The 288,358-nt window shown below is 45.2% G+C and overlaps 2 protein-coding genes across 3 annotated transcripts; both read left to right on the top strand.

Annotated features, from left to right (window-relative positions):
* Positions 1 to 42,980: 42,980 nt before the first annotated feature.
* FUNDC1 (FUN14 domain containing 1) lies at positions 42,981 to 55,882 on the top strand. The gene is made up of 5 exons (XM_075333541.1): positions 42,981 to 43,087; positions 48,174 to 48,330; positions 52,839 to 52,914; positions 53,985 to 54,113; positions 55,253 to 55,882. Exons 1-5 carry the CDS (start codon positions 43,072 to 43,074, stop codon positions 55,328 to 55,330), a joined length of 456 nt encoding a protein of 151 aa, XP_075189656.1. The 5' UTR covers positions 42,981 to 43,071; the 3' UTR covers positions 55,331 to 55,882.
* A 13,081-nt stretch (positions 55,883 to 68,963) lies between these two features.
* EFHC2 (EF-hand domain containing 2) lies at positions 68,964 to 191,239 on the top strand. 2 transcript variants are annotated; one of them, XM_075333539.1, is made up of 15 exons: positions 68,964 to 69,029; positions 93,494 to 93,682; positions 95,250 to 95,400; positions 97,719 to 97,942; positions 99,135 to 99,386; positions 99,592 to 99,699; positions 114,746 to 114,884; positions 121,110 to 121,275; positions 121,789 to 121,931; positions 126,728 to 126,924; positions 145,351 to 145,484; positions 177,261 to 177,458; positions 177,555 to 177,647; positions 178,852 to 178,951; positions 190,642 to 191,239. In XM_075333539.1, exons 1-15 carry the CDS (start codon positions 68,988 to 68,990, stop codon positions 190,735 to 190,737), a joined length of 2,232 nt encoding a protein of 743 aa, XP_075189654.1. In that variant the 5' UTR covers positions 68,964 to 68,987; the 3' UTR covers positions 190,738 to 191,239. The 2 variants fall into 2 exon arrangements, with proteins under 2 accessions (XP_075189654.1, XP_075189653.1); XM_075333538.1 differs by lacking the exon at positions 68,964 to 69,029 and adding an exon at positions 87,208 to 87,328 and having other exon boundaries at positions 190,642 to 191,238.
* The last annotated feature ends 97,119 nt before the right edge of the window (positions 191,240 to 288,358 follow it).

Genomic DNA, 288,358 nt, shown 5'->3' with positions numbered 1-288,358 from the left:
CTCTCTTGGCCCATTCATTAGCTACCAAAAGACCCCTTTCAACCTCCTTCCAGGGCTTAATCAAAAAGAAAAGGCAATGTCTCAGCAGAAAGAGGAACAGACCATTCAGCAATGGGTCATCAGACTTGAATCCCTAAACTGAACAATGACCTCTGAACATCCCAGCCCTGTCTCCAAACCTTCTCATGAGCTGCACAAATTCTCTCGAATGTACTACCCAGGAAAATTTGATTAATTCACAATACCCACAGTTTTAAACATGCCCTACAAATCCTTTTAGTTAAACTGGCCTACAGCCTCCCCTCACAGATCTAACTATTCCTGTTTTGCCCTTTCAAAATTTTCTTCCAAACCCTTGTATCATCTGTTCACACATCCTCCATGCACTTATAGTACTCTGTGTCTGTACTTGTACACATACAGTTAGGTCCAGAAATATTTGGACAGTGACACAATTTTCGCGAGTTGGGCTCTGCATGCCACCACATTGGATTTGAAATGAAACCTCTACAACAGAATTCAAGTGCAGATTGTAACGTTTAATTTGAAGGTTTGAACAAAAATATCTGATAGAAATTGTAGGAATTGTACACATTTCTTTACAAACACTCCACATTTTAGGAGGTCAAAAGTAATTGGACAAATAAACCAAACCCAAACAAAATATTTTTATTTTCAATATTTTGTTGCGAATCCTTTGGAGGCAATCACTGCCTTAAGTCTGGAACCCATGGACATCACCAAACGCTGGGTTTCCTCCTTCTTAATGCTTTGCCAGGCCTTTACAGCCGCAGCCTTCAGGTCTTGCTTGTTTGTGGGTCTTTCCGTCTTAAGTCTGGATTTGAGCAAGTGAAATGCATGCTCAATTGGGTTAAGATCTGGTGATTGACTTGGCCATTGCAGAATGTTCCACTTTTTTGCACTCATGAACTCCTGGGTAGCTTTGGCTGTATGCTTGGGGTCATTGTCCATCTGTACTATGAAGCGCCGTCCGATCAACTTTGCGGCATTTGGCTGAATCTGGGCTGAAAGTATATCCCGGTACACTTCAGAATTCATCCGGCTACTCTTGTCTGCTGTTATGTCATCAATAAACACAAGCGACCCAGTGCCATTGAAAGCCATGCATGCCCATGCCATCACGTTGCCTCCACCATGTTTTACAGAGGATGTGGTGTGCCTTGGATCATGTGCCGTTCCCTTTCTTCTCCAAACTTTTTTCTTCCCATCATTCTGGTACAGGTTGATCTTTGTCTCATCTGTCCATAGAGTACTTTTCCAGAACTGAGCTGGCTTCATGAGGTGTTTTTCAGCAAACTTAACTCTGGCCTGTCTATTTTTGGATTTGATGAATGGTTTGCATCTAGATGTGAACCCTTTGTATTTACTTTCATGGAGTCTTCTCTTTACTGTTGACTTAGAGACAGATACACCTACTTCACTGAGAGTGTTCTGGACTTCAGTTGATGTTGTGAACGGGTTCTTCTTCACCAAAGAAAGTATGCGGCGATCATCCACCACTGTTGTCATCCGTGGACGCCCAGGCCTTTTTGAGTTCCCAAGCTCACCAGTCAATTCCTTTTTTCTCAGAATGTACCCGACTGTTGATTTTGCTACTCCAAGCATGTCTGCTATCTCTCTGATGGATTTTTTCTTTTTTTTCAGCCTCAGGATGTTCTGCTTCACCTCAATTGAGAGTTCCTTAGACCGCATGTTGTCTGGTCACAGCAACAGCTTCCAAATGCAAAACCACACACCTGTAATCAACCCCAGACCTTTTAACTACTTCATTGATTACAGGTTAACGAGGGAGACGCCTTCAGAGTTAATTGCAGCCCTTAGAGTCCCTTGTCCAATTACTTTTGGTCCCTTGAAAAAGAGGAGGCTATGCATTACAGAGCTATGATTCCTAAACCCTTTCTCCGATTTGGATGTCAAAACTCTCATATTGCAGCTGGGAGTGTGCACTTTCAGCCCATATTATATATATAATTGTATTTCTGAACATGTTTTTGTAAACAGCTAAAATAACAAAACTTGTGTCACTGTCCAAATATTTCTGGACCTAACTGTACAGGCTTGTGAATGGTTTATGCAGCATTATATGAATCCTGTTTATTATTTTGATGGCTGGACCATGCATGACAAGCACTTTTACTATTTACTTTTTATGTGCCCCTATTTTCTCTCACAATGTAAGCTTATGAGCATGGCCGCCACTTCTCTTGGTATCTGTTGAATTGTGTTAGACTACTTTCACACATCAGTTTTTTGCCATCAGGCACAATCCGGTTTGGGCCTGATGCATCGGATCTGTCGCAGATTGTGTAAAAACTGATGCAAAGGATCCAGCAAAAAAAAGACATTTTTGTGTATTCACCGTAAAATGTCTTTCTTGGGGCCTTTCATTTGGGGACACAGACAGTGGGTAGTATGATGTCTCCAGGGGAGGCGTGACACTAGATTGAAAAAGTGTTAGCTCCTCCTCCCACAGCATATACCCTAGCTAGGCAGGAAACTAGCTCAGTTTGGTGTAAAAGCAGTAGGAGAAGAACAACGAAAACCAAGGGTGGGAGCTGTGTCCCCCAATGAAAGGCTCCAAGAAAGACATTTTACGGTGAGTACACAAAAATGTCATTTCCTTTCTCGCCTTTTCATTGGGGGACACAGACAGTGGGACGTCCCAAAGCAGTCCCTGGGTGGGAACTGAACTATTAACAGTGTATAACATCAGACTAAGAGCTGACTAACAACTGTAACTGCAGTGAACACATATCAACACTGTCAAGAAACCGAGCAGTGGCCACTTATAAAAGGGCCACTGCCGTCTGAAGGACTTGTCTTCCAAGAGCAGCATCCGCGGAGGCATGCGTATGCACTCTGTAGAATTTTGTAAACGTGTGCACACTGGACCAGGTAGCGGCCTTGCAAAGTTGGGCCACCGAAGCCTGATGGCGGATAACCCAAGAAGCACCCACTGCTCGCGTAGAGTGGGCCCGCACAGATTGAGGGGGAACTGAACCTCGTGCTTTGTATGCCTCACAGATGGCAGTCCTGATCCATCGAGAAATCATGGATTTAGAAGCCTGGTTGCCCTTTTTGTGTCCTTCTGAGAGGACGAAGAGGGCATCGGACTTGCGCAACGGCGCTGTTCTGGAGATGTAGATCCGCAGAGCCCTAACAAGATCTAGAGTGTGAAGGGCTTTTTCAAAGGAGTGGACCGGGGCTGGACAGAATAACGGCAACACAATGTCTTTGTACAAGTGGAAAGAAGATACGACCGTCGGAAGAAAGGCGGGGGAAGGCCGAAGGACCACCTTATTGTGATGGAATATCAGGTAAGGTGAGAGACAGGAAAGGGCCGCCAGTTCGGACACTCGTCTGATAGAGGTAATGGCGACTAAAAAGGCAACCTTCCAAGAGAGACGTTGAAGAGAGATTTCTCTTGAAGGTTCGAAAGTAGGAAGCTGAAGAGCTCCGAGAACCAGATTCAGATCCCAAGGATCTAAGGGGTGATGATAAGGAGGAACGAAATGCGCTACCGCTTGAAGAAAGGTACGGACCTGAGGGCGAGAAGCCAGATGCTTCTGGAAAAAAATTGACAAGGCAGAAACTTGACCTTTAAGGGTACTGAGGGCTAGTCCTGAGTCCAGACCATCTTGCAGAAAGGCAAGCACATCAGGGATTGAAAAAACAAGGGGCGACCGGTGATGACGGTCACACCAGGAAAGATAGGTCTTCCAGGTCCTGTGATAGATACTGGCGGAGGAGGGCTTCCGAGCATTAAGCATGGTATGAACTACCTTAGAAGAAAGACCTGACTTGGCTAGAATCAAGGATTCAAGCGCCACGCCATCAAATGCAGCTGTGCTGTATTCTGGTGGAATATTGGACCTTGCGACAGAAGATCCGGGCGGTCGGGGAGACGCTGGAGAAGCTCTGGGTACCAGGCTCTCCTGGGCCAGTCCGGGGCCACGAGGATCACGGGAATTCCCTCCGCCTTGATTTTCTTGATTACTCTCGGAATGAGGGGAAACGGAGGGAAGATGTAGGGCAGGCGAAACTGCGACCACGGGAAGACTAGAGCGTCGGAGCTGAGCGCTAGCGGGTCTCTCGACCAGGATATGAAGGGATGTACCTTGGCGTTCATCCGAGATGCCATGAGGTCCACATCTGGGAGTCCCCACCGAAGAGTGATCTGATGGAACACTTCGTCGTGGAGGGACCATTCCCCTGCCGCTAGACCCTGTCTGCTGAGAAAGTCTGCGGCCCAGTTGTCTACTCCCGGAATATGGACAGCTGAAATAATGAGAATGTGCATCTCTGCCCAAAGAAGAATCCTGGATACTTCTTTCATCGCTGCCCTGCTGCGAGTTCCTCCCTGACGGTTGATGTAAGCCACAGCCGTGGCAATGTCTGACTGGATCCGAACAGGGAGACCCAATAGCAAGGGCTGAAGTTCGGAAGGGCCAAAAATATGGCTCTGATTTCTAGAACGTTGATGTGAAGGGAGCGTTCAGAGGGAGACCAGCGTCCGTGAACAGTGTGGTGGAGAAACACCGCTCCCCAGCCTATGAGGCTGGCATCTGTCGTGACTACTTGCCAGTGGACAGGACGGAAGGACTTCCCTTTAGATAGGGTTGAGACTTGAGTCCACCAGACGAGGGAGTGGAGCGCAGTCCGAGATAAGCGGACTGACTGGTCTAGAGAAGCTGGATTCTTGCCCCAGAAGGATAAAAGATCCAGTTGTAGAGGGCGCAGATGGAATTGGGCAAAGGACACGGCTTCCATGACTGCCACCATCTTGCCTAACACTCTCATCCCATTCCGAAGGGATGTGTGACAGTGGGAGCGGAGGGATTGGGCGGCCCGGATGAGGGAAGACCTCTTGTCTTCTGGAAGAAAAACCCGGGACTGAGCCGTGTCTATCAGCATACCTAAAAAGGTGATGCGCTGATGAGGAATGAGGGATGACTTGTTGAAGTTGATAAGCCACCCTAGCCTTGACAGCGTGTCTAAGCATATCTGCACGCTTTCTGAGCAAACTTGAGGAGAGCTCCCCTTGACAAGCAGGTCGTCCAAATAGGGAACGACCAGAACGCCTCTGGGGTGCAAAATGGACATGACGGCCGCCAGTGGCCAGTCCAAAGGGGAGGGCCCTGAATTGGTAATGACGGTGTCCTACGGCAAAACGAAGGAACCGTTGATGGGATACACATATGGGAATGTGTAAATAAGCATCTTGAACATCTATGGAGGCTAGGAATTCTTCCGGTTCCATGGAGGCTAGTACTGCTCTCAATGACTCCATTCGGAAGGTCCGAATGCGTACGGATCTGTTCAGTCTTTTGAGATCCAGGATAGGGCGGACAGAGGAATCTTTTTTGGGAACAACAAAAAGGTTTGAATAGAGACCTTTGCCGCGCTGTTCCAGGGGCACTGGAATGATAACGTTTGCTTTTTGTAACAAGGCTATGGCCTGAAATAAGGCCTGGCTTTGCATTTCGGACTTTGGGAGACGAGAACGCAGAAACCTGCTGGCCGGCAGGGAATGGAAATTGATCTTGTAACCTGAGGTGATGATTTCTCGAACCCAAGCATCGTGAGTGTGGTCTAGCCAGATATCCCGAAAAAGCAGAAGCCGCCCTCCAACAGGAGTCGGATCTGAGGGATACCTGGCGTCATGCTGAGTGGGCCTGTGCAGGGCGAGGTCCCTTAGGATTAGGTTGTTTGGAGTGGGAACGCCAAGAAGAGCCCCTTGAGGGGCCGGATCCTCGATCTGAGCGTTGGGACGATCCTTGTACTGAAGGTTTTTGGGAGATGGGCCGAAAGGACTGCCTGCGCCAAGAAGATTTTTTAATATTCCTGGATACAGGCCTCTTTTGTGGAAGAATGGTACTTTTTCCACACGTTGTCTCAGATATGAGTTTGTCTAGAGATTCTCCAAACAGGCGAAGACCATGGAAGGGGAGTGTGGACAGGGATTTCTTGGAGGCACTGTCCGCGTTCCATATCTTTAGCCACAGGACTCTGCGGGCAAAAACAGCATTGGCTGCCGTTAGGGCTGACAAACTAGCTGCATCTAGGGAGCCGTGAAGAAAATAATTAGAGGCTAGGGAGATCAAATCAAGGATCTCAAAAGCCTCCGGAGGAATATTACAAGAGCGAAGCATCCTGCTTAGGTTCTTACTCCACACACCCATAGCTCTCGCGACCCATGTCAAGGCAAACAGGGAACGAAGAGAGGAGCCTGAAGCCTGGAAAATAGACTTGACCGCCGCATCAACTGCGCGGTCGGACGAGTCCTTGAGAGACGTGCTGTCTGAAACGGACATAACCATGTGTTTAGCCAGCCTGGATACTAGCGAGTCCACAACAGGGGGTACTGACCAGGTCTTAACCATTTCAGATGGAAAAGGATAAGCAAATGAAGTGAAAGGTTTTTTATTAAACCTTCTATCAGGGTGATCCCACCATTTAGACACGATTTGGCGAAAAAACGGATCCTAGGCAAAGGACTTAGGAGGCTTCTTGGCCTGCTTGATTGCCAACTGAGAAGTCGGGTCCGGAGGCTGATCAGAAATCGACAAAGAGTGATTGACAGCCGAAATTAGTGTGTCTTCTATATCCCTAGACTCGGAAGGGACATCTGAATCAGAGTCAGAGTCTTGGGAATCGTGACTACTAAAAGTCACAGAGCCCGGGTCAGACTGACCATCGTCCGAGTAGGAAGAGGCGTAGAGGTTGCAATGGTACCTCTTGGAAGCAGCCTTTTTACGTTCTGGGGAAGAAGGACCAGACGAAGCAGGCGGGCTCCTCTGAAAGAGCTGAGCCGGGGGAGGCTGCCTGAGGTTTGGGATATCTGAGTGACAAGATCATCTATCCTTTAGACATTAGAAGAGCCCATGCAGGAAGAACGTCATCAGACGGGGGTGCTGCCTGGCTGGTGGTCGGGGCAGAATCCAAAACCTGCGCGGCCTCCTGGTCTGGCAACTGGATCTGTTGTGACATGGTAGTAGGGGCATTGCAGCCCCGGCATAGTGGATAGCTTCGGCCATTAGAAAACAAGCGTCCACAGGTGGTACAAGCATAGTACAGGTCCGTAGAGGACGCCTGGGAAGCTTTATCACGCTTGTGGTTACGCATGTCAGCAACAGAGTCCTACAGCCCTATATAGGGATATGCCGCTGTTAGTATGAGTGAGGAGCCACTAGCAGTATTATAAAGTGACTGCTATGCAGAGCCGGTATATACCGATAGCAAAATGGCATATACTGTCAAACAGTCGGCATATACCTGCAGGCAGAGCCAGTATATACCACTAGTAGCTGATATACACCGCTAGCCAGCAGGCGCACACCGCTAGAGAGACAGCGATATACCGCTGAGCAGAGCGGTATATAGTGCTGCAGAAGTGCAGAGCCAAGGAGGCGATCTCACCCGTGTCTGCTCCCCACGTGGAAAATGGCGTCCAGTGTTCCTGGCAGCCTGGAGGAGAGAGACGGCCCCCGGAGACTGATTGGTCTCAGGGCTAGGACTAAGCGTGACGGCCAACCGGAAAGGAGCTGCTCCTGAGTGAGGGAGCGGCTTCCAGAGCAGTGAGAGGGGGCGTTGCTAGAATGCAGGCCGAAGCCGGGGGCTAAATTAATGATGCTCCCCGGGATCACAGCCTGCATCGCCCCACCGGCGCCTTTCCAGGCGGCGTTTGGTTGCAGGGGACAGATGACTCGTCGTCTCCCTACCTGCTCCTGGCTCCGTCTGAAGACGCGTCGGTGATGGATGCGGGGATTTCAGGGACGCATCTTCGGCTCAAGGCTGAAGCAGGTCCTCGGCTCTGCTTAGCTCCTCTGGAGCTACCTTGGTGTGAGGTTTTTCCAGGGAGCCTGGAAAGGTACGCAGACCCGACCACTTGGGCGCGAGGGAAGACTGACGGCTTGTGCATGCCAGGTTTCCTCTGCCCGTACGCGGGGGGGAACGAGGGTGGCAGGGCACCCTGGTATTGCCCCATATCAAAAATAGAATGCATAAGAAAAAACAAAATAAAAAATAAAAACAAAATAAGCTGGCCTGAGGCACTTGGTAGGGCAAGGCCAGACATGTCAGTCTCCCTGCTGACACTAGAAAAAACTGAGCTAGTTTCCTGCCTAGCTAGGGTATATGCTGTGGGAGGAGGAGCTAACACTTTTTCAATCTAGTGTCACGCCTCCCCTGGAGACACCATACTACCCACTGTCTGTGTCCCCCAATGAAAAGGCGAGAAAGGAAATGGATTCATTTTTTTTTCTTTTTCATGCCAAGAGAGAGAGAGAGACCCCCATCATCACCGCACACACCGGCACTAACGCCCCCATCATCACTGCACGCATTGGCACTACCACCCCCATCATCACCGCACACACTCAGGCACTACTGCACCCATCATCACTGCACACATGCAGGCACTACCGCACCCATCATCACCGCACACACGCAGGCACTACCGCACCCCCATCATCACCGCACACACTGGCACTACTGACCCCATCAAAACAGCAGACACTGGCAGTACAGCACTTATCATCACCGCACACACGCAGGCAGTACCGCTCCCATCATCACCGGCACTACCTGAGTGACGTCACTGCTGACAGCGCGACTCACTTTAGTTGCTCCGTGGAGCTCACAGAAGCGGCGGTGTTCTGCGGCCGCTCCTGTCAGCTTCCGATGTAGCAGAGCTGAAAGCGTTGTGGGACCTCGTCTGGATTACGCCGGACCTGGAGGCATATTTGGGGATTAATAAAGTGGTAAAAGAGGGTGTTTTTTTGTCTTTTATTTCAAATAAAGGATTTTTCGGTGTTTGTGTTTATTTACTTTCACTATAGATTAATCATGGGGGGTGTCTCATAGACGCCTGCCATGATTAACCTAGGACGTAGTGGTAGCTATGGGCTGCCATTAACTCCTTATTACCCCGATTGCCACCCCACCAGGGCAATTCGGGATGAGCCGGGTAGAGTCCCGGGACTGTCGCATCTGTCAGGACCGGGAGGACTGGTAGACCCAGGAGGTACTAATATCATAAAGAAGAGAAGTTTTGGCAGCACTCTACGGTGTCAAGAAATCTATTTTATTTTTCTTTTTTGCAAACAGGTGATACAAACATGAGGGAGCAGGGGGAGCAGAGCACAAGGACGACGGTACCGTTTCGCACCTCTAGGGGTGCTTTCACGGGTCCACACAGAGCAACGTGAGTGTTAACCACTTAAATAGGGTAATTTTTTAACTCAACGTGTTACTTGTTAAAAACAAATTAAAAACATTCACTGAATAACAAACACTCTTTAAGCTGATGTTAGGACATAATCACAGTATGACTCAAATAGATATTATTCAGTAAAGACATCGTATTAGGACTAATAATTCAATAGTCACTTCAAAAACATGATATATAATCATTGTCGTATCAGAAATCTCATTTCAAACACTAGTTTTATAAATATATTAATCTTGATTTTTAGTGACCAAAAAAGTATGTAGAACTATTATATCATATGACTACTGTATATATCTTATATACTTGATCAAGACAAAAAAATCTGAAAAGAGAGGACAGATGTATAATATAGGGAAAGGAAAAAAAAAAAATAAATAAATTCTCCTATAAAAAAATGGCTAAATCATTCTTATCATTGAACCCAATGGGTCCCATTGCCTTACTTTCTATAATCCATCGGGCCTCTCTTCTCAGCAAATATTTGTGCATATCCCCCCCTGCTGGGGAGGGTGTAATTTTTTCCAAACCTGCAAATTGTAAAAGTCTATGATTACCATTATGTGTGTTACGCATATGAGTGATGAGGCGTGTGGCTCCAATGCCAGTACTGATCGAGTGTGAATGTTCCCGGAATCTGATAAAAAGGGGTCTAATTGTCTTGCCTATGTAGAAAAACCCACATGGGCAAAAGATGACGTACACTACCCACTTAGTGCGACAAGTAACTAGTCCTTCTATTTTATACCATTTATCACCTACTTTGATGTTTTTCCCTGTGAGATGTTGATCACAAAAGGAGCAATTCCCGCATTTGAAATTCCCTATGGGGGCTGCCCTTTCTAGCCAGGTTTTTTGTTGGATAAATCGTCTCTTTATGAGTAAATCTCCTATATTTTTGGACCTACGATAAGTAATTTGCGGTTTTCTAGCTGCTATCTCCTGTAAATCTTTATCATTTTCAATAATGTGCCAGTGTTTATTAATCACTGATTTTATTCTCTGGTCCATGGAACTAAATTTGAAATTGAATCTAAACCGTTCATTTTTTTCTATGTCCGTTTTTTTAGGAGTATGAATATTTTTATTGTTTTTGTAAAGATTTTTCTAGGGCTTTAGAAATGTTTTTTTGCGGGTATCCCCTTTCTCTTAGTCTAGTGCTTAGCTCATTTGCTTGTTCCAAAAAACGTTCTTTGCTACTGTTCAGCCTTTTGACTCTTAAAAATTGGGAATATGGTATTGATCTTTTTATGTGATCGGGGTGGGCACTATCATGCCGCAAGAGAGTGTTCACTGCTATTGATTTTCTGTATAGCTCTGTCTCTAGGTTGTTATTTTGAACCGAGATTTTAATATCCAGGAATTCTAAGTTGGAACCCCCAAACACGCTGGTAAAATACATATTATATTTATTTGTTTCATTTAGGGACGTCACAAAATCCTCAAATTGTTTCTGTGTGCCATCCCAAATGATCAGGATGTCATCCACATAGCGAAAAAAATACTTGATGTGGCACAAAAAACTGTTGGCATCAGTATAGATCATGTCGTCCTCAAATCTGGCCAAAAATAAATTGGCTAATGTACATGCTATGGGGGTGCCCATAGCCACACCCCCATGTTGTAGATACCAGGTGTTGCCGAACTTGAACACATTATTTTTTAATACAATTGTTAAAGCCTCACTTACAAAATTCACAAAGTCGCCGGATTCGCCCATGTTAGTCATAAAGTATCTGACAGCCTCCACACCCTGATCTTGAGGGATCCGGGTGTAGAGGCTCTCGACGTCAATAGAAGCTAGGTTGTATCCCGGCTGCCACTGGACATCCTTCAGCACTTTCAGGCAGTCATCTGAGTCACGGATAAAGGAAGGTATCTCTCTCAGGAGTGGGTTCAGCAGCCAATGTAAGTATCTTGATAATGGCTCAGTTGCTGAACCCACTCCTGATACAATAGGACGTCCAGGAGGCCTTTCCGTCGACTTGTGAATTTTTGGTACGAAGTACCAATGAGGTCTATTCGGATGTAAGGGAAAAAGGCTTTCTGCTTTTTTGTTGGAAATCGTGCCCAGAGTTACCTGTCTATTGAGAAAGCTGCGTATTTTTTCTTGGATCTTAGGCATAGGATCTGTTTTTAATTTTGTGTATACATTAGCGTCAGCTAGTTGTCTATTAGCTTCTTGTAGATAATAATCTCTACTTAGCAGTACTGTTGCTCCCCCCTTATCTGCTTTTCGAATTATTATATCTTCCCATGAACTTAACTGTCTAATCGCTGCTGTTTCTGCGTCTGTCAGGTTAGGGGGCATTAGAGGATATTTCAGGCTTTCAATGTCTTGCAGCACTAACTTCTGGAATACATCAATACAGTTACCAGGAACCACTGGTGGAAAGAAATCTGATTTAATCCCTCCCTGAAAATATACAGCCTGTGTGGCTATTGGTGATCGCTGTAAGGACTCATCATTTTCTGTCAGACTCAATAGGGTCAGTGTATCTTCTCTCACTGAGTCAAGTGCAGTCCTTAAAACAAAAACCAACTGGACCTATTCTACAGGGTTGTTCTGCCACGGCCTTTTCTTTATTAGTAGTATTGGCACCAGCGAAGAATTTTTTTAGGTGGATTTTTCTGCAAGACTTGTAAAGATCAAGCTGGAAATCTGTGAAACAGAATTTCTCAGGCAAACAAAAATTAAGTCCCTTTTCTAGAGCTGTGGTCATGTCCTTGGTCAGGGTTCTTTGGGACAAGTTATAGATTTTATGCCCCTGATTATTCAATTTCTCCATGAAACTTGTTTTATTCTCCTGATGTCGGCGTCTTCTTTGCTTCCTTCCCCCTCTGCGTGTAGTCCTCCTAAAGGGGCTATTCCTGATGGACCTTGACTGTCCTCTCCGCCAGTCCTTTATTTGGGGGGTGGTGGTTCATCAGTCCCACTGGAGTCAGACTCTGTGGTCCACGCGCCTCTTTTAGTTTTTCCGAAGTTTATAGAAAATCTTTTACGAAATTTATTCTTCTTAGGTGGTGAGCCTGTAGTTGTTATTCTATTCTTCCACCTAAAAATCATATTCGTTTCATAATCAACTTTATCTCTTAAGAATTTTTCTTTCTTCCTTTCTTTGATTACGGTTTGGTATGGGATTAGTTTTTTATCAAGACTTTTCAAAAAATTCTGCCATTGATCTTGTGAAAAACGGGACTGCAATTCTCTTCTGAGTCTTATAAGCTCTTGGGTAACCAAATCGTGCTCTTCAATATTCTTTTCCAAAACAAGGGTTAGGAATTGCATAGAGCTTTCTTTTTGGACCTGTTCCCATTTATCTCTAAAATCAGAGTCGTGCTGGTAAAAAGAGATATTTTTCATGACTCGTAGTCCTCTAGGCACTCTATCAGAGGCTTTATACGATGTCAGAGACTGGATCGTCCAAAACAGACTTATTTCTTTTTCTGCCATAGTGGCAATCTTATATTCAAGACTTTTAGTACTAATAACGTCCGTGTCCAGCTTGGTATTGCATTCAGTGAAGAAAGTGCTTGCTCCCTCTCTCCCTGCTAGTAATCCTGCACCTGTGCCCTCCAGGCTGTCTGCTGTAGATACTTCCATCATTATTGCCGTAGTGCAGTATTCCTAAATATAATTTTCTTTGTGATCCTTTTTTATAAGAGAATTTTTTTTTTTCCTTTCCCTATATTATACATCCACTTGTCGCACTAAGTGGGTAGTGTACGTCATCTTTTGCCCATGTGGGTTTTTCTACATAGGCAAGACAATTAGACCCCTTTTTATCAGATTCCGGGAACATTCACACTCGATCAGTACTGGCATTGGAGCCACACGCCTCATCACTCATATGCGTAACACACATAATGGTAATCATAGACTTTTACAATTTGCAGGTTTGGAAAAAATTACACCCTCCCCAGCAGGGGGGGATATGCACAAATATTTGCTGAGAAGAGAGGCCCGATGGATTATAGAAAGTAAGGCAATGGGACCCATTGGGTTCAATGATAAGAATGATTTAGCCATTTTTTTATAGGAGAATTTATTTATTTTTTTTTTTCCTTTCCCTATATTATACATCTGTCCTCTCTTTTCAGATTTTTTTGTCTTGATCAAGTATATAAGATATATACAGTAGTCATATGATATAATAGTTCTACATACTTTTTTGGTCACTAAAAATCAAGATTAATATATTTATAAAACTAGTGTTTGAAATGAGATTTCTGATACGACAATGATTATATATCATGTTTTTGAAGTGACTATTGAATTATTAGTCCTAATACGATGTCTTTACTGAATAATATCTATTTGAGTCATACTGTGATTATGTCCTAACATCAGCTTAAAGAGTGTTTGTTATTCAGTGAATGTTTTTAATTTGTTTTTAACAAGTAACACGTTGAGTTAAAAAATTACCCTATTTAAGTGGTTAACACTCACGTTGCTCTGTGTGGACCCGTGAAAGCACCCCTAGAGGTGCGAAACGGTACCGTCGTCCTTGTGCTCTGCTCCCCCTGCTCCCTCATGTTTGTATCACCTGTTTGCAAAAAAGAAAAATAAAATAGATTTCTTGACACCGTAGAGTGCTGCCAAAACTTCTCTTCTTTATGATATTAGTACTTGCTCTGGCTTCTTGGCATATAGCACCACGGTAGTTCAGGACTTCCACTTGCCATCAGCTGTTTTTTTCAGCCAAAGTCCAATGTGAGAATACAGTAGCTGATCTGCACTTCAAGCACCCACAAGACAGGTTCTACATGGAATTGAGCCAAAGGACTTTCTTGCAGCTTTTTCCACAGAGTGGTAAGCAGTGCAGTGCACAACTTCTGTTTTTTTCTTCTATTTTTAGACCCAGGAGGTGGATCCTCTGGACCGAGCACCCCACCGGGGGGCAGGGTACACGGCAGCCGGAGCACTGGCGTGGCCGGGACGGGAGCCGCGTCCCACAGGGGACGGGAAGACCAAAGTCACTGGGGTCACAGAGTTCCTAAGACTGTACGGTATACTGGTACAGGTGCAGGGTAGGAAAGACGAACAGTAGTCCAGGACACGGCACAAGGGGACCTGAGCACCTAGCACACAAGACAAGGCTTCAAGACACGTTGATCAGGCCCCGCCCACATGGAAAGGCCAGTCTTATATACCCAGCACAGCCCTATGTCATATCCTGCTTCAGGTGTGCTGGGCCCATAAGACCAGGAGAGTGGGCGCGGCCCTGTCCTATACAGAAGCATGAGTCTAGGACTCAGAGTCAGACACATGAGACTGGAGACAGGACACAGGAGAGCACGAGCGGGAGCGGTAGTCTTGACCGGTGGACACGTGGACTGGATCAGTGGGCAAGGAGCGGTGGTGCACTGACGAGGCCGGATCAGTGGATACGGAGCGGTGGTGCGATGCAGGTGCGACTGGATCAGTGGGTACGGAGCGGTGGTACGATGCATGTGCGACTGGATCAGTGGGTACTGAGTGGTGGTGCGATGCATGTGCGACTGGATCAGTGGGTAAGGAGGGCTGCCGGGACACCGGGAGTGTGACAGTACCCCCTCCTTAAAGCCCCCCTCCCCGCGGCCGGGACATGTAGGCGCGCCGAAGAGGGGCAGCAATGTACTTCTGGGACAACCAGGACCGAGCCTCAGGACCGCAATCCACCCAATCGACCAGGAAGGATTGCTTACCCCGGACCATTTTCATGGCCACTATGTCCCGTATCGGAGAACCTAAGTCAGCGGCAATGGAGGAAACGGAAAGGGGAGGACAGTCAGAAGCAGGACTGGAGTCTTGGATCGGTCGTCTCGGACTGGGTACAGGACATTGTCTCATCATCAGTAGCCGGTGACATCGAAGTCTCAATAGCCAGGGACGGTGGAGCGACGCTAGACTGCGTAGTTTCTTCTTCAGGACCCGGTGGTACCAAGGACTCAGGCAACAGGAGTTGTGGTACGACGCTGGACTGCGTCGTGTCCTCTTCTTGTTCTGGTGGCACCACAGGTACAAGAGACAGGAGTTGTGGTACGGCGCTGGACTGCGTCGTCGCCTCTTCTTCCTGCGGCATAACAGGCTCAGGTGCCAGGGGCCGAGGAACGGGCTGTAGACAGTTATCATGGCACTAGGGACTCCAGCGAGCGTGACAGCATCTAATGGATGCGGCAATTCCGGGCGGCTACTGGCTGATAATTTTAGACTAGGGGGCTCCCTATAATGTGGGGCTCCCCATCCTGAGAATACCAGCCTTCAGCCCTGTGGCTTTACCTTGGCTATATCAAAATTGGGGGGGATCGAACGTCATTTTTTTAATTATTTATTTATTTTACTGCACTATATAGACCCGCCCACCGGTGGCTGTGATTGGTTGCAGTGAGACAGCTGTCACACACCGTGGGGTCTCGTCTGACTGCAACCAATCATAGGCGCCGGTGGGCGGGGGAAGCAGTGAATACTAGATGGAAAAATGAGTGGCCGGCATTTTCAAAAGAGGAAAAGCCACCAGAGCAGTGTGACAGCTGTGCAGTGCTGTGCCCATGATCAGTGAGTATAAAGGAGGGAGAGACCGAATGACAGAGAGAGACCGACCGACAGAGAGAGAGACAGACGGACCGACCGACACCTTGACAGAGAGAGAGTGAGAGAGACTATTTACACAACATCTGGGCATGTCCAGAAACAAAAAACGGATCCATCGGTGGTTTCCGGCATATGCCGGATGACGCAGAATCCGTCGGATTCAGCGTGGTCCGTTTTTTTCGCCACAGCCAAAAAACGCTGCATGCTGCGTCCTTTCCGGCCTCCGGACAACGATTTTTCATTGGATCCGGTGGACGCCGCATGCAACGCAAGAGCATCCAGCACAATCTGGCGCTAATACAAGTCTATGGGGAATAAAACAGATCCGGCGCCGGATCCGTTTTATCCGTTTTTTGCCGGGCTGTGCCTGATGCCAAAAAACTGATGCATGAAAGCAGCCTTACTCTGTAATCTCTAATATTATTTGTACATGTCTCCTCTGAATTGTAAAGCGCTGTGGAATATGTTGGCGCTACAGAAATAAAAATTATTATAATTATAAGATGTTTCCAATAAACTCCCTTCCTAAAAGTGATGACATATACTGGAAGTAGGTTATTATCCAGTATTTAGTTTTACTAATTACAAAAATTTATACCCACCTACACCACAATGCTTAGAGGTAAACTCCAGTTATGAGCTGAAACAGCAAGAATAAATAAAAGAAAAAAGTTTTAATAGGGATATAGCTTTAAAGTAAAGCTGCATGTGTACTGAAAGATAAACATGAACAAGTGTTTTAAGAAAGCTAGCTTCATGATAATCTTTCAGTGTAAACAGTGAAATGATCTTAGCACAAAAAATCATCGTTCTTGGCGGTGCATCATTCTGTGTAAAAAGGACTCACACTCGAGAAGCATGGTAGTCTATGTGTACTAAATAATCTATCATAGATCGCTCAGTATGCATCATTTATAGCAGTCTACCTGTGTAAGTGGGCTATGAAACGACCGCCAATCAGTAAGGCCATGTGCGCACGTTGCGTTCAGTGTGTTGCAGTTGTAAACGCATCCTCTGGCAGAATTTGGCAATGTCAAATTTGGTTTTCTCCACAAAAACGCTGGAAATACGCATGTGTTTTTCTAGCGTTTTTGCCGCCTTTTTACCGTGTTTTACATGCATTTTCTGTGCTTAAAGACAGATGAGTTTTCAATACAAATACACTACTAAATAAAGTTTAAACATTTAAACACTATGAAAAAAATGGAAAAAAAAGATAAGAAATATCATGCTTGAAATCATACACAAAATAGCTAATTTTAATAAAAAGATTAATGTGATCTAATATTTATGTATAAAATAACGTTAAATTATTGTTTTTCACTTTTTTTTTAGTCAGACTATATGTGTGTGAAAAAGGAGACGTCATGGCCTCACTATAATGTCAAAAACGCATGCTTTTATTTTGTCAAAAAAGCATGCGTTTTGAATAAAAAAAAGCATGTAAAATGCTTGGATTTTGATTTAGGATGCGTATTGAAAGTTCTCATTGACTTAATATTAGCAAAACGCTGCCAAAATGGCAAAAACAATTGACATGTTGCTTCTTTAAACGCAGAGATTTTGACAAATTTTCTGCAACTAAAACGCTGCGTTTTGAACAGCATTGTGCGCACAAGAAATCCCTATTTCCCATAGACTTTGCTTGGAAATCAAAATGCATGCATTTTTGCATTAAAACGCTGCAGTTCAAAACGCTGCTGAAAAGCAGGTAAAAACGCAAAGTGCGCACATAGCCTAAAGGTTTTCCTATCAGCAGTTATCTTTACCGCCAGCAGATGGACTTTATTAAAGCGAATTGGTCACCAGTTTTTTGCTATGTAAATTGAGGGCAGCATGAAGTTGGGGCTGAAAAAGACATTTCAGCGATATGTCACTTATTAGGCTGTGTGCTGTTTCAATACGAGTGCGTTATTAGCAGGAGATTATCCCTGCCTAGATTAGGTGTCCGTTTAAATGCAGGTCCCATCACGCTCCTAGTGTGTCGCCCTGGACAAGCCAGGGGCCACAGAGCACAACACCTACACACCCCACACTCACAGTCCTGGAGGAGGGAAAAGGAGCAGTTCAGTTTTGACAGTGAAAGTGGAAGGAGGAAAAGTGAGCAGTAGTGAAGTGGCAAGAGAGCAGACTGAAGTGAGTCCGGGTGTGTGGCCCGGACGGAGCAGCAAGGTTGGCAGACGGTGGTGACCATCTGCAGGAGTGGCCTATCGGAGTTTGCCGTAAGGACCGTGGACGGGCGGTGGCCCGGCGGTACCGGACCGGTACACAAGGAGAAGCCAGCACCATTGGCAGGGGATTTTCGGACCCCGGCAAGGCTAGGAGTCGCCGTGAAGTTGCCGAATCCATTAGTGAAGGGGACCTCCGGGTTTCCAAACAGTCAAGTCCCGACAGAAGGCAACCGTCCAACCGTGAAGGGGAGACACCGCCACCACCAAGGGCAACCGTTTCCCAGGGCCAGCGCCTGCGGGCAAAAGGGGCTCCTCCGGCCCACATCCAGGTCGGGGAGCGGGTTACCGGTAGGAACCCATCAGAATCAACATAGAACATAGGTGCAGGGAGAGACAGTCATCACTAACCTGCAGGGAACAACAACACCGCAGCCGTCCGAGGGACCCGTCCATCCAGCCGCTTGTTTTACCGTGAACTGTGTCATCATCATTGGGCTGAGTGAGTACCTCTGTGCCGTGCGGCACAGCGCTGCCCCTGCAACCCTGCACCTCACCAGGCTCCGCAACCCGCCTGCCATCCACTCCTACCCCATCACCGGGCCCCGGGACAACCAACCCCCTACCCACGGAGGGGAGAAATAACAACAAAGCTGCTCCCTGTCACCGCTCCCGGAATCCCCGTCCAGAGCAGCGGTGGTGTCCACACAATCACCACAACCGTGGGTGGCGTCACGGACAATATCCCCAACACCAAACCACCCCTTTTCACTCACGGGCGAGGAGCGCCGCTCGAGTCCCCGGGATCCGGCCCATCGCTGGAGCCACCGAGCAGCAGCAGCCGCAGAGCAGCGGCAGCCGGACCCGAGCAGTGGGAGAGCGCAGCGTCCCCTCCTCCGCCCGCGACACTAGCACTAATTAACAATGCCAATATACAATGTAAATAGAAAGCTGTGTAGTAAGTGGGGTTAGCTTTCTGAGCTCTGCTTCATGCTACATCTCAAAACTCTGATTATATCACAAGTGGGAAACATGCTGCAATTGCCATGCTATTCAACCCCTATCAGTATATTATGACAGACATTTTGATTAAACAAATCATGCAATGTTTTTTCGTCTTCCTTTTCCCAATAGGAGTTTTGTCTTTCTGTTTACTTTACAGAAAACAATTATATAAATGCTTGGCCAACTATTGGCTGGAAAAATCCAGTACAATAGTTCTAAATGTTGCCAGATTATCTGCCATTTCTATGGGACAACCTAATATTTTACCATGCATCATGTAAGTAATGCATAGAGCAATATTTAGCCTCAATAGGACAATTCATCATTGCTTTTGTGCCTGTTTTGAGTTTTTAGTGTTTTGCACCTTATTTTTTTGCTTGCGCTCTATTTTTCTTTCCAATTGCACCTTTTATAAAGCCACTTTCTATGTGTTTGTTTATTTTTTAATAGTTTGCCACTGTGCGTGGAGTTTACGTTTTCCATATTTCATCATTTTTTAGTTTTTGCAGCAATTTTCATTTATTCTAACGAATACAGTGTTTTTCCTGGTAAGAAACACTTTTTTTGGTGCAGAGAAGCAAACACAATTTGTGCATATACCCTTGTTTTCAAAAACATTTAATAAAAATATATTCATAAAACAAGAATTTCATTAATAAAATTTGGGAATAACTTGTCCCAAAAATGTTTTAACCAAAAAACTCATTTCGTTATAATAGGTGAAAAAAGTTTTAGCGATAGATGAGGACCCATGTCATCAAGATAAACAAGTGGTATCATGCCAATGGTGACAGGCCATGTGACTGCTATGGGGCATGTGAGAAGGGGGGCCCATGGACCCTAGTGCCTGCTTCAGTTAGATGTGCATCCGGGGGAGCGCATCCAGCTGAAATGAATTGCAGCACAGAGACCCGTCGCGTCCCTGTGCTGCAAATGTGCCTGCCAATTAAGGATATGAATATTTACTGCTCCACATGCCCATAATGCCACCCAAGTCTCTGCTCTGAAGCTGGTGCTGAGAAGTGCCAGTAATATGGGGGTGGGGAGCAGTAAATATTAATGTTCTTTAATAACAGTGCGCATGATTGCTCAGCAGCTGACATTCTGCAGTGGCTGGGTGATCACGTGTGCTGCTATTAAAGTTCAATATTCACTGTTCCCCATAATCCCGGGCATGGGGCGCAGTGAATATGCCAGCAGCTGGAAGCGATGTAAGTGGGTGCGCATTGCAGTGATGTCATGTGCTGCGCCGCTTACACGCTGAAGTCAGTTGCCAGCAGCAGAGGAGGACACCGGGGGAGTGGAGGGAAGGTGGGTATAATCATTTTACTGTGTGCGGTGTGATGGGGATCATATCTGCCAGGATGGGGCTATGATTTGAACATATACCAGGATAGGGCTATGATGTGGACATATACCAGGATGGGGCCATGAAGTGGACATATACCAGGATGAGGCCATGATGGGGACATATATACCAGGATGGGACCATGATGGGGAATATAAAGCAGAATGGGACCATGATGAGGACATACAGTATATACCAGGATGGGGCCATGAAATGAACATATACCAGGATGGGGAAATGAAGTGGACATATACCATGATGGAGCCATGAAGTAGCCATATACCAGGATGGGACCATGAAGTGGACATATACCAGGGTGGGGAAATAGTGACATATACCAGGATGGGGCCATGATTGGGTCATATACCAGGATGAGACCATGATGGGGACATATACCAGGATGCACCCAGGATTTAGACATATACTAGGATGGGCCCAAGATGGGGCACACGTATATAAGGATGGGGGACATATTTACCAGGAAATGCCCCAGGATGATGGAAATTTGTATAGGATAGGAGACATTACTACATAATGAAGGGGGAAGAGGTGGTAACTCGTATGTCTTTATAGGATTTAAAATGCTACAATGGCCCATACATCTGACCAACATGCGGGTGGGAAGGGGCAGGCTCAAACTTTGCCTCGGGGCCAATCACACTTTAGTTATGCCACTGAGTAACAGGTTCCCTTTAAAAATAAATCATAGTAATAATAATGGTCAGCCAACTATCTACTTTGTCTGGGGGGGTATGGCAAGCTGCACCATGTATTATGGCACATGAAAAACGGATTTTTGTGTACTCACCATAAAATCGTTTTCTCTTAGCCATCATTGGGGGACACAGGACCATGGGTGTTATGCTGCCTATCCATAGGAGGACACTAAGTAGATGCAAAAGCATAGCTCCTCCTCTGCAGTATACACCCCCTGGCCGGGCCAGGCAAGCTCAGTTTTAGTACACAAGCAGTAGGAGAAAAACCCAGTAAAAACTTACCTCAACAGAGGAACATGAGAAAAAAAAGAGTCATAACCAAATAAGGTACTGAGAGAATCAAGGCCCAACAGGGCAACAGGGTGGGTGCTGTGTCCCCCAATGATGGCTAAGAGAAAACGATTTTACGGTGAGTACACAAAAATCCATTTTTCTCTGACGCCTCATTGGGGGACACAGGACCATGGGACGTCCTAAAGCAGTCCATGGGTGGGAAACATAAAAGAAGACAACACAACCCAAGGACTAGGAAACAGTCCCAGACAGCCTGGAGCGCCTACTGAGAGAGGTGCTCTACTGCCGTTTGCAGAATTTTCCTACCCAGATTTGCCTCAGTTGAAACCTGGGTATGGACTCTGTAATGCTTTGAAAACGTATGTAGGCTAGACCAGGTCGCAGCCTTACACACCTGTTCCACTGAAGCCTGATGCCGAATGGCCCACGAAGCTCCAACTGCTCGCGTGGAATGAGCCCGCAGCCCACTAGGAATGGGCTTGAGTTGCAAGCGGTAGACTTCCTGGATCGCAGAGCGAATCCAGCGAGCCAGCGTCGCCTTTGAAGCTGGCTGTCCCTTCTTAGGCCCCTCAGGAATGACGAACAAAGAGTCCGTTTTCCTAAAGGGGGCTGTCCTGGATATGTAATATCTGAGAGCTCTGACGAGGTCTAACGAATGCAGAGACCTTTCCACCCTATGAACCGGGTGTGGACAAAAGGAAGGCAGGACAATGTCCTCGTTCAAATGAAACGGGGTAAGAACCTTTGGAAGGAAATCCGGAAGGGGACGCAGAACCACCTTGTCCTGGTGAAAGATCAGAAACGGCTCGCGGCAAGAGAGTGCTGCCAGCTCCAAAACCCGTCTGATGGACGTAATTGCCACTAAGAATGTTACCTTCTAGGACAGAAGAGCAAGGGAGAATTCCTTGAGGGGTTCAAAGGGAGACCTCTGGAGACCGTCCAGAACGAGGTTAAGGTCCCATGGTTCCAGCGGCCGTTTGTACGGGGAACTAGATGGGAAACGCCCTGGAGGAAGGTCTTGACTTGCGGTTTCTGAGCCAGGCGGCATTGGTAGAAGATTGAGAGCACTGAGACCTGCCCTTTAAGGGAACTGAGAGCCAACCCCGCTTGCAAGCCAGACTGTAGAAAGTCGAGAATTCTGGGGATGGCCAGAGGCATAGGCTGGACGTTAGTTTCCCTGCACCATGAAAGGAAGATTTTCCACGTACGGTGGTAAATGCGGGATAAAGGAGACTTTCAGGCGCTGATCATGGTGGCAATAACCGCGGGGGAGAATCCCACTCTTGTTAATACCCAGGTCTCAATGGCCATGCCGTCAGCTTCAGGGCTCTGGAGTTCTGATGGGAAATGGGCCCTTGGGTCAGCAAGTCTGGGATGTCTGGAAGACGCCACGGTGCGTCTGTGAGCATTTGTACTAATTCGGCGTACCAGGCGCGCCTGGGCCAGTCCGGTGCTATCAGTATCACCGGGACTCCCTCTGCCTTGATCTTCCTGATTACCCACGGCAGCAGGGGTAGAGGTGGAAATATGTAAGGCAGGCAGAAGTGGTGCCAGGAGCAGACTAGAGCATCCGCGCCGATGGACTGCGGGTCGTGTGACCTGGCTATGAACGCGGGTACCTTTGCATTCAACCTTGAGGCCATTAGGTCCACGTCTGGTGTGCCCCAGCGAGTGCAGATGTGTAGAAACACATCTGGGTGGAGAGACCATTCTCCGGCAGCCAGGCCTTGGCGACTCAGAAAGTCTGCTGCCCAGTTCTCTACCCCCGGTATGTGTACCGCTGATATCACTGATCCTGTAGATTCGGCCCAGCTGAGGATCTTGTGGGCCTCGAGATAAGCCGCTTTGCTGCGGGTGCCCCCCTGCCGATTGATATAGGCTACAGCTGTCGCATTGTCTGATTGGACTCGAATCTGACGACCTGCTAGCAGAGGGCAGAACGCTCTGAGCGCGAGGAAGATCGCGCAGAGTTCCAGGATGTTGATGGGAAGGAAAGACTCATGGGGCGTCCAACATCCTTGAGCAGTGTGGTGCCGGTACACTGCTCCCCAGCCTAGGAGGCTGGTGTCTGTGGTCAGGACCAGCCAGTTCACTGGGAGAAAAGATCTCCCCTTCGATAGAGATGAGGACCGAAGCCACCAGCGGAGTGCGTACCTGACTGAAGGCGTCAGGTGAAGATATCTGTCCAGGGAGAAGGGGCTCTTGTCCCAGGCCGCTAGAAGGGCTAGCTGCAGTGGGCGGAGGTGCAGTTGAGCAAAGGGTACTGCTTACATAGCCACCACCATCCTGCCGAGCACTTTCATGCTGAATCGAATGGAGCGAGACGGAGGACGTAGAAGGCAGCGTACCGCTCTTTTGAAGAGCGAACGCCTTGTCCTGAGGGAGAAGAACCAAGCCCCGACGAGTGTCCAGGGACATGCCCAGGAAGGTGATGGATCGTGATGGGATCGGGGATGATTTGTCCAGATTCACTAGCCACCCTAAGAGGGATAGGGTGTCCACAGTGATCTGTATGCTGGTTGAGCAGTCGCGGAAGGAGGGGGCCTTGATGAGGAGGTCGTCCAAGTAAGGGAGAACGACTACTCCCCTGGCGTGAAGGACGCTCATGGCGGCCGCCATGACTTTGGTGAAGACCCTTGGTGCGGTGGCAAGGCCGAAGGGTAGAGCTACGAATTGAAAGTGGGAGTCCTGAATTGCGAAGCGGAGGAACTTTTGGTGATCTGGGGCGATGGGTATGTGCAGGTACGCGTCCTTGATGTCTATGGAGGTGAGGAATTCCCCTTCGACCATGGATGCAATAATAGACCTTAGGGACTCCATTCTGAATCTCCGTACGTGCACGTTTGTTTAGGTGTTTGAGGTCCAGGATGGGTCGAACTGACCCATCCTTTTTGGGGACCACAAAGAGGTTGGAATAAAAACCCCCAAACTTCTCATCGTCTGGGACAGGTATTATCACTCCTGCTGTTTGGAGCGAGTGGATTGCTGAGAAAAAAGCTTTGCGTCGTTTTCGAGTCTTTGGGGGGTTTGAGAGAAAGAAGCGACTCGGGGGTCGGGTCCGAAATTCTATGTGGTAACCGGAAGACACAAGGTCTCGCACCCATTTGTCGTCTGAGGTGGCAGCCCAGATGTGTTGAAAGAGCCGCAGTCGACCTCCTACAATGAGTGTGTCTTCCGGGGCGCCGAAGGAGTCATGAGGGGGAAAACGTTGTGGCCGAGTCTCCCTAATCCTGGACTGTTTCGGTCTAGGCTGCCATGACGAAGTGGGTTTCGGGGAGAGCTGAGAAGGTCGGTCCCTGCGTAGTCCGCGGCTGGTGGTGGGGACAGCACGGGATGTCGACCAACCAAATGAGTTCCGAAAGGAGCGGAACGAGGACTGTGGACGTCTGGTGAAGGACGTCCTGGACTTCAGCTGGGGGAGGGAGGTACTCTTTCCTCCCGTGGCGTCAGAAATGAGCTTGTCCAGACGTTCGCCAAACAATCGGTCTGGAAAAAAGGGAAGGCCCGTGAGAGACTTCTTGGAGGCAGAGTCCGCTCGCCATTGTCGGAGCCAGAGAGCTCTATGGATGGCTATGGTATTTGAGGCGGCAAACGCTGCGCAGGTAGCAGCGTCCATGGAGGCCTGGATGAGGTACTCCGCCGCAGCGGCAATTTGAGCTGTCACCTCTGTGAAGGTATGAGTGAACTGGGATTCCTCAAGCGAAGTGTTACGGGATTCTGCCCAGACCGAGATCGCCTTTGCGACACACACAGAGGCAAAGGAGGGCGAGAGGGAGCAACCCGCAGCCTCAAAAGCAGAGCGGGCGAGGTGCTCCACCTGTCTGTCTGTCGGGTCCTTGATGGAAGAACCATCGGGTAAAGACAGGAGCGTCTTTGTGGTAAGGCGGGAGACCGGGGGGTCGACCGAGGGCGGATCGGACCAGCCCTTAGGGGCAGGTGAGGCAAAAGGGTACCGGGACTCCATGAGTTTTCGGTTACCAAAGAGCCTGTCAGGCTTCTCCCTTTGCTTTGTGAGGATATCCTGAAACTCTGGGTGATCAGCGAAAACCTTTTGGGGTTTCCTTGCCCTCTTAAAGGAGACCGCATGGTCAGTGGTAGTGGATGGGGGATCCTCCACATGCAGAGTTTGGTTGATTGCTGCTATAAGGGAGTCTATTGCAGTTTGATCATCTGGGGGTGATGAAGCCAAGGAATCCTCCTGGTACAAACAGTATTCGCCCTCCTTCAGCTCATCAGAAGCCGTGGAGCGTGTGGGAGAGCCTGCCCTGTGTGCTCCCGAGGGAGAGCCCGCTGGAGACACCCGGCCGTGTGCTCTTTTCCTGATCCCTGCAACCGGTGAAGCATGTGCCCGGATTACCTCAGAAGGATCCTCCATAGGGGTATTCTCAGGATGTGTTCCGTCCAGGGACCCAGAAGGGTGTGGAGGACGACATTGCATAGCCAGCACCAGGTTCTGTGACAGTTTTTCCATGGATTGGGACAAACTGTGCCCATTCCGGTGGGCTGGGGGCCCTAGGCTCTGGGCTGCCGGTTGCGGCGGTTGTGGCAGGGGGGTCTTGGAGGGCTATAGGGGCACAGGACTCACAGAGAGAAGAGGTGTGTTTACGTAGTAGCTCAACGTGGCAGGCAGTGCAGGCTGAATAATAGACTATGTGGGTCTTAGTACTCTTAGTGCCCTTAGATTTCTGCATGTTCCTAATAGGAGTATACCAGGAGGGGAGCAATGCTCAGCAGAGCTACAATTGAAGCAAGCACCTCACCAGAATCAGCCGATGGCCCTGTCCTCAGGAAGGATTAAGCTCTATGAAGATCTTCGCACGCTTTCCTGGGGGGCGGGGCTTATCGCGGGCGCGGGGGGCGGGGCTTAGCGCTAAAAGAGCGGGAAGATGAGTCAGTGTGCCCCCCCCTGCTGTGGGTAGTAAAAAAAAAAACGGCGGGAAGGGAGCTTCTGAGTTTTCCTCCCTCTCCCTACAGTCAGCACACAGCTTGTCACTGGTGGTTATCAGCCGGCTTTTCTGCTAGAGCAAATAAACAGATCAAATAAAACAGCTTGAGTCCCTGAGCCCTGGGCCCTCCCCCCTGCCACTGGGAAATTATCTGCAAGACATTCTGCAAACAGCAGAACTTCCCCCTCCTCCAGCCAGCAAGCTAGAGAAAGTTAACACTGCGTGTGCAGGATCCTTGCTCCTTGCACATAATAAATACTGTAAATGTCCTGGGGGTCTTCCCTGCAGCGTCTTTTCTCCCTTTGTCTGGGAAACCAGTCAGGGGGGATCTCACCTTAAAACACTGCTTTCCAGGCAGTGGAAATAGCAGAGTCAGCTTGCTGTGTCGGTGTCATATTCAACTCAGAGCCTGCAGAGAGGGGCTGAGGATCTGATGCAATCTTCAACTCAGAGCCTGCAGAGAGGGGCTGAGGAATTGGTGCCATCTTCAACTCAGAGCCTGCAGAGAGGGGCTGAGGAATTGGGCTATAGGGGCACAGGCCTCTACCCTGGGCTTTGGAAAATCGGTGTCTGTGGAACCCGTCGTCCAGCCCAGGATCCAGCGTCGCAGGAGGGGGTACGTGTAGGCAACACTTCACGTTCCCGCCCGTTGATGGTAGTGGGAGATCGGTCCCAAAAGGAAATCGTCGCCCTCAAAAAATAACAAACCTTGAAAGGAAGTGCCTCATACAGACACTAAGCTAAAACTGGGCTTGCCTGGCCCGGCCAGGGGGTGTATACTGCAGAGGAGGAGCTATGCTTTTGCATCTACTTAGTGTCCTCCTATAGATAGGCAGCATAACACCCATGGTCCTGTGTCCCCCAATGAGGTGTCAGAGAAACAATGTTTATAGCACAACGGATTATGGCATGATGTATAATGTCACCTGGTACAATGTATTATGCCACAATATTTTATGGCACATTGTTTTATGGTACCATGTATTGTGGCACATGACAACGTGTATTATGGCACATGGCACGATATATAATGGCACAATGTATTATGGCTTGATGTGTACTGGCACATGGCACAGTCAGTTATGGCACAATGTTTTATGGCATGATGTATCATGGCATTATGTATTATGGCACAATATTTTACGGCACAATGTATATATATATAATATATAATGGCACATGGCAAAGTGTATTATGGCACATGGAACCTTGTATTATGGCAAATGGCAAAATGTATTATGGCCCATGGACAATGTTTGTGTAGTTTTGTAGTTTGGCATTGGGACACAATGCAATCCTAACATGAATTTCACTTATAAGGCACTTTCAACTGTATAGTTCAAAATTACTTGCTATTGCTATACAGTACAACAGACTGTCCACGTAAAAATAAAGAATTTTATGTACATGAGTGTGGGACACAAATTATAGACAATTTGTACAGCTATAGAATATTGTTACTAGCACATCAAAAATAATGCAACAAAAATAGGTTAGGGGTGTAGGTTAAGAAGTATGTTAGTTGTAGGACATTCTTCTAGTATGATAGTTATAGTAATGTTTTGCTATTTACATATTAAGTGCATAAAATTGCGCCATAATTAAGGAATGGAGGCATTATTCCAAATTGTTCTACACGAATATCGTATGTATCATTTTAGAAGGTCCAGATTATATGCCACCTAGTGGTCAATCTGATAACAAGCGGAGAGAAGTTGCAAAACAGTATGAAATCAGAAAATAAAGTCAGATCTGGAAAGACCCAGATCTGGATTTCTCAGAATATTGTAGCCCTTAAAAAGGTATTCATAACCCATTAACTTTTCAAAAAAATTTCCATTTTACACCCACAAACTTAAATGTATTATATTAAGATTTTGTAATATACCAACACAAAGTAGCATTTGTGAAGTGTTATACATTGTTTTCTAAATATTTTAAAAATAGAAATCTGAAAATTGTGATGTGCATTTGTACTCAGTCCCCTGTAGGCTGATACTTTTAAATAAAGTTCTGAGTGACCAATTGCCTCCAGAAGTCACCAATTTAGTAAAGTAAGTCCACCTCTGTGTAATTTATTCTCAGTAGAACCACAGCTGTTCTCTGAAGGCCTCAGAGATTTGTTTGAGAACATGAGGGATCAAGTAGCATCACGAAAACCAAGGAGCACACCAGACAGGTCATAGATAAAGCTGTGTAGAGTAAAGCAGGGTTAGGTTAAAAAAAAACAAAACAGAAATTGATAGGGCCCAGCTCAACTGCTATCAAGTAGGTGCGTGGAGAAAATGTGTATATATATATATATACAGTTAGGTCCAGAAATATTTGGACAGTGACACAATTTTCGCGAGTTGGGCTCTGCATGCCACCACATTGGATTTGCAATGAAACCTCTACAACAGAATTCAAGTGCAGATTGTAACGTTTAATTTGAAGGTTTGAACAAAAATATCTGATAGAAATTAAAGGAATTGTACACATTTCTTTACAAACATTAAGGAATAACGTTTGGAACTCCATTCTATGTCTGAACTGGGTGCAAAAACCTAAAAAACATCACTATGGGGAGATAAGGTATGCACACTGCTGTGTGAATACTGACATGAAAAATTCAATAGCTATTTGGAAGAATGAAAGGTTCCATTTTTCACATTTCATTCTTACAAATAGCTATTGAATTTTTCATGTCAGTATTCACACAGCAGTTTCTGCTATTACATGTATTCCCCTTCCATAGTCACTGGTGTGCATACCTTATCTCCCCATAGTGATGTTTTTTAGGTTTTTGCACCCAGTTCAGACATAGAATGGAGTTCCAAACGTTATTCCTTAATGTTAGTAGTTTTTCGTTTGTGAACCCTCCCCACACACACCTATTGCCAATCCACATCGTATATATAGCCTGGGTCTCAGCCTCCCATACACGGTAAGTTTTTTAACTGCATGAGAGGACACACACAAGCTAGGGACCCCAACGTAGAGAAATACTTTGGCGTAGTGTTGGGGCTCTATTGCATTGATCAATTCAGTAGCTAAATTTCTCTTTATTCATATATTCATGGCAGTAATGCAGGTTCCATTTTTCACATTTCATTCTTACAAATAGCTATTGAATTTTTCATGTCAGTATTCACACAGCAGTTTCTGCTATTACATGTATTCCCCTTCCATAGTCACTGGTGTGCATACCTTATCTCCCCATACATTTCTTTACAAACACTCCACATTTTAGGAGGTCAAAAGTAATTGGACAAATAAACCAAACCCAAACAAAATATTTTTATTTTCAATATTTTGTTGCGAATCCTTTGGAGGCAATCACTGCCTTAAGTCTGGAACCCATGGACATCACCAAACGCTGGGTTTCCTACTTCTTAATGCTTTGCCAGGCCTTTACAGCCGCAGCCTTCAGGTCTTGCTTGTTTGTGGGTCTTTCCGTATTAAGTCTGGATTTGAGCAAGTGAAATGCATGCTCAATTGGGTTAAGATCTGGTGATTGACTTGGCCATTGCAGAATGTTCCACTTTTTTGCACTCATGAACTCCTGGGTAGCTTTGGCTGTATGCTTGGGGTCATTGTCCATCTGTACTATGAAGCGCCGTCCGATCAACTTTGCGGCATTTGGCTGAATCTGGGCTGAAAGTATATCCCGGTACACTTCAGAATTCATCCGGCTACTCTTGTCTGCTGTTATGTCATCAATAAACACAAGTGACCCAGTGCCATTGAAAGCCATGCATGCCCATGCCATCACGTTGCCTCCACCATGTTTTACAGAGGATGTGGTGTGCCTTGGATCATGTGCCGTTCCCTTTCTTCTCCAAACTTTTTTCTTCCCATCATTCTGGTACAGGTTGATCTTTGTCTCATCTGTCCATAGAATACTTTTCCAGAACTGAGCTGGCTTCATGAGGTGTTTTTCAGCAAATTTAACTCTGGCCTGTCTATTTTTGGAATTGATGAATGGTTTGCATCTAGATGTGAACCCTTTGTATTTACTTTCATGGAGTCTTCTCTTTACTGTTGACTTAGAGACAGATACACCTACTTCACTGAGAGTGTTCTGGACTTCAGTTGATGTTGTGAACGGGTTCTTCTTCACCAAAGAAAGTATGCGGCGATCATCCACCACTGTTGTCATCCGTGGACGCCCAGGCCTTTTTGAGTTCCCAAGCTCACCAGTCAATTCCTTTTTTCTCAGAACGTACCCCTGTTGATTTTGCTACTCCAAGCATGTCTGCTATCTCTCTGATGGATTTTTTCTTTTTTTTTCAGCCTCAGGATGTTCTGCTTCACCTCAATTGAGAGTTCCTTAGACCGCATGTTGTCTGGTCACAGCAACAGCTTCCAAATGCAAAACCACACACCTGTAATCAACCCCAGACCTTTTAACTACTTCATTGATTACAGGTTAACGAGGGAGACGCCTTCAGAGTTAATTGCAGCCCTTAGAGTCCCTTGTCCAATTACTTTTGGTCCCTTGAAAAAGAGGAGGCTATGCATTACAGAGCTATGATTCCTAAACCCTTTCTCCGATTTGGATGTGAAAACTCTCATATTGCAGCTGGGAGTGTGCACTTTCAGCCCATATTATATATATAATTGTATTTCTGAACATGTTTTTGTAAACAGCTAAAATAACAAAACTTGTGTCACTGTCCAAATATTTCTGGACCTAACTGTATATATATATATATATATATATATATATATATATACATACAACTACCTTCTCACCCCCTGTGGGTGGTTATTATTTGTCCTTCATCATTCTTGGGTGCTCTACCAGAGGCCTGGGAGTTTGAGGGTTCTGCGCAGGATCTTAGTTGTTCCCAGCACTGCGCTTTTCTGCCACATCTATTATCATTGCTGTTATATATATATATATATATATATATATATACAGTGCCTTGCGAAAGTATTCGGCCCCCTTGAATTTTTCAACCTTTTCCCAAATTTCAGGCTTCAAACATAAACATAAAAATTTTAATTTTATGGTGAAGAATCAATAACAAGTGGGACACAATTGTGAAGTTGAACATTTTAAACTTTTATAAAAAATAATAAACTGAAAATTGGGGCGTGCAATATTATTCGACCCCTTTAAGTTAATACTTTGTAGCGCCACCTTTTGCTGCGATTACAGCTGCAAGTCGCTTGGGGTATGTCTCTATCAGTTTTGCACATCGAGAGACTGAAATTCTTGCCTATTCTTTCTTTGCAAACAGCTGGAGCTGAGTGAAGGTGGATGGAGAGCGTTTGTGAACAGCAGTTTTCAGCTCTTTCCACAGATTCTCGATTGGATTCAGGTCTGGACTTTGACTTGGCCATTCTAACACCTGGATACGTTTATTTGTGAACCATTCCATTGTAGATTTTGCTCTATTTTTTGGATCATTGTCTTGTTGGAAGACAAATCTCTGTCTCAGTCTCAGATCTTTTGCAGACTCCAACAGGTTTTCTTCACGAATGGTCCTGTAATTGGCTCCATCCATCTTTCCATCAATTTTAAACATCTCCCCTATCCCTGCTGAAGAAAAGCAGGCCCAAATAATGATGCTGCCACACCATGTTTGACTGTGGGGATGGTGTGTTCAGGATAATGAGCTGTGTTGCTTTTATGACAAACATATCGTTTGGCATTGTGCTCAAAAAGTTCGATTTTGGTTTCATCTGACCAAAGAACCTTTTTCCACACATTTGGTGTGTCTCCCAGGTGGCTTGTGGCAAACACTTTTTATGGATATCTTTGAGAAATGGCTTTCTTCTTGCCACTCTTCCATAAAGGCCAGATTTGTGCAGTGTACGACTGATTGTTGTCATATGGACAGACTCTCCCACCTCAGCTGTGGATCTCTGCAGCTTATCTAGAGTGATCATGGCCTCTTGGCTGCATCTCTGATCAGTCTTCTCCTTATCTGAGATGAAATTTTTGAGGGACAGCCGGGTCGTGGTAGATTTGCAGTGGTATGATACGCCTTCCATTTTAATATGATCGCTTGCACAGTGCTTCTTGGGATGTTTCAAGTTTTGGAAATCTTTTTGTAACCAAATCTGGCTTTAAACTTCTCCACAACAGTATCACAGACCTGCCTGTTGTGTTCCTTGGTCTTCATGATGCAATCTGCGCTTTAAACAGAACACTGAGACTATCACAGAGCAGGTGCATTTATACGGAGACTTGATTACACACAGGTGGATTATATTTATCATCATCAGTCATTTAGGACAACATTGGATCATTCAGAGATCCTCAATAAACTTCTAGAGTGAATTTGCTGCACTGACAGTAAAGGGGCCGAATAATATTGCACGCCCCACTTTTCAGTTTATTATTTTTTAAAAAAGTATAAAATAAGCAATACATTTCGTTCAACTTCACAATTGTGTCCCATTTGTTGTTGATTCTTCACCTTAACATTAAAATTTTTATCTTTATGTTTGAAGCCTGAAATGTGGGAAAAGGTTGAAAAATTCATGGGGGCCGAATACTTTTGCAACGCACTGTATATATGAAAGAATAGCTCCCGCACTCAAAGGGAAATAGTATAACAAATTTATGCAAATGTGTTTTATTGATTTTCTGCAAAAAGACAATGCACCTCAATCAAAGCAAAGCCAATATTTCGGCTAATGAAAGCCTTTATCAAGGATTTGCATATCGTAAGGTTGAGGGGAATTGAACAGGTCTGTCGTCTTTAGACCGTATCTCAGGTAAGGTGACCATAGTTGCAGAAACTTTGCATGATGATGCTAATGAGGAAAGTGGAACAAAGGTGGATGAGGTAGGAAGAGCACCTTAGGTCAGCCACCATAGCTGCTGCCAACGCTGACTTCTGGGACGCTGTCCTTATCCCCTTTGGCTGACCTAAGGCGCTCTTCCTACCTCATCCACCTTTGTTCCACTTTCCTCATGAGTGGCGTATGCACTCATGAAAATAAAAATTCAATGTGCGCATGCGCCGCTGCCACTCATATTCATTTCATGAGTGTCTTTAACAAAATTGCGCCAGAGATCACTGTACGCACATGTTCTGATTCCGGCGCCATTTTATTGTAGACATTGTCACAATATCAATGTGCACACGTCGTCAACAACCATAATAGCAGCATGACATTTAAATAAAAAAAAGGAGGCAGGAGAAGGAATGATTACAGAGGACCCGACCCACAAAGTCCTGCCCCGATGCTCAAACCTGTGCACAATTATGTAATTTCTGAAGGTTTAAACAAAGATTATTCTGCAATCAAGCCTCGAATTTCTTATCTAAAGGTATAATTTTAATCAGCATCCTAGCGCCATTATGGCCCTGCCACTAGTTTATAGGGCAAAAATCTGGTGGTTGGTTCTTTTAAATTAAAAAGGTTTCCAGTTACTACAAGTCATTTCCTCTCCACATTATCATTGATCAGGACAATGGACTTTTACCATCTTTGGGATTGTGCGGAGGGCATGCATGTGGTCTGTCATTCCTTTCTATCGCTATTGGATTGCTGCAGACAGTCGAGCATTGTTCATGACTATTTTCTGCTTTCCTCTGTGTTATCATGGGAGTCTCAATGGTAGGACTTCATGATATCTACGGTAGTTGTTATTACTTGTCCTCTGGACAACTGACAAACTTGAAGTAACTGGACTACCAATTTAGCCAGTTGTAATCATAGTAGGTGCTTTTGTTACAGTCGCAACTGAGCCCTGGACCATAGGGAGGCAAAAATATCACTTTTGCGTATGCAAGATCAATACAATTGAAGTACCACTCCAGCAGTGGGGGGTGTTTCAGCACTGGAGAGGTGCTGTTAATCTAGGGTCCCTGCCCCTGCTCTTATACTTACCCTACCGCATCTTCATCTTTCACTGACACTACTTTGATCCCGCTGTGCCGTCTTGTGACTACAACTTCTCACTGGCCATAAGTTAGAAGTTACATCACAAACTCTCAATACAAGTCTATGAGAGCCAGAAAGAGGCCAGTACAAGGCTCTCATAGACTTGCAGTGAAGAGTAACCTTCAGCGTGCTCCATGAAACACTGGAACAGCCAGTAGGTCACAAACTGCTGAAGAAGTCAGAGGGTAAAGCCGGTGTCATACTTGCGATTGCCTCACGTGTATATTGCGCGAGTCTCGCGATGTTGTGCTAACAAATTAGTGGCCATCAGGAAGTCTGTCTTTAAGAAACCCTTTAAGATATTAGAATGGTTCATATTAGCTTGTTTCTCTGTAATTTTCCCAGACACCTGGAGTTATATTCTACTGAGAAAAACATGTCTTTTCTGTAGTTTTCCCACCCACCTGGAGTTATAGTTCTAGTGAGAATCACTCAGTCCCACATAGTTTTCTTATCAATATTTACTGCGAACGTGCGTGTTTATAGTATGGTAAAACGTGTGAAACCGGGAGCTTTTTGGCATGTCTCATCCGATGATGCATTTGTCCAGTGTATGTTGGCATCTGAAGAGTTGGCCACTCAGAAAAGGGATACTATATTGGACAAATTGAACCTATTAGAGCTTGTGTAACATTTGGTTGTGCAAGCAATTTGTTTTCAAGTAAGATATAGACTGGTGAAGATTTCAGCGAAGTCAGAAGCCTGTTTACCTGTGGAGGGGACGCCCGTGACACCACAGTGTGGATCTCTGGAGTTTCTCTGTCGTCGCTGTTTTGCTTCTCACAGCTGATGCTTTCCGGGCAGATAATGTAAGGCTCCTGGTGAAGTTTCTTTCTCTTATGTAGTGTGTAATATAAGTACTTTACCTTTGTGATCTATATTATGCAAAAGTGTACGCAATATCACACTATTTCCTATTTTCTGTAATCATTTAATCATTATAATAAAATTAATCACCTTCTTTAAAGCCATATCAGATCCCTTTAAATACTTGGCAAAACAATCACCCGTTACGGACTTACACTCTTCTCACAGGAGTGTCTCAGCTGCATAGAGATGCAAGCAACTGACCCGCTCCTGTGAGGAGAGTGTGTGGCTGTGCCGGGTGATGCACCGCGAGACTTGCGCGAGATTCACGCAAGGCAATCTCAAGTGTGACACCAGTTTAAGAATAAGACTAGGGTCAGGGAACTAAGATTAGAAGCACCACTCATCAGTCAAAAAGAAAAAAAAACACTGGAGTGGTGCTTTAAATATGAAATTAATGGTTATGGTGCAGCTTAATAAGGATGGATGAGAGGATAGCGGTGTGTGTGATATACACTCACCTATGTGAATGATGATGGCACTGAACCCTTCCTGGGGGACCTCTGAGTGGATTAGCGGTGAATAAAAAGCTGAGCACTGTACTCCGAGTAAAAGAAGTCTCGTAGGAGTCTTCATCAACAGAGTCACCTACCTGACGAAGGTTCCGGCATGTAGCCGAAAACTGGTTCATGTGCCTGAAGAATAAATATTTTACTTTTCTAATCCTATGAGACTTCTTTAAAGGGAACCAACCACCAGGATTTTCACATATAAAGTAAAGGTAGTGCCATACTGGCGCTAAGATGGTGAATACAATAATACCTTCACTTTCCAGATTGCATGTTTCATTGCAGTAAAATATTTTATCAAAGTTCCAGAAATCAGTGCACCAGCTGACTGGCGTGTACAGTCGGGATTATGTGTGTCTTCCTTTATTATTCCTCCCCGTGTGGTCTAACGGCCTCTATGTAAATAGATTCCTCCTGTCGCAACCATTATATAACTGAAGTATTTCAGTCCCTTCAATAAAATGGCGTCGAAATCGGCGCCTGTGCATACCGCTATCTCCAGTGCCATCTTATTGAAGATGCTATCATCCAGCTTGTGACACGTCGGATGCTCGTACAACGTCAAGACGTATCTCTTAATGTTGCGTCTCTATTTACACTAATGCATCTCTTTGGGTTAATAAAACTTCCAATTTATGGGAGGACAGGGACCTGCTAATCAGAAAACATGATCCCCTTATCTAAGAAAAAGACTGACGGCACTTCCTAACATGCAAGTGTGAACAGATGCTTACTGATCATGAGATACATTACAACAAATAAAGAGACAGCTGCACTCTGAAATACTAAGATATGTTAACAATACATATAGGAATAGGAATATGCATTACTGCTGAAACAATTCATATAAAAAGTGAGATACTTAGCAAATAAAAAATTCCAGTTTTATGTGAGCCGAAACAGCAAAGGTAATGCAGATAGTTGCGGGCTAATATTATCAGGCTGGGAAAGTCCATGATTATTGGGCGCTTCTCAGCCTAAAAATACCAGCCTCCAACTGCCTCAGAAGTGAAATGTAAACCTGAAAGTCATAAAAACAGAGAAAGAAAGACAGGATACTGTCAATCATTCACCAATTTATTATTAAAAGAATAATCCCTACAGCTCCAACGTAGTCCATGGCGTTTTCATGATGTTCACCGATTTTGTAGTACAACCTATGGAGCCTAGTATGAGAACAACGCTATATAAGTCACTCCTGGTCAGGCTGCGCTCTGCGATACCCAGCGACTGTTGAGTGGTGATGACCTCAGTAACGTTACCGCTCATCACCACTACCGGCGCATCATACAAAGGGCAGCATGAGACCCAGAATGTCTCACGAGCAGAGATATTACCAATGACTGACGTCACCGGTCCTGAGACATAAACCAACTGGGAGTGGCACACAGTGGGCTGGCTGGGGTTTCTGTGCAGTGGCACACAGTGGGCTGGCTGGGGTTTCTGTGCAGTGGCACACAGTGGGCTGGCTGGGGTTTCTGTGCAGTGGCACACAGTGGGCTGGCTGGGGTTTCTGTGCAGTGGCACACAGTGGGCAGGCTGGGGTTTCTGTGCAGTGGCACACAGTGGGCTGGCTGGGGTTTCTGTGCAGAGGCACACAGTGGGCTGGCTGGGGTTTCTGTGCAGTGGCACACAGTGGGCAGGCTGGGGTTTCTGTGCAGTGGCACACAGTGGGTTGACTGGGGTTTCTGTGCAGTGGCACACAGTGGGCTGGCTGGAGTTTCTGTGCAGTGGCACACAGTGGGCTGGCTGGGATTTCTGTGCAGTGGCACACAGTGGGCTGGCTGGGGTTTCTGTGCAGTGGCACACAGTGGGCAGGCTTGGGTTTCTGTGCAGTGGCACACAGTGGGCAGGCTGGGGCTTCTGTGCAGTGGCACACAGTGGGCTGGCTGGGGTTTCTGTGCAGTGGCACACAGTGGGCTGGCTGGGGTTTCTGTGCAGTGGCACACAGTGGGCTGGTTGGGGTTTCTGTGCAGTGGCACACAGTGGGCTGGCTGGGGGTTCTGTGCAGTGGCACACAGTGGGCAGGCTGGGGTTTCTGTGCAGTGGCACACAGTGGGCAGGCTGGGGTTTCTGTGCAGTGGCACACAGTGGGCTGGCTGGGGTTTCTGTGCAGTGGCACACAGTGGGCAGGCTGGGGTTTCTGTGCAGTGGCACACAGTGGGTTGACTGGGGTTTCTGTGCAGTGGCATACAGTGAGCTGGCTGGAGTTTCTGTGCAGTGGCACACAGTGGGCAGGCTGGGGATTCTGTGCAGTGGCACACAGTGGGCAGGCTGGGGTTTCTGTGCAGTGGCACACAGTGGGCTGGCTGGGGTTTCTGTGCAGTGGCACACAGTGGGCTGGCTGGGGTTTCTGTGCAGTGGCACACAGTGGGCTGGCTGGGGTTTCTGTGCAGTGGCACACAGTGGGCAGGCTGGGGTTTCTGTGCAGTGGCACACAGTGGGCAGGCTGGGGTTTCTGTGCAGTGGCACACAGTGGGCTGGCTGAGGTTTCTGTGCAGTGGCACTCAGTGGGCAGGCTGGGGTTTCTGTGCAGTGGCACACAGTGGGCTGGCTGGGGTTTCTGTGCAGTGGCACACAGTGGGCTGGCTGGGGTTTCTGTGCAGTGGCACACAGTGGGCAGGCTGGGGTTTCTGTGCAGTGGCACACAGTGGGCAGGCTGGGGTTTCTGTGCAGTGGCACACAGTGGGCTGGCTGGGGTTTCTGTGCAGTGGCACACAGTGGGCAGGCTGGGGTTTCTGTGCAGTGGCACACAGTGGGTTGACTGGGGTTTCTGTGCAGTGGCACACAGTGGGCTGGCTGGAGTTTCTGTGCAGTGGCACACAGTTGGCTGGATGGAGTTTCTGTGCAGTGGCACACAGTGGGCAGGCTGGGATTTCTGTGCAGTGGCACACAGTGGGCTGGCTGGGGTTTCTGTGCAGTGGCATACAGTGGGCTGGCTGGGGTTTCTGTGCAGTGGCACATAGTGGGCAGGCTGGGGTTTATGTGCAGTGGCACACAGTGGGCTGGCTGGGTTTTCTGTGCAGTGGCACACAGTGGGCAGGCTGGGGTTTCTGTGCAGTGGCACACAGTGGGCTGGCTGGGTTTTCTGTGCAGTGGCACACAGTGGGCTGGCTGGGGTTTCTGTGCAGTGGCACACAGTGGGCTGGCTGGGGTTTCTGTGCAGTGGCACACAGTGGGCTGGCTGGGGTTTCTGTGCAGTGGCACACAGTGGGCTGGCTGGGGTTTCTGTGCAGTGGCACACAGTGGGCAGGCTGGGGTTTCTGTGCAGTGGCACACAGTGGGCTGGCTGGGGTTTCTGTGCAGTGGCACATAGTGGGCAGGCTGGGGTTTATGTGCAGTGGCACACAGTGGGCAGGCTGGGGTTTCTGTGCAGTGGCACACAGTGGGCTGGCTGGGGTTTCTGTGCAGTGGCACACAGTGGGCTGGCTGGGGTTTCTGTGCAGTGGCACACAGTGGGCTGGCTGGGGTTTCTGTGCAGTGGCACACAGTGGGCAGGCTGGGGTTTCTGTGCAGTGGCACACAGTGGGCTGGCTGGGGTTTCTGTGCAGTGGCACACAGTGGGCAGGCTGGGGTTTCTGTGCAGTGGCACACAGTGGGTTGACTGGGTTTTCTGTGCAGTGGCATACAGTGGGCTGGCTGGAGTTTCTGTGCAGTGGCACACAGTGGGCAGGCTGGGGTTTCTGTGCAGTGGCACACAGTGGGCTGGCTGGGGTTTCTGTGCAGTGGCACACAGTGGGCTGGCTGGGGTTTCTGTGCAGTGGCACACAGTGGGCTGGCTGGGGTTTCTGTGCAGTGGCACACAGTGGGCTGGCTGGGGTTTCTGTGCAGTGGCACACAGTGGGCAGGCTGGGGTTTCTGTGCAGTGGCACACAGTGGGCTGGCTGGGGTTTCTGTGCAGAGGCACACAGTGGGACAGTGGGTTGACTGGGGTTTCTGTGCAGTGGCACACAGTGGGCTGGCTGGAGTTTCTGTGCAGTGGCACACAGTGGGCTGGCTGGGATTTCTGTGCAGTGGCACACAGTGGGCTGGCTGGGGTTTCTGTGCAGTGGCACACAGTGGGCAGGCTTGGGTTTCTGTGCAGTGGCACACAGTGGGCAGGCTGGGGCTTCTGTGCAGTGGCACACAGTGGGCTGGCTGGGGTTTCTGTGCAGTGGCACACAGTGGGCTGGCTGGGGTTTCTGTGCAGTGGCACACAGTGGGCTGGCTGGGGTTTCTGTGCAGTGGCACACAGTGGGCAGGCTGGGGTTTCTGTGCAGTGGCACACAGTGGGCAGGCTGGGGTTTCTGTGCAGTGGCACACAGTGGGCTGGCTGGGGTTTCTGTGCAGTGGCACACTGTGGGCAGGCTGGGGTTTCTGTGCAGTGGCACACAGTGGGTTGACTGGGGTTTCTGTGCAGTGGCATACAGTGAGCTGGCTGGAGTTTCTGTGCAGTGGCACACAGTGGGCAGGCTGGGGATTCTGTGCAGTGGCACACAGTGGGCAGGCTGGGGTTTCTGTGCAGTGGCACACAGTGGGCTGGCTGGGGTTTCTGTGCAGTGGCACACAGTGGGCAGGCTGGGGTTTCTGTGCAGTGGCACACAGTGGGCTGGCTGGGGTTTCTGTGCAGTGGCACACAGTGGGCTGGCTGAGGTTTCTGTGCAGTGGCACTCAGTGGGCAGGCTGGGGTTTCTGTGCAGTGGCACACAGTGGGCTGGCTGGGGTTTCTGTGCAGTGGCACACAGTGGGCTGGCTGGGGTTTCTGTGCAGTGGCACACAGTGGGCAGGCTGGGGTTTCTGTGCAGTGGCACACAGTGGGCAGGCTGGGGTTTCTGTGCAGTGGCACACAGTGGGCTGGCTGGGGTTTCTGTGCAGTGGCACACAGTGGGCAGGCTGGGGTTTCTGTGCAGTGGCACACAGTGGGTTGACTGGGGTTTCTGTGCAGTGGCACACAGTGGGCTGGCTGGAGTTTCTGTGCAGTGGCACACAGTTGGCTGGATGGAGTTTCTGTGCAGTGGCACACAGTGGGCAGGCTGGGATTTCTGTGCAGTGGCACACAGTGGGCTGGCTGGGGTTTCTGTGCAGTGGCATACAGTGGGATGGCTGGGGTTTCTGTGCAGTGGCACATAGTGGGCAGGCTGGGGTTTATGTGCAGTGGCACACAGTGGGCTGGCTGGGTTTTCTGTGCAGTGGCACACAGTGGGCAGGCTGGGGATTCTGTGCAGTGGCACACAGTGGGCAGGCTGGGGTTTCTGTGCAGTGGCACACAGTGGGCTGGCTGGGGTTTCTGTGCAGTGGCACACAGTGGGCTGGCTGGGGTTTCTGTGCAGTGGCACACAGTGGGCTGGCTGAGGTTTCTGTGCAGTGGCACTCAGTGGGCAGGCTGGGGTTTCTGTGCAGTGGCACACAGTGGGCTGGCTGGGGTTTCTGTGCAGTGGCACACAGTGGGCTGGCTGGGGTTTCTGTGCAGTGGCACACAGTGGGCAGGCTGGGGTTTCTGTGCAGTGGCACACAGTGGGCAGGCTGGGGTTTCTGTGCAGTGGCACACAGTGGGCTGGCTGGGGTTTCTGTGCAGTGGCACACAGTGGGCAGGCTGGGGTTTCTGTGCAGTGGCACACAGTGGGTTGACTGGGGTTTCTGTGCAGTGGCACACAGTGGGCTGGCTGGAGTTTCTGTGCAGTGGCACACAGTTGGCTGGATGGAGTTTCTGTGCAGTGGCACACAGTGGGCAGGCTGGGATTTCTGTGCAGTGGCACACAGTGGGCTGGCTGGGGTTTCTGTGCAGTGGCATACAGTGGGCTGGCTGGGGTTTCTGTGCAGTGGCACATAGTGGGCAGGCTGGGGTTTATGTGCAGTGGCACACAGTGGGCTGGCTGGGTTTTCTGTGCAGTGGCACACAGTGGGCAGGCTGGGGTTTCTGTGCAGTGGCACACAGTGGGCTGGCTGGGTTTTCTGTGCAGTGGCACACAGTGGGCTGGCTGGGGTTTCTGTGCAGTGGCACACAGTGGGCTGGCTGGGGTTTCTGTGCAGTGGCACACAGTGGGCTGGCTGGGGTTTCTGTGCAGTGGCACACAGTGGGCAGGCTGGGGTTTCTGTGCAGTGGCACACAGTGGGCTGGCTGGGGTTTCTGTGCAGAGGCACACAGTGGGCTGGCTGGGGTTTCTGTGCAGTGGCACACAGTGGGCAGGCTGGGGTTTCTGTGCAGTGGCACACAGTGGGCTGGCTGGGGTTTCCGTGCAGTGGCATACAGTGGGCAGGCTGGGGTTTCCGTGCAGTGGCACACAGTGGGCAGGCTGGGGTTTCCGTGCAATGGCACACAGTGGGCAGGCTGGGGTTTCCGTGCAGTGGCATACAGTGGGCAGGCTGGGGTTTCCGTGCAGTGGCATACAGTGGGCAGGCTGGGGTTTCCGTGCAGTGGCACACAGTGGGCAGGCTGGGGTTTCCGTGCAATGGCACACAGTGGGCAGGCTGGGGTTTCCGTGCAGTGGCACACAGTGGGCAGGCTGGGGTTTCCGTGCAGTGGCATACAGTGGGCAGGCTGGGGTTTCCGTGCAGTGGCACACAGTGGGCAGGCTGGGGTTTCCGTGCAGTGGCATACAGTGGGCAGGCTGGGGTTTCCGTGCAGTGGCACACAGTGGGCAGGCTGGGGTTTCCGTGCAGTGGCATACAGTGGGCAGGCTGGGGTTTCCGTGCAGTGGCACACAGTGGGCAGGCTGGGGTTTCCGTGCAGTGGGACACAGTGGGCAGGCTGGGGTTTCCGTGCAGTGGCACACAGTGGGCAGGCTGGGGTTTCCGTGCAGTGGCATACAGTGGGCAGGCTGGGGTTTCCGTGCAGTGGCATACAGTGGGCAGGCTGGGGTTTCCGTGCAGTGGCATACAGTGGGCAGGCTGGGGTTTCCGTGCAGTGGCATACAGTGGGCAGGCTGGGGTTTCCGTGCAGTGGCATACAGTGGGCAGGCTGGGGTTTCTGTGCAGTGGCATACAGTGGGCAGGCTGGGGTTTCCGTGCAGTGGCATACAGTGGGCAGGCTGGGGTTTCTGTGCAGTGGCATACAGTGGGCAGGCTGGGGTTTCTGTGCTTTTCATAATGATTACATATTATTTACGATATGAAGGAACCCTCTATGGACCCCATTATAATTATATGGGGTCCAAAAGACACTTAGCTGCGGCACCCGTGTGTGGGAACACAACCCAGCCACACTAGATGACGAACTATACAAACACTACACTTGTCCTACAACATGACGACACTGCTGATGTGTCCTGCCCCTTTATGGGTTTAACAGGAACCATGTGCACGTGACCTAACTCCGCCCCGGATACCAGTAACTGAAACAAAGGCACCAACGTCCTCCACGTCTCCATGAGTAGAATCTGAACTGCGTCATCCAGCGCTTCACCGCGCATGTCAGAGCTGAAACAGGATGGGTGGAGCTTATCGCGGAAGTGTGGAAGAGTGACGTTCTGAGCCCGGAAGTGTGCGTGACGTGATTACGTCATCTACCAAAATATCAAGAGCAATCATGGCTGCCAGGAGAGGTGGGAGACGAGCGGGTCATTAGTGTCGCGGGCGGCTTGTGGTGCCCATTTACTTTATGGGTTCCAGATAGTAACGTAGCTGTGTGACAGGAGGTTACGAGGCTATGGGGGTGCGGGCTGCCCTGCTGTGTACAGCGCACGTAGACGTGCCGGGGGCGAGCACAACCCGGTGATACCTATTAACCCCTTAATGTCCCTGCAATTTTCTATCTCTCTTTTTCCAGGGGCCGACACACAATTCTGCCTATTATTTTGTGTGTGCTGGGGGTGTTGTTTCTATTGTTATGTGATACAAATGACCCATTAACATGATACTACAGGGCAGTGCGACTGTGGAGGCACCAGACTTGGAGGGTTTCTTTTATTGTTAGAAAAAAAAAATATTTGTTAGAAATTTTAAAAATCAAACCTTTTTTTTTTTCTTTTTCTGCTGTGCACCATGTTAATATATCATGTGTATGTAGCTGATGATCCACTGTAAGCTTCCAGTATCCTGGCTGTGCTGTCCTGTTGTCTGCAGTGGCCTCTGCTCCCCTGATGTCCAGGGCAATCCTGGCTGCCGCTTGTAGTATGTGAGGTTAGGCTGCTTTCACACGTCCGGTTTCTAGCAGAGTCGGCGAATCCGGCTCTAAAACCTCTGCAACGGATGCGGTGACAAAAAACGGACGGAACGCAAACCCATGCGGCACAATACGGCACTAATGAAAGTATATGCAAAAAAACTGCAGCCGGCGGCAAAAAAAAAATGGTTGCAGTTTTTCTGCAAAGCGCCGGATTGTGCCACACAGGAAAAACCGGATGTGTGAAAGCAGTCTTAGGCTATGTGCCCACGCTGCGGAAAATGCGCTGATTTTGCCGCGGATTTCTCGCAGAAAAGCCGCGGATTTTCCAGAAATCTGCAGCACAGCTACTCCCCAGCCATTTCCATGGCATTTGGGAAATGCTGTGCCCACGCTGCGGATTTTTCCGCAGCGGAAATCGTGCGGATTTTCGTGCGGAAAAATCTGCAGCATGTCAATTATTGTTGCGGATTTCTCCGCAGGGTCCCATATACTTACCTGCCTTGATAGACACCTGAGTCGCTTTCTCCGTCCGGTGCAGCGGCAGCAGCGCGGTGGATCCAGCCAGGTACAGGAAGGAAGAGGTGGGCGGAGCCTGCACGAGCTCCGGTCATGTGACAGCCGGAGCTAGTTCAGGCCCGCCCACCTCCAGCACAGTGAACCAGACGCTGACAGTGACCCGGCCGCCGGAAAGCGAGGTGCTGCATGATGGAGATAAGTATGAACACCCCGATCACTGCAGCACTTGTTCTGCATTGAGGATGCAGTGCCGAAGCCATGTACTGTATCCTCAATGCAGAATGCCCGCAGCATATCCGCACGACATTCCGCTGTATATCCGCAACATTGAAACAGAGAAAGTTCTGTTGCGGATTTCTGGGAGCACCTGCGGAACGTCTTGCGGATATATCCGGAGGACAATGTCCCCGTGGGCACATAGCCTAAGGCTTCCATATGGAAACAGGTTTGGTCATGTTTTCATCACTGATTTATCTGCCAGTGATTCATCTCCTCCATCACGTGTGATTTCTGAGATTATTGCTGCGTGCACTTCTAGGGGAGCTATTCTTAAATAACACTTCAGTATAAGTTGTGTGTGTATGGGAGATGTACATATTTTTACTTGGGCTACTTTCACACTTGCGTTGGACGGCTTCCGTTGCATTGTGTTGTGTGACGGATGCAATGGATGCGTTGCATATAAAGGCACAACGGATGCTATGCATCGTACAAAACAGAAAGTTTTTTGTTTTTTTTTTATTTTCTGTACAGTTTTACCGGCAGCAGACTATTGTGAACGATCAGCTGATTGCTCTCAATAGCCGGCTGCCGGGCGCTCAGCTGAGCGCTCTCACATGCTGGTGGCTGGGCGCTCAGCTGACCGCTCTAACATGCTGGCGGGCGGGCGCTCAGCTGAACGTTCAGCCACCGAGAGACAAAATAAAGTGTTTGTTTTTTTTTCTTTAAAAAAAAAGCATGTGCAGTGAAATCCTACTGATTGCGCTGCTCAAAAAAAGTTACATGCTGCGTTTCTTCCGCCCGGCACAGCGTCAAAATAACGACGCTGCGTCAGCCGGCGGATGAAACGCTGACACTTGCGTTACGGTGCGTCGTCCATACAAGTCTATGCAGAATAGCGCAGTGCATTAACGGACTTTGCTAGTCTCCATAGTGACGGACTCCGCTGAATGCAAGTGTACCCTTACATCCTGCATTTTACACCAGTTTTCCCCTCCACAGGCTCTGTCCAAATTTGCCATTGACTCAGGGCTTCTGAATAGAGACTTAACCCCTTAGTAACCAATGTCTTTTTACCAACCTCTACTCTATAGTGGTCCCCCTGCTGCATAAGTCACGATCGGTGCTGGCACCATCCATGGCCATTTAACCCCTTAGATGCTGCTGTCAAGTGACTATGGTATCTAGATTAACAGCATGGTGGCTCCCTCTTAACCCATTGGTATCCTAAGATAGTGTCTTACTGATGGCAGTTTATGGACAGGCTCGACTCATGCACCAAGTATAATGGAAGTCAATGGGGAGCTCAAGCATTTTTCCGGAAGATCTTCACATGCTCGAGCGTGGTTATGCTTGCTCATCACTAAAAGTGACATGATATATTTGAAAAGTGTGGTCTGGTAACTCAATGGAAAATTATGTTGTGTCCCATATACTTTGCACAGAATCCTCATCCCTTGATTTTGGGTAGCACATCAAGTAGCACTAACACTTGTCTCTAGTAACACATGCATGCTCACAGTAAGAAAAGATCCGCCGCACACAGTTATATTCAGCGTTGCTCTCGCCTGAAGGTCAGTCAGTAAACAACTGTGATGCAACGCAGGGCCATCAGTCACAATCCGTCATCCATACAAGTCTATAAGGAAAAAACGGATTCCTGCAAAATATTTTGCAGGATACCGTAATTCCTCAAGGCGACGGATTGTGACTAATGCAAAACAACGTAAGTGTGAAAGCAGCCTTAGGCTATGTGCCCACGGGAGTTTGTACCTGCGAATATATCCGCAGGTACGGCCGCAGGTTTCCCGCAGCTGGTCGCTGGAATCCGTAGCTAGTTTTAGCTGCAGTAGTACAGCGAAATGGCTGCGGTTAACCTGCGGACATACCTGCGGATTACCTGCAGAAGTCCCGGCCTCTATCTCCATAGTGGAGGGTCGGGATTTCTGCAGGTATTTCCACAGAAAGAATTGATATGTAATTATGTGCGGCTGTGGGACATCCGCAGCATGTTCCGCAGTTGCACGTATCCGCAGCATGCACACAGCACTCCCCATGTCCCATAGGATAACATGGGGAGTGTTGAACATGCTGAAACCTGCTGATTTATTTGGAAAATCCGCAGATTTTCTGCAGATAAATCCGCAGGTTTAATCTCCCGTGGGCACATAGCCTTATGCCGGCGTCACACGGTACGATATATTGGGCAATATGTCGTCGGGGTTACGTCGTTAGTGACGTACATCCGGCATCGTCAGAGATATCGTACCATGTGACACCTCTGAACGACGGTGAACAAGCAAAAATACTCACCTTATCGTTGCTTGTTGACAAGTCGTTCATTTTCAAAATGTCGGTCCTCCTTCTGTGCTCCGGTTGTTCATCGTTCCCGAGGTAGCACACATTGCTCCGTGTGACACCCCGGGAACGACGAACACAGCTTACCTGCGTCCCACCGGCTATGCGGAAGGAAAGAGGTGGGCAGGATGTTACGTCCCGCTCATCTCCGCCCCTCCGCTTCTATTGGCCGGCTGCCGTGTGACGACGAATTTCCCTTCCCCTTCAGGAAGAGTATGTTTGCCGCCCACAGCGACGTCGCCCGGGAGGTAAGTGCATGTGACGGGGGTTAACGACTTTGTGCGCCACGGGCAACTAATTGCCCGTGATGCAGAAACGATGGGGGCGGGTACGATCGCTCGTGACGCCGGCATTAGACTTCAGTAGCTGTGTAGCCTGACTCCTCTCTGCTGGCAGTCAGTCTTGTCCGATTTATTGTTTTTGTTTTTTTTAAGTTTTTAATAAAGAGACAATAAAAAGGAAGGGGGGGGGAGAATAAATAATGAAGTGGGAGCTAATAAATATGGTAGAAGAGAAAAATTGAGTGGGGAAAACAAAAGGGAACTAACCAGCAGATTTTTGCCCTATAAACTTCAGGCAGTGCTATAATGGCGCAGGGACCAACCCACGGCGCTAGGATGCAGATTAAAATGATTCCTTTAGGCCCTGTGCGCACACTGCGTTTTTTGCTGCGGTTTTTGTTCATAACCTTTCTGCAGTCCTTCCCCAACAAAATCTATGGGAAATCCAAAATGCTGTGCACACACTGCTTTTACTTTTCCTATAGGTTTTGCTGCAGAATTTCTGTACCTTTTACTGCAGCAAAAAAGAAGTAGCATGTCACTTCTTTTCCGTACCTGCGCTTTTCCTATAGATAATGGTAAAAAAAAACCGCAGGGACCAACCCGCAGCAAACTGCATGCTGATTCCGGGTGCGTTTTTGCTGAGGGTGCGGAGTTCTGCCAGAGTGTACAGATTTTTCTTAAGAAAAGCAAATTTCCCAGTGCAAGAAAGAAATCCGAGGCTTTATTGCAGAGTAATCTTTGTCCATACTGTCCAAAATAATGCAGTTTGTGCACAGGCTTGGGACTTTTTGGGTTGGCCTTCTGTAAATATCCTCTCCTGGCTGCCTCCCCTTGATTTAAATTTCACCCTTCACCGTCAAAATTATTGCTGTGGCCGGCGCATGCGCAGGCATGAATTGAATTTCCATCTGGTCCATATTTATTTTTTTTTCTTTTTATAAGTATAATACCTCCCATCAACCTGAGCAATGCAGCCAATCCCTGGACTCTGTGTTATTAAAATGTTGTTACTCCTGGAAAAAAAATAAAAAAGTCAGGGAGCAGTATTGGGTTTTTTTTTTCCCCCTTGTTGCCACATTTTATCCTGATTCCCCCTGTTGACCCCTTTAAAATGAATACACTGTATGTTTTGTTTTCCTTCCAAAGATCCCAGCAGTGATGATGACTCCTATGAAGTATTGGACATTACAGAATATGCTAGACGTCACCATTGGTGGAGTCGAGTTTTTGGACGGAATTCTGGACCTTTGACAGAAAAGTATTCTGTAGCAACACAGATTGTCATGGGTGGAGTGACGGGCTGGTAAGATGTTTTTTCCTACAATCACAAGACTTAAGGCCGCTTTACACACACCGATATCTCTAGCGATGTGACATGCCCAGATCGTTGCTACGATTTGCCGAGATCGCACATAGGTCGTTTTGTAGCGGTCACATTTACCCATCTCACAATCGATGCTACATCATTCTGCGATATATTGTTTGACCAAGGTGGTCGTGTGGACACCGTCACACAGCATTCATCCCAACGATTCTGGCAATGACATAATATATATATAAAATTGTCCATAGCATACACCCTGGCGTGACACCAATCAGAGCGGAGGAGGCGTAGAGAATTGCTGGTAACGACACGTCCGCGTCGCTGGTTACGGACGCACTAACTATGTTCGTCGTTGGCAGGGTGTCAAATGTAGCAATATGTCTGCTGCGTTCGAAATGACGAACAATATTTTGAAATAGAACGACGTATCAATGATTTTTGCTATTTTTACGATCGTTCGGAGTCGCTCGTATGTGTCACACGCAACATCGCTAACAACGTCGCTAACGATGACGGAAGTGCATCACGAAAACCGCGACCCTGACGACATATCGTCAGATAAATCGTAGCATGTAAAGCGGCCTTTATTCCTAGGAATGGTTCATAAAACTGTCATGTGTTCCTCCATGTAAACTGACATTGTGAGACAAATGGTTCTTTGGTCCTAATGCTAAGCGTGTTCAGCTTAACCTCTCCAGAGATGTATGATGTCAGCAGTGGCAATGACTGTTATTAGGAATCCACGTCCCTTTCCCAGGATACATTGTTTGCTGATGTGAAAATGATGTATATTTCCTTTTGTTAAACTGGTAATAGAGGTCAGTGTTTTTAAAGCCATTGAGGCAAGATATGAAGATCAGTGATGTGTAAGATGACATAGGCTTAATCTGCAGGTTATTGATGTTCTAAAACTGCCCATCTACAATACTGAAAGCCAGCTGGCAGTAAGAAATGATCTTTATTCCTTCTGGTAACCTCAGACTTTCAGTCATGGAGGTGCGACCAGAGCAGTTTTGGTCACTGCTCTGTGCATAGTGAGCGGCAGCTGTAACCGCCCCCCTGGCATTGACTGACTTCTGGCTCTGTACTGATGCACTGCTGTGCCGGCTGCTGGTCCGTGCCATAGCATGGTTACAGCTGTCAATCAGTGTATACTGAAGCTGCTGCGGCCTCGCCTCTGACTGAAAGCCCCAGGCTGTCAGGAGAAATAAAAAACCTTTCCTACTTGCAGCCAGGCTTTCAGTGTTGCAGCCAGGCTTTCAGTGTTGCAGCCAGGCTTTCAGTGTTGCAGCCAGGCTTTCAGTGTTGCAGCCAGGCTTTCAGTGTTGCAGCCAGGCTTTCAGTGTTGCAGCCAGGCTTTCAGTGTTGCAGCCAGGCTTTCAGTGTTGCAGCCAGGCTTTCAGTGTTGCAGCCAGGCTTTCAGTGTTGCAGCCAGGCTTTCAGTGTTGCAGCCAGGCTTTCAGTGTTGCAGCCAGGCTTTCAGTGTTGCAGCCAGGCTTTCAGTGTTGCAGCCAGGCTTTCAGTGTTGCAGCCAGGCTGTTTTTTAACCTCTTCAAGACATGACGTACTGGGTACGTCATGGATGGTGTCACGTTAATGCCTGTCTGCTGCCGCCGGCAGCGATTGCTGCACATGTTAGCTGAAATGAACAGCTGACATGTGTGGCTATCAGGTACGAGTGGATTCGCTACCCACTCGTGCCTGTTGACCCCTTACAGCGCGCTGTGAAAATGTCAGTGTGATGTAACAACGGGCCACGATAAGCATTCACTTACCCGGCTCCATCGGAAGTCTCGTGATGTGATCACGTGGATCCGATGGTTGCCATGGTAGCACAGGGTCATGTGATGACTCCTGTAGCTATCATGAGTCAGTTCCCCTTACAGCCGGCAGAGGGCTGTGTGTGAGAGGAGAGCTGCTTTTGTGCAGATCAGAGCGATGCTACTCTGATTTACACAAAGGAATAAGCAATCAGACTGCTGATCGTTGTAGTCCCCTATGCAACCTAGTAAAATAAAAAAAGTTAAGTTTTAATAAAAAAAAAAATAAAAAAACTAAATGTTCAAATCACTTCCCATTTGAAAATTAAAGGGTTAAAAAAAAGAAAAAAAAATATACACATTTTGTATCGCTGCGTTCAGAAATGCCCGAGCTATCAAAATATATCAATTAATCTGATTGGAATTTTTTTGCTGCTACACCGTTTACCAAACGCCAAAATTACATTTTTTGTCTCTGCGAATTTAGCACAAACTGCGATAAGCCGATCAAAATGGTGCTTCTGCACAAAAATGGTACCGTTAAAAACGTCAGCTCAAGATGCAAAAAAATAAGCCACCACTGAGTCCACTTCGCCATGCTTTTGGGGACAAATGTCTGAATTTTTTTTTTTTAATCCCTTAGATAAAAGTAAAGCTATTCATGTTTGGTGTCTACAAACTCGCACTGACCTGAGGCATCACACCCGCACATCAGTTTTACCATATGGGGAACACAGGGAATAAAATATCTCAAACAATCGTGCAATCACACTTTTTTGGGGATTTTTTTTGTACTTGGAATTTTTTGTGCCATTGTCTAGTACACTAAATGGTAGAATTTATGGTTTAATTTAAAAGTAGAACTCGTCCCGCAAAAAATAAGCCCTTACATGGCAAAACCGACGGAAAAATAAAAAAGGTACAGCTCTCAGAAGGGGAGCACAAAACCCCCCCCGGAAAAACAGAAAATCGCTCAGGGGTGAAGGGGTTAGAGCGCTACTAAAATCATCACATTAACCTCATATCAGCAACTTAAAGGGAACCTGTCATCAGAAATTTAGCTATAAACCTAAAAGTTTCCCCCTCTGCAGCTCCTGGGCTGCATTCTAGCAAGGTTCCTCTAGTTTTTCTGGCCCCTTTTATACCAAAATAAACACTTTATAAAGTTGTACCTTTTCGTATGTAAATTTCGTAAATTATCCATGGGGTCGGGCTGCCTGGTGTCGGTTACTGTCCTCCTGCCGATTTACGCCGCCCCCGAACGCTGAATTTCATATCTCAAGACGCTGCCCATGGGCGCCCGAGGTCCTGCGTATGCGCTGTGCGACTGTAGCAGGACTGTGCACTGTGTGCACGTGTGACCGCTGGTGACGTTTTGCGCAGGCACGAGATTATGGGCGGTGCTGTGAGTGTCATCAGCAAGTGCCGCCCATAACCTCGTGACCGCACTTTCCCCTCTGCCTCCAGCGTTCTGCGCCGGCCGAATGACCAGACGTCACCTCCTTCCCATCGTACCCTGCAGCAGGAAATAGATGGGAGGAGCGGAGAGGATCTGAGCGACGTACAGAGGGGAGAGTGCGGCCACAAAAGTATGGGCGGGCAGTTGCGATGCAATCACAGCGCCGCCCATACTCTCGTGCCTGCGACCACGTCACCAGGTGTCCCGGCGTGCACGGGACCTTGGGCGCAGTGGGCGGCGTCCTGAGGGATGATTTTGAGCGTGAGGGGGACGGCGTAAGGGACAGCAACGGACGCCAGACGGCCCGCCCCCATGGAGAAATTACAAGATACCAAAAGGTATAACTTTATAAAGTATTTATTTTGGTTCAAAAGGGGGCACAAAAAGTATAGAAACCTTACTAGAATGCAGCCCAGGAGCTGCAGAGGGGGAAACATTTAGGTTGAAAGCAAATTTCTGCTGACAGGTTCCCTTTAATAGCATTCTTTTTTTATATGACAGGTTTAGGTTGCCCAGTTTCAGTACAGTGAATCTGGTTGAAAATAGCAAAAAATATGAGTCACCTCTTCAGCCCATCGCTTTATAAAGTTAGTAGCCACGTCATAGCAGAGGCCAGCGATCATAGTACAGCAGCTAGGAAATAATGACTGGAGAGGTAGCACTTCAGCATCTGTGGGGGATGCCAGAGGTTCAAAGGGGAGCTTTTCTTATCAAGAATACATATGCTATTGGGACATGTTTACAATCGGCAGAATTGTTGCAGAGATTTGGTTACTTAAAATAACCTTCATAAAATAAAACAAAAGAAAACCCCCTTCATTCATCTGTATGTGGTTGTGTCTGCAGGAAGCACGTGACTTCTAGTAACGCCATTCAGATGAATAGGGCAACTGCTGGCTTTCTGGTCTCCTATAGATTCTCCAGATTTTTTACATTGGCTGTTGATTCCCGGTTGGCTGTGTTGAGTCATGCATTGTGAATTGCACGAATCTGAAGGACAATAATAAATCTTTATTAATCTTTATTTCTATAGCGCCAACATATTCTGCAGCGCTTTACAATTCAGGAGGTTCATATACAAACAAATAGCAGTTATAGAAAATACAATAGAGTATGGAGAAAAAAAAGACAACCCTGCAATGTTCATGCTTACACATCAGAAGCATTATGATTTAGCATTGACCTTTTATGGATAATTTATTTTTTATTTTCTTTTTACACTTGATAAAATTTACATTGATTTTTAATTTATTTTTTTTTTCTTTCAGGTGTGCGGGGTTTTTGTTTCAGAAGGTTGGAAAACTCGCAGCTACTGCAGTCGGTGGTGGCTTCCTTCTGCTTCAGGTAATGCCTAGAAGATGCTTCTAATTCCTTCCCAGGAACATATACTTATTGACATCCTTATTGACTCTATTTACTCGTATCACAAGAAAATTAGAGGAGGTTTTTTGGAGGGTTAATTTACAGACAGCATATACCTAGGAAACCTACCTTCCCTTGCAGTCACCTCTGCCTTTGATGCAGCAAAGCTCATAATAATTATATCCAATCATTTATAGATCAGTGAGCCTACTAATGTACTTAGGGTGGACAAGAAAGGGTTCATTATATTTACATTTTGCAAAGATAACTACCATAGCTTAGATGACTTATTAAAACCAGTAAATGATGCTGTGGAGGAGAGCGCGCAATAGGGCCTTACCCGGTAGGGAAATGACACAAAAGGATCACGGTACTCCCCTTCTCAGGGTGTGAGAGTCACAACCCTATGTCACACACTCAGTAATAGTATCCGCTGCGGCCCCGAAATGTAGCGTAAGTAGTAAGATATAGATGGAAATCGGGTATATACCGCACTGATACTCAATGGTATATTAATATAATTCCTTTATTGTTCATACAGGTCTACGCGTTTTAGAGACATCCGTCTCCTTCCTCAGGACTTCAAAGGAACAATACCTATTTTATTATTTTATATAGGTATATACCCGATTTCCATCTATATCTTACTACTGAGATGACTTATTAAAGCATTTTAAAAAAGGGATAGAGTACTAATGCACCTAATTTTCAACAAGTCAGAGGCAATTAGGCGGCTATGTCCATGGTCCTTTGTAGAAAGGATTGTTAGTGTGGCCATGGTCAAATCTCAGCCAGTCCGCCTCCGAGTACCAATTGATGGTTTCTGTAGCATCAACTTAGAGTAACCTTTAGTTAAAGGGAGTCAGCACTAAATGACTGGTGTGGCCAGAGCATTTCAGTGCCCCTTCCCACTAACATGTTTGTCATGTATTCCTGCCTACCTCTCTTGACTGGCAGCTCTGGCATTACAGTAGATAGAAGAGTGGAGATGGATCACAACACTTGGTGGTAATTTATATGTTTTGACCAAATTTCATGTTTTCTGTTTGTAGATTGCAAGCCATGGCGGGTACATACAAATAGATTGGAAAAGAGTTGAAAAGGATGTAAACAAGGCAAAGAGAAAGATAAAGAAACAGGCTAATAAGTCTGTGCCAGAAATTAACAATTTAATTGAGGAGGTAAGGAAATGTTTTAATAATAATTTTATGTATTCATTTGACAACTGGATGTGAATTTTCCCACCATCTGCTGTCTGTTTTGTCAAAAACACATTTTTAACTTTCCCTTTACTGTTGAGTTATTCTTTGTGGAGGAGCGACGTCTAACGCTAAATGAGTAGAAAATGGCTTTTTTTCATTGTTTTACAAATTTCTTGATGCCGGGCAGCTCATAGCGACCTCTTATTAAATTGCCCGTTATGATATTGAATTTATTATGGCAGTTGTTGCCAAGCTTTACCAAACCACATATTTCCACGAGTGACAGCCGATCGTTGTGCACCTCTGATCTATCCATAGTGATATCATACAGTGATGATGGTGCCGCTATGGTCATTACATTCATATGGCAGCTGGAGAGCTGCAGAGAAGATATCTACAATATAAAAATATATTCTGTGTTTTTTGGATTATAAGACACACTTTTCCTCCCCAAAATTTGGGAGGAAAATGAGGGGTGCGTCTTGTATCCGACTGTACCTGACCGGGAGGTGGTGGAGAGGGGTAGCACGAGGTAGGGGCAATGGTGGGGCCTGCGGGGCGCTGTGCTACGAGCAGTGAGGCTGGGTCATCCTGAAGATATCGGCAGTGTTGGCTTCACATGCGCCCGGAGTCGACACATGCGTTGATGGAGCTCTCGGCTCAAGATCTCATCTGCGCACACGCCGCCTCCGGCCCATTGATCTCCCAGCGGTGGAATTAAGGAAAATGGCACCTGGGGGTGGCGCATGCACAGATGAGATCTTAGCTCCATTTCTTTGAAGCCCATACCACTGATAGTTTATGGAAGTTGCCTACCTCACAGCATCTGGGACACCCCCCAGCCACACCGACCGCTCCATTACCACGCCTGCCTCCTATGGATCCCCCCATCTTTTTTTTTTCCTCTAAATTTGGGGTGCGTTGTATAAACCAAAAAACATGGTACTTTCCGTAAACCAATGCAAAACATTTTCCAGGGTACTTCTGATTTAATAGTCCAAAATTTTCATAATGAAGGTCCCTACTATTTTTGGTAATTGTGAACGCTGGTGAAACAATTCTAAGCATTTTACTTGAATATGTTGTTTTTTAATGTTGCATTTTTTTTTCTCTTGCAGTCACAGGATTTTATTAAGCAGAACATTGTAGTGTCTGGGGGCTTTGTTGGAGGATTCTTACTGGGCCTGGCATCCTAAGAAGCAGTGAAGATGAGGGCAATGAGAATGTGTTATAAAACTGAAGCTATGGAGGATGCCTGTCTGCTGACAAAGAAGCCTTGATCTGGTTGTTTTCTGTAGGGAGGTCTTCTTGTACATGCTTACCTACGGACTGCTTGCAAAAAGACTCTGGCCTAGTCTGCACAAACATCTCCAGACTGAACTTTGTACATGTTACACGCGGACATTATTTCTCACATTACTACTCATCTTACTGACATTAGTCTGGTTCATGAGCAGTTGTTTCTTTTCTGAAGTTATCATTGATGTCATTATGATAGGTCTGAAAAGTTCATCTTAGCATCTATATATTTTTCTTTTATATTTATTTAACTGTGTGGTTTGTTTTTGTTTGTTTTTTTTTTTTTCTTTCTTGACTAGTGCCAAAACCATGTACTGTAATTGGCGATCAGAGCCGTATTGGTGAATGTTAGTCTTGAGGAGGAAAAAAAACAACAATACTGTGCAATAGATTATTACCAAGAATTAGACTAGAAGTCAAAGGAAATAAAATTGAAAGTCTATCATTTATCCTTGTGTAGATTTTTTTTTTTTTTTCTTACAAAATAGACAAATTATGATTAAGACTGTGAACAGCATACACAAGTAAGGCATTTCTTTTTTTGAGGTCCTGCGCAGGTGCACTTTTGATCTGCTCTAAGCAAGGCAGATCAAAGTATTGTAGTGCGCCTGTGCAGGACCTCAATGCCGGCGCGTGTGTATGACGTAGACGCGTCATACACCGCGGCTTCAGAATAAGGGAGAGCAAGATGGCCGAAAGGGGAAGCGCCGGTCCCGGAGAACGGCAACACCTATCTGACCGTTGTGCACCGGAGCGACCTTCTAGGTGAGTATTCTAAAGTGTTTTCTTTATCGTTCCTATGGGAGACCCAGACCATGGGTGTATAGCTTCTGCCTCCGGAGGACACACAAAGTACTACACTCAAAAGTGTAGCTCCTCCCTCTGAGCTTATACACCCCTGGAGAACCAGATCTAGCCAGTTTATCGCTTTGTGTCAGGAGGCATACATCCACACATGCATTCTCATCTGATTTCTTTGATTTTTGGAACGAGTTTGAAGAAAAGCGGGTCCATGTCTGGACTCCCGGCATGTCCCTTCTCACCCCACTGTGTCGGCGGTGCTGTTAAGGTTGATTACAAGGCTGGAGCCTTACATGCCGTGCTCCTTCACCATCCCTCCTGGGCTCTGGCTTTAAGTGGGAGCCAGCACGGTTCTCCATGCTTGGCAGGAGACCGGTCTCCATCCGCAGCCCTTCAGGATCCTGCTGGACGGAGCACTCATCCCCAGGGACTTGGAACCCGGCATCTCAGCAAGCTAAGTACCTGAGACGTTTATATATTGGGGGTCCCTGCACTTTATTGTTGCGGGAGAGTGTGCTGAGTGTATTTTGTGACATTTCCAGCGGGTTTTCTGACTGTCGCCGGAGAACCGCGCCGATGGTGCCTGCACGCCGGCCGCACCGCTCAAATTTAGGCCCCGGCTTCGCCGGAGGCCTAGTTTCGTTTTCACTGCCCTCGCATGTCATTCATGCAGAGGGACAGCGCGGCTCCGCCCTGCGGCCGTTCTGCATAGGGGAGAGACACTCCTCATTGAGTACATGTCTCCTCCCCTATAAGTCTCTATGGCCCTCCAGATACCGCTCTGAGTAAGACCCGCCCCCTCTCTTCGCTCCGGCGGCCATTTTCTCAGCGTTTTACCTGCGATCAGCACTGGTCTGCAGCATCCCTGCTGAGGTGCTTGGGGGTCCGGGCTTCGGGATCTGGAGGGCACACAAACCGCTCCAGCGGTCTGGTAAGCCACAACCTCTGGTTGTGGACCTCTGTATATATTCTCTGGGGGTCATTCTGGCAGAGCCCTCACTCCAGCAGCATGTCACACACGAGGAGCAAGGCTCCAAAGCTGTTTTCGGTATGCACTGCATGTAGGCTCCTTCTGCCGGAACCGAGCCCCTATCCACATTGTGATGCCTGCCCTAACCTGACGATGCCTCAGCCTGGAATCGCACCCCCAGGGGTCTCTCCGGCTGCTCCGGCTCCTGTGGCTGACCCCCCGGCATGGGTAGAATCCTTAACCAGGTCTATCTCCCAGTCTTTTGCTGACTCCATGGGACATCTGTCCAGGACTTTGCTAGGCATGCATCAGCCCCCTTCACAGGGTGCCTCTGCTGCTAGGTCTCTCTCAGGACCGGAGCTCACAGAGGATTCATCCTCTGGTCCCAGACCCCGTCCTTCTAAAAAGAGACGCAGGGCTCCCTCTCCTTCCTCGTCCCGCGGCTCGGTCTCAGAAGCTGACTCGCATGACGAGGAGGATGCCTTTACTGGGGGCTCGGAGACTACCTCCATGTGCCCCATTGGTCTGTCCGAAAGTGACTCAGATGTTAGTGATTTGATTGCGTCCATTAATTCTGTACTGGATCTCAATCCGCCAGTATCAGAGGAACAACCCTCTCTGGCAGAAAAGCACCAGTTTACCTCGCCTAAGAGGACAAAGAGTGTGTTCTTTAACCACTCCAGTTTTTAGGCCGCTGTGATCAAGCCCAGGGCCTGCCCTGACAAACGCTTCCCAAAGCGTGGTTCTGATGACCGTTTTCCCTTTCCACCTGAGGTGGTCAAGGAGTGGGCTCATTCACCAAAGGTAGACCCCCCGGTGTCTAGACTCTCAGCCCGGACCGTTGTATCAGTGGCTGATGGCACCTCGCTTAAGGATTCCACTGACCGCCAGGTTGACCTTCTGGCCAAATCTGTATATGAGGCGTCGGGGGCCTCGTTCTCCCCGACTTTTGCAGCAGTGTGGGCTCTCAAAGCCATCTCTGCTTCTCTGGAGGAGATGCATTCCCTCACTAAGGAATCTATGCCTGAGATGGTTACCTTAACTGCTCAGGCTTCAGCTTTCTCATCCTATGCCATGTCTGCCATGCTGGAGGCTTCTCACCGCACTGCAGTGGCTTCGGCTAATTCCCTCGCTATCCGCAGGATCTTGTGGCTTAGAGAGTGGAAGGCAGATGCTTCTTCAAAGAAGTACCTTGCTGGACTCCCCTTTGCTGGGTCCCGGCTGTTCGGTGAACAGCTGGATGAAATTATTAAGGAAGCTACTGGCGGGAAGAGTACTTCCATGCCACAAACCAAAACCAGGAAACCTGTCCAGGGTAGGAATCAGTCGAGGTTTCGTTCCTTTCGTTCCTCTAACTGGTCGTCCTCTAAGCCCTCGGCCTCGTCCGCTAACTCAGCTAAGGACCAAAAATCCAACTGGCGCACAAAAGCGCGTCCACAGAAGATCGCAGGAGCGGCTGCCACTAAGGCAGCCTCCTCTTGACTATCTGTCCGCGCCAGCAACGTCCTTAGTCGGTGGCAGGCTCTCCCACTTTGGCGACGCGTGGTTTCAACACGTCTCCGATCAGTGGGTGCGGGATATCATCTCCCACGGCTACTGGATAGAATTCTCTTCCAGCCCGCCAAACAGATTTTTTCTGTCAACTCCCCCCTGCTCCAAGGCCGCCGCCTTCTCTCAGGCCGTGGCATCCTTGCAGGCCAACGGAGTAATTGTACCGGTTCCCGCCCGGGAACGGTTCAGAGGTTTCTACTCAAATCTCTTCCTAGTCCCCAAAAAGGACGGGTCCTTCCGGCCCATCTTGGATCTCAAGCTTCTCAACAAGAATGTTCAGGTGTGGCATTTTCGCATGGAGTCTCTGCGGTCAGTCATTGCCTCAATGACCCAAGGGGATTTCCTGGCATCCATCGACATCAGAGATGCCTATCTGCATGTGCCAATTGCAGTTTCTCACCAGCGTTGGCTGCGTTTTGCAATCGGAGAGGAACATTTCCAATTCGTGGCTCTCTCCTTCGGGTTAGCCACGGCCCCTCGGATATTCACCAAGGTCATGGCAGCAGTGGTTGCGGTTCTGCACCTCCAGGGGTTGGCAGTGATTCCTTACCTGGACGACCTTCTTGTCAAGGCTTCATCCAGCGCAGTGTCTCGCTCACTCTCGCCACTCTAGCCCAATTCGGGTGGCTTGTCAATCTGCCAAAATCCACTCTGACTCCGACCCAGAGGCTCACGTACTTAGGGATGCAGTTCGAGACTCTGCCGGCTCTTGTGAAGTTGCCCTTAATCAAACAGTCCCTCCAACTGGCGGTGCGCTCTCTCCTGAGGCCCAGCCATTATTCCATCAGGCACCTGATGCAGGTGCTGGATCAGATGGTGGTTCTCCGCTGTTGGGATAAGCGGCCTTCCTCCTTGCACAGGTTAGTGGCTCTGTCGCCACAGACCAGGAGATCTCTTCAGTGGTGGCTTCGGCCCCTCTCTCTGTCTCAGGGGCGCTCCTTCCTGGTCCCGTCCTGAGTGATTCTCACCACGGATGCCAGTATCCGGCTGGGGAGCGGTATGTCTCCACCACCGAGCGCAGGGCAGCTGGACTCCATCCGAGTCAGCCCTCTCGATCAATGTGCTGGAAACCAGAGCCGTGCTTCTGGCTCTACTAGCTTTTCACCACTTATTAGCGGGCAAGCACATCCGAGTCCAGTCAGACAACGCGACAGCGGTTGCCTACATCAATCACCAAGGCGGGACACGCAGCCGCCTGGCAATGTTGGAGGTACAACGCATCCTTCAATGGGCGGAGGATTCCAAGTCCTCCATATCCGCAGTCCACATCCCAGGCATGGAAAACTGGGAGGCAGATTATCTCAGCCGTTAAACCGTGGACAGTGGCGAGTGGTCCCTGCACCTGGCAGTGTTTCAGTCAATCTGCTGCAAATGAGGCACTCCGGATGTGGATCTAATGGCATCCCGTCACATCAACAAAGTTCCGGTTTACGTGGCTCGCTCCCACGATCCTCAGGCATTCGCCGCGGACGCTCTGGTTCAAGACTGGTCCCAGTTTCGTCTGTCCTACGTGTTTCCCCCTCTAGCTTTCTTGCCCAGAGTCCTGCGCAAGATCAGAATGGAGGGCCGTCGAGTCATCCTCATTGGTCCGGACTGGCCCAGGCGAGCTTGGTACCCAGACCTACTCCATCTGTCCGTAGAGATGCCGTGGCATCTTCCAGACCGTCCAGACCTTCTCTCACAAGGTCCGTTTTTCCGCCCGAATTCTGCGGCTCTCAGATTGACGGCGTGGCTCTTGAGTCCTGGATCTTGACGGCTTCTGGTATCCCTCCTGAAGTCATCTCCACTATGACTCGGGCCCGTAAGTCTTCCTCCGCCAAGATCTATCACAGGACTTGGAAAATTTTCCTGTCCTGGTGTCGCTCTTCCGGCCATCCTCCTTGGCCATTTTCCTTGCCGACCCTTCTGTCCTTTCTACAGTCCGGTCTGCAGCTGGGACTGTCCCTCAACTCTCTTAAGGGACAAGTCTCAGCTCTGTCAGTGCTGTTCCAGCGGCGTCTCGCCCAGCTGGCTCAGGTCCGCACTTTCATGCAGGGGCGCCTCTCACATCATTCCGCCTTACCGGCGGCCCTTGGATCCCTGGGACCTTAACTTGGTCCTCACGGTTTTGCAGAAACACCCCTTTGAGCCTCTTAGGGAGGTTTCTTTGTTTCGTCTTTCACAGAAAGTGGTCTTTCTAGTGGCCATAACTTCCCTCAGGAGAGTCTCTGATTTGGCTGCGCTCTCTTCGGAGTCACCTTTTTTGGTTTTTCATCAAGACAAGGTGGTTCTCCGTCCGACTCCGGACTTTCTTCCTAAGGTGGTCTCTCCTTTCCACCTTAACCAGGACATTACCCTACCTTCCTTTTGTCCGGCCCCTGTTCATCGCTTTGAAAAAGCGTTGCATACCTTGGATCTGGTGCGTGCTCTCCGGATCTATGTGTCTCGCACCGCTGCTCTTAGGCGGTGCACCTCTCTTTTTGTGCTAACCACAGGTCAGCGCAAGGGCCTCTCTGCTTCTAAGCCGACCTTAGCCCGTTGGATTAGGTCGACCATTTCGGACGCCTACCAGTGTTCTCAGGTGCCTCCCCCGCCGGGGATCAAGGCACACTCGACCAGAGCTGTCGGTGCCTCTTGGGCTTTCAGGCACCAGGCTACGGCTCAACAAGTCTGTCAGGCTGCCACTTGGACTAGCCTGCATACCTTTTCGAAGCACTACCAAGTGCATGCTCATGCTTCGGCAGATGCGAGCTTGGGCAGACGCATCCTTCAGGCGGCTGTCGCCCACTTGTGAAGTTAGGTTCTGCCTACTTCTTAGTTTTTCTGTTTATTTCCCACCCATGGACTGCTTTGAGACGTCCCATGGTCTGGGTCTCCCATAGGAACGATAAAGAAAAAGAGAATTTTGTTTACTTACCGTAAATTCTTTTTCTTTATAGTTCCGTATTGGGAGACCCAGCACCCTCCCTGTTGCCTGTTGGCACTTTCTTGTTCCGCGTGTTATCACCGGCTGTTGTTGTTGACAGAGTCTCCGGTTGTTCCGGTGCTTGCTCTGTTTATACTTGTGGGTGGCTCTTCTCCTTCAGCTTTTGCACTAAACTGGCTAGATCTGGTTCTCCAGGGGGTGTATAAGCTCAGAGGGAGGAGCTACACTTTTGAGTGTAGTACTTTGTGTGTCCTCCGGAGGCAGAAGCTATACACCCATGGTCTGGGTCTCCCAATACGGAACTATAAGAAAAAGAATTTACGGTAAGTAAACAAAATTCTCTTTTTTTATGTTATAGCCAGAGGCCTGGGCTCTTATATACAGCATGTTAGAATGCTGTATATAAGAGCCCAGTGGTGGTGGCCGCAGCTTATAGGCCAAAAAACTGGTGACTGGTTCCCTTTAAGCCATCTGTCATTAGCAAATCACATCTGATGCTCTCGTATCAGATGCTCTCGTATCAGATGGTGTACACTAATATGATTGCACACAACCTGCAGATATGGCATTAATCTGCAGAGTAATAGAGTTCTAAAGCTGTGTGACTCATGCACAGAGTCTCTCTGCAGGGAGGAAATTAACTTTTTTCCTCCCAATATCCTCAGGCTTCAAGTTATAGGGCTAGGCCGGTCCTGTTCCGTCAACGCTCTGTGGATAGTAAGTGGCGGCTGTAACCGCGCCCCTGACAGTGACTGACAGGCGGCTCTAATGTTAACCTGTCTGTCAGTTCCCTGGAGCAGTTACAGCCGCTGCTCACTCTGCACAGAGCGGTGACTGAAGTAGTGTCTGCCCATTCTTATGATTGAAAGCCTGAGGCTGCTGGGAGGAATAAAGTTCATTTCCTCCCAGCAGAGCGGCTCCCAGTGCAGACTTTGGTCAACTTCCAAACGCTATTAGCCTGCAAATTAACGCCATATCTGCAGGTTAATAGTGTTTTTTTTTTTTTTTTTTTTGTTCTTTTTTTTTCTTACATGACAGGGTCCACATTAAGAATGTTCTTCTTTCTGGATCAATAATATTGGTGAAGTGCCCACTAGACACATTTTTTTTTTTTTCCTTTCCCAGTATAGTTGACAATAGCCTGCTTTTTTCCAGTTTTAATTCAAGCTTTATACTCTGCTTCTATATCCTTGGAGTATGGATTGTATCTGTGGAGGAGGGCACACTAGGAGTTTGCCCATTCAGAGGGAGGTTATAGGGTCACGTGGTCGCCCTGCTGGCTTGTGCTCTTTGTCCTGCCAGAGCCTGAACCTTCAACATGCATGGAGGAGACCTGGTAACCACACTAGCTCCCTCTGGAACGAGCAAGCTCCTAAGGTGCCCGTCCCCTCCACAGACACAACTCCAAGTATATTGAAACAGAGTACAGATCTTGGGGGGGGGAAAAACAAAAAGGCAGGCTCCTAAGGGAAAAGAGGGGTTTGGAGGGTTCTTTTGGTCTATTTTTGACCCAGAATTAATTCATATTGTTCACTAAAGTCATTTGGAAACTTTTTAAATTTTTCAATGTGGGTTATTGTGTGAGCTGTCATTCAATGGCAGCATTGTCAGCTTATAGAGTTGGTTGTGTATGTTATGGCTAATTATTGCCGACGCTAACATGGGGCGGTGCACTTCTTTATTGGCATTTTGACTGTGGCAGAACTTGAGGGGAATTGTGTCGCCTTATTCCACATTTATTAATGTGTTGCAGAATGATAGATTGGGCATAGAATAGATAAAGTGCTAGAAAACCAACACATACGCCTTAAGAAATAATCCCTTAGGCCATCTGCGCCCTAGAAAGTGCCTTTTTCTTAAGGAAAATCCGGACCCTCTTAAAGAATCCCGCACCCGTGGTAAAAAAAAAACGCACCAAAACCGCAATGAAATCCGCAAGCGGTTTTAACGCAGGTTGTTCCCTGCGGATTTTTACCATTATGGCAAAAACCGCAGGTACTTGCAGAAAAGGGACATGCTTATTAATTCTGCAGCAGAAAATCCGCGGGTATTAAAAAACGCAGCGTGCGCACAGCATTTTTAAAAACTCATAGGATTTTCTGGGGAATAACTGCAGCAATGTTAGACACATGTTCTGCAGCAAATCCGCGGCAAATCGGCCATGTGCGCACGCTACGGATTTACCTCAGATTTTGCCGCGGATTTGCTGCAGAAAATGTGTCTAGCATTGCTGCAGTCATTACCCAGCAAATCCTATGGGTTTTAAAAAAAAAAAATGCGCGCTGCGTTTTTTTTTTGTATACCCGCGGATTTATCCGCTGCGGAATTAATGAGCATGTCACTTCTTTTCTGCAGGTACCTGCGTTTTTTGCCACAGATAATGGTAAAAATCCGCAGGGACCAACCTGCGGAAAATCCGCGGTAAAACAGTCTGCGGGTTTTGTTGCGGTTATGGTGTGTTCGTTGTTTTACCGCATGTGCGGGATTCTTTACGAGGGTCCGGATTTTCCTTAAGGCTGGAAACACATCTATGCGAGTAAAATCGGTCCGAGTTGGCTGAAAAAAAAACTCTGCTGATTTTAGTTCGTTAGGTCAGAGTGCAATGCGATCCTGAGATTTTTCTCATGATTGCAGTGCGTGTGTGATCCATTTTTTTTTTTTCTCAGCAGCTGTCATCTGCCATTCAGCTCTGCTACATGGCCGCTGACAACAGACAGAGCCATGTAGCAGAGCTGAATGGCAGATGACAGCAGACACAGACAGAGCCGTACGATCAGAATGAACTCGGGTGAACTTCATTGTCATACCGCGGCTCTCTGTGTCACGTCCTGATTAGCGGTCACCCGTGAAGGACTCACCGGTGACCGCTAATCCCCTGAGTGACTGAATTGAGCAGCGCGATTTGTGCTGCTGTCACTCAGGTTACCCACGGCTAGCTGGATCCGCCCCCCCCCCCACGTGACCGCAACTCACCTGTGACTTCATTCCTGTCACTCGGGCGACTTGCTGTCACTGTTGGAGGATCCAGTGGTGGCCACGAGTTACCTGACTGACAGCTGATCGCACTTCTCACCTCAGTTGCTGCTTGGAGCTGACAGGAGCGGCGGTGTCTTCTGCAGCTCCTGTCACCTTCATGTAGCAGAGCTAGAGGCTGTATAAGGCACTCTGATGGTCTGGTGGCGACTGAGTTCTATCTGTCCATGAGCAATTGGGATAAATCCATTCAGGGTCTGGTCTTGGAGCTGTTGCGGTTCATATTGACACATAATTTCTTTTTATTTAAGGACCGGTACTTCCTCCAGGAACGGGGCACTGCGATGGGCGCGGCTTGTGCGCCGTCGTACGCAAACCTCTTTCTCGGCTATTGGGAGAGGGGGGTTTTCGGCGACGGCGTGCCGGCCGCAGCCCAGGCGCAGTGCTGGTATAGATATATAGATGACATCTTTATGATCTGGAGGGGTACCGATTCTGAGCTGCACAGCTTCATGGCGGACCTGAATGATAACCCATATAACATCAAACTGACTTATAGGACAGATAGGGACCTGGTCGATTTTCTGGACATCAGGGTGCTGAATACTGGTGGGGGGTTTATACAAACTGACCTCTACAGAAAAAAGACTGCAGTGAATGCCCTGCTTCACGCCTCATCCTCTCACGCAGACTCAACTATTAGAGCCATCCCAGCAGGTCAATTCTTAAGATTAAAGAGGATCTGCTCTACTGATGCTTTTTTTGAAAATCAGGCTGGTAGTCTGCGTGATAGATTTCTTGATAGGGGATACAGCCATAGGTGCATCAAGGCAGGGTACCAGAGAGCTAGGAATACCTCACGCGCAGAATTGCTACCTAGGGTACGGAGAGATGAATCGGGACTATCTCAAATACGGTTCATCTCGACATATAACAACCAGTGGGGTGCAATTAGACAAATTCTTAATAAGCACTGGCCGGTCTTACAAACCGACCAGTCTTTGAGAAATGCTTTGTCTGATCGACCTATGCTGACTGCCAGAAGAGGTAGGAATTTAAAAGACCACCTGGTAAAGAGCCATTATGTGCCAAGTATTCCTCCCCTCTTTGGCAGTGGTAATCCCAGGGTGGGATGTTTCCCATGCGGATCATGTTTAGCGTGCCGTAATTTGATACGTACAGGCGTGTTCTCTACTGCGGACGGTTCGAGGGAGTACAAAATCAGGAGTTTTATATCATGCAGTACGACACACGTCATTTACTATGCCGTGTGCGACTGCAATTTGGTATATATAGGGTTGACATCGCGAGAACTCCGCATGCGCACTAGGGAGCACGTCAGAAACATAATTGCGGCACGGGATGTGAAGGACCTAGAATCCCTCAGGACGATCCCGCGCCATTTCAAGCTGTGCCACAATTGTGATCCTACCAACCTCAAAATTAGAGGGATTGACCAGGTTCAATTGGGGTCAAGAGGAGGAAATAAAAAACGGATCTTGGCGCAGCTGGAATGTCGCTGGATCGTACGCCTGGGGACAATGTCCCCACATGGCCTGAACGAAAAATTATCTTTTTCTCCTTTTCTGTGATCTTGACAGATCCTCCGTAAAATCTGTCAATTGTTTTTTATTTGTGTGTTTTTGCTTTTAATTACTGTTTTTCTTATTCTTTTTCTTCCTTATCTCTAGGGTATTTTGTTGGATTGCCATCAGTGGTGCTCGCCTAATACTGTGTTGGGATCAGAGAATAAATATGTAGCTGATTACATCCTCTATTGATGTGGTATATTTATGGGATGATATTTTGAGGTGTATCTTGGGTACATGGGGACATAAATGTCCCTTATCTACCTTATGTGCTTCATGGGGGATCTTTGATCGATTTATTTGTATAGTAGTTATATATATCGTTATTCGATGTAGATCTTTATATATACTTAGTCCTTTTGTGACGCTGATCTGATCTGGTCCTACACTCTATCCTCTTTCCCATCTACGCTTGCCCTTCTATCTGCCCACAACCAACATGGTGCTTCTGAGCGCATGTGGTGGGCGGGTGCACGCTGACACCGCTCAAAGACGCTTCCGGATAGGGGAATCATGGGTAAATGACGTCAAGGAGATTTCCTCCCACCCATGCTTCCCCTGGAATGGCCGGAGAGCGGTTGTCATGTGTGCATAACACCGCCCCCCACATGCGCTTCCTGTATTAGCACCTACCCTATTTAAACACACTCTTTTCTATTCCCTTCATGGCCCCCGAAGAAGATTACCTTGAAACGTGCGTCGGGCTTGGGTTGGGACCTGACATCTGAGCCTCACAATCCACTAACATGGGTAAGCCTGGAGTCTGCTGCACTTAATCCATTGCTGTAACGAACGGGCACTTCTGATTGATTCCACTGCTTGAGCGCCATCTAGTGTCTGTTTGTGGAACAGCAGGGACTTTCTATTTAGATTTTCAAATATTGTGCATTTACTCCAGACACGCTATATTACGTGCATTTTTGCCCATAATTAAATTGGGTCAGGTGTAGGCTCTGATGTCTGTTTTCCTTCCCTCTTTGGGCTTTTTACTGGTGTCCCCACTTCTATCCTGTCTCTCTTTTTTGGAATTATGTGCTTGATATGGTTGGATTATTGTATAAACTGCATTTATATTCAATTTTAATATAATAAACTGTTTTTTATATTTTTTGTAGTAATAAAATTTAATTAAATATAAAACAGTTTCTGTATTTACTATAATATAATGGTGTTAATTATTTATGGGTCTTTAAACTCCCAGAAGGGTTGAGTTATGGTGACTTGCTGTCACTGTTGGAGGATCCAGTGGTGGCCACGAGTTACCTGACTGACATCAGCTGATCGCACTTCTCACCTCAGTTGCTGCTTGGAGCTGACAGGAGCGGCGGTGTCTTCTGCAGCTCCTGTCACCTTCATGTAGCAGAGCTAGAAGCGACGCGGGACCTCCGTGGATTACGTCGGACAAGGATGGGTTTTTTGCGTACTTAATAAAGTGGTGAACGAGGGTTTTTGTTATTGTTTATTATTTCAAATAAAGGATTTTTTCACTGTGTTTATTAACTTTAATTTACAGGTTAATCATTGGGGGTGTCTCATAGACGCCTGCAATGATTAATCTAGGATTTAGTGGCTACTATGGGCTGCCATTAACTCCTTATTACCCCGATTGCCAACGCACCAGGGCAAATCGGGAAGAGCCGGGTACAGTCCCAGAACTGTCGCATCTAATAGAAGCGGCCATTCTGGGCGACTGCTGGCTGATATTGTTAGGCTGGGGGACTCCCCATAACGTGGGGCTCCCCATCCTGAGAATACCAGCCTTCAGCCGTATGGCTTTATCTGGCTGGTATTAAAATGAAGGGGGGAGGACCGCAAGCCGTTTTTTTTTGTTTTTTATCTTTTCTTTATTTATTTTACTGCACAGCATAGACATGCAGTGAGACAGCTGTCACTCAGTGTGGGGGCGTGTCTGACTGCAACCAATCATAGGTGCCGGTGGGCAGGTAAAGCAGGGAATAAGAGATTAAATAATGAGTGGCCGGCTTTTTCAAAAGAGGAGAAGCCGCTGGAGCAGAGTGAACGCCGTGGAGCGCCGCGCTGGTGATCGGGGATCGGTGAGTATGAGGGGGGGGGGGGAGGGGGATAGACCGACATGGACAGAGAAGGTGGGACAGAGATAGTGACCGACAGAGAGAGAATAGAGACCGAGAGGGAGAGACCGACTGACGGAGAATAGTGATTGACAGACACTGTGACACATCACTCGTTTCCAGTGTGTTAGGAAACATGCGAGAAATGTATTTAGAAAATCGGATGTCACTAGGATGGTGAGTGCCGTCCCGTGACATCCGATTTTTTTTTTTTTTTTACACTCCCGTAGACTTGCATTGGAGAGACTCGCAGTAGAAACTCGCAAAAAAGCAGCATGCTGCGACTTTTTTTTCTCAGTCCGATTTGGACTGAGAAAAAAAATCGCAAATGCGAGCTGAATCATTCACTAACATGTGTCCGATTCCAATGCGAGATTTTCTCGCAAGTGAGAAGCAGCCCTAAGAAAGTCACTTTCGAGTACACACATGGCCTTATATAGTTTCATTGAAAAATATATCACATGTTCTAGATTTAACTAATACGATCTGCTCCCTGTCTCTGCAGGATGATTGTCAGCCTGTGTTATAGCTGAACCCCATTATCTAGTGAATAAAGTTGCATAGCAAAAAAAAACAAAATAACCCAACACCTGAATAGACAGTCACTAAGTAACCGACAGAGAAATAAAGCCGTCTCCATGGTGGCTGCAGATCAGTGTGAGCCGGCTGCTGATCATGGCGCTGCCACTCCTGCCAGGAAACTCCTTTAATCAGAATGTGAGTATACAGTGTTCTAATACGACATCACCAGGGACGGAGATCAATTGTCATAAAGTGGACGGAAAGTAGGACTGTAAGTTGTCAGGTTGGGGTTATAAGGATCCGTGGCATCAGGATCAGCTTGTTTGTTGGCAGAACAACATCGGACGTCATTCGGACTATTTCTTACTAGTTTTTACATTAAAAAAAGCTCTTGGAGTCTTCTTGAGTAGTTAATATCTATAGTATTAAGAGAGGGTTAATTTAGCTGAAAGTAGCCAGTATGTAAGTAGTGCTTGCCTGCAGAGAAGTTAAGTATACATTAACCCCTTAAACATTGGACAATTTTTTGGGTTCTTTTTAGCTTTGCTTTCATTCCGTTTCTTCCCAAATCCTCACCTTTTCTTTTATTTATTCTGAAGTCGACACACAAGTGTTGTGTTTTTTCTGGGATGAATTGTAGTTTTGAATGAAGCCGTGTATTTAACCATGTAATTCCAACACAGGGGTTTTGCGTTCATCCTTTGGTAAAAATGAACAGTATTCTCCAGGTCAGTATGATTATAGTGATGCCAAACTTAAATATTTTTTTTATTATTTATTTAAGTGGTAAAAATATTGAGACGTTTGTAAAAATGAAATTTTTGTTTTGTGTCACCATTTGCTGAGACCTGTAATGTGTTTATTCTTCCAGTGATTTAGCTCTGTGAGGGCTTATTTTTTGCATTGGGGCTTGGTACTTATTGATACTGATTTGGGGTACATACGACGTTTGTGACAAAAAAATGTAATTCTACTGTTTTCTGAATTTTATATTTTAATAGACCTGATTTTTTTTTTAGGGATGCGGGGATTTCAAATGTTTTATTTTTTTACATTTCTTAATTGTTATGGGTAACCAGGGTGATTTTAATTTTTATTTTTTGGTCCCATTAGGACCATAAGTAAAGTGAAAAATATTGATCTCCTGTGGAGATCAGCCTGGGTAGCAATAGGAGCCATAAGTAGGTCCTTGACAGCAATAGTAACCTATTGGTGCCCAATGATTGTACCATGGGGGCTGACGGGAGCCGATAAGCATTAGAACTGGAGAGAGTTATGTTCAAACAACGCTATTTGAAATTGACAGCTGCATTTAAATGGTTAACGGTAATGCTCAGAGCTCAGCTACAGCTACTTCAGTTAGACACAGAAGCCGACTGCGTAACACTGCCGTCATCTACTGCTTGTGGAGAGAACTAAGCTCCTTGTATGGTCACCCACTCAATTACATACCTATACTTCATTTTGCATTTAGGTTGGTTACATTCTTATGCCATCTGAATGACTGTTGATGTATTAAGGCTGCAATCCAAATGATTCCATTTCCATTGTAAATTTAGACTGCAGTTTATTTTACAGTCATGACTAAAAATGTTGGAGGACTCGGAAGGGAAGGAGCACCATTTCAATTTTTGAATACAAAATTAGCTGGAATCAGCGGACACCATGTTGCATTTGGCAAACCCCTGATGTGCCTAAACAGTGTAGCCTCCCCACAAGTGACCCAATTTTAGAAACTAGACCCTCAAGGAATTTATCTAGATGTTTGTTGAGCACCTTGAAAGCCCAGATGCTTCACAGAAGTTTATAACATTAAGCAATGAAGATAAAAAAATACATTTTTATCACAAAACTGTTATTTCAACCAGATAGCTTTTTTCACGAGGTTAACAGGATAGAATGCACCATAACCATAGGGGAAAAAAACCCTATAAAAATAGTGTTTTATTATGTCTTATTTAAAAATTACGTCCAATAAGTGTTCCCTATAGCCTTTAAAAAGGGGAGTATCTGTCACAGAGGGAACTAATTTGGGGTTTGTGTGAGGCAGGAGTGAAAAAGGCCAGAACTAAAGGTCTGGCTCTGGACAAATATGGGGACAATATATACTTGCCTTATACTTAATTCCTACCTACCAGCGGAGGTTGACACCCTAGTTTTTTGGTGCCCCCACTCCACAGAGGCTGTCTCTGTACTGAAACTCCACCAGTAAACACAAACACCCTAAAGTGCAATGTGCAAAGTGTGAGTCAGTCCTAGATTACACAGTTCATAGTCAAAAAATTAATGGCTCAGTGATTAGTACTTAATATATACAATTGTGTTTAGGTTTGGCAGCTACTATTAAGTAAATTAGTGGATTTTTTTGTGTGATTTTGGTATTTTGCGCCAGTGCAGGGAAATCCTGATTGGTGGATAGTATTTATCAGTTTGTCGCCAAATAAGGAATATCAGTCACTTTTAGCTGCAGGACAGCTTGAATTTCTTTGAAACTTGATTGGGCCTGCTTATCCTCTATTTGGACTGTCCTGCATTGCAACTTTTCATCAATTTTTCTGTGCCGTCCATATCCAGGGAGATTAGATACAGTGTGATTTAGTTGTAAGCGTCTCGATTATGTTGCATACTGTGAACAAAGGAATATCAAGATCTCTGGAGGTGGACTAGTAACCTTGAGATTATCGCTATTTTTAAACAATTTTGGTTCTCAAGTCCTCAGACATTTCTCTTCTCCTCTTTGTGTTCTCCATGGCACAAACAGACATAGAATAGAAAGATTGAGTCAACTTCTCTCCTTTTTATCTGGTTTCAGGTGTGATTTTCATATTGCCCACACCTGTTACTTGCCACAGGTGAGTGTGAATGAGCATCACATGCTTGAAACAAAAGTTGTTTACTCATAATTTTGGTAATATGACAACAATTTTGGCCTGCCCATTTTGTTTTTTTTTTGTATGAAATGATGTCCAATTTGCCTTTTCTCTTTTTTTGTTTTGTTCCAATACACACAAATGAAATAAATGTGTATATGAAAACATGTAATTGCAATAATTTTCTGGGAGAAATATTTTAATTTTTGGAACAATTTCAAGGGTGTCAAAACGTTCAGCCATGACTATTTTCAACTTTGTGGGCCCAGTCTAGCAATTCCAAAGGTTTTAACCTGAGTCATCAGTTTCAAGTTTTTAAAAGATGCATATTTTGTCGCAAGCACAATCCAGTCCCTCTCAGGCTTACTTTTGAGTATATAGCAAGGAGACAGGATGGGACTCAGCACCAATTCCAGGATAGCAAAAATATAAATCCAACGAAAAATGTATAAAAGTGTAGAAACTTTATTCAATGATTAAAAATCCAAGAAAAACATCATCGGTTCCATGAAAACATCATGGCTTGACGCGTTTCGGACAGTTGGAATATAGATAAGTCCTTAATCATAAGCATGCTTATGATGCTTATGATTAAGGACTTATCTATATTCCAACTGTCCGAAACGCATCAAGCCATGATGTTTTCATGGAACCGATGATGTTTTTCTTGGATTTTTAATCATTGAATAAAGTTTCTACACTTTTATATATTTTTCGTTGGATTTATATTTTTGCTATCCTGGAATTGGTGCCGAGTCCCATCCTGTCTCCTTGCTATTGCCTCTACAGACCTGCCTGTCCGGTGGACATCCTGCATCCCACCTGAACTGAGCGGATACATATACGGGTGAGCTGAATAATTTTTTTTCTTCGTTACTTTTGAGTATGCCAGAACTTTGGCACAATCCATTAAAAAAACAAATTGACAAATCGTGTGCACCATTTTAGTTAATATGGTGCCAAATCGGTAACTAATACCACAAGACGAAACAGGAAATTGAAATTCCCCCCCTTCGAATGTTGAATTGGAGTCTGTGTCTGCCGTGTGTGGCTTTGGCTGGGCATTGTAAGGAGACTGGTAATTGTACCAATAAACTTCAGTACAGTGTCATCGCAGTGTATTATTTAAGTGATCTGAAGTTCAGGTCTCTTAGGGGGCTCATAAACATGTAGAAAACATTAAAAGAAATATTTAAAATTTTAAATAACCCCCCTTTTTTTCCAAAACACAAATAACGAAATCTAAAATAATAATAATAATAATAATAATTAATAATAATAATTTAGTATTGCTATGTGCATAATTGTTTGAACTGATAAAAGCTAAAAATATCCCATTGAATGAACACAAAAACGGAATAAAATGATTGAAATGGCAGAATCGCAGGTTTTTTTGGTTAACATCACCTCTCAAAAAAATGGAATAAAAAGAAATCAAACCGGCATTTAAACCGCCAAAATGGTACAAAAAAATGTCTTTATTTTTATATAGCGCTAACATATTCCGCAGCGGTTTACATACATCAGGAACACTGTCCCCATTGGGTCACACAATCTAAATTCCCTATCAGTATGTCTTTGGAGTGTGGGAGGAAACTGGAGAACCCGGAGGAAACCCACGCAAACATGGGGAGAACATACAAACTCCTTGCAGATGGTGTCCTTGGTGGGATTCTAACCCAAGACCACAGCGCTGCAAGACTGCAGTGCTAACCACTGAGCCACCGTGCCGCCCATGGTACCAATAAAAATGACTGCTTGACACACAAAAAATAAGACCTCACAACTTTGTCAACTAAAACATAAAAATTTACAGCTTTTAGAATATGGAAAAAAAAACTACATTTTTTTATAAATTTCTTCGTAAAACAAAATCCCAACTTTGTCAATTTTTATTTTTTCATTGTATGCTTCTTGTAATTTTTTTAAACGTGTTATAACTTATAATACATTATATGGTAAAATTAATGGTAACTTTCACAATTACAACTCATCCTTCAAAAAAACAAGCCCTTAAAGGGAATCTGTCACAATGTTATTGGAACCTATTCTGAGAGCAGCATAATGTAGGGGCAGAGATCCTGATTCTAGCGATGTGTCACTTACTGAGCTGCTTAGTGTAGTTCTCATACAATCACTGTTTAAAGGGAACCTGTCACCAGATTTGGGGCCTATAAGCTCCGGCCACCACCAGGGTGCTCTTATCTACAGCATTCTAACATGCTAGAAAAAATACCAAGATATAAGGACCTCATAGTAAATGCCGTAGCTCATTAACTAGATCTAAACAATGAAAAAATGGGGTCTGATGGCATAAATGATGAAAGTAATAACACATAGCGTGCCATGTAGTCTTTTAAGCTGCTTTTATTATATTGTGCAAATAAGTACAACCAGACAAAGATGGCTAATGGATTAAAAATCCATAAAAATGAAAAGATAAACAAAAACCAGACTAGGAGGTTAGGGGGAAACAGAATCCCATACAAGAGAGGTATACTCACATGTACAGCATAAAGGGTCACATATACAAAGTAGTAAGGAACATAGTCCTAATAAATAGGAGACCCTTGTATATTGATAATGGTATCTAGTATAACATATAGGGTTATAAATACAAAATAGTGAGGATCACAGTCCAAGTAAAAAAAAACAAAACAAAAAACCCCTCATATATTAACAATAGTAGACAGAGGAGGTCACATCAGGCCATTCACTTACAAAGATTATCAGATACAAAAAGCATGTGTACAAAAACATTAATAGTGAATAGGCACCTGGAGACCATACCTACTGTCAAATACCAGGGGTACACCAATGCTGGAGCATGGGACAGGTCCTGACACGTTTTTCGCAGGGCTGCTTTTTTCATTGTTATATCTAACATGCTGTATATAAGAGCCCAGGCCACTGTGTAGAACGTAAAAAACACTTTATAATACTCACCTAGGGGGTTGCTCCGGTGCAGACTGGTCAAATAGGTGGCGCTGTTCTCCGGGACCGGCGCCTCCTGTTTCGGCCATCTTTTTTTCTCCTTCTGAAGCCGACGTGCATGACGCGTCCTACGTCATATACACTCACCGGCATTGAGGTCCTGCCCAGGTGCACTTTGATCGGCCCTGCTCAGGGCAGATCAAAATATTTTAATGCGCTTGCGCAGGACCTCAATACCGTCCTGTGTGCATGACGTAGGACGCTTCATTGCATGCCGGCTTCAGAAGAAGGAGGCCCAAGATGACCGAAAGAGGAAGCGCCGGTCCCGGAGAACAGCACCACCATTTGACCAGTCTGCACCGGAGCAACCCCCTAGGTGAGTATTATAAAGTGTTTTTTATGTTCTACACAGCGGCCTGAGCTCTTATATACAGCATTCTAACATGCTGTATATAAGAGCCAAGTGGTGGTGGCCGCAACTTATAGGTGAGGAGCCGCCTGACTGCAGCGGTCGCCTCAGGGACACCACTCCACCTCCAGGGACGCTGCAGGGTCTTCTCGTTGGGGTATTTCTGGCAACAGGTATGCTAGGTTATTTATATGGGAGTCGTGACGCCACTCACGGTTTACAGTCAGGGATATGGGTGACTGCCACTGCAGTTTTAACGAGCGTCTGGGGCTGATGGAGTCTGCAGTCGGATGGTGTGGCCTCCCGAGAGTGAGGCTGGCCCCAGGGGCTCGGCTGTGTAGAACAGATTCCAGAATAACTCAGTCTCAGTCCAGAATGTCTTACAACTGATTTTTACTCATTCTTTGATGTTTCAAGAGGTACCCGGGCGATGCTGAGATAAACCAGGTGGAACCAGGTATCCTTTAGGCCGGTCTAAGGGTTACCGTTAACTCTCCTTCCTAGCACTTCTTGTTTCGGATAACCCCTGACTTGAAGTACCATGGGATTCATCCAGGGAAGTCGCTACTGCCTTTTCTCCCCTTTTTGGCCCATTTGCCGGCAGCGTGGACCAAGTGAGATGGCTCCAGGCTCGATCTCTCTTATGGGCCCCCTCGTTGCTGCTGAGGCTCGGACCCTAGTTGGTTGGTGCAGGACTTGTTGTTCCCCTCACCGGCAGGTTTAGCAGATCAATAAATGGACATCCACTCTAGGGACCTGTTCTCCGTTCGTTCCTAGTCACCAGAGTCCCCGTACTCGACTGACTGACTCTCTTCAGGTGTCTTTCAGGCTGACTGGTCTGGTGGCCGTTCTCCCACACCAACGGCTACTACATGTGCAGGGTCTGACTAGTGTCCGCACAGAACTCCATCTTCTGGCAACTGCTCTGCCCCACTATCAGACTGGCTCTCCTCCTACTTTCCTGACTGCCTCTGCCACCTTAGCTTCCAGCCCCTCCCCTACACCCCTTGATTGGATGTGGAGGCAAGCCCCCTCTTGGGTCTGCCCAAGGGTCCCCTCTAATGGTGTGGGAGACCTGGTTGCTATGTGTCTGCATACACACTCTATTCCAGCCTTTAGGATTACCTCTTTGCACTGACCCAGCATGGGTGCAGTACTCAGTGGCGCCTGACCAGGTCAGGGGCTCCACATAGGCCCCAAATATGATGACAGGTTCCCTTTAATCAGCAGGAGATTATCATCAGAGGACTACTTGTCCTGTTGCTAGGTAGTCCAGCATATTCATAAGCTCTGTATAACCCTGCCCATGCCATGATTCCTCTTTCTGTGTACACTGTATATGGGTAGAAAGATGCCAATCACGGGTGAGAGTGGGCTTATAGAGCTCTGCATTCAAATAACTGCTGGATTTGCAGCAGAGAAAACTGATTTTATCAAAATGACATCAAGCAGCTCATTAAGTGACACATCACTGGAATCAGGGTCTCTGTCTCTACATCATGCTGCTTTCAGATTAGGTGGCAAAATCCTAGTGAGTGATTCCCTTTAAATTGGCACGTTTGTAAAAAAGTAAGAAAAAAAACAAACAAAAAACAGGCTCCTGGAAGACAAAGAGGAAAAGCCAAAAGCTTAAAAAATGCCTATATCTCCAAGCGTAAAAGGAATTATCTGCTGGTCGTCTTCAATATAAGTTTGGTGTTGTTCTGATATCCAACACCTCACCAAGCAGCTTCTATCTGCTCCGGTAGTGGCATGTAGGGAGCTGATCTAGGGGAGTGCCAGATCCCTACTTATTTCATATTAATGACTTATCCTACTGGTAGCTGATCAATAAGATGTGCCCTGGGCTACTAGGGATCACTGCCAAGCCAGAAACACATCTACACACAGCCTGATTCAGTGTACAGCAGCGGCTGATAGGATATTTGCCCTGCACTTGAGGCAACATGGAGGAAGAGATCAGCTAAGTACGAAGTCTAACAGGCAATGATCCATGGGAGAAAAGTATACAAGTCAACTTTCTCAAAGGCTAAAGCGGGCTTTACACGCTACGATATTGCTAGCAATTGCTAGCGATATCGTACGCAAAAGCACCCGCCCCCGTCGTGCATGCGATTTCGTGTGATCGCTGCCGCAGCAAACATTATCGCTACGGCAGCGTCACACGCACTTACCTGGTCGGCGATGTCGCTGTGACATCGGCATCACCGCGACGTCATTAAGTGGCCGGCCAATGAAAGCGGAGGGGCGGAGATGAGCGGGACTTAACATCCCGCCCACCTCCTTCCTTCCGCATTGCGGCCGGCGGCAGGTAAGGAGACGTTCCTCGCACCTGCGGTGTCACACACAGCGATGTGTGCTGCCGCAGGAACGAGGAACGACATCGAAAAACAACCATTACCGATTTTTGGTTTTGGGACGACCTCTCCTTGGTGAACGATTTTCACCATTTTTGAGGTCGCTTAAGGTCGCTGGTAAGTGTCACACGCTGCGATATCGTTAATGACGCCGGATGTGCGTCACTAACAACGTGACCCCGACGACAAAACATTAACGATATCGTAGCGTGTAAAGCCCCCTTTACACTCCTTAGAGTGGTTGTTCACCTTTTAGGGACAGTTTTTTCCCCCTTACATAGTTACATAGTTATATAGTTACTTAGGTTGAAAAAAGACCTAGGTCCATCTAGTTCAACCTTCCTCCACCAGTTCTACATTTAGTCACTAAGTCATTTATAACCAACAATGTTTTGTGTACTGAAGAAATAATCCAGCCCTTTTTTAAAAGCTGTTATAGTATCTGCCATTACTACCTCTTGTGGTAGTGTATTCCACAGTCTGACCGCTCTAACTGTAAAGAACCCTTTCCTATTTAGCTGTCGGAATCGCTTTTCTTCCACATGCAGTGAGTGCCCCCTGGTCCTTAGTATTGTCTTTGGAAGAAATAAGTCATGTGCCAGTCCTTTATATTGACCACACATGTATTTATACATATAAATGAGATCTCCTCTGAGACGTCTTTTTTTCTAAGCTAAACATATCTAACTTTTTCAATCTCTCATCATATGGGAGGCCTTCCATTCCTTGTAATAGTCTAGTTGCCCGCCTTTGAACTGACTCTAACTTCTGAATGTCCTTTTTAAAATGTGGAGCCCAAAACTGGATCCCGTATTCCAGATGTGGCCTTACAAGTGATTTATAGAGGGGTAACAATACGTTGGGATCACGGGATCTAATCTCTCTTTTTATACACCCCAAAATCTTGTTTGCTTTAGCAGCTGCTGCTTGACATTGAGTGCTGCTGCTCAGCTTATTTGTAATGAGAATACCCAAGTCCTTCTCCTGTTCTGTAGTCCCGAGTTTACTTCCATTTAATGTATACGCAGCTATAGGATTACTCCGTCCTAGGTGCATTACTTTACATTTATCAACATTAAATCTCATTTGCCAAGTATCTGCCCATTCTGACATCTTATCCAGATCTTTTTGTAATATTGTACTATCCAGGTCAGTTTTTAATATCCTACATAGTTTGGTGTCATCGGCAAAGACTGACACTGTACTATCAATCCCATCCACAAGGTCATTAATAAAGAGAGTAAAAAGAATCAGTCCAAGCACAGATCCCTGCGGCACCCCACTGCTGACTATAGCCCATTTAGAGAATGTACCATTTATGACTACTCTTTGTTTCCTATCTTTTAGCCAATTCCTTACCCAGTTGCATATTGTGTCCCCTAGTCCTTGCTTCTGGAGCTTTAGTATAAGGCTATTATGTGGTACAGTATCAAATGCCTTTGCAAAGTCCAAATAAATCACATCAGCTGCATTACCAATATCCAGGTTTGAACTTACCCCCTCATAGAACCCCAACAGGTTGGTTAGACACGACTTATCTTTCATGAATCCATGCTGTTTGTCAGTTATCATATTATTTTCTGCAATATATTTTTGCATGTCATCCCTTAAAATGCCCTCAAAAACTTTGCATACTACTGATGTCAGGCTTACTGGACGGTAGTTGCCTGGATCTACCCTCTTACCTTTCTTAAATATCGGTACCACATCAGCAATCCTCCAATCCTGAGGCACCAACCCTGTTACAAGTGAGTCTAAAAAGATGAGATACAGTGGTCTGTCGATTACGGAGCTCAATTCCCTCAATATTCGTGGATGAATGCCATCTGGCCCTGGGGATTTGTCAATGTTTAATTTACTCAGACGTAGGCGTACTTCATCTTGTGTTAAATTAATTATATCGGGTGGTGGACTTTGATTTTTCACTTGTTGAATGATCCCTGGTACAGTCAGTTCCTTGGTGAATACAGATGAGAAATGCCTATTTAATATCTCAGTCTTTTGTTTGTCCTCTATAACTAACTTGTTATTATATTTTAAGGGGCCGATACTATCCTTTGTTTTCCTTTTGGAATTAATGTATTTATAAAAGATTTTGGGATTTATTTTAATGTCATTGGCGATTTTTGTTTCAGTAGCTAATTTTGCTTGTTTGATTTCTTTTTTACATTTCCTATTGATATCTTTATACTCCTGCAATGCTATTTCTGTATTCTCAGCCTTTAAGATTTTAAATGCCCTTTGTTTTTGTTTTATTATACTTTGTACAGTCTTATTTATCCATAGTGGTTTCTTTTTATTCCTGGACATTTTATTACCAGAGGGTATACGTTTTTTACAGGACTCTAGTAGTATATCCTTAAACTTACCCCATTTATGTTCGGTATCCCCAGTTACCATGACTTTGTCCCAATCTACACATTTAAGCTCTTCCCTTAATTTGTTGAAATCAGCTTTCCTAAAATTCCAGGTTTTAGCATTCCCCCTTTGAAATGTTCTATTGAATATTACGTTGAAGCTTACCATATTATGATCGCTGGTGCCCAAGTGCTCCCGGACCTGTAGATCTGAAATTGTATCCGGTCTATTTGACAGGACCAGATCTAGCAAATTATCTCCCCTGGTCGGTTCACCTACCATCAGAGAGGAAATGGTCTTGAATGGTAGATAAGAACTTACAGCTTTTAGCAGAACCAGAAGATTCTATGTCCCACTGTATGTCTGGATAGTTGAAATCCCCCATAATAAGAACCTGATTATTATTATTAGCTGCCTTTTCAATTTGTTCCAGCATTTCACCCTCTATTTGTTCAGGTATGTTAGGAGGCTTATAGCAAACTCCAATTAGCATTTTTCCATTATTCCCCTCCCCATGTACATTTACCCATACTGACTCTACATTGTTGCTGTTCCCCTCAATGTCATCATACAACACAGGTTTTAGGTTAGATTTAATAAATATACACACCCCACCACCTTTTTGGCCTTTCCTGTCCTTCCTAAATGTACTATAACCCTGTATGTTTGTCACCCAGTCATGGCTTTCATCGAGCCAGGTTTCCGTAATGCCCACCACATCATAATCCATGGTTGACATAAGAGTCTCCAATTCATTCATTTTGTTTGCAAGACTTCTTGCATTTGCCAGTAGACATTTAATCCTATTAACACCTTTATTACTCCTAGCCTCCCTACGTTCCTTGTATGTCCCATCCCCCCCTAATCCTTCATTGACCCCTACCGTCTCCCTATCTCTATCTGCTCTATCTATCCCCTTATTTTCTCCACTACCCTCCCTCCCCCCGATCCTAGTTTAAAAGCTCCTCCATCCGTCTGACCATTTTCTCCCCCAGCACAGCTGCACCTTCCCCATTGAGGTGCAGCCCGTCCCTACCGTAGAGCCTGTAGCCGACTGAGAAGTCGGCCCAGTTCTCCATGAACCCGAACCCTTCCTTCCTGCACCAATTTCTAAGCCACATATTTATCTCCCTAAGCTCCCGCTGTCTTTCTAGTGATGCTCGTGGCACCGGTAGTATTTCTGAAAACACCACCTTGGAGGTCCTGGACTTCAGCTTCTCTCCTAGTTCCCTGTAATCATTTTTAAGGACCTTCCACCTGCCTCTAACTTTGTCATTAGTACCAATGTGCACCATGACCGCTGGGTTTTCCCCAGCCCCACCCAGCAATCTGTCTATCCGATCCACAATATGCCGAACCCGAGCACCCGGCAGACAACACACTGTTCGGCATTCACGGTCTCGGCGACAGATGACCCTGTCTGTCCGCTTAATTATAGAGTCCCCTACCACCAACATCTGTCTGGGCTTTGCTGCACTCCTATTTCCCTCCTTCCTACAGCAGTTGTTTTCCTGGTTGCTAGGAGCAACATCCTGCTGTAGTGACCCTAGTCCAGGCCCTTCATTCCTAATATCAGCCAAACAGGCATATTTACTAGGTTGTGCCAGGTCAGGACTAGGCTCCCTGACACTTTTCCCCCTACCTCTTCTTCTAACTGTTACCCAGCTACCTACCTCTGGGTCCTGATCTTCCCCACTTCCACCCTCCTCCATATCACTGGCCCCAGCCAGAGAAAGCTCAGTGAGCTCTAAACTCCTCTCCAGGTTTGCAATGCCCCTTAGTGTTGCAAGCTGCTTATTTAGATCAGTTACCTTGGCTTCCAAATACGCAACATGCTTGCATCGAGTGCAGATATAGTCACCCTCGAACGGCTGCTCAAGGCATGCATACATCTGACAAGATACACACCTGAAGAATAATAGGACCGCACCAATGCTGATATCTTTTTCCGGATAATCTTTATTCCATAAACTTGATTAAAAGGTGTTGTAAAATCAGCGGGTGGAGGAGACCTGGATGCGGCTCCTCACTATGGACGACGGCCGTTTCGCCTGTAATTAGGCTTCCACGGGTCCACATGTGGGGTAAGATCAGCCCTCCCTAAATAGGGTCATGCATCCAGGTGACCTCCCCACGTATAAAACATGTAAGTGAAGTGTATAATACAATAAAAGGTACTATATATACATATATTTTGCGTACCTAAAATTAAAAACAACATTGTGAATAATACAAAAATCGGACAATATTACAGAGGTATGAAATATTACAATATTCACAAAAATCAATGCATACATGGTTTATACATGTGATAAGTTGCAACCTAATTTCATTTATCTGGGATATTTATTCTGTTAACAATCCCACCAATTATCCAACATATACCATTATTATACCATGCTTTGTTTTTGCGGAAAAAAAAAAAAATCCATTACAAAAAGACCGATAAATCATTGCGGTCATTCATTCCCAATGCGCCCTGTGCTCCATATTTTATAATTAATTTTGCTTCCATTTGCAACAACAGTTTGTGGTGGTCCCCTCCTTGCGATGGGAGTGACACCCTTTCCAAACCAGCAAAATTCAGGACATCAGGGCAGCTATTGTGCGATTCTCGTACATGTGCTATCAATCTTGGGGATCCCTTTCCTGTCAGAATTGAATTATAGTGCTCCTTGAATCGAACATATAGGCATCTGATAGTTTTTCCTATATAAAATCTCCCACAGGGACACACTATTGCATAGACTACAAATTTTGTCTTGCACGATATAAACTGGTTAACATAATGTGTATGTGCACCAATTTTTACAGACTTGCCGGTCAAACGCAGACTGCAAAACCTGCATTGACCACATTTAAAGTTGCCATTATCAGACAATTTATCCAACCATGTATTCCTGCTGGTTAATCTATTTTTGACAAGCAAGTCTCTCAAATTGTGGCATCTCCTGTAGGAGATTAATGGCTTGGAAGCCGTCATATTTTTCAATTCAGGATCCCTTTCTAGGATGTGCCAGTTCTCATTAAGCGTTTTTCTTATTATGTCAAACATAGGTCCGAATTTGAAACTAAAGGTGAACCTGCTATTAGTTTTCTTTTCTTTCCTCTTTTTCACCCCTCCTGCATCGGCTACTGGACAGGGATGATCATCCTCGTTTGTAGGTTTTTTACTTTTTTCATATGCTGCATTGATAATAGTATCGGGATAACCCCGTTGTAAAAATCTATTTTTTAATTCCGAAGCCTGTTCCTCAAAGGTCACACCGGTACTGTTTGTTCTTTTTACCCTCAAAAACTGCGAGTACGGAAGGGCAGTTTTTGTGTGCTGCGGGTGGGCGCTTTCATAATGTAACACAGAATTGGAGGCTGTGGGTTTTCTAAAAATTTTTGTTACGATCTCTCCATCATTAATCCCAACCTCCACATCCAAAAAACTTATGGAATTGCCTCCAAAGGTAGAGGTAAACGACATGTTCATGGTGTTGGTGGTGTTTAAATGGGAGACAAAATCGGAAAAATCCTTTTCCGTCCCATCCCACACCATGAACACGTCGTCGACATACCTTAAATAGTATTTTATATGTTTCAAAAACGGATTGTCCACTGTGTACACATATTTGCCTTCAAACTGTCCCAAAAAAATGTTGGCCATGGCACATGATACGGGGGTACCCATTGCAGTACCCCCGCATTGCACATACCAACCGTCTAGAAACATGAAGGCATTTTTTGATAAAACAAATTCAAGCGCTTCACCAACAAAATCACAAAATAAAGGACTTTTGCCACTACGTGTGACAATGTCCTTTACTGCCTCTACTCCCAAAACCTGTGGAATCCGTGTGTATAAACTATCCACATCAATTGTGGTTAGATTGTATCCCTCCTGCCACGTCACTTCTTTGAGGAGTGACACAAATTCCCCACTGTCTTTGACATAAGACGGGATATGGGATAACAGAGGTCTCAACAGCCAGTCCAAATAGTGGGAGAGTGGCTCAGTGAGTGAGCCAATCCCTGCCACTATTGGACGTCCAGGAGGATTTTTTTCATTTTTGTGCACTTTTGGTATACAGTACCAGTGTGGTCTCGTGGGGAAAGGCGGAACCAATTTTTCTGCTTGTTTTTTGGAAATCAAACCGAGGATTACATATCTGTCCAAAAGCCGTACCAGTTGTTTTTTATATTCATTAATGGGGTTAGACAGTAAGGGTTTATATGTTGTGCGATCTTGTAGCTGTTTTAAACATTCCTGCAGGTACATATCCCGGGACATGAGGACAATGTTGCCCCCTTTGTCCGCTTCGCGGAAGATGGTATCTTCCCATGTGCGCATAGTTTTTACCGCAGCTAATTCACCTGCACTCAAATTCATACTAACTTGTGGATATCTCAAAGCCTCTACTTTTTTTATAACTGTGTCCTGGAACAAATCGATCAAATTTCCATGCACTGTTGGTGGACAAAAATCTGATTTATTTCCTTTTTTAAATTTCATGGGTTCACATATTATTTCAAAGACAGTGGGGAATTTGTGTCACTCCTCAAAGAAGTGACGTGGCAGGAGGGATACAATCTAACCACAATTGATGTGGATAGTTTATACACACGGATTCCACAGGTTTTGGGAGTAGAGGCAGTAAAGGACATTGTCACACGTAGTGGCAAAAGTCCTTTATTTTGTGATTTTGTTGGTGAAGCGCTTGAATTTGTTTTATCAAAAAATGCCTTCATGTTTCTAGACGGTTGGTATGTGCAATGCGGGGGTACTGCAATGGGTACCCCCGTATCATGTGCCATGGCCAACATTTTTTTGGGACAGTTTGAAGGCAAATATGTGTACACAGTGGACAATCCGTTTTTGAAACATATAAAATACTATTTAAGGTATGTCGACGACGTGTTCATGGTGTGGGATGGGACGGAAAAGGATTTTTCCGATTTTGTCTCCCATTTAAACACCACCAACACCATGAACATGTCGTTTACCTCTACCTTTGGAGGCAATTCCATAAGTTTTTTGGATGTGGAGGTTGGGATTAATGATGGAGAGATCGTAACAAAAATTTTTAGAAAACCCACAGCCTCCAATTCTGTGTTACATTATGAAAGCGCCCACCCGCAGCACACAAAAACTGCCCTTCCGTACTCGCAGTTTTTGAGGGTAAAAAGAACAAACAGTACCGGTGTGACCTTTGAGGAACAGGCTTCGGAATTAAAAAATAGATTTTTACAACGGGGTTATCCCGATACTATTATCAATGCAGCATATGAAAAAAGTAAAAAACCTACAAACGAGGATGATCATCCCTGTCCAGTAGCCGATGCAGGAGGGGTGAAAAAGAGGAAAGAAAAGAAAACTAATAGCAGGTTCACCTTTAGTTTCAAATTCGGACCTATGTTTGACATAATAAGAAAAACGCTTAATGAGAACTGGCACATCCTAGAAAGGGATCCTGAATTGAAAAATATGACGGCTTCCAAGCCATTAATCTCCTACAGGAGATGCCACAATTTGAGAGACTTGCTTGTCAAAAATAGATTAACCAGCAGGAATACATGGTTGGATAAATTGTCTCCTAATGGCAACTTTAAATGTGGTCAATGCAGGTTTTGCAGTCTGCGTTTGACCGGCAAGTCTGTAAAAATTGGTGCACATACACATTATGTTAACCAGTTTATATCGTGCAAGACAAAATTTGTAGTCTATGCAATAGTGTGTCCCTGTGGGAGATTTTATATAGGAAAAACTATCAGATGCCTATATGTTCGATTCAAGGAGCACTATAATTCAATTCTGACAGGAAAGGGATCCCCAAGATTGATAGCACATGTACGAGAATCGCACAATAGCTGCCCTGATGTCCTGAATTTTGCTGGTTTGGAAAGGGTGTCACTCCCATCGCAAGGAGGGGACCACCACAAACTGTTGTTGCAAATGGAAGCAAAATTAATTATAAAATATGGAGCACAGGGCGCATTGGGAATGAATGACCGCAATGATTTATCGGTCTTTTTGTAATGGATTTTTTTTTTTCCGCAAAAACAAAGCATGGTATAATAATGGTATATGTTGGATAATTGGTGGGATTGTTAACAGAATAAATATCCCAGATAAATGAAATTAGGTTGCAACTTATCACATGTATAAACCATGTATGCATTGATTTTTGTGAATATTGTAATATTTCATACCTCTGTAATATTGTCCGATTTTTGTATTATTCACAATGTTGTTTTTAATTTTAGGTACGCAAAATATATGTATATATAGTACCTTTTATTGTATTATACACTTCACTTACATGTTTTATACGTGGGGAGGTCACCTGGATGCATGACCCTATTTAGGGAGGGCTGATCTTACCCCACATGTGGACCCGTGGAAGCCTAATTACAGGCGAAACGGCCGTCGTCCATAGTGAGGAGCCGCATCCAGGTCTCCTCCACCCGCTGATTTTACAACACCTTTTAATCAAGTTTATGGAATAAAGATTATCCGGAAAAAGATATCAGCATTGGTGCGGTCCTATTATTCTTCTTCTCTATTGATGAATGGAACTGACTGTTGCTGTTTGGACCTGCACGCTTATCCGGCTTCCAACAAGGACGTCTGGTGCTATATTCCTTACCCTCCAGTGATCCCAGGTGTGGTAGGCATATACGGGTGGTGCAGGACTGCGCTCTTTTGGATCCAAGATACACACCTGGTAGCATTCTCCATGGAGCACCTATCAAATGGGGATAAACAGTAAAGTAGAAAAACAAAGAGAAAAAAAAACGAAAAAAACCCAATGGGAAACGTATAAGGATAAATTCAAACTATGTTCTTGTGTCAAACTATGTAATTGTGTTGAAACTATGCACTTATCTTAAATTCAGCACTTTACTTCAGTTCAGCACCTCGCTCGCTCAGCACCTCGCTTGCTTACTTAAATGCAATTTGGCCTTAAAATGATTTCATTAAAAATGTTGCACTGTTTACCTCCTATAGCCTCTTGATTACGCTACTTATTTCTGGCTGCAGAATGAGTTAACCGTGTTGGTCACATTATTTTAACAAATGTGTTATGGATATAATTTTGGGAACACTGACTATTATATAGGAATGACCGGTCCGCCTCCTGCGCCTGTTACTGTATATATATATATATACACACACATATACACATACACAGTATATATATTATTTTCATTACTCCAACTACGCTCCCTCTGATTATCTGGGGTACAAGAAAGGTTCAGGTCTATTTTTACAAGTGCCTGATTTATCCCCCAAAGCAAATAGAAGTAATATTGTTGTGATTCTTTACTGTATATTGTCATTTTTAGCCTTTAAAAGCACTAGTGACACTTTTAAATAAAGTTCCAGAGCAAAAGTTAAAAAAAAAAAAAGTAGAGAGTAGACTTGCAGTTACTAGGTAACCAGCAAATAAACAATGCCGTCTCCATGGTGGCACCTGATCAGTATATTACACACAGGACACTGCTGATCAGAGGCAGGCAGCACTGCTGATTACCATGGCACTGCCACTCTTGCCAGGAAACTCCTTTAACCGGAATGTAAGTCTAAAGTGTTCCCCTTTAAGATATAATACAGATTACACACTTGTTTTTGTTTTATGCTTTTCTATATCTTTTAGAAATGTCCTTGTACTGCTTGTTTACGCTTCTTGTTTCTGCCATGCAGCCTCCGCTGTGAAATCCGAGAACTGTGCTTCCTTGCCATTTCTTTTGATAATGTGTTTTATATACTTTGCCTTTTTTTGTTTACATTTGTCCTATACACCAGGAAAATTTCCAAACGTACATATTCGTTTCGACAATCTTTTTAAAATAATGGAAAACACAATTATGCTTCTTAATACTATACATCCCACATGAGCTTTCACAGCGAGAGCCATAAGCAACACATATTTATTTATTATTTATTATTATTTATTTATAGAGCACCATTGATTCCATGGTGCTGTACATGAGAAGGGGGTTACATACAGAATACATATACAAGTTACAATAGACAGACTGGTACAGAGGGAAGAGGGATACAAATGTATAGAGAATTAAAAAATGTAAAAAAAAAAAAAATCTTTATTTTTATATAGCACTAACATATTTTGCAGTGTTTTACATACAGCAGAAATACTGTCCCCATTGGGGCTCACAATCTAAATTCCCCATCAGTATGTCTTTGGAGTGTGGGGGGAAACCCACACAAACATAGGGAGAACATACAAACTCCTTTCAGATGGTGTCCTTGGTGGGATTCGAACCCAGGACCCCAGCACTAAAATATAATTCATTATTCATTATCTGTCAATGAACATTTGTTTGGCATATACAACATGGGGTTTATGCGGCGTGTAACTATAAAAATGAGCTTTGGAAAGAAACTGTTCATTTTACAGCTTAAGGCTATGTGTCCACGGGAGAATGTAGCTGTGGATTTTTCTGCATCAAAATCCGTGGCTTTCCCGAAAAATCCGCACCTTTTCAAAGGTGCGGATTTGCCGCAGATTTACCGCGGAATTGCCGCGGATTTGGTGCGGATTTTTTTTTCCCCCAATTTTAAAGCCAAAATCCGGATGAAAATCCGCAACAATAATTGACATGTTGCAGATTTTTCCGGATCAAAATCCGCACGAAATCCACTGCGGAAAAATCCGCAGCATGGGCACAGCATTTCCAAAATGCCATAGAAATGGCTGGGAAGTGCCTGAGCTGCAGATTTTCAGGAAATCCGCGTTTTTTCCGCGAGAAATCCGCGGCAAAATCCGCGCATTTTCCGCAGCGTGGACACATAGCCTAAGGGGATTCTGACAGCCCCCCATACCCACACAAAAGAATACAGAAGCCTCTGTAAGCACTAAGTGTGTCTCAATAAATTAGAATATCATCAAAAAGTTTATTTCAGTAATTCAGTACAAAAAGTGAAACACATATATTATTTAGTCATTCCACACAGAGTGATCTATTTCAAGTGTTTATGTCTGTTAATGTTGATGATTATGGCTTACAGCCAATGAAAACCCAAAAGTCATTATCTCAGAAAATTAGAATATTATATAAGACCAACTGAAAAAATGATTTTAAACTCAGAAATGTTGGCGCCTGCTGAAAAGTCTGTACAGTAAATGCCTCAATACTTGGTCGGGGCTCCTTTTGCATGAATTACTGCATCAATGCGGCATGGAGGCGATCAGCCTGTGGCACTGCTGAGGTGTTATGGAAGTCCAGGTTGCTTTGATAGCAGCCGTCAGCTTGTCTGCATTGTTGGGTCTGGAGTCTCTCATCTTCCTCTTGACAATGCCCCATAAATTCTCTGTGGGGTTTAGGTCAGACAAGTTTGTTGGCCAATCAAGTACAGTGATACTGTGGTTATTAAACCACATATTGGTACTTTTGGCTGTGTGGACAGGTGCCAAGTCCTGCTGGAAAATAAAATGTCAATCTCCAAAACTTGTCAGCAGAGGAAACATGAAGTGCTCAAAACTTTCCTGGTAGACGTCTGTGCTGACTTTGGTCTTGATAAAACACAGTGGACCTACACTAGCAGATGACATGGCTCCCCAAACCATCACTGATTGTGGAAACTTCACACTAGACCTCAAGCAGCTTGGATTTTGGCCTCTCCACTCTTCCTCCAGACTCTGGGACCTTGATCTCCAAATGAAATGCAAAATTTACTTTCATCTGAAATCAACACTTTGGACCACTGAACAACAATCAAGTTCTTTTTCTCCTTGGCCCAGGTGAGATGCTTCTGGCGTTGTCTATTGGTCATGAGTGTCTTGACACAAGGAATGTAACAGTTGTAGCCCATGTCCTGGATACACCTGTGTGTGGTGGCTTTTGAAGCACTTACTCCAGCAGCAGTCCACTCCTTGTGAATCTCCCCAAATTTTTGAATGACCTTTTCTTAACAATCCTACCCAAGGCTGTCCTTATCCCAGTTGCTTGTGCACCTTTTTCTAACACACTTTTCCCTTCCACTCAACTTTCCATTAATATGCTTGGATACAGCACTCTGTGAATAGCCAGCTTCTTTAGTAATGACCTTTTTGTGGATTATTTTCCTTGTGGAGTGTGTCAAAGACTGCCTTCTTGACATCTGTCAAGTCAGCAGTCTTCCCCATTGATTGTGTAGCCTACTGAACCAGACTAAGGGACCATTTTAAATGCTTAGGAAGCCTATGCAAGTGTTTTGTGGTAATTATTCTAATTTTCTGAGATAATGACTTTTGAGTTATCATGGTTGGTATGGTCTGTAAGCCATAATCATCAACATTAACAGAAATAAACACTTGAAATAGATCACTCTGTAATGACTTTATATAATACTAGCTGTACTACCCGGCTTCGCCTGGGTTAATAACTGCTGTTAACAAAATAGAATGTATTAACAAAAATGTATTCTGCACACAAAAACCACAAAACAAATAGCTAGAAATGTAATTATTAAATTGTTGCCTATATTAACCAATCAGAGCTCAGATTAATTAACTGTAGCAAAATAGAAGCTAAGCTGTGATTGGTTGCTATTGGCAGCTTGATAAATCTCCAGGCAACAGAAAGCCCTCCCCCTGACAGTATATATTAGCTCACACATACACATATAGACAGGTCATGTGACTGACAGCTGCCGTATTTCCTATGTGGTACATTTGTTGTTCTTGTAGTTTGGCTGCTTATTAATCAGATTTTTATTTTTGAAGGATAATACCAGACTTGTGTGTGTTTTAGGGCGATTATGTGGCGAGGTTGGTGTATGTGTGGTGAGATGTGTGCTGAGGGTGGTATATGCACCAGGCTTGTGTGTGTTTAGGGCGATTATGTGGCGAGGTTGGTGTATGTGTGGTGAGATGTGTGCTGAGGGTGGTATATGTGTTCAAGCACGTGGTAGTGTGTGGCACATTTTGTGTGTGTGTATTCATATGCCCGAGTGTGGTGAGTATTACATGTCGGGGCCCCACCTTAGCAACTGTACGGTATATACTCTTTAGCGCCATCGCTCTCATTCTTTAAGTCACCCTTGTTCACATCTGGAGCTGTCAATTGCCCCCAACACTTTTCGTTTCACTTTATCCCCATTATGTAGATAGGGGCAAAATTGATTGGTAAATTGGAACGCGCGGGGTTAAAATTTCGCCTCACAACATAGCCCCCGGCGCTGCCCGGGATAGTAACAGTCTCTCTTTTTCTCTCCCATTCTCTGTCTGTCTCCCCCTCTGTATATATCTCTCTGTCTCTCTCTTTGTCTGTCTCTTTCCCTGACTGTCTGTGTCTTTCTCCGTCTGTCTCAATTTCTTTCCCTGTCTGTCTATCTCTTTCCCTGTCTGTCTATCTATCTCTGTCACTTTCCCTGTCTGTCTCTTTCACTGTCTGTCTCTTTCCCTCTCTTTCCCTGTCTGTCTCTTTCCCTGTCAGTCTGTTTCTTTGTCTGTGTCTGTCGCTTTGTCTGTCTCTTACCCTGTCTATGTCTGTTTCTTACCCTGTCTGTGTCTGCCTCTTTCCCTGTCTGTGTCTGTCTCTTTCCCTGGCTGCATTGTGACACGCCAACATTCCATATAAGGGCGTGGCAGCGCATTCTTCTGAAGTTCTGGCTGCACTGTGGCTCCCAGCTCCATTCGCTTTAATGGAGGCAGGTTTTTTGTTGAATAACTGTAAAGAGCGGGGTTAAAATTTCCCCTCAAAACATAGCCTATGACGCTCTCAGGGTCCAGACGTGGGAGTGTTCAAAATTTTGTGGCTGTAGCTGCGACGGTGCAGATGCCAATCCCGGACATATATACACACACACTCACACACTCACACACTCACATACATAGATACATACATACATTACATACACACATTCAGCTTTATATATTAGATTACTGAAATTATTTAACTTTTTGATGATATTCTAATTTATTAAGATGCACTGGTACTCATAAAAATCAAGGTACTTAGGTCATAACTTGGCTAGTTCATGAGAGCCCACAAGCTGCGACAAGGTGTACATTTCTCTTTTTTTCAGGATCTGGGGCTCAGTGACAGGTTATTTGTGGCGTCTTAAGTTGATATTTTTAATTATATCATTTTGGATAGATACAATGTTTTCATCACCGTAAAAAATGTAAGAATGAAGGCACTCACTGGTTCTTGCTATACAGGAATTTCTTTATTAACACGTAGTGGTTACATACTTGGGCTAGCGGGGAGGGAGAGAACCACCCGACACGTCAGACGACGGCCGTTTCGCACTTTCAGAGACCAGCTGAAGCACTGAGAGAAAGTGCGAAACGGCCGTCGTCTGACGTGTCGGATGGTTCTCCCCCACCCCGCTAGTCCAAGTATGTAACCTCCACGTGTTAATAAAGAAGTTTCTGCACAGCAAGAACCGGTGAGTGCCTTCATTCTTACATTTTTTACTTGGATATGCCTTTCCTTGAATGAGCACCCCGGAGCGGCATGGAAGCTTTGCCTGGTTATTGAAGTCTAAATGGACATAGATTGTATGGTAGCAGCAGAATAGCATTTGGAGCAATGCCCCAGATTCTTCCTTGTTTGTGAATGTTTTCATCGCCTTTCATTGCATTTCATTGCAATGTTGCTGCAACAAAAAAAAAAACGTAATTCTGTTGTTTTGATTTTTTTTCTCGCTATGTCCTTTACCAATTGATTAATTTTGTTTATATTTTGATAGATCGGGCATTTTTTAATGTAGCCATACCATATATTGTGTTATTTATTTTTTTATTTTCAATAGGGCAAAAGTCGAGTGATTTGTACTTTTGTGCTTCAGCACCGCACTGTACAGCAGAAACACTGACTTCCCATAAACGCCGGCACACAGCCAGTGTTCACAGGAAGCCCATCATGACAGTGTCAGGGGTCATCAGCTGACCCTGGCTGTCATGACAACCCATCAGGTTATTGGGCTGTCGACTTGAGAATAGAATGACGCGCTTCCCACTGGTCAGCCTTAAATTCTGCTCTCAGAAATTGACTGCAGGATTTAACTAGTTAACAGCCATGGGTGGATCGGAGATCCATCCCGCGCCTGTTAGAGACACATTACGGCTGTCCAGATCAGTCGACATGTGCGGGAAAAGATGTGGGTTCAACGTGTGAGCTCGCATCAAAGTCATGAAGCCGACATAAGCTATACCAGTATGTTCTATGTCGGCAAGGGGTTAAAGGGACTCTGTCAGCACAGAATGACTGTTCAATCCAAGTAAAGGCGCTTGTGCATCATGGCGGGGCTAAAGATTAACATCTTCCCACCTGCTGGTTTTTCCTCTACCACCCCTCTTCTTTTGCTCAAGAAGCCAGAGCTGTCAATCACAGAAGAGGGGATGGGGAGATAGAGGGAAAACAAGCAGGTGGGAAGATGTATACAAATAAATGGCCGCACCATGATGCACCCAGCACCTATACTTAGTTTGAACAGTCATTCTGTCCCTTTAAGTTTCTGATCCCTTACAATTAATCAATAAGAACAATGCCTGTCATTGTTTTCCCTGTCTCAGCAGCCAGATTAGGTTACAGCTCTTGGGAAAAGCCGTAACTAAAATGTAATATTATCTGCATTATACTGCACAGACCTGAAATGTCAAAATAATACAATAAAATTGTAATGTAAGAAAAGACAATCTTATAACTATGTATTTTTGTACTCCCATACAGAATAGTTAAGTCTGCTGTATTACAGGCCAGTTTGTAATAAATAATTTGTGTTCATAGCTAGGGAAAGAGCGGTTTCATAAGTCACAACATTTTGGTTACTCCAATGATGTCTCCATGTTGATGGGTGAAGATAAGCCGGGGATTGGAGGAGAGCACCTTCGTGGACAGAAGTTAAAGCCTAAATTCAGTGTTTTCCCAAGAGGAGTGGGCAGCGATGCTCCATCATGGGTAGCTTTTGACAAACAGGTTTGTATAGGTGGTTTCTTTCTAAAAAATTTCTTTTAAAATTTGAGTAACCTGAAAGTCATATTTGCTAGTCTTGTGTCACGGTGAGACTATGGGTATAGCAGGGCTTGTATTCTCAAGCTGGAGTGGCCCATGTCTATTGGGCCACCCCCAGCCTAAAAATAGCAACCTTAGCAACCCAGAATTGTCGCCTCCATTAGAAGCGACAATTCCGGTGCTTTACCTGGCTCTTCCCAAATGCCCTGGTGCGGTGGCAATTGGGGTAATAAGGGGTTTATAACAGCCCACAGCTACCACTAAGCCCTAGATTAGTAATGGGAAGCGTCTATGAGACCCCACATTACTAATCTGTAAATGAAAGTAAATAAACACACACACCGAAAAAATCCTTTATTTGAAATAAAATACAAAAAATCCCTCTTTCACCAATTTATTAACCCCCAAAACACTCCTGAAGGTACAACGTAATCCACACAAGGTCCCACGACAATTCCAGCACTGCTACATCTGAAGGCGTACAGCACGCGATCATGGAACGTGACTGCCTGCTCTAAGCTTCAGGCATAAAATGAATGAGCCGCAGCAATGAGCTGTGACGTCACTCAAGTTAGTAGCGGTTGCAGCTGGAGGTTCCCACGGTCCTCCACCTATAACCACAGGTAACTTGATGTCAGAGGATCAATCTCCAATTACCATTGTGTCCCAGACAAAGGCATGGCCCATCACTGAAAAAGATAGACTTAAATCCTTCATTGCCATCCTGCTCTTGATAACCTTGGAGATCAGTGGCGTGAGTTCCATGAAACATCTGTAGCTGGTTTACTCATTGCCCAATATCATGCAAACACCTATTAATGGTTTGGGTAGACACTATTTGACCTCTTAGACTTAGTATGTGACACCCAAATTCACATGCAGTACAGAATGGTTCAATCATGGAACCAATATTACTGCCATTTCTCCAAAGTCTCCCAGGAGCACTTTTCAACATGACAACACCAGGTTGCATGTTGTTCATAATGATAGTAGATAGCCAGCACGGCCTACATGTGCTACAATAGCCTGTAGCATTTACAAACTTGTGTCCCATCATGTACATCTAGGACCTCATTGGTCTCCAATTACAAAGAAATCTACAAGCAGCAAACAATGGTGATATGCATGCCTAAGTGCATCCTCCGTGGCAGAACATTACTCAGACATCAATTAATAACCATACTGATAACAAGCAACGTGTGTAAGTGAATGTATACTGAATAAATTGAGATGTTTTTAATTTTTTTTTCCATTTTTTTCCTTATTTGCATATCATTAACATGTCTATTGATCCTGTCATCTCCATAACTCTATGTACTTTTCCTTCTTGTTATGGCAATTTCAGTGTTGAGGAGTGTAGTCTTGATATTCTTATATTATATTATGATTAAGGTACCCAAAAGTGGAAACCTCCTTAACTTTTGCATGTTGGCTAGATCTGCTAACCTATTACATCATGATAAACTTAATCATTAAATTCATATTTGAGATAATGTAATATTATTTAATTTCTTTATTTTTCTTTTTTTAGGTGTTATCATTTGAGGCGTATTTTGAAGAGGAAGTTCATCAGAGAAGAGAAGAAGTTTACCGTGTTCGGCAGTGTAAAATATATTTCTACCTAGAAGATGACACAATCCAAGTAGTGGAACCACAAATGAAAAACAGTGGAATTCCTCAGGGTTTGTACTATCGTGCTTTTTTTTTAATTGGAACTTGAAAACTTGGTTCACATGTACAGGGGAAAGCACAAACCACTATGGCTACAGGCTTAAACCTTGTTTGGTTGTAAAACAGTGTATTATTCTTAGATCAGTGGTCCCCAACCTTTCTTACCTTAAAAGCCACACAGAGAGATTCACAAGCCACATCCAGAGCTCCCCAAATAGTAACATTCAGCTACTGCCTCCCCACCCTAGTGAGACTCATGAACCACCATTATGGGTATAATGAGAGCAAAAGCTTCTCCACAGAAATCAGGGTTCCCACATTACCCACATTGAGTATTCTTGCATCAAAAACTCCTACCACGCTAATACATCCAGCTCCAAGCACACCCTCACTTTGTGACTGCAGACTTGCAAATTCTCACAGCGTGCAGTCTGTGATTGTCAGGATTCTCCGATGCTGGGAGTGGGCGGCCCTGTGACCACATTCAACCACATTCCGACTAGACATTTCCGGACTTCCTCAATTCACTTATATTGAGCTAGGCTGTGCATGTCTAGTTGGCACGTCTTGCAAAAATGCAAATTGCATACTTGTGGTCACTCGCCCCCTTGTTCCTGGCATCAGAGAATCTTGACATTGCACACACACTACCGTGTCAGGATACCCAAGTCTGCAGTCGCATAAACTTGTACTTCAAAGCCCACCCCTTTAATATTTGTCTGGTATTCCAAGGCTATTATGTGCGCATCCATAGCTGCTCTTCTGTAAGGGCTACTCACAAAAGTCACCATCTGGAGACCTGCTCTTCATGGCTGTTTGCTAGACCCATTGCTTAACCACCAAGCTGGAATACAGCTGTGAGCCACACATAGTGAGCCCATGAGTCATAGGCTGGGGACCCCTGCTCTAGACCAATTAAACCGTAATATAGCAGTTAAAGTGAGCCTTTCAGAATGATTTATCCCTATAATGTGTTACTTACCAGTGCTATTGTACCGCCCTGTGCTCAGCTACAGCCGATCCGCTCGGATCCGGGCTCGTTGGTGGGTGGCTCGAGTGCCTCCGGACCCGGGGTCACTTCGCTCTGAAAGGGTGCTGGCGCTACTTAGGGGGGTGGAAGGTAGGTGTATGGCCGGAGCCGTGTTTGAGTTCGTGACGCCACCCACGGGATGTGGTGAAGGTATAGACACCACCGCTGCAGTTAGGGGGCACCCGGGGGAGATGGTGATGCAGCAAGATTTTAACCCCTCCATGGGCAGGGATGATGGCCCCGGGACCCGTTGGGGAGAGTAGCTGGGCGGTGCAAGGCGGTGCGTGGCTGGGTGGCACTGTTGTACTCACTGTTATTGACACACACAAGTCTCTGGTAAACAAAGTTGATGGTGGTCGGTGCCCGCAGCCGGCTGCGTCTGGTCCCCCACCCGGTTTGATGGTCTTTGCCTTTCTCCTGCACTGTGTAGTGTATGTGTAGACCGCCTGCGCTTCAGCGACGGGAGTCCGCTCCCCGGCTGTATGTATGTCTGGAGAGCCTGTTTCCCCGCAGTCGCTGGCCCGTGGGATCTCTCTGCCTGTGCGGTGGCTTTCTATCCCCCTCGGTGGGCTGTTGTCTTCAGTCGGGACTTGGGTGGGAAAGGACTTATAGTCCAGACCGCAATCAGTCAATTAACTCGGTCCAGTGGCTTCTGGACCTCGCTTCAAGGTCTGAGTACCCCCCTGTGTGCTTCAGTTTCCGAGACGGTTCCCCGGGTCGGTACCGGCGGGCCACTACCCTGTCCCAGTCCACCACGGTTCCACCGAGCCGTCTTCCTGGCTTAGGCTAGACCACCGTATGCCTCCTAGCCAAATGTGCCCGGGCTCCAACCCCGGCACCTGTCAGACTCCTTCACTCACTACTACTCAGCTCTGATCTCAGTGTGTTTCCTGCCTCAGGCCCTCTGAACTCCTCGGTGGGCATGGCCAACCGCCTGGCTCCGCCCCCCTGGTGTGTCCATTAAGCTCTGCAGGAGGTGACTAGGGTTTATGGTTTGGCTGGTGCTACCTTGTGTGAGACTGGTGTTGTGCGGGGCGCTATCTGTGACTATCTGGCTAGTCCAGGGCGTCACACTATTTTAACCTCTTAGTAGTGTTTGCCACCATCACATTAGATATTGCCTAGTGTTAAAGTATTCACAAAACAGAGTTAAATATCGCTGCACGTCAAGTTACCTTGGCTAGTTAAAGATGCGACTGGTCATCCAACTGGAGTCAGTCCAATTTGACTTTTGTCACCCACACAGCCTGTGATAAGTCTCATAGTATCTTTCCAATGCCCTTTTCTTTTTAAATGAAGGGACGATAATCAGACGTCATCGTATTCCACTTCCGCCCCCTAATGATGACCAGTTTTACACTGTGGATCATTTCAACATCAACAAAGACATTGTGTTTTACTCCAAAACTTTCAAGATTGTAAACTGTGATGAATTTACTAGAAACTTCCTTCGGAAACTTGGAGTCAGAATAAATCCATCAGGATCGGTTCCTGCAGATGCTTACTCTACTATTCGCAAACAGGTAAGCACAATTGCCGATCCTGATGCCATTGTTAGATTTTTGTAGTATAGTATGTGTAAAAACTGAAGCATTATAACACCATTTAAAATTTTCTTTTAAAATATACTTACGGTATTTGGAAATGCTTATCTCCAGCTGCAGAGTATTTCATTCATGCTGAAAAGAAAAAATGAGCATGTCCATTTTAAGAAACATATTACAATACTGTCACATCTCTTTTGGGACTTGCTCTGGCAATTTATGCTCCTGTCATCAGGCGCTGCGATGGGGGAGGCATTGGGACCAGAAATTCTGGGGGGCACAGGTTCTGCCCAGTAACTGAGAATTGGGTGCTGGGACTTAAAGTGTTTTATTTATTTATTTATTATTTATTTTATTTTTCATGCTCACTTATTTAGCACCCTTAATTGCACAGTGCTTTACAGACATCATCATAACTGTCCCCATTGGCTCTTGCAATCTGTCAGTATGTCTTTGGAGTGTGGGAGAAAACCAGTATACGCAGTGGAAATCCACGCCAACATACAAACTCCTTGCGATGCTGTCTTCAGTGGAAGTTGAACTCCAGAAGCAAGAGCTCAAAGGCTAACAGTCCTAATCACCGATCAACCATGCTATGTGGTGACATTCAGTCTGGCAGTATGGGTGTGCGTATGCAGACCAGCAGGAGTAATCATCTCCATGTCATAGTCAATAACAGTACCACCATACTTACAGTATATAGCTTCTGTTTCATAGTTTTCAACCCTTGAATTCGAATTCAGCAGCTGTTTAGCTCTTTCCTATTGAAAACCTAGGCCCGTTCTTGGATCACTCTTCCGTCTTCTGATTTTGTACCTGGACTGCTCTCCTGGTTCTCATCTGGCTATCTGAACACTCCTGCTAGCTTGCACTATCCGCCAGCATCTGATTCCATCAATACGACCCATGGGTCCCTGTATAAGTCCAGATCTCTGTAGAGGAATAAAAGGATAAAGACCAGGGCAACCGAGTAAACAAAGTGGTTTGCACTAAGCCTATCCATGGTAGCTTTTTTTTTAGAGCTGCCAGGCCACCAGTTAAACACCCACGTTATGAGCACCCCATTGAAAGTTTCAGTATATGGTCCCTGTAATGTATACACAAGCACATTGCACTTATGTATCTTTTGGTGAGCATTTTGATGACTAGTGTCCCTCCTTTCTCTTTGTAGATTGCAGATAACATGAAGCCGCTGCGCCCGTATGAACGTACAGACACTCTGAAACAATTCCTAGATTATGATAGACAAGTTTTGCGGTTTTACTGTATATGGGATGATACAACTACAGCTTTTGGAGACGCAAGAGAACTTATATTACATTATTACCTAGCAGATGACACAGTGGAAATTATAGAGGTCATTCCACCAAATTCTGGACGGGATACTGTTCCAGTCTTTCTCCATCGTGGAAAACTACCTAAGGTAAAAGAAAAATACTGTGAGAGAAAATGGCCCTAACTTGTGCCATCTGCGGTTTACTTATGGGCCGCTGGCTGGAATTTTCTTTACAGTTTCTACAATGCACATGTGAGGAGTCTGCTAAGGGTAGAGGAACAAGTGTGTCACTGGATTGTAAAACATATGTTATATGTAATATGATTCTGAGTGATCTCTCTATCCTTCACAGCAAGATTCAGCAAGAATGTACAAGCCTGGAGAGATTACGTCTCGCACTGTCCTCAATGTTTTTGGCCCGATGGGACATGGAGGTCGTTATATTTTGGATAATCTTAAAGTAAGGTTTTCATATCCATTTATATTTATTACTTTATTTGTCTGACAAAGTAACTATGGTATATACTAATGTAACTGTATAACGACCTAATGTGTACATTGTCGTCATAGGTAGTGATGGGCGAACCTGTAAATTTCCGGGATTGGTGGGTCAAACCAGATGTTTTTTTTAAAAAACTGTTTTGGGCCCAGAATTGATCCCGAATATCTGTTCGGACACCAATCCCCATTTAAGTCTATGGGCACTCGATTCAGGCACTTTAAAATGGAAGCAGAAGGAATAGGAGGATTATAGCAGGCGCGTTATACTTACCAGTCTGCCGCGTGGCTGTAACACTACTTCTGGGGCTCCTCATTAACCTCATGCATATGCACTGCTTCCCTCACCCACCAGCAGTCCCTGTGGTGTCTGTGATTGGTTACAGTAAGATCACGCCCCCAACCTGTGTGACAGCGTGTCTGACAGCGTGTCTGACTGCTTGCAATCGCACATGCTGTGTGTGTCCCTAGCGTGGTGTAAAAATAAGTACAAAAATTGGCGTCCCCAAATTATGGTACCCAGCACAGATAAAGCATACAGCTACAGGTTGCAGCCCTCAGCCATGTGCTTATCTTGGCTGTACATAAGGCCCCCTTCACACTTCCGTGAAAAACACGCACGTGTGTTACGGGCCGTTTTTCGGGTCCGTATCCCGATTTTGTGTCCGTTTTTATGGTCCGTGTGGCATCTGTGTGAATTGCGTATGCTAGCCGTGTTTGTGTGTAGAACGTCCGTGTGTGCGTGTGGAATTAACGTGTATGTGTACGTGGAATGTCCGTGTGGAATGTCCGTGTGTGTGATGCACAATGTCGTTTATAAATGTCGGCTGACAGCCGACAGAGTTGCGCGATGAGAATGAACCCGGGTGAACTTCACCCGACTTCATCCTCATACCGCGGCTCTGTCTGTGTCGAGTACTGATTAGCGGTCACCTGTAAAGGATTCACCGGTGACCGCTAATCCCCCGAGTGACTGAAGTTTCCCCCCTCTCTCATACTCACCGATCCCTGTTACACCTCGTGGCTCTCCTGTGGCAAGGAATGAGGCAGTCTCCTTGCCTGCCACGAGCGCTCCTGCTCAGCAGCGCTGAAGGTCTGCCAGACTGCGCAGAGTGCAGGAGAAACCTCCTCAGAGAGGCAGCACAAGGGTGACACCTAGTGGTACTCCTGTTGCAAGAAATGAGGCGGTCTCCCATTCCTTGCCTGCCGCGGCTCCTCCTGCTCAGCAGCCCCGAAGGTCTGTGAGGTTGCGCAATGTGCAGAGGTTTTCTGCTCAGGGAAGCAGTGAGACTCCCGTTATCTCTACACATTGTGAGACCGAGGATCCCGCCTCTATTTCCCAGAGGCAGGAGGGTGAGCATGTGCAATGCTTGGTGGGTCCTGATTCGCCCACTCACGTCACACGGCTTGATGACGAGTCTGGTGACGTGGTGAATCCTGACTGGCCAGGCTGGGACGTTGTGGATCCTGATTGGGTCAAGTCCGTCATCTCCGCCTCGCGCCCGCCCTTGGCTGGAGCGACACCTCCTTAAAAGCTCCTCCTGCCATCATGGCGGCGCGCGACCGTCCTTCTATGTTTGGATGTCTGGCAGCGTGCTGCCACGCCACTGCTCAGGCATTATCGTCTTCCGTGGGCTTGGCCCTTGCTGCTTAGGCAGCACCTGGTTTGCAGGCCGTGTCCCTGCCTTGCTGCTCCGGCAGTAGCTCCTTCGACAGGCCGTGTTCCTGTTCCAGGTGAGCTCCTCGAGTCTCCACCGGACTCACCTGGTTATTGAAAGCACACGTGCGTGGGCACCTCTGTGCTACCCTCGTGCCATATTCTTGTGATTTCCACTGGCACACGTGCGTGGGCACCTCTGTGCTTCCCCGTGCAACAGGTACACCGAGCCGTGTGATCCCTGCCATACAACCCTCACGGGTTAGGGCAGACCGGTGTACGTAGATCGTCTGTGACATTCCAGACGATCGCTAGCAGCAACCCGCTCACTCTTCACCCACCATAGCAGCGGTCCCTTACACCGCACAGTGGACCTTGACCGGCGGAAGCTGTCCATTCCCCATCTTGGCACGCTTCCCCGGGTCCCCCTCGTAACAGATCCCCGATCTCCGGCGCGGCGCTGCACGGCATTCACACTGCTGTGGCGGCTTTTACTATTTTGAAAAAGCCGGCCGCTCATTAAACAATCTCGTATTCCCTGCTTTCCCCGCCCACCGGCGCCTATGATTGGTTGCAGTGAGACACACCCCCACGCTGAGTGACAGCTGTCTCACTGCACCCAATCACAGCAGCCGGTGGGCGTGTCTATACAGCTCAGTAAAATAAATAATTAAAAAAAATGGCGTGCGGTCCCCCCCAATTTCACGTGTGCGTGCTCCGTGCAGATAACGGACATGCATCCGTGCAAAACGCAAACACATACGGATCACGGACACGCACACACGGACATAATGAAATAACGCACGTGTGACCACAATCATAGATTAACATTGGTGCATGTTTGTCCGTGTCTCCGGTATATACGGAAACGGAACAAACACGCACGTGTTTCACGGACGTGTGAAGGGGGCCTAAGAGAAACCCCATGTAACTTTTTTAAATTATTTGAATAAATAATTTAAAAAAGCAATGTGCGGTTCCTTCCCCAATTTTGATACCCAGTCATGATAAAGTCGACAGCTGGGGGCTGGTATTCTAAGGCTGGGTGACCCAACCTTATTGAGCCCCCTCAAGCCTAAAAATAGCAGCCTGGCTCTGCTACATAAATACTGAAGGCACAGAGCGCAGGCACAGAATGACCCCACACTGTGGCTTCAGGCAGAGACTGACTGAGCTGTAGTGATGAGAGGTGACATCACTCACGGGCGGTAAAATTACGTCCTAGCGGTCAAAGGATTAATCTCCTGCTGCCGCCGGCAGCAGCGGAAGATCGGCGCACATCTCAGCTGATTTATACAGCTGAGATGTGTGGCTGATAGGTAAGAGTGGAATCGTTATCCGCCGGTGCTGTTTAACTCCTTAAATGGCGCTGTCAATAAGTAAAGCGCCATTGTAAACGTGAGCGCTGTAAACGTATACATACCGCCGAAACCGCAAGTCACGTGATGTCATGGTAGCACAGGGTCATGTGATGACTCCTGTAGCTCACATGACTCACTGTTTCACCCGCCCCAGAGCTTGGTGAGACAGGAAATAAGTATATCTGCTGTTTACAGCTCTGTTAATACATAAACCTGGATAATTGTGGTATACTCCGCGCTGCTGTACAAAGAATCACTACAAATAATAAAAGCAATGTGGATGGTTTATTCTACATGTTTCGAAGAGATATCCCCTCTTCTTCCTCATGAAAATCCACCAAAATCTTCGGTGGATTTTCCTGAGGAAGAAGAGGGGATATCTCTTTGAAACGCGTAGAATAAACCATCCACATTGCTTTATTATTTGGAGTGATTCTTTGTACAGCAACGCGGAGTATACCACAATTATCCTGGTTCTTGTATTGCTTCTGCCTTTGGCACGTAGGATCGGCTGCTGCTGTTATATGTCTCTATACTGGTCGTGAGTCTCATAACCTTTCCAGGTGAGTGGTTTTTCCTATTAAAAAGTCACCATATTTTACACTGGTAAGACCCTATTGCGCTCGTTATATCCACAGCTTTTTCCTGTCTGTTTACAGCTGTGTTGCGATGATCAGCAGATATTGCATAGCGATCAGACTGCTGATCCAAATAGCCGCCTAGGGGACCTAGTAAAATAAAAAAAAAGTTTAAAAACGTTTTCAAAAATTAAAAAAAATAAAAAAACCTAAAAGTTCAAATCACCCCCCTTTCGCCCCATTGAAAAGGAAAGGGTTAAAAAAATAAAAAATATACACATATTTGGTATTGCCACGTTCAGAAATGCCCGATCTACAAAAATATAAAATCAATTAATCTGATTGGTAAACGGCATAGCGGCAAAAAATTCCAAACGCCAAAATTACATTTTTTGGTCACCACGAATTTTGCGCTATATGCAATAACAAGTGATCAAAACGTAGCATCTGTGCAAGCATGGTACTGTTAAAAACGTCAGCTTGAGATGCAAAAAATAAGCCATCACTGAGACATAGATCCCAAAAATTGAGAACGCTACAGGTCACGTTCACGACTTTTTTCCAAAAAATGTCTGATTTTTTTTAACCCCTTAAATAAAAGTAAACCTATAGATGTTTGGTGTCTACGAACTCGCACCGACCTGAGGCATCAGACTGACACATCAGTTTTACTATATAGTGAACACAGTGAATAAAATCTCAAAAACAATAGTGTTATCGCACTTTTTTTGCAATTTTTCCTCATTTGGAATTTTTTTGCCGTTTTCCAGTACACTATATCATAAAACTCATGCTTTCATTTAAAAGTACAGCTCGTTCTGCAAAAAACAAGCCCTCACATGACCGTATTGATCAAAAAATAAAAAAGTTACGTCTCTCGGAAGAAGAGTGAAGAAGAGTGGCAAAAAAAAATACGGAACGCAAAAAATCGTCCGGTCATGAAGGCAGCCCTATCAGGAGCAGAATGACATGCTCTTCTCCATTCCTTCCGTATCTTGTGCCCGAAAGAGGGTGGGTCATACTTAGCAGACAGGTAACAAAGGATTACAAGTTATGGTCATAAAAACAATGTAATTAAAGTATACTAGAAAACTGAGTGTTATGAAAAGTTAGGACATCTGAAAGGGGTTGAAATAATAGTGGAAACCCCCTCTAAAGGATATGGACACATTTAGGGGCAATCTTTTTTTTTTTTTTTTTTTTTTTTTTACATACATGCATGTATCTTGGGCTAAAAATATTTTTTCTATAAATGTTTTCTATTTTTCACCTTCTATACTCTTTGTGTTGCAGTATTACTATTATGACCATGAGGTTCAGCTACACTTTTATGTGGTCATAAATCAATTGAGGGGAAGTACAAAGGAAAGAGATAACAGTTGTAAACTCTCCTGTCCAAACGAGTTCATTAACGGTTAAGTTATTGTGCAGTCATCAGTAGACACAAAATATTACAGAATGCAACACAGAAATGATAGCAGGCACATGGTAATAATGGTTAATAAAACCCAATTGCAAATATGATTTTTAGCCAAAAATACATGGATTAAGAGAAGTAAATTCCCCTGAAGGTGGTAATATCATTTAATCATTAGGAAAAGAAAATAATATCTTAGATATATTCAGTGCTTTTTTTGTAAAAAAATATTTTCTGGTACGCATCTCTGAGGCGAGGAGCGGGGGGCAGGCGGGATGTGCCGGTACCAGTGGAGAGACTGGACGATCATGTGAGCACAAGTATGAGATTTGTATACTTTTGGCCACATTCTGGTTTGATGTGTCTGGCCTCAATTCATTTTCATTGAGCATGTCTGTACAGCACGTGACCACATCTATGTAAATCGCATATTTGCAGCTTCGTAACCTCCCACTCTCACCGCCGGCACCAGAGAATCCTGACAGCGTGCAGTGTGAACACTGTGAGAATTCAGAAGGCTGCAATCACAGAGTGACACAAGGAGTGACTGCAGACTCATCACAAATTTGAACAACCCCTTTAACCCCATAGCGACGGCCTAACGTCTCAAGACGTCAGAAAAACAGGGTACTTATTCTGTTCCGACGTCTTGAGACGTCAGGCCGGAAAAAGGTTGTAGCGCCCCCCAGTGACGAAAAATCTCGGGGGTTTCAGCTACCGGGGGTAGCTGAGACCCCCAAGATTATGAATCGGGGTGTTTTTTTTGTTCCCCGATAATGTGATCGCCGGTATACACCGTATACCGGCGACAACATTAAAAAAAAAAAAATGGCAAATACTACTAATTTCTTTCTCATCTGACATGATCAAACATGTCAGATGATAAAGAAATATAAGCCCCTAGTGCCCCCAAAGCCCCCGGTACCGGAGAAAATCACCCCCCACCCCCCACCCCCCTCCCGGACATCCAAAATGGCGCCGACGCGCGGCGAAAACTCCCGCCGCCGCCGGCTCTGCATTCATTTCCCTCCGATCTGAAATGATCAAACATTTCAGATCGGAGGGAAATGTCCTCCCCCTGATCCCTGCTCCGGTCCACCGGAGATCTCTGGTTCCCCGGAGCCCCCTCCGGTTCTCCAGACCTTGCAAGATGGCGCCGGCGCGCTGAAAGCTGCTGCTGCTGCTGCTGCCGCCGCATTCATTTCCCTCCGATCTGAAATGATCAAACATTTCAGATCGGAGGGAAATGTCCTCCCCCTGATCCCTCCTCCGGTCCACCGGAGCTGTCTGGTCACCGGAGCCCCCTCCGGTTCTCCAGACCTTGCAAGATGGCGCCGGCGCGCTGAAAGCTGCTGCTGCTGCCGCCGCATTCATTTCCCTCCGATCTGAAATGATCAAACATTTCAGATCGGAGGGAAATGTCCTCCCCCTGATCCCTGCTCCGGTCCACCGGAGATCTCTGGTTCCCCGGAGCCCCCTCCGGTTCTCCAGAGCCCTCCCTCCGGTCCACCGGGGTCCGATCCGCTAGATCCCGGTATCTCCCACCCGATCTGGGATCCCCCGTTCCCCCACCGCCACCGCACAGTACCTCAATAAAGGATCGTTGGGCCCCCCGGTCCCCCGGTCCCCCGGTCCCCCGCGGCCCCCCTTCCTCCCTTCTCCTGGAAAATGGCGGGCGCATGCGCAGTATGCTTGGCATAATCTGCCTCCTGCACCCGGCAACAAAAAAAAAAATCTGATTGGTGTTTAGATTTGAATACTGTGATAGATCCTATCACAGTAGTCAAAATGCCAATATTTGATAAATATGGCAGCATTTAGGTCTGCCTTTCTCCTCTCTCCCTTGTAGTTGATCTGGGAGAGAAGAGAGAGAGACTACGTGCTGCCATATAGAGAGAAAAAGTTATAAATTCACAAAGATCATCATATTCCCAATTTTTCTGATCACCCCCCTGTGATCATCCCCTCCTCCATCATTCCGTCATCCCTCGCTGCGTCATTCCCCTAAATATTTTTTTTTATAATCTTTATAAAAAAATTTAGGGTTTATATAAAAAAAAAAAAAAAATACTAGTGTTAGGTTTTTTTTTATTTTTTGTTAGCCAGGGATAAAAACAAAAACCATGGCCCGCAGGATGTTTACGGCAGAGCAAGCGTACTCACTGCTTGCCTCCGGCAGTTCTGGGTCAGAGATCGAATCGGCCTCAGAAAGAGATTTTTCGGATAGCGGTGACGATTCGGCTTCCTCCACGGGGTCCCACACCCCGCTAGTCGCCGCTGCTGAAGCGTCAGGGGCAGGACCTAGTTCTGCAGTCCCCCATGCTCTCTGGAACCCCGACCCGTCCTTTACCCCACAAATTCCCCCTTTCATAGGAGACCCTGGCATAAAAATAAATGTCACCAATTTTGCCCCACTGGATTTTTTCCAAATTTTTGTTAACCAACAAGTACTTGAGCATATCACCCACCACACCAACTTGTACGCCCGTCAATATATTGCCCAAAAGCCAACATCTGTGCATTCCCGTTCCTGGATCCCCACAAGCGTCCCGGAAATCAAAAAATTTTTAGGCATTACCCTCAACATGGGAATAGTGAAAAAACCCAGTTTACGCTCCTACTGGGCAACCAAATCTGTCCACGCCACCCCTGTATTTGCAGCCATAATGCCCAGAACCCGATATGAGACCCTATTGAGATTCCTCCATTTTAGTGATAATTCCCAAGTCCCCCCAAGAACTGACCCCAATTATGACCGCCTTAATAAATTGAAACCCCTAATATCCCTCCTGAAAGAGTCCTTCCTAACTTCCTACAGCCCAGAGGAGAATGTTTCGGTTGACGAGTCCCTAATGAGCTACAAGGGCCGTCTCTCATTCCGTCAGTTTATCCCCTCCAAAAGAGCCAAGTATGGCATAAAATTATATAAAGTGTGCGAAAGCACCAGCGGGTACACGTGTAACTTTATCATTTATGAGGGTAGGGACCGCCAAATAAGCCCACCCAACTGTCCCCAGACAATTAGCATCCCAGGAAAAATTGTCTGGGAGCTAATGACGCCATTTCTTGGTAAAGGTTACCACGTGTACACCGACAACTACTACACTAGTATCCCCCTATACCAATCCCTCCATGCTGCAAATACAGGGGCCTGTGGGACAATAAGGAAAAACCGTGTTGGTTTGCCGGCACAGTTAGTGTCCAGACGTCTAGACAAGGGGGCGTCATTCGCACTGGCAAGTGACAAACTGCTTGCCGTAAAGTGGAATGACCGCAAGGACGTCTACATGCTCACCACCCTGCATGAGGACACCACTGTGTCGGTCAGAGAGAGGGGAGCCACCAGGGACAAACAGAAACCCTTCTGTGTGACCCAATACAACAGGTTTATGGGTGGCGTGGACCTGTCTGACCAGGTGCTCCAACCATACCTGGTAAAGCGGAAAACGAGGGCCTGGTACAAAAAGGTAGCAATCTACCTGATACAGATTGCTACCTACAACAGTTTTGTACTGTATAAAAAATCACAAGGGCCCCTCACATTTCTGCAATACCAGGAAAAAATTATTGAGTCCCTCATGTTTGACTCAGCGGCACCAGAGGCAGCCTTCGAGTCAGAGAATGCCCGGAGACTAACGGAACGGCATTTTATGCGTCTCATGCCTCCTACTCCCACCCAAAACCGTCCTAAAAAAAGGTGCCGGGTCTGCAGCAAACAGGGCAATAGGAGCGAATCAAGATATTACTGTCCCATGTGCCCTTCCCAGCCAGGACTTTGTGTTACCCCCTGCTTCGAGATCTACCACACATCCCACAATTATTAGACATCATACACTATTCCCAAATTGTGTGGTAGGGTTTTTCTTTCACAACATTTATATTTCCTGTGTAGTGAGCCCCTGTGTTACTTGTCAAATAAAATTTACTATTTTCATCAGTAAAACACATTTTACCCCATTTCACAAATAATTCCAGGACTTGATCACTCACATACCGAAGTGTTATGCAGACAAATTCTCGTCATATGCCCACGTCTGCGTACTCCAGAATGTGGACCCCGCAAATGTTCTTGAAACATCTGATCATCTGACAAATAATTCCAAGATTTGATCACTCAAAGTTTTAGCACCAGTCATCTTAGTCTGACTGCTATTACAACTACGTCTTGGTGATACGGGCATGATAATTTTATTGGAGGATCTGAAGCTGTTCTGTAATTTTACACCATGGGCTTTACTGCATGGTTCTTGCCGAACCTCCTGCACTGGACAATACTTTTATAACCCTGTGGGGGACTGGTTGTTTTGTGCATATAGCGGTTTCGACCTTGGCAGGTAGGAGCCTGTTATGATGTACCATGTCGTCTGGCACAATTGTCCCTCATATAGGGATTGATGATGCTAAACAGACATTGTACGACCAGTCTCTGAAAAATTAACGTGTCCTTCTAGCCCTCCTGGTGTTCCTTCATCTCTGGAACAAGCACAAGTCTGCCATATAGTTGGCGGTATTTTCCTCCACATTTTTCCCTTCACTCCAAGATAAAATGTACAAAAAATCCATTTATGTGGGTTTTCAGTTGTTCTGATAACACATAGGCTCTGCAAATCAAATAATCCAAAATTTGAAAAGTGCACCTTCCCTTCCAAGTCCTGCCGTTTGCCCAAACAGACGTTTTTGACCACATGTTGGGTATCGCTGGACTCGTAAGAAAGTGGGTAACAAAATGAGGGGTCCACGTTTTGGTGTTACATCTTGTAAAAGTGGAAAATTTGGTGCTAAAGCATCACTTTTGTGAAAAAGAAGAACATTTTCAATATGACAACCTATTGTTATAAAATTCTGTGAAGTACCTGTGGGTTCAAAATGCACACTATACCCCTAGATAACATCCTTGAGGGGTATAGATTCCAGAATGGGGTCAGTTGTGGGGGAGCTCTACTGTTTAGCCACTTTAGGGGGTCTCCAAACACAACATGGCGTGCGCTAATGATTCCTGCCAATTTTGCAGTCAAATGGCGCTCCTTTCATTCCGCACCCTGCCGTTTACCCAGACAGTTGATTTCCGCCACATATGATGTATCGGCGAACTCAGGAGAAATTGCACAATACATTTTATGGTGTTTTTTTTCTTTTACCCTTGTGAAAAAAAAGCTACATGGTTGAAGTAACAATTTTGTGTTAAAATTAAATTTTTTTATTTTCATGGCTCAACGCTATAAAGTTCTGTGAAGCCCCTGGGGGTTCAGGGTACTCACCAAACATCTAAATAAATTCCTTGAGGGGTCTAGTTTCCAAAATGGGGTCAGTTGTGGGGGGTTTCTGCTGTTTAGGTACCTTAGGGGCCCTACAAATGCAACATGGTGCCCACAATCTATTTCAGCCAAATTTGCTTTCCAAACTTCAAATATTGCTCCTTGTGTTCCCAGCCCTCCCATTTGCCCAAACAGAGGTTTCTGACCACATATGGGGTATCACCGCGCTCATAAGAAAGTGGGTAATAAACGTTGGGGTCCAATTTTTGGAATTATCTCTTGAAAAAGTAAGAAAATTAATGCTAAAGCAACATTTTTGAGAAAAAAATGAAAATTTTCAATATGACAACGTAACGTTATCAAAATCTGTGAAGTACCTGTGGGTCCAAAATGCTCACTATACCCCTAGATAGAAGCCTTGAGGGGTCTAGTTTCCAGAATGGCGTCACTTGTGAGGGGTTTCTGCTGTTTAGGTACCTTAGCGGACATGTAAATGCAACATGGTGCCCGCAATCTATTTCAGCCAAATTTGCTTTCCAAACTTCAAATATTGCTCCTTGTGTTCCCAGCCCTCCCATTTGCCCAAACAGAGGTTTCTGACCACATATGGGGTATCACCGCGCTCATAAGAAAGTGGGTAACAAGTTTTGGGGTCCATTTTGTTGTGTTATTTCTTCTAAAATTGATTACATTTGGGGTAAAGCAACATTTTTAGGTAAAATTTTATTTTTTGCTTTTTTCATTCCACATTGCTTTAGTTCCTGTGAAGCACCTAAAGGGTTAATAAACTTCTTGAATGTGGTTTTGAGTACTTTGAGGGGTGCAGTTTTTAGAATGGTGTCACTTTTGGGTATTTTCTGTCATCTAGGCCTCTCAAAATCACTTCAAATGTGATGTGGTCCCTAAAAAAATGGTTTTGTAAATTTTGATGTAAAAATGAGAAATTGCTGATAAACTTTGAACCCTTCTAACTTCCTAACAAAAAATATTTTTTTTTCCAAAATTGTGCTGATGTAAAGTAGACAAGTGGGAAATGTTATTTATTAACTATTTTGTGTCACAGAACTCTCTGGTTTAACGGAAAAAAAATTCAAAAGTTGAAAATTTCAAAATTTTCAAAAATTTTGCCAAAATTCATATTTTTTCACAAATAAACGCAAAAAATTTTGTCCAAAATTTGGTACTAAAATGAAGTCCAATATGTCACGAAAAAACAATCTCAAAATCAGTGGGATCCGTTGAAGCGTTCCAGAGCTATAACCTGCTAAAGTGACACTGGTCAGAATTGCAAAATTTGGTCTGGTCATTAAGGTGAAAATTAGCTCCGTCACTAAGGGGTTAATGCTCCTAACAACATAAATAAAAACATAGTAACCCTTAACTTGTCAGACAGCACAAGACTTTATTAAAGAGATTGTCCACTACTTTAACATTAATGACCTTTCCTTAGGATAGGTCACCAATGTCTGACTGGTCGGGGTCCGACACCTGGCAACCCCGCCAATTCCCTACTTTAGGTGTCGGTGGTGGCAGGTGGCCGGAAGTGCTTAGTTCTGGACCTGCTACTTTGTCGGATAGTGGCAGCAGTCTCCTGTTAAAATCAATGAGGCGGATGTGCAGTACCCGGCCGCGGACACCATCAGAGGACAGAGCAGATCCAGAAATAAGCATTTCCGGCCACCTGCACCAAAAACAGCTGATCAGTGGGGGTCCCATTGCACTCACATCAGAAGCAATGTGGAAGTGAGACCAAGACCTAATGATAAGACATTGTCAGTATCACAAATAAACATTTACATTCAGGTACCTTATAGACGATATTGTCTCTAGTCATTTCTTTCTATTCTTCATCTTGTCCTGACGCAATGATGACTTTTCACATTCACATCTCGTCTCTGCAGATTTCCATCTTCTCCGGTCTTCTGTAACACATCCCGACACGATGCCCCTAAAAGTATCAGAATGATTATAATACTTCTACTTAAAAATATCTGCTCTACACTGTGCCCCAGAATAAATAATGACCCTCACAGTATTCTCTGCACAAAATATGACCCACACTGTCCCTCTTATGGTACATGGCCCACATATTCCCTCTTTCCAAACTGAGCCTACTGTTTACAATGTCCTTTATACTGTCTCCCCTTATACTGACCAGTCTTTATACTGTGCCCTCATCACACTCCCCCTCCCTGCTATAACCTCACACTGTCCTCTCATTCTGCCTCCTCTCCATACCACCCCCCTCCATTACCCAGTCTTTATTCTGTGCCCCTCACATTCACCATGTCACTCTTCATTCTCTGTCCTCAAAATTTCTTTCCAGTTCGCTCCACATCCACTCTGTCCCCATGCATGAAACCTCATCCTCTCTTTCCCCATGCATCACCCCTCATCCTCTCTGTCCCCATGCATGAAACCTCATCCTCTCTGTCCCCATGTATCACCCTTCATCCTCTGCCCCCATGCATCACCCCTCATCCTCTCTGTTCCCATGCATCATCCCTCATCCTCTCTGTCCCCATGCATCCCCCCTCATCCTCCCTGTCCCCATGCATGAAACCTCATCCTCTCTGTCCCCATGCATCACCCCTCATCCTCTGTCCCCATGCATTACCCATCATCCTCTCTGTCCCCATGCATCACCCCTCATCCTCTCTGTCCCCATACATCACCCCTCATCCTCTCTGTCCCCATGCATCACCACCTCATCCTCTCTCTCCCCATGCATGAAATCTCATCCTCTCTCTCCCCATATATCACCCCTCATCATTTCTCTCCCCATGCATGAAACCTCATCCTCTCTCTCCGCATGCATGAAACCTCATCCTCTCTCTCACCATGCATGAAACCTCACCCTCTAACTCCCCATACTGTATCCAAAGATACTTCCCCCTCCCCATCCTCTCTTCCCACCATACTCTGTCCATAGATAGTTCCCTCCCCCACCCATACTGTGTATATACATATTTCCTTCTCCCCACCCTTTGTCCCCCCAAAGTGTGTCCGCAGATAGTTCCCTCCCCCACCCTCTCTCCCCCATACTGTTTCATAAATACTCCCCTCTTACCCCATAATGTTCCTCCGTTCATGTCTTCTTCAGCTCCACAGTGGAGCACTTATCAGCGTTTCTCTGCCGCCTCTGCGCTGCGGCGCTGGCTTCCGGATCAGCAGTCTGATCAGCTGACCTGATCACATGAAAGTCCTCGCTCTGACCCGGACGTCAGCGCCGGCATCACCGCTTCAATTTAGTGATGGGCAGTCCGGCTCTTTGGTGATCTGGTTCCCATGGCTCTCCTCACCAAAAAGAGCTGGATCTTTCAGATCGTTCTCGGCTCCTTATTAAATGTGTTCACCCACAGGTGAACACATATTTAAGATTATAGTAACAACGGCAAAACCCCACCCACCTACGGCTAAACCCCGCCCACTTACAAGTGACCAATTAGATTGTTGAGTAGGCGGAGTTTAGCTGCGGGTTGGCGGGATTTCAGCGGCGAAAAGAGCCGTTTAGAAATGTTAGTGGCTCACACTGGTGATCCAGCTCCTGTCAGTCACAGCAGGGAGCCGGATCTTTGTGTCGGATCGTTCACGACCGACACAGCACTACTTCAATTGTCCTCGCGTCTGACAGATGCAAGGACAATTGAGCAGTGGGAGCCGCGTGCTGCACTTTCTACGAGTGCGGCTGTCAGCGTGACAGCCACGCTCAGAGAATAGCGGCTCCCACCCTGGCAGACTTCCACACCGCAGCATCAGGCAGCCCGACAGCGCCCCCTAGAGACGCCTCTGGCTTGTGCCTCCGCTCCACATGGCTAATTTGTATAGTTTACAAATTAGCCATATGGACAGAGCCAGAGGCGCTCTTCAGATTTTCCGGTACGCCGTACCGGCACGTACTGCCGCAAAAAAAGCACTGGATATATTGAACTATTAATGCTTTTGGTGTTGACAAAAAAAAAGTTTCATACAATTATTATTATTTCTGTATATACTTTAAAATAAAATATACTCGGGACTACAGAACAGGAGAAGGACTTGGGGATTCTTGTTACAAATAAGCTGAGCAGCAATACTCAATGTCAAGCAGCAGCTGCAAAAGCAAACAAGATTTTAGGGTGTATAAAAAGAAAGATTAGATCCCGTGATCCCAATGTATTGTTACCATTCTATAAATCACTTGTAAGGTCACATCTGGAATATGGGATCCAGTTTTGGGCTCCATATTTTAAAAAGGACATTCAGAAGCTAAGAGTCAGTTCAAAGGCGGGCAACTAGACTGCTACAAGGAATGGAAGTCCTCCCATGTGATGAGAGGTTGGAAAAGTTAGATATGTTTAGCTTAGAAAAAAGACGTCTCAGAGGAGATCTCATTTATATGTATAAATACATGTGTGGTCAATATAAAGGACTGGCACATGACTTATTTCTTCCAAAGACCTTACAGAGGACCAGGGGGCACTCATTACGGTGAAGGAAAGACGATTCTGGCAGTTAAATTGGAAAGGGTTCTTTACAGTTAGAGCCGTCAGACTGTGGAATACCTGAATGCATGAGGTAGTAATGGCAGACACTATAACAGATTTTAAAAAAGGGCTGGATGATTTCCTCACAACATATGACCTTGTGGGTTATAAAAAATCTAGCGATAGAGAATTTATAACTGGTGGAGAAAGGATGAACTTGATTTTTTTTTTCAATTTATGTAACTATGTATTTTATACATATATCCTTTAACAGACAGGATCTGTGCATCAAGAATTTTACAACGACAGTGATCTGACAATTGGTACAGCAATCAATGCTTGGGGGAGAAAGATAATCTTGTGCGACTGTGATGAATTTACCAAGAATTATTACAAAACCAAATATGGAATTGGTAAGAATAATAGAGAATATAAACTGGATGGGATATTTTATTGTTAATATAAATTCTGGTATTACTATTATTATATATTGTTTAGCTAAAAATCCAAGTGTGCACAGGAAGACTATATACTGTATAATTGAGGTTTATGTATGCAATTTCTAATAATTTACACTCCTTTAATCCAGAATCTAATAATCCAGAAAGTATGATAATCTAAAGTTTGTTTCCAGTGCTAAACTACAATAAAGGACTTAGTAGAGAACCAAATGTAAAAGACTTAAAGGGTTTGTCCACCTTTGTGGACTTTTTTTTGTTACTTAAAGAATAATTTCCATTAACTTTTTTCCCCTTAAACCTGTGTATATGTACATGCACTGTATTGTGCGTTAATACGAGGGGCTGCTGATAAGTCTTTGGCTTTGTGATCTTTTTTTGTTTCTATGGTAACAAATGCTACATCACATGAAAGCCTTATGTGTCTAATATATGTTTTCAAAATGCTGTGTTTGTTGCTTATGACAACAGTGTTCTACGCACGCGGGAAAACAAAATGGTGGAGTCTAATTCGATATTCACAGCAACTGAGAACAGGAGTGATAAAATTCTTGTTTCTGCAATGAAATTCCGCGAACGATATTCATGGTGATATGTCGCAGCCAAATGTGCTGCCAAATCGCTGCAGAAATTTCAGCATGTACGTGCGCACATAGCCTTATAAAGGATTTTTCAGTATTCGTGTTTATTACTTTCACTTACAGTTTAGTAATGAGGGGGTGTCTCATAGACACTTGCCATCACTAAGCTAGGACTTAGTGGCAGCTATGAGCTGCCATTAACTCCTTATTACCCCGATTGCTATTGCACCAGGGCATTCTGAATGAGCTGGGTAAAGTCCTGGGACTGTCGCATCTAATGGATGCGGCAATTCCGGGCGGCTGCTGGCTGATATTTTTGGGCTGGGGGGCTCCCAATAACGTGGGTCTCCCCAGTCTGAGAATACCATCCCCCAGCTGTGAGGCTTTATCGTGGCTGGGTATCAAAATTGGAAGGGACCGCATTTTTTTTAAATTATTTATTCTACTGCACGATATAGACCCGCCCACCAGTGGCTGTGATTGGTTGCAGTCTGACAGCTGTCACTCAGCATGGGGGCGTGTGTGACTGCAGCCAATCATAGGCGACAGTGGGCGGGGGAAGCAGTGAATATGAGATAAGTCTAATGAGCGGATGAAGAGAACATGAGATGAGCCTAATGAGTGGCCGGCAGTTTCAGAAGCAGGAGAGGATGTGGGAGCCATGTGACAGCCGTGCCGATGATCAGTGAGTATGAAGGAGAGAGGGGGGAGAGACTGATAGAGAGACAGACCGACCGACAGAGAGAGAGAGACAGACACCGACAGAGAGAGAGTGAGAGAGACCGAGACCGGCAGAGAGAGAGACCGACAGAGAGAGTGAGAGAGACCGAGACACGCAGAGAGAGAGTGAGAGAGACCGAGACACACAGAGAGAGAGAGAGCAAGAGATGTGGGTGACCTGCATTTTTGTTGACAAGAATGGATCAAATATGCAACCAAAATGCAGTGCAAGCGCACAGCTAAACATTTTGGTTGTGTTTTGACACACCTCATTCATTTCAATGGGGGAAAAATGTTCACAAAATGCAATGAAGAAGTGACATGCTGCTTTTTTTTAGGCAACGATTTTGACAAATATTTGTCAAACAATGCTGCCGAAAACAAAGCAACGTGCTCATAGAATTTCTGACTTCTCATAGACTTTGCTGGGGAAACACAATGCATGCAGTTTGTCATTAACACAGTGCAGTTTAAAACTCAACCAAAACGCAAGAAAAAATGCAAGGTGTGCACATAGCCTTAAGGGGGCTTTACACGCTACTACATCGATAATGCGAACTCGTTGGGGTCACGGAATTGGTGACGCACATCCGGCCGCATTAGCGATGCCGTTGCGTGTGACACCTATGAGCGATTTTGCATCGTTGCAAAAACGTGCAAAATCGCTCATCGGTGACAAGGGGGTCCATTCTCAAAAATCGTTACTGCAGCAGTAACGAAGTTGTTCCTCGTTCCTGCGGCAGCACACATTGCTCCGTGTGACACCGCAGGAAAGAGGAACCTCTCCTTACCTGCCTCCCGGCCGCTATGCGGAAGGAAGGAGGTGGGCGGGATGTTACGTCCCGCTCATCTCCGCCCCTCCGCTTCTATTGGGCGGCGGTTCAGTGACGCAGCTGTGACGCTGAACGAACCGCCCCCTTAAAAAGAAGGCGGTTCGCCGGTCACAGCGTCGTCGCCGGGTAGGTATATAGTGTGACGGGTCTGGGCGATGTTGTGCGGCACGGGCAGCGATTTGCCCGTATCACACAACAGATGGGGGCGGGTACCCATGCTAGCGATATCGATACCGATATCGCAGCGTGTAAAGCGGCCTTTAGAGGTTAAAAGCCGGAACATGTAAACATTAAGTCGTTAGAATTGAATATGTTTTTTCTGTTGACCCTTTAGCACTCTTTCAGAGCAGAATTCGCCAGAAAAAGACGTTGTGAAGAGTGCATGCGCATACCTACCTTAAAAATGTGCATTTTGTTAGCTAGGACAGTGGACAGAATTTCACTATGTTCCAAAGAGGCTTTTTGTGTATTGGTACCTTTAGCAAACTGACCCTCTATTCATTCCGAGCTTTCTGTAACAGAGACTTTTATTGCATTAATATTGATTACATACACATCAACACAACTTAAATCAATTATATTTGTGAAATGTAAGGTTAATCTAGAGCAACCAAATTACCGCTCTGCTCGGGTCAATTCTATGATTTTGTTTTCCTTGTCCTTGTAAAACCCTTTTGTACTATACAGAGGGGTTTTATTTTAGATAATGTTATATCCTTATTTATAACTAGCTGTACTACCCGGCTTCGCCCGGGTTAATAACTGCTGTTAACAAAATAGAATGTATTAACATTCCCGGGATAGAATGTATAAATAGAATATATTAACGCCCGGGATAGTAACTGTCTCTCTGTTTCTCTCCAATTCTCTGTCTGTCTCCCCCTCTGTATATATCTCTCTGTCTCTCTATCTTTGTCTGTCTGTCTCTTTCCCTGTCTGCCTCTGACTGTCTCTGTCTCTTTCTTTGTCTGTCTCAATCTCTTTCCCTGTCTGTCTGTCTATCTATCTCTTTCCTTGTCTGTCTATCTATCTCTGTCACTTTCCCTGTCTATCTCTTTCCCTGTCTGTCTCTTTCCCTCTCTTTCCCTGTCTGTCTGTTTCCCTGTGTCTGTCTCTTTCCCTGTCTGTGTCTGTCTCTTTCCCTGGCTGCATTGTGACACGCCAACATTCCATATAATGGCGTGGCTGCACATTCTTCTGAAGTTCTGGCTGCACTGTGGCTCCCAGCTCCATTCGCTTTTATGGAGGCAGGTTTTTTGGCGAATAACTGTAAAGAGCGGGGTTAAAATTTCCCCTCAAAACATAGCCTATGATGCTCTCGGGGTCCAGAAGTGTGAGTGTGCAAAATTTTGTGGCTGTAGCTGCGACGGTGCGGATGCCAATCCCGGACATACACACACACATACACACACACACACACACACACACACATATACACACACACACATATATACACACACACACACACATTCAGCTTTATATATTAGATGATTCAAAGCTTCTGTTTTAAAGATCATTTCTCTCTACAGTAACAATGGCGGAATTATGAAATTATCATTTGTTTGGGGTATCATTGATATGAAGTTGTGGTTTTGTGTATAATGGCTAATGGCTTGGTCACCAGAGTGAGACTGTTGAGCAATTACTTATTTAAATGTCCTCTCCTACAACTTTTTCCATTGAAAGTTAGCATTCTTACATATATAAGGAAGTGCTTTATTAATCAGTACATTAACTCTGCTCATGACATCCTAGATGACTGACAACCCTTTATCCTGCCCCTGATTGTTCAGTTGTATGTGTCATGCCGTTGTCTCACACGCATGTTCATCACAGTTCAAATCAACAACATTGCGGAAGCCTTTTTTGCTGAGCTGATTTGCAGCACTCCCAGCTCTTCTGCATCCTCCTGTCTGGGTAAAATCTCCACTTGACTATAGGACTGCCCTGGAGTGGTACCTGGCGACTACCTGTGGCCTAGCCTATCCTCACCATCAGAGGCCCTAGTGAAGACCAGGTAGTCATTTAGTTAAGCCCCTCATGGGTAAGCCCAGCCCATGGCGCAGGGGTTCCCCATCTACCAGCCATCACAGTAAGGCTAAAAAGTATTTATTTGGCATATTTTTTGCTTATATAACTGTTTTTATGTTTCAACTTTATTAAAATTCACAATTTACTACCACCTAAGTATGTTATGAATACAGTTTTATTCTGTCTGATTGTAAAGGGAATCTGACACCAGGTTATTGATACCCGATGTGGCAGCAGCAGAATGTAGGAGCAGAGACCCTGATTCTAGTGATGCATCACTTAATGGGCTGCTTGCTGCAGTTTTTTTTTCTAAATCACTGTTTTATCTGCTGCAGATGTAGCAGTTGTCTGAATGCTGAGTTTGTTATAACCCTGCTCACAATACTGATTGGCAGATTTTTGCCTATGCATAGTTTAAACAGGAAGTTACCAATTAATGGTAGTGGTGGGGTTGTACATAACTCATGTATATGGAGGATAACATGGCAGCAGGTTTACTGGTCCTCTAATGATAATCTCTTGCTGGTAAAACAGACATTTTATCAAAGCTACAGCAAGCAGCACAGTAAATGATACATCACTGGATCTACATAATGCTGCTCTCATATTTTCTGGTTTGGAAAATATGAAGATTTAGGCCATATCCAGATGGCTGTTGTAATACTTTGGAATATTTGAAGATTTAGGCCATGTCCTGGTGGTTGTAATAGTTTGCCAATTCATGTCTGTTAATTGGAGGTATGTCTTAGGGGCACTTTGCACACTACGACATTGGAGGTGCGATGTCGGTGGGGTCAAATCGAAAGTGACGCACATCTGGCCTCACTGTCGATATCGTAGTGTGTAAATCCTTTTTGATATGATTAACGAGCGCAAAAGTGTCGTAATCGTATCATCGGTGTAGTGTCCGACATTTTCATAATTTCGCTGCAGTGACGGTACGATGTTGTTCCTAGTTCCTGCGGCAGCACACATCGCTGTGTGAGAAGCCGCAGGAGCGAGGAACATCACCTTACCTGCGTCACCGCGGCTCACGTCGGCTCACGTCGGCTATGCAGAAGGACGGAGGTGGGCGGGATGTTTACGTCCCGCTCATCTCCACCCCTCATCTTCTATTGGCCGCCTGCCGTGGCCAGGGCAGGTAAGTGCATGTGAAGCTGCCGTAGTAATAATGTTCGCTACGGCAGCTATCACAAGATATCGCTGCTGCGACGGGGGCAGGGTCTATTGCACTCGACATCGCAGCAATCGGCTTGTGTCGTAGTGTGCAAAGTACCCCTAAGTCTGTATGTAGCTCAGTGCACACTTTTTATGTATCAAGAATGGGTGCAGGTGCTACGAGCCACTACTTACACTATTCTGGTGAGTAAAACAGACCAGACTAGTGCAGTCTACGTTTTTTTTTCATTTGAGGTCAATGTGAAAAATTGCTCATGTGCACTATTGCATAGGCTACAATTGATCCATGTATGGTCTGTTGTGCACTTGGGCAACTTTAGGACCATACATTTGCATGTCTGAACATAACCTTAGATCACAAGAAAGGACTGAGAAATAGATTGTAGAAGATAACACTCCACCAGGGGGCATCACATCATCATTTATTCCTATCTGCTATTCTTTACATGTACAGATGTTTTCCATTCTCTGTTGTGGCATTTTGCATTACGGAAACTAATTTCCATAAATATATATTCGTTTCTCATACCCTGCAGCTTGGATTAGAGAATGGCACAGCAGCTGTAAATCACAGGCTACAGCTTTTCTCTGGCATTTGGATGATATATTTTTCACAGATATTAACACTTCATACTTTGTTCATTATTGGCTTTGTACTTTTTAACAAATTTCACTTTCATGGCTTCATAAAAAAGGCCTTTTTCTTAGAAATTGGTAGTCATGGTAGAATAGATCATGGCATATATACATTACTTCCCACAAGATACTGTCTGAATATCCGATAATATGTTGAGAAATGTAAAATTAGTCTTTCTGTTCATTTTTTTGTCTTCTAGAGGATTTTTCACCTGTTCAGTACAAAGTTTCTCAACATCTAAAGATCGAGAAGCTAGCTCCCCCTTACAATGGCTTTGGTTCTGAAGAAGACTCTCTTTGTTCTTGTTTGGGACTCTTACCAAAACCCCCACAACGAGATTTCAAGAAATTTATGGAAAAAGACAGGTATTTTTTGTAATCTTTAAAAGTTTGCATTATTGTAGTCTGTAGACAATTTGGACTTCATGTATAGAAATGTGCAGATGGATATCATTATGTGCCAATTTGGTGCCATAGAGCCATATACACTCATCCAAGACAGGTTCCTAATTGGAGTAAAAGTGGCCCACCTGTATTTCTTTTAAATCAGGACATCACTCTAAGGCTGGAATCACACTTGCGAGAGACTCGCACGAGTCTCACATCGCATCACCCGGCATGGCGACACACTCTCCTGACAGGAGCGGGTCAGCTGCATGTATTTCTATGCAGCTGAGATGCTCCTGTCAGGAGAGCTGCAGACCATGCCGGGTGATGTGATGCAAGACTTGCATGAGTCTCTCACAAGTGTGACTCTGGCCTAAGATGCAGACTTAATTTACCCAACAGCCTAAAGGTACACACAGGGGTGGCAGACGACAGTATAAACGCTGTAGATGATGATGACATCTTCAAAGGAATCAATTCTCTCTCTTTTAGGAATGGTTTGGACAGCAATGTTCTGAGGTTTGTAGCAAAACTTATCACTGACAATCCAATTGAAAAAGAACGAACGTTCATCGTCTCCTACTTCTTAAGTGATGACACCATATCTGTGTTTGAGCCACTGCAGAGAAATTCAGGTACTGAAACAAGACTGTCATATAAGTTTGTGAACATAAAAGGTATTTCTATATGAAAGCTTTAAAGGGAATGTACCACTACAAAATGGCCTAATTAGGTTTAAATGTTAAAGGGGGTTGTCTGGGACTTTTACATTCATGGCCTATCATAAGAATAGTAGTAGTAAACCGGCACTCAACAAGAAATTTGCAAGTGATGTAGACTATAATCAACATGACAATCCAATTTGACAATATTCATATTATGACGTTTTGGTCATGTGGATCTTCATCAGATAAAAAATGTCTGAGGACTGTGGTCAATGTATGAGCACATGCGCTCATAGAGATATAATGAGGATCCCACGGATAGCAATGATCTGTGGAGACTCGTGCTATAGGAAGTGTGACTATATCACTGTAAGATGGTGCCATAAGGGATCTGCCACCAATATGACATGGCAGCACCCACAAATTATTCCAGCAAAGTCACAATATGACGCTTCTCTCCTTCTTCACTTTGTACTTTGTACTATTCTGGCTTACTCAGAAATTGTATTCTAAATTATGTTGACCATTTTCCTCTATTGTACTTTAGTGAAAACGAAAAACTTAGGATTAAAACAACATTTTAATGTAAACATTTTTATTTTTTATTTCCACACCACGTTACTAAATTGTATGACTCAGCTGTAGGTTTAAAATGTTCAATACACACCCAGATGATTTCCATGAGTGGCGAATTTCCAAATGTGAACCAGTGATGGGGGGGATTCTGCTATTTTCTCATGTCAGAGACACTGCAAACGTAACGCGTTATCTGCACTCTATTTTAGAAAAAAATGCACTCCAAAAATCAAAAAGTGCTCTTTTACTTCCGAGTGAACCCAAACAGTGGATTTTGACCGCATATTAGGTATCAATGCACAACAAAATGTGAGGTCCATATTCTTTTGTTGCGTTTGTAATAATGAGAAATTTTGGGCTAAAGCAACATTTTCGTGAAAAAAATTAATTTTTTTATTTTCACTTCCCAATGTTATAAATGTCTGTAAATTGCCTCTGGGTTTAAAGATGCTCACTACACGCATAAATAAATTCTTTTAGGGGTGCATTTTTAATAATGGTATCACTTGTTGGCAGTTACTGCTTTTTTGCCACCTCATGTGCACTCTCTATATGTAAAGTGTTCCAGCAAAAATTGCCCTCCAAAAGTCAAATGGTTTTACTTTTCTGAGTCCTGCTTTGTTCCCAAATAGTAGTTTCCAACCACATGGGGAGCATCTGCGTACTCAGGAGAAAATGAATTCCAATAACTATTGTGTAATTTCTCCTGTTACCCTAATGAAAATGAAAAATTTGGGACTAAAGCGACATTTTCGTTGAAAAAATGTAAGATTTAATTTTTACTGCCTAATATTATAAAATTTTGGGATGCACGTGTAGGTTCAAGATGCTTATCATACCCGTAGATTAATTCCTTGAGGGGTGTAGTTTATGAAATTAGGTCACTTGTATGATTTCTGCTGTTTTGGCACCTAAGAGGCTGTGCGAATGTGAAATAACATCCAAACAAATATCCAGTCCAAAAAATAGCACTTCTTCCCTTCTAAGCCCTGTCGTGTGACCAAATAGGAGTTTCCAACAACATACAGTGGGGAAATTAAGTATTTGATACATTGCTGTTTTTGCAAGTTTTCCCACCTATAAAGAATGGAGAGGTCGGTCATTTTTTATCGTAGGTACATTTCACCTGTGACAGACAAAATCTAAAAAAATCTAAAAAAAATCATAAAATCACATTGTATGATTTTCAAATAATGCATTTGCATTTTATTTGCTCTCTAAGACCTGTTATTTTTTCTTCAAGAAGCCCTCCTACTTTGCACTCCTTACCTGTATTAATTGCACATGTTTGACCTTGTTACCTGTATAAGACACCTGTCCACACAATCAATCAATTACACTCCAACCTCTCCACCATGGCCAAGACCAAAGAGCTATCTAAAGGCCCAGTCACAGACAACGACTTACCAGCGATCCCGAAAACGATGCGACCTGTTAGGGATCGCTGGTAAGTCGCTGTGAGGTCGCTGGTGAGATGTCAAACAGTCAGACCTTACCAATGATGCAGGAATGATACAGGTCGCAGTAGCGACCTGTATAACGATCTCAGCAGTCACTGTGACCCTGTCACACAGTGTCAAACACAGCGATGTGTCCTGCCCAGCAGGACATCGCCTTTGAAGAAAATGGCCTGGACCATTCTGCAACGACCAGCGATCTCACAGCAGGGGCCTGATTTCTGGTAGATGTCACACATAACGAGATCGCTAACGGGATCGCTACTGCGTCACAGAAACCGTGAATCAGCAGCGATCTCGCTAGCGATCTCGTTATGCGTGACGGTATCTTAAGGACACCAGGGATAAAATTGTAGACCAGTACAAAGCTGGGATGGGCTACAGAACAATAGACAAGCAGCTCCATAAGCAAACAACAACTGTTGACGCAATTGTTAGAAAATGGAAGAAACACAAGATGACTGTCAGTCTTACTCAGTTTAGGGCTCCATGGAAGATCTCGTCTTGTGGGGTAAGGATGATTCTGAGAAAGGTTAGGAATCAGCCCAGAAATATATGGGAGGACCTGGTCAGTGAACTGAAGAGAGCTAAGACTACAGTCTTAAAGATTTGCCATAAGTAACACACTACGTCATCATGGATTAAAATCCTGCAGGATATGCAAGGTCCCCCTGCTTACACCAGCACATGTCCAGGCCTGTTTGATGTTTGCCAGTGACCATCTGGATGATCCAGAGGAGGCATTGAAGAAGGTCATGTCGTCAGATAAGACCAAAATAGAGCTCTTTGGTATCAACTCCACTCACTTTGTTTGGAGGAAGAAGAAGGATGAGTACAACCCCAAGAACACCATCCCAACCAAAACAACATGGGGGTGGAAACATCATACTCTGAAGGTGAATTTCTGCAAAGGAGACAAGATGACTACACCATATTGAAGTGAGGATGGATGGGGTCATGCATTGTGAGATTTTGCCCATACCCTCCTTGCCTCAGTAAAATTATTGAAGATGGGTTGTTGCTGGGTCTTCCAGCATGACAATGACCCAATATACACAGCCTGGACAACTAAGGAGTGGCTCTTTAAGAACCATTTAAAGGTCCTGGAGTGACCTAGCCAGTCTCCAGACTTGAACCCTATAGAAAATTTTTGAAGGGAGCTGAAACTCAATGTTGCCCAGTGACAGCCCCGAAACCTGAAAGATCTGGAGAAAATCTGAATGGAGGAGTATGTCAAAATCCCTGCTGCAGTGTGCAAATTTGGTCAAGAACTGCAGGAAACGTCTGACCTCTAATTGCAACAAACAAAGGTTTCTACCAAATATTACGCTGTTTTTCTATTTTATTAAATAATTATTTAATGCAATCAAATGTAAATCAATTATTTAAAAATCATTCAATGTGATTTTCTGTATTTTTTTTGTCTATCACAGTTGAAGTGTATCTACGATAAAAATTACAGACCTTTCTACTCTTTGTACGTGCAAAATTGTCAGTCTATAAAATACTTATTTTTCCCACTGTATAATGTATCTGCATACTAAAGAGAACATTGCACAGCAAATTGTGGGGTCCTTGTGAAAATTAAAAATTTGAGGCAAAATTTACATTTTTGTAAAAAAAAAAAAGAAAGTAATTTTTCATTCTCTTCATTTAGTTTGAATTAGTTTCTCTGAAGCACCTGATAGGTTAACAAACTTCTTAAATTCAGTTTGGAATATATTGAGGGGTGCAGATTTTAAAATGAGCGATTTCATATTGATCTAAATTTACCATTAACATAAAGTATAATGTGACAAGAAAGAAGAAATCACTGGTACCTGTGGAAGCATTCCACATAAAGTGACACTGGTTAGATTTGAAAAAATGTCACCTGGTCAGGAAGGTAAAAACAAGCATCGTTATTAAAGGAAACAGGTCACCAGATATGACTCTTATAAGCTGCGGCCACTACCAGTGAGCCCTTATATACAGCATTCTAGAATACTGTATATAAGAGCCAAGGCCACTCTATATAACGTAAAAAACACCTTTATTATACTCCTGTGCACTTAGGTAGTGTAATGTCTGTGGTGTCTGCTCCAATGGGCGTTGCTGCTTGCGGGTCTGACACTTCATCTCTGCGGCGATCACCGTCCTCCTTCTATCCTGCTAAGTGTGGATGACGTGTCCTAAGTCATCCACACAGGCTGGCATTGCAGTCCTGCGCAAGCGCACTTTGATCTATCCTACTGAGGGCAGTTCAAAGTACTTTAATGCGCAGGCACAAGGAAAGGTTAAAAACCACCCACGCATGCGCACTACAATACTTCCAGCTGCACTCAGGGCAGATCAAAGTGCGCCTGTGCAGGACTGCAATGCTGGCCTGTGTGGATAATGTAGGAAATGTCATCCACACTGGGCAGAAGGAGGACGGTGATCGCCACAGAGAGGAGGTGCCAGACTGGAGAGAGGAGGTGTCTGACTGGAGAGCAGCGACACCCATTCGACTGGACCGCTGCCTAGGTGAGTATAATAAAAGTGTTTTTTTTACGTCCTACACAGTGGCTTGGGCTCTTATATGCAGTATTCTAGAATTCTGTATATAAGAGCCTACTGGTGGTGGCCACAGCTTATAGTCGCCAAATCTGGGACAGGTTCCCTTTAAGGGGTTAAAGAAAAATATATACCTCTGTTGCTGGACATGTTATGGCATTTGTCACCCTATTTTTTTCTGTGTTATTGTATTTTTAGGAATCATGGGGGGCAAGTTTTTGGAAAGATGTCGAATTAAGAAACCTGGTCAGGAGTTATTCAAGTGCGAAATGTCAGAATATTTTAAAGCCGAAGACCTTTTTGTTGGTTCCCGGGTTAACTTCAATGGACACAAGTTTATATTAGTGGATGCAGATGAGTATGTCTTCCGCTACATGGAGAAGAATGTTCAGGAGGTGAGTACAACATTTAGATTCCTGTAATATCATTTACTTTGTAACACTGACCTTATTTAGAGGATTATCAACCTCATAGCATCTGATTTTTATGGATACATTACTATTAACATAGGAAACCTTTTTTGGTCTTGTATATTTTATTTACTGCTGATGTATAATAACGAATGCCATTCAGAGGGCATATGGATAATGATACAAATGAAAACTGGATGATTGTTCTATATGCTTGTGTGAACTTAGCCTAAGCAAGAGTGGGGTTTATAGAGTTATACCCCTCATTTACATAATTGTACATTCAGCCCACAAATGTATGTAGCGAAAACAGGAGTGCACTCATGTTGTCTTCGGGAGGTGTTAGTGAATGGGAGTGGTGTCCCAACATACATGAGAGAAACATTCACTACACTCTGTTTTTCAGCAAAAGTGAAGAATTTATTCAAATGATGGAACATTAAGTGGTAATGCAAATGGTTCTTCTTGATTGTGACCAACAGTAGTGATGTTTTGATGTGGGCATTGGGTTATATTCATAAAAGCTAATCTATAACAACTGATTTTAAGTACCATCATGCATAGTAGGACAATCTGTGCTGAAGGCCTAAAGTTTTCCCTCCAGTGTTTCATGGAGCACGTCAAAGGTCACAACTCAATACAAGTCTATGGGCGCCTCAATTTGCCTCATTCTGGCTCTCATAGACTTGCATTTAAGCACTTGTGTCGTAACTTCTAACTTCTAGCCAGTCAACAGTTACTGGCACAATATGGCACCACAAGACCAAAGTGCCGAAGAAGGATGAAAACACGGGGGAAAATGGAGTGTCCTTTAATGGAATCTCACTACTAGACTAAGCGAACAGTATTCCTCTCCTGACATTTCTCTTTTAGTAAACACTTACATTTTTTTATGAAATAACAATTTCAATGTATATATTCTTATATCTCTAGAAATGTATAACTAAATTGACAACTGTGTTCCTATTTAGAGTCCTGTCCTTGGATACTCAGGTGTTGTTCAGTCAGTGCTGACAGTGTACACCATGTACAGAATTATTAGGCAAGTTGTATTTTAGAGGATTTTTTTATTATTGATCAACAACTATGTTCTCAATCAACCCAAAAGACTCATAAATATCGAAGCTTAATATTTTTGGAAGTTGGAGTGTTTTGTTTTTTTTTCAGATTTGGCTATCTTAGAAGGATATCTGTTTGTGCTAGTAGCTATTTATGTGCAGAATTATTAGGCAACTTAATAAAAACCAAATATATTCCCATCTCACTTGTTTATTTTCACCAGGTAAAACAATATAACTGCAAAAAATATAGAAATAAACATTTCTGACATGCAAAAACAAAACCCCCAAAAATTAGTGACCAATATAGCCACCTTTTTATATGATGACACTCAACAGCCTACCATCCATAGATTCAGTCAGTTGCTTGATCTGTTTACGATCAACATTGCGTGCAGCAGGCACCACATTCTCCCAGACACTGTTCCGAGAGGTGTACTGTTTTCCCTCTCTGTAGATCTCACATTTTTTGAGGGACCACAGGTTCTCTATGGGGTTCAGATTAGGTGAACAAGGGGGCCATGTCATTATTTTTTCATCTTTTAGACCTTTACTGGCCAGCCACGCTGTGGAGTAATTGGATGCATGTGATAGAGCATTGTCCTAGATGAAAATCATATTTTTCTTGAACGATACCGACTTCTTCCTGTACCACTGCTTGAACAAGTTGTCTTCCAGAAACTGGCAGTAGGTCTGGGAGTTGAGCTTCACTCAATACTTAACCTGAAAATGTCCCACAAGTTCATCTTTGATGATACCAGCCCATACCAGTACCCCACCTCCACCTTGCTGGCGTCTGAGTTGGAGTGGAGCTCTCTGCCCTTTACTGATCCAGCCTCTGGCCCATCCATCTGGCCCATCAAGAGTCACTCTCATTTCATCAGTCTATAAAACCTTTGAAAAATCAGTCTTAAGATATTTCTTGGCCCAGTCTTGACGTTTTATCTTATGTTTCTTGTTCAAAGGTGGTCGTTTTTCAGCCTTTGTTACCTTGGCCATGCCCCTGAGTATGTCACACCTTATGCTTTTTGATACTCCAGTAACGTTGCAGCTCTGAAATATGGCTAAACTGGTGGCAAATAGCATCTTGGCAGCTTCACGCTTGATTTTCCTCAATTCATGGGCAGTTATATTGCGCCTTTTTGGCCCAACACGCTTCTTGCGACCTTGTTGGATATTTGCTATGAAACGCTTGATTGTTCAGTGATCATGCTTCAAATGTTTGGCAATTTCAAGACTGCTGCATCCCTCTGCAAGACATCTCACCATTTTGGACTTTTTAGAGCCCATCAAAGCTCTCTTCTGACCTATTTTGCCAAAAGAAAGGAAGTTGCCTAATAATTAAGCACACCTTATATAGGGTGTTGATGTCATTACACCGCACCCCTCCTCAGTAGAGAGATACACATCACCTGATTTACTTAATTGGTAGTTGGCTCTCAAGCCTATACAGCTTGGAGTAGTACAACATGTATAAAAAGTATCATGTGATCAAAATACTCATTTGTCTAATAATTCTGAACACGGTGTACAGACAAACACCTGTGACAAGGGTAATAATCGTAACACGCATTTGTCAATTTATTTTCATTTCCTGAAGAAAAAGAGAGATCAGAGCAAAACTGCTCTATTGTTATTTCATTAGGTTTTGCTTAAACAGCTATGTCAGGGCAGTGGACAGATGTTCCTCAAGTAAGCTGTGATCGGATGAACAGTGTAGCACCTAAAACCCCAGGTGAATGGACTGCCAAGGGCGTAACTACCGCGGTCGCAGTGGTCGCCATTGCGACCGGGGCCGGGCGGTTTTGGGTCCGCGGCCGCCCGGCAGATCAGCAGTCAGCTCCTTTCTGTGAGAGAGGAGCTGCGCTGTTCTGCCGCATACCACGCGGCGCGGGGCCCGCTATAGGACCCGGTCACCGCCGCTGAAGCTAGGCCCCCCTGCCTGGTGTCAGAGGTGGCGTCACCGCGTTCCCGTCACCGCGCGCTGCTTTGATATTGCATAGAGCGACGCCAGCGTCGCTCTATGCACATCAGTCTTCCCCCGTGCCTGCATGGTGACGTCACTCCTGTGTGACTGCTGTGTGTGGTGAGAGCACAGAGCACAGGAGCACGCCGACCGGAGCCACGGGGGAACGAGGACAGAAGTGACGACGAGCAGCAATGAAACAAGTAGAGGACAGAGGTGAGGTGGAAGGAGAAGATATGTGAGTACTTGTTTTTTTTGCTTTTTCTTTTAATAAATCAGTGAGTGCACGGGGAGGTTGGCTGCAGGACACATGGAGTCCTTGGGGGGGGGGGCTGGCTGCATCACACATGAAGTGTATATACTATATGGAAGGCTTTGTGGAGGCCATTATAGTATTTGGAGAACTATATATGAGGGGGGACTAAGATACAAGCATGGGATGGGAATGTTTTGTGCTGAGGGAAAAAGGCTCTTTCCCTCAGCACCCAGCTTTCCTATGCTCTGATATGGGAAAGCTGGGTGCTGAGGGAATGATATATAGCAGAGCATGGGAAAGCTGGGTGCCAAGGGCAAGATGGATATCAGAACATCGGAAAGCTGTATGCTGAGGTTAAGAGTCAAGTGTCAGCATCATTATCTTGTACCCCAAGTGTCAGTGTCATTATCCCGTACCCTAAGTGGCGGTGTACGTGGAGGGGGGGCCCCGGTCCAAATTTTGCACCAGGGCCCATCAAACTCTAGTTACACCACTGTGGACTGCCATACATTTCTAGATGATGCAAGGGAAATTTTGTATTCCATATAGTGATGAGCGATCACTACCATGCTTGGGTGCTTGGTACTCATAACTAAAGGCCCCGTTACACGCAACGACATTGCTAACGAGATGTCGTTGGGGTCATGGAATTCATGACGCACATCCGACCTCGTTAGCGAAGTCGTTGCGTGTGACACGTACGAGCGACCACTAACAATGCAAAATACTTACCAAATCGTTGATTGTTGATACGTCGTCCATTTCCAAAATATCGTTGCTGCTTAAGGACGCAGGTTGTTCGTCGTTCCTGAGGCATCACACATCGCTATGTGTCACACCCCGGGAACGACGAACAACAACGTACCTGCGTCCTGCCGGCAACGAGGTGGGCGTGTCGTTTATGCGGCTGGTCTCCGCCCCTCCGCTTCTATTGGCGAGCCGCTGTGTGACGTCGCTGTGACGGAGCACGAAGCTCCCCCTTAAAAAAGAGATTGTTCGCCGCCCACAGTGACGTCGCTAGGAAAGTAAGTAGTGTGACGGGTAACAGCGATATTGTGCACCACGGGCAGCGATTTGCCCATGACGCACAAACGACAGGGGCGGGTGTGAAGATGTAATTTACCCTCTCACTGTATATGCTGTGATACTATGTCATGATATGTATATTTCCCTGGTTGTATTAGTTGTAATTCATGTATTTTCTTGGGGGAGCTACTGGTCTCAATGTGTCTCTCTCATACAATTGCAGTCTTGGCATCTAATGTGATTATGTAAATAGCCTGTCCTCTTCTATCCAGAGTTGTGTATCTAGTCTGTAATTGCATTGGCCAGTGAAGGAATAGTCATTGTTCTGCACAGCAGGGGATCCCTTCATCTACTGTGGCTGGCAGACATATTGGAGCCCTGTGATGGATCAAACCATTGATGATGGGATGTGTGACCCCTACCCCCTGAACAAACATGGTGGGCTGGTCAAGGAGCACAGACAATGCATTTCCCTTTTTGTAACTTCAGAGTGAGCTGGAACTAAGAAGAAGAAGGAGCTCCCAGCATGGGTGGCTGTGGACACGAACGGAGCTAGGCCTGTGTGGCGGCCCGTGGGATTGTGTGGAACTCTTTGGACTACTGTAAGGACGATTGCTTTGTTATCCGGTCCGAGGATTGTCGGGAAGGGCCCCCGAATCTGTTTTATGTGGACTAATCGTGTGCAGTTCCTGTATTCCTGTTAATAAACCTGTTGGATCGTTTCTCGGCCTCGTCCATCCTTTGCTCTCTTGTACACCCCCGTCACAAACTGGTTGGCAGCGCTGGGATCAGAGCAGAAGGAATGGAGGACAATGGCTCAACATCAGGAACCAGCACTGCAGAGTACAAGACCTGGACTTTGGGGAGCCTGCAATCAAAGGCCCGTGAAGTAGGAGTTCGTTTCAAAGGACTCTCCAAGGAGCAGCTGATTGAGGCGCTAGAAGGAGTCTGTTCGCAAAATGACGTGGAGGAAGGATCCTCACAGCAAACGGAAGAAAGACGGCAGCCGGAGGTGAATACCCAAAAAAGTCAATGGGTTGTGTGGTACAAGGAGGAGATGGCACTGCTTGGAGATGAGGCCACCATAGAAGATAAGAGGGAGGCCATGCGTGGAGCTAAAGAGAAGGAGCGCAGGATGGAGGAGATGGCACTGCTGGATAAGGAGCTCGCTGTGGAAGCCGCGAGAGGTTCCAGACAGACTGTAACCCCAGCACCCATCATGAGGGAACTTCCCAGGGTGTCCCGCAAAGACTTTAAGCCGTTTAATGAGGCTGCAGGCGACATTGAGGGCTTCTTCCAGGACTTTGAGCATCAGTGTCGATTAATGGATGTCCCGGACAGGGAGCGTGTCCGGCATCTGGTTGGGCTCCTACAGGGGGGAGCTGCTGAAGCCTATAGAGCTATGGACCCTCGGTGGAACTGTAAGTATGCGGATATTAAACAGACTATTCTAGAACATTATGCTGTGACCCCAGACACTTACAGGACTCAGTTCCGTGCTTTAGCCTGTGATGGGGAAGTGTCTTTTAAGATATATGCTCATAGACTCAAACAAATATGTAATCGCTGGCTGGAGGCAGAGGAGGCCTTATCTTGGGAGATCTTCCTGCAGGTCATCCTAAAAGAACAATTCTTTGCCCAGTGCCCCGCTGAGATCCGGGAATGGGTGCGTGAGAGAAAACCAGCGACAGTGGAGGAAGCTGCTGCTCTCGCTGATGAGGCTCTCACCATCAAGCCTCAGTGGAGGGTTCTGTTGGAGGATGGAGAGACGCCTAACAGCTCCACAACACCGGATGCCCCCAGTTATTCTGTCCCCATTGTTCCCCGTTCCTCTAAGCCACCACATGTTGATACCCGTGTTAATGTGCCTCCAGTTGCTTCTACTGCACTTTCTGGAATACGCCGGGGAGAGGAAGTAACAGAGCGCAGGTGTTATGTTTGTAGGCATCCCGGGCATTTGCAGGCCTCATGCCCAGCCAGGCCATGGAGGAATCATCCTCAAACCCCTACAGCACCTTCAGGTGGGAGCCGGCCTCCAAGTTCCCCTACCCCTTACCCAAGAGGACGCCTTGGATGGAGGGAGACCCAGCTCAGATGCTATCAATGTGGACAGCCAGGGCATCGGCAAGTCTCCTGCCCAGCTGTTCAAATGAGGACTGATCCTGCACCCAATCGGATTGTTAATTATTTACAGCCCAGTGCCATGGAGGAAGATGTGGCACCGTTATGTGAGGACTGGCCTAGTGACTCAGCCCCCCCATGTTGCACCACCAGGAGTTTACGGGGTGCGACCCGCAGTTATGACGACTTCTGCTCATCGAGGTAAGCACTTGCAGGAGGTTGTGCTGGATGGACAGAGACTTGTTGGATTTTGTGACTCGGGTGCTTTCCTCACACTGGCTGATCCCCGAGTGGTTCGGTCTGAGGCAATCCATAGAGGACCTGGGATTGTTATTGAACTGGCTGGTGGACAATGGAGGACTATTCCCACAGCCACTGTGGATCTGAACTTTGGTTTTGGGGTCAGGCGATGTGTGGTTGGGGTGATGGGTGGTCTGCCTGCAGCTGTTCTCCTGGGCAATGATGTGGGAGAGCTACGATGCCAATTCGTGGCTGCATGAAGCCACATGTAAGTAACGATCTGCCTGTGTGTACTTAACCAGTGACCTGTAGAGGTCCCTAGTACGTACACAAGTTGGGAGGGGGAGGGATTGTGAAGATGTAATTTACCCTCTCACTGTATATGCTGTGATACTATGTCATGATATGTATATTTCCCTGGTTGTATTAGTTGTAATTCATGTATTTTCTTGGGGGAGCTACTGGTCTCAATGTGTCTCTCTCATACAATTGCAGTCTTGGCATCTAATGTGATTATGTAAATAGCCTGTCCTCTTCTATCCAGAGTTGTGTATCTAGTCTGTAATTGCATTGGCCAGTGAAGGAATAGTCATTGTTCTGCACAGCAGGGGATCCCTTCATCTACTGTGGCTGGCAGACATATTGGAGCCCTGTGATGGACCAAACCATTGATGATAGGATGTGTGACCCCTACCCCCTGAACAAACATGGTGGGCTGGTCAAGGAGCACAGACAATGCATTTCCCTTTTTGTTACTTCAGAGTGAGCTGGAACTAAGAAGAAGAAGGAGCTCCCAGCATGGGTGGCTGTGGACACGAACGGAGCTAGGCCTGTGTGGCGGCCCGTGGGATTGTGTGGAACTCTTTGGACTACTGTAAGGACGATTGCTTTGTTATCCGGTCCGAGGATTGTCGGGAAGGGCCCCCGAATCTGTTTTATGTGGACTAATCGTGTGCTGTTCCTGTATTCCTGTTAATAAACCTGTTGGATCGTTCCTCGGCCTCGTCCATCCTTTGCTCTCTTGTACACCCCCGTCACAGCGGGTGCTTTCGCTAGCGATGTCGCTGCGTGTATGTGACGCCCTGGCAAAACCAGATAGTCACAGTTAGGCCCCCGCATAACACCTTCCCTCACCAGTGGGCGTGACCAGGCGGTTGAGACACGGCCACCCAGGGGTCTAGACAGCCTGGCGTGGGAGAGCAAGCAGATCAGTTTGAAGTTCAGTTTGGAGAGGAGTGTGGGCTGAAGCTAGGTGTAGCTCCAGCAGGAAGTTCAAGTTGAACGGTACCAGGGTAGGAGCCCTGGTGCCTCTGGCTAGGAGGCAGATCGTGGTCTCCGTCGGCAGTTGACGGGAAGACAGCTCGGCAGAACCGAGGTGGACTGGGACAGGGTACCGACACGGGGAACCGACCCGGAAACCGTAGCACAAAGGGGGGTAACCGTAGCACAAAGGGGGGTACTCGCACCCTGAAGCCAGAACCAGAAACAAGCGAACTGGTTAATTCACCGATTGAGGCCAGGACTAGAGGTCCTGTCCCACCCAAAGTCCCTTATTGAAGACAACAGCCCACTGATAGGGATAGGAGGTCACCGCCAGGGCCCATAGATCCCACAGGCCAGCGTCTGCGGGCACGGCTCCTTAGGCCACATCCAGCCGGGAGCGGACTCCTGAGTTTCAGACTAGGAAGTCCACCTTACACAAAACAGTGCAGAGGGAAGAGATAGAGACCACCAGCCGGGTGGGGACCCGAATGCAACCGGCCGCGGCACCAGCCACCAGCACCTTGGTTTACCAGAGACTTGTGTGGTTTATTAACTGTGAGTAAACAAACACTCCCTGCGGTCACTATACCCTGCACAGAGGCACCGGGTCCACCATCCCTACCCACGGAGGGGTTAGCAACTAGCTGCCGCAACATCTCCCTCGGGTGCCCCCCAACTGCAGCAGTGATGGCCCACCTCACCACACACCATGGGTGGCGTCACGGACTTAATACGGCCTAGCCCGTACATCTACGTCCCCCTTTTTATTCGGCGTATCCGCGAGACCCCCGAGTCCATAGACCCTCAAGCCACCAACTGCTCTTAACGAGACCTGACCACCTGAGCAAGGTAGTGCTCACTCATCACTAATTCCATGGAATGAATAGGTCTGCCTAAGTGCTCTTCATTGTAGCTAATAGAGAGTAATGTTGAGTGCTCCCCTCTATAATGCTCATATTCCTCTAATGGAGTCAGGGAGAACACTTGGTTTAAAGGGAATGTGTCTGAGAGAAAGTTTTTCTGTAATTTATTGTTTTCAGACTGAAAACTCACTGTTTTTTTTCATATGTAAATGAGGCATAAGTTCTCTGAGTGTGATTAGAGCACTTCCCTAGCTCCTGCCTCCCCTGCCCTATTCCCCATCCAGCCCCACCTTCCCCTGCCTAAAGGTGGCTTTACACGCTACGAGATCGCTAAAGCGGAATTTGTGACGCACATCCGGCCGCTTTAGCGATGTCGTTGCATGTGACACCTATTAGCGATTTTGAATCGTTGCAAAAACGTTCAAAATCGCTAATCGTGACATGCCCCCCTCTTCCCAATTATCATTGCTGCTGCAGTAATGATGTTGTTCCTCGTTCCTGCGGCAGCACACATCGCTACGTGCGACACCGCAGAAACGAGGAACTTCACCTTACCTGCGTCCCGCCAGCAATGAGGAAGGAAGGAGGTGGGCGGGATGTTCGTCCAGCTCATCTCCGCCCCTCTGCTTTGATTGGGCGGCCGTTTATTGACGTTGCTGTGACGCTGAATGAACCGCCCCCTTAGAAAGGAGACGGTTCGCCGGTCATAGCGACGTCGCAGAGCAGGTATGTGCGTGTGACGCTGCCGTAGCGATAATGTTCACTACGGCAGCGATCACCACATATCGGCCGTACGATGGGGGCGGGTGCTATCACGCTCAACATCGCTAGCATCGGCTAGCGTTGTCGCAGCATGTAAAGCGGCCTTTACTGACAGCTCACAGACTGTGTTGTTAAGATAGGGAGCTGTCAATCAAGCAGGGGGAAGATTGGGCTGGGCATACAGCCGGGGAGGCAGAGGCTTGGGAAATTCTTTGATCACACCCAGAACACTTTAACTTAATTTGTATAGGAATTGAAATAGTGATTTTTTTTTCTATCAAAGACCAACAGATTGTATCAGTAAAGATGTGGATGACATTATCTTTCAGAAAGCAACATGATCATATGTTGGGAGGGAGGGAAAGGTTGGATTATTCTGACATGTGCTCATTAAACCCTCTAAGGTAATCAGTATTCCTTTAGAATATTATTCTGTAATTATTGACTACAAAAATGTTTATCGGTGACTACTTTAATTTGTAAGTTAATAAGCTCATCTACCAATGACAAGGTGCAACTCATGGATGGTTCCTATTTCTAGTGACTCACCTAGCCAGGCCTTACATAAAATGGGAAAGAGAGAGGATCTAGCTAAGCTCTAGAAGATGGTTAAACAAGGGTGCGCAGCCCAATAAAATTTGCAAAAAAAAAAAAGAGGTTCTTAAAGGTACTTTACACACTGCGACCTCGCTAGCAATCTCAGCGATGTGAAATTCTAGATCTCAAGTGCGATCTTTTGAGATCGCACATAGGTTATTTTACGCATGTGTGATCTGGAAAGATCGCACTTGCGATGTAAAATTTCACATCACTAACGAGATCGCTATCGAGGTTGCAGCGTGTAAAGTACCCTTTAGTTAACCTTTTTCTACCGAAAAGTGAGTAATCCTATCTACCAAAGACAATATGAACCTGATGGATAGTCCCTCTCTCTAGTGACTCACATCTCTATGCACCTAGCCATGTCTTACATGAACTGGGAAAGAGAGAAGCTCTAATTAAAACCAGTTTGGGAAAGATGGTCGGACAAGGGAGTGCTGCCCAATAAAATGATTACATATGTCAAAAGACATGAGCTTCTTAGATAATATTTTTTTTACCAAAAAATGAGTAATCCTATCTACCAATAACAATGTGAACCTCATGGATGGTCCCTAGCGCTAGTGACTCACCCCTCGGTGTGCCTAGCCAGGCCTCACATGGACTGGGAAAGAGGAAAGCTCCAGCTTAGCTCTGATTTATACCAGTCTGGGATTGATATTTTTATCAGGGTGCCAAGTACAAGAAGGGGGACACCCCAATAAACAATGCAGAAAATAAACAGACAAGGCCAACACTCCCATAGTAATAAATTAAAGTGCATCAAGTATAGCAATACATTGTATACCCGGCTGTCGTTTGAGTAAATAAATTCAGTTGAGTTTAATAATGAAAAAAGCTGTTCATACAGAAGAAAATGAATTCTGAATGGAAACAATTTTAGGAACTGTAAAACTATATTTGAGAAACAATTTTAGGATATCACATAGCGGAGACAGGGTAACATGAGAGCCCAATACACCTCATAACCCAGGCATTCCGCATCAACTCTTACCCAAGGCATTGACATTGGCTGAAATGTGACAGTTAAAAATAACCCCTCAAAAATCTGAACCATCATTTAGAAGTTGAGCTTGGCCGGGATGTGAACAAGATAAGAGAAGTTTAGATGCTTTATCTTAAAATATTCGCAACCTATAAAAACAACACTGGGCAGCGACATTCCATGGTTTATTAATGCATTTTTCTGGCCAGAAACAGCTCATTTCGTCCCTGAGATATACACATTTGGCATTTGTGTTTCTGTTTGGTATTTTGAGGTGTAGGCAATTTCTTCTTTTACTGTTGCTGTTACATTTTTGTGTTTCTTATGTATTTGGAATGTTATTTCTTCAGATGTTTTACATACTTTAACTGACTTGTACATTCGTTCTTTATCGTACTAGTCACCTGAGAAGGAGTGAAATTGGTGAAACATAATAGCTATTTATCATGAGGATTTTTTTTTCTATCAATTCCACATGCTGATTTTGCAAGTGGGAAATATTAGAAAATTTGACACTTTTTTTGCATTTTTTAAAAAAATTGAAGCATAATTTATTTTAGCTTGTTCATGCTGGAGTCCATTATCGTTTTGCACTTTTTCTTCTTCCAGGAGCCATAACTTTTTATGCTTCCTTTGACATAGACATATGAGGCTGTATTTGTGTGGAATGAGTTGAAATTTAGACTGACACCATTAACGCTACCTAGTACTGTACTGAAAAAATGAAGAAAAATTGTAACTCAAGTGAAATAGTGAAAAAACTGCAATTCTACCATTGTTTTTAGGGTTCATTTTTACATTCAATGTTTTAAGTTTTTTTAGTTACTATTATGTGCAAAGAGCCCCGTCACATGCAACAACGTATGTAACGATATATTGCCGGGGTCACGGATTCCGTGACGCACATCCGGCATCGTTAGCGACGTCGTTGCGTGTGACTCCAACGAGCGACCATTAACGATGGAAAATACTCACCAAATCGTCCATTGTTGACATGTCGTTCATTTTCAAAAGATTGTTGATTGTTGAGGTCGCAGGTTGTTCGTCGTTCCCGAGGCAGCACACATCACTACGTGTAACACCTCAGGAACGACGAACTACAGCTTACCTGCGCCTGCCGGTAATGAGGAAGGAAGGAGGTGGGCGGGATGTTACGGCCGCTCATCTCCGCCCCTCCGCTTCTATTGGGCGGCCGCTTAGTGACGCCGCTGTGACGCCGCAAAATCTGCTTCCTTAGAAAGGAGGCGGTTCGCCGGTAGGTAAGTCCGTGTGACGGCTCCGAACAGTATTGTGCGCCACAGGCAGCGATTTGCCTGTGACGCACAAACGACGGGGGCTTATACGCTTGCTAGCGATATCGCTAGCGATATCGCTACGTGTGATGGGTCATTTACTTCCCCTGATGATAAGCCAGCTTCCGGTCTTCATTATACAGGATTCCTCCTCCCCTTCTCTTCAGAATCCCTGTAACATCAGGTGCGCTTCCCGAAATCCTTCGCCTGCCCATTATACCTGCTGTCCCTCCCGGCACTGTGAAGCAACAGTGACTCCCTGGCGCCTGTGCACTTCAAAATTGAAGCCTGTGCACACAGATGGGCTTAATAGTGCACGGAGGAACAGGCATAATGCGACGGTGCAAGATTTCCAGATGCACACCTGACATCACAAGACCACCGGGAAAAAGAAGGGGAGTAAGAATCATATATAATGAAGACCAGTAGCAGGCCTACCTTGAGGGCAGCACATGCCCCATAGTCCGGATTATAGAATATATAAAAGAGGATTTTTGTCAAACAACCCATCATCCAGAAAGCATACAGGTACGGCTAATTTCACCTTTATGCCACCTGTATGCCCATATTAATAACTAAAAAAACCGCAAAAGGGTACCAGATTCCCTTTAAAGTTTTATTTAATATTCAGTTTATTTTAAGTTTACAGTTTTGATTTTATTGTGGTATGTAATAAAACTTTATAATCACCTATGAGGTTCATGGGATTGCAAAGATTGCACCCCTTGATTATGTTGGACCTTGACCTTCATAGATTGACAGCGGCATCTAAGTAGTTAAACAGCAGCCATTGAAGCTAGCTTTGATCACTACTGTTAGGCTATGTCCGCACGTTGCTTTTTACCTGCTTTTTTGCTGCTTTTTCAACTGCAGCGTTTAATGCCAAAATGGTTGTGTTCTGCTTTTCAAGCAAAGTCTATGGGAATTTGGGTTTCTTGTCCACACTATGCAGTTCAAACTGCAGCCTTTTTGTTGCAGAACTTTGGTCAAAAACTCAGCTTTGCAGTGGAAAACCCAAATGGCAAAAACAATTGACATGTCAGTTGTTTTTGCCATTTGGGTTTTGCACTGCAAAGCTGAGTTTTTGACCAAAGTTCTGCAACAAAAAGGCTGCAGTTTGAACTGCATAGTGCGGACAAGAAACCCAAATTCCCATAGACTTTGCTTGAAAAGCAGAACACAACCATTTTGGCATTAAACGCTGCAGTTGAAAAAGCAGCAAAAGAGCAGCAAAAAAGCAGGTAAAAAGCAACGTGCGGACATAGCCTTATAGGTATTTGCCGGCTGTACAACACAAATGAAAAAAAACAACAATGTCCTGAAATATAAAAATATCACAAAATTCTTTCTTTACAATCGTTGTCCGAAACAATTCACCGAAAAAAATGAAAAAAGATTAAATAAACATGACAGATGAAAAAACAGCCATAAATACCAACACCATGTCAGGACACTAATGCACACCAGGATGAAGCAGGCCCTCATTTTGGTATTGGTAAGTCTGGCTGTTTTTAATTCTGTGATGTATTTTCTTAAAGGGATGTCCAGTCTAAAATGCAGTATGTGCTGTGGGGATTCTGCGGCGACAGAGCCGGTCACGTGGCTGCAAGTATGCAATCTGCATACACCTGTTTTATGATATGTAGTGACGCTATTAATACTGTAATACTGTAATAGGTTGCCTAGTATTAGACAACAAACCCCTTTAATTTCTAGGTTTGATATACTTTTAACTACTTTTAGACCATCCATAGACTTAAAACGTCTTGGCAGTCTGTATATTACCCTGCAATGGCCTTCTAAAAAATCATTGCACAGTAAGCAGATGCACGATGCTGTGCAAAGAGATGACTGTCTGACACATCCAGACTCCACATCCAGACTCTACATCCAGCATGGAAAGTATTGAGATGGTTTATCATAGAATCATACAATGGTAGAGTTGGAAGGGACCTCAAGGACCATCGGATCCAACCCCCTGCGAGTGCAGGTGTGGTACCTTTGGTCTTCAGGCGCCACAGGATATTACACCACTTTTTAGGGGTAATATCTATCCCAGGTCAGGAGGGGGTTAACCTGCCGGTGCCTTCACAAAACACACACAAACAACAGCAGGTGCTTACTCACAGGGGGTTGGACTAGGGAAGACAGGGGAGCCAGCCATCACAAAGCATGGGACTTCCCGGTCACTAGGACAACCACTGGGGGCGAGCACCACATGGGGTATAAGTAAGCGCAACCATCACACTCTAGACAGAACCTTCCTGGGCACAGCTTGGGATAACACCTAGAACTGACAACTGGAGTTATTGTTCCTCTCTCTTTGTGGGCCTGTGGCTTAGAGCAGGAGGCTCAGCCCGAGTCCGGGTAGCTACAGAGGGACACTTCACTAAAAGACTTTCACTGGCAATGGTGGTGACCGCCGACAGATCCGGGATCGGCTGGAGCCCATCGTGGCAGAGGACGGTACTCTAGGGCAGCACCTGAACAACCTGTGAGTAAAAAGACTTGGAACCGCAGACCCTGCCTCTGCCTCTCCTTTACCGGCACCATCGATCAGCGCTGCGGTGCCAACGGGGACTACCACTACCCCCGCCATCCTTCCCGGCGTAATCCCACTCCACCTGTGGGGAGTGACACCATCCCGGCTGCACTTAACATCTGCCCCGGAGAGAGACCCTGCAGCTGCGGCCCTCATCTCTGGCCGCGTACCACAGGTGGCATCACGATCCTAATAGACTTTCCTAACCTCCAACTACTACCTCCATCCTCTTTACCACCCTCCAACCCTCCTTCCTGTATGCCTCGGGGTAACGGAACCGGGCCAGGCCAGCCCGTGACAATGCAGAGAATCTGCACCCTCGACCCGGCAATGAGTAGGTTAAAACACCTGCCCCGTGGGGCGCTACACAGGTTTTCCTAAATCATCCCAGCTATTTGTTTATCCAGCTTCCAATTGAAGATTTCCATTGATGGAGAGCTCACCACCTCCCATGGTAGCCTGTTACCATCTCTGCCTTTCTGGTCACTACACTGCGCTAAATGAGTTCTGTGTATGCAGATTATGAAGCACTAAGAGCACACAGCCTTACCTGAACTTAGAAGGAATTTTACTGAACCTTTACGGCATATGGTAAAGGCGTATCAACTCCGGTGATTAGTTGTTATTTCCGGCCAGACATCCTCACTGTAGAGATATATATATATATATATATATATATATATGCAGATTGGCCGTCAGTCTTACTCAGCAGCACTTTTGGCAGAATAACCCCTCTGACCTCTGACGTCTATGTCCCAAAAGGGTACGCTTTCTGGAAAAACAAGCGTTTGTTAATGAATATACGTATAATTGACATGTCTTTACATAAGATGGAATCTATATGAATAATTTAGTTTTTCATATTGACGTAAACCTTTATAAGAGAACCTCTTGCAGTATAAGTTACAATGACCACTATTTACCACTAGGTGGAGAACCAGCATAAGCTATGATAGGACACGGAGATCAGAGCTTTCACCCCTTTGAGGCTTAACCCAATCTCATAGTACAAACTGGCTTCATCTACAGACAAATATGCTCATAAAAACTGTTACTGGCAACCCGTAAATTCATTCAAATGAGTTCAGATAATGAATGAATGTAAATCTGTTTATGGTAATGTTTTCCTTGCTTGTTCCATAAATTAGATGTGATTGCTCAGCACATGCTGGAATCTCAGCAAAATAAAAGCACTCAGTTATAGTAGATCTAGGGTTTATCAGAACATTGTAAGCACTCGGAAAGGTCTAGCATGCACTAGATATGTTATGTCTTGTTAAAGGGATTGTCCCATCTTGTTAGATGAGTAAAACCACAACTTTCTAGATTACCTCTTGTTAAAAAATGATCTGCATTCTCAAAAACAGACTTAATTTTTAAATCTATAGCTTACTTCTGCAGTTTGTCAAAAGTAGATAGTGTCCTAGGTAAGTAGCACCTTTTGCAAGCTCCTTCATTTAGAAGTTGTATGCGCTGTTCTGAAGCGGGATCGATTACTGGATCTGGCAAGCTTCAGTGAATTTGTTGCTCCTCCGACGCTGCAGAAGCAAAGCTGCCTCTGCTTGCAGTATGGGAGAGTGTACAGTTTCCACCATAAGCACTACCATGGTCTGAACCTTCTCCAAGACCGCACCATCTCCAGAATGCAGGAAGTAGGAAGGCAAGACTACATGGCACTGCTGAAAGAATCAAAGGAGAGAAAATGGTAATATCATCAGCTCACTGGGGTAGGAGGAATTCAATAGTGGGTGCAGTACATGGATTTTAAATGAAAAGGGCATTACCAGTGCGAGACGTAGATTAAGAGAGCAGACTATCAGTCGTTACATGTCTCACATTGGTAATGTCCCTAAAATAAGCCCTGGAGGCAGATTCATGGGGAGATCTGTGTCCGTCCCATAGCTATTAACAGGTATGACTGGAATAAGACATCGGATCACAGCTATCAAGGTGTATCCTTTTATTCAACATTCTATTTTATTCAAACCTGCATGTTTGGATGCAATATTACATCTAACCCCAGGATACTCCTCTCTTCTCCACTCTTGCACGTTCTATATTATTTTTTGTCTGCTGTTATTTCTTACTAAGATAATGATAAAGACAATTCAAAAAGTTGCTAGAAAGTGAACCCTGTATGTTAATTTGGTAGCTGCCTTAAGATAAAAGTCTGTTTTTTATGCTAATTCACACTCTCATCACATAGGCCCCAATTCATTAAGATTGGTGTTACGTACACCGGTCTTAATGAGGCACATGCAGGAATAAAATGTGGCTAACTCATCCAGTGGTGTGGACCTCCAAATGCCTCCCCAGAAATGCTGCTCCAGTCCCACCCCAGCTGCTGACCAGTTCTGCTAACTTTGGCTGAGCTTTCTGAAAGTGAAGTGAAACCTCCAAAACAATTTTTCAAATTATTTTACGCCAGAATTCTGGCATAAACGCTTTGATGGACTGGGGCCACAATGAGTTAACTAATAATCGGCCTATACTAAAGGCCCTTATATACATTAGATAAATGATGACTGAACCCCCATTTATTGTTGGGCTTGGCCGACAGTCTAATGTGTATGGGGTACCTCCCTACTGTCCTTGAAAAATTATGTTGGGGAAGATAAGCATCCGGCATGTCTGATTTCGGTCTGCTGATCCCTTTTCGCTGTGTTAAGCCACCGACAAAGATAGCGGTAGCCGCTCTCTCATAGAAAGTATAGGAGTGTGCAGCAAAGTGAGCACACTTGTGTATGGGAGAGGCAGGAGAGATAGGTGCTCAGCTGAATAATCAGCAGAACCATCATTCGGTCAACTGTTAACTACTGTGTATAGGACTCTCAATTATTAGATTCTTTCCTACACAAGAGGGAGAATAAGTACAGGAGTAAAATCTGTACTTGCATCTATGGGTTGGAAAGTGTGACCCTGTTTTATCTATCTATCTATCTATCTATCTATCTATCTATCTATCATAATGCTACTGTCAGCGGCAAAACAGGCGTTTCAATCACCACTCCGGCAGAATCTGAGGAGCTCCACTGTAAACTATTATGCAGAGATCTGGTTGGATGGTGGAGCAAATGTTAAAAAACACAAAATAATTAAGCCAACAAATGGTCAGGTAGTCCCAGGTCAGAATTAGAGTGTGTATAAGAACAAATTCCCTTGAGTCTGAACAGATAATAATACCCCAGAATAATGCACTCAGTACAACACAATACCTGGCACTAGGTATGAAACACTAGAAAGGTAAACCGGGTAATAGGAACGCTAAATGTCAATCAGTCTGAGTGGGCGGATGAGCACAATGTGCACTCACCTCAACATCTCCGCCAGTGCCGCTGAGTTGACTGGAGCAGCGGCGGGAGCGCAGCACAGTATCTATAGGTCCATGTATCGATCAATCTTTCTTCCTATGTTCATCTATTCCTCTTTTCTTTCAGTTTCCTATGGCGGACATTGCTTCAATCATGAGTAAACTAAGAAGTATTGGCGAATCCAACTCTAGAGAGATAAAACAACAGTTTGTGGCTAATGATCCAAGAAACAGGAATGAGATGACGTATGAAACCTTCAGGTATGGAATGTGAATGTAAAATATAGCTGTGTGATCCAAGGGTGGGCTATATTTATCATCTTTTAAGGGAGTCTATCACTTTTACTGTATGTTTGATGACTTCATGGTGACCAGAGAGGTGTCAGAGGTTACACTTGCCTCTCTGGTTTCCCAAATCTCTCTATTTAAAATACAGTGCTGAGTGGTCTGATCTATCAGCATGATTTAGGAAGTCATGGGATGAATTAATCAACCTCCATACACCACCGGCGTGTTCTTGAGTGTATTCACAGCTGCACTAAGTACATAACTATAACTCTTGTATTTTGCGGGACACGTAGCACTTGGCATTCCATCTATGTATCCAAGATGTCAACACGTGGAAATGTTTGACCAACTACTGACACTTGTTGCTACATCGCACTATTGCACCACCTGCAAACTGCATGTTACTGTTTGTACTAAAACCTGTACTAGGATATTTGTTTTCTTAGTATTATGAATTATTAGTGTCTATTTTCCATTGAATATATTAAATATTATTTATCATGTACAAAGCATTCATTAATGAGTGTAAGGACAGAAAGTTAAAGTAGTTGTTAGTAATTTTGGCTTTACTGTTTCCTAGCCACCTACTCACCCACCTATATGGAAAAATTCACAGGGTCTTCCCTGTTTTTCCACTTGATTTCCTTTACATTCTTGTCTTATTTTTGTGCCTTTTTATATTTATTTGGATTACCCCCAAAAAAGGTTACTTTTACAAATATGAAAGAACATCCATATACACCTTATAAATCCTGGAAATTGAGCAAAAATTCTTTCAAGGGGTTGTCTTGTCCCTGTTCAGGTATAGGTATTGATGTCCTATCTGTCATCAATAGCAGATCAGTGGGGGTTCCACACCTGTTACCTCCACCGGTCAGCTCTTACCTGCTCTGGCCACTGGTAAACACTTTGAATGGGCTGCACTCAGTAGCTCCATTGAACCTGGTGCGGCCCCTGTCATCTAAAGCAGCACAACTTCTATATAAAAGATTGGGAGCTGTTCTGCAGTACCTTGTAGCAGCTGCTACACTTTCAACAGACCTGCTGAGTGCATCTCCATTCAAAGTGTTAGACGGCCGTTAGAGTCTGGTGACTAGGATGTGACTGGATAGGAAACCCTAAGCTGGCCCTCAGACTAGGTAGCACCCTGAGCTGACTCTCAATCCAGAGGAATACTTGATGGTAATGAGCTCTGGGTCCCCAGCGTGTCCCTATCTCCTGTCCAAGGCCCTGATGTAACACCCTCCACACCTACCACCCAATGGTCAGGCCGGGACAGTAGTCACAAAACCCCACCGACAAACAACAATGATAGGGGGACAACAAAGCTCACGCACACAAAAAACAAACAGGGGAACTATAGGAAGATGTATAGTGGGTAAATAAGGTAAGGAGAAGATAAGTGAACAACTGGATAACTTTCACACCAAACAACCAAAGATGACAACAGCAGCAGCAGCAACCTCCTTTTTGCTCCAGAAAAAGCTCTAGAATTAATTCTTAATAACCGGAACCCTCTGCTTGGAGGATATTTATCCACGTTGGGAGTGGTTATCAGCGGAAACACCTGAGCAGGGGTAATGAATTAACTGCTAGCAAGAAACTGGTAATTAAACCCCATGCATGCCAAAAGGAAAAAAACACATTTAGGGTATGTGCGCACGTTGCTTTTTACCTGCTTTTTACCTGCTTTTTTGCTGCTTTTTCTTCTGCGCTGTTTAATGCCAAAATGGATGTGTTCTTCTATTCAAGCAAAGTCTATGGGAATTTGGGTTTCTTGTTCACACTATGTTGTTCAAAATGCTGCCTTTTTGTGGCAGAACTTTGGTCAAAAACTCAGCTTTGCAGTGCAAAACCCAAATGGCAAAAACAATTGACATGTTGCTTCTTTGAAAAGCTGAGTTTTTGACCAAAGTTCTGCCTCAAAAAGGCTGCATTTTGAACAACATAGTGTGAACAAGAAACCCAAATTCCCATAGACTTTGCTTGAATAGAAGAACACATCCATTTGGGCATTAAACAGCGCAGAAGAAAAAGCAGCAAAAAAGCAGGTAAAAAGCAGGTAAAAAGCAACGTGCGCACATACCCTTAATGTGTATAATCTCAGATGGTATATCAGAGACTCAAAAACTGAGACTGTCACTATTCTCCAAGGGAGACGACCGTGACAGCAGCACCACAGGTTTCCTATTGATGACCCATGTTGTTAACAGTTTATCAATGCCTATGCCCAGACAACCCCTTTAATATTAAATGTCACTGTTATTTAAAAAAACAACAAAAAAAAAACGATTCAAAAATAATAAAACCTGTAATTCTTAAACAAAACAACACATGAGGTCACCTCTTTCCTTCTAAGGCTGTGTCCGCACTTTCCGTTTTCACCTGCGTTTCACCTGCGTTTTGGATCCGTTTTGAACTGCAGCGTTTTCATGCCAAAATGCATGCGTTTTGATTTTCCAGCAAAATCTATGGAAATTGTTGATTTCTTGTCCGCACTTTGCGTTTACAAACGCAGCGTTTAATTTGCATAATTTTGGGCAAAAACTCAGCGTTCAAAGAAGCAGCATGTCAATTGTTTTTGCCATTTGGGCTGCGTTTTGATAACATTGAAGTCAATGAGAAGTTGCAAAAAGCAAGAAATATCAAAATTCCAGCGTTTTACATGCTTTTTAGCTGCAGAAAACATGCGTTTTGGACATCAAAATAATGAAATGATATGTCTCTTTACACACACAAATAGTACGACAATTAAATTAATGAAAAATATTAATTTATTGCTATTTTAGCGATAAATAGTATAAAACCGCTATAATTATATGAAATATAGCTATTTTCGTTATTATTTCAATAATTATGTGTTCCTTTTTTTTCCCTTTTTTCATTGTGTTTGACTGTTTAAACCAGGGGTGGGGAACCTCCGGCCCGCGGGCCGTATACGGCCCGTGACGACTTTTTATGCGGCCCCCGGGCACATTCCCGGGGACCATTGTGCTTTGGTGGCAGCCGCGCTTTTCCCGGCTGCCGGCCCTTTAAATCCCACAGCCTGATGCCCTGTGGGTAGATGCTAGAATGTACGGGCTCTCTCCAGATCCTGACTTCCAGGACCTGACTGCAGCCCATACATTCTAGGCTTATCCCCGGCCTGTGTGCTCTGGTGGGCGGGTAAGCAGCAAGCTGCGATAAAGTCACACAGAAGAGCTGCAGCAGGTTTACCAGCCTCCCGAAACTGTGCTGTGTGTGTGTGTGACTCTCCCTCCCCCTCACTGCGAGTACTCAACCCATCGCTGCCCCCCCCCCCCCCCGCTCAGTGCTGTGTACACCCTCGTACTGTGTGTACCCCCCAATGCTGTATGTACCCCCCAATGCTGTGTGTACCCCCTCGTGCTGTGTACCCCCTCGTGCTGTATGTACCCCCCAATGCTGTGTGTACCCCCTTGTGCTGTATGTACCCCCTAGTACAGTGTGTACCCCCTAGTACAGTGAGTACCCCCTAATGCTGTGTGTACCCCCTAATGCTGTGTGTACCCCTTAATGCTGTGTGTATCCCTCATGCTGTGTACCCCCTCGTGCTGTGTACCCCCTCGTGCTGTGTACCCCCTCGTGCTGTGTACCCCCTCGTGCTGTGTGTACCCCCTCGTGCTGTGTGTACCCCCTCGTGCTGTGTGTACCCCCTCGTGCTGTGTGTACCCCCTCATGCTGTGTACCTCCTAGTACAGTGTGTACCCCCCAGTGCTGTGTACCCCCAGGTGCTGTGTGTACCCCCTAGTGCTGTGTGTACCCCCTAGTGCTGTGTACACCCCAGTGCTGTGTGTACCCCCTCGTGCTATGTGCCCCCTAGTGCAGTGTGTACCACCTAGTGCAGCGAGTACCCCCTAGTACAGTGAGTACCCCCTAATGCTGTGTGTACCCCTTAATGCTGTGTGTACCCCCTAATGCTGTGTGTACCCCTTAATGCTGTGTGTACCCCCTCGTGCTGTGTACCCCCTCGTGCTGTGTACCCCCTCGTGCTGTGTACCCCCTCGTGCTGTGTGTACCCCCTCATGCTGTGTACCTCCTAGTACAGTGTGTACCCCCCAGTGCTGTGTACCCCCAGGTGCTGTGTGTACCCCCTAGTGCTGTGTGTACCCCCTAATGCTGTGTACACCCCAGTGCTGTGTACCCCCTCAGCGCGGTGTAACCCCTCACTGCTGTCCGTGCCCCCCCTAGTGCTGTCTGTACCCCCTGGGTGATGTCTATGCCCCCCCACCAGTGCTGTCCGCACCACCTAATGCTGTCCATGCTGCCACCAGTGCTGTCCATGCCACGGTGAGTGCTGCCTGTGTCCCCCTTATGCTGTCCATGCTCCCCAGTGCTGTGTGCCACCCCTCAGTGCTCTTAACTCGCTACTGCTGTCTGTACCCTCCCACTGCTTTCTATGCTCCCCAGTCCGTGCTCTCCTATTGATGTCTATGTTCCCCCAGACCTGTCTGTCTCCCTAATGCTGCCACCCAGTGCAGTCCGTGCTGCCACCCAGTGCAGTGCGTGCTGCCACCCAGTGCAGTGCGTGCTGCCACCCAGTGCAGTGCGTGCTGCCACCCAGTGCTGTGCGTGTCCCCAGTCATGTCTGTGCCACCGCCAGGGCTGTCCATGCCCCCTACTGATGTATATGCCCCAGCCCCTCCTGTGATGTATATGCCCCAGCTCCTCCTGTGATGTATATGCCCCAGCCCCTCCTGTGATGTATATGCCCCAGCCCCTCCTGTGATGTATATGCCCCAGCCCCTCCTGTGATGTATATGCCCCAGCCCCTCCTGTGATGTATATGCCCCAGCCCCTTCTGTGATGTATATGCCTCAGCCCCTCCTGTGATGTATATGCCCCAGCCCCTCCTGTGATGTATATGCCCCAGCCCCTCCTGTGATGTGTACTCCCAGTGTCTCCTGTAATTTATGCGCCCTGGCCCCTCCTGTGATGTGTATGCCCCCAGCATCTCCAGACAGAGACAAACCTGGAAAAGCAGCTGTGAGAAACAAGATGATCAATATCACCGAACATTACAATCGCACCAAAGAGAAGCAGCTCCGGCCACCACAATAGGGGTGAGTTAATCGTTTGACCAAATATAGCAGGGTTATTTTTCAGGTTGATAATGTTGTGCGGCCCCCAAAGGTTAGTAGGAAATTCCAAATGGCCCCCGGCAGTAAAAAGGTTCCCCACCCCTGGTTTAAACTTTATTTAGCAGTGTCTTTATGTTCAAAACGCATCTGTCTAAACACAATGGAAAAGCATGTAAAAAGCGCTAAAAATGCGGCTAAAACGCGGTAAAAACGCATGCGTATTTACTGCGTTTTAGTGGTCAAAAGCAACTATAGCAAAAGCAATTTCTGCCAGAGGATGCGTTTAGAACTGCAACTAGGATGACACAAAGTGCGGACATAGCCTTACATGCAGTGGAATAATGGCAGATAGGCATGCCATGGTTGTGATGGGGTGCCTAAAGAGGGTTAACTGACAGGAGGGTTGCAGAAAACCACTTTGTTCTGGAGGGCAACAAGCAGAATTGAATCAAATTTATAGCAGCTCTGTTAATTAATGTAGAAATTATTAGAAAAACTGTAAAACAGAGACATTAAATAGTTATTCACCTTTTTGAACACATTAAAAGTTGCTTTAAAGGGGATTTCCAGAAAATCACATTCATAATGGTGTGACAGCTAAGATCCAATCTTTTTAGGTGTTGAAACCAATGGTCTGTTCATTAAATATTGACCAATAAGTTCATCTAAAGGCCCCATTACATGCAACGACATCGCTAACAAGTTATCACTGTGGTCACGGAATTCGTGACGCACATCCGGCATCATTAGCGACATTGTTGCGTGTGACACCTACGAGCGACCGCTAACGATCCAAAAAAAGTGAAAAATCGTTGATTGTTGACACGTCGTTCCTTTCCAAAAAATCGTTGATCTTTTAGGATGCCGGTTGTTCATCGTTCCTGAGCACACATCACTACATGTGACACCCCGGGAACGATGAACAACAGCGCTCCTGAGTCCTCCCGCAACGAGGTGGGAGTGACGTTAATGCGGCTGCTCTCCGCCCCTCCGCTTCTATTGGTGGCCCGCTGTGTGACGTCGCTGTGACACTGCACGAACCTCCCCCTTAAAAAAAGAGTTTGTTCGGCGGCCACAGCGACGTCATTAGGAAGGTATGTGCGTGTGACATGTACTACCGATATTGTCCACCACAGGCAGCGATTTGCCCGTGATACACGCACGACGGGGGTGGGTGCGATCGCTAGCGACATCGCTAGCGATGTCACAGCGTGTAAAGCGGCCTTAAGGATCTTACAGAAGGCCATATTACTGATTACGTCTGTAGGATTGTATCAAGGCTTCCACAGAGGCGTAGGAGTGGTTTACTCTACCAATTTGAATGATTTCATAGGCATGTGGAGGTTTCATTTGTTTGATTGAATGCAAATCCAACTGGAAAACTATCATCATAAACTCATCTAGAAACAAACATACAGTATCTTTGTATGCAAGACCTATGTTCCATAGAGTGTATATATAGCGGTCAGGTGTTATTGTTATGCCAGGTCTCTCCCTGCTTGTGTGTATAGGAAGAGACCTGTCAATTCATGTGCAACATGTACTGTATCAGACACTGGCTGTATGATTTCAACCATGTATGTTTAAATCTGAAGCGCCATGGCATTTCATAGATAAACATAGTTTAGCAGCTGCTGAGGACCGAGCTGTATGAGAGACTAGTCAGATGGGTGGGTCCCCAGCAGCTCTTCCCGCCCAATGCCCTGGATTGACAGGTCTCTTGCCATATATGCACACTTGGAGAGAGCAATCATTCTAGGCGAGTGAGCAGGATGAAACTTTTGGGAAGCCACCTGTTTAACTAGTTTCTCATGCCGCCTGGTCCCTACGAGCTATTAAATTCTATTTTTTTTTTAAATGCCAGCATGAGTGCATGTTTCATCACAACGTGGAGAATGACAGGTAAAACTAGTCAAAAACAAACCAGATAAGTCATGCAATGTAGCCATCTGCTGTCTAAGGCCCTGTGCGCACTAGAAAATGGAATTTTCTTTACCTGTGGTAAAAAAAACAGCAAACCGCACCCAAAAACCTCATGCGGTATTACTGCGGTTTTGCTGCACATTTTCCGCTGGTTGTTCCCTGCGGTTTTTTACCATTATCTATGGCAAAAACCGCAGGTACCTGCAGAAAACAAGTGACATGCACATTCTTTTTGCTGCAGAAAACATGCAGCAAAACCTGTAGGTGAAAAAAAACCACAGTGTGCGCACAGCAGTTTTTTTTTTACCATAGGTTTTGCTGGGGAAGGACTGCAGCAAGGTTATGAACATTTTCTGCAGCAAAACATGCAGCAAAACCGCGGTAAAAAACGAAGTGTGCCCACGGGGCCTAAGAGCAGTCCCTCCACAGTATAAGCCTGAAGTTGTTGGACACTTCAACACCACTTCCCCACAGTAGAGGCTCAGTGCATTAGATTCAACCCTTTGATCAGCCCAGAATATCTACCTCTGCAATCAATGACTTTTCAGAAATATGTAGCGCCCCTGAGCCCCTCAGGGCACTACAAGGAACTGCATCCTCTTAGGGATGCAGGACCTACCCCCTGGGACCCAGAGTACCAGTGCCGATACCACCAAAGAACAACCAAAATCCAAGTTCTCCACTCCACATCGGGACTAAAGGGTTAATCAAGTAAGGGGTTGGTCGCCTAGAGTTAGGAACGAATCCTGGGATTAGCCAGCCTGGTGGGAGGGGACACACACACAGACAGAGGGAGAACAGTGGCACACAGAGAGGTGTGCGGATGTGCTCAAGCTGGGTTCATGCAACGGTGACCCTTGGGCGCCGAAGAGAGGTTGTCAGGGCGGGTATGGACAAGTACCGCTGGGGCCGGAGCATGCACGGGGCACAGGGCCCTATATTAGGCGCCAGTTCTACACAGTTTGATAATCACCTGCATGGTGTGGACACCTTCATGGACTTCGCCAAACTCAATAATCCGGGGGCATCAGCAGTATACTAGGATCGGGGTTCGGACACTTACCTCCCCATAGGGTCCGCACTTCCCGACGTACAGAGTAGGAGATTAGTACCCCAAAAGGGACAGTCGGGACCCAAATGCTCTATGCTATGTGGACCCAATCAAGAGAGAGTGGCGGGGACAGAGCAACCTGGGTCACTACATTGGCACTGATACTCCATGGGAGCTGAGCCAGTCATCCACGGGTCGGAGTAAGTAGAGAATGTTGGTTCCAACCTTGTGTGGTCTCCGTTATTGCCCTTCACAACTCCCAGGCATGGCCCTACCTGCGGAGGGCTCAACATCATTACTGCAACCACCACCAGCCCTGGGGGTACCCACATTCAGCAGCAGTGGTTCTCCACCCTTAACCACAACCCGCAGGTGGCGTCACATACATAACTTTCATCCCTACTTAAAATAATTCCCCTTTTACAAGAGAAGCCCCAGGGCACGGAACTGGGCAACGGCCACCAGAGTGACATTCCCATTTGCAACCACCCGGGACCGAGTATCACTTTCCCTGGGCGACTCAAATATCCATCATGGCTGAGTTTTCTATTCTTCACCTATAGAGCATTCATTACTATGAGCATTATATCTGCTCCTGTGACACCCTGGACTAGCCAGGTAGTCACAGATAGGCCCCGCACAACACCTGTCCCCTAAAAAGGTAACAGCAGCCAACCACATTAAAACCTAGTCACCTCCCTCAGAGCTTATTAGTCACACCAGGGGGCGGAGCCAGACAGTTGGCCACGCCCACGAGGAGTTCAGAGGACCTGAGGCAGGAGAAACAGCAGTTGTTAGTTGTCAGTTGCTAGTAGTTAGTGAGTTGGAGTGGAGAGGAGAGGAGTAGAGTGCAGCAGGCCTGGGGTGACAGGTCTGCAGTGGAAACTGACAGGTGTGAGGGTGGTAGCCCACACAACTTGGCTAGGAGGCAGGCGGTGGCCTTAGCCTGCAGGAGCCGGGAAGACGGCCAGGTGGAACCGTAAGGGACCGGGACAGGATAGTGGCCCGCCGGTACCGAACTGGGTAACCGACTGGAAACCGGAGCACCAGGGGGGTACTCAGACCAGGAACGAGGCCCAGAAGCCACTGGACCACGTTGAATTTACTGATTGAGGTCTGGACTTTAGGTCCATTCCCATCCCAGGTCCCGACTGAAGACAACAGCCCAACGAGGGGGATAGAAAGCCACCACACAGGCAGAGAGATCCCACGGGCCAACGTCTGTGGGCAAACGGACTCCACCGACACATACATAGCCGGGGAGCGGACTCCCGTTGCTGAAGCACAGGCAGTCTACACAAACACAACACGGTGCAAGAGAAAGGCCAAGACCACCAACCCGGGTGGGGGACCAGACGCAGCCGGCTGCGGGCACCGACCACCATCAACTTTGTTTACCAGAGACTTGTGTGTGTCAATAATCGTGAATCGTGAGTACAACAGTGCCATCCGGCGGCACGCCGCCCTGCACCGCCCAGCCACTACTCTCCCCAAATGGGTCCTGGGGCCACCATCCCTGCCCACGGAGGGGTTAACATCTTGCTGCACGACCATCTCCCCTGGGTGCCCCCGTAACTGCAGCAGTGGTGTCTACACTTTCACCACGTCCCGTGGGTGGCGTCACGAACTCAAACACGGCTCCGGCCGTACACCTACCTAACCAACCCCCCATCGACATCGCCAGCAACCCCCTTGCAGAGCGACATGACCCCCGGGTCCGGAGGCGCTCGAGCCACCCACCAAACGAGCCCGGATCCGAGCGGCTAAGCTGCAGCCGAGCGCGGGGCGGAACACTCCCTTCTCTATTTCTTCTGTAGCCTGAACAAAATTGTACACTTCTTTTTCCAAGATGTTTCATCTTCATGCAGATCAGTCTCTTTATTTATATATAGCAAGATATGTCTCAGTTGCTTTGTATGCGTCCTCAGAAGTTTCATCTGCTTTTCTATGCCTTTTGATTTTTTTCCTCCATCTTTGAGGATCTTTCTGTAGTTTAACGGCTTTATTTTTCATTGTAGTATTTTCTTTCTCATTAGGTCTTATCCATTTGATGGTATCCTCTCCTGAGAGCTGAAATATCTTTTTTGTTTTCTCTTATTGAAAGCCTTGGTTATGTATCTGGATTTGATTCTATGTACAGTCTTGTAGTATTTAGGGTTGCAATGACTTTGCATAAATGACATTTTTCTTCTGCTCCTATTTCCAGTGATGTTATTACACTGTATTTCTGCCAGCACCCATTTTGCCATGCCTTAACACTTTTCAATATCTGTTACCCAGACCTTAATGCCGTGTGTGGCTATAGTCTGGGCATCCATGTACAGGGTTTCACCTGTTCCTTTAACTGTGTTGAGAAAATGTAAATGCTTTTCCACTTTGGCAGAGGTTATCACTAGAGATGAGCGAACCGGTCCCGGTTCGGCTCGAGGCCGGTTCGCTGAACGGGGGTCCCGTTCGAGTTCGGTTCGTTGAACGTTCGACGAACCAAACTCGAACGTATAGGCTATAATGGGAGGCAATCACAAACACATAAAAATGCATTATAAATGTACACAAACAGTTAATAAACATTGCCATAACACTTACCGGTCCCCGCGATCCCTTCTGCACTCTGTCTCCTGCCGCTATTCCATCCGATGATCGCTTAATCCTCCCGGTGACCTGCACTGCCAGCAGAGATGCAGGACCTATCGTGACGTCAAAATAGCCATGTGACCAGTCACGTGGCTATTATCTCATTGGCTACAGACTGGTCACATGACTATGACGCGTCATGTAGGACCTGCGAGTGCATCTCTCCGGTACACGGTGCACATATGTGTATCGCCGTGTACCGGCGACATGCTCTAGCACACGGTCGACTCCCCGTTCCGTTAGGGACCGGCTGACACAGCCGGTCATTAACGGAGATCACCGTTGCCATAGCAACGCAGTTAGCGGTGACGTCACCGCTAACCGCGGCTCCGAGAGCACCGTTGCTATGGTAACGCGTCTGTCAGCGTTACCGCTGTTACCGCTGACAGCCAGCACTGATCACTCACGGAGTGAAGGCTGCACGCTGCTTCCCGATTGTAGTGAGGATTGTAGTGAGGATGAGGTTCCCCAGCCCCAAGTGATGAGCTGGTGAACCTCATCCTCACTACAATCGTCACTACTACTACACTAGTGAGGATTGTAGTGAGGATGAGATGCCCCAGCCCATGATGAGCTGGTGAACCTCATCCTCACTACAATCGTCACTACTACTACTACTATACTAGAAAGAAAGAAGACAGAAGAGCAGGATCGTGGAGGGCTGACAGGGGGTAATAAAGATGGAGTCTCTAATGTGTCTGTGTATTTATTTCTATTAAAGTATTTTTTCTCTGTGTGGTGTTTTTTTTAACCCTTTATTGGAGATTCTTAATGGCCGGGTCAAACGTGCCTGACATTAAGAATCTCTGGCTTAATACTGGCTAGTAAAACAAAGCCAGTATTAACTCATGATTACCCAACAAGCCACCCGGCTCCAGGGCTGTTGGAAGAGTTGGATACAGCGCCAGATGATGGCGCTTCTATGAGAGCGCCATTTTCTGGGACGGCTGCGGACTGAAATCCGCAGCAGAGGCGCCCAGAAACCTCGGGCTAACCTGTGCTGCGGATTCCAATCCCCAGCTGCCTAGTTGTACCCGGCTGGACACAAAAATGGGGCGAAGCCCACCTCATTTGTTTTTTAATTATTTCATGAAATAAGTGAAATAATTAAAAAAAAACGGGCTTCCCTATATTTTTGGTTCCCAGCCGGGTACAAATAGGCAACTGGGGGTTGGAGGCAGCCCGTGGCTGCCTGCTGTACCTGGCTAGCATACAAAAATATGGCGACGCCCACGTCATTTTTTTGGTGGGCAAAAAAATTCTGCATACAGTCCTGGATGGAGTATGCTGAGCCTTGTAGTTCTGCAGCTGCTGTCTGCTCTTCTCCATACAGACAGACAGCAGCTGCAGAACTACAAGGCTCAGCATACTCCATCCAGGACTGTATGCAGAAGTTTTTTGCCCCCGAAAAAATTATGTGGGCTTCGCCATATTTTTGTATGCTAGCCAGGTACAGCAGGCAGGTACGGCTGCCCCCAACCCCCAGTTGCCTATTTGTACCCGGCTGGGAACCAAAAATAAAGGGAAGCCCTTTTTTTATTATTTCATGAATTTCATGAAATAATTAGAAAACAAATGACGTAGGCTTCGCCCCATTTTTGTGTCCAGCAGGTACAACTAGGCAGCTGGGGATTGGAATCCGCAGCACAGGTTTGCCTGAGCTTTCTGGGCCCCACTGCTGCGAATTGCAGTCTGCAGCCGCCTCAGAAAATGGCATTTTCATAGAAGCGCCATCTTCTGGTGCTGTATCCAACTCTTCCACCACCTGCCTGCTACACCTGGCTAGCATACAAAAATATGGCGAAGCTCACGTCCTTTTTTTGTAGTTTTTTGGCAAAAAAAATATAAAATGCTTCCCTGGATTTTCCATTGCCAGTGAAGGTAACACCAAGCAGTGGGGGTTAGCAGCCAGTAGCTGATTGGATTACCCTTAGCTAGCAATACAAAAAATGCAGCGGGAGCCCATATATTTTTTTTTTAATTATTTATTTAAATAACTAAAAATAAAATGGGCTTCCCTGTATTTTGATTGCTGGACATCACAGTGCTGTAAAAATAAATCTTTAAAAAAATGACGTAGCGCTCCGCGGTATTTTTGATTCTCAGCGCAGATAAAGCAGACAGCTATGGGTTGCCACCCCCATCTGCCTGCCGTTACCTTGGTTGGCAATCAAAATACAGGGAAGCCCATTAATTTTTTCTATTTAAAAAATAGTTAAAAAAATATGACGTTGGGTCCCCCCATTTTTGATAGCCAGCTAGGGTAAAGCAGACGGCTGTAGCCTGAAAACCACAGCTGGCAACTTTACCGTGGTTGGGGATCCAATGTGGAGGTCCCCTCAGGCTCTTTTTTATAATTATTTTATAAATATTAATAATTACACAATAAAAGTAGGGTCCCCCCCAAATTGGATCACCAGCCAAGGTAAAGCGGACAGCTGTGGTCTGGTATTCTCAGGGTGGGAAGGTCCATAGTTATTGGGCCTTCACATCCTAAAAATAGCAGGCCGCAGGCACCCCAGACGTGGCGCATCCACTAGATGCGCCAATCCTGGCGCTTCACCCCAGCTCATCCCGTGCCCTGGTGCAGTGGCAAACGGGGTAATAAATCGGGTTGATACTAGCTGTAAAGTAACCTGAGATCAAGCCCAGCAGTTTGTGATGTCATGGCGTCTATTAGATACTCAACATCATAAACTGTCAGTACTAACAAAAACAAAAAATCGACAAAAGAAATTTATTTGAAAAAACAGTCCCCAAAACATTTCCTCTTTCACCAATTTATTGTTAGAAAAAAAATAAAGGGGTCCCACGACGACTCTGGACCGTCTAGAATATGGGGGGGAGACACTCAGGGAACGTATCCCCCATTTTCTAGGAGTGCGGACCCTTCATGTGAGGAGTGTGGGTGCAATGAATCTGCACTCACTCTCCCCGGGTCCACAGCAGCAGAGTCCATGTCGTAATGGTTGCTACCAAAGCTGCAATGCCCTGCTCATGAGGTAAGGGCATGCCTAATCAGGAGAACTACTGTAGAGGAAGCTCTGCTCACTGGTATATAGGTGCTCAGAGGTAATAATAGATAAAATTAGTGAGTAACCTCGGCACTCTAAATCTCCCAGACTAAGTCAGTAAGTCACAACGGATAGTAATGCAAAATCACTCTTTATTGGTCCGTATTAAGAAAAATTTTTTTTTCATAAGCATATATGTTTTTGTCCAAAACAAGTTACAAATGACGTTTCGGCCTGAGCCTTCGTCAGATTGGACTTATCTGCATGTAATCATGAAAAATGACAATAATCAGTATCACATAAGAGTGAGAGAACAATAACATAAACTCGAACAATGTAGAGGTACAATTGGGATGCTGCAAAAAAATTGCAACACAGCAAGAAATGAAACACATGATACAAATGTCATAATACAGTACAAGGACAATATAGTAATTACAAATATGGGGTCAGAGTAGACTTAGACAGCTCTGGTACGAAAGAGATGTTAATCATAAAGTAACATGTGCAGTAGGTGTAGAGCTAGAGTATGCATGGCAGAGCTAATGGGTAGACCGACCATAGAAAAAGAACGGAGAAAAAGTGGAGAAAAAGTGGAGAAAAAATGGAGAAAAAATGGAGAAAAAGTGGAGAAAAAAGTGGAGAAAAAAGTGGAGAAAAAGTGGAGAAAAAGTGGAGAAAAAGTGGAGAAAAAAAAATGGAGAAAAAGTGGAGAAAAAAAAATGGAGAAAAAGTGGAGAAAAAGTGGAGAAAAAAAGTGGAGAAAAAGTGGAGGAAAAAGTGGAGAAAAAGTGGAGAAAAAGTGGAGAAAAAGTGGAGAAAAAGTGGAGAAAAAATGGAGAAAAAGTGGAGCACCCTTTGGTGCCTTTCATGTGGCACTAAGGGGTGCTTAGCTTTGTATTTAGCCAAAAAAAGGAAAAAAAAAAATGACGTAGGGTTCTCCCTAGTTTTTTAGCCAGCTAGGGTAAAGCAGACTGCTGCAGCTTGCAGACCACAGCTGGCAACCTCACCTTAGCTGGTAATCCAAAACTGAGGGCACCCCAAGCTGTTATTTTAAATTAAATAAATAATTAAAAAAAAAAAAACACGTAGGGGTCCCCCAAAATTGGATCACCAGCCAAGGTAAAGCAGACAGCTGGGGCCTGATATTCTCAGACTAGGGAGGTCCATGGTTATTGGACTCTCCCCAGCCTAAAAATAGCAGGCCGCAGCCGCCCCAGAAGTGGCGCATCCATTAGATGCGCCAATCCTGGTGCTTCGCCCCAGCTCATCCCGCGCCCTGGTGCGGTGGCAAACGGGGTAATATATGGGGTTAATACCAGATGTGTAATGTCACCTGGCATCAAGCCCTGGGGTTGGTGAGGTCAGGCGTCTATCAGATACCCGACATCACCAACCCAGTCAGTAATAAAAAAAAATAGATGACAAACACATTTTTATTTGAAAAAACACTCCCCAAAACATTCCCTCTTTAACCAATTTATTAGAAAGAAAAACAAATCCAGGTCTGGTGTAATCCAAGGGGTTGCCATGGCGATCCACACTGTCCCAGTCAATGAAGAGCAGGATGTTCCCCATTGGCTGGGAGAGCAGTGCAGTGACCTGAGCTAACATCAATGGGTCAGCCCAGGTCACTGCAGGGCATGACAAGTGCTGCTGTCAGCGAGGTACATTACCTGCGCTGATCTCCAGCACACTGACAGCCCCTGTCACTGAGTTCAATGACCGGCGCCTTCACACCAAGTATCGCGAGAGGCCCGTGACATCACCGCTTGTCAGTCTCGGGTCGGAAGCGAGAGGTGATGTGACAAGCGGCGGCCATGGAGGACAGTGACAGCGCTGAGGTCGGGATGGCGGGACTTCATCACCGCAGGTAAGCTGAGCGGGACCATGTGTGTGTGTGTGTGTGTGTGTGTGTGTGTGTGTGTACATGCCGTGGGCAGGAGGGGGCGGAGCGAGCTGAGCGGGGAAGTGTGGGCTTCCTGCACGTAACTAAGATAAACATCGGGTTACTAACCAAAGCGCTTTGCTTGGATACCCGATGTTTATCTTGGTTACCAGCTTCTGGCAGGCTGCCAGCGATGGCTCCTGCACACTGTAGCTGTAAAAAGCCCTGCTTTTTGCTGCTAGAACCGTTCTCGAACGGATCTAGAACTATCGAACTTTTGCAAAAAGCTCGAGTTCTAGTTCGATCTCGAACAGCCCCCAAAATCACTCGAGCCTAGAACTGGAGAACCTCGAACCTAGAACCGCGCTCAACTCTAGTCCTGACGTACAACCATAGAATTCAAGGGTGTATTTATTATTTCTCTTGACTGTATGTATGTTTTATACCCCACTGCCAAAAAATTGTACATGGCGAGCGGGACCATGTGTGTGTGTGTGTGTGTGTGTGTGTGTGTACATGCCGCGGGCAGGAGGGGGCGGAGCGAGCTGAGCGGGGAAGTGTGGGCTTCCTGCACGTAACTAAGATAAACATCGGGTTACTAACCAAAGCGCTTTGCTTGGATACCCGATGTTTATCTTGGTTACCAGCTTGTGGCAGGCTGCCAGCGATGGCTCCTGCACACTGTAGCTGTAAAAAGCCCTGCTTTTTGCTGCTAGAACCGTTCTCGAACGTATCTAGAACTATCAAGCTTTTGCAAAAAGCTCGAGTTCTAGTTCGATCTCGAACAGCCCCAAAATCACTCGAGCTTAGAACTGGAGAACTGCGAACCGCGAACCGCGCTCAACTCTAGTTATCACCTTCTTTCCGTCCAGGATAGCATGCTCGTCAACCTGGAATTTTACAATAAGTCCTATTAGCTTCCATTCACTTTACAGATAACTGTTCTCATTATAGCCTGGGAACATACAAAACGCCTTTTACTGGTATGGCTAAATTATTTGTATTTTTTCTAGGAAGCATGGGGACTCATTGTCCAGTTCCTTTTGAATTTTATTCTCCTTTCTTTCTCTAAATAGGTTGTTGCGCCACGGTGGCTCAGTGGTTAGCACTGCAGCCTTGCAGCGCTGGGGTCCTGGGTTCTAGTCCCACCAAGGACAACATCTGCAAGGAGTTTGTATGTTCTCCCCGTGTCTGTGTGGGTTTCCTCCCACACTCCAAAAACATACTGATAGAGATTTTAGATTGTGAGCCCCAATGGGGACAGTGTTGCCAATGTATGTAAAGTGCTGTGGAATTAATAGCGCTATATAAATAAATAAAATTATTATTATTTCCTGTTTATTTAAATCAAATTCTGTAAACTGCAGAATCCATGCACCGACTTCATAATGTCTAAATATTTTTGTCACCCTGGCTGCAATGGTAACCCTTCGGCTCCCTGTGATCATGCATCAGCAATAGTATCATTTCAATGCTGCTGTTCAGTGATTTACAGAAGCATTTAAATGGTTAAACTGCAGCGATCTGAGCTAGTTTTGGATGCTGCAATTACAAGCAGATGCTGGACATGTAGCACATCAGGCATCTTCTTAGTATGAAGCAGGTTCAGTTATTTTGACTTGTGAAATAGACTTGTAAACTAGTAAATACATCAGTATAATCAAGACTATTTAATAAAATATATACTTTAGCAAGGCATTAGAACATTCCAAAAGAGAAATATGTATTTGACATCATTATAAAAGCCTGTCTTGATGCTGGTGGTCCAGCCAATCTCTGACGTTATGTCTGCCCTTATGTGTATGGTGGAAAACTGATTTTATGATTAGTTACAGCTACTGCTGTGCTGTGAGGCATGATACAGATGGCAACATCTGCCAAGCTGGATAGTCTTAAAGGTTATCACTTAATGCATTGAAGTAGCAGCAGCTTAATCAGCTTAAGTCCAGCCTTAATTGTATAAATTATTACAATTTACAAATAGCCCACCTAATGGATTATACATATGCATATATGTGTATATATATATATATATATATATATATACATATATATATATATATATATATATATATATATATATATATATTTATATATATATACATACTGTATATGTGTCAATAAAGAGTAGTCATGCTATTTCTATGTTTTTGACTTTGCTGACAGAACAAATACGAGAAAGAGAAAAAATACCACATGCGATGTCAGCTGTGGATATGATGTCATGCAACAATAGTTTTTGTGTTAAATATGGTATGTGCAGCAAATATTTGGCTGGGTCATGTCTCGTCTTCTGGGTGGTAGTGCACCACTTTTGAATTGCTCTCACATTCTTCTTCAACAGAGCATTGTACTTGTATAGTGATTCTATATTCATCTTGGCTCAGATGCAAAGACAGTTTCCTCTTTTAAGTAACCAGCCTTCTTTTTCTGTCCTTCCCTGGCATCCTGAGGGCGTTGTGAGACACACATTGTGCACTGCTCAAGTGTCAGTGTGAAAAAAGTGGACTAGAACTTCATGTTCCATATACGGTCCAATTTCTCCCATTGACTCATTTTGTTTTTCAGATCCAATGAAATTAGGTCATTTGTTAGAATTATTGAGCCGGTGAAGAACACTTTTGATGCTAAGTAGAAATATTCACAGTATAAACTGATCCTCAGGAAGACCCCTATATAGGAGAGTTGAGGATCACACCCTCTTGTTTATTACTTACATACAAGGAAAAAGTGGCCATTTTCCAGAAATGGAGAGGCATAAGAACTAAAAAAAAAATATACGCCATATTCAGGAGGACAGCAACTTTTACACCAGCTAAAAAAGACATATTTATGGCAAGTGACAAGGATCTTTTTTTAATTTCGTACATGTAGTTAAAAAGTCGACCTTTGCACTCTGATGGGACCACCCTGATTCAGGTGACCTCATTCATTTCTAAGGTCTAACCTAAAAAAAAAAATCTACATCTTTCCATAATAAATTGTAAAGGAGAAGTGGGAGATAGACATTATGGTAGACCATGCTGCTGTGAAGGAGGAGTAGTTCCATGTGGGGTAATACTTTAAGTAGCTTTTATTTACTTGTTTCAGGTTCGCACCAAATCCTTTCTCAAAAAACTGAACTACATATCAATAACATAATAAATTGTAAAAATAAAAAAGGAGAATTAGAAAAAGTCTTGGTTATTCATCTCTCATACAAGGGAAGGGATCAGAAAGAACTGGTTCTGGATCATGGCTACTTGTTCTAGTTTTTCTTTCATAGAGAATAAGATTCCTAATTTAGGTTGATCCCATTCAGACCAAGTAATCTTTGCAATTTTTCCTAATTCTGCATGTACTGAATCATTAGCAACCAGGGGTGAGATAAATTCGACTTAGGTGTCTTATCTCTGATAACGTGGATTGCAGGTGTATAAGGATTCAGTTCTCCTTTATCATAACTATTGGGACAATTATGAGTTTCATGTAGAGTGAACTTCCTAGTCCTGTCCTAAAAGACCATGTAAACTATGCAGCTTTTGCTATGGGTTCAATCAGTGTTCTGTCTGTATGCTCAATAGACAGCAAACCGAGACAATAATAACCAGTGTGTCAGCACACGTGAGCAATTTTTCATATGGACTGCTGGTCCATGTGAAAACATTGCTTAAGATATTGGTCTGGTCACAATATATAGAGAAGGTGCAGGACGAATGGGAGTAACCCAATGATTCTGATTGTATATTTCCATAGTTTTTTTTACCTTTTTTTTTATTTGCACCTTTTATAAACATTTTACAAATTTTAATACAAGAATTACAAAGAATAAAGGAGGAATTAGGGAAAGAGGAAACAGGAACAGACATAAAGGAAAAAGGAAAAACCAACAGTAACAGTAAGTGTCGTTTTTATGGCCAATGCTTGAAAAGTACAAACATGAAATGTTTTATCACCAATGTACTTGGAACAACAAAAACAATAATATACATGAGAAATAATAATCAGTGACTTGATGATTAAGAACTAGGCTAGCTCAAAACATTCTCATATTATTTGTCACCTCTATTAACCCCTTAACGACCGCGGACAGTAAAGTTACCTCCTAGCAGCTATAGTGTTAATCCCCCTCCTGGCTGCCGCTGGCAGTCGGGGGGGATCCGCGCACATGTTAGCTGATTTATACAGCTGACATGTGTGCCTTCCAGGTATGAGCAGATCCGCGATCTGCCCGTACCTGTTAACCCCTTAAATGCGCTGTGAAACTGTCACAGCGGCATTATAATAGCGTTTGCGGTGTTCGTTTACTCACCGCCTGACACCGGAAGTCACGTGACGTGATCACGTGGATCCGATGGTTACCATGGTAGCACAGGGTCATGTGATGACTACTGCAGCTCACATGACTCACTTCCTGTCTCATACAGCCGAGAGCTGTGTGAAATAGGAGATGAGCATATCTGGTGTTCACAGCTGTATAGCTGATCAGCTGATCCTTACAGCCCGCTAGGAAACCTAGTAAAATAAAAAAAGTTTTGAAAAATTAAAAAAAAATAAAAAAACCTAAAAGTTCAAATCACCCCCCTATCGCCCCATTGAAAATTAAAGGGTTAAAAATTAAAAAATATACACACATTTGGTATCGCCGTGTTCAGAAAAGCCTGATCTATTAAAATATAAAATCAATTAATCTGATTAGTAAACGGCAGAGCGGAAAAAAAATTCCAAACACAAAAATTACGTTTTATGGTCGCCACAAATTATGAGCAAAATGCAATAACAGGCGACCAAAACGTAGCATCTGCGCCAAAATAGTACAGTTAAAAAGGTCAGCTTGAGATGCAAAAAATAAACTGTCACTGAGCCATAGATCCCAAAAAATGAGAATGCTATGGGTCACGGAATATGGCGCAAAACGTGCGCCACTTTTTTTGGACAAACTTCTGATTTTTTTTGGTAACCTCTTAGATAAAAGTAAACCTATACATGTTTGGTGTCTACAAACTTGCACCGACCTGAGGTATCACACCCACACATCAGTTTTACCATATAGTGAACACAGTGAATAAAATATCTAAAAAAAACCCAATTGAGCAATAACACTTTTTTTTGCTATTTTTCTGCATTAGGAATTTTTTTGCCATTTTCCAGTACATTATATGGTAAAATTCATGATTTCATTTAAAAGTACACAAAATCGGCTGGTCGTGAAGGAGTTAATAAGCTTTAATAAAGATTAAAATTACTGCTGAGAGTGCGGTGGATTTTCTCATTTGAAAAAAATTACAACATACACTATACTGGCCTATTTTATGGACTACTGGCCCATTTTATGGACTAAGATAGTGCATGTCGATAGAAAGTAGCATTTACACCTATGCAACATAAGGGCAAGGACACAGAGCTGACCAGTTAAGTCCCCAATTTGCAGACATGACTAGAACAAGCTTTAGTATTAGTAAACCCAGATCTAATTCTGAATGCACTGGATTATTAGCAATTTAAAGGGATTACCCACTATTAGAACAACTCCTTGTGATTCCAATGTTTTCCCCAGGTAAAATAAAAAAGCCTATATTCACCTTTGTGGCCGGCGCCTATCGAGCAGTGTTGGGGCTCGCAGTGCTGGAGTTCTCATGACATTGTGATGTCACATGAACTCAGACACAGCTGGAACTGCACAGGCCGCTGAGGTGGGTATAGGCTTTTTTATTTACCTAGGGAAAACTTGTGGAATAAGAAGATGAGAGAAATTATCTCCAGCAAGGTTCATACATTCACCTCTTAGGCTATAAGGGGCTTTACGTGCAGCGACATCGCTAATGAGATGTCGTTCTCACGAAATTCGTGATGCACATCCGGCCTTGTTAGCGACGTCGTTGCGTGTGACACTTACGAGCGACCGCTAGCGATCAAAAATACCCACCTAATCGTTGATCGTTGACACGTCGTTCAAATCCCAAATATCGTTGCTGGTGCTGGACGCAGGTTGTTCGTCGTTCCTGAGGCAGCACACATCGCTACGTGTGACACCCCAGGAACGACGAACAACACTGTACCTGCGTCATCCGGCAATGAGGTGGGCGTGACTTTCCTGCGGCTGCTCTCCGCCCCTCAAATTCAATTGGACGCCTGCCACGCCTGCCTGTGACGCCGCACGAACCGCCCCCTTAGAAAAGATGCTGTTCGGCAGCCACAGCGACGTCGTTAGGCAGATAAGTATGTGTGACGGGGACTAGCGATATTGTGCGCCACAGGCAGCGATTTGCCCGTGACGCACAAACAACGAGGGCGGGTGCTTTCACCAGCGACATCGCTAGCGATGTCGCTGCGTGTAAAGCAGCCTTATGTGCGCACTAGAAAGTGCATTTTTCTTGAGAAAAAAACGTACCCTATGAAAGAAACTCGCACCCGCAGTAAAAACCGCGGTAAAACCGCACCTGTGTTTTTGCCGCGATTTGCCGCAGATTTACTGCGGATTTCCGCGGATTTTCCACAAGTTACCATTATCTATGGCAAAAACTGCAGAAGTGACGTGCTCATTAATTTCGCTTTGGAAAATCCGTGGGTAAATCCGCGGGTATAAAAAACGCAGTGTGCGCACAGCATTTTTTAAAACCCATAGGATTTGCTGGGGAATGACTGCAGCAATGTTAGACACATTTTCTGCAGCAATTCCGTGGCAAATCCGCGGCAAAATCTGCGGTAAATCCGCAGCGTGCGCACAGGGCCTTATATAAGAAATTTGGACCAAAGAAGCACTGACTGATGAACTGAACCCGATCTTTATTTTCTGTTTGTTACAAGTCCTTTTAGTTTATTTTGTTTGTTATCTAAACATTCAAAATTTAGACCTGATTCTTTTTTTGAACCTATGATTTTATTGCAAATTATATAGCCAGCAATGAATCATGTGCATCTCTGAGTGAATTATAATTTATTCAATAACTATGAATGTGCATGCAGCCATCTTTGGGGGAATTACCAGCTTTTTCATTGTTGAGAAGTGTGTATGGTATGTGTGTGTTCCTGTTTGTGTGATTTCCTCTGCTGAAACCAATGATTTATTGTTACGTTTACTTAATCTTCGACCACACGGACCTCCCTCACTTACCTTCTTCTTAAAAGATAAATTATTTTGTTGGGAGAAAATATGTTAGCGGTCTTGTTAATCAGCTAGATTTGCTTAAATCCCAAGTGGGTCATTCATTTTACCATACATGAGTATTTCCAGCTTGTGATGGGTAAAATGCCCCTAAGCTACACTTTCTGTTCAGTGATTACTCTGTGCATCATGCATTCACACATTTTTTCACTTCCATGCCAATTGGTAAGACGTTTGTAAAGTGTGCATGAAGAATATATAGCCATATTGTGTGAACAAGATGAAAATAACAGATGTTTTTACAGTCAGATTTTATGCCTTGGTTGCATTGTTGTAGTCCATATTATAAATTATATCTATAGGTTTTTAAAGGTATTATGTATCAGAGACAATCATTTTTAGAACATTGCCCCCAGGCGATCAGATCACTAATTTCTGATTTTGCAAGGGAAAACTGTGGCTAGCCCAGTATTACCGTATAGTTGCTTCAGGGAAAATGTAGTATTAAATTCCAATAAATCACCTTTCTTGTTTATACCAGAATTATTTGAGTCTGCCAGACATGGAGATGGTATTTTAGAGGGTCTTTATGTTCTGGCTCAGAGAGGTGACATCCATAGGCTCTACTCTTAAAAGGGTTGTGTAGGATTGGGGCACAAGTCTTCAGTCATTGTAAGTGACTGCAGACTTGTAAATTCTCAGTGTGCAGTGTTATCACTGTCAGGGCTCCCTGATGAAAGTGGCGGAAGCAGGCAGGTGCATGACCACAAGTATGGGGTTTATATACATGCAGTTGCATGCCAATTAGACGTGCACAGCCTTGTTCAGTACAAGTGAATTAAGCAAGGCTTCTGGCATCTGCACACTGTATGCTGTGAGCATTCACAGTCTAAGGCCCCCTTCACATGTCCGTGTCTCCGGTACGTGTTTGGTCCATTTCCTCACGTGCCGAAGACATGGGCACACATAGACCCAATAAAATCAATGAGTCTGCACTCACGTGCGTGTTTTGCCATGGACCGTGTGTCCGTGTATAGCATACATGTGCCCGTGTGCTCCACACGTAGACATGTCCATTTTTCTCCGGCATCATGGGTGTCACACGGACCGCACGGATGTGATCCGTGTTACACGCACCAGAGAAGACACACGTGACTGTGAAATTAAAAGAATTTCTATACTCACCTTCTCCAGCACTGCTGTCTCTGCCGCTGCTGTCTCTGCAGCTGCTGTTACTTGCTTCCGACGCCCGCTCATTATGCTCATCGCATATTCACTCCACTGCGGGCCAGAAGCTGCAGCAGCGGGGAGTCGGCAAGACCGGAGCCCGAAGATCAGCACCACAGACAGCAACGTCAGGGACAGGCGAGCAGAAAGTACACAGAAAGTACACGGAGAAAACATGTGTGCCATAAACACGGCACACGAAGGGCAATACGCACTTTTGACACCTCTGTGAAAAATGTGCGTGATTTTCACGGACGTGTGAAAGAGGCCTAAGGCTGTGTGCGCACGTACATGCAGCTATTTGTCAGCATGTGCACTTCAAATCGCTGCAGAAACACTGCGTAATGGATGCAGTGTGTTTGCAGCATAGATGCCGATTTCATGCTCTACAGATGCTGCCTCTCCCATAGACAGAGTGGGACCAGCATCCAAAGCGCACGAAAGAAGTGACATGCTGCATTTTTGAACGCACCGATTTGGATCAAGGATTATGCACAATCTTCATAGATTGTGCAGGGGATGCAGGACGCATGCATTTATGCTGCAGTGCTAGACGCAGCGTAAATGCATGCAATACGCACACGTGCGCACATGCCCTAATAGAATAAATGCAAACTTATGCTCCATGCCTGGACATTGGAGGTGACTTTATAATGTATCATCTATATATATAATTGCCTTATTCTGTCTGTCTGTCTGTCTGTCTTGCTCCAAAATTGTGTCCTTACGGTGACACAAAGCTGATTGGCCGCTGGGCTCGCCATGGCCCCGCCCCCCCGCACGGATTGGCCGCTCGCCCAGGCTCTGCCCCCACACGGATTGGCCGGTCGCTCGCCTAGGCTCCGCCCCCCCACGGATTGGCCTCTCGCCCCAGCACCCTGCAGGCATTCGCAACACGCCCACGCCCCGCCCCCCTCACGCAATGCACGCTCGCTTTGGCCCCGCCCCCCGCACGCATTCCCCGAACCGACCGACACGGAGCCACGACTCCCAGGTGAGTACTGTACCCCTGGGAGCCCACATCAGCGAACGCCGCCAACCCAGCCGACACATACCCTCGCATTGCTGGGGTTGCCGCCGTATGCTGGTGTGGGCTCCCGTGCGAGCGGGGGACGGGATACGCTGGTAACCATGGTAGCATAGTTACCAGCGCATCAAGGTCCTGCAGCGGCGGAACATACACACACGCACGCACATAACACACACACACATCAGATCACACTCACTCTCACACACACATCACATCGCATCCACACACTCACAACATCCTGGGATATCGCTTGCTTCTCGGCGGCGATACTGTGCAGTGAACTTCCAGGACCTGCCGGAGGATCACATGGCCAGAAGCATGTGGTATCTCCGGATGTTGTGAGTGTGAGCGCGTATGTGCAATATCGTCAATGTGTGTGTGCGTGAGTGTATGCGATCGGGTGTGTGTGAGTGTATGCAATCGGGTGTGTGTGAGTGTATGCGATCGGGTGTGTGTGAGTGTATGCGATCGTGTGTGTGTGTGTGTGTATGCGATCGGATCTGTGTCGGCAGAGGAGCACGGCGTGCTGGAGGAGGCTGGGAGGAGAGAGGCTGATCCTGGGGAAGGCTGGGAGGCGGAGGCTGAGAGAAGAGAGGCTGATGCTGGGGGAGGCTGAGGCTGGGGTAGGCTGGGAGGAGAGAGGCTGATGCTGGGGACAGAAAAGGCTGATGCTGAGAGGAGAGAGGCTGATGCTGGGAGGAGAGAGGCTGATGCTGGGAGGAGAGAGGCTGATGCTGGGAGGAGAGAGGCTGATACTGGGAGGAGAGAGGCTGATGATGGGAGGAGAGAGGCTGATGCTGGGGAAGGCTGGGAGGGGGAGGCTGAGAGAAGAGAGGCTGATGCTGGGAGGAGAGAGGCTGATGCTGCGGGCAGAGAGGCTGATGCTGCGGGCAGAGAGGCTGATGCTGCGGGCAGAGAGGCTGATGCTGGTGCAGCATGGGGGATGGAGCACGATGGGGGGTGCGCAGCATGGGGGATGGAGCACGATGGGAGTGCGCAGCATGGCGGATGGACCACGTTTGGGAGTGCGCAGCATAGTGGATGGACCACGTTTGGGAGTGCGCAGCATGGCGGATGGACCACGTTTGGGAGTGCGCAGCATGGCGGATGGAGCACGTTTGGGAGTGTGCAGCATGGCGGATGGAGCACGTTTGGGAGTGCGCAGCATGGCGGATGGAGCACGTTTGGGAGTGCGCAGCATGGCGGATGGAGCACGTTTGGGAGTGCGCAGCATGGCGGATGGTGCACGATGGGGAGTGCGCAGTATGGCGGATGGAGCACGTTTGGGAGTGCGCAGTATGGCGGATGGAGCACGTTTGGGAGTGCGCAGTATGGCGGATGGAGCACGTTGGGGAGTGCGCAGCATGGCGGATGGAGCACATTTGGGAGTGCGCAGCATGGCGGATGGACCACATTTGGGAGTGCGCAGCATGGCGGATGGAGCACGTTTGGGAGTGCGCAGCATGGCGGATGGAGCACGTTTGGGAGTGCACAGCATGGCGGATGGAGCACGTTTGGGAGTGCGCAGCATAGCGGATGGACCACGTTTGGGAGTGCGCAGCATGGCGGATGGACCACGTTTGGGAGTGCGCAGCATGGCGGATGGACCACGTTTGGGAGTGCGCAGTATGGCGGATGGAGCACATTTGGGAGTGCGCAGCATGGCGGATGGAGCACGTTTGGGAGTGCGCAGCATGGCGGATGGAGCACGTTTGGGAGTGCGCAGCATGGCGGATGGAGCACGTTTGGGAGTGCGCAGCATGGCGGATGGAGCACGTTTGGGAGTGCGTAGCATGGCGGAGGAGCACGTTTGAGAGTGCGCAGCATGGCGGATGGAGCACGATGGGGGGTGCGCAGCATGGCTAATGGACCACGTTTGGGAGTGCGCAGCATGGCAAATGGAGCACGTTTGGGAGTGCGCAGCATGACGGATGGAGTGAGGCTGATGATGGGAGGAGAGAGGCTGATGCTGGGGAAGGCTGGGAGGGGGAGGCTGAGAGAAGAGAGGCTGATGCTGGGAGGAGAGAGGCTGATGCTGCGGGCAGAGAGGCTGATGCTGCGGGCAGAGAGGCTGATGCTGCGGGCAGAGAGGCTGATGCTGGTGCAGCATGGGGGATGGAGCACGATGGGGGGTGCGCAGCATGGCGGATGGACCACGTTTGGGAGTGCGCAGCATAGCGGATGGACCACGTTTGGGAGTGCGCAGCATGGCGGATGGACCACGTTTGGGAGTGCGCAGAATGGCGGATGGAGCACGTTTGGGAGTGTGCAGCATGGCGGATGGAGCACGTTTGGGAGTACGCAGCATGGCGGATGGAGCACGTTTGGGAGTGCGCAGCATGGCGGATGGAGCACGTTTGGGAGTGCGCAGCATGGCGGATGGTGCACGATGGGGAGTGCACAGTATGGCGGATGGAGCACGTTTGGGAGTGCGCAGTATGGCGGATGGAGCACGTTTGGGAGTGCGCAGTATGGCGGATGGAGCACGTTGGGGAGTGCGCAGCATGGCGGATGGAGCACATTTGGGAGTGCGCAGCATGGCGGATGGACCACATTTGGGAGTGCGCAGCATGGCGGATGGAGCACGTTTGGGAGTGCGCAGCATGGCGGATGGAGCACGTTTGGGAGTGCACAGCATGGCGGATGGAGCACGTTTGGGAGTGCGCAGCATAGCGGATGGACCACGTTTGGGAGTGCGCAGCATGGCGGATGGACCACGTTTGGGAGTGCGCAGCATGGCTGATGGAGCACGTTTGGGAGTGTGCAGCATGGCGGATGGAGCACGTTTGGGAGTGTGCAGCATGGCAGATGGAGCACGTTTGGGAGTGCGCAGCATGGCGGATGGAGCACGTTTGGGAGTGCGCAGCATGGCGGATGGTGCACGATGGGGAGTGCGCAGTATGGCGGATGGAGCACGTTTGGGAGTGCGCAGTATGACGGATGGAGCACGTTTGGGAGTGCGCAGTATGGCGGATGGAGCACGTTGGGGAGTGCGCAGCATGGCGGATGGAGCACATTTGGGAGTGCGCAGCATGGCGGATGGACCACGTTTGGGAGTGCGCAGCATGGCGGATGGAGCACATTTGGGAGTGCGCAGCATGGCGGATGGAGCACGTTTGGGAGTGCGCAGCATGGCGGATGGAGCACGTTTGGGAGTGCGCAGCATGGCGGATGGAGCACGTTTGGGAGTGCGCAGCATGGCGGATGGAGCACGTTTGGGAGTGCGTAGCATGGCGGAGGAGCACGTTTGAGAGTGCGCAGCATGGCGGATGGAGCACGATGGGGGTGCGCAGCATGGCGGATGGACCACGTTTGGGAGGGCGCAGCATGGCAAATGGAGCATGTTTGGGAGTGCGCAGCATGACGGATGGAGCACGTTTGGGAGTGCGCAGCATGGCAGATGGAGCACGTTTGGGAGTGCGCAGCATGGCGGATGGAGCACGTTTGGGAGTGCGCAGCATGGCGGATGGAGCACGTTTGGGAGTGCGCAGCATAGCGGATGGACCACGTTTGGGAGTGCGCAGCATAGCGGATGGACCACGTTTGGGAGTGCGCAGCATGGCGGATGGAGCACGTTTGGGAGTGCGCAGCATGGCGGATGGAGCACGTTTGGGAGTGCGCAGCATGGTGGATGGAGCACGTTTGGGAGTGCGCAGCATGGCGGATGGAGCACGTTTGGGAGTGCGCAGCATGGCGGATGGAGCACGTTTGGGAGTGCGCAGCATGGCGGATGGAGCACAATGGGGGGTGCGCAGCATGGCGGATGGAGCACGTTTGGGAGTGCGCAGCATGGCGGATGGAGCACGTTTAGGAGTGCGCAGCATGGCGGATTGAGCACAATGGGGAGTGCGCAGCATGGCGGATGGAGCACGTTTGGGAGTGCGCAGCATGGCGGATGGAGCACGTTTGGGAGTGCGCAGCATGGGGGATGCAGCACGATGGGGAGTGCGCAGTATGGCAGATGGAGCACGTTTGGGAGTGCGCAGCATGGCGGATGGACCACGTTTGGGAGTGCGCAGCATGGCGGATGGACCACGTTTGGGAGTGCACAGCATAGCGGATGGACCACATTTGGGAGTGCGCAGCATGGCGGATGGAGCACGTTTAGGAGTGCGCAGCATGGCGGATGGAACACATTCGGGAATGCGCAGCATGGCGGATGGAGCACGTTTGGGAGTGCGCAGCATGGCGGATGGAGCTCGTTTGGGAGTGCGCAGCATGGGGGATGCAGCACGATGGGGGGTGCGCAGCATGGCGGATGGAGCACGTTTGGGATTGCGCAGCATGGCGGATGGAGCACGTTTAGGAGTGCGCAGCATGGCGGATGGAGCACGTTTGGGAGTGCGCAGCATGGCGGATGGAGCACGTTTGGGAGTGCGCAGCATGGCGGATGGAGCACAATGGGGGGTGCGCAGCATGGCAGATGGAGCACGTTTGGGATTGCGCAGCATGGCGGATGGAGCACGTTTAGGAGTGCGCAGCATGGCGGATGGAACACGTTCGGGAGTGCGCAGCATGGCGGATGGAGCACGTTTGGGAGTGCGCAGCATGGCGGATGGAGCACAATGGGGGGTGCGCAGCATGGCGGATGGAGCACGTTTGGGATTGCGCAGCATGGCGGATGGAGCACGTTTAGGAGTGCGCAGCATGGCGGATGGAACACGTTTGGGAGTGCGCAGCATGGCGGATGGAGCACGTTTGGGAGTGCGCAGCATAGCGGATGGACCACGTTTGGGAGTGCGCAGCATAGCGGATGGACCACGTTTGGGAGTGCGCAGCATGGCGGATGGAGCACGTTTGGGAGTGCGCAGCATGGCGGATGGAGCACGTTTGGGAGTGCGCAGCATGGTGGATGGAGCACGTTTGGGAGTGCGCAGCATGGCGGATGGAGCACGTTTGGGAGTGCGCAGCATGGCGGATGGAGCACGTTTGGGAGTGCGCAGCATGGCGGATGGAGCACAATGGGGGGTGCGCAGCATGGCGGATGGAGCACGTTTGGGAGTGCGCAGCATGGCGGATGGAGCACGTTTAGGAGTGCGCAGCATGGCGGATTGAGCACAATGGGGAGTGCGCAGCATGGCGGATGGAGCACGTTTGGGAGTGCGCAGCATGGCGGATGGAGCACGTTTGGGAGTGCGCAGCATGGGGGATGCAGCACGATGGGGAGTGCGCAGTATGGCAGATGGAGCACGTTTGGGAGTGCGCAGCATGGCGGATGGACCACGTTTGGGAGTGCGCAGCATGGCGGATGGACCACGTTTGGGAGTGCACAGCATAGCGGATGGACCACATTTGGGAGTGCGCAGCATGGCGGATGGAGCACGTTTAGGAGTGCGCAGCATGGCGGATGGAACACATTCGGGAATGCGCAGCATGGCGGATGGAGCACGTTTGGGAGTGCGCAGCATGGCGGATGGAGCTCGTTTGGGAGTGCGCAGCATGGGGGATGCAGCACGATGGGGGGTGCGCAGCATGGCGGATGGAGCACGTTTGGGATTGCGCAGCATGGCGGATGGAGCACGTTTAGGAGTGCGCAGCATGGCGGATGGAGCACGTTTGGGAGTGCGCAGCATGGCGGATGGAGCACGTTTGGGAGTGCGCAGCATGGCGGATGGAGCACAATGGGGGGTGCGCAGCATGGCAGATGGAGCACGTTTGGGATTGCGCAGCATGGCGGATGGAGCACGTTTAGGAGTGCGCAGCATGGCGGATGGAACACGTTCGGGAGTGCGCAGCATGGCGGATGGAGCACGTTTGGGAGTGCGCAGCATGGCGGATGGAGCACAATGGGGGGTGCGCAGCATGGCGGATGGAGCACGTTTGGGATTGCGCAGCATGGCGGATGGAGCACGTTTAGGAGTGCGCAGCATGGCGGATGGAACACGTTCGGAAATGCGCAGCATGGCGGATGGAGCACGTTTGGGAGTGCGCAGCATGGCGGATGGAGCTTGTTTGGGAGTGCGCAGCATGGGGGATGCAGCATGATGGGGAGTGCGCAGTATGGCAGATGGAGCACGTTTGGGAGTGCGCAGCATGGCGGATGGACCACGTTTGGGAGTGCGCAGCATGGCGGATGGAGCACGTTTGGGAGTGCGCAGCATGGTGGATGGAGCACGATGGGGAGTGCGCAGCATGGGGGATGGAGCACGATGAGGGGTGCGCAGCATGGGGGATGGAGCACGATGGGAGGTGCACACCTACCCCCAACACACACACACACACACACGCGCGCACTGCACAACACACACACACACTGGGAACCACAAACACCGCCCTACACAGACACCCACACACACAGACAACGCTGCACACACACAACACCCAACACACAAACACCGCGGCATACATAAATATACGCACATACCGCACAACACACACATTGCGCAAAACATACCTCCCCCCAAAACACACCACACACACACAAACCGCGCAACACACACACACACACAACGCTACAGACACACAGCGCTCCACAAACAACGCAACACACATACAACACCGCTCTCACCCCCCACCACACCCAGACAACACTCAGAACATGTACAGCGCCCTACACAAACACTTGGTAAGTACACACAACAACATCTATATATATATATAACAAAAATCATACATGAACTACACAATACGTAAATTCTAGAATACCCGATGCGTAGAATCGGGCCACCTTCTTGTGTAGATATAAAAGCTTTCTAAATTATATTACAGGTTACAGTATCCTACAAATTGTGTATATATATATATATATATATATATATATATATACACGAGTATGATCATGATTTCACTTTATTTCTAGAAATGTCATGGTGGAAATCGGTGGCAGAAAACTCACAGAGCATGAAATAATGACAGTTGGACGCCATTACAGTGCACAAGAGAACCTAGAAGTTGACTTAGGTCTTCTGATGGCTGTAGCTCAGGAACATCTAAAGAAGAAGGCATTCGAAAACTTCAGTAAACTTAATGATGCCTTTGTGTACAATGACCGCGAAAGGTAAAAGCAAAATCATTCGCCATGAATATTCAATATCCTATCTATCTATCTATCTATCTATCTATCTATCTATCTAATGATATTCATGCATTGTAGGAAAGGATTGCTCCCAATCCAAGAAACTAGAACAATTGTGAAAGCTTTTAAAGTACCTCTGGCAGACGACCTTCTTCGCGTTATTCTAGAACAGTAAGTAATAAAATGTAGGCTCGGGGCATAGCTAATGTAAAGATATATTTTATTTATTAAAGATAGAGTAAAGATAATAGATAATCTATTTATCAGGATAAATAAACATAATGAAGTACATGAACTAATACAAAAACTTGAAAACCTGTAATTTTTTTTAACCATCTAATCCCTAAATTAAAATAACGCTTTAACTCTTGACTGTCCCTATTTAACTTTACTCGTTCATATTTTTGTGGTAAATTCTTCAAAATAGTTTTATTTTTCCTTCACAAAATAAAAAATGCCATCTATCCTCGTTTTCTGTTTGACACGTTTGTGACTGTTGGATGCAATGGTGCAAAATTACTGACCTATATAAACTCGCTTCCGGAGACTGCAACACATTTTACAACTTATGGAAAAGTATCATTTGATGAATCATCTGAAAACATCTGGAAAACAAAATCTCTGCCCAAAATATCGAACAAAAACAGCCAAAAAAATCTCCAAAAAATAGACAAAAACGGCCCAATATTTTTAGTTTTGTTTGAAGTTCTAAACAGCTTAACATTTTGGAAAGCAGGTTGTCCTTTTATTGGTGGAAAAGGCAATTATATGAAAAACTTGCATTTTACGTAGCATTTTTTTTCTTGTTCTGAACTACATTTTTAAGTAAAAATATATAGATATAAATAAAAATATAACTTTTTAATCAATATTTAATATCTGAATTGAAAGATTGTCCACAAATATCCGCTTAATAGATGTGTACAATTCATATTTACAACCCAGCGCGTTAGTTGAAAAGATCTTGGTAACCAAATGGCTTTCTTGTTATAGAGAAGCATGAAATATTACAATACATGGCTCAATAGGATACAGACAAGAAGTGATGATAGGAACAAAACAGTACAAAGGCACACTAGACTCCCAACAGTGTAACAAACTCACCATGTCAACAATTGTAACCAAATATGTGTAGTAAGCAACAACTGCTCAGTGCTCACATGTGTTTCTAGTTTGGGACGTTTTTTGGGATTGGTACTAAATCAGATAGCAAAAAAAGTTATGAAACTGTAACCTCGGCCTCTATGATATTCATTGGTCTCAAGGCTGGACAGGAGCCAATGTCCACAGTCAAACGTTTAATTACTTACACACGGCTGCAGTTGTTCTATTGGAGTCTTACACGATCATGTTATCCCTTGTTTACTCCTTCCAGACATGAAGAAAATGATAATCAAATTAATTATGTGAAGCTGGTGTCTGGCCTTAACTGGAGAGAAAATCAAAATCCGGCATGGCAGAGCACACCAATTAAGGTAAACTGAATGAGCGATATGTTTGGGTATTGTTTCTGATAATAGTATGTATGTTTTCTTTGTCTTATACAATATCCCCCAATCACTATAACATGAAAACCACTGACATTACTTTACATCATTATAATGGTAGCTATTAAGGGTTGGGATTTTTTTAAGTGGCATATTAAAGGGGTTGTCCACTGATTGGACAACCTCTTCTCAATCTGATTCTTTGCACCCGTTGCAATAAAAATGCTTATACTCATCTCCGGTGCTGTTCCAGCGGTGTCGGCACTTACTCTCCTGGGATCACATGGTTATATTATGCAAGCCCTTCGGTCAATCAGGGTTGGCTTCACTGTCCTCGCCTTCAGATATATCAAACATCAAGAGGAAGTGAACAGCAAGACGCACCTCTCTCTGACTTCCTCTTGATCTTCAATTGGTCTAAAGGTGGGGAGAGTAAAGCCGGCACTGATTGGGCACAGGGCTCACATGATGTAAAAATGTCACATAATCTCTGGGAGAGCAAGTGCCGACACCGCTGAAACAGAGCTAACACCAAAGGTGAGTCTACTTGTTTTTTTTTTTAACTGAGAAGGGGTTGTTCGAGTAGGGGTCAACCCCTTTAATCAGCAAGTGGTTAGTCAATTCCAGACATTGATGTGTTGGAACAGGACATGTGGATGCAGTTCGATGAGACCAAATTTGATGGAACAAGACAAATTCAGATAATCACTAATTTGGTAGATCTTGCAGTTAGCCATATATAGAGGTTAGAACCAGTCAAAAGTTCAATGAAAGATAGATGGTGAACCAGCAATAGTGTCAGGGGCGCTCAAGGCTAATTGATTTACATGGGGGAAGGAAATAATAACCCATCTAGTTTTATCACATAGAAAAACTACTATAGCAAAACTTGTTGATAAACTTAATACTGGCTAAGGTCGAAAGCCAGAAACAGAAGCACAGTGCATTACAATTTGCTGCGTCTACTACCGTTAAGCCACAGTTCGAGGGCCCATATTGACCCCCGTTCACTTTGACTATTGGAACAGTGGAATGTTTACTGTTTCTTTTACATTATGTGCACAGCCATGTGTGTCACTTACCTAAAGAAGAGATAGGACCAGTATGCACTACAAGATGAAGACAAGCTGGTGGAGGTGTGATTCTCCCGACAATGTGCTCTAGGAGGCCTTGAGTCCTGGCATTCATGTGGATGTTACTTTGTCACGTATGATCCTACCTGAACAATACTACAGACCTTGTATACCCCTTTAATATTCCCTAATAGCACTGGCCTCTTCCAACAGAATAATGTATCCTGCCACACTGCAAAAATTGTTCATGACTGATTTGAGGAACATGAGTTCAATCTTATGACATGGCCTTAAAAATCCTAGATTGAATGTCTGGGGGATGTACTGGAAAAACAAATCTAGTCCTTGATCACATCAATTCACAACTTATGGAACGGTGTAACTCTCATTTTAATATTTTTTTCTTATCATTCGGTCTTAATTCATGGGTAAAATCTGTCTTCAGTGAATACAGATTAGCCAGTTACTGGGAAAGGAGATGATAGTTTCTGCTCATAATTGTCTATGGAGATGGGAGGCGCTAGAAGCAGACATTCTGCTGCAAGTTCTCATGAAACGACAGGTACACTCTAAAGGATGGTTGGGCAATTAGTTATTCCGAGGGACCAAATGAAAGACTGTGACTGGTGTGGTGGGCCGAACCAATAGCCTGAAATTAGTATATTTGCTCAATATTAATTTTATTTTATATATTATATTGCTCAACATTTTAATTATTTCATTATTTTATACTCCTATTAATTGTATCACTTGATATTGAGCAGAATTACCAAAGCTGAGACCCCTTTGCATGATCGCAAAACAAATGCATGATATTTAAAATGAAATCCCACATGAGCAGCATGAAGAGATTAACAACTGATATTGCTGAACGTTCACAAGGAATGCTGCAGTTCTGTGTTTATACCATCAGCAGATCACGTCTACACATTCACAATTAGTTTACAATAATAAATACAGTAAATTTCCATCATTACAACATTCTGATGGTCCAGCAAATGTTTCTGGCAAAAATTGTCAAATTGTCTCACAAACCAGAAGCAAAAAAACTAGCAATGCAAAAAGAGCTGGAGCCATTTCTACAAGGCCTGTCCTCTGGGGAAGGGAGTTCTTGACCCCTTAGCAATGACCTTTATAAGGTGCCATTTACATCAGTGTCAAAGGCCCTGTGAGGTGAAAATGACAAAGGATCGTCAGTATTGATGAGCGAGCACTAAAATGCTCTAGAGCTCGGAATTTGAATCGAGCAGGTCGGACGCTCAGACGGGAATACTGAGTATAATGGATATCAATGGGAAACTCAAGCATTTTTCTGGAAGGCCCTATCAGGAGGGCTGGTGAGGCAGGAAAATCACTGAAATGGACAAAAACAGCACTGAAATGTAATGAGAACAGCATAGGGAAGACGCTTGGACACATCTGACCCCCATGTTGCTTTTGGGAACAATGTTGTCAGAGTATTAAGGGTACTTTGCATGCTGCGATATCGCTAGCCGATGCTAGCGATGCCGAGTGCGATAGTACCTGCCCCCGTCGCACATGCGATATCTTGTACATTATCGCTACGGCAGCTTCACATGCACTTACCTGCCCTGCGACGTCGCTCTGGCCGGCGACCCGCCTCCTTCTTAAGGGGGCGGGTCATGCAGCGTCACAGCGACGTCACACGGCAGGCGGCCAATAGAAGCGGAGGGGCGGAGATGAGCAGGACGTAAACATCCCGCCCACCTCCTTCCTTCCGCATAGCTGGTGGACGCAGGTAGGAGATATTCCTCGCTCCTGCGGCTTCACACACAGCGATGTGTGCTGCCGCAGGAATGAGGAACAACATCGTACTGACATTATGAAAATGACCGATACTACACAGATTGCCGATTTACGACGCTTTTGCGATCGTTTATCGGCGCATCTAGGCTTTACATGTTGCGACATCGTTACTTGCCGCTGGATGTGCGTCACTTTCAATTTGACCCCGACGATATCGCAGTAGCGATGTCGCAAAGTGCAAAGTACCCCTTACTCCACTGTTACGGATTGACAATACAACAACAAAACTGAAGATAAAATAGATTATACTGGAAAAAATATTAGGAAATATTCTTTCCTGTATAATGACTTGAATATAAGGCAAAAATAAAAAAAAAAAAAAGCTTCCTCCACCGCTAGTTATTTGTGCACACGATCAGCATTTGTTCAGACTTTCACGCAGCTGAATTCCACACGAATCCTGCACCTCCGCTCACTTGCGTTTTTCATTGTATTTTTTTATGCGTTTTTGCATGTACTTTTGACACATGAATTTTTGACACATGCTTTTTTAGCTCAATAAAGTTGGTTGAAAGACATGAAGCACAACAAACAGGGAGTTGACCACAGTAAAGTAATGTCCTGCCCCATTACATATTATACAGTTGCACCCTTTAGTGCCTTTCATGTGGTACTAAATGGTGTTTTGCATGGCTTAACCTAATAAATAAATAATTTAAATAAATTACTTCATGTCCCCCCTAGTTTTGATAACCAGCCAAGATAAAGCAGACAGCTTTGGGCTAATGTTATCAGGTTGGGAAGGTCCATTGTTATTTGGCCCTTCCCAGCCTAAAAATGTCAGCAGGCAGCTGCCCCAGAAGTGGTGCATCACATTAGATGCCCCAATTCTGGCACTTCAACTCGGCTCTTCCTGATTGCCCTGGTGAGGTGGCAGTCAGATAATGATATTTTAGGTTGATGTCAGCTGTGTAGTGTTAGCTGCCATCAAGCCCTGGTGTTAGTAATGGAGAGACGTTTATCAGACACCCCTATTACTAACTGTTGCGTCCTCACCGGAGTCTGCTCCAGCGACTTCTGCTTCGATTACCAAGCAACGCCGTGTTCCTGCCGTGTATAGTGCTGGTGATGGGAGAGGAGTCAATGCTAACGGCGCTGGTGGGCGCAGGCTCCGCTCATCCACTGGGCTGGGTTTCCTTGGGACTTGCAGTACCACTGGCTGACTGTAGGTGGCATGTGTCTTCCAGCTGAAGTTACCATCATTCAGCTACAACCAATGGGAAGACACCACACCCTTTTTATTTTCCCTCCTGTCTGCTGACCTCTGCCAGAGATAGTCCTGTATTCCTGGTTCCTTTCCTGCCCTGTTCTGTTTAGTGATTGTGGTAATCTGACTTCTGCTTGTTTCCTGACTACCCTCCTGCCTGCTGTTTATGTACCTCAAGAAACCAGAAGAGACAGGAGTGTTTCAGGAAAAGATAAAACCAGCTTTATTGATCACCAATGTTAAAATCGATATCAAACAAACAAGTGCAAATTTCTAACATGCAATAAAAGCTGCAAACATGTTATGACAGATAAGGAGAGGTGGAGAGAGCCTAAACCAGTGCTGGTAATACACCAAATCAGTGCTCCCAGGGTAGCCTCCTAGCAATTGGATCAGCCAAATGGCAGAGAAATAAATCCCAGCGAGAGGAAGGGAGGAAGACTGGAGAGGTCTATATTTACCAGTCAGGTGTGGCACTGGAACGAGCAGGCGGTGAACAAGGAAACCCCCAGGACATCCGACGTACGTTTCGCTATATTATGTTTGCTTACTCATGGATGATCATGATTTGTTAGAAATATCACTAAAATTTGATTTTGGTATATTTTTAAAAAGCATCTTTTATTTTTTTGCTATATATATTAAGATGTTTTTGGATTGGTGTTCATGAAAGCATGTTTTTAAATATTTTTCAAAAAATGTAATCTTTTATTTTTAATTTACAGTCTCATCATGATTTCCAATGATCAACATAAGATCTAATCATAACCACAGACGAGGCTTCTTTACTGTACGAGCAGTGAGACTATGGAACTCTCTGCCGCATGATGTTGCAATGAGTGATTCACTACTAACATTTAAGCAGAGCCTGGACGCTCTTCTTGATAAATATAATATTACCAGTTATGTATATTAGATTTTATGACAGGGTGTTGATCCAAGGAACTAGTCTGATTGCCGTATGTGGAGTCAGGAAGGAATTTTTTTCCCCATTGGAGCTTATTTGACACATTGGGGGTTTTTTGCCTTCCTCTAGATCAACATGTTAGGCTACGGGTTGAACTAGATGGACTTAGAGTCTCCCTTCAACCTTAAAAACTATGAAACTATGAAACTTATGTGCGACAGTAGTTGCCGCTGCGGCCATTGCTGTTGAAGATTTGGTTGATAAGACACGCAAAAAACCAAGACCCCGCCGCATGTGGGCAATACAGTGATTGCTACATAGGGAGCGATACAGCCACATTCAGCTAGTGTGGGATTTGCAAGATCGTAACCCTCAGGATTTCCGCAACTACTTGCGAATGTCTGAATCAACTTTCCAATTTCTCCTCAACCGTGTAACACCCTATATTCAGCAAAAGGACACAGTGATGCGTCCAGCGGTGCCAGTGGATGAAAGACTTGGCGTCACTTTAAGATATCTTGCCACCAGAAGGTCTCTCACTGAGTTAAAATATTCTGCCGCTATCTCTAGATCCTTTAAGCAGTCTCATCCTAGAGACCTGCTAGGCCATCATTGACATCTGTGATAACAAAGGTAAATCACATGTGTTTGAAAAATACAAACCAATAATTTTTAAATCATTAACGAACATTTAGAAATTAATATTTTTCAAAATACTTAAACTTAACCAAAAAAAAAAAAAAAGAAAATTTAAGCTAAAAAAAAAATTAAAAAACACAAAAATAAACATAAACTTTACGAGCAAAAACCAAACATGATAATGAAAAAATATGTTTTAGAAAATAACCAAACATAAATTAGTAGCTGGGAAAAAAAAAATAAATAAATAAGATTCGCACATGCAAAACACCAACCTTGTCCGAAGTCCAAGAAAACACAACACAGTAACGCATCTGTAAGCATTTATATGATTGCTAACCAATCACGCAAATAGCAAGTAGATAAGGAAATTTCATAACGCACGGATGGGCGTTGAGGGGTGTAACGAAAACAGATAAGGGAGTAGGCAAAGCAAGGTTAATACGCCTCTAACGATGGTGCAATCGCTCAAACACATGCTGTGTGACGCCAAAAACACAACCAATAGCGATATGAAATTAACGTTCAATGATTAGACGACGTCCATGCGATTGTTTAGTGTGTCTGTTCCGGCACGACCAATAAGCGATACACAGATATTGCTGAAGCGACAAGGGCGTGTCTTATTGTCCTGGATCGCTAACGTGATTGCTAGGAATATCGTAGCGTGTATAGCACCCTTAAGTTTAAGCAAACAACAGCCAGGATCTTGACATGTGACACAACGTTGAATTCTGTGTTTTAACCCCTACCCCATGCACTCCTCAGATTACATAGCAAAAACCTGCAGACAGATTCCCTTTAAGGCACAACTTGGAGTTGTGCATACATTTTGTTACTTGTGTTTTCTCTAGTCTCTCCTATCCCCGACAACATGGGCATAGCTTGGGTGAGACGGGGGGTGCAAGAAAGGCGGGGCACCACAACTAGTCAGTACCTGACTGGAGAGAGATTTCTGGCATAGCGCATGGAGGCCCATTCCACTGGTCAGATGCTGCTGATTCATGAATAGGTGAGCACCTTCTCATAAATCAAGAGTATGTGACTTCAAGACGTCTCCTCATGAAAACCGGCCAGAACTACTCCAATCTTGATGGATCAAGCCCCTAATTTTTCATAATCATTGGCTGTTAGAACTGCATAATATAGCAAAATCTAGAATCACAGATGTCATAGTGTTCAGCACTTTTATTGCTAAAGTTACACCAATATTTTACATGCTATTTTAGTGAGAATTGGTTATGTTTGTGTAGTTATGTTGCTCCAGGCTCACCGACTAAAATGTAAAAATAAACAGAACAATTCCCTTCTTTGTTTACACAGTAAGGAGGACATATTCAGAGTCTTATACATAGGCAGCACAATGGCTAAATGATTCTCATTTTTGCTTTGCAGCGTTGGTGTCCTGGGTGCAAATCCCTCCAGGAACAACATCTGCAAGAAGTTTATACTCTGGTTTCTTCCCACACTCCACTGATGGGAAATTTAAAATCTCAATTTGCAAAAAGATGGGATTCTGTTCTTTAAAAAAATGCACATGTGGCATGTTCCATTTTGACCATCTGTGTGACCATGTGTGTATCATCCTTGTGTTATCCATATGCCGTCCATGTGTACTGTGTGTCATCCATGTATTCGTATGTGCTCTCCGTGTGTACTTCTTGTATACGTATTTGTCATCCGTATGACACGTACCGAAAAAATAACCCCGCCTGACACTGGAATTAATTTTTTTTTGTGTTCAAGATATGCAGATACATACATGAAAGATGATAGACATACAAATAATAGATAGATTTTACATCTATTAACCAAATAAATAATTAAAATAATTAAAAAAAAAATAACAACTTTGGGTCCTCCCTATTTTTGATGACCAGAAAGGCAAAGCAGACAGCTGTAAGCTGATATTATCAAACTGGGAAGGTCCATGGTTATTGCGCCCTTCTCTGCCTAAAAATACCAGCCCGCAGCTGCCGCATTAGCGGTAACTGCCCTCTGCACTGACTAACAGCCATTCGACATTAGAACTAGCTGTCAGTCAGTGCGGGGGGGGGGGGTACGGTTACGACCACCGCTTTCCATACACAGAGCCATAACTAAACCTACGCCAACTCTGACGTCATGATTGAAACAGAAACGCTAATGGGAGGAATAAAGTTATTTTCCTCCCAGCAGCGGGGTTTAACGTGCAGGTGTCGGGCAGGTTCAGAATGTTATTAACCCGCAGATTAACCCCCTATCTGCACATTAATAGCATTTTTCCATGTGACAGCTTCTCTTTAAAACCTATGAAACTTGATAGACAAATATTTTTTTTTACTAAGATTTGAAACTAGGTAACCATTATAGGTATCATCATTTTATAACTGATTTTGACACATCCCATGACATACAAGGTGGCCATCAGGCTTTTTTTTATTTTCATAGATAGATCAGCACAGCTTGTTAGATCATTTTCAAAGCACTGGAAAGCTGATGGAAAAGTACTAATAGAGGTGTGAACAGAACCACAGATTATCACTTGAATGACAGAGGGACGCTCACTTCTACATTGCCCATTTACTGAATTTGATCATACACCAGCCATTAGAGGAGTGATGAAAATATATAGTACAAGAGTAGCAAGGAATGAATGTAACTTGTTCTCTTCTATTCTTGGGTACAATTGTGACAATTGATATCAGAAGTTTTGGGATTCCCTGAGCTAAATTTGGTCCAAACATAAGATCAAGTATGAAACTGAATTTCAGTGCTATAAAATCATACAGTGTAAATATATCTTGCTGTGAATTAAAATACACGGCTGCATTCTGTTTGTATGCACATAGCTGGCTGACAGATCATGTCTTTATTAATTGCATCATTCATTTTGAAAATATTTACTCTTTTAAGAGAAGTTTTCCTTTTTCAAATTTCCAAAACTTTTCCTCGCCTCCAAGTTACTTAATTATTCTAACTCTGTCATCCTTAAAATCTAATACATTCAAATCTGTTTGTTTTTTGCTTCCACTGCTAGTTGCTTAATGGGTTATTCTTATATTAGCAAGTTATGACATGACCATTCACAGGGTAAGTGATAACTTGCTGATTGCTGGAGTTCTTACTGCTGGGGCCCCTAGTAATTTCTAGAATGGGGCTCTGACATGCCCTGTTTAAATATAATGATTAAGGGACATGCTTCAATGCATTCATTGGCTATGAACTTTGGGAGATAGCCGAATACAGCTATCTGTGACAGACCCATTGACAATGAGTGGAGCCACTGTTTAATTCTAATGAGCCATTTCACAGTCCTGTTTTCAGAATCTGTTGGTTCTCAGTAGTCAGAGCTCCATTGATCATCAAATCACCTGTAAAGTATATAAATGATAACTTGCTAAAAAGGACCTTTCACCAGACTGAGCATGTTAAACTGGCCACTTTCTAGAAAAGAGGCTGCTGAGCTGAGTAACTCATAGTTTTTATTTTTACATTTCTGCTCTTCATTGCAGAGATGTTAACTTGTAAATTTTTTACCACGTAATTTATGTTCTACTTCTATTGGGTTCTACCTGAGATTTGTCTCAGGTAGTGTGAACCTCTTTGCTAGACTGCAACACACAAGTGAATAAAGCACACAATCTCCTCTCCTCACTGATCTCATTAAGAGCTGAGTCATGTATCATTACAAACACTTCCAGATCTGGAAGTGGATGATACTTGGAAGTGTTTGTAATGATACGAAACTCAGCTCTGCTGTGTCACTACCCAATACTGCAGAGATCAGTGAGGAGAAGAGGGTATGTGTTCTTTTCTCCACTGTCTGTTGCTGCCTTCTTATGAATTATTCAAACTCATGCAAGGATAGTAGTACATGCCCACTGAGAAATATCTGAAAATGCCAAATTACACTATAACATATAGAACATAAATTATAGCCTCTACAAGCCAATATCTCTGCAATGGAGAGGTGAAATTAAAGAATAAAATCTACGTTTTACTCAGCTAAGCAGCCACTATTCCATGATGTAGCCAATTTAACATACTCAATCTTTTGAAAGGTCCTTTATAAGAGCAGAGAATTTCACTATTCCCACGTAAAGATAAATAATTTTTAACACAACACAAAATTTATGAAAAAATATTTAGATAAGATTGTAGCTGATACATCACATGCACAAGTGAATGAGGTCACATTGTGACCCCTGGAGTACTGAGGCTGCGACAAGAAAGTTGCAAAAAATCCAATGCAGTTGGATCTTGTGATGGTACTCCTGACCTGTGTGACAGCTAAGGCTAGTTTCACACTTGCGTTGGACGGGATCCGTAGCATTGCGTTGTGTGACGCATGCAACGGATGCATTGCATATAGTGGCACAACGCAATGCTACGGATCGTACAAAATAACGGAAAGCTTTTTTATTTTTTCTTTTCTTCTTACAGTTTACCGGCAGCCGACTATTGTGAACGATCAGCTGATCACTCTTAATAGCCGGCGGCCGAGCGCTCAGCTGAGTGCCCTGACATGCCGGCGGCCGAGCGCTCAGCTGAGTGCCCTGACATGCCGGCGGTTGAGCGCTCAGCTGAGTGCCCTGACATGCCGGCGGCCGAGCGCTCAGCTGAGTGCCCTGACATGCCGGCGGCCGAGCGCTCAGCTGAGTGCCCTGACATGCCGGCGGCCGAGCGCTCAGCTGAGTGCCCTGACATGCCGGCGGCCGAGCGCTCAGCTGAGTGCCCTGACATGCCGGCGGCCGAGCGCTCAGCTGAGTGCCCTGACATGCCGGCGGTCGAGCGCTCAGCTGGGCGCACAGACATGACGGCGGCCGATCGCTCAGCTGGGCACCCTGACATGCCGGCGGCCGAGCGCTCAGCTGGGCGCACAGACATGCCGGCGGCCGAGCGCTCAGCTGGGCGCACAGACATGCCGGTGGCCGAGCGCTCAGCTGAACGTTCGGCCACCGAGAAATAAAATAAAGTTTGTGATAAAAAAAAAAGAAGAGCATGCGCAGTGAAAAATAAAGGTTTACGCTGCTCAAAAAAACGTTACATGCAGCGTTCCATCCACCGGACGCTCACTGACGGTCAGAATCAAAACAACTGATGCGCTGCGGGGCGGATGCAATTCAAGACCATCCGATGCTATCCGTAGCTAATAGAAGTCTATGAAGAATATAACGGTTTCCTGTAACGGTTACCGTAATTCCTCAAGGCTGCGGATAGCAACGGATCCAGTCCAACGCAAGTGTGAAACTAGCCTAAAGCTGCTGTGTAGCCCAATCATTATCAAAATATTTTTTTCATATATTCATACATATTTTTCATAGGAGGGGGTTAAGGTTGAGAAACCCAGATCCTACACAACCTCCAATAACTGTTACATATATAAAAGATGTAGTAATGGCACAACCTCTCAAGTCAGTGATCTATACATCTCCATCCTTTCTAGGATTAAAAGAATTACTGAACAGCCATCAAGAATCTCCATTTTCCTAAAAGGTGGAGGTTTGAGGGGTGAGAAGCCTATGCAATAGCCATAAAAATTATGACACATCTAGGAAATGCAGGGCCTCATAAAAACATTTTAACAGGGCCATCACCTTTTAAATTTTGGGACCCATTAAAATTTTACTACAAGCCTTCTCTTTAAGTATAGGTCATTAAATATCCACTTGAAGTGTTATAGAATTTACTAAATATATTGGAAAATAAAATGAAATATGTATACAGAGTTACAGTATATAATTGGCTTGGGAATTTGCTGACTCTGTAAAATAAAACCAACAAAACCAACGAATGAATACACACTCACAGTTCTTGGTTATTCCACATGATATAAGCTATCAAATTAAACTATAAAATACAAAGATGCATTTTTGGGGTTGATCAAAATAGGAGGGAATTAAGATGATGAAGAGAAGGGGAGCTATCCATCTGAAGAGATCTCCCACTCTTTTACATATTCCGTTTCTGCCCAAGATGAAAGGTTTTATTTTTTTTTATAGTTTCTGCCAAATCATTTACATATTGTATCTTGTTTTTACAGTTTGATGCTGATTGGAGTGGACAGACAACTTCTAATGCAGTGAAGACTGTGAATTATCTTCTCCTTCTCGAGGATTTGTTTGGTGTACAAGAATGAGACATTTTCCTATGCTCGAATGCATAATGTACACATTTCTGTTGCTCCATATGATTAAAAAATGAAAATGTATTTATCTGTACTTGTGTCTGTGCATGAGTTCCAGAGGAGAATATACAATGTCCTGTGCGGTGTTCAGTTCTCTCCATTTTTCTGTTGTTTGCTGACTGATAACCTTTTGTTTGCCCTTGTCTGTGTCCATTAATAAGAAAATGGACTAATGTTTTGCTGATTATTTTCCAAATGCTTTAGATCTAATTGGATACTCTTGACAACCTCAGGGCAAATTTCCCATTTGTAGTCTATGCACGAATCCAAGACATAACAAAATTCATTCTGCGTAGATTATGTACTAGGCTTTTATTTGTTTTATTTTTTAATATTTTAAGAAAAATCCATTTCAAACATTTTATCATCATTTTAAATCTGCTGAAAAATCTGGATTCATTTTCCACTTTTACTTTTACACCATTCATCATGCTTTTTGTGCAAACATTGGACACATGGCATTAAAGGACTAGGTAGAAAGCTTTATTATCTGTTTTTTTTCATTTATCCTGCCTGCACGGATTGTGATTAACAAAACGACCTAGAAGAAGACAAAACATAACATTTGGGGGGAAAATCTTTCCTATCCCGACCATTTTTTAGTTCATTGAAGTGAGATCACTGGTAAAACCCTGTTGTATTTTTTTGGGTAGATATTATTTGTACTATATTTTTAATTTTCTTATTATTAGTGTTTATTGAAACTTAAGTGAAATACAGAAAACAAAAGAAAGAAAATAGAAGATTGATGCATTGATGATAGAACATATCAGACATATCATAATATTATGTGCTGTTACCAAATGGATATATAACATCTCGACCCCATCTGTGAATCCAACTGTTGTATGGTATTATTACAATTCACTACATCAGGGTCTGTTGTATTTCCCACTGTATCAAATCCACTGAAACACTGCAATCCGTTTCACATCAAAGAAAAAAAGAATCCCAAAGATAGTAACAAAGGAAAGCAAGAAAGAAAAGAGAGAACCAAAGACAAGGAGGGGGATTGAGTGCTGCTACTGGAACGAACTAGAAAAGTTTGCTGTTTCTTATATATAGAACCCTAGGCTGCCACAACCTTACAAATTTTTCATGTGAATCCATGAGCTCAGATGAGAGTTCCTCCATATGGAATATATTGGAGAATTCTGACAGCCATTCTGTCATGTTGGGTCGCACCGCCGATCGCCAATGTTTTGGGATGACTGCCCGGGCTGCAATCAGGCAGAAGCGTAACAGGCTCTTTTTCTGTTGCCCAATAGAGCCGGGAAGAATTGAAAGAATTGCTATTTTAAATGACGGCGTGACCTGTTCCCCCGTCATTTGATTATAGATCTGAAATACCCTTGTCCAAAATGGGGCCAAACCCTGCCAATCCAACCAAATATGTACCATTGTTCCAAGTTCCCTATCACATCGCCAATACAGTTCCGACACTGTAGGGAAAGCCCTGTGAATTTTAGTGGGACATTGGTACCATCTTGCCAGTAGCTTATAGCTTTTTTGCTGAGTGCTACCCACTACCAATATTTTATGGGAGAATAGATATACCTTTTGTTTGTTTTCCTCCGTTAATTCATATCCCAGTTCTCCCTCCCATGCACGGATAAAGTTGAGATCTACAGTACCACAACTCAAATTTAATAGATTGCAGTTTAATGAGATCTGTTGTGTGGGTGGAGTCTCTCTGAAAAATAGGTGTTCAAACGGGGTGATTGATATCAACAAGGAGGACCATCCCCCATACTTGGAATTTACAAATGAACGAAGTTGTACGTATTCCAGCCATTTTAGTCACTGGGAAGGGAATTGGACTTGCAATTCCTCAAAGGATGGGAGAGACCCATCCCTCAAGATATGTCCCATCTTTATATCTGATCTTCTACTCCACTCTACCAAACAACCAGGGGGAAAGTCTGGGTTATCAAACGGGGGGCTAGCGGATAGATGGCGCTAGATAACCTCGTTTTAATTTTTATGTGATCCCACACTTTTATTGTGGCCGCAAGCAATATCCCACCAGGATCAGCTGGTGTTTCCTGTCTAGGCGAGATCCAGGGAAGTTTCTTCAACTGCTTCGAGGAGCATTCCTGTTCCAATAGAACCCATTGCTTAGATTGGGAATAAAAGTGGCAATCGATCAGTCGGGCCATCAGCCAAGCTTGGTGGTATGAGCATAAATCTGGTAGTCCCGCCCCTCCAGCCACCTTAGATCATGTGAGGATTTGGTAGCTAATCCTGGTCTTAGCCCCCTTCTATATAAACCGGATCAGCGCGGATTTGAGAGTCTTTAAAAAGTCCATGGGAGGATTAATGGAAACTGTCTGGAAGATTTATAGAAATCATGGTAAAATGTCCATTTTAAAGGAATTTATTCAAGTAAACCATGATAAACTTTTCTTATTATAGGACTCAAGATCCTTCACAGTTTTGGATAACTGGGTCTGCTAATTTAAAGCATAAGGTAGGTTAAGTTTAGTTGGTATATTTACCCCTAAATATTTAATCGCAGTCGTCTGCCACCGGAAGGGGAATTTATTTTTTATCTGGACTTCCGACGGGGCCAGGGTTACATTCATCGCTTCTGATTTGGAGTAGTTTACCTTGAAATTACTCAATGTGCCGAATCATTCAAATTCTTTTAAGAGTGAGGGGAAAGAGACCACGGGTTGGGATATATATAGCAGGAGGTCATCTGCATACGACGATGTCTGTTATATTCTCTCTGTCCTAGACGAAGACCATGCACACTATGGTTCCCCCTGATCGCATTTGCCAGTTGCTCCATGACTATTTTGTACAATAGAGGAGAAAGTGGGCCTCCCTGGCAGGTGCCATTTCTGATCTCAATGGGAGCAGAAAGGAAACCATTGGCTTTGATACGGGCCGAGGGACGGGTGTACAGGGCCAGAACCTTTCCATGAAAATTTCGATCCAGTCCAATCTGTGATAATGCAGACCTCATGAACCCCCAGTGTACCCGGTCAAAAGCCTTTTCTGCATCTACAGAAAGGAGCCTCATTGGCTCAGTCCTGGAGATGTCCTGTGCAATTATTGAAATTGTTTTATTCACATTACCCCGTGCCTCTCTCCCCCGAATGAACCCTAACTGATCCGTATGAATAAGAGAAGGAAACAAGGGGGTTAATCTATCAGATAGAAGTTTGGTGAATATTTTCATATAAATGTTTATCAGTGCTATAGGTCTGTAGTTAGAAACCAATGTTGTAGCCTTCCCTGGCTTTGGGATCACTGTGATATGTGCTTCAAGAGTCTGTTGGGTTAATGGAGAATCCTCAGACCCCTTGTTAAATACTTTAGTAATAAAAGAGGTGATATGTTCTTGAAATTTCTTATAGAACGCAGGAGAAAAGCCGTCAGGGCCCGGGCTCTTTCCCGCTGAAGTGTTTTTAATAACTGTGTCTAGCTCTCCCTCAAAGAAAATTTCATCTAACTGCGTTGCTTCTTCAACATTTAGGACTGGGAGGGAGGTCTCCATAATATAGGAGTCAATGCGATATTGTAAGCCATGAGGGGCCATATCTGCACATGTCCCTTGTATGTTATATAGCCCAGAGTAGTATTCTCTTTCTATGTTTAAGATCTCTGAAGCGTCATATGTGTCTATATTGTCTTTTGTTTTCAATTTAGGAATATATGAAGCATGGTTACGTGGATGGAGAAGACGCGCCAAAGGGTGGCTACACTTATCAGAATGGCAGTATAAAAGTCTTTTTAATTGGTTTTTAAATCTAAGGATTTGCTATCCAAAATAGCTTGAAGGTCTTCTCTGGCCTTGATCAATTGAGCTAAATTATCTGGAGAGGGCGGGGCTTTATGTGCCTTCTCGTATGTATTAATTGTCTGGAGGAGACCCACAATCTCCAAGGATATTTCCTTTTTAAGCTGTGCTCTGTGCTTGATCAACACCCCTCTCAATATGCATTTAAATGCCTCCCATTGCATTGGAAGGGGTGTAGAATCTGTTGTGTGTGAGGATATGAAGAGGTCAATAGAATCCCTCATGTCAGAGACACACACATTGTCCTGAATCAGCTTATCATTCAATCTCTAGGTCCATGACCGATTCGGAGAGTCAGGAGGAGTGATCTCTAAAAATATAGGAGCATGATCTGTCCAAATCATGTTTCCAATGGTAGGCACTGGATGCCATGACAGTACCGGCTGATTCACATAAAAAAAGTCAATCCTGCTATATGATTGGTGAGGGTTGGAGAAGAATGTGTAATCTCTGTACCGGGGGTTCATGATCCTCCACACATCTGTGAAGTGTAACCTGTGCAACTCACGCTTCAAAGCAACCACTCATCTCGAGAGTACTGCACTCATCCCCGTTGACACATCCATCTGTGGATCCAGAGGCAAATTGAAATCTCCACCCAACAACACCATCCCCTCAGCAAAATCTGCAAGGATTTTTAGGAAGGAACAATAGGCATTAGTTTGATTTCGATTCGGGGCATACCACCCAGCCACTGTATATACAGTATAGTGGAGCAAATTTTCAATTTAAGTATGACATATCTACCCGCATCATCCACCCGTGAATGCAATATCAAGTGACTCAAATTTTTGTGCAAGGCTATCGAGAGTCCCTTTGATTTTGAATTATTATTGGTACTATGCAACCATTTGGTGTAGTATCGGTTATGAATATCAGGTACATGACCTGTTTTAAAATGCGTCTCTTGCAGAAGCAGTATCTGTGTTTTCTGTTCGTGCATGTTATATAGGATCTGAGATCTTTTTTGAGGGACATTAAAGCCCCGAACATTCAGAGATCCGAGCTTTATTTCTGGCATCTTAGTCTGCACCAATCAACACATGGGGGAAAGGACACTACAAGAGTAAGAGAAAGCAGAAAGGAAAATAGAAAAAACAAACTATACTAAACAAAAGAATTAGTTATAGAAATAACCCGACTACTTACTATTTATAACCTTACTCACTGTCAGAAATATCCTATGCTGCGAGTAAGGTGGAGGGATTAAAGTTTTATACTATAGCCCGACCAGCGAAGTATAGTGCCCTCTAGTGGGAGCGCACTTTCCAAAGGGAGGTCCTAGCCCCAAGCCGGGAACTTTCCACATATCAAAACATAAAGAGGCCCCTATGTGGATTCTCTAATGTGTAACTAGATAAACAAGGTAAACAATCAGGGTACTCCCCTGGACCCATCAGGCAGTCTCCATATCATCACTGGCTGTCTACTTCTCTCCTCCTTCCTCTTCTGGGTTCTCTTTGTCTTTGGGGCCTAGGCTGAGGTGGTTCATTCCCCTGAAGACCTGCTGGCAAAATTGGCCAATCCGTTATGGACACTGATGGAATCTCTAGAGCCTCTGTGAATTCCTGAAGACCTCTCGAGTGGCTAAGGATGTGGACCCTCCCCGCTTGACGGACCTGTAGGCGAAAGTGAAAGCCCCAGGTGTAGGGGATATTGCATTGCCGCAAAATTTCCAACAGGGGACGGAGTGCCTTTCATTTTTGAAGGGTCCATCTAGAGATCTGGCAAAATCTGCAAAATTGTCCCCTGAAACTGTACAGTCCCGGCAGATCTAGCTTGTGTCATAATAGAGCCCTTAAGCTGGTATCTGTGGATCCAACAAATGACATCTCTCGGGAAAGCAGGATCTGCAGGTCTCAAGCCCAGGGCTCTATGGGCACGATCCATTTACAAATGGGTGTCCTAGGGGACCCCTAATAGTGAATTAAAGAGGTGATGCAAGGTATTGTGCAGCTTGGACAGGGTCACTTTTTCCGGTAAGCCCCCGACACTTATATTATTTCGTCGGCCCCTATTTTCAGCATCATCTAACAGGTCAGCCAAATATTGTAACTGATAGGTATGGTATGAAAGTTCGGAGCTGTATGAATTCATTCTCACAGCCATAGCTGAAGTAGAAGCCTCTGCCACCACCACCCTTTTGCCCCACTGCACCACCTCATCTCTCAGGACCATTAGCACCGCTTTGTATGAGGTCTCCAGGCGTGTTACATATTGCTCCATGTCCATTTTTGTTGGAATGCTCCGGATATATGTGCTAAGACTTTGTATATCCTTGGATAGCGAATCCCCCATACTTGCAGAGATAGAGGCTCCCAGCCCCTCCGTCCTAGCTCCAGATGTGCATGAGCTTCTGTATGAGGGAATTGGCAATTCTCTTATGGCTTCTTCATGAGGGGTCCCAGGTCTCTTATTTGGGTATGCTCTGTTACTTGAAGGGGCGTTGATGAGTGGGGGGGTGTTTGGGGACTAGTGACCGGTGCTAAGTCATTTTGAGCCTGTAGCCCATTCCCCTCCCCTTCCAGGCATTGTGCTCCTTCCATGGCGCCGGGATATTAGGTCTGAAATGCTTTCCAGCTCCTCTTCCCTCCACATCTCTTCGTGTGCCCCCGGAATCCATCCTCTGCCTTTCAGCTTCTGCCTCTAAGCCCACGACCTGCCCAACTGCCCCTCCGCCTGAGCTCACCGCATCCTCTATAGTTGCATAATCCGGCTGCTCCCTGCTCTGAGTCCTGGCGCCATCTTGCCACGAGGTCTCGGCGGGGTCTCCACTCATAAGTTCTCCTTTGGCTTCCAGGTTCCCCTCAGGCATGGCTGTCACCGCGATCTTGTTTACCGGCGGTTCGTTGTCCTCCTCCTTCTCCCTCCCTCCTGCCAGTCTCGGAGTCTCTGCTGCGGCCTGTTCCCGCTGCTCCTCTCCTGACCGGCCAGGTCTGACCATAAAACGATCCATACTTTCTTGTGGTGGCGGTAGGTCAGTGCTGGGCACCTGTCACGCTTCCCGGTCCCCGTGCCCCACTCTCCGGTCCCCATGGCCCGCTCCCCGCTTCCCGGCAGCGTCCCCGACTCACCACTCCGGTCCCGGTCTCCTCTTCCTCGCCTGCGCCCTCCATGCGTCCAGCTCCCCGCCCCCGGCGCTCCTCAGCGACGTGGGACACCCTGCCGGGCACCCCTGCTTCCTCTGCACCACTTCCTGGACTGGCTTCTGGCACATGGGCTTCGCGCATGCGCATTAGGGCGCACGCGCGGTCATTGACCCTTTCTTAAAGGGCCAGCACCTTCAAACAGGAAATTGCATAGACAGGTACAGGGTATATTAGGATTCTCTTTCCTGGTGGGCGGGGCCTGTTCTATGTGTTTAGTAAGCTAGGAGTTCAGGTCCCCGTATTGCTTTGCTCTGTATTAACCCTGTCTGTCTCGCAGAGCCTGTCCTGCCACGCCAGCCGCTCCGAACCACATCCATTCCAGTACCCTGACGGTGACTTCGGCGGATGTTCCACCACCTCTGCAGCTCCGCCAGTCTCCAGTCCCTGGCTCCGTTGGGTGACCCGTCCCATCGCTCAGCAGGTTCCGGATCCCGCCTGACCCTTCAACCCGGCCTTGGACCCTGAGCCTCGTCACCTGGACTACCGTCCAGAACTCCGTGTGTTCAGCAACATCCACCTTTCCAGTTCCCCTACGGACTGTCTGGCTACCAATAGTGCTTCGGCTGCCGTGCATCAAGACCCTCTGGCGGGGTGACCGGCCTGGCTGCCTCCTCTGGGGAAACCGTTGTACGGTCCAGAGTTTCCACCACCCGGACGTAACAGCACCGCTGCTGAGTTATTTTTCTTTCGTGCACCCATGGTTGATTTTAGTGATGGTTGTGAGTTGTGGCTCTGCTGTTTTCATAGCTCAGGATGGGAGTGAGACACCGACACATCCTCACTCTCCCATAGCCAGGCTCCACCCCATATTTTTCATTTTATAAGACACACCGGATAATAAGACTCACTCCAAATTTGGAGAAAAAAAAAATAAAAAAAAAATGGGGTCCGCCTTCTAGTCCGGTGATTTATTACGTTACCAGGGGGATGGCAGCAGTGGTGAAGCGGGGGTCATAGGAGGCAGGGGCGGTCGTGGAGCAGGGTGGTGTAATAGCAGTGGTGGAACGAGGTTCACAGGAGACAGGGGCGGTTGTGGAGCAGGGCGGTGCGGCAGCGGTGGTAGAGAGGGGGTCACAGGAGGCAGGGGCGGTTGTGGAGCAGGGCCATGCGGCGAGTGTCCCAAATGCCCGGCGGTACTGTAAGGCAGAGAAAACATCCAGGAACTGTCAGCGGAATGGGTTTCAAAGATATGGTGCCCAGAGTCGACGTGTGTGCAGATTGTGTTATCGGCTCAATGACAAGCCGAGATCTCATGTGCACACGCACCACCTCCGGGCGCCATTTTCCTTAAGTCCGCTGCTGGGACATCAATGGGCCTGAGGCGGTGTGTGTACAGACGAAATCTTGAGCCAAGAGTGCCATTTATTGAAGCCTGCACTGCTGACGTCTTCAGGATGGTCCCTGTCTCACCATCTGCCGCATAGAGCAGCGCCACCCGCCACACAGAGCAGCGCACCCCTCATTTTCGGGAGGAACAGTGCGTCTTAGGCTACTTTCGCACATCCGGCTTGAGCTCTGCGGCTCAATCCGGCTGTGGAAGCTATGCAACGGATGCGGTGAAAACACCGCATCCTTTGCATAAGTTTTTCCCATGCGGCCCGCCCGGTTTTTGCCGCTTGCGGCATGCTACTGAGCATGCGCAGTGGCAAAAACCGCATGCGGCGGCCGGATGCGGTATTTGCCGCATCACGCCGCATCCGGCCGCCATAGGCATGCATTGAGAGATGCGCTGCATCGGCCGAATGCGGCGCGATGCGGTTTTTTTTGCCGCATGAAAAAACGTGCTAGGCAACGTTCCATCCGGCCGCCGCATCGGCTAAATCTGCCGCATGCGGCAAAAACCGGATGGAGCGCAAGGCCATGCGGCACAATGCGGCACTAATTAAAGTCTATGCAGGAAAATCGCAACCGGCAGCAAAAAAAAAACGGTTGCGATTTTCCTGCAAAGTGCCGGATTGTGCCGCAGAAGAAAAACCGGATGTGTGAAAGCAGCCTTATACTCCAAAAAACAGTAATTTTTGAGTAACTGCCCATTACAATTGCTATGCTGACTCCTAACTTTTATAATATAACAGAGAAGGAGGCTGGCTTAGTAATTAATATAAGCAGTCAGCTAACCCTTTCCATGCACTGCTCTTGTCATATGCTTTGGTTTGACGACTTCGAAACGCATTTAGAAATAAACTACCCTTTAGTGCTTTGGCTTTTCACAACTTCTCAGTAGCTTAGTAACTGCCAAGCCATTTATCTGGTTCCTTGTCAGATGCCGTCATTGGAAATGCTATCCTTTGTTCAGCAATTTTTCTAAAGTGCAATGACAGGAACCCAGGATGGATTGGCAACCTAGTGGATCAGCCAGTATATTGCTTAATATATAAAGCTGTTTTAGCTATTTTTTCCAACAAAACCCTCATAATAAAGGTTTTATTTTTCACAAATCTGCTAGTCAGAGATGTGAATATCTACAAATACCAATTCTTGTCCTTAATGACCCAAGATCATAGAGATATTGCATTACACGAAAAACGTATAGATTGTAATAGCCTCTATGTCATATATGATACTCCAACTTATTGGTTTAGTAGCTTATTGTCTGGTGATATTTTTGACAAAGTGATATCCAACCTGGACACTCCCTCTTATTAAGTTCTCATATCATAGAAATGTTTCTTCGAATTCTGTATACTTTGCATTTTACAACGAGAATATGTGGAGACTGGAAAGACTGAACACAAGAATTAAGAAAACTGCACCTGGAATCTTATTTCTTTTACCTTCTTGGTCAATTTTCATAGTATAATGTTCTTACTTCTATAGAACTTGAATTACAGTGTGTAACAAGCTATCGCCAGTAACCCTTTCCCTAACCTTGGTGGAGATTTTATCTAACCAATCTCAATTTGTGTAGAAGAAGAAAGTTAGGAATGTGAGCTTCTATCTAGTTGTCTTTATGCAACGCTCAAGAGCCTTCCGTGCTTACCTTAGTGTAGCAATCTACCACAAGGCTTAGAAGTGTTACGAAAGACCAGTGTCCTAGAGATGCCATAAAGCTCAACTTTTATTCAGTCCATCGTAAAAAATAAGACATGTTACATTTAAACCATACAAAGCCTTTTTTGGCAATATGATTGGCAATAATTTGAGGCAGCAAGGTATACTTCTGTATAGTCAGAAGTAATTGTCAGTAGTCCACATAACAGTCCATGCACACAGAGACCCTCTGGAGTCCCTATGGTCTATATTATGGGCTCAGAAAAGAGAACACAGTAGAAAAAAAGCAATGTTTTTCTGTGTGAAATTCTTAGAAATGACTCTGTGTGGCCACAATCAATTTGCATGTTCTTGATTTAAGGATTTATTTTGTACTTTCTTCAAAACAGAGAAACACAGGAAGATTGTATAAAATTTGTCTCCAGTTGATGAAACCCATCTGTAAAGTAAAGGTTCTGCTTTATAACAGTGTGGTAGCTCTGAAGTCATGCCAAATCAGCAACATTGGGAAAATTAGAAAGGTTACTTCATGTTTCCCCTGCCGTTACTGCTTATTTGTCTAGTATGTATACAGCCCTGATCTTATCTAAGCTTGCGTTACATTTCCCCAACACCTCCTAATTTTCCATACATAGCTGGGCCTTGTTACTATTTATGGAGTAACCAAAGGTGACCTCTCCCATTCCGCTGATGAATTTGAAATCTGCGGCTGGTCTGATTAGAAACTAGAATGTAATCATATTTTATGGAAAATACTGACATTTGTCTAAAATAGAACATAAGAATAATCAAGACATTACTACAAAGATTATCAGTAGCACCGAGCATATAATAAAGGGAGCTTCCCATGTCTGGAGAAATCATTTACCAAACAATTCGGTTGATTCTCGTAAGCCGCTCATCAGCACAATAGAGTGTGGTTAGAACACCTGCATCTCTCCTTCATTTCAGCAAGAAATTAACTACCCTTTATATCAGTGTTTCTAAAACTCCAAACGGCCCCCCAATAGGTCATGTTTGCAGAATTTTCTTAGTATTGCACAGGTGATGAAAATATTATCAAGGTATCAGAAATTAGCACAGGTTCTCTCACCTGTGCAATACTAAGAAAACACTGAGAACATGATCTCTTGTGGGACAGTGAGGATTGGAGTCTGGGAAACACTGCTCTAAATCACAGATGCACAACCTTTTTAGACCTATGTGCTAAATTTTGTAATTTTACCATTCCCAAGGGTCATATAATTTGAAGGGTATTCTGATCTGAGGTATAAAGCAAGTGAAACACAGTAGAGACCAAAAGTTTAGAATTTATTTTAAAAAGTGTGATTACTTCTGTCTGGCTGTTGTGAGGCCATTTTCCTAGTGATGAATTGAAAGTGCATGAACTTATCATCATCATGCATGACCTTAATTTTAACCAAAATACTTTTGAATATAGGTATGATCATTTAATTAAAAAAAAATGCCAAAAGTTTTGCATATAGTATTCATTGATCACAACATAGAGAGTAATTGATTGTTTACAATGCCATAACTTACTATTTTGTAGCATAACCTCTTGCTTTTATTACTGCACCTCACCGACAGGGCATTGGAACCACTAGGGTATTCAAGCCGTCTTGAGGGATCTTGCTCCATTCTATTTGCAAATCTACAAACAACTCATCTTTATTTCTATGAGTAAACGCCCCAACTCGTCATCCTAGCTCATCCCAAAGGTGCTCTATCAGGTTTAAATCAGGTGATTGGCTTGGCCATTGCAACAGGCAAACATTTTCTTTGCTAATCAATTTTTGACTAAATTGAATGTGTGCTTAGGATCATTGTTTTGCTGGAATTTCCAGCCCCTGCCTACTTTGGTTTTACAATGTGGCAATATTACATTCTCCAGTATATCCTTGTAAATTGGAGCATTCATATTTCCATCAAATCTATGCAGAGAGCCAATGGCAGATGCAGAAAAGCCACCACCATGTTTCACTGTAGGCGTTTGCTACTTTACATCATTACATTTTCCAATTGGATGGTATATATCATGCTTGCCATCACTACCAAATGGATTGAACTTGGATTCATCCGAGCACAACACCTTAGACCAATCTGTCTCTTTGGCAAACTCAAGTCAGACCTTTCTATTCTTTGCAGAGACAAAAGGCTTCTTGACTGGAAGTCATGTATTCAAGCCTACTGCTCTTAGCAGCCACACCACAGTTTGGCGACTCACTTTGACCTAATTTTCTTCATTCATTCCTTGCGAAATCTGTACAGCACTTTTATGAACATCAGATACAGACTTTTCCTAATTAAAGTGATCAACTTTGGAGGACGTTTTCTGTGGTCATCTACTTCTAGGTGTGTCATCTGTTCCATTATCACAGTGGTCTTTCAGCATTAAGAAACTTACAACAAGTCCGGACCCAGTTTCACAGGACTCGGAGACTTCTCAATATTAAACTTGTTTTCCTTTCTTTTGGTGCATCAGGGGTTAATGTCAGTTTTCCTTGCCAGCAACTTCTAATTACCTCTCTTCATGTGCATTCAGTTTGTGACCATTCCCTTCCCCTCTATATGGTCACATCTCTCAGTAGAGGGGGCCTGTTTTCTGATTCCTTTCTGAAGCTAGGAGGTGGAATGAGCTGCTGGAGTCCTTGTTGTTGGAAGCGGTGTCTGACTGCAGCCATGAAGTTGGACCTTATCTTTTTGTTGACCCCCTGTCTATCTTTCCTTCCCTTCTGTGTTGTTTAGTGTAATGGTGGGACTACTGTCTCTCATCAGCCTTCTCACTAGCCAGGGTGTTTTCAGGACTAGTGAGGGATTAGATATCTGGCTCGGCGATGGGTTGAATAGGGATGCTGGGGAGCTCAGGAAACAGCTTGAGGTGAGTTTAGGAGGTGTACCCACACCACTCTCCGAAGCAGCAAGGCCCACTGTTGTTAAAGTGTCCCAGGTGTACCGCTTGTTTGTTCTGTGTTTCGCCATGCGCCAGACATGCCCTAGTCCGAATGGGACATAATAAAAGCTTGGAACATTCTTTAGGATCCATTTAGGGTCCATCATGGATCCTACTGCGTGACATCCATAACCTTCTTTTTCTTTCTTTCTTATACTTGACATGACTCTGAGAACAGTTGAATTCAATTGCTACCTCTTTTTGGCTTTTGCCAGACTTCCTCTCAGAATAATAGGCTTCCTGACATCTGGTGATAAAGTTTGTTTTTGCCATGTGTTATCCAAAAGACATACAAACTAATTTTTTTAGACAAAATATGCAAAACATTTGGCCCAGCAAATGTGCAAAACTAACACATAAATGGATATAACAATGTCAAACACAATTTGCATCCTTAGAGCTAACAACCATTTGCTTCCGGTTTACTAAAATCACCAAGAAAATGGCATTACAACAACTATACAGAAACAATTGGGACGCCCCTGATCTTATCAGGGTGTCACAGGGAACTGCACTCCTTTTCCTTAAGGTGCAGAACCCACCCTCCATGGTTCTGGGATCCTAACTATTGGTATTGCTTCCATCAGCATTCAAATCCTAGCCACACCTCACACCACACCCTGTCAGGCACACCAGTGAGTGGTCTAGCTGGAAAAGGGCCACCCGCCTAGGGGTCAGGCAGACTGGTGGGAGGAACATAGTAGGGAGTCGAGTAGTAGCCCTCAGAGAGTGAAGGTCCTGAAGGTTTATGGACTTCTTCTATGAACTGTGAGCTTTAAGCATAAATGTTCTATTGGCTTCAGGTCATATGATTGGCTGGGCTATTCTAGCAGCTTTATTTTCTTTCTCTGAAACCAAAATTGAGAGTTTCCTAGGCTGTGTGTTTGGGATCATTGTTTTGCTGAAATGTCCACCCTCATATTACCTTCATCATTCTGGTAGATGGCAGCAGATTTTTATCAAGAATGTCTGTGTACATTTTTCCATTCAACCTTCCTTCAATTAGATGAAGTTTTCCCAGTGCCACATGCGGAAAAACAGCCCCACACCATGATGTTCCCACCTCCAAACTTCATTGCTGGCATGGTGTTTTTGGAATGATATACAGTGACCATTGGCCTCCAAACGTGTGCATTAGGGCATCCAAAGAATTCAGTTTTGGTATCATCTGACGAGACTAGCTTGCCTAAAAGTTGTTGAGCAAACTTAAACTTTTCACCCCAAAGCCTGTTTTCACCTTCCTGACCAGGACAAAAATTTCCATTTCTGCCCAGTGTCAATTTATGCAGTAATAACTCTGGAACGCTTCAACGGAACCCAGTGATTCTGATATTGTTTTTTTCATGACGTATTGTGCGTCATGTTAATGGTAAACTTAAGACAATATTTTTTGTGTTTATTTCTGAAAATGTCAGAAATTTTGCAAAAGTCTGGAAAATGTAGCAATTTTGAAACTTTTAATTTTTATGCCCTTAAATCGGATGTTATGTCACACAAAATACTTAATAAATGACATTTCAAACATGTCTATTTTACATCAGCATAATTTTTGCATCATCTTTTTTTGTTAGGAAGTTAGAAGCAATTTCTGATTTTCACAACAACATTTACAAAACAATTTTATTTTGGACAGTTGAAATGACTATGAGGGGCCAAAAGAGACACCATTTTAAAAACTGCAGCCATCAAAGTGCTATAAAACAGATTCAAGAAGTTTATTAACCCTTTAGGTGCCTCACAGGAATTAAAGCAATGTGGAAGGAAATTTTTTGAATTTTACTTTACCCCACAAAAATGTTACTTTAGCCCCAGATTTTTCATTTTCACAAGGGTAACAGGAGAAAATGCACCATTGAGTTTGTTGTGCAATTTTTGCTGAGTATGCGTGGCAGGACTTGTAAAGGAAGGAGCACCATTTGACTTTTGTCTCTCAAAATTGTCTGGAATTGATTATGGATTTCATATCACATTTGCAGAGTCCTTGATGTGCATAAACAGTGGAAACCCACACAAGTAACCCCATTTTGGAAACTATACCCCTCAAGGAATTTATCTAGATGTGTAGTGAGCACTTTGAACCCTTAAATGCTTCAAAAATTTTATAATGTTGAGTCATGAAAAAAATCAAGCACATTTTTCCCACAAAAATGTTGCTTTAGCCAATTTTTTTTTCATTTTCACTAGGTTAATAGGAAATAATGCACCACACAATTTGTTGGTCAATTTCTCCTGAGCACGCTGATACACTATATGTGGTGGAAACCTACTGTTTGGGTGCACAGCAGGGTTTGGAAGATAATGAGCGCCATTTTGGCTGGAACAGATTGTAAATGCCATGTCATGTATTAAGAGCCAGTGACATGCCAAAACAGCAGAAACCTGAGTAAATGAAAATTTCATTTTTTTTTCACTAAAATATTGCTTTGTCCATAAGTTTTTAATTTTCAAAAGGGGAAAACGAATGATACAATTTGTTGTGCAATTTTTCCTCAGTACACCAATACCCTATATGTGGTTGAAAAATACTTTTGAGGCACAGTAAAAATTTCAGAAAGTAAGGAGCACCATATTGGACTTCTGATTTTTCTGGAATGGTTTAAGGGTGCCCTGTCACATTGGCAGAGCCCCTGAGGTACAAAACAGCAGAACTCCCTCATAAGTGACCCCGTCTTACAATCTACACTACTCAATAAATTCATCTAAGGGTGCAGTGATTACATCACAGAATTTTGTACCATTGGGTGGTGAAGAAAAAATAATTACATTTTTACCACAAAAAATTGTTTTAGACTCAGATTTAACATTTTCACACAGGGAAATGTTTAAAACTGGCACCAAAATTTTTCATACACTTTTTTTTTTAACTTGGCAATATTCTATATGCAGAGGCAAATCTAGGTTTTCCAGCAGCTGGGGCAAAAATTCAGTTTGCCCCCCACTTCCCCCTCATGCCGTTTGAGTAGTCATCATGTGACTGCTAATCCATATGCAATTTGCACTTACAGTCACATGCCAACGAGCTGCCTTCCATAATTCTCTCCATGGTCAGTGGATAACTGCAGCTCCTGCTTGATAGAGAGAAGCAGGAAAAAAGCTAGCTGTACGTGACCGTAAGTATAAAAATTGCATATGAGTGGAGTGGCCATGTAAAGACTGCTGGAACCAGCAAGCAGAGCTGAATCCTGATAGTGAGTATCTAACATGCTGTTAGATTTGGGCATGCTACAATGCTTAATTTTATAATTAAAGGGCTTGTCCAGGTTTGTGATCAAAGTCTGCAGTCACTGTTGATGACTGCAGACTTCTGAATTCTGAGAGCATGTGCATTGCACACTTTTTGGATTCTTCTGGCAGCAAGAGTGGACGGTCCTTTATGCGCAAGAATGGGATTTACATACTTTCGGTAACATTATGATTAGACGTGTCCTGACTCACTCAATTCGCTTGTATTGTGCAAGACCAGGCATGTGTAGTTGGCATGTAACCGCATGTATGTAAGTCTCATAGGTGTGTTTTTTTGACCTCCCACACCCACCTTCACCACCAGAGAATCCTGCCAGAATGTAGAACATGGTGAGTATTCAGCAGTCTGCAGTCACATTGAGTGAGTGCAGACTTTCATCACAAACCACCCCTTTAACGCTCCTAACGTGAATAAAAACAAAGTAACCTTTAACTTGTCAGATGGCATAACTTTTTATTAATATCGTCATGTATAGTTGGGGTATGGCCTTTATTATATTCAATTAAAAAACATATTAAAAAACAGAGATATCCTGTAAGGGACCAATTTAAACCCAGATAGAGCACTGTCACTTATAAGTAGGGAAGCTCAAAGGAATCATCCTGAACAAATATCACTATTGCTATTCACAACAGAAATGCCTGGACTGGTGCTGCTGGTAAAATACCTATACAGACACCATAAGAACCAAATGCTGCTTAGACTGCAATTAAACCATAAATTACAAATGGCTGGATATTGTCACGCTGTTAAATGATATGCAACATTAATATAAATGAACATCGGACAGTAAATACCTGCTAGTGCTGTAACTAATCCAGGATCTGGGTGAACGGTCCCTCCACCCCAACGCCGTTTCACCCTAGCTTCTTCCGGGGGCGTGTCTAACTGGGGGGACAGCTGTCTTTATATAATCACGTTGGAACAAGATGAATGAATACACCTGTTCATCATTTCCATGCTCGTTGCAAGGGATAGGTTTTGGCTGCAGGAACGGATCGGCAGCCCCTCCTACCGGAACTTACCAGGCCGCGCGCGTGTGGAACGCAAGCTTGAACCGCAAGCTGCGTCCCCATGTACGCGCGACCGGAAGTTCGGAGGTCTGCGATTCGCGCATGCGCACAACCACTTGCAAACAACATAAACGTCATTAAACCTCATATGGAAGTTCGCCTGCTGATGCAAACGTATATAGAGATTTATTCAAAGAAGTCAGGCCATATTATGTAATATAGGCTCCCGCTACATATCTTAATCACCGCGGGAATCCCTTAACAAAAACCTATTATACAAAACAAGAACCGCTAACAATGAATATACAATATTCATTTTAAATAATAAAACAGGTGTGTGCTATATTAAGAATATTATAGAGACTTATTTATACTATATTATATACATAATAAATTGCAGATATTTCTATCGCCAATTGAATGAATGAATACATCAATACATCAATAAGAAATACACATACAATACATCAAAAATAAATATACAATATTAAATTCTGTTACATTTTAAATACACACCTATGCACATGTATATATATCCAAACCAGTGTTAAATATAATACAAAAATACTATATAAAATTTATTATAAAAATATATATTTTTAGTATCATAAAAAAGTGACTAGGTAATATATATATATATATATATATATATATACATATTCATATATACATATATAAATATATTAATCCATAAAAAATTAAATTACCGTATAAACCCAATATAAGGTTAGAAAACCATGTAATTACCTATAATAGAATATACTTGAAAAATCATTATGTTTTAAAAAAAAAAAGAGAATGGAAAAATAGAAAATTTAGAAAAAATATTAATAATTTTTTATATTAGTAAGGAGTCCTATAACGAACCCTGATCATTACACCTAACTATAATCACATGCATAGCATAGTAAGGGAATATTTTTATATTTAGTGTAGGGACCTACAAGCATGAGGTCCCGTGACGAGGGTTGTAGGCTTACGTTTTATGGCCATAAATACCAACAAAAACCTCATATTTTTGTACAGGATACAGCTAGGCCCCTTTCTGTTGGGCCTTGCATTTTAGAGTTTCTGTCCCTGCATGATACACAGGTGGGATACAGCTTGGCAGCCCGCCTTATCTAATAATATGGGTGTCACCTAATAGGCTGCAGGTTTGTGACTGTGTTATCTGCATGTGTGAACAGCGCTCTATTTATGCCACTAGTGTGCAGTTTTATCATCTAGCATTCACCCCCCTCCATTCCATGGAGGTGTGTGTGTGATTTGCTTCTCCTGCACCTGCGATGCTTCCACTTTAGTGGGGGTTTAGCTGTATCCTGGTAGAGCATTAGTTTTTGGCCTGGTCGATGTACACACTGCAGCCCATGTTTCCTGTAAGTATTAATATAGCCATGTATCACGTAATCTTACAAGGTACAGATTTTTACATGTGTACTGGATAAGAATTAATAACAGCACAAGAATACATAACCAGAAACACAGCATCTCAGCCCTCATCAGTACAGAAACACACCACAAGAACAACCATTAGTACATGGAACATCAATTGATACTGGGAGTTGTTATCAATCATCATCAGACTGCTGACCATAGAGGATCCACAGTCCTGATGAGAATTAGTTTGTATCACAAATAAACATATACATCCAGGTACCTTATAGATGACTTTGACTCTGATCAAAGTTGTTCTCATTTTTTCTTCATCTTGTCCAGATGACATGTTGACTGTTCAGATTCACAGCTTGTCTCTACTGACTTCCATCTTCTCCAGTCTTCTACAGCAAGTCTCGTCACAATGCCCTAAAAAATAGCAGAATGATTATAATTTTCTTGAATAAGAAATATCTGCCCTACGCTGTGCCCCTGAATAAATAATTACCCACACTGTGCTCCCTACATAAAATATGTCCCATACACTGTCCCTCTTATAGTACATGCCCTCCATAGTGCTCGTTCCTTTCCATACCATGACCTCTTCACACTGTCCTCTCACAATGTGTTCCATTATACTGGCCAATTTTGATATTGTGCCCCTTCATCACACTCCCCCTCCTCGGCATACTATCCCTTCTTAGCTGTGCCCTTACACTGTTACCCATGCTATTCCCGCTCTATACTGCCCACCACACACATTATCCAGTTTCTATTATGTACCCCCTCACACTTTTCTCCCCTTATACTGTCTCCTCACACTCTCCTCACACTAGTCCCCTCAAAAGGCTCCTCACAAATTCCCATGTCATACTGTCTCCTCTCACATCCTCCTGCTAACCATACTGTCTCTTCACATATTTACCCCCTCTCCATAAAGTCTCCTTACACATACCCACAACTCCCCATACTGTGTTTGCACCCATCGCCCTCACTCCCCATACTGTGTACTAATAGATCACCACTCTCATACTGTTTCCTCTGACATGCCCCTCCTCACTCTCCATACTGTGTGTGCACCCATCACTCCCTCTCCCGCTCTTCATCCACTTTTCTTAAATTTCTCCCTTCACCCTTTTACATCATACTGTATCCACACAAAATACCATCCACCTCGCTCCCCATACTTTGTATGCATACATTTCCTCTCTCATACTTATTCCTCATACATTCCCTACCTGGCACCCCATACTATGTCTACACGCATCGCCACTTCTCATACTGTTTCATCATACATGTCCCACTCACTCCTCATACTGTCTTCAAATTGCTCTTCCTCGCTACCAATACTCTGTCTGCACCCATCCCCCTCAATCCCTATACTGTGTCTGTACCCATCCCTGCTTGCTCCTCATACTGTGTCTTCACCAATCTCTACTTGCTCCCATACTGTCTGAACCCATCCACCCTCACTTCCTATACCCCCCTCTTCCTCACTTCTCAAAATATATCCTCAAATCCCCCTCCCTCCATTCTGAATCAGCACTCATCTTCCTCTCACTCCTCTTTCTGTGTTAGCACCCATCATTCACCTTTGTGACCTATATCCTTAAATAATCCCCTAAAATTACAATGAATCTCAGTGTCTTCAGCTCCACTGGAGTACTTACAACTAATCCTGTGTGCGCATCTGCTGTGCTTGCAAGTGACATCATCAGCGTGATCAGATGCCCCACCTGCCGCTTGGATACAACACTGCCATATGTGGCTGTACAGTACTGCTTAGCCACATGATGAGCTTTGGAAAGGAAGGAGCGCTATGATACATAGCTGACACCCGCTGAGTATCTGGCCAAAGCAATTGTACTGCCGTAGTGATTTGCGGAATGCACCTCCCACGACCCTGTACATGTACAACAGACGTCCTGATGTCATATGTTTTATGTTTAGCATATGATAGTAAAAAAAAGTTTTAAAAAAATATGAAAAAAATAAATAAAATATAAGACACACACTTTTACCACAATAAAAATGAAGAAATACACATATTTGGAATGGCTGCTGTCATAAAAGATTTTTTAAAATATAAAATATATTAATCCGATTGGAAACAATGTAACGAGAAAAAAAATCAAAGAGCCATAAGTGCAGTTTTTTGGCTGCTGCAACAACAGAAGAAGAATAACAGAACATCAAAACATCATATCATATACCCCAAAATGATATCAATATAAATATCATCTTGTGGCGCAAAGAACAAGTCCTGATTCAGCTCAAAATCCCCCAAATTTTAAACTTTATGGCTCTTGGAAAGTCGTGACATAAGAAAGATTTTTTTTTCTTTTGCAAAATTTCTGAATTTTTTTTCACCATTTAAAATAAAAAATATTCATGTTTGGTATCTACCTACTTGTACTGACCTAGAGAACCATACTGCCAGGACAGTTTTATGGTAAAATAAATGCTATAAATAAAAATCATTGCAGAATTTCATTGTTTTTCCATTTCACCACACTTGGATTTTTTTTTCCCTCTTACGGTTATATCGTATAATAAAATGAATGGTGTCATTCAAAAGTATATCTCATCACACAAAAAACAACCTCTCACACTGCTATACTGATAGAAAAAAAAAGTTATTGTGGGGATAAAGAGAGGGAAAAAAAGCGCAAAAACTAAAAATTGCCGGTTCTATACTGTATTTACCAACAACCACCTTTACTAATCATTTGTGAAACCCACATCTGGTGTGTTTGGTGGGTGAGCCGTCATATTTGGATCTGTATAATGCATACCATTTTATTTATGTATAGAGAATTATTTATTTTTCTGCCACGCCGTTGTGATTTTCCTATTATATGCTTTTAATTTTTAATTGTATGTTATATTGCATAAACATAATAGGATTACTTTGTAACCAATCATATTTCATGGGGGCTTCCCTATTAGTTCACTTACCATGCGTTTTTTGTTTCTGCCGTGTTGGAACACATAAGCATAATTCATCTTTAATAAAAGTTCTATTTTATTCCTTCTTATCATTATTTTTGGGCTGCACTTTATTGATTATTGTTTTTCTGTTCAATGCCGGTGCTTCTGGGACTCATTACTCTATTTCGGGTTACGGTTATTAGTCTTTGTATTAAAATATAGAGCAAATCATCACTACTGTGCTTCCAATATGCAGACATTCATGCTGGCATAGAGCTGATGTATGGGAAATTGCTTTTATTTGGGAACGTGTCAATTGGCTTCATGGCTCATCACACTTGCTGGGGCTGTTAGATTACTTTCTAATGTTTTTACATATCTCATGCTTTCTTCTAATATTCTCTTACTTTTATTGTCAGAACAACAAATAATGCAGACAAACAATAAACTACAAAAAGGGAGATAATATTAATAAACAGTTTTTTATCACTTTTCAGACGACAAATAAATTCTTGTTATATAAATGAAGTTTAAATCCATTTGGGGTCTATCATAGGGTACTTTCACACTTGCGCTAATTACCTTCAGTCATAATCCGCCCTTTTGAAAAACAGCGGAATTTGTTAACGGATTCCGCTATTTCCCATAGACTTGTATGGATGACGGATTGTGACAAAAGTACCTGCGTTGCTTCCGCTGGCCAACACTGCGTTGCTTCCGCCGAGCGGAAGGAACACAGCATGTAACGTTTTTTGAGCAGCGTAATCCTTTATTTTTTCACTGCGCATGCTCATCTTTTTTTTTTTTTTTTTTTTAAATCACGGAAACTTTATTTTGTCTCTTGGTGGCTGAACGATCAGCTTTTTTTTTTTTTTTATCATAAAGGTTTTTATTGAGTTTTCAGAAAAATACAAACTTCTCATACAACAACATCAAGAACAGGAGCATTGAGTAGCAAGAAGTGGAATAGCCTCGAGCCATTATCAGAATATCAATCTGGGACATTAAATACCCCTTACAACAACAACCTGAACATAGGAGCAGGGAGGGAGGGGGGAAAGAGAGGGGGTGGGGGAAGCAGCTCTACAAGACATTCTTAGGCATAATCAATTTATTTATGGTGTAGGTGTCGGTATCTGGGGGAGGGCTGTTGCATAAAGGGAAGTGGCCCACGGGTGCCATTGTTTAAGTCTCACCGTTCTCTTCTCTAGGTTGGGGGCCAAGTTGGTTTCGTATAGCCAGTGTAGGTTGATCCTCTCAATTAGATCTCTTTTTGTAGGGGGGCTCACCGACCTCCACTTGTATGCCACACAGTACCTGCCAGCTATGAGAATGTGAGAAATGATGTTTTTTAAAAGATCCGGGATCCCATCTAAGCCAATGTGTAGCACCGCTAAGGTTGGGTTTGGAGAAAGGCGGAGACTAGTAACCTCATGGATTAGATTGAACACCTCCTGCCAGAAGTTAGATAACTTAGGGCAAAACCACCACATATGACATAAGGTGCCCCTGTGGTTGCAGCCCCTCCAGCACAGTGGTGACACATGTGGGGAAAAAGAAGCCAGTTTAGTAGGGGAGTTGTACCACCTCAGATGAACCTTTTTTAATTGCTCTATATGATTGAGACAAGAAGAGAACTTGTGGATCCATTTTGAGGCCGCGAACCATTCTTGCGGCGGAAGCGGAGAAGCTAGATCTTTTTCCCATTTGAGCATATACGGCAATTGTTTGTCCGGTTGTGGGGAGTTTAGCATATTATGGATATATGAAAGGCCTTTGATTTTGCTATTTTGAAAGAATTTTTTAATTGAGGCGTGGTCAGCTGTCGTGGGAGCCGGGAGATGAGGAGCGGACTGAAGAAAGTGACGTATTTGAAAAAACTGGAATAGACTGTGTCGGGGAAGGTTAAATTTATCACACATTTCTGAGTACGGGAGTAGGACGCCTTCTCTATAGAGATCTGCTAGGGTGATTGGACCTCCACGTGTCCAGGCGGCAAGATTCAAGTTCGGAATGAAGGCTTCTAGCGATCTAAGGGGAATGCTGGGACCTAAAGCATGTGACACTGGCTTGCTCCACAAGGACCAAGCTTTCTTTAGAGCTGCTGTGGTGGGTAGAAGATCGCCGGGGGGCGAAGGGGTTAGGAGCAGGGAGTCTATGAATTGTTTAGGGGAGTGGACCTGTGCCCAGGTGTACTCAATCTGTAACCATCTTAAGTCTGAATCATTCCTCCACCAATCTCGAGCCGGTTCCAGGATAGCGGCTCTGTGGTATGTTAGAATATTAGGAATACCCATTCCTCCACCACTTAACGGGGCATGCATGCATCTCAGGGCTATTCTAGGTTTTTTCCCAGCCCATATAAATTTACTCATTAGCGAATGAATTTTGGTGAGATACCGTTGCGGAATTGTTAGGGGCAGGCACCGAAGTAAGTAGATAATTTTTGGGAGGCAGATCATTTTAAAGGTCTGCATTCTCGCCACCCAAGAGAGCGGGAGAAGAGAAAGGCGAGTAAGTTCTCTATCCAGTGAGGTGTGCAGGGTCAGCAGATTTTTCCGGATCACGGAGTGTAGCGGGGCCAGTATAATACCCAGGTAGGGGATACCCTCGTCTTCCCATTTGAAAGGGTAAAGATGAGAAAGAGTGGCTCTAGTTGAGGCGGGCAGGAAGAGCGGAAAAATTAAGGACTTGGTAATATTAAGCTTGTAATACGAGACTTGAGCGAAGGAGGACAGGATCTCCATTACGTGTTTTAGGGACACCTCTACATTAGTGCAGGATAAAATCACATCATCCGCATATAGACTGATCACATGGTTTGTACTCCCCACTCGAATCCCCGAGATCCGAGGGCATTCACGGATAGTCTGCGCCAGAGGCTCTATAGCAAGGGCATAGATGATAGGGGAGAGCGGACACCCCTGGCGTGTCCCATTGGATAATTCAAAACTCCGAGATATAAATCCGGATGCCAGAACTTTGGCGTTAGGGTTAGAGTATAGTGCCATTATGGCGGTAAGTATGGGGCCTTCAAATCCAAACTTGGCCAGTACAGATTTCAGATATCCCATGTGCACCCTGTCAAACGCCTTCTCTGCGTCCAAGGACAGGAATACACTGGGGATTTTCCTCCCCTCAGCCACCGCAATCAGGTCCAGCATACGTCTCGTCCCATCTTTCGCCTGCCTCCCCGCCACAAACCCCACTTGATCCGGGGAAATCAGTGATGGAAGGACTTTATGTATTCTAGCTGAGATTATTTTGGCGTACAATTTTAAGTCGCAGTTTAGGAGGGATATTGGCCTGAAGTTTCCTGGTGATGTAGGGGGTTTTCCTGGCTTTGGCAGGGTAGTTATAATGGCCTCTAGATTATTTGGTGAAATATCTGCTGTGGCTCGCCAAGAGGAGAAAAGTCTCAGGAGGAAAGGAGACAGGGTTTCAGTGAATTGCCTATAATAGGAGTTAGTGAGGCCGTCTGGGCCTGGAGCTGAATTTCTTTTGGCTGTGATCACCGCCTGGCGAACCTCTTCCAGGGAGAAAGGGGAATTTAGTTGCTCTAGATGTACTGTAGATAACCGAGGAAGATTAATATTGTTTAAGAAGGAATTAATTGCCGATTGGGTAGGCTTTGGGGCAGTGGGGTCATTTTTAAGGTTGTAGAGAGACTGATAAAAATCAGCGAATGCATTGGCTATTTCCGTTGGGTTGCGTATTGTGGCATTAGAACCCGTCACGAGGTATTCAATTTTGTTTTGCATTTCTCGTTTTTTAACCCTCCTGGCTAGTAAGGCACCCGCCCTGTCACCCATCATATAGTACCGCTGTTTGAGGGATCTTAAATTTTTCTCATAGTCTACCATCAGCAATTGGCGGAGCTGTGTTCTTAGTTTCCTGAGTTCGTCAGATGTTGACATGTTTGGGACAGATTTATTGTGGGCTTCTAAAAGCGCTATGTGGGACAGTAGAGCTTTGGAAGTTGCCTGACGCCTCCTTTTCTCCCTAGTGGCAATTTTGATGAATGACCCCCTAATAAAGGCCTTGTGTGCAGACCATAGCGTTTCCTCTGTCACCTCCTTGTTGTCATTAAATTTAAAAAACTCTGCGAGGTCGGCCTGCAACTCCTCAGAGATTTGTCTACAGGCCAGGAGGGAGTCATTCATGCGCCACCGGGTAAAAACGGGCGTGCGGCTTTGCTCCTGGACTGTCAGGTATATGGGGGCATGGTCCGACCAAGCTATAAGTCCAATTTTTGAATCTGAGCAATCCAAAATAAGTGAGCTTTCAACCAGAAAGTAGTCCAATCTGCTGTATGAGGTGAACCGAGGTGAGAAGAATGTGTAGTCCCTCTCATTTGCATGTTGGTATCTCCATATATCATGGAGATGCCTTTCTGAAATTATTGTGCTCATTTCCTTCCTCTTTACAGCAGTATTGGAGCAATCCAGAGTGCTGGACATTAACATGTTAAAATCCCCGCAGATTATTTGCTTACCCTCTGTAACGGATGAAAGCTTGGAAAGAAACCTCCGCAGAAAGCTGATCTGACCAGAGTTGGGGGCGTAAAGGGTTGCAATAGTATACTTAGATCCATTTATGGAGCAATTAATAATGGCGTATCTACCTTCAGGGTCTAAATGTTGGGAATGTAGTGTGAACGCAACAGTATTTTTTACACAAATGAATACTCCAGCCTTTTTTTTTTTCCCACAAGCCAGCAGTATGAAAGGAAATTTAGCATTATTTAACCTGTGCGAGTCCCCCTGGAGGAGATGAGACTCTTGACCACAAATCACGTCACATTTGGATTTAACCACTTCCCGCCAAAACATGGATCTCTTGGCCGGCGAGTTCAGGCCCCTAACATTTATAGACATACAGTTCAGTACCATTGTACATGAGAAAAAGTCTCTTGCCTAGAGCTGCGGGGGGAGAAAGGAAGGTTAGGCAGGAAAGAGGTAACACTGACAACATTAACATCACTAACATTACTGATGTAGGGAGCATCAGTCCACATAGAAAAAAGCCCAAAAAGGGGGCCTGCGGTATGGTGGAAATGTACCGCCATGGGGGCTCAGGGTCCTGGTTGAACAGAACCAGCGGACCTTAAAAGTAGCAACTAAGTTTCAGCCGCGACTCAGACATATCACATAACTCACGCGACGGACCAATCTTCATTCACTTTATCCCTTTGGGATGATCCTGTGGCTCTTGGAGATCTGGCCGGGAGATTTGCCATGTTCCATGAGGATAGGAGCTTTGCCAACTGTTGTGGGGAATGGCAGACGTGGGTGTTTCCTGCACGGAAAAGCAGGATCTTTACAGGGAAACCCCATCTATAGGATATAGCTTCATCCCTGAGAATTTTGGTATAAGGGGCAAATTCCCTCCTTTTTGCCAGGGTTCCTGCAGACAGATCCGGAAAAATGGACAGGTGCCGGAATTGCTCAGACAGAGGCGGCCTCCTTCTCAGGGCTTGCAGCAGGGCTTCTTTGGTCTTGTAAAAGTGCAGGCGAGCCAAAGTGTCCCGGGGGGCATCAGCACTGAGGGATTTAGGCTTAGGGACTCTGTGTATTCTGTCCACCAGGAAATCAGTTGCAGACAGGTCTGGGAGCAGCTCCTGCAGCAAGGAGCCTAGAAAGCTCTGCAGCCCCTTGTCTGGTATGGCCTCTGGAATTCCTCTGATTCTTATGTTGTTTCTGCGGGACCTGTCCTCTAAATCCAAGACCTTGGTATGGAGCTTTTGCACTTGTTCCTCCAGTGCTGCATTGGCATCAATGAGGCTATTGTGTGACTTTGTCAGCTCCTGCATTTTAGTTTCAATGTGTGCTGTGCGACTGCCTATGGCAGTGATATCTCCCCTCAGCTCAGCCACCATATCTTTCCAATCCTGCTGCAGTGATGAGCGGAGGGCACTGAGCAGTTTCTGCATGGTACCTTTGGTAAGCGGTATATCTGCAGCGTCTGTGTCCAAGTCTGGGCCTGCTGTGGATCCCCTCCTGGATGAGCGTGAGGAAGCTGTGGAGGAGGATGCTGCTGCCATTTTCCCTCGTCCCGTGCTGGAGAAGAAGTCTGTAACTTTCGCCGGGGACGGCTTCTTCTGGGACTTTCCCCTTGGCATGCCACGTTCCTGGGTACCTCCGCAGCACTTTCCCCCCGTGTGCAGAGAGATTGGTGCCACTGGTGAGCCGCAGTGAGCCGGTTAGGAGTCGAGGTGGCTGGAGCTCAGCAGCTAGGTGACCGGTGCCATTAGCAAGCAGGCCACGCCCCCCCAACGATCAGCTTTTGAGAGCACTCAGCTGAGCGCCTGACAGTCGGCTTTTGAGAGCGCTCAGCTGAGCGCCTGGCAGCCGGCTTTTGAGAGCGCTCAGCTGATCGCCTGGCACCTGGCTTTTGAGAGTGCTCAGCTGAGCACCTGGCAGCCGGCTTTTGAGAGCGCTCAGCTGATTGCCCGGCAGCCGGCTTTTGAGAGTGATCAGCTGAACGCCCAGAAGCCGGGTGATCAGCTGATCATTCACAATAGTCTGCCGCCGGTAAAACTGTAAAGAAAAAAAAAAAAGAAGCAGAAAAAAAAAAGCTGTCTGTTGTTTTGTACGATCCATTGCATCCGTTGTGCCATTATATGCATGCATCCATTGCATCCGTCACACAACGCAATGCAACGGATGCCGTTCAGCGCAAGTGTGAAACTAGCCATAGATGTGCAAACTTTGCGTAACTCAATAGAACAAACAAATATATACGAAACTTTGTAATTGTTTCTTATTAGACAAACACATGTTTTGCTCCCCTCAAGTCCTGAACTTATTCACTTTGCAAAACAGCTTAAGTCTGCCTTGTCCAAAATAAGATGTACTCCCCTCTTACTGGCGGTCAAATTAAAGCTGCCTATTGTATTCTATGGACAGGGGACAAGGAAGGAGCAGAGTGAAAGGGAGACAGACACTCTATTCCTGCTTTCTAGTAAGTGTAAATCTCACCCCTTGGACAGATTTACATCTACGCTTCTCATTACTTCTGGATAATGTCTGCCACACGGTTGTTGCTTCTGAACATAGGAGAGACAGGTGTCTCCATGACTGAGGGATAGCAGAGAACCAGGGCTCCTATGCTCTCTCTCAAGCTAGGGGGCCCTATGCTATCTCTAACCTCAGGGTTACTTCTGATGGTGGAGAGGTCTGAGTTTCCTTCCTTGCCTTGCTCCAGACCAGTCTTGATCTGATTCCCCCTTCACCTCCTCCCAAGGGAGGGACAGTACAGGAGTGTGATGAAACTTACAGATAAAGACAGAAAAGGGAAAACGAAAACTCTGTCACAGAGCATGCACACACAAAGGTATAGACAATAAAAGGTTCAGGAGGAAAAACAAGAGCACGAAGGAAGCAACAAACCACAGAGGTAAACTCCACACCTGCACCAAACAATGGGCACAACTTTCACCAGTAAGTCTGGGACACCACACCTCACAGACCAACATAGAATAAACTATAGCTGGCATGGGTGGAAGGTTTCAACTAGAATAAATAGGAGGGGACCAAATGTGATAGGCCTCCTCACAACATGTTACAAAAGAAGCAAGCAAAGCAAGCACACCAGCAGAGGTTAACTGTTGCTAGCCTACCTATGAATCAGCACACAGCAGGTCGACGCTTGAGTCTGCCTGTGTCGATCCCAGGCATCTTAAAAAAAACATTGGGCGGAGTGTCAGAATCTGCAATCTGAACAGCTCCCAACAACATCGCCATGACAGTCGGCAAGGTTGGTGAAAATGTACCGCCCCCACTGCAGCGGCTGAGCCGCTTGGATCCGGAGCCACGGTGGCTCGAGGGGTCACCGGACCCGGGGGGTCTGCGTGGACACTCGAATGTCAAAAGAAAAAGGGGAGTATGTACAGGGGGATTGAAAGTTCATGACGCCACCCACGGTGCGTGGTAATGTGAGAGACCACCGCTGCTGTTGGGGAGCCCGGTGACGATGTTGAAGCAGCTGGATGTTTAACCCCTCCATGGGTAAGGGGTTTGGGTGTCCCGGGGCCCGTTGGATAGTTGACGTGTGGGATGCCGTTGGGGATAGGAGAAGGGTTTCCAGTGTACTCACTCAGTCCAGAAATAATCACATCGACAGCTTGTAAACCAGAGTTCTGAGCACCACTGCAGCTGGGAGGGAGCACGCTTGGGTCTGTGCCCTTGGTGTTGCGGTTAGTCTGTGGCCCTTTTCTTGGCACCTGTGTTTCTCTTTGGACCCTCGAGTCTGAAACTGTTTGGGTCCCGCTCACCCATATGGCTGATGGCATGAGCTTGCTCTCAGGGTTCATGCGTAGGATTTCTGTGGACTGTCCTATCCCATCGGTGTGCTAGTACCCCGATTTTGGAGCGGGTTGGGGATGACACTTGAAGTCTTCACCCCCGTCGAGTAATTACCAGGATGCGTGAAGCTACTTCCCGGCCCAGGGTTCACGTACCCCGTCATGCCCTGGCCCCTGCCCGGAGATAGCTCAAAGCCACCGGCTGCCCTCCTTGGCAATCCATGCTCCTTGACACAATCCGCTGCGACCGGGGTTCCAGCTCCTACCAGGCCCAGATCAACGTCTGCCACCTAGTAACTACAGGAGCCCTGCTCCGTGACCTCTCCTCACGAGGGTCACCACTCCACCTCCTCTCCTTTCACTCTCCACTGCTCAACCGTCCCTTTCTTCACTTTCCCCTCATCAACCCCCCATGTGAGCGGCCCTATTCCCTTCAGGCCCCCCAATGGTGTGTGGTGGGTATAGTGTAAAGTGTTCCTAGGGTTTTGATTGGCTCAGCTGTTAGCAACACCAAAGGACCAGGACCCGTAACCAAGGAGGGTGGATACTGTGCAGAAGGGCAGGTTGCACAATACCCTGTGATGACCTGATAGGCCAGGGCGTCACACAAAACTCTGTGTGACAATATAGAAGCAGCTAGTCTCCATCTACTAGCTCCAAGACAACTGAATATGAGAAATCAAGTCTGCAGCTCTGGTTAGAAATATGCAGAAAAATGTAGGATAAGATTCATATAATGGCCAGAAATAGTGTTATTCTTCATGTATATGCACCTGATGGCTTATTCTAAATACCAAAAATTACAGGTAATCTTTAAACTATCAAGTTTAATACCAACATGAGAAATATAAGCCAATTTGGCAAAAGTCAACAAACAAAAGTAATTATGTTAACATCTTATCTAGATAGCTTACGTATAAGATAACTATAACATGGCAGGTTAGGTATCTTAATTCATCTCATTGGTCTAGTGGTAGGCTTTTCACTTGGAGTGTGAGAGGTAATAGGTTCGAATCCAGGTCAGAGATACCAGACTGTGGACAATTGGCAGGTCCAATACTCCATTCCTAACCACATGGGATCATTGGAGGAAAATCCCAATTGAGGTTAGATACAGAGGCTCATTCCTATGTATGGTAGTATACGCCAAAAAAATGCAACCACCAAATAATGGTTGATTACCATTTCTACACAATGAAGAGTGAATCTAGTAGTAAATCTGAGGCGGACGATGAAGGCCACAAGATGGCTTTGTTGTATTTTGATGATCGTTCTGGGCTTGTGATAACCTATACAAAACCTCAGCCTAGAGTTGCCTTCTAGAGGAAATGATGAGACCTGTATTCCTTCCGTTACCAAGAATTCAACTATAATTATCCGCCCTCTCAGATCAGGGATACAGATTAATGCGATGACTGCCTGGAAATCTGGATATCATATTTAAGAAAATTGAGTTGCTATAATTGCTATAAACACTAAGAAAAAGATTCTTTTTGAGGAACCCATGAAACAATGTCTCTTGGAGCTTGTGCAAAATTTCAGTCTAGTGATTTTGTATCATCACTTTGCTATACAATTTGTATTCTGGGGTCAGGGGAGGGTCACATTTTATAATGAAAGATTATTGCCATTTTAAGCCATGCTGCTTTCCAAGATATTTAGCACTGACAACCCGTCATTAGCCAAAATGCCCATGCCAACAATGATTGGCAAATGAACAGCTGTTTAACTTAGAAGAGATGCCTGTTCTGATGAGGAGAGGAGATGTATTCCCAGAAATATTACCCTGCTATGTGAGGTGACAGTGAGAACTGAAAAGTTGGGTAATAGAGTCCTAACCATGAGATCAGTCAAAGGTTAAGCTGCACTCACACAAATATGTCCCATCTGACAGTCGTGCTAGACAACACTCGTAAAAATAAAGATGTTTCAAGATAAGTTGCTTGCAAATAAACGTATTACATGTCATAGCACCTGATTTGCTAATGGATTTGGAACTTGTAGACAGACAGTATAGTCTAGAGGCAATGACAGCAGCCTGCCAAGGCTCTCCCATTAATTAGTAAAGCTCAAATAAACACAGTTGGCAGAATTTATAGGGGCAAGATTCTCACTAGATAATGTATCCTTAAATTAACGGAGTCTGCCAATATGACTTGTACTGAGATCCCAAGACGTCAGCCCTTCGCGTCCTGTGTATAAAACATTAATATGTGGCTTCTCAGCACTTATTATATCCATGAAAAAACTCCATCTGATTTTTTTAAAGTTGTTTTTACATTTATGTCTTTGAAAAAATATTAAATGGGGTTGTCCACTGCTATGACAACCCCTTGTAAATCCTCGTTTCCCCAGGTAAAATAAAAAAGCCTATACTTACCTCCTGTACCGGTGCCCTTACAGCTGTGCTATGGCTTATGGTGCCAGGGCTCATGTGATGTTGTGACGTCACACGAGCCCTGCGTCCAATCAGTGCTGGCTTCTGTCTCCCTGACTTTGGACCAAACAAGTTAATCAACAGGCTCTCACTTCCTGTTGATTGCACATTCGGTCAGAAGTCGGGGCCGGTATGGGAGGTGCATATAGTCTTTAAAATTTTACCAGGGGGAAATATATGAAATCAGAAGGGGTTCTCCTAGTAGTCGACAATCTCTGTAAGGGATTTCATTTTTTTTTTTTGGGGGGGTGGCCAATTAACAAAGTTCAATACCTAGTGTGAGGACATAGTGATATATTCCGATCTATTAAGCCATATTCCTATAGCCACCATCTTGTCAGGGGTACGACCATATCTTTTATGTGTGACTGGGCCTTCAGGCCTAAAGAGGCTTCAATCAGTATGCTAATGAACTTGAGGAAATTGTCTGTTTATCAGTGCCCTGAGCAAAAGGCAATCTCCTATGATATGGAAATTAGCTGAGCTGTTAGGCCTTGAGAACACAAAGGGAAAGGAAGACCCCCCTCTGTGACGCTGTAGAAGAAGTCACAGACTAATTACAGACATACTGAACACCTGAGATAGACAGGCACCAGGAATAAATGTTTAATATCTCATGAGCCCTGCTTCCTATAAACATGTCAAGCAGAAATATCGCATCCTGGCATGCTGACCATTCTAGCACATATTTTATATAGGTGTGGGACCTCCGTAGGTAGCCCAAACTTGATATGGGCCAGTGGGGCACCAGCAGACTAACCATGTGTCCTATCATTTTGAAGGTAAAATCATAACTGTAAAAATGAGAGCATTGGCGTCCGCCTATGATGTTCCCAGGCAAAGTTATGGCCAATAATCACTTTGGGATATTATTTTAGACTCAAGCCAGGGGTGGGGCAGTCCTCCCCTGTGAGGTCACTAGGTAGGAGGGGACATGGATTATAGCCAGTTTGATAAATGCAATGTGGCCAGGTTTTGGCTTGTCTTTGCTCGGGGGCCATGTGTACTATACACCTGTGAGAAAGTCCCTGGAACCCTGGTCGAACGGCGCCCCCCTGTGGCCAGACGCATAAGGTAACTGCTTGATCTGTATGCCTGCTTGTGATCCATAACTTACCTGTAAATGTACTCTGACCTATATATATATATATATATATATATATATATATATATATATATATATATTCTGTAAATTCGATATTGTATATATTGTAGTTTCTAGTGTGCCTTAGGCCGATTAAAATATATAATTTAATCTTGGGCTGTTCTGTTATCTCGATCCTGAACTCCACGTCTGTGTGCTTGGCGTAATAGTTATCGTAATCGATTGGTGGCAGCGAGTTTATGCCAAGGATCATTGTGGGGCGACCAGTGAGATTTGGGGAGGTTTAGATATATTCCATCTGCTGAGGTCAGGGGAATATATACCTTACTCTCACCGGGAACCCTTCAATCATTGCAATAGTAGAATAGCGGCCTCCTTGCCTATTGTCGGGCAATTCCATAATTGGCCTGACTATTAGAGAGGGCGTCACGTGCTCTGTCGGGTGGTAAAAAGGAACGGTGTAACTTCCGCTTCCTACCCCCCGTTTCGTGACACCTAGTATGACCCTATATATTGTCCTCACTGAATGGCTCAAAATAAGAAGTTACTATATTACATCTGTAGAAAATCTTTGTTCAGTAAATGTGTCATGCAAATATCTCTGAAATCATATGGTGGCATTAAAAAAATAGAAAGGAATATTCAAGGGAAAAGCAGGAAATACCATATTTTTTGGAGTATTAGATACACCGGACCATAAGACATAAGTTATAAGTAGGGTTTAAATCAGAAAAAAATTGAAACAAAAATTGTGATCATGACGCACAGTCATGGGGGGATCTGCTGCTGACACTGTTATGAGGGTAATGTTCCCAATTCTGTACTAATGTCCCCTATCCTGTGCCTCTTCCAGGTATATATGTCACACATCCTGGTATATATGGTCTCTCATCCTGGTATATAAGTCCCCATCCTGATATAAATGTACCCCATCCTGGTATATATGATCCCCATCTTGGGCCCATCCTGGTATATATGTCCTTAATCCTAGTATATAAGATTCCCATCATGCCCCCAATCCTGGTATATATGTCCCCCATCTGATATATATGATCCACATCCTGGTATATATGTCTCTAATCCTGGTATATATAATCCCTATCATGGGCCCATCCTGGTATATAGTTCCCTTTATCTTGGTATAAATATGCCCCCATCTTGGTATATATGTTCACCATCCTCGCATATATCCCCCATCATGGGCCCATCCTGGTATATATGCCTCCCATTTTGCTGCACACATAAAAAAAAGAAACAATTCTAATCAGCTTCCATCTGCTCTCCCCGTGTGCAGCATCCTGTACTGATGCAGGCAACTGACTTTGGTGTATAAGTGGGGCAGCATATGACGTCAATGCCATGGGCCACCAGTTTCATGCCAATGTTAGCTTCCAGCTATTCCAAAATGAATATTCACTGCTCCCCACGCCTGGGATTATGGACATGGGGAGCAGTGAATATTCATTTTCCATAATAGTAGACACACATGATCACCCCAGTCGCTGCTGGTGGCTGGGGTGATCAGTGTGTTTGCTTTTAAAGAAAATTAATATTCACTGTGCCCCATTCTTATAATCCCGCTAACCTCTTGGCATTGGGTTCAGTGCTGAGAAGTCGGTGGGATTATTGGTGTGGGGAGAAGTGAATATTAATTTTCTTTAATATCGGGCACTCGTGTTCACCCCAGCTGCCGATTTCCTTCAGTGGCGACCCACCTCCGGTGACAAGTTCTACTGTTGCCGCCCCCCCAGTGAGGCAGCACATCCAGACTATAAGATGCATTATCATTTCCCTCACTAATTTAGGGAAAAAGTGCATCTTATAGTTTGAAAAATACAGTAAATAAGACTAAAAACTAGTATTTTTTTTTTACCTTGTAAAGGGTCCTCTTTTCGGCAGTTGATCTTTCACACTCAGTTCATGGGTAAAATCTGTGTTCAGTGAAGACAGATTTGAAGGAAAAAGGCGTAGTGGTTCCAGCTTCAGATTTCATATAAATCAAAAATTCTTTACTTCATCCTTAAAAATAGATGGCATGCATCATGGAGGCACAGAGAGCCAAGGGGGGCAACGTGTTTAAAACACAAACCCGCGTTCATTGTCGAATCTGATGGGAAAATTTACCGATCAACCCTATATATTGGCAAAAGCCAATCGGAAAATGATTAAAAATCATGTTTACTGGTTGTTTAGAAAGTAGATGATAGTTGGCTCTTTTAAAATTGAAAGTGGGGAATGGAGGAGGAAGAGGGAGGAACTAGAGGCAGAAATAGACATTCTGTTGTAATTTTTCACAAACTAACAACTTAATCATCCCCAACTGTCATCTCCGGCCTCAGAAATGGTAAAATCTATATTCACTGATGACAGATTTTCAGTGACTTGAGAATGAATGATTAGTCCAGGAGGAGAAAGAAGTGGATCTCCTTAATAAGATATATTACAAAATGTCTTATTTTGTCACATGTACTATTGATTTATGAAAAAAAGAATAAAACAATAATTACTTTAGGGAGAATCAGAAGTATATTTATTAAGAGGGCCAAAAAGGGAACACAAAAAATGAGGAGCAAAAACTCAAGTACAGGAATATTAAAATTGAAATATTTAATTTTCTATAAAAATATAAATTTAAATAGAAATTTAGAAAATAATATATTTGTGTGATCCTGCTGTCACATCATTATATAGTCAGGACTCATTGGATAAAGTTGATGTAAAAGCTAGTGCCCATGACGCAATCCAACTAAAATTATTCTTGTAGATAAATTAATAATCTTAATTTATGACAATAAGTATATCAATTAAATAAGCATGATTTAAAATGAGCTCATCCTAATGGATTAATCATTGTATTCATACATCCAGGCCCAAGAAGATACAAATTGTAGACCAATAGTAATGGCCTATTAGAAGAAAGTGCTATAGTGCTGATTAAATAGAAGGGAGCGCCGGAGGTTCACAACATGGCACCTGAGTGAATGCTAAAAAAAATAAAGGAATATGTCTGACTCCTCCAACACCATACAGTTAGAAAATGTTGAACAGAAAAGTCCTTAAAAAAAATTTAAAGTATGGGTGTTACATCTTTTCCTGGACCAACTCCATCCTCATCTGCCTCTGTTTCCAGGCACCTTTTTTAGTCACCCTGCTGACAACAATGGTGTTGGAGGAGATGTCGTGGCTAATATTGCTGGGTGGCCAAGGACACTGGTGTGACCGGAATTTGTAATGCTGTCTAGTGATAAGTGAACTAGTGGATAATCGGGTTCACCAAACCAGCATGGACAAAAAAAAAAATCGAGTTCAGCAACGGAACTTGACCCCAGACAACAAATCCGATACAAATCAATGGGGGTGAGAAGTTCTAGTCTGTGAAATAGTCGTAGAAAGCGCTAGGGGGGCTACTATGATTTTGTCTGATTCTATCCTTAGTTTTGTCTCTTCTGATACTTACCAGGCTATGATTGACCATCGCTGCCATAGTATTGCTCCCCCAACCAGAAGTTACTCGGTGCATACAACCCATTGGGCACTTTAGCAAGTCCAGATCTCTGAATAGTGTCTAAAGGGTAAATGCGAGGGTCCTACTATATGGTGTGACTGGTGCCAAGTCTGTCCGAGGTATCCTTTTTGAGATGATGATCTGATGCATTATGTAATTTGATGCACAGAATTATGAGTATCTTTCTAGGGAATATAAACCTACTTATGTGCTATCACAAGGTCGTTGGCAGATACATCATCAAAAGAGAAGTAGGGGCTGCATAAAGAAAAAAATAACTAAAGGCATATGTAGAAACACAAATGGAATAACCCAGTGAAAAGCTTTGGAAAGGGGCCAGATCCAAATAGGAAGAAAAAAAAAAAAAACAGAAGCGAAGAGGAGATGATACAAAGAGTCTGGACCAAGGTGCAATGAGAAAAAAAATATTAACAAGAACTGGAATCGAATCAAATCTAAAGAGGAATCTGCTCTTCCAGTCTGTGCAGTACATTCTACCTTGACTAATTATCTCTTTTGGCCTTGAATTTGGCCATGATGAACTCTTGTTGCCAGACTTGTGAATTCTCAGGATTTTCACAGTTGTGTTTTTTGGTAGTCCATGGTAATATTGCATGGTTGTGTGCATAATGCTAAGCTGTAATAATAGAAGCTGTATGTGACTAATATTTTTCTGTGTTCATTATGAAATATCAATTTGTTTTGGTAAAATAAATCTTTCCACAGCGAGTCTATGTCCATAATTTTAGTATGTGTGGAGATGGTAACAGCTGCTGTAAACACTCAGTCTCTGTCAAGGCGACAATGCAAACAATTGAACGTGATGTCCATTTGTGTCCTGCCTAGACCAATGTCTTATTCTTCTATCTGAGATAGTGCTTGTCCTATGGTAGTATAAAAGAGAAATACATAGAAAAAAAAAATAATTAAAATTTGGTTCTGATTACTATCATAATGCTTCATTATATAACTTATTGGGTTCACATGGCTCAGAATACAATTAATCATATTTGAATCTTTAACCCCTTCACGCTCAAGCCTGTTTTCACCTTCCTGACCAGGTCAAATGTTACAATTCTGACCAGCGTCACTTTATGTGGCAATAACTCTGGATCGCTTGAACATATCCCAGTGATTGTGAGAATGTTTTTTTGTGACAAATAATACTTTATGTTAGGAGTAAATTTAGGTCGATATTTTTTGTCTTTATTTGTGAAAATATCGTAATTATTTGCAAAAATATTGCAATTTTCAAACTTTCAATTCTTATGCCTTAAAACCAGATATGTTATCCTATACAAAATACATAATAAATAACAAAAACTACATGTCTAATTTACTTTAGCATCATATTTGAAACATAATTTTTTTGTTGGAAAGTTAGAAGGTTTAAAACTTTATCAGAATTTTCTAATTTTCCCAACAAAATTTACAAAGCCAATTTTTTGGGGACCACATCACATTTGAAGTGACAGAAAATACCCACACGTGATACAATTTTAAAAGGTGCACTCCTCAAGGTGCTAAAAACTACATGCAAGAAATTTATTAACCATTCAGGTGCTTCACAGGAATCAAACCAATATGGAAGAAAAAAAGGAAAATTTTATTTTTTCCCACAAAAATAATGCTTTATCCCCAAATTTTGCATTTGCAACGGTAACAGGAAAAAAAATGGCCTGTAGAATTTATTGTGCAATTTTTCCTGAGTATGGTAATACCCAACATGTGATACAAATCTACACCGTGTGCAGAAATATTAGGCAAGTTGTATGTTAGAGGATTTTTTTTTATTGATCAACAACTATGTTCTCAATCAACCCAAAAGACTCATAAATATCAAAGCTTAATATTTTTGGAAGTTGGAGTGAGGTTTTTTTTTTAAATTTGGTTATCTTAGGAGGATATCTGTTTTTGAATGTAACTATTACTGTGCAGAATTATTAGGCAACTAAATAAAAACCAAATATATTCCCATCTCACTTGTTTATTTTCACCAGGTAAACCAATATAACTGTACAAAATTTAGAAATAAACATTTCTGACAAGCAAAACAAAACCCAAAAAAATTAGTGACCAATATAGCCACCTTTCTTTATGATGACTGTCACAAACCACCGGGGGGGTCACTCAGCAAACCACCGGGGGGGTCACTCAGAAATCCCCCGCGCTGGCTACCAGTACGTCACAATCGGGGGGTAGCAAGGGGGCGTCCCCCTCCTTTATACCTCCCGACCGACAGACAGAGCACGTGACGCGCTCTCTAGCGCCCCTCTTATAGTCAGGCCAATTATGGAATTGCCCGACCATAAGCAAGGAGGCCGCTATACTACTTATGCCGATTATTGAAGGGTCCCCGGTGAGAGTAAGGTATATATTCCCCCGACCTCCGCGGGCGGAATATATAAACTCTCCCCGAATCTCACTGGCCTCCCCACAATAATCCTTGGCACAACTCGCTGCCACCAACCGCTTCACGGTAACTATTAGCCGAACACACAGACGTGGGATTCAAGATCGAGATAACAGAACAGCCCAAGATTAATTATATAATTTAATCGCCTAAAGCACACTAGAAACTACAATATATACAATAGGGAATCTACAGAATATACATATGTCAGAGTACAGTTACAGACAAAGCATGTTTTACAAACAGGTATGCAATTCAATCAGTTACCTTGTGCGTCTGGCCACAGGGGGGCGCTGTAGACCAGGTTTCCAGGAACTCCCTCACAGGTCTTTCCCAACCAGGCCCCCGAGCAGAAGAACACTGGAAAATGGCCGAAGTAGGGTTATCAACCTGGGCAAATCCAGGTCCCCTCCTACCTTAGTGACCTCACAGGGAGCACTGCTCCACCCCTGGCTGGAGTTATGGACAAATTCACAACATGGAATATGGGCCATAACTTTGCCTGGGAGCGTCGTAGGCGGACGCCAATGCTCTCATTGTGACAGTTATGAATTTAGCTACAGAACGAGGGGACTCATGACCTGTCTACGAGTTCCCATATGGCTGATATCACGCCTGGGGTATTTCCCAAGCTCCCCCTTCCATAAAAAAGGTGTGCCAGCATCGTCCGCCTGCGCAAACACCATTTTTATGGTTGCCATATTTATCGGAGATATGGCTTGCGAGATATGAACCATTTTTTACTGGAGTCGTTCTGTCTGGCTACTTCCAAGCCTTGCTAATGAGATACAACTCTGGTTACAGGGTGACGGCAGGGAGTCATCCTGGGTCCATTGTCCTCACATCATCTCATCTCCATATCAGAGGAGATGGCTGTTGGAGGTGTAAGTGGGATGTGACACCTTCACAGATGCTGGACATTTGAGCACAAGAAGGGAGGGGGGCACTGCCAGGGAGTGATGAGAGCAATTATGACTTCTAGTCATAATTCCTCTTCATATCCCAGGATTTACCTCACACCTCCCCCCTTTTGAGGGCGCTAGGGGGCAGCACACTCCGGTGTTCCCCCGTGCGCCCGTCCGCGACCTCTCCTTGTCGGGACAGCCCGTCTGCGTTACCGTGGTCACGGCCCCTTTTGTGGCGAATGGTGAAGTCGTATTGCTGGAGCGCAAGGCTCCATCGCAACAATCGCCCATTCGTCCCAGAGACGGTGTGCAACCAGCTGAGGGGATTGTGGTCCGTCTCCACGATGAAGTGGCGCCCGTATAGATAGGGTTGCAGACGCTGCAGGGCCCACACTATGGCCAGGCACTCCTTCTCCATTGTAGAATAGGCCACTTCCCTTGGTAACAGCTTCCTGCTCAGGTACAAGACTGGGTGCTCTTGGCTCGCAGAGTCCACCTGGCTGAGCACCGCACCGAGGCCGAAGTCACTGGCGTCGGTCTGTACTACAAACGGCCGCGTGAAGTCGGCTGCCTGTAGCACGGGCGGGCTGGACAGGGCGTCCTTTAGGGCCCGGAAGGCTGTCTCGCAGTCCACTGTCCAATCGACTGCAGAGGGCAGCTTCTTCTTGGTGAGGTCCGTCAAGGGCTTTGCCAGGCTACTATAGCATGGAACAAACCTCCTATAGTACCCAGCGGTCCCCAAGAAGGACATCACCTGCTTCTTGGTCCTGGGGGTGGGCCAGGATGCGATGGCCTCCACTTTCTCAGGCTCGGGCTTCAGCGTTCCCCCACCTACCCGGTGACCGAGGTACTGGACCTCGCTCATGGCCAGCTGACACTTTCCCGGCTTGATGGTCAAACCTGCCCGGTGGATCCGCCTGAGCACCTGTGCTAGATGCTCTAGGTGGTCCTCCCAGGTGGGACTGAAGACGGCAATGTCATCCAGGTACGCGGCCGCGTACCCTTCAAGTCCCTTGAGCAGGGTGTTGACCATCCGCTGGAAAGTGGCAGGGGCATTCCTCATCCCGAATGGCATCACCGTGGACTCGTACAGTCCAAATGGGGTAATAAAGGCAGAGCGTTCCCTGGCCTTGCGAGTCAGGGGGATCTGCCAATATCCCCGGCTCAGGTCCATGATGGTCAGGTACTGAGCCCCGGCCAACTGATCGAGCAGGTCATCGATGCGTGGCATTGGGTACGCATCGGCGACCGTGACCGCATTGAGCCCCCTGTAGTCCACGCAGAACCGAGTGGTTCGGTCCTTCTTAGGGACGAGGACTACAGGCGAGGCCCAAGCGCTGTTGGATGCCTGGATCACCCCCAGGTCCAGCATCTCGTCAATCTCCTGGCGCATGTGTTGCTGCACCTCCAGGGAGACCCGATATGCTGAACGCCGGATCGGGGGATGATCCCCAGTGTCCACGTGATGGACAGCCAAGTCAGTCCTTCCGGGCTGGTTGGTAAACAACCCCCGGAAGGGGTGTAGGGTGGCCCACAGCTGGGACCGTTGGTCCTCCAAGAGCTGGTGGCCAACCTCCACATCCTCAATGGATCCGCCTGCCCTAACCTGGGCTAGCATATCCAAGAGGGTTTCCGCTTCTCCCTCCTCAGGCAGGTTGCACACAGGGAGTGCACATGCCTCCCGCTCATGATGTGCCTTCATCATGTTCACATGGAAGGGCTTCCGCCTTCCACGGGCAGGGTCCAGGGTGACCAGGTACGTCACAGGGTTGAGCTGCTGGTACACGAGGTATGGGCCTTCCCAGGCTGCCTGAAGCTTGTCCTGTGGTACGGGGACCAGTACCCACACCTCTTGACCCACTTGGTAGGTCCTCTCACAAGCGTTCTGGTCGTACCAACGCTTCTGATCGGCCTGGGCTTGAGCCATATTGTCGTGTACCAGTTGCGTCAAGGCCTGCATTTTGTCCCGGAAGCGCATGACATACTCGATAACCGACACTCCAGGGGTGGCCAAATCCCCTTCCCAAGCCTCTTTCACCAGAGCCAGGGGGCCCCGCACACGTCGCCCGTACAGGAGCTCAAACGGTGAGAATCCTGTTGAGGCCTGTGGAACCTCCCGGTAAGCAAATAACAGGTGTGGGAGATACCGCTCCCAGTCACGCCCATGGGAGTCGACCAACATCTTAAGCATCTGCTTTAAGGTGCCATTGAACCGCTCGCACAGGCCATTAGTCTGTGGATGGTACGGGCTGGCCACCAGATGTCGCACCTGGACTTGCTTACAGAGGGCCTCCATCAGCTGGGACATGAATTGGGTCCCCCGGTCAGTGAGCATTTCCTGGGGAAAACCCACTCGGGAGAAAATCTCCAGCAATGCGGTGGCCACCTTGTCAGCCCGAATGGACGACAAGGCCACTGCTTCTGGGTACCGGGTGGCATAGTCCACTACCGTCAGTATGAAGCGTTTCCCGGAGCTGCTGGGGATGGCCAGCGGGCCGACCAGATCCACAGCCACCCTCCTGAAAGGCTCATCGATGATGGGCAGAGACACCAGTGGGGCTTTGGGGCGTGGCCCCGCCTTCCCCACTCTCTGACAGGTTTCACACGAACGGCAGTAGGCAGCCACATCGGCCCCCATTTTTGGCCAGTAGAAATGCTGGTTTAACCTGGCCTTGGTCTTAGCGATCCCTAGGTGTCCGGCCATCGGAATCTCATGTGCGATCCGCAACAACTCCGTCCGGAACGGATAGGGTACCACCAACTGTCGGTCCCTGGGCCACGCCTCCGGTGAACCCTGCTGGACCGTGGCCCGGTACAGCCGTCCTTGGTCCCAGACCACTCGCTCCGGGTCCGAGTCCGAGGGAGGCTGTGCCGCCTGCTCCTTTAGAGCTTTCAGGCTGTCGTCAGCTTCTAACGCTGCCTGAAACCCCTGACCAGATGTGGCCAGAATCGACGAGACTGTCACATCTTCGGTCAGTACCCCGGGACCTGTGTCCTGGCCTCCACCTGACTCGGCTGCCACTTGGTCAGAAGGGGAAGAGCTATCGGACCTCCGGGAGGCCCCTTGGCTTCCAGCACTCCCACTGCGGGTGACAGCGGCCACAGCCGCTGCGACCGTGGGTCGTGCCTGCTCCTCCTCCGTTCCTGACCAAGTCGCCGGTTCAGGCAGACCTACCTGGCTTCCTGACACCCCGGTTGTGGGGGAACCCTGCACCGAGATCTTACCTGGGAGCACTTCCGCTCCTGGACCGGCCCCAATCTCACCTGCCTGTTCCCCCCCTGCAGCAACAGAACCCCGCTGTGAAATCTCTGGGGACCCCACATTTGCTGTGGTAGCCCCCACCCCACACACTGGTCCTCCCCCTGCAGCACCCTGCTCTCTGCTTATCCCTGCAGAGGGCAACAGATCCCAGCTCACAGGCTGATTACTTGTAGAGGCATTGTCACACCTTTCTCTGACCCCCTCCCCTGTCACAGCTGCAGCTGCGTGTGTGTCTATGGTGTCTGTGCAAGCAGAAATATCAGAGTTCACTCCCTCCTCCCTTACATCATTCATAGATAACACATTAACATTGTCAGGAGTCATGTCAGCACTGGCTGAAGGTTCAGCCTTTGGGGCGGGGCCAAACTGGGAGGTTATTTGCCCCAAATCTGTCCCAAGTAGCACGTTTGCAGGGATCCGATCAGTTACCCCCACCTCCCTCACCCCTCGCCCTGCGCCCCAGTCCACATAAATGTCAGCAACCGGCAGCGCCGGGTCAATGCCTCCAATCCCGGAGACAGCGAGGGTTTTTCCAGGGATCAAGTCTTGGGGGGACACCATCTCAGGCCGCACCAGAGTCACCTCCGAGGCGCTGTCTCGCAGTCCTCTGGTCACAGACTGGCCGACGGTGACAGGTTGGAAGCTGTCCAGGGACCTACCACCACCCCCACCCACACAATACACCTTGGGCGGCCCTTGGGACGGGGACGGAGCCGGGGCCTTGGGACGCTGAGGGCACATGGCCTTGAAGTGTCCAGGTAGGTTGCACTGGTGGCACCGTCTTGGTTCTGCCCCGGGCCTGGAGAGGGGAGTTGAGGGGGACACCCCCTGCAGTCTAGGGGCAGGTGGGGCAGTCGCAGAGTTCATCTTACCCCCTCTCCAGGTGCTGCTGGTGGCTGCTCTCCTGGCTTCAGGAGCCCGATTGTTGGTGTAGTCATCTGCCAGGGCAGCTGTAGCCGTGGATCCCTTTGGCTTCTGGTCTCGGATGAACTGGCGGAGATCCTCAGGGCAGTTCCACAAGAGTTGCTCCGTGATGAACAAGTCCAGGATCTCCGGTCCGGTGGAAAGCTGCAGGCCTTGGGTCCAGTGGTCGGCAGCTCGGGCAAGTGCCCGCCGGTGGTCAGCCCAGGAGTCCTTTGGTCCCTTCTGTAGGCTCCGGAACTTCTTGCGGTAGGACTCTGGAGTGAGGTTGTACTGTTGGATCAGGGCCCGCTTGATGGTGTCGTAGCCCTGATCCGCCTCAGCAGGCAAGTCCCCAAGGATATCCAGGGCCTTACCCCTTAAACGGGGGGTCAGGTATTTGGCCCACTGGTCCTTGTTCAGATGATGCTGCAAGCAAGTCCGTTCAAAAGCAGTCAAGAAAGAGTCCAAGTCTCCATCCTTCTCCAGCACTGGGAAGTCCTCAACACGGACCTTTGGAAGTTTGGTGTCTGGAAGGTCACGGGTGGCTGATGAGGGCCGGAGCTGAGCTAGCTGCAGCTGGTAGTTACGCTCTGCCTGGCGCTCTTCACGCGCTGCTTGCCGCTCACGCTCGGCCATGAGTTCCTTGTAGCCCTCCCGGTCTCCAGCCTGGCGTAGGGCCATAGCCATTTGAAGAAGGCTATCCGAGCCTCCCAGGCTCGGTGGAATGGCACGTGGTGATCTGCGGCCCGCTGCGGAGCCTGGTGATTCACTGTCCATTGCAGAGCGGAGGGCTGGCATCTGGCTCGTTGAGGAACCTTGGGCGAGCTCCTCCTCATCTTGTCCAGCAGTGCAAGGTTGTGCGATGTCCTCTGCAGAGCTGTTCTCTGGCGTCGGGCTCCTGGAGGACTCGTGGACAACCTCCTCATCGTCTCTGGCCTGAGCATCGGCCATTCCTTTGGCTTTGCTCCTGGTGCTCTCAGCCATTGTTGCAGACTTTGGTCACTGACACAGAACTGACACCTGATGCCTCCACACACCTTACAGTATCTGCACTCTGACACTCTAGTGTTGAGCTAGTCTGAAGACCCCAGCAGCCACAGCTGCTGCAGGCAGTCTTTAGTGTCTGGGAGTATGGGTCTCACACTCACACACACTATTATCTCGATCCCACCGCTATGCCACCAATATGTCACAAACCACCGGGGGGGTCACTCAGAAATCCCCCGCGCTGGCTACCAGTACGTCACAATCGGGGGGTAGCAAGGGGGCGTCCCCCTCCTTTATACCTCCCGACCGACAGACAGAGCACGTGACGCGCTCTCTAGCGCCCCTCTTATAGTCAGGCCAATTATGGAATTGCCCGACCATAAGCAAGGAGGCCGCTATACTACTTATGCCGATTATTGAAGGGTCCCCGGTGAGAGTAAGGTATATATTCCCCCGACCTCCGCGGGCGGAATATATAAACTCTCCCCGAATCTCACTGGCCTCCCCACAATAATCCTTGGCACAACTCGCTGCCACCAACCGCTTCACGGTAACTATTAGCCGAACACACAGACGTGGGATTCAAGATCGAGATAACAGAACAGCCCAAGATTAATTATATAATTTAATCGCCTAAAGCACACTAGAAACTACAATATATACAATAGGGAATCTACAGAATATACATATGTCAGAGTACAGTTACAGACAAAGCATGTTTTACAAACAGGTATGCAATTCAATCAGTTACCTTGTGCGTCTGGCCACAGGGGGGCGCTGTAGACCAGGTTTCCAGGAACTCCCTCACAGGTCTTTCCCAACCAGGCCCCCGAGCAGAAGAACACTGGAAAATGGCCGAAGTAGGGTTATCAACCTGGGCAAATCCAGGTCCCCTCCTACCTTAGTGACCTCACAGGGAGCACTGCTCCACCCCTGGCTGGAGTTATGGACAAATTCACAACATGGAATATGGGCCATAACTTTGCCTGGGAGCGTCGTAGGCGGACGCCAATGCTCTCATTGTGACAGTTATGAATTTAGCTACAGAACGAGGGGACTCATGACCTGTCTACGAGTTCCCATATGGCTGATATCACGCCTGGGGTATTTCCCAAGCTCCCCCTTCCATAAAAAAGGTGTGCCAGCATCGTCCGCCTGCGCAAACACCATTTTTATGGTTGCCATATTTATCGGAGATATGGCTTGCGAGATATGAACCATTTTTTACTGGAGTCGTTCTGTCTGGCTACTTCCAAGCCTTGCTAATGAGATACAACTCTGGTTACAGGGTGACGGCAGGGAGTCATCCTGGGTCCATTGTCCTCACATCATCTCATCTCCATATCAGAGGAGATGGCTGTTGGAGGTGTAAGTGGGATGTGACACCTTCACAGATGCTGGACATTTGAGCACAAGAAGGGAGGGGGGCACTGCCAGGGAGTGATGAGAGCAATTATGACTTCTAGTCATAATTCCTCTTCATATCCCAGGATTTACCTCACAATGACACTCAACAGTCTCCCATCCATAGATTCTTTCAGTGCTTGATCTGTTTACGTTCAACATTGTGTTTGAACAAATTTTCATAGAAAAAAGGGGATATAAAATACTATAATTATACATGTTAAGCAGATATCATCTGACCATAATGATCCCCATAATAAGATTTTAATATGATAGGAAAAACTCCGATAAAGATTCAAAAAATGTGATGCCACACAATGGAATATATTATCCAAAATATTTTATTATTGATAGTCACAAACATTTAAAACAGGAGTGCACAATGTACACTCCTAATTCTAGTAATCACCAAATAAGAGGACATTAGAACCTCGCCAACGTGGGGACCGAGACCGGACACTAAGTGTAAAAGACTGTACCTGGGAAATCATAGGGCAAATCGCCAATCAAATAACCCATAGAGTTATGCCCAAGTACAAAAGGTAAACTCCCTCCACCTGGCTACACCAGCGGGTGTGTAAAGTATAGTCACCCGGAATGCTCAATGAGCAGAGCCGGGTATATCACTATCTAAAGTACATACCGGAGGTCAAGGTAATAAGGGAGCTGGTCCAAGGTCCACGCAGCATGTGGTGCCCCTGAAAAAGGTACCCGAAACGCGCGTCGGGCATGGACCTTGGACCGGCTCCCTTATTACCTTGACCTCCGGTATGTACTTTAGATAATGATATACCCGGCTCTGCTCATTGAGCATTCCGGGTGACTATACTTTACACACTCGCTGGTGTAGCCAGGTGGAGGGAGTTTACCTTTTGTACTTGGGCATAACTCTATGGGTTATTTGATTCGCGATTTGCCCTATGATTTCCCAGGTACAGTCTTTTACACTTAGTGTCCGGTCTTGGTCCCCACGTTGGCGAGGTTCTAATGTCCTCTTATTTGGTGATTACTAGAATTAGGAGTGTACATTGTGCACTCCTGTTTTAAATGTTTGTGACTATCAATAATAAAATATTTTGGATAATATATTCCATTGTGTGGCATCACATTTTTTGGTTCAACATTGTGTGCAGCAGCCACCACAGCCTCCCAGACACTGTTCCGAGAGGTGTACTGTTTTCCCTCCCTGTGGATCTCACATTTTATGAGGGACCACATGTTCACTATGGGGTTCAGATCAGGTGAACATGGGGGCCATGTCATTATTTTTTCTTCTTTTAGACCTTTACTGGCTAGCCACGCTGTGGAGTAATTGGATGCATGTGATGGAGCATTGTCCTGCATGAAAATCATGTTTTTCTTGAACGATACCAACTTCTTCCTGTAGCACTGCTTGAAGAAGTTGTTTTCTAGAAACTGGCAGTAGGTCTGGGAGTTCAGGTTCACTCCATCCTCAACCTAAAAAGGTCCCACAAGTTCATCTTTGATACCAGCCCACTGCCACCTTGCTGGCATCTGAGTCAGAGTGGAGCTCTCTGCCCTTTACTGATCCAGCCTCTGGCCCATCCATCTGTCCCATCAAGAGTCACTTTCATTTCATCAGTCCATAAAACCTTTGAAAAATCAGTCTTAAAATATTTCTTGGCCCAGTCTTGACATTTTATCTTATGTTTCTTGTTCAAAGGTGGTCGTTTTTCAGCCTTCCTTATCTTGGCCATGTCCCTGAGTATGGCACACTTTGTGCTTTTTGATACTCCAGTAACTTTGCAGCTCTTAAATATGGCAAAACTGGTGGCAAATGGCATCTTGACAGCTTCACACTTGATTTTCCTCAATTCATGGGCAGTTATTTTGCGCCTTTTTTGCCCAACATACTTCTTGCGACCCTGTTGGCTATATGCCATGAAATGCTTGATTGTTCGGTGATCACGCTTCAAACGTTTGGCAATTTCAAGACTGCTGCATCCCCCTGCAAGACATCTCACAATTTTGGACTTTTCAGAGCCCGTCAAATCTCTCTTGTGACCCATTTTGCTAAAGGAAAGGAAGTTGCCTAATAATTAAACACACCTTATATAGGGTGTTGATGTCATTACACCACACCCCTTCTCATTACAGAGATGCACATCACCTGATTTACTTAACTGGTAGTTGGCTCTGAAGCCTATACTGCTTGGAGTAGGAAAACGTATAAAAATTATCATGTGATCAAAATACTCATTTGCCTAATAATTCTGCATACAGTGTACTGTTTGCGGGAATGGCAGGGCTGAAAAGGTAAGGAGCGCTATTTTACTTTTGAAACGCAAAATTGTCTGGAAAAGATGGCAAACGCCATGTCATGTTTGCAGAGCCCCCTGATGTGCCTAAACAGTGAAATTCCCCACACGTGACTCCATTTTGGAAACTACACCCCTCAAGGAATTTATCTAGATGTATGGTGAGAACTTTGAACTTGCAGGTGCCTCACAGAATTTATAACGAGCAGTGAAAATGAAAAAAAAAAATTCACAGAAAAATGTTGCTTTAGAACCAAATTTTTGAATTTCACAAGGGTAAATAGACCACAAAATTAAGTTATGGATAATAATGAGAAATGACACAGGAAAAAGGTATTGAACTCATGCAGAAAGATTGATGCAAAAAGCCATGGAAAGTCATGACACTGGCTGAAGTCTATTAGTAAGTAGAAAGCAATCCTTCCATTTATTGAAAAATAATATCAGCTTGTTCAACTGATGGCCTTTAAAAAGGTGTCTCCAAGAACCACACAAGAAACATCTCATGATTGATAAAATTAGGGAGCTGTCTTAGGACCTTTGCAACCTTATTTGTTATGATCCGGTAACCGTGGAAGATTACAAAAACCCCATAGGTGAAAAAACACCAAGAAACAGTAGTAGTTGGAACCTGGGCTGACCGCAATCCCCTAACCACACTAGAAGTAGCCATGGACTGCTCCTAAAAACCTAGACGCCTCATCACAGCCTGAGAAACTAGCTACGCCTCACGCAAAGAAATGAGGAAATCAACCTTGCTTCAGAAAGTCCCCAAAGGAGTAGACAGCCCCAAACATATAAAGATTACGGTGATGTAGGAAAACACAATACTAAGATAGGAAAAAAAGAATTAGCAAAGGCGAGGCCCTTCTTACTTGATACAAAAAAAAGGAAAGGAAACTGTGTTCAGTACAAAATCCCTGTATAAAAAATACCAATCTCCTGATAGTAAAAATGACCCTGGAGGTCGAACGACCTCACCCCCACTATATCAGGTGCTCCTGTAAATAATGGGAGAACAAAATACCAAAAAGAACACAAAAATACAAAAGTGCAAATAATCAAGTTAGACAGTGAGAAACTCCCTTATCCCGCAGGAGAGCTAGAAAAGGGGGAAACCCCATACTCTCACACAAGAGAAACCATACTCCACCTGCAAGAAAACAGATACAAAACAAGGCGAAGAAAAAGAAACACCCTAAGGTGTAAATCAGGAAGCAAGGAAAAAACTGACAACTTATCTGCAGAAGTCTTCCTCAGGGAAACAGGGAAGGACAAAACTCCAAGCCAGGAACAGAGACTGAGGAAAATACAATATTATTTTAACCCTTTCTGTGCCTAATCCACCTTTGCACTTAATGGTGCTACTCCTGTCCTTATTTTATGTGTGGTATTGGAACACAGTGCTATTTACTACAATGGACCATAAGATACACAATACCATAGACAGCAATGGGGCAGGTATTACAACAAAGCAGCTATTTTTTACAATTACTGTATTTTAAGGGTGAATAACTATGTTTCTGCATATTGAAGACTAGAACTGGTAACAAAAGTTTAGGTTTAACAAACTTGTATATCTTAGAACACATAATTAACTTTGTCTATAAAATGAAAAACAAAAACCCAAAAAAATAAAAAATAAACAACAAAAATGGATTTCTCATCATAAAGTAAGGGGAGTTCATGATTTCAGTAATTATACATGAGAGGTAGGGCACGATTGAAATGCAGCATTTTCCATATAAATCTTACGACTGCTTTCATTAATGTTCAGATTTACTGCATATCCGCCTAATGATAGTACTGATAGATTTATGCTATTTTTTTTCCACATTAATATTGTTTTGTTGATTTTCCAGCACTGTTTATCTGCTGACATTTACAAGCCAGTGTTCTGATATTAGATAGACCATATTGTTCCACTAGGGATATTATTGGCTCCTGCACAGTTGTACAGATTTGACTAAATCCAGTCCTCAGTGCCAGCTAGTCCAAACAGCTAAAAAACAAACCAGAATTACTTTTTTTAATTCAAAGACAATAGATTTCAACATCACTACATAATACTGTACCAGTCCGGGCATCAATCCAAACAGCTTGGTTTGTAGTGAGACAGTAAGACCTTACTTATATTTTCCGAATAAAAAAAGATATGTTGAGGCAGATTTATCATGTGTTTATGCCAGTTTTCTGGAGTAAATACATTAAAAAAAGGTGTTTAATGGACTGTCACATTTACCAAGCCATGGGAAGAGAGACAGTTGAGGCCATAAATAGAAGGGAGGAAGGCCCAATACGGCCCCATATGCACATCACTGTAGTTTTTGATGATTTTTTGTGCAGTTTGTGGCGACCTTTTAGTCACCACAAACTGCATGTTTTTCCTTCCCCAGCAAAGTCTAGGAAATTTCAGATTTGCTGTGTACACATTACTTTTTTTTGGTTGCAAAAATGCAGCATGTCAATTCTTTTTGTGTTTTTCACCAATAAAAAATGCATCAAAAATCGCATGGTCGAAAAATGCACCAAAAACGAATGATTTTTTTGCCACAAGATGCATTTTTTTGGCCACAGAGTGCATTTTTGTGGTTATCAAATGCGGACAGCCTAGTAAAAAGTGGGACTCCTATTATGATGCTTGTTGCCACCCAAGACAGAAGGCATAGGACCCAATTTATTATTTCACGATAGTGTTCTGGTGTTGTAAGGAGGTGGACTTGTGGTCGCATTTTCCCCCTGAAGACACCAATCGCTTTGTTGTAATGTGAATTATGTGTTGTGTCATTGTGGAAGTAATTGTCATGTGAACTGTGATGTAATTGTGCCACCCCGGTGTTAGTCGGGCTGCTCGGATCTGGGATCATGGCTCAAGGGGGTCTGAACCCGGCTTGGCGGACACTTTGATCCGTATAAAGTGGGTATTTACAGGGGATAAGTTTGTGACGCCACCTGTGGGTTGAGATAATGGAAGTACTGCAGCTGCTGTAAGGAGTACCGAGGCAGATGGAGTTAAGCAGCCAGATGTTAGTCCCACCACAGGTATGGAAGGCCCTTGGCTCAGGGGTGTTGGTGGTTATTTGGGAGAGCAGGGTGCAAGGGTCCAGGGTAGTCACTGTGGGTAGTCGTGGTGCTGGATGAGGATTATAAAGGAGACACACACGCTGCAAGTAAACCAAATTCTCTGCCGTTGCCAGTGTGAGAAGCCCGTCCTAGTACCCGGTCCCACCGGTGTTACATAGTAATCCGGGGCCTGCCTCCGTGCACAGTTTCGTGTCCATGTGGGTCCCTCTAGCCTGAAACTATAAGGTCCCGCTCTTCAGTTTCTAGGTGAAGATTTGTTCTCAAGGGCTGGCACTTGGGACTTTAACGGGTTGCTTTCTCTGGAAAACCCTGTCCCCCGTGGTGTGCTGAAGCCCTCAGTCTCTGAGTTCTCTGGGAAGGTCCCTGAAGGTCCCCTTCCTTTGCAGGTTAATTGCCAGGATGTTGAATCAGCTCCTGACCTAGGGTCCTGTACCCAGTCATGCTCGGTACCGCTTACTTCTTTTGGGCTTTCTGGTGCCGACAGACCTCCTAGACTATGTCTGTCGCACCCTTATCCAATGTCACTGCTACCAGTCCCCGACTCCTCTGTTCGCGGACCACTGTCTGCGACCTAACCTCAGTCCTTCTAGCTTCCCGGGAGCTCGCACTCCTCAGCTACTCTCTCTTTGAGGGCTCTCACTCAACTCCTTCACTTCCCTCCCACCAGTCTGCCTTACCCCTAAGTGGGTGGCCCTTTTCCAGCTGGACCAACCCACTGGTGTGTCTGACAGGTCATGATTTGAGGTGTTGATTGGGATTTGTGGTGCTGATGGAGGTGACACCGGTTTCTGGGAACTTGGAACCATGGAGGGTAGGTCCTGCATCCTGAGGGAACAGGATGCAGTTCCCTATAGCACCCTGATGTATTCAGGGGCACTACATAATGTGCAGTAGTGCTTTATGTGTTAGGCTAATGGTAGGTTCAGAAGTAGTTAATAATTATGACTAGCCGATAGAGGAGTGGCTAGGATGTAGGGTGACATTTTAATGTGGAATAGGAAGTGACAGAAACAGACCTATGTTCTGATTGGTCATCAAGGTTGCATGCAGTGGGTGACCAATAGTGAGCGGGAGAAAGGAGATCAGACAAAAATAGTGTGATCCTGGAGGACAAACCGAGACATAAGGAGAGCAGCATGGGGGAACTCAAATTGGCAGCGTAGGGGCTCATTATGGAGAAAGGGCAGAATGGAGGGTTTAATATGGAAAAAATACACCCTGAGGGGCTCAGTAAAGAGAGGTGCCACAAGGTGATAATGGGCAGCATGGTGGGCTCAGTTTGGAGAGGTGCAGAATGGGTACTCATTTTGGAGAATAATAAGCACTGAGAGCTCAGCATAGAGAAAAGGTAGCATGCAGGGCTCAGTATGGAGAAGGGGCAGCTTGGGGGCTCAGTGTGGAGAATGTGCTGCATGGTGTGCTATGAGGGCTCAGTATGGAAAAGAGCTGCTTGTGGGGTCCAGTATGGAGACAAAACAGTGTGACAAGGTGCTCAGTATGGATAGGGGGCAATGTAGGGTTCACAGTGTGAAGATGGGGCTCAATATGATAAGGCACACAATGGGGGGGGCTGGGTATGGAGTGGAGGCAGCTTGAGGGGACAGTATGAAAGGGTGGTGGCATGGAGGGGGATTGTGTGGCGGTCATAGTATATAATGGCAGAGGTGTGGTGGGAATATTTTATAGGAAAGGATAGTGTGGAGACCATGTTTCATAAGATGAAGAATGTGGGGGTAATATTTTTTTGGCTGGGAGCACAGTGAGGAGAAATTATTTGTTCAGGTGCACAGCATAGGTCTTATTTACTGCTCAGCATGTGTGCTTATGTTTATTTAGGTGTCATTATAATAACACTATTATTTCTAAAGGTATTGTGTTGGAATGTGCAGCAGAAGACTGAAGATATGGGAAGTCTGTAGAGAAGGATTATGGCTGTGAAATAATCTTATCAAGACAAGATAAAGAAGAAAGGGAAAAGAACAACGACAATCAGAGAAGACTTCACCTAAAAGGTACCTGGGATTTGCACTGGAGAATAATGAGTTTTAAATGACCACCGATCAGCTACACACATGGTACCCCTAGTTTAATGAAATAAAAACCAACATTTGTCACAGAAATAACTTAAGGCCCTGTGCGCACTTGCCGTTTTTTGCCGCGGATTTGCTGCATGTTTCGCTGCAGAAAATGTTCTTTACATCTCTGCAGTGATTCACCAGCAAATCCTATGGGAAAAAAATGCTGTTCACTATGCGGATTTTGACAGCTGCCTGTTTTGCTGCGGGATTCCCACAGCAAAAACAATTGCATGTCACTTCTTTTCCGCAGGTCCCTGCGGTTTCGAGGGCTGGCAGATCAATCACCCGCTGACTCTGGGTCGGCAGAGGATTGATGCCCGGTATCTGGCCAGATGCTGCTACCCATATAAAGTTTATGGGGAACAGAATCTGCCCCAAAGGGCTAGGAGCAAGCGCTTCATACTCACCGATCACCGGGCAGCTGTCACACTGCTCCCGTGGCGGCTCTTTCATCTTCCAGAGCCGGCTCATTATTCAATCTCGTATTCACTCCTTCCCTGCTCACCAGTGGCTGTGATTGGTTGCAGGCAGACACACCCCCACGCTTAGTGACAGCTGTCTCAGTGCAACCAATCACAGCCACCGGTGGGTGGGTCTATAGCGTACAGTAAAATAAATAAATAAATAATTATAAAAACCCGAAGTGTGGTCCCCCCAATTTTGATAACCAGCCAGGAGAATACCAGTCTCACAGCTGGGGGTTGGTATTCTCAGGCTGGGGAGCCCCACGTTATGGGGAGACCCCCAGCCTAAAAATATCAGCCAGCAGCTGCCCGGAATTGCCGCATCCATTAGAGGCGACAGTCCTGGACTTTTCCCGGCTCTTCCGTTGCCGTGATGTGGTGGCAATCGGTGTAATGAAGGAGTTAATGGCAGCAGCCCACAGCTGCCACTAAGTCCTAGTTTAGTGATGGCAGGCATCTATATGACACCCCCTCATCGCTAAACTGTAAGTGAAAGTAAGTAATCACAAACACCCCAGAAATCCTTTATTTGAAATAAAAAACACAAAAGCCCCCTCTTTCACCACTTTATTAACCCCTAATAACAGCCCTCCAGATCCGACGTAATCCACAAGATGTCCCACGACGCTTCCAGCTCTGCTATACCTGGCACTCACAGTGCGCACCATAGACCATGACTGCTCACTGTGAGGGTTAGGACGCAAGTGAAGTGAGCCGCCGGGATCAACAGTTACTTCACTCATACACTTTGCAGTGACAGGTGAAGGACTCCAGGTGGAGGACTCCAGTGGTCACTGCGCATCAGTTGCCACCGCTGATCTTATACTCACCTTCTCCTGCGAGGCTGCCTCCAGACACTGCTCTCCTGCTTCCAGGCCAGCTCATGCATATGCAGTTATGCAGTGCACAGCTGACCCGCAAACAGCAGAGCGCCGGAGGCAGCCGCACGGGACAAAAGCACGGCCCGGAGACTTCAGCACCATGGACAGCAGGAGCGGGGAGAACTGTGAAATCCCGCAGGGAACAACCTGCGGCAATTCCGCACCAAATCCGCACCAAATCCGCACCAATACGCAACATACCGCATGCAGATTTCGGTGTGGATTTTTTGCATTTTTTTGCCGCAGGTGCGGAAATCTTTAAGAGCCTGCGGATTTTTCCTAAGAAAATTCCATTTTCTAGTGCGCACAGGGCCTAAATCTGACAAAAGGAAAAATAAATAAAAAAATCTTTGAAAATGAACACATGAAAGTCAGCCAATGCTTTTTAACCATGCTTCCACAGAATGTTTTAAAAAAAACAAACTAAGACTCATGATATAGGCCTGTTCAGAAATGATGGTACCCTTAACTTAATAATATGTTGCACAACCTTTTGAGGCAATCACTGCAATCAAACGATTCCTATAACTGTCAATGACACTTCTGCCCCTCTCGACTTCAGCTTTTCTCAAAGATGCTCAATAGGATTTAGGTCAGGGCTCATAGAAGGCCACTTCAAAATAGTCCAATGTTTTCCTCTTAGCCATTCTTGGGTGTTTTTAGCTGTGTGTTTTGGGTCATTATCCTGTTGCAAGACCCATGACCTACGACTGAGACCAAGCTTTCTAACACTAGGCAGCACAATTCTCTCTAGAATCCCTTGATAGTCTTGAGATTTCATTGCACCCTGCACAGATTCAAGACACACTGTGCCAGATGCAGCAAAGCAGCCCTAGAACATAACCGAGCCTCCTCCATGTTTCAAAGTAGGAACAGTGATCTTTTCTTGATATGCTTCAGTTTTCCGTCTGTAAACATATACCTGATGTGCCTTACCAAAAAGTTTCATTTTTGTCTCATCTGTCCATAGGACATTCTCCCAGAAGCTTTGTTGCTTGTCAACATGCAGTTTGGAAAATTCCATTCTGCCTTTTTTGTGTTTTGTTTTTCAACAATTGTGTCCTCGTTGGTCATCTCCCATGAAGTTCACTTTGCCTCAAACAATGACGGAGGGTGCTATCTGACTGATGATCCTTAAGCTTGAAATTCACCTTTAATCTCTTTAGAAGTTTTTCTGGTCTCTTTTGTTACCATTCGTATTTTCAGTCTCTTTGATTTGTCATCAATTTTCCTCCTGCGGCCACGTCCAGGAAGGTTGGCTACAGTTCCATGGATCTTAAATTTATGAATAATATGTGCAACTGTAGTCACAGGAACATCATGATGCTTAGAGATGGTCTTATAATTTTTACTTTTAACATGCTTGTCTATAATTTCCTTTCTAATCTCCTGAGACTACTCTTTCCTTTGCCTCCTCTGGTCCATGTTGAGTGTGGTACACACCATGTCACCAAAGAGCACAGTGAGTATCTGTAGCCCTATATACAGGCCCACTGTTATGAACCGGCGCCGCCATAGCCGGAAGCATCCTGCTGCGGTTCCTGTTGCGCCCAGGCGCCGGCTGCCGTTCTTGGCCGTGCCTCGGGTCGTCCAGTTGGCTGTTCCTTCCACCACGTCTAAGTGTGGAGAGGCGGCTAGTGCGCATGCGTGCGCCGATTTACCCCAGCCGGAGTTTAAGCCCGGTGTTTTGCCTAGTGAGCATGCTCAGCCTGTTTGTGTTATGTCTGAGACTAAGTCCTCAGTTCAGGCTACTGAGCATGCTCCCACAATTAACCCTAACAGCCTCTTTGCACAGGTACTTGGACTTCGTGCTGTGTCTAAGTTCTGGGATGTGCCTACTGAGCATGCTCAAACTGATAGTCTGCTTTCTAAGCCTGTGGCTCAGGCTACTGAGCATGCTCAGGCACTTAGTGCATCAGAGGCTAGGTCCGGTAAGGACCTCACTGAGCATGTCCATGAGGTGGCAGGCCCTGATAGGGCAGAGGGTGTCAGGTGTCCTGATGACGTGGCAACTCCGGACTGGCTCGCAGAGGCCCGCCCCTATGATCTGGCACCTCAGTATTGGTCGTCAGACGATGACTGGTGAAGTGTTTGGGGCGTGGCTGCCATGAGGTCATCAATGACGTGGCGGTTCCGGATAGGTCGCATGTGACATCACTGATGACATGGCACTCTGCTATTGGACCTTGGTGGTTCCACCCTGGGTTTGGGGCGGACCCAGGTTATAAAAGGGGCTGGAGACAACATGGAGGTGTGCAGTCTTCACTTTTGCTCAGTCAGAGCACACCTCCATGTTAGAGCCTCATTGCGGCATAAGCCTATGCTGGGAAGCGGTAGGTAGGGTTAGGCGAACGGTGCCTGTCACGCCAAGATTCGTGGCTCGGCACATCAGGGTCAGGCGCCGTGCTTCCCTCCTGCCATTCCAGTCTTGCTATAGCAGCCCAGTGGCGTTAACTGGGCTGCGGCTGCTGTGCTTCCTGTCCGATTGTGCTCCCTACGCACACGGACAACGCACCTGCTGCGCCACCTGTGCGATTGTGCCCCCTACGCACACGGACAATGCACCTGCTGCGCCACCTGTCCGATTGTGCCCCCTACGCACACGGACAACGCACCTGCTGCGCCATCTGTCCGGTTGTGCCCCCTACGCGCACGGACAGCGTACCCCAGGACCCCTGTGGAGTTAACAGGGTGTTCCTTATCCTCCTCAGCTTCCCGGTCAACGCTACTGGTGTACCCATCTGGCCTGACGTGTTCTACACACACGTGGCCAGTCGAGAGGTGGCCAGAAACGCTAATCGGAGGACCGCTCGGCCTGACGTGTCCTACACACGTGGCCGACAGGGCGCTTTCGTGGCGGTCTTCCGGTCAACGCTACCTGGTTACCACCCGGCCTGACGTGTTTCCTGCACACGTGGTTGGTGTAGCGCTAGGTGCACCAAAACGCTAATCGGGTTGTCGTCCGGTCTGACGTGTCCCAACACACGTGACTGGTTCCCAGAGTTCCTGGGTTATCTCAGAGCCATCCAGCTCTATAGTCTCCGCCTAAGGGGTGCTTCACACACAGGGAGCTCGCTGCCGAGATCGCTGCTGAGTCACGCTTTTTGTGACGCAGCAGTGACCTCATTAGCGATCTCGCTGTGTGTGACACTGAGCAGCGATCTGGCCCCTGCTGCGAGATCGCTGCTCGTTACACACAGCCCTGGTTCGTTTTCTTCAAAGGCGCTCTCCCACTGTGACACACAGATCGCTGAGTGTGACAGCGAGAGAGCGACAAATGAAGCGAGCAGGGAGCAGGAGCCGGCATCTGACAGCTGAGGTAAGCTTGTAACCAAGATAAACATCGGGTAACCAAGGTGGTTACCCGATATTTACCTTAGTTACCAGCCTCCGCAGCTCTCACGCTGCCTGTGCTGCCGGCTCCGGCTCTCTGCACATGTAGCTGCTGTACAAATCGGGTTAATTAACCCGATGTGTACAGCAGCTAGGAGAGCAAGGAGCCAGCGCTCAGTGTGCGCGGCTCCCTGCTCCCTGCACACACAGCTAAGCGGTGTGCGCTGGTAACTAATGTAAACATCGGGTAACCATACCCGATGTTTACCTTAGTTACCAGTCTCCGCAGCTTCCAGACGGCGGCTCCGTGCAAGCGCAGCATCGCTTGCACGTCGCTGCTGGCTGGGGGCTGTTCACTGGTCGCTGGTGAGATCTGCCTGTTTGACAGCTCACCAGCGACCATGTAGCGATGCAGCAGCGATCCTGACCAGGTCAGATCGCTGGTCGGATCGCTGCTGCATCGCTAAGTGTGAAGGTACCGTAACCCTCAGGTGCCAGCAGCTCCTTTGTCATCTGGAGCACGGTGGGCCCCGACTGGCGATTAGGATATATACCCCCTGGTCCTAATCTGCCGGTTCCCCCGTAACACCCACTGACTGATTACAAGATTGTAGACACCTGTGATCCTAATTAGTGGATACACCTTGATTTATTATGTCCCTTTTGTCACATTATTTTCAAGAGTATCATCATTTCTGTCCAGGCCTGTTTCATGAGTTTTAGTTTTTAAAAAATTTTTTTAAAGCATGGTTGAAAAGCAGTGTCTGACTTTCATTTGTTCATTTTCTTAGATTTTTTTTATTTATTATTACTTTTGTCAGATTCAAGTTATTTCTGTGACCATTATGGGTTTTTCTTTTATTAAATGAGGGGGTACCAACAGTTTTGATTATGTGTGTATATGAAGCTAAACCGCAGACGCTTAGTAGCCTGCTTAGATAAACCAACCACACTTTTGTATGCACAGAACAATCATGATCATTTTGTGAGCATAAAATAGCGTTGTTCTTGGCACCATATGTTTACAGAGGACAGTCTGCTGTCGAGAATGATGTTGGTATTTAAGAAAACTTAAAAATCATTTCACCAGACAAACAAATGTTTTGCCTATTGAACATGTGGTCTACAGCATGTTAGGCCGATATTCAGTTCTCGATCATTAGCCTGTGTAAATGCACTTAGGAGAGTAACTAAGCTTTTGAGAGCTTTTTTAAAAATCTGTTTTAGGTTTTGTAATTCTGAGCAGATCGGTGGGGAACCTAGTCTTGAGATGCCCACCATTCACTCAAAAGACTTCTAATGTGTGCATCTCCTGTTTAATATGCTTTCTTGCATAGTATAAGTGCATCATAATATGGGGACAGGTGAACCGTACCCTTGCCCCAAGAAGAACAAGAAAAATATTCACTCACAACATAAATATATTTCTATATATTCTTATTAAGAATGACACATTACAGGGGTGCGCAATAAACTAAAGGTCTAACTATGTTACCTCAGAATTGGCAAATACTATTGAAAAATACAGCCAAATCATATCTGGATTTCACATGCTTATAAAATTACACTGGTAATTGGTACCATACACTATAGAAATTCTGTCTATTTCAAACCCTGTTATTTGTTTCCTGGGAGTCTGTTGCCACAAATGAAAATGATTGATCCATATTTTATGTACATATAAAAAGAAAACACCCTGACTTTAATACGCATCCAGCGCTTATCATTTGATTATATTCCAAAAGTCAAAATGTTCTCACATTTCTTAGTCTTGCCAGGACAATCTATTTTTTCCCAGTTGAACTAGAACAGTGAAGGTTATTTTCCCAGATGCCAGATGATTTTTTTAGAAGAATATAATAGGTTAATGGTACATTGGATGGTATCTCCAAGCTGGGTATAGAGACTAGTGACTTCACCCCCCCATCTTCTGATAGAATTTATTTAGGTATTTGAGAATATTTTTTAACTATCTACAGGTACATCTCAATAAATTAGAATATCATCAAAAAGTTAATGTATTTCAGTAATTAAATACAGCAAAAAGGCTGTGGGAAAAAGAGGCGCAAATAGGGTCTTACCCGATATAACAATGTGAGGTGAATGTAAAAAGGAACACTCACCTGGTGTGGTTGTGACAGTCACAACCCCTTTGTCAGCATGAAAGTGACGTGGAAGGCAGCAGTCCCGCAAAATGGAGTAAATTCAGGCAGCAGGAGAAAAGCAGGTTTAAATACCGCGCCAAACCACAGGAATGCAGATGAAATTAATAGATCTCTTTTCTTTATTTTCACAGGTCTACGCGTTTCAAGGACATATCCGTCCTCTTCCTCAGGACAAATGCAGAGAATACTATGGCGAAACAGAGGCTACATGCTCTCATATATGTGTTAGAAAAAGGCCACGTATGCATTAATTGCGTCATCAACCTCCTCATGACTCATAGACACGTGGAGGAGTGAATAAAGTTCAAAGTGTTGATAAAACAGAAAAAAAGAAAAAAAGAAGAAAAAAAGGGGAGAAAAAAGAGAAAAAAAAGGAAAGAAAAAAAGGAGAAAAAAGGGAGGATGAAAGCAAAAGAAGAGAAAGAAGATGAAGAAAAAGTGTGGAAAAATGAAATGAATAAATGGATGAATAAAATGTAGTGATTGGGACTCAATTAATGTTAAAAAGGTGTGTGGAACCCTACGGATCCACAAAAATCATATGTACATGCCTTGATAAAAATAAAAATATATGTGATGATTTTAATAAATGAACAAAAGTGTGATATGGTGATTATTACTATCTTTTGAAATTGATAAGTAACTTCACAAAATCGCATATGTAAAAAAATGCACAGTAGGAAAAAAATATATATATAAATGAAAAATCAATGTAAAAAGCATGACATAGGATCGCTGTGCCGGAGCGGTGTGAGTAGTTCTGCGGTAGGAACATTTGCAAGGGAAAAACAACAGGGCGAGAGCGGTGACACCCGCTAAAGGAGCGAATAGAAGTTGACAGCGTGGGAAAATGTGATGTACGCCTGCGTGAAAGGTGAAGTGAGGTGAAGCGTGCAGGGAAAGAAAACAGTGAGTGCCTGCGCGAAAGGGTGACTAGAGGTTAATACCGTGGGAAAAAAGGCATTGCGCTTGCGCGAAAGGGAAACAAAAAAAGGGGGGGTAGAAACTATGTAGATAATAATCCGCGGACAGCGGCTGGGGGCTAAAATAGTGGTAGAAAGCAAAAATGAGAGTGGGTAAAAGAAAAAATCGGTGAGACATTTTAAATCACAAACGGAATGAGTGAAACCGAAAAGGACCTAGGAAATTAAATGGATAGGAATAGGACTCTGGGTCAGGAGGGAGGAAATACGTTCACTAAATTAGCGGGATCCCTTTCTGAAAAGTATATATGTAGAAAGGGATACTTAAGAGGGAATCAAAGAGGCCTGGAAACACGTGAGATATATATAAAGCATATATATATATATATATGCAAATAGATAAAAAGGGTTATATTTACTATAAAAATGTTTTAATATTGGGATAAAAAGGGAAGGAAGAAATTAAAATTTGAAAAAGTATATGATGAAATTTATAAATATGCATATTTGAGTATGGAATAGTCAACCACAAGATAAAAATAAAGATAAAAAATATATATAATAAAGGTTGGCAAGATAGTATAGAAAAATAGTGGGAAAGATTCCCAAACAATGGGTGATATTATAAATTCGTAAAAATGAAGTGGAAAATATATATGTATTTAAATTGCATATATATATAAAAAGTATAAAAAATGCGAAAAAGTAAAACCACATGTGAACGTGGTGGATTGTGCAAAAAAAGGGGTATCTATATGATAAAGATAAAGATGAAGATAAAAAATATATAATGAAGATTGGCAAGATAGTATAGAAAAATAGTGGGAAAGATTCCCAACAATGGGTGGTATTAAAAATTCGTAAAAATGAAGTAGAAAATATATATGTATTTAAATTGCAAATATATATAAAAAAATATGAGTATAAAAATGCGAAAAAGTAAACCCACATGTGAACATGGTGGATTGTGCAAAAAGGGATATCTATATGCATGTCCATGTAAGCGTGAACAAGATGAAATAAAGTGATATACATGTGCATAAGTGAAAGGTATACATTAGTTGGGCCGAATATTACATAACAGTGGCAAATATAAAATTCAGATATACATGAAAATATGTGAAAATATTATTAATTCCAAAAATGTTAAAAAATTGTAAAAAACACATTAAAAACAAAAAAAATTTTCTTTAAAAGGTCTGATGTGTGACAATAAAATTAGAACGACAAGTCAGTTATCAGATTCAAGCCCATCGGCTTCAGAGTATCCAGTTTATGTATCCAGAATGATTCCTTTTTATTGAGAACATCCATTCTGTTAGGGCTATTAGAAGAAACTTGCTCAATGGGCGTAATGGTGAAAGCCATAGTCTTGTTATGAGACAAAGTACAGTGTTTGGAAAGTCCATGGAGCATATAGCCAGTCCTGATGTTATGCCTGTGTGAATTAAGGCGGTTATGAAGAGCTTGGCATGTCCTACCTATGTATTGTTTACCACAATTACAGTCAATAAGATATATTACAAAATTTGATTGGCAGGTAAGATGAGATTTAATTGGAAAAACTTCTGTGCCGTCTGAAGACTTAAAGCTCGTGCGTTTGTGGCAAATAGTTTTGCAGCAAAGGCAATTTTTTGAACCGCATCGATAAGACCCTGGAGGGGCAATAAGGTTAACAGTTCTCGGGAGGGCGGTTCTAAGGCGGCTGGGGGCTAAAACATTCTTTATGCTGGGAGCTCTTCTGAATGTGATGCCCGGGATGGGGGGAAGAATAGTCTTAAGAAAGGGGTCGTTCAATAATATACTCCAATGCCTGGTAAAAATGTTCCTGATTTTTACATTATCACTACTATAAGTGGTCAAAAAATTAAGATTAAAGGGACTCTCATTATTTACAAGGACAGGAGAAGAAAGGGTTTTCGGTGTGATCAAATCCTTTTGTTCAAAAGTGGCAGAATTATGATATGCCTTTTGGATGAGGTTTTTAGGATATTTCTTTTCCAAAAAGCGATCCCTAAGGACCTTCACCTGTAGGTTAAAATCATCCAAGCGGGAACAATTTTTCCTGATGCGTTTATATTGATTGGTTGGGATATTTTTCAGCCATTTAATGTAATGTTCACTGTTATAGTGTATGTAACCATTGGCGTCCACTTGCTTAAAATATGTTTTGGTCAATATTTTATTATCAGAATGGAAAATGGTGAGATCCAGGAAGTTAATTTCGGACTTATGATAAACAGAGGTAAAATCAAGACCCCAATTGTTCTGGTCTAGATGCTGCAAAAAGGAATCAATATTGCAGTTCTTATTGTCCCAAATGAAGATCAAATCATCTATATAACGTTTGTACAGAATTAGCTCACCCTTAAAAATGCTATTCTGGATATACAATTGCTCAAAAATTCCCATGAAGAGATTAGCGTAAGCACATGCTGCTCTAGAGCCCATCGCTGTACCAATTTTCTGATGATAGAGCTTTTCTTCAAAAGTGAAAAAATTATTGTTTAATACAAATTCCATTGCTTCAAGAATAAATTTTTTTTGGGGAAGCGGAATATTACTATCATTCTCAAGAAACAAAGATAGACATAGTAATCCAAGGTGATGCGCTATGTTGGAATATAATGCTGACACATCTACGGTGAGAAAAAGAAAGGACTCTTCCCATTTAATGTTGTACAGGGAATTTATAAGATGGGTTGAATCCCTTAGGTAACTGTCTAAATTAAGAACATATGGCTGCATAAGCTGGTCCAAGTAAGCGGCCAAATTGGCACTGAGGGAATTGATGCCAGAAATTATCGGCCTCCCAGGTGGGTTTGTGAGACTTTTATGAATTTTAGGCAGGTGATAAAAGAAAGCCATGTTGGGACTTTTTATTTGGAGGAATTTTCTCTCTTGGGAATTGAGAATATTCTGCATTATTGCTTTTTGTATTAAAACATGATAGGTCTGGATCGCTATGTCGTATTTGCTGCTATCAACTACTTCATAGTAGATAGGATCCGACAAAATTCTGTGCGCTTCTGCCAGATAGTCATTTCTATTCTGAATGACAATGCCCCCTCCCTTGTCAGCTGCTCGGATGATGATGCCCCGATTGTCCCTAAGGTCAGCTAAAGCTAATTTCTCATCTTTGGTGAGATTGTATTGTGGATTTCCTCTGGCGTTCAAGACTTTTTTGAGATCTGTTAAAACCAGATCACTAAAGGTTTTAATATGGTGGCCTTTATTCTCAAGGGGATAAAACTTGGATTTGGCTTTACAAGTTGTATGGAGGAAAGGACTGGGTTCTGTGATGAACTGGGTGTCGTTACCTTTTATTAGAAAATGCCTCTTTAATGTTAGTTTACGTATATAACTCTGAAAATCCAGGAAAACGTCAAAATCATTGGACTTTTTTGAGGGGCAAAATGAGAGACCTTTATTTAATAAGCTGATTTCGCTCTTCTGGAGCGGGTGACTAGAAAGATTAAATATGTTATTGGAGAGTGGTGGACCAGAAGGGGTTAAATTTACATTTTTTCTTTTTTGTTTGTGTTTGATTCCTGCTCTGGTCCCTCTGCAGGATTTTTTCTTTTTCTTGTTAGGGGTTTTGGTATCAGAAAATTTGTGATAAGGTTGAGGCTTTTGGCTGGGGGCAAAAAAGGAACCAAAGGGGTAACCTTGTTGGAATTGTCCACAGTAATTATTTCCCCGATAAGGGGGCTAGATGCGCTGGCTAGATAGGAACAACTCGGTTGAGGATCATCATGGATGGAGAGATCCATCAGATCCGTTATATCGCTGTGGTGAGTAGGTGAGTCATCAGTATGGATGGTAATACTAGAAGCTGCATCTAGCAGTGCTCTCTTTTTTTTGATCTCCTCAATCTGTAGTCTGATGGAAGCTAGTTGCTGACGAGTATTTTCAGAATTAACTGGGCAGGAGGTGGTGTCGGGATTAGTACCCAGAACAGCAGTAGAGTTAGGTGGATGGTATATGATAGCTTCTTTAATTTTAGAGCTTGCTTCTGTGTGGGCTTGAGAGAAAATCTCATCAGCCAGAAGGTCAATTTTATCAGGTATATGATTTGGTGGGACTGAGACCTCTGGGTTAGGGGGCCTGACAAGGGGCATGGGATGTAGATTACTCTCCTTATTACTAGTAGGTGCAAAGACATTATCAGGAACATTCCTATTGATTCGGTATTTGCTATTAGAAAAATTTCTATAGGAAGTAGAGCTGAATCGCCTATTACCCCTGATAGGGGGGGCCAAGGAGTTATTGGAAGAAACAATATTGGACTTATGGAGTTTATCAAGTCTGTCCCTTTGCAGCTTTTTTGACTTTCTGATAATGGTGTCATGTTCTAATTGAGCAAGACGTGTGTTGATACTAGAGTTCAGATTTCTGTATTCAGGGTGCAGTTTGAACCGTGCAAGGTCCTCATAGAGTTCATTAATAAGTTGGGTAGAAACATCAGCAATGTGTGTTCTTTTCGTGTGTAAACATTTAAGCATACCTTGCATGCAGGTGTAAAACAAACCATCCCATTCAGCGGAGAAAGACGTATCCTGGGGGTAAGGGGAGATTCGGTGTATGTTAAGTCCTCTAGGGCACAAGTTTTCCTCCATGTAAATGGATAAAAACCTGGCATCCAGGTTGAAATGTAACTCCTCTTTGAGGGAATCTTCTAGGCGGTGGAAGAGCTTCCTCATGGAAGAGGAGTCCTCTTCAGAAAAGGAAAGCGATGTAGCAGGATCCAATCCTGAGTCGCGGTTATCCAAGGACCCGACAGTCTGCAATATCAATCTTTCTCTGGAGGAAAGCCGGTTGATGAAGTAATCCATGGTATGTCACTGGAAATTACTTGGTGCTGCGTATGGAGCCCTCTGCTGCCGGGATCCGACAAGGAGAATGGTATGATGATCCAATCTCGATGTCCAGAAAGCAAAAAGGCTGTGGGAAAAAGAGGCGCAAATAGGGTCTTACCCGATATAACAATGTGAGGTGAATGTAAAAAGGAACACTCACCTGGTGTGGTTGTGACAGTCACAACCCCTTTGTCAGCATGAAAGTGACGTGGAAGGCAGCAGTCCCGCAAAATGGAGTAAATTCAGGCAGCAGGAGAAAAGCAGGTTTAAATACCGCGCCAAACCACAGGAATGCAGATGAAATTAATAGATCTCTTTTCTTTATTTTCACAGGTCTACGCGTTTCAAGGACATATCCGTCCTCTTCCTCAGGACAAATGCAGAGAATACTATGGCGAAACAGAGGCTACAGGCTCTCATATATGTGTTAGAAAAAGGCCACGTATGCATTAATTGCGTCATCAACCTCCTCATGACTCATAGACACGTGGAGGAGTGAATAAAGTTCAAAGTGTTGATAAAACAGAAAAAAAGAAAAAAAAGAAGAAAAAAAGGGGAGAAAAAAGAGAAAAAAAAGGAAAGAAAAAAAGGAGAAAAAAGGGAGGATGAAAGCAAAAGAAGAGAAAGAAGATGAAGAAAAAGTGTGGAAAAATGAAATGAATAAATGGATGAATAAAATGTAGTGATTGGGACTCAATCATCATTATATATATATTTTTTTCCTACTGTGCATTTTTTTACATATGCGATTTTGTGAAGTTACTTATCAATTTCAAAAGATAGTAATAATCACCATATCACACTTTTGTTCATTTATTAAAATCATCACATATATTTTTATTTTTATCAAGGCATGTACATATGATTTTTGTGGATCCGTAGGGTTCCACACACCTTTTTAACATTAATTGAGTCCCTATCACTACATTTTATTCATCCATTTATTCATTTCATTTTTCCACACTTTTTCTTCATCTTCTTTCTCTTCTTTTGCTTTCATCCTCCCTTTTTTCTCCTTTTTTTCTTTCCTTTTTTTTCTCTTTTTTCTCCCCCTTTTTTCTTCTTTTTTTTCTTTTTTTCTGTTTTATCAACACTTTGAACTTCATTCACTCCTCCACGTGTCTATGAGTCATGAGGAGGTTGATGACGCAATTAATGCATACGTGGCCTTTTTCTAACACATATATGAGAGCCTGTAGCCTCTGTTTCGCCATAGTATTCTCTGCATTTGTCCTGAGGAAGAGGACGGATATGTCCTTGAAACGCGTAGACTTGTGAAAATAAAGAAAAGAGATCTATTAATTTCATCTGCATTCCTGTGGTTTGGCGCGGTATTTAAACCTGCTTTTCTCCTGCTGCCTGAATTTACTCCATTTTGCGGGACTGCTGCCTTCCACGTCACTTTCATGCTGACAAAGGGGTTGTGACTGTCACAACCACACCAGGTGAGTGTTCCTTTTTACATTCACCTCACATTGTTATATCGGGTAAGACCCTATTTGCGCCTCTTTTTCCCACAGCCTTTTTGCTTTCTGGACATCGAGATTGGATAATCATACCATTCTCCTTGTGGGATCCCGGCAGCAGAGGGCTCCATACGCAGCACCAAGTAATTTCCAGTGACATACCATGGATTACTTCATCAACCGGCTTTCCTCCAGAGAAAGATTGATATTGCAGACTGTCGGGTCCTTGGATAACCGCGACTCAGGATTGGATCCTGCTACACCGCTTTCCTTTTCTGAAGAGGACTCCTCTTCCATGAGGAAGCTCTTCCACCGCCTAGAAGATTCCCTCAAAGAGGAGTTACATTTCAACCTGGATGCCAGGTTTTTATCCATTTACATGGAGGAAAACTTGTGCCCTAGAGGACTTAACATACACCGAATCTCCCCTTACCCCCAGGATACGTCTTTCTCCGCTGAATGGGATGGTTTGTTTTACACCTGCATGCAAGGTATGCTTAAATGTTTACACACGAAAAGAACACACATTGCTGATGTTTCTACCCAACTTATTAATGAACTCTATGAGGACCTTGCACGGTTCAAACTGCACCCTGAATACAGAAATCTGAACTCTAGTATCAACACACGTCTTGCTCAATTAGAACATGACACCATTATCAGAAAGTCAAAAAAGCTGCAAAGGGACAGACTTGATAAACTCCATAAGTCCAATATTGTTTCTTCCAATAACTCCTTGGCCCCCCCTATCAGGGGTAATAGGCGATTCAGCTCTACTTCCTATAGAAATTTTTCTAATAGCAAATACCGAATCAATAGGAATGTTCCTGATAATGTCTTTGCACCTACTAATAATAAGGAGAGTAATCTACATCCCATGCCCCTTGTCAGGCCCCCTAACCCAGAGGTCTCAGTCCCACCAAATCATATACCTGATAAAATTGACCTTCTGGCTGATGAGATTTTCTCTCAAGCCCACACAGAAGCAAGCTCTAAAATTAAAGAAGCTATCATATACCATCCACCTAACTCTACTGCTGTTCTGGGTACTAATCCCGACACCACCTCCTGCCCAGTTAATTCTGAAAATACTCGTCAGCAACTAGCTTCCATCAGACTACAGATTGAGGAGATCAAAAAAAAGAGAGCACTGCTAGATGCAGCTTCTAGTATTACCATCCATACTGATGACTCACCTACTCACCACAGCGATATAACGGATCTGATGGATCTCTCCATCCATGATGATCCTCAACCGAGTTGTTCCTATCTAGCCAGCGCATCTAGCCCCCTTATCGGGGAAATAATTACAGTGGACAATTCCAACAAGGTTACCCCTTTGGTTCCTTTTTTGCCCCCAGCCAAAAGCCTCAACCTTATCACAAATTTTCTGATACCAAAACCCCTAACAAGAAAAAGAAAAAATCCTGCAGAGGGACCAGAGCAGGAATCAAACACAAACAAAAAAGAAAAAATGTAAATTTAACCCCTTCTGGTCCACCACTCTCCAATAACATATTTAATCTTTCTAGTCACCCGCTCCAGAAGAGCGAAATCAGCTTATTAAATAAAGGTCTCTCATTTTGCCCCTCAAAAAAGTCCAACGATTTTGACGTTTTCCTGGATGTTCAGAGTTATATACGTAAACTAACATTAAAGAGGCATTTTCTAATAAAAGGTAACGACACCCAGTTCATCACAGAACCCAGTCCTTTCCTCCATACAACTTGTAAAGCCAAATCCAAGTTTTATCCCCTTGAGAATAAAGGCCACCATATTAAAACCTTTAGTGATCTGGTTTTAACAGATCTCAAAAAAGTCTTGAACGCCAGAGGAAATCCACAATACAATCTCACCAAAGATGAGAAATTAGCTTTAGCTGACCTTAGGGACAATCGGGGCATCATCATCCGAGCAGCTGACAAGGGAGGGGGCATTGTCATTCAGAATAGAAATGACTATCTGGCAGAAGCGCACAGAATTTTGTCGGATCCTATCTACTATGAAGTAGTTGATAGCAGCAAATACGACATAGCGATCCAGACCTATCATGTTTTAATACAAAAAGCAATAATGCAGAATATTCTCAATTCCCAAGAGAGAAAATTCCTCCAAATAAAAAGTCCCAACATGGCTTTCTTTTATCACCTGCCTAAAATTCATAAAAGTCTCACAAACCCACCTGGGAGGCCGATAATTTCTGGCATCAATTCCCTCAGTGCCAATTTGGCCGCTTACTTGGACCAGCTTATGCAGCCATATGTTCTTAATTTAGACAGTTACCTAAGGGATTCAACCCATCTTATAAATTCCCTGTACAACATTAAATGGGAAGAGTCCTTTCTTTTTCTCACCGTAGATGTGTCAGCATTATATTCCAACATAGCGCATCACCTTGGATTACTATGTCTATCTTTGTTTCTTGAGAATGATAGTAATATTCCGCTTCCCCAAAAAAAATTTATTCTTGAAGCAATGGAATTTGTATTAAACAATAATTTTTTCACTTTTGAAGAAAAGCTCTATCATCAGAAAATTGGTACAGCGATGGGCTCTAGAGCAGCATGTGCTTACGCTAATCTCTTCATGGGAATTTTTGAGCAATTGTATATCCAGAATAGCATTTTTAAGGGTGAGCTAATTCTGTACAAACGTTATATAGATGATTTGATCTTCATTTGGGACAATAAGAACTGCAATATTGATTCCTTTTTGCAGCATCTAGACCAGAACAATTGGGGTCTTGATTTTACCTCTGTTTATCATAAGTCCGAAATTAACTTCCTGGATCTCACCATTTTCCATTCTGATAATAAAATATTGACCAAAACATATTTTAACCCTTTCACGACCGGCCGATTTTTCGCTTTCCGTTTTTTTTTTTCGCCATTCTTTTTCTGAGAGACGTAACTTTTTTATTTTTCAGTCAATATGGTCATGTGAGGGCTCATTTTTTGCGGAACGAGCTGTACTTTTAAATGAAACCATCAGTTTTACCATATTGTGTACTAGAAAATGGCAAAAAAATTCCAAATGCTGAAAAATTGCAAAAAAAGTGCGATAGCACTATGGTTTTTGAGATATTTTATTCACTGTGTTCACTATATGGTAAAACTGATGTGTGGGTGTGATGCCTCAGGTCAGTGCGAGTTCGTAGACACCAAACATGTATAGGTTTACTTTTATATAAGGGGTTAAAAAAAAATCGGAAGTTTGTCCGAAAAAAGTGGCGCACGTTTTACGCCATATTCCGTGACCCGTAGCGTTCTCATTTTTCGGGATCTTAGGCTCAATGATGGCTTATTTTTTGCGTCTCGAGCTGACGTTTTTAACGGTACCATTTTTGCGCAGATGCTACGTTTTGATCGCCTCTTATTGCATTTTGCGCAAAAGTTGTGGCGACAAAAAAACGTCGTTTTGGCGTTTGGAATTTTTTTGTCGCTACGCCGTTTACTGATCAGATTAATTGATTTTATATTTTGATAGATCGGGCGTTTCTGAACGCGGCGATACCAAATGTGTGTATATTTTTTATTTTTTTAACCCTTTAATTTTCAATGGGGCGAATGGGGGGTGATTTGGACTTTTAGGTTTTTTTGTTTTTTTTTAATTTTTTAAAACTTATTTTTTTACTTTTTTTTTTTATTTTACTAGTCCCCCTAGGGGGCTATTGCGATCAGCATTCCAATCGCTCTGCAGTATCTGCTGATCACAGCTGGAAGGCTGTAAACAGCAGATACGCTGTCTTTCTCTTTTGCTGTGCCCCGGGCACAGAGAAAGTGAAACCAATTCATGTGTAGTACAGGAGTCATCACATGACCCTGTACTACCATGACAACTATCGGGAGTCACGTGATCGCGTCACGTGACTTCCGGTTTCGGCGGTAAGTAAAACTTTACCGCGATTGCGCTTATAATGGCGCTGTCATGTATTGACAGCGCCATATAAGGGGTTAATCGGCACGAGCAGATAACGATTCTGCTCGTGCCTAGCAGGCACACATCTCAGCTGTGAAAATCAGCTGAGATGTGTGCCGATCGCGACATGCTGCCGCCGGAGGACCGCGGGCAGTAAGATTATGTCATTTAGGACGTAATTTTACGGCCCGCGGTCGTTAAGGGGTTAAGCAAGTGGACGCCAATGGTTACATACACTATAACAGTGAACATTACATTAAATGGCTGAAAAATATCCCAACCAATCAATATAAACGCATCAGGAAAAATTGTTCCCGCTTGGATGATTTTAACCTACAGGTGAAGGTCCTTAGGGATCGCTTTTTGGAAAAGAAATATCCTAAAAACCTCATCCAAAAGGCATATCATAATTCTGCCACTTTTGAACAAAAGGATTTGATCACACCGAAAACCCTTTCTTCTCCTGTCCTTGTAAATAATGAGAGTCCCTTTAATCTTAATTTTTTGACCACTTATAGTAGTGATAATGTAAAAATCAGGAACATTTTTACCAGGCATTGGAGTATATTATTGAACGACCCCTTTCTTAAGACTATTCTTCCCCCCATCCCGGGCATCACATTCAGAAGAGCTCCCAGCATAAAGAATGTTTTAGCCCCCAGCCGCCTTAGAACCGCCCTCCCGAGAACTGTTAACCTTATTGCCCCTCCAGGGTCTTATCGATGCGGTTCAAAAAATTGCCTTTGCTGCAAAACTATTTGCCACAAACGCACGAGCTTTAAGTCTTCAGACGGCACAGAAGTTTTTCCAATTAAATCTCATCTTACCTGCCAATCAAATTTTGTAATATATCTTATTGACTGTAATTGTGGTAAACAATACATAGGTAGGACATGCCAAGCTCTTCATAACCGCCTTAATTCACACAGGCATAACATCAGGACTGGCTATATGCTCCATGGACTTTCCAAACACTGTACTTTGTCTCATAACAAGACTATGGCTTTCACCATTACGCCCATTGAGCAAGTTTCTTCTAATAGCCCTAACAGAATGAATGTTCTCAATAAAAAGGAATCATTCTGGATACATAAACTGGATACTCTGAAGCCGATGGGCTTGAATCTGATAACTGACTTGTCGTTCTAATTTTATTGTCACACATCAGACCTTTTAAAGAAATTTTTTTTTGTTTTTAATGTGTTTTTTACAATTTTTTAACATTTTTGGAATTAATAATATTTTCACATATTTTCATGTATATCTGAATTTTATATTTGCCATTGTTATGTAATATTCGGCCCAACTAATGTATACCTTTCACTTATGCACATGTATATCACTTTATTTCATCTTGTTCACGCTTACATGGACATGCATATAGATATCCCTTTTTGCACAATCCACCATGTTCACATGTGGGTTTACTTTTTCGCATTTTTATACTCATATTTTTTTATATATATTTGCAATTTAAATACATATATATTTTCTACTTCATTTTTACGAATTTTTAATACCACCCATTGTTGGGAATCTTTCCCACTATTTTTCTATACTATCTTGCCAATCTTCATTATATATTTTTTATCTTCATCTTTATCTTTATCATATAGATACCCCTTTTTTTGCACAATCCACCACGTTCACATGTGGTTTTACTTTTTCGCATTTTTTATACTTTTTATATATATATATATATGCAATTTAAATACATATATATTTTCCACTTCATTTTTACGAATTTATAATATCACCCATTGTTTGGGAATCTTTCCCACTATTTTTCTATACTATCTTGCCAACCTTTATTATATATATTTTTTATCTTTATTTTTATCTTGTGGTTGACTATTCCATACTCAAATATGCATATTTATAAATTTCATCATATACTTTTTCAAATTTTAATTTCTTCCTTCCCTTTTTATCCCAATATTAAAACATTTTTATAGTAAATATAACCCTTTTTATCTATTTGCATATATATATATATATATGCTTTATATATATCTCACGTGTTTCCAGGCCTCTTTGATTCCCTCTTAAGTATCCCTTTCTACATATATACTTTTCAGAAAGGGATCCCGCTAATTTAGTGAACGTATTTCCTCCCTCCTGACCCAGAGTCCTATTCCTATCCATTTAATTTCCTAGGTCCTTTTCGGTTTCACTCATTCCGTTTGTGATTTAAAATGTCTCCCCGATTTTTTCTTTTACCCACTCTCATTTTTGCTTTCTACCACTATTTTAGCCCCCAGCCGCTGTCCGCGGATTATTATCTACATAGTTTCTACCCCCCCTTTTTTTGTTTCCCTTTCGCGCAAACGCAATGCCTTTTTTCCCACGGTATTAACCTCTAGTCACCCTTTCGCGCAGGCGCTCACTGTTTTCTTTCCCTGCACGCTTCACCTCACTTCACCTTTCACGCAGGCGTACATCACATTTTCCCACGCTGTCAACTTCTATTCGCTCCTTTAGCGGGTGTCACCGCTCTCGCCCTGTTGTTTTTCCCTTGCAAATGTTCCTACCGCAGAACTACTCACACCGCTCCGGCACAGCGATCCTATGTCATGCTTTTTACATTGATTTTTCATTTATATATATATTTTTTTCCTACTGTGCATTTTTTTACATATGCGATTTTGTGAAGTTACTTATCAATTTCAAAAGATAGTAATAATCACCATATCACACTTTTGTTCATTTATTAAAATCATCACATATATTTTTATTTTTATCAAGGCATGTACATATGATTTTTGTGGATCCGTAGGGTTCCACACACCTTTTTAACATTAATTGAGTCCCAATCACTACATTTTATTCATCCATTTATTCATTTCATTTTTCCACACTTTTTCTTCATCTTCTTTCTCTTCTTTTGCTTTCATCCTCCCTTTTTTCTCCTTTTTTTCTTTCCTTTTTTTTCTCTTTTTTCTCCCCTTTTTTTCTTCTTTTTTCTGTTTTATCAACACTTTGAACTTTATTCACTCCTCCACGTGTCTATGAGTCATGAGGAGGTTGATGACGCAATTAATGCATACGTGGCCTTTTTCTAACACATATATGAGAGCCTGTAGCCTCTGTTTCGCCATAGTATTCTCTGCATTTGTCCTGAGGAAGAGGACGGATATGTCCTTGAAACGCGTAGACCTGTGAAAATAAAGAAAAGAGATCTATTAATTTCATCTGCATTCCTGTGGTTTGGCGCGGTATTTAAACCTGCTTTTCTCCTGCTGCCTGAATTTAGTAATTCAATACAAAAAGTGAAACGCATATATTATACAAGCTGTAGTACCTGGGATAGTAACTGTCTCCCTGTCCCTCTCCCAGTCTCTGTCTGCCTGTCTCTGTCTGTCTCTGTGTGTCTTTGTGTCTGTCTGTCTCTGTATCAGTCTCTCTGTCTGTCTCTGTATCAGTCTCTCTGTCTGTCTCTCTCTATCTCTGTGTCTGTCTCTCTCTATCTCTGTGTCTGTCTCTCAATATCTCTGTGTCTGTCTGTAACTTTCTGTCTCTCTCTATCTGACTGTTAGTCTCATTCCAGGTCTGTCTCATTCTAGGTCTGTCTCGCTCCAGGTCTGTCTCTTTCCCCATCTGTCTCTTTCCTCGTCTGTCTCTTTCCCCATCTGCCTCATTCCAGGTCTGTCTCATTCTGGGTCTGTCTCGCTTCAGGGCTGTCTCATTCCAGGTCTGTCTCTTTCTCCGTCAGTCTCTTTCCCCGTCTGTCTCGTTTCCGGTCTGTCTCATTCTGGGTCTGTCTCGTTCCACGTCTGCCTCATTCCAGGTCTGTCTCGTTCCAGATCTGTCTGTTTCCCCATCTGTCTCTTTCCAGGTCTGTCTCTTTCCCCGTGTGTCTCTTTCCCCATCTGTCTCTTTCCAGGTCTGTCTCTTTCCAGGTCTGTCTCGTTCCAGGTCTGTCTGGTTCCATGTCTGTCTCTTTCCCTGTCTGTCTATGTCTGTCTCTCTGTCTGTTTGTTTCCATGTCTGCATGTCTCTTTCCCTGCCTGTCTGTCTCTTTGTCTGTCTCTTTGACTGTCTCTCTGTTTCTTTCTGTCTCTCTCTATCCATCTCCCCACAGACATCTTATTACCTCACACATAAGCTTCTTATACTAACAATTTATTTTGTTCCTATAGCAACCAATCACAGCAGCTCTTAATAACCTAATATCTCGCAGCTCCATTGACTTTAATACAGGCACGTTTTTTGGAGAGTAAAGCGCGTGGTTAAATTTTGCCGTCCAAACATAGTCTATGACGTTCCCTGAGTCACATGGGGCATCTGTGCAAAACGTTCGTGATTGTAAATGCGGCAGTGCAGATTCCTTTAGCGGACATACACACACACGAACACACACACACACACACACACACACACACACACACACACACACACACAAACATACATACATACATACACACATACATACATACACTCAGCTTTATATATTAGATAGAGTCATTACAAACAGAGTGATCTATTTCAAGTGTTTAGCAGGTAAGAGGACACCGTGGGAAAGGAGGACAGGTGAGAATAATTTTCTGTGGCACTGTCACTCAAGTATAAGCCAAGGGGGCCATTTTTAGCATAAAAAAGGGGCTGGAAAACTTGGCTTCTCATGTGTGTGAGTATATATATATATATATATATATATACATACAGTATATACATATATGTATGTAGTACCCAGCATTGCCCGGGATAGTAACTGTCACTCTCACACTCTCACATTCTGTCTGTCTCTGTCTGTCTCTCTTGGTCTCTGTCTGTCTCTCTCTCTGTCTGTGTCTTGCTCTCCATCTCTATCTGTCTCTCTCCTCTGTCTCGCTCTCTGTCTCTCTGTCTGTCTATCTGTCTCTCTGTCTCTCTATCTATCTCTTGCTGTCTGTCTTTCTCTCCACTGATATCATATTACCTCACACATCAACTTCTTATACTAAGAATGCCCTTTGTTGCCTATAGCAACAAATCAGAGCTGCTATAAATGACCTGTAGCTCCCAGCTCCATTTACTTTAATGTAAGCAGTGCTTTTTGGCGAATAACTGAAGCGTGGGGTTAAATTTTCCCCTCAAAACATAGTCTATGACATCCCCTGAGTCACATGAGGCAGCTGTGCACAATTTCATGATTGTATGTACGGATTCATTTAGCGGACATACACACATACATACACACCCACACACATATACACTTAAACATACACACATACATATATACACTTATACATACATGCACACAAGTACATACATACATACATACACACATATACACTTATACACACACACACATACATACACACACACACACACACACACACACACACACATATATTTATCTATATATATAATTGCCTTATTCTGTCTGTCTGTCTGTCTTGCTCCAAAATTGTGTCCTTACAGTGACAACCGTCGGCCCCGCCCCCGCATGGATTAACCGTTTGGCCAGACCCGCCCCCTGCACGCAATGCCCGCTAGACCACGCCTCCCGCACGCGATGCCAGCTAGGCCACACCCCCACACGTGATGCACGCTAGGCCACGCCCCCTGCACGGGATGTCTGCTAGGCCACGCCCCCGCACGTGATGCCCGCTAGGCCACACTCCCGCACGCGATGCCTGCTAGGCCACGCCCCCCACACGCGATGCCCGCTAGGCCACGGCCCCTCACACTATGCTCGCTCGTCCACGCCCCCTCACACTATGCCCGCTCGGCCACGCCCCCTCACACTATGCCCACTCGGCCATGCCCCCCTCACACTATGCCCGCTCGGCCACGCCCCCTGCACACGTTGGGCACCTGTACACCTCCCCCCCAGGACTACTGCTGCTCCCATTATACTCCTCTTTTCCCAGGACTACTCCTCCCATTATACTCCTCCTATAATAATCCTCCTATTATACTCCTCTCTGAGGGGTTTGCAGCATGGGGGATGGAGCACGATGGGGAGTACAGCATGGGGGATGGAGCACGATGGGGAGTGCAGCATGGGGGATGGAGCACAATGGGGGGTGCAGCATGGGGGGTGGACCACGATGGGAGGTGCAGCATGGGGGGGTGGACCACGATGGGGGGTGCAGCATGGGGGGTGGACCACGATGGGGGGGTGCCCAGAATGGGGGGATGAAACACGATGGGGGTGCGCAGCATGGGGGGTGGAGCATGATGGGGGGTGCAGTATTGGGGATGGAGCACGATGGGGGGTGTGCAGCATGGGGGATGGAGCACGATGGGGGGTGCGCAGCATGGGGGATGGAGCACGATGGGGAGTGCAGCATGGGGGATGGAGCACGATGGGGGGGTGCAGCATGGGGGATGGAGCACGATGGGGAGTGCAGCATGGGGGATGGAGCACGATGGGGGGTGCGCAGCATGGGGGATGGAGCACGATGGGGGGTGTGCAGCATGGGGGATGGCGCACGATGGGGAGTGTAGCATGGGGGATGGAGCACGATGGGGGGGTGCAGCATGGGGGATGGAGCACGATGGGGGGTGCAGTATGGGGAATGGAGCATGATGGGGGGTGCGCAGCATGGGGGATGGAGCATGATGGGGGGTGCGCAGCATGGGGGGTGGAGCATGATGGGGAGTGCAGCATGGGGGATGGAGCACGATGGGGGGTGCAGCATGGGGGATGGAGCACGATGGGAAGTGCAGCATGGGGGATGGAGCACGATGGGGGGTGCAGCATGGGGGATGGAGCACGATTGGGGGTGCAGCGTGGGTGATGGAGCACGATGGGGGGTGCCCAGAATGGGGGGATGAAACACGATGGGGGGTGCACAGCATGGGGGATGGAGCACGATGGGGGGTGCACAGCATGGGGGATGGAGCACGATGGGGGGTGCAGCATGGGGGATGGAGCACGATTGGGGGTGCAGCGTGGGGGATGGAGCACGATGGGGGGTGCCCAGAATGGGGGGATGAAACACGATGGGGGGTGCGCAGCATGGGGGATGGAGCACGATGGGGGGTGCGCAGCATGGGGGATGGAGCACGATGGGGGATGCGCAGCATGGAGGATGAAGCACGATGGGTGGTGTGCAGCATGGGGGATGGAGCACGATGGGTGGTGCGCAGCATGGGGGATGGAGCACGATGGGGGTGCGCAGCATGGGGGATGGAGCATGATGGGGGGGTGCGCAGCATGGGGGATGGAGCATGGGGGGGTGGACCACGATGGGGGGTGCACACCTCCCCACAAAACACACACACACCGCCACACACGCACCTCACAACACACCACACACACGCTGGGAACCACAAACACCGCCCTACACAGACACCCACACACACAGACAACGCCGCACACACACAACACCCAACACACAAACACCGCGGCACAGACAAATATACACACATACCGCGCAACACACACATTGCACAAAACATACCTCCCCAAAACACACACACGTACCCCACACCCACACCCACACAAACCGCGCAATACACACAGCACCACACACAATGCTGCAGACACACAGCGCTCCACAAACAACGCAACACACACAACGCAACACACAAACAACACCGCTCTCTCACACCCCCCACCCAGACAACACCCAGAACATGTACAGCGCCCTACACAAACACTTCACAACTACACACAACAACATCTATATATATAACAAAAATCATACATTAACTACACAATACGTAAATTCTAGAATACCCGATGCGTAGAATCGGGCCACCTTCTAGTATATTATATAGATATATATTAGGTATATATACACACCACACACACACATATATCTAATATAAACTCAAATTAGGTGCTATATATAGTCTTCATTACACAGTCTTAATTTATCTATAAGGGGTGAGGAACATGTAACAACTTTATCTGTTACCAATATGGATGTGATGTGAGGTGATTGTGCTGTCACAGATGGGATGCTTTGTTATTTCCAATGCTGGACTGATGCTAGAGGTCAGTGCTCAGCAGAATACTGAAAGCCAATGAGTGTGCAGAGGGTGGGCAGAGGGCGGGGCTGGACAGTGAGGCCAGGCGGTGCCAGCTTTGATTGTGAGGTTTGGCAATCAAGCACAGGAAAAAGTCATGTTTGGTGGAGCTGCAGGTAAATAAAGTGTGTGCAGAGAATAAAGTGGTAATTCATGAGGAACAAAAGTCAGAAACAAACAAAAAATATGTAGGGGTGTTTTAGATGACAATACAGCACAGATTAGCTTAAAAAAAATTTTGAGTTTATGTCGGAAAACTTCTTTAATTTTATGACATCCTAAGGACCATATTTTTTTTAATCATGTCCTGTCCTGACTAGAGATGAGCGAACCGGTCGCGGTTCGGCTCGAGGTCGGTTCGCCGAACGGGGGTCCCGTTCGAGTTCGGTTCGTCGAACGTTCGATGAACCAAACTCGAACCTATAGGCTAGAATGGGAGGCAATCACAAACACATAAAAATGCATGATAAATGTACACAAACAGTTAATAAACATTGCCATAACACTTACCGGTCCCCGCGATCCCTCCTGCACTTTGTCTCCTGCCACTATTCCATCCGATGATCGCTGAATCCTCCCGGTGACCGACACTGCCAGCAGAGAAGCAGGACCTATCGTGACGTCAAAATAGCCATGTGACCAGTCACGTGGCTATTATCTCATTGGCTACAGACTGGTCACATGACTATGACACGTCATGTAGGACCTGCGAGTGCATCTCTCCGGTACACGGTGCACATTTGTGTATCGCCGTGTACCGGCGATATGCTCTAGCACACGGTTGACTCCCCGTTCCGTTAGGGACCGGCTGACACAGCCGGTCATTAACGGAGATCACCGTTGCCATAGCAACGCAGTTAGCGGTGACGCCACCGCTAACCGCGGCTCCGGGAGCACCAATGCTATGGTAACGCATCTGTCACCATTACCGCTAGCAGCACTGATCACTCACGGAGTGAAGGCTGCACGCTGATTCCCGATTGTAGTGAAGATTGTAGTGAGGATGAGGTGCCCCAGCCCATGATGGGCTGGTGCACCTCATCCTCACTACAATCGTCACTACTACTACACTAGTGAGGATTGTAGTGAGGATGAGGTGCCCCAGCCCATCAAGTAATGGGCTGGGGCACCTCATCCTCACTACAATCCTCACTACAATCCTGAAGTGCAGTTTCTTCAAATTCATTTAAAGGCACTTGGAACGCTGAAATTGCTGCTTATAATTTAAGCCTCTATTAAAAACCTCTTATCAGCGCTGGTTTATTGGGGATTTATTGGGCTGACAGGGGGTAATAAAGATGGAGTCTCTAATGTGTCTGTGTATTTATTTCTATTAAAGTATTTTTTCTCTGTGTGGTGTCTTTTTTTTAACCCTTTATTGGAGATTCTTAATGGCCGGGTCAAACGTGCCAGACATTAAGAATCTCTGGCTTAATACTGGGTAGTAAAACAAAGCCAGTATTAACTCATGATTACCCAACAAGCCACCCGGCTCCAGGGCTGTTGGAAGAGTTGGATACAGCGCCAGATGATGGCGCTTCTATGAGAGCGCCATTTTCTGGGACGGCTGCGGACTGAAATTCGCAGCAGAGGTGCCCAAAAACCTCGGGCTAACCTGTGCTGCGGATTCCAATCCCCAGCTGCCTAGTTGTACCCGGCTGGACACAAAAATGGGGCGAAGCCCACGTCATTTGTTTTTTAATTATTTCATGAAATAAGTGAAATAATTAAAAAGGGCTTCCCTATATTTTTGTTTCCCAGCCGGGTACAAATAGGCAACTGGGGGTTGGAGGCAGCCCGTGGCTGCATGCTGTACCTGGCTAGCATACAAAAATATGGCGAAGCCCACGTCATTTTTTTGGTGGGCAAAAAACTTCTGCATACAGTCCTGGATGGAGTATGCTGAGCCTTGTAGTTCTGCAGCTGCTGTCTGCTCTTCTCCATACAGACACACAGCAGCTGCAGAACTACAAGGCTCAGCATACTCAGCATACTCCATCCAGGACTGTATGCAGAAATTTTTTGCTGAAAAAATTATGTGGGCTTCACCATATTTTTGTATGCTAGCCAGGTACAGCAGGCAGGTACGGCTGCCCCCAACCCCCAGTTGCCTATTTGTACCCGGCTGGGAACCAAAAATAAAGGGAAGCCCTTTTTTTATTATTTCATGAATTTCATGAAATAATTAGAAAACAAATGACGTAGGCTTCACTCCATTTTTGTGTCCAGCCAGGTACATCTAGGCAGCTGGGGATTGGAATACGCAGCACAGGTTGGCCTGAGCTTTCTGGGCCCCACTGCTGCAAATTGCAGTCTGCAGCCGCCTCAGAAAATGGCACTTTCATAGAAGCGCCATCTTCTGGCGCTGTATCCAACTCTTCCAGCACCTGCCTGCTATACCTGGCTAGCATACAAAAATATGGCGAAGCTCATGTCCTTTTTTTGTAGTTTTTTGGCCAAAAAATTAAAAAATGCTTCCCTAGATTTTCCATTGCCAGTGAAGGTAACACCAAGCAGTGGGGGTTAGCAGCCAGTAGCTGCTTGGATTACCCTTAGCTAGCAATACAAAAAATGCAGCGGGAGCCCATATATATTTTTTTTAATTATTTATTTAAATAACTAAAAACAAAATGGGCTTCCCTGTATTTTGATTGCTGGACATCACAGTGCTGTAAAAATAAATCTTTAAAAAAAATGACATAGCGCTCCGCGGTATTTTTGATTCTCAGCGCAGATAAAGCAGACAGCTATGGGTTGCCACCCCCATCTGCCTGTCGTTACCTTGGTTGGCAATCAAAATACAGGGAAGCCCATTAATTTTTTCTATTTAAAAAATAGTTACAAAAAAAATGATGTTGGGTCCCCCCATTTTTGATAGCCAGCTAGGGTAAAGCAGACGTCTGTAGCCTGAAAACCACAGCTGGCAGCTTTACCGTGGTTGGGGATCCAATGTGGAGGTCCCCCCAGGCTCTATTTTTATAATTATTTTATAAATATTAATAATTACACAAAAAAAGTAGGGTCCCCTCCAAATTGGATCACCAGCCAAGGTAAAGCGGACAGCTGTGGTCTGGTATTCTCAGGGTGGGAAGGTCCATAGTTATTGGGCCTTCACAGCCTAAAAATAGCAGGCCGCAGGCACCCCAGACGTGGCGCATCCACTAGATGCGCCAATCCTGGCGCTTCACCCCAGCTCATCCCGTGCCCTGGTGCAGTGGCAAACGGGGTAATAAATCGGGTTGATACTAGCTGTAAAGTCACCTGAGATCAAGCCCAGCAGTTTGTGATGTCATGGCGTCTATTAGATACCCAACATCATAAACTGTCAGTACTAACAAAAACAAAAAATCGACAAAAGAAATTTATTTGAAAAAACAGTCCCCAAAACATTTCCTCTTTCACCAATTTATTGTAAGAAAAAAAATAAAGGGGTCCCACGACGACTCTGGACCGTCTAGAATATGGGGGGGAGACACTCAGGGAACGTATCCCCAATTTTCTAGGAGTGCGGACCCTTCATGTGAGGAGTGTGGGTGCAATGAATCTGCACTCACTCTCCCCGGGTCCACAGCAGCAGAGTCCATGTCGTAATGGTTGCTACCAAAGCTGCAATGCCCTGCTCATGAGGTAAGGGCATGCCTAATCAGGAGAACTACTGTAGAGGAAGCTCTGCTCACTGGTATATAGGTGCTCAGAGGTAATAATAGATAAAATTAGTGAGTAACCTCGGCACTCTAAATCTCCCAGACTAAGTCAGTAAGTCACAACGGATAGTAATGCAAAATCACTCTTTATTGGTCCGTATTAAGAAAAAAATTTTTTTCATAAGCATATATGTTTTTGTCCAAAACAAGTTACAAATGACGTTTCGGCCTGAGCCTTCGTCAGATTGGACTTATCTGCATGTAATCATGAAAAATGACAATAATCAGTATCACATAAGAGTGAGAGAACAATAACATAAACTCGAACAATGTAGAGGTACAATTGGGATGCAGCAAAAAAATTGCAACACAGCAAGAAATGAAACACATGATACAAATGTCATAATACAGTACAAGGACAATATAGTAATGACAAATATGGGGTCAGAGTAGGCTTAGACAGCTCTGGTACGAAAGAGATGTCAATCATAAAGTAACATGTGCAGTAGGTGTAGAGCTACACTATGCATGGCAGAGCTAATCGGTAGAACGACCTTAGAAAAAGAACGGAGAAAAAGTGGAGAAAAAGTGGAGAAAAAATGGAGAAAAAGTGGAGTAAAAGTGGAGAAAAAGTGGAGAAAAAATGGAGAAAAAGTGGAGAAAAAGTGGAGAAAAAGTGGAGAAAAAATGGAGAAAAAGTGGAGAAAAAGTGGAGAAAAAGTGGAGAAAAAGTGGAGAAAAAATGGAGAAAAAGTGGAGAAAAAGTGGAGAAAAAATGGAGAAAAAGTGGAGAAAAAGTGGAGAAAAAGGGGAGAAAAAATGGAGAAAAAGTGGAGAAACAGTGGAGAAAAAGTGAAGAAAAAATGGAGAAAAAGTGGAGAAAAAATGGAGAAAAAGTGGAGAAAAAGTGAAGAAAAAGTGGAGAAAAAATGGAGAAAAAATGGAGAAAAAGTGGAGAAAAAGTGGAGAAAAAGTGGAGAAAAAATGGAGAAAAAGTGGAGAAAAAGTGGAGAAAAAATAGAGAAAAAGTGGAGAAAAAGTGGAGAAACAGTGGAGAAAAAGTGGAGAAAAAGTGGAGAAAAAATGGAGAAAAAGTGGAGAAAAAGTGGAGAAAAAGTGGAGAAAAAGTGGAGAAAAAATGGAGAAAAAGTGGAGAAAAAGTGGAGAACAAATGGAGAAAAAGTGGAGAAAAAGTGGAGAAAAAGTGGAGAAAAAATGGAGAAAAAGTGGAGAAAAAGTGGAGAAAAAGTGGAGAAAAAATGGAGAAAAAGTGGAGAAAAAATGGAGAAAAAGTGGAGAAAAAGTGGAGAAAAAGTGGAGAAAAAGTGGAGAAAAAATGGAGAAAAAGTGGAGAAAAAATGGAGAAAAAGTGGAGAAAAAATGGAGAAAATGTGGAGAAAAAGTGGAGAAAAAGTGGAGAAGAAGTGGAGAAGTGGAGAAGAAGTGGAGAAGTGTTTGTTCATGCCAGATGGGAGATAAATAATTTTTTACCGGCGCTGTCATTTACTGTAACGTGATCATCGGTGTACGGTGTATACCTGTGATCACGTGAGCGGGGACCGGAAAAACCGTCCTGAATCATGATCTCCAGGGTCTCAGCTAGCCCTGAAACCCCGGAGATTTTCTGACGCTGGGGGGCGTTATTCACTTATTTCTGCCTGCTGTTTATAAACGGCAGATCAGAATAAGGCTACATTAACACGACCGATCCATTTTTGTGGTCTGCAAAAAACAGTCCGTTTTTTTCACGGGTTCATCCGTGTGGCATCCGTTTTCGTTCCGTAGACGGTCCGTATGTCATCTGTTTGTCATCCGTGTGCCTTCCGTTTTTTTTGTGTACTGCAAAAAACCTGAATGAGGGTAAATGCATAAATTTACCCAGGATCCATAGCTTCATCCTACATGAGGCGGTCACATGTTCACTCCAGTGCCATTTTCTACTGCTTTTCACAACGTAGAGCGCTCTTGTGATTTTCTTGTGCTTGTACACTTCATATCAGTCTTTTCTGTCATTATAATGGCAGAAAGACACATAATGTCCCACTCTCCTGCATTTTGTAATTTTGCACCCTTTGGTGCCTTTCATGTGGCACTAAGGGGTGCTTAGCTTTGTATTTAGCCAAAAAAATGAAAAAAAAAATGACGTAGGGTTCCCCTATTTTTGTAGCCAGCTAGGGTAAAGCAGACGGCTGAAGCCTGCAGACCACAGCTGGCAACCTCACCTTGGCTGGTAATCCAAAACTGAGGGCACCCCACGCTGTTATTTTAAATTAAATAAATAATTAAAAAAAAAAAAACACATAGGGGTCCCCCCAAAATTGGATCACCAGCCAAGGTAAAGCAGACAGCTGGGGTCTGATATTCTCAGACTAAGGAGGTCCATGGTTATTGGACTCTCCCCAGCCTAAAAATAGCAGGCCGCAGCCGCCCCAGAAGTGGCGCATCCATTAGATGCGCCAATCCTGGTGCTTCGCCCCAGCTCATCCCGCGCCCTGGTGCGGTGGCAAACGGGGTAATATATGGGGTTAATACCAGATGTGTAATGTCACCTGGCATCAAGCCCTGGGGTTGGTGAGGTCAGGCGTCTATCAGATACCCGACATCACCAACCCAGTCAGTAATAAAAAAAAATAGACGACAAACACATTTTTATTTGAAAAAACACTCCCCAAAACATTCCCTCTTTAACCAATTTATTAGAAAGAAAAACAAATCCAGGTCTGGTGTAATCCAAGGGGTTGCCATGACGATCCACACTGTCCCAGTCAATGAAGAGCAGGATGTTCCCCATTGGCTGGGAGAGCAGTGCAGTGACCTGAGCTAACATCAATGGGTCAGCCCAGGTCACTGCAGGGCATGACAAGTGCTGCTGTCAGCGAGGTACATTACCTGCGCTGATCTCCAGCACACTGACAGCCCCTGTCACTGAGTTCAATGACCGGCGCCTTCACACCAAGTATCGCGAGAGGCCCGTGACATCACCGCTTGTCAGTCTCGGGTCGGAAGCGAGAGGTGATGTGACAAGCGGCGGCCATGGAGGACAGTGACAGCGCTGAGGTCGGGATGGCGGGACTTCATCACCGCAGGTAAGCTGAGCGGGACCATGTGTGTGTGTGTGTGTGTGTGTGTGTGTGTACATGCCGTGGGCAGGAGGGGGCGGAGCGAGCTGAGCGGGGAAGTGTGGGCTTCCTGCACGTAACTAAGATAAACATCGGGTTACTAACCAAAGCGCTTTGCTTGGATACCCGATGTTTATCTTGGTTACCAGCTTCTGGCAGGCTGCCAGCGATGGCTCCTGCACACTGTAGCTGTAAAAAGCCCTGCTTTTTGCTGCTAGAACCGTTCTCGAACGGATCTAGAACTATCGAACTTTTGCAAAAAGCTCGAGTTCTAGTTCGATCTCGAACAGCCCCCAAAATCACTCGAGCCTAGAACTGGAGAACCTCGAACCTAGAACCGCGCTCAACTCTAGTCCTGACGTACAACCATAGAATTCAAGGGTGTATTTATTATTTCTCTTGACTGTATGTATGTTTTATACCCCACTGCCAAAAAATTGTACATGGTAATCTAAATGTGGCTAGTAAAGTGACTTTACAGGCAAAACTATGTTCTTGTCATGAGCATCTATGCCTTTTTCAATACATCTTATTTGCCTTGGAAGCAGTTCCTGGCACTGGTCATTGACATTCAGTTTGCTGTCCACCAATACATACCAGTCTTTTTTGCATGCAGTTTTACCCAGTGTTTTACTGTTTAGTACATACAGTAATTATATATTTTGTTTCCTCAGGGCCAAGTGCATGACCTTAAATTTATGTGTTAAACTTTAATTTGCCGTTTCTCAGCCCAAGCCTCCAGCTTCTCCAAATCCCTTTGTAGTACTAAATTATTTTTCCCTGTGTTTATTACCTTCCAAAGCATAACTCAACCCTCTAGCTTGAGAATGAAAAATGACTAAACATTTATTATATACAGTCACCATACCTAGTCCCCTGCATTTGCTTCCTGCTGCTTTCTCCACTCATATCGGCGTTCCCTTCTCATTCTATGATGGCCACCTCAGTTTCATGGAGCCTTTTATTATCAATTGTCTTACTTTTCCCTTCTCATGTTGGTATAATGTTGGTATAAGGAAGACAGAAACTTTGTGTTACCAGTATAAGCATCATGTCTGATTATTCCAAATATCACCATATGTATGTCTGTTTGCAGGTTTTCATACTTAAAGGGGTTGTCCACTACTTGAACAACCCTTTCTCATTTGCCATGGTCGCCCCATAAGAGAAAATGCTTTGGCTGGCCGCACACTTTGTTGATTGCTTCTGTGTCTGGAGGCTGGGAGACAGAATAAGTGTGAACATCAGATTACCAAAATGTTGTGCCTGATCACTGCCATCTATAGTATTGTAACACCATATCAAAATGCCTGTGACTTCATGGAATAGTTCCAAGAACATGTCATCAGTGCCGCTCACTTTCGATGTGGAAATGTGCGATGTCAGACAAACCAATAAACCATTTCATTTCTCCCCGACTGGAAATTTACATTTAGCAATTGACTTGCAAAGACTTCCAGGGATAGTAGACTTAACCTAGAAGCAATGCATACTCAGGCACACAGAGGTGAGCTGGTCTTAAAAATGCCTTGGGTGATGCCTCAAAGATACTTGTTGGGTTACCAGAGAACTCTAGGATAGACTAATAAAGAGGGAGCCTGCCACAGGAGAATACATAGAAAAAGATAACCCCGGCACACTACAACTCCCAGAAAAAGGCAAAAATGCAATAAAATTGTATGCAATATTTTTTTATTAACACAATAGTTTCTTGAATGTCTTTTCAGGAAAATGATTATGGTCCAACATACATGGACGTTTCGGCCACAGGCCTTCGTCAACATGGACTATTATCGTGCAAAATCAAATGCATGTAGACATTCGGATTCGGCTAAGAGGCTAGTAATCATGGGAATGAATCGAGTCTCATATGTATTTCACTGCGTTAGTTCGCAAACCCCCAGGTGAGACAGTATTATGCGTCAAGGGCACTCAGTGCTAGCATAAGGATTCTATGCTGAGTATAACAGTAAATGGTGCTATGGGATCAGACCTATATGTATGGTGCCAAAAAGGAACAGCGTGCACTTGGTCACATAACATAAGGGGATAACCATAAAATGGCGCTGGAATTGAGTCCTAGCTTCAAATGGAAGGAACTGCTAGGAGGCAGTGGAATAAGGGAGTTGTAACAGCTGGTGAGCAGGCCTGCATGTGCTGTGTCAGTATGGCTATTCTATGTTGCCCGGCAGAAAGGGAAAATTGAAGCCGGTAGAACCGGAGGTGCAAGTTGCCAGGACCAAACCGCTGCTGGACGTGTGTTCTGTAACAAGTCTCCTGCACAGTGAGTCAGTGCGTGCAGTGACCTTCCAAGGACCTGCCGGAGGATCACATGGCCGGAAGCATGTAGTATCTCCGGATGTTGTGAGTGTGTGAGCGCGTATGTGCGATATCGTCAGTGTGTGTGTGTGTGTGTATGCGATCGGATGTGTGCGTGTATGCAATCGGATGTGTGAGTGTCGGCAGAAGGCAGAGGAGCACGGCGAGCAGCACAGCTGCTGGGACCACCCTCCGGAGGGCACAGGGAGAAGTGGGGTGTGAGTGTATGCGATCAGATGTGTGCGTGTATATTGTCTGATGTGTGACTGTGGAGCATGATGGGGAGTGCGCAGCATGGGGGATGGAGCACGATGGGGGGTGCGCAGCATGGGGGATAAAGCACGATGGGGGGTGTGCAGCATGGGGGATGGAGCACGATGGGGGTGTGCAGCATGGGGGATGGAGCACAATGGGGGGTGCGCAGCATGGGGGATGGAGCACGATGGGGGTGCGGAGCATGGGGGGTGTGCAGCATGGGGGATGGAGCACGATGGGGGATGCGCACCATGGGGGATGGAGCACGATGGGGGGTGCGCAGCATGGGGGATGGCGCACGATGGGGAGTGCGCAGCATGGAGGATGGAGCACGATGGGGAGTGCGCAGCATGGGGGATGGAGCACGATGGGGAGTGCGCAGCATGGGGGATGGAGCACGATGGGGGGTGCACAGCATGGGGGATGGAGCACGATGGGGGGTGCGCAGCATGGGGGATGGAGCACGATGGGGGTGCACACCTCCCGCCAAAACACACACCGCCACACGCGCACCGCACAAGACACCACGCACACACTGGGAACCACAAACACCGCCCTACACAGACACCGACACACGCACAGACAACGCCGCACACACACAACACCCAACACACAAACACCGCGGCATACACAAATATACGCACATACCGCGCAACACACACACTGCACAAAACATACCACCCCCAAAACACACACACGCACTCCACACCCACACAAACCGCGCAACACACACAGCACCACACACAGACAACATTGCAGACACACAGCGCTCCACAAACAATGCAACACACACAACGCAACACACAAACAACACCGCTCTCACACACCCCCACACCCAGACAACACCCAGAACATTTACAGCGCTCTACACAAACACTGGCAACTACACACAACAACATTTATATATATATAACAAAAATCATACATTAACTACACAATAAATTCTAGAATACCCGATGTGTTAGAATCGGGCCACCTTCTAGTATATATATATATGTGTCGAAAAGTAGGTGGACTGAAAATAATAACATTTATTTCGATTTATGTATAAAATTATATTTACTAAAACACGCATAACATTGACAATTAAATTTTATTTTGGGCAATGATACAAAGGCCCTTAAATTTTATCAACGCAGGTGCTCAAACTGTTTTCCATTACAATTTGCACAGCTTTGAAGTCTGCCTCTTACACTTCAACAAACATTTTTGCACAAGTGTCTTTGAGTATTAATATCTTGAAATGCATCTCTTATGTAATTTTTCAAATCACTGACACTTTTTGGTTTTCGACTATAAACTTTGCCCTTGAGTACTCCAAGCTTCATCACGCCACATAATGATATCTAAAATTACTGGATTTTCTTCAATTTCATTAAGCATAATCTCACTAAATTGCAGCCACCTCTCTGGATCATCCTCCAATAAACCATGAATTAGATGTAGACGATCAGCTTTCCACCCAATAGATTTCAGGATTCGCATGCAGAAGCTCGTGAAATTCCCAATTCTAAAGAGACTCTTCTGGTGGACTTTTTTGGACTCTGAACAAATGTTTCAGCAAGTTGTTTATTATTTTCTATGCAGGCTGTTTTTGGGTCGACCAGTTTTTGGAGTATTAAGGATTGAGCCAGTGGCATCAAATTTATCCCAAATGCGGTAAATGGTTTGTCTCTTTGGGGCTTGAGTACCAAATGTTTCATCCCAATTTGCTCTAACGGTTTCAGCATTTCAGATTTCCAATACTCTTTTCAAATCCATTTTCTTTGATCTGTATTTAAATTATTTGTCATTATGGGTTATCTGAATGATCTGAAAAGAAAACAGATTTTGGGGAGATTTATCTGTGAAAACTGGATCTGTGAAACTGACTCAGTTGCCCTTAGCAACCAATCAGATTCCACCTTTAATTTTCCAAAGCGTCAGTGAATAATTAAAAGTGGAATTTGATTGGTTGCTAAGGGCAACTGAGTCAGTTTCACTTTACACCATGTTTAATAAATCTCCCCCTTCATAACCCTATTACACATACTGTCCACCTACTTTTGGACCAGTCTGTGTACATATATATATAAAAATGAAGCAAAAGTAGCCTTTATTGGCCCAGCAACTTTTCACCAAGTGACCTATGTCAAGCATATACTGTATATGCTCCAACTAATTCTTCAGGAAGGTGACAGACTAGAGGAGATTCCAACATTTCCTCTCCTGTCATTGAGATGGCCATCTAATCTAAACCATCTGTCTATGAGGTGTCTACTGAACAAAGCAGCATAAACCCCCCACACATTGCTGTGATGAATGAACTTGTGTAGATATAACATTAACCTTTTAATAATGCACATATTTTTCTATTGATGAACAATTTATGGTGATTTTTCAGTGCACTAGTTAAATGGATCTAATATTTAGCTTTTTTAGACTCTGCCTTTGCCATGTTCTCCATTTACAAGCTCTCCATTTATGCTTTATGTGCCAAATTACAGGCTTGGGGTTTGTTACTGTATATGGTACAATGGTATTTTTCTTTCCTAGGCCACATATTAAGGTAAAGGTAAACTACTTTCTTTTTGCTGTGGCCCCATGTATAGTGTAAGGTAGCAGACTACAATTCCTATACAGTAGTGTCTCCCAACCTTTCTTACCTTGATAGCCATATTCAGATCTGATATGGGGTCGCGAGTACTGACATATAGCTCTCAAGAAGTGACATTTAGCTTCTGGTCTCCCTTGCCTCACAGAGCTGACACTCAGAATCCCCATTATAAAATAATATTCCTCATAACCACGTATCAATATGTGGGTCCACGGATGCCCTTATTAGGGTCAATCCGTGGCCAGCACTTACTCCATTACATACATGAAAACAAGAGAACTGGAGTACTATATAGTGCAAATTATCACAAATGTTTATTAAACAATACAAAATTCAAAAAACACACATCAAGGAAAAAATGGTCACGATTAAACTAACAGTAAAAACAGCATGGAAAGGGGAATATCCAAACCCTGAGTATGGAAACAAAAAGATGTAAAAACACCCAGAAGGAAAATTGAAATGTTAATATTAAACAGTATGTGCATTATATGCCATCAAAATATATGTGTAAATACCCCAATCTGGGGGAGACAGCATACGGCCCAAGCAGGATACACATCCCAAAGTATCAAACATGCACAGTGGCAGGTGAACATAGGAGCCGCGTAGTCATAAGGGTGTATGCCAAGTCACATGGATGGAAAAAAGTGGTATGTGCAATAATCAAAGTGTCCCTACTCAGGGAATCCCAACATGAAAATGCCCCCAAGCCACCCAACGCATGTTTCGCCAGAGATAAATACCCATGTGGTTAAGGCTTCATCAGGGTGGAGAGGCGATTTCACAGGCATTCAAGGTAAGGTTTTTAAATTGCCGGCTCATTCCTGTCTTCCGGGTGTACTGCCCCCACCGGTGACATGCGATGCAGCCAGCCCCGCACCAAGAGTGACGCGAGCGCCGTCAGGCAAGGGAGCGCACGAATGGGAACAGGGAAGCGTCACCCATATCCCACGCGTGCGCGGGATATGGAGTCACGAGTAGTGACATTCAGCTTCTGCTCTCCCTTGCCTCCCAGAACTGACACTCAGAACCCGCATTATAAGTATAGTGAGATACAAATCTTCTCCATAGAAATCACACTGTCAAAATATACCTAGATCCAGAGGTTCCCATGATACCTACCTTTTGCATTCTTGTATCAAGCAGTTCCACCACACTATCGCATCCAGCTTCAAGTACCTCCACTAAAAGGCAGTATTATGCTTTCCCAGATTTGCTCTTCTGTACAGGATAATCACAAAAAGTCACCATCTGCAGACCTACTCTTCATCGCTATTTGTTAAACCTGGTGCTAATGAATAGAGATAAGCAAACCTTTCAAAGTTCGATTCGCTAAGATCTACTGAACAAATACGCCGAATTGTTCGTCAAACTGTTCGAGGAACCTTTCGAATCTCATTGGATTCAATGGAAGAACAACCTAAGGCAGAAAAATCACCTTTAGGGGGGTCGCAAAGCTTCTAAAACAACAAAAATATATTTTACACTGCAGTTCCGCTTTTTTGGCATAGCCTTTAGCTTTCTAAACGATTGACATAAGAAATATAGAGATCGATGAGAGACAGGTGTAGAGCTGGTGCTCCTATACCAATTTTAAAAATAAAAAGGGGAATTAGTGACAAGATTAGGCCTCTTGCTACTACACCCCCACCAGTACAGACAAAGCACAACTTGGAGACCCATCTTGGAGTCTAGAGGTTTAAGGCAAGGAGCAGAACAGTGGCATCAAGTGCCCCCCCCATTTCCACCATAGTGTGTTTGCACAACAGGGAGTTATGGTCCTTGCAACACACAAGATGTGGCCTGGCATTTCAATTTAAAAAATAAAAAGAGGATGAGTAACAAGATTAGGCCTCTTGCTCCTACACCCCTACCAGTACAGAACAGACAAGACACAACTTGGAGACCCATCTTGAAGTCTTGAGAGTTAAAAACATTTCAGGCAGACATTAGTACAGTGGCATCAATTGACCTCCCCATTTGCCCAGAGTGTCTTTGCACAGCAGGAAGGTATGGTCCTTACAACACACAGGATGTGACCTCAGTGTCTCACATCGGTCAAAAACACTAGGCGCTGGCCACCATTTTTGGCCATGCCTCGTGTCTTCCAGCTGGCTGCTTCGTCTTCCATGTCTAAGTGTGGAGAGGAGGCTAGGGCGCATACGAGTGCCAATTTGCCCCAGCCAGAGTCCAAGTCCAGTATTTTGCCTAGTGAGCAGGCTCAGCGCTATTTCTGAGGCTAAGTCCTCAGTTCAGGCTACTGATCATGCTCACACTCTTAGTGCGAAAAGCCTTTTTGCTCAGGTACTTAGACTCCGTGTGGTGTCTAAGTCCTATGTTGTGCCTACTGAGCATGCTCAGGCTGATAGTCTTATTTCTGAGACTAAGTCGGTTGTTCGGGTTACTGAGCATGCTCAGGCACTTAGTGCATCAGAGGTCAAGTCTAGTAACGACTTCACTGTGCATGTCCATGAGGTTGCAGGCCCTGATAGGCTGGATAGCGTCAGGTGTCCTGATGATGTGTCACTCCAGACTGGCTTGTGAAGGCCTGCCCCTATGACCTGACACCTTACCATTGGTAATCAGATGATGACTGGTAGGGTGTTTGGGGCGGTGCTGCCATTGTGTCATCAGTGACTTGGCGGTTCCGGATAGGCTGCTGGTGACGTCATTGATGATGTGACACTCCGCTATTGGCCCCTGGAGGCGACATTGTGGCTCACATCAGGTTTGGGGCAGACCCTAGATGTTAAAAGGGCCTGGGGACCGCACCATGGTGCTCAGTCTTCATTTATGCATTGATATGCACATGTATAGAGCCACATTGTGGCTACAGCCACTAGTTCTGGAAGCGGTAGGCAGGGTTAGGCGTCCAGTGCCTGTCACGACTAGATTCGGGACTCTGCACATTAGGGGCAGGCACCACACTTCCCTCCTATCATTCCAATCCTGTTGTAGCAGCCCAGTGGACTTAACTGGGCTACGGCTGCTGCACCTACTGTCCTGGTGTGCTCCCTATGCACACGGACAGTATACCCCAGGACCCCTATGGTGCTAACAGGGGAGTTCCTGTTTAGGTGTGTGGACCCTGTGGTGTTAACAGGGTTCACAATAGTCCTGGTCCAAGTGATGTTTAACTTGTATCAGGCTCATATTATTTCGGAGCCACTTAGCTCTGTATTATCCACCTGACCTACAGGTTGCCAGCAGCTCCTTTACCATCCTGGAGCACGGTGGACCCTGACTGACAATTGGGATATTCACCACCTTTATCCTAATCCGCCAGTTCCCCCGTAACACATGGTCACTTCCATAACAGTTGACGGACTCTCACTAACCCTGACTAGCAGGTAAACAAATAGAGGTTCTGCGGTCGGAGACCTGTGTGAGAATAGTTTTGACGGTGATGCGGGAGGAGGAAGAAGCAGCAGACTCAGTTGATTTGGCAGTCGGTGGTTGGGTAGGCTCGGTAGTTCACATTTTAGTGCAGTAAGATTCCCACAGTAATACATATTGGTTGCGCATGTGCAAGTCATGCATGTAGTTGTCAATTTATTAGAATTTTCACCTCTACTAGGTCGTTGTTTTCAAAGTTCTGAGATAACAAAGTTAGGTCATCCTTTGCGGTTTCAAAAAAGGCCCAGACTAGGCAATCCTTCCTGCGAACTGCAGACCCACGATGCTGGCCATAGCCAGAGTTTTGCCTGAGAATGCAGTGCTTCTCATGGTTGCATCACTTTGTGTATGTGTGGTAATCAGCAATGTAACATACTAATCTTCCTCCTCCTTCTCTTAATTTGTTGAGCTACTCAGCTGCATGCCTCTGACTTCATACCAAGTGAGATCTAGAACTTCATCATCATGCTCTATGTTGTTCCACTCCTCCTCTTCCTGACCTGACTTAACAGGACAGAATGCATGCGCCTCAGGTATCTGAGTATCTCCATCATCACCTCCAACCCCAGGGGTTAATGTCAGTTGATGTTAGTTGGGATTTTGCATAGATGCTACTTCGTCCAGGTGAGGATCCAAGTCACAAAGATTTTGGGCATCGGTGCAGATGCTTTCCTCCTCTTGAGCCTGTGGGAGTAGACCTGTGATGCCCATGGGATAGAATGGGTGAACAGCTCTGCAGACTTGCCCAAGTGTGGTTCCTCAGAGTCAGTTTGCCGGTTGGAGATTTTTGACACAGGCAGAAACAAGTGTAATTGGGGTGGCACCTCTGAGGAATGAACTGTGTGTAATGTTGAGGTGCAGGAAGAGGAGAGGCCACTTGATGCAGTGCTTGCCATCCACTCTAGCACACTCTGTTTATCAGCCTCATTTGAAAGTTGAAGCAATGTGCGGCTGCAAAAAAATCTAGTGGAGTAGGGTGTCCAGTAATGGAAATTGTTCTCATTTCTCTTGGGATAGGATGAGCTGGTGTTTGCACACTAGAGCTTTGACAAACAGGACTTCCCAAACGTACACCTCAAACACCCCTCCTATTCACCCTTCCAAGAGAACCTCGTCATGATTTACCACTCATGGTTGATGTACCCCTCCCCTTTTAAACAGATGTTTTGCAACCATATACCCACACCTGTCAGACACCTGACACCAAAGATAAATTATTTATTTCCTGCCTGAGTTGGCAATATTCTGAAAACACTAAAAAGTACCAATAACTAGAAATGTGGTTCACTGCATAATTTGGAGCAAATACCAAAAAGTGTCAAGACCTATTTAGCTAGCTCACTAGCAAATTTACAGCAGGCACTACTAACTAACAATACCTAAAAATGTTGTTAATTGCATAATTTTGAGCAAGCAATGAAAAGTGCCAAAACCTTTTTAGCTAGTTCACTAGCAAATTTACAGCAGGCAGTACTGTCAGGAACCACCGGGGGGGTCACTCAGAAATCCCCCGCGCTGGCTACCAGTACGTCACGATCGGGGGGTACCAAGTGGGGGGGTCACCCCTCCTTTATACCTCCCGACCGACAGACAGAGCACGTGACGCGCTCTCTAGCGCCCCTCTTATAGTCAGGCCAATTATGGAATTGCCCGACAATAAGCAAGGAGGCCGCTATACTACTTATGCCGATTATTGAAGGGTCCCCGGTGAGAGTAGGGTATATATTCCCCCGACCTCCGCGGGCGGAATATATAATATCTTCCCGAATCTCACTGGCCTCCCCACAATAATCCTTGGCACAACTCGCTGCCACCAACCGCTTCACGGTAACTATTAGCCGAACACACAGACGTGGGATTCAAGATCGAGATAACAGAACAGCCCAAGATTAATTATATAATTTAATCGCCTAAAGCACACTAGAACTACAATATATACAATAGGGAATCTACAGAATATACATATGTCAGAGTACAGTTACAGATAAAAGCATGGGTTACAAACAGGCATACAATTCTATCAGTTACCTTGTGCGTCTGGCCACAGGGGGGCGCTGTAGACCAGGTTTCTAGGAACTCCCTCCACAGGTCTTTCCCAACCAGGCCCCCGAGCAGAAGAACACTGGAAAATGGCCAA

This window comes from Anomaloglossus baeobatrachus, chromosome 2, assembly GCF_048569485.1.
Source record: "Anomaloglossus baeobatrachus isolate aAnoBae1 chromosome 2, aAnoBae1.hap1, whole genome shotgun sequence".
Classification (NCBI taxonomy): Eukaryota; Metazoa; Chordata; class Amphibia; order Anura; family Aromobatidae; genus Anomaloglossus; species Anomaloglossus baeobatrachus.
This window is presented reverse-complemented; position numbering and strand designations above follow the sequence as displayed.

What these genes read in the sequence shown, in the direction of transcription:
- FUNDC1 (XM_075333541.1), top strand. An exon ending in ATGGGTGGAGTGACGGGCTG is followed by an intron (nt 48,331 to 52,838) that starts GTAAGATGTTTT and finishes TTTTTCTTTCAG; the next exon opens with GTGTGCGGGGTTTTTGTTTC. An exon ending in GTGGCTTCCTTCTGCTTCAG is followed by an intron (nt 52,915 to 53,984) that starts GTAATGCCTAGA and finishes TTCTGTTTGTAG; the next exon opens with ATTGCAAGCCATGGCGGGTA.
- EFHC2 (XM_075333539.1), top strand. Translation starts at nt 68,988, where the DNA reads ATGGCGCTGCCACTCCTGCCAGGAAACTCCTTTAATCAGAAT. An exon ending in GCCACTGCAGAGAAATTCAG is followed by an intron (nt 121,932 to 126,727) that starts GTACTGAAACAA and finishes TTGTATTTTTAG; the next exon opens with GAATCATGGGGGGCAAGTTT. An exon ending in TGGAGAAGAATGTTCAGGAG is followed by an intron (nt 126,925 to 145,350) that starts GTGAGTACAACA and finishes CTTTTCTTTCAG; the next exon opens with TTTCCTATGGCGGACATTGC.